This window comes from Lepisma saccharinum, chromosome 23 (genome assembly GCF_977018435.1).
Source record: "Lepisma saccharinum chromosome 23, izLepSacc3.1, whole genome shotgun sequence".
Classification (NCBI taxonomy): domain Eukaryota; kingdom Metazoa; phylum Arthropoda; class Insecta; order Zygentoma; family Lepismatidae; genus Lepisma; species Lepisma saccharinum.
The window spans coordinates 39,725,645-39,972,146 of record NC_139251.1 but is presented as its reverse complement, the minus strand read 5'-3'; the positions used below and the strand labels follow the sequence as shown (position 1 = coordinate 39,972,146).

Sequence of the window (246,502 nt, the reverse complement as noted above, 5' to 3'; positions counted from 1 at the left end):
AATGAAAGAACAATCACTTCAGGGGAGAATTCGAGATTTGCATCCATCGGGGTTTCGCCCATAGAATAGGATTCGATGCCTGAATCCTCAAATAGCGATTTTAATATATTTGATTCCAGCGCCATCATCGGGAAATGGCTGAACTACAGATTATTTACGTGCCATAGAATAAGATTGGAAGATAGAAAGATAAATACGTAATTTTAATATAGTTAATTTCAGCGCCGTCATCGGGAAGTAGCAGAACTACAAATCACTTACTTCCTTTGGGGGTATGTATCCTTTCCCAAAGGGAGGTAAATGTGTAGTTCAGGCATTTACCGATGATGGCGCTGGAATCAACTATATTAAAATTACCCTTAGAACTTGCAATTTTTCAATCTTATTCTATGGGACGTAAATAATCTGTAGTTCAGGCATTTACCGATGATGGTATTGGAATCAACTATATCAAAATTACCATTTAAACATGTAGTATATAAAACGTTATTCTATGGGACGTCAATAATCTGTAGTACAGCCATTTCCCGATGATGGCGCTGGAATCAACTATATTAAAATTATGCTTTTAACAAGGGATAGGCCAATCTTATTCTATGGGATGTAAATAATCTGTAGTTCAGTCATTTCCCGATGATGGAGCTGGAATCAACTATATTAAAATTACGCTTTTAACATGGTTGTATTTAATCTATTCAATGGGACACAAATAATCTACAGTTCAGCCATTTCTTGATGGTGGCGCTGGAATCAACTATATTAAAATTCCGCTTTGAACTTTTATGTTTTAATTTTATTCTATGGGACGTAAATAATCTGTAGTTCAGCCATTTCTCGATGATGGCGGTGGAATCAACTATATTAAAATTACCCTTTAAGCATATAGGATACGAATCTTATTCTATCAGACGTAAATAATCTGTAATTCAGCCAGGATTGGCATGTTTAAAACAAAAGTGTTTAAAACACACGGCTTTGTTTTTTTACAAATGTTTTAAACGTTTAAAACAATGTGTTTTAAACATGTTTTTTTACAAGTGTTTAAAACACATTTTGGTGGTAGATATTTTATAGTCTGTGATATTCTTTTTTTTGGCCAATCTGTTTTTTCATTGAATCTGTGTCAATTAATCCGTGCTTTACAGGTCACACTTATCGCACAATACGAAACAAGGAACCTTATGTTCTGACGTCACGGGAGAAAGCTTTTTAATTTTGGGCTAAATGCCTATGTTGTAAGGTTAGGCAGGCTAGCTATGTATGCACAAGGTAGCAAAATTGTTGTGCTACAAGAAAGACCCGTGCTTTACTGTAGAAATCGAAACTTCTCAGTTCCTTGTTTCGTATCGTCCTGTAAGTTTGAGACTGGTGGAAGCTGGAAATGGAAACTAATATCTGAATGGCCGAGTGCTGCTACGCACGTGTCAGCAGTAAGAATAAGCGTCAAATTTGCTGCTGCCACGTAATTCGTCTGCTAAGATGATGTTACAAATCTTAAGAACAGATTAAGACGAGAGAAATGCAAGTTTATGATTAGTGGGAATGAATGTACAGGTAATTTAGAACCTTTATCTTTAGAAAACATTTAGCGATATTATTTTAATGCTAACAGAACCTAACCTAACTACGAGAGCATTTAGGTTTATTATTAGAAGAATGCTGAGGGACCTAATCTTAAAATATTTTTTTGAAAGTAATCGCTACAACTTCACAGTATGTGTTACAGACGTAATTGCATACATAGCATGATGAAATCACTATAAAACAAAGACCGAGTCTACTGCCACGCGCATCTTTTTTGAGGTTCCAGCAGAAAAAGAACATGGCAGCAGACACTGCCTATCTGAATACACAATGCGTGATTTTGATCATGACTGCAGTAGCTAGATTGTGAAACATCTATGATGTTATTATATCTTTGAATATAGATGTTCATTTGTTTTGTTATTTTGGATTGTCAAGCATGGAGTTAGCCATGTTGTATGTATATTCTGTGGTATATTCTTAGTTATGGATTAAATTATTATTTTGTATAAAATCGAACCCACCTGATTAATTATATCATATTACCGTGGTTGGTAATACAACAATTTGGCGACTATGTATGGGATTCAAGGACAGATTCTGGAACCTTTCGATGTGGATAAAGGTAATATTGATTCGTATTTGGAGCGGTTTGAACAGATTTGTGATGCTAATGGTATTCCAAAGTAAAAGCAAATTAGTCATTTTATTGCATTCTGTGGAGGAAATTTATATGATGTTTTAAGGGATTTAGTTACTCCAGATTCTGTTGCTAGTAAAACATACGAAGTAATAAAAGATGTATTGTTGAATCATTTTCAACCGAGGCATAATGTTGTTGCAGAAAGATACCGTTTTCATCTTCTGAAGCAAGAGTTAGGTCAACCTGTGTCTGAATATATAGTTTCTCTTAAACATGCAGCTACTAAGTGTAACTTCGGAGCTTTCTTAAATGATATGCTAAGAGATCAGCTGGTGTTTGGAGTTAGCAGTGAAGTTACAAGAAAGAAATTGTTATCAGAAGGCGACGTTTCCTTTCTTAAAGCTTGCGACATTGCCGTGAATATGGAAATGGTTGAGAAAGATATACGGCTATTCCATCAAAAAGAAGGTTTTGCTACTGATTATAATGTACATAAGCTTCATGAAAGCAAGTCTAAACCTTTCCAAGCTTTCTCCAATAGGAAAACTAACTTTAATAATCAGACTGAAAAGAGCAGAGTTAATGAGAAACCTAGAACTCCAAGACAATGGATTTGTTATGAGTGTGGAAAGACGCATAAAAAAGGTAAATGTTATTTAAAGCAAATTAGATGTAATTATTGTGGATTCTTTGGACATATTCAGAAATTTTGTAGATTTCGTAATAAACCGACAGATAAAAACTTATCAAGTTTACAAAGTAAATATGCTGAATCTAACAGTTGCTTAAGTAATGTGTCTCTTGATGTAATTTCAAAAGAATGTAAAGATTCTATTAAGTCGAATGCAGAAAAGGAACATCAAGAATTGTTAACTTCACGCGAGCCCTTGCACACTTTCCAGTTACCGTTGTACAAGTATGGTTCTACTAAAGAACGGCAATTTGAATTTAACTCTGTAGTTGGAACTTTGCACAATACTGACAAATGTACACTTGATCTGAATTGTGATTGTAAATTAGTTAATTTTGAGATCGATACTGGAGCTTCTGTAAGTGTGTTTGATAAAAGATTTCTCGATCAATCTTTTCCGTATTTAAAGATTCAACCTGCAAATATAAATTTGAAAAATGCTGACGGAAGACCATTAACATTAGAAGGTCAGGTTATGTTGGATGTATTGTGGAGAGATAACAAATATAATATGAATGTTTTTGTTTGTAAGCAAAATCTGCCACAACCGATTGTAGGAAGAACTTGGCTGGACATTTTATGGCCTAACTGGAGGCAAAATTTTATGTTACAGCAGATAGGAGTTCAGAGTTGTTATAATAAGGAAGTACTGACGAATAATTTGTTGTCTGAGTACAAGGCAGTATTTTCAGATGATCTTAGGGAGCCTATTAAATGTTTTAAAGCTGTGATTCCGATGAAACTAAACAGTACACCTATTTTTAGGAAAGCTTATGAAGTACCTTATAATTTAAGTGAACAGGTTAAAAAGGATATAAGTAAATTGGTTTCCGATGGCATACTGTCAGAAGTTACTTATTCAAACTGGGAATCACCACTGGTAGTAGTTGTCAAGAAGTCAAATGATCTTAGGTTATGTGCTGATTTTAAGACAGGACTGAATACTTTACTGGAGAAAGTAACTTATCCATTACCGAAAATAGATGATATTTTGAACACATTAGGTGATTCTGATACATATGTGGTTCTTGATATGAAGAATGCATTTCTACAGTTGGAAGTAGATGAAGATTCGAAGAAATATTTGGTAATAAATACTAATTTTGGTTTATTTGGTTACAACAGATTACCTTTTGGTTTGCAGTGTAGTCCTTTGATATTTCAACATGCAATGGATCAGATCTTAACAGGAATTCCATTCGCTAAATGTTACTTAGATGACATAATTATCTGCGGTAAAGGACTGGAACAGTGTTATAATAACGTGAGGAATGTACTAGATCGTCTTCAGAAATATAATGTGAAGGTAAATGCTAAGAAGTGTCAATTTTTTGCTACGGAAGTTGAGTATTTAGGATTTTGCATTTCTGGTGAAGGTATTAGACCATCTGTGAAGAACTTAGAAGCAATATTAAAATGTGCTGTACCTAGTAATGTCAGTCAACTAAAGTCATTTTTGGGAGGTATTTAATTTTACCATAGGCATATACCCAACTTGTCAATGCATATAGGGTAAAACGAGGAGAGACGCCGCACCTTTTCATAACTGAATAGAAAAACAACATCTCTACTTTTGTGGAAATTTATTGACATGAAAACGTAACTACAGTCTTTGCACTTTAACAAAAAAAATAATTGGCATCCATCAGGAAGAATTTAAATGGATATTTTTTCAAATTACAAAAGCATTGAATTTTGAGTGTCATGAAAAACACGAGGAGAGATGCCGCACTGACTCACTTCTTCCACTTTAAGTTGTTCTCACGAACATTCTTTCTTCCACAGTCCACACACATATTTCCATACACAGTGCAGGTTTCGTGTAACCATTTCGAACACGCAACACACTGGATCCAGTCAGATTTGGAAGCCGTGAGGAAGTAATTCTCCAAGCATTCCACACAATTGTTGATGTCTTGCTCAGATCCACTCGCTGTAGCATCTGACGCAGGTTGCTTTGTGCCGGTTGTTTTTTCTTTCTGTCCTGTCTTTATCATGGAAGTTGATTGCGAGTTTTTTGGTTTCATATTTGCAAGTCTGGAAGCGGAATTGAGCACTTCGGCTGACTGTTTGAACCTTTTACCTTGGCGAGGAACTTCTGGAATGGGACTCAGCTGGCAGAGGTACTTACCGGGGCTTTCCGTGGGTGTGGAACTACAGGTAGATGTCGAAGGGTTTGAATTTATTCCTAGTAATTGATTCTGGGGCACAAAAGGAGGTTGTTGAGTTACTTTTGGTGTCAGTTGTGTTGCTTGCGAGGTTGTTGGTTTAACTGTGACAGGTGAGAGACTTCCTGAGGTACTCGATGGAGGTGACTCTAGATCCTGCGAATCAATATGGTCATATATTTTGGTGTGGGTGGATGAAAGTGGACTAGGACCTGACTGACAAGCATCAGAAATGGAAAAGAAGTAGTCGGGAATAGCATTTGAATTCAAAGGGTAAATGCCACGGGCTCGGAAACCTGAAATGGCATTTCCAACAGAAGCAACTTTATTCCACGCCGCACCAATGAGAGAGCCTGCTTGGTATCTTGTGATATTCCTGTCTTTATGGGTTCTCATCCATGATGTTGCTTCCTTGTTGTAATATGATTGTACTGGACCAAATACAGATCGGTCCAAGGGTTGAAGGGCTTGTGTAGTGTGACTTGGCAAACACAAGACGATAACACCAACTTCAGCCGCATACTCCAGAAGCTCTAATGCATGGACATGTGATGAATGGCCATCTAGGAGTAGAAGCGTTTTACCTGGATGTTTCCTGGGAACGAAGTGTTCTTTGAACCATTTCATGAACAGATCAGCACCGATGTACGACGATTTAGGGTTCATGTAGACATCGGATCCTGCAGGAAGTTCATCAACGAATTCAGGTTTTTTATTCACACCTTTCATAATAAGAACAGGAGGAAGAAATGTTCCTTCTGCACTGCAACACCCTATCAGCGTTACATTTTCTCCCCTTTCTTTTGGAGTCAATGTGTGCACAGTCTTTGAACCTTTGGAGGTCACAACCTTTCCAGGTCTGTTAATGAGTGGGAATCCTGTTTCATCAACGTTAAAAATGTTACCTGGTTTATTCATTAGATCATGTTCTTCCATAACCTTTTTTAGTAACGTAAAATAGTTTTTCACATCTTCAAGATCCATTCCTTGAGCTCTGTTGATAGAGAGGCCTTGAGCTTGTTGCAAAGAAAGTTCAGGATTTCTCCTGAGGAAGGAATTTAACCGTACGTTTCCTGCCATCTGCGATTCATGCGAGAACGTGTGTTTGATATTTAATTTTTCAGCAAATTTGTACGCCAACAGCCTAACTGCTTGTCTGTCTGGAGCGAAACCTGCTGCACCTAGACGTTGAATATGGGAAACTAATTTATTTTCATTATGTGCACCGAAAACCCCTTCAGGTCCAAGACTGTTCTTGGAGAAATCGCCTTTTCAATCCTTCGACATATGGTTCTTGCTGGAATGCCGTAATATCGTTCAGCTTCTCTTTTCCCTATGTCCCCGGCTTGCACTCTGGTACATGCCTCTTTCAGGGTCTCATCAGACCACGAAGCTGCAGATCTTCTTCTGTATGTGTTGGGCATCTTGAATTCTGAAAAGAATAAGAAACGAGTGCTTAGAAACTTTTAGACAATTTAATATTTAAGTACACTCTATTTTACATAACTTATATACAAGCACAAATAACATGTGTATAATGTTGTGTTTGTATTGCATTCTTTGTTAAAATACATAGCCTACAGTACATGTAACACTGCGTTCAAAATATTCAATGTGTCAAAAGGTGAAATAAATGACACTGTACACCTGATAATATGAGGGTGAGAAAAGTGTGGCATCTCTCCTAGCAGAAAAATGTGCGGCATCTCTCCTTTGTGTAACTGAGGCAACAATCCTTTTTCTCGAGGAGAGATGCCGCACCAGTTGCTTTTTACTGGTTTTGTAGTTTCGGTGCAAAATCGTGCGAAAGGTAATTGCAATACTCTAACAAGTATTCTATAAAATATTTGTCACGTAGAAACTAGCGTGCGCTCTATTACGATCTATCACACTTACCTTTCATAAAATTTCGACGGTCAATTCACCAGGAAATTTTCATATCAAGGCTCACTCCTTTCCACTTCACTTGACTAGTCTCTGCTGCACTGGCGTGGTGGAATGAACGACAGTTACACATCCTTGCAGAATATTGCTACCATCTGATGTGTACTAGGCAAGCTACAGCATGTGCGGCATCTCTCCGCCTGCGGCGTCTCTCCTCGTTTTACCCTACCTCATTTGCATGAATTGCTGAAGAAAGGACATAAATGGGAATGGACTGATATTCATCAACGCGAATATGAATTAGTAAAGGAAATGGTGAAGAAAGCAGATGTCATTTTTCCTTTCGATCAGAATTTGGAAGTTGTACTAATGGACATTTCCACTCAATCTTTTTTACAACAATTTTAAAAACTACACCCTGGAAAAATGACCCCTGCAAGTTCTCGCGTTTCTCTGCGTCCAGTTTAAGGCAGATACGAGACTTCCAAAGTTGCGAGGCTAGCGTTGCGCTGAAAACACGCCACCGCCATGTTAATACGTCACGCCTTAGAGAGAGCTCGTTTGTCGTCTGCTTCGAGCATCCAGTTCCGGATAGGTAGCCCACGGTGAGCGAACACGTGCAGCAGTTTTACAAATCTGTACCGATTTAAATAATGGAAGAAGGAGCGATAGGAGATACGAAAGCTATGCTTTGTAATGATCATTCTTCTATGAAATATCAGTGCTGCTCACGTGCAAGATAAATGAAATGGTTCAGCTACGTGTGTGTTCTCAGGCTATGCGAAAAATATTGCTTATAAAATTGCTTGCTGACCAGACACTCAAAAATATTTTTTAAACTTATATTCATCGAAATTTACCGTAACCTATGTAGTCCAAAATAAGAATTTTCACATTCTTCACTTTATTTATAAAGCCTATTTTACTTTCTTTTCCATAAAGCAATTTCAGTTTGTGTTCCATTTCTGTTGCGCAAATTATGATCAAATATTTTTGTGCAGATAAGAGAAAATACACTGAGAAGATTTCATTAGATGCACAGTACTTATCTATACTTAGTTTATGTATAATTATTACAAGGAAATAATATGTATAACCAAGGGCGTATTTAAGGGAGATTCAACGGGTCCAACCCCCCCTCTTTTTTTGGTTCAATAAAATTGCCAGAGTTACCTGTTCTATCCGCTTGTTCATAAAAATTTTCTCGGACTTATTTCATTCTCTTAAATTAGAGACGAATAGGACGGGACACGGATGGGAAGGAAATTTCGTAATTCCACACACCAGATGGGACTGCAGACCAATGTCTGCAATTTCCTGATAGTTTCGTAATTTCTGCGATAAGAAACTGCATTGAGACTGTCAAATCAGTATTTTTTTCCCTCTCGAGTCATCTTAAAGATATTTGGTTTTTAGAAACGCAGTGACACAAGATGAACAGAAAAGTATCAATACTAGCGTGACTTCGTGACTACATACACACAACTTTGTCGGGTCCAGCACCCCCTGCTCCCCAACAAGCTTCCAGCCAGCTGTGTCCTGGATTTTCACTTACGAAATAAAGCAACCCTAATCATACCAAAAGTTGATCCATCCCCCCTACCCCGTGAACTATATATAGGCCCATGTGTATAACAATATCCCATACTGAAATGGTACGATATATTTTGAATTTTGTACTGCGAAAAAAGCCACCTCATCTCCTTACCCCGAAACGCATTAATTGGTTGGTTCACAACTTCACCACTAAGGATCCTATCGAAACGAGACATGGCAGCCTTGGTCTCGTTCTCGTTTAGAGTCGTAAATGTCAGTTTCGTGTTTATTTGTAAATGTCTCATTGACAGTCTCGTCTCAATTTATAAACATCCGTCTCGGTTTGGAAGGGCAATTCTCGTTCTCGTCTCAAGTCTAGAAAAATATAGAATTAACAACGTATGCAAAGACTTATCATTATAAATACAAAAAAAACTTTCTTAATATATATATTTTTTTTTACTCCTCGTTTCGACGGTACGAGCCCCTCGAAAACTGAATATTATCCTGCTTTTATATGCAAACCATGTTCCAGGTTTGACTCTCGACCTGGGCATGACTGTTTCCTTGTGAGTGACTTCATTGAACTGGAAATTGTTACATGGGAGGATGTTTGCTCGAGATTTTGTGGAGAGCTAATGGGATGCTTCTATTGTTAATGTTTCACGAGACGAGACACTTTCCGTCTTGTCTCAAAAAATAAGATGGGACAAGTGAATGTTTTCGAAATGAGATGGGACAGAAGAAAAAGTTCGTCTCGTATCGTGGCAGGTTGGGTGAAACTTAGATTGTGCAGTTGGTGGTAGTGTGTGTGTGTGTGGTGGGGGTGTACTCCTGCACCCCGACTTCGAATACTCTTCTAATCATTCATCTTCATTGGAGCGATTAGCCAAAAGTGGGAACAAATGTGATGTTAGAGAAGATACATACTAAATTAACCATGCGTTCTCATCGTTGCGGTTAAACAAAGTGAACGGAAAAGCGACGTAAAAGTAGGCTAAATACAAAAATTTGCAATAGATATTAACTGAAGAAAACTGTTATTTACTGCAGGAAATTAAAAAACACCGTACCTTTTTATACCGTATCACCTCTTATATTGCATAAATTGGCGTGTAAACCAGTGTTCTAAAAGTATTATCTTAAAATTTGCGAAGAAAATATTATGACGAAAATAATTGTAATTCCAGCAAAAGGCATTCCTATAACATTAAGTTCTTGCCAGTCAGAACCAACCTATGTATTCGCAATGAACAAGCCTGTTCACGTGTTCAGCCATTGACTGTTACAAGGTTTGCTTTGTCACCCTAATGGGAAAACCCTCTACAGAATGGCTGAATTATAGTAAATACTGCTATACTGCTAGGGCATAATTCATCTCCAAGAAATGGAGCACAGATTTTTGCACTGGAAGTTGCAAGATACTTGTTTTACACAATAACAAGTGAGTTTGCCGTCGCTTCCGAGGCTCATGCTACGTTGACGGGACGAGCAGAAGCTCTGCCTGCACGCATTTCTATGTGATGACGTCAGAGGACCTCGTGTCTGTGGAGAGGACGTTTTCAAATCCGTGACGTAGGAGGTGAATTTCAGCGGTGTTTGAAGGCGTGTTTCTCGAGAACCAAAACAAATATCGCCAAGATATTTTGCACATCTCATGTTTGTGTCATTATCTGTAAAATGAATGGACTTAAAACGTTTTTCATGTCAAAGTGGAAATGTCCATTACAGATGCAAGTCCTGTAGGAATAGGTTGTGAATTATATAATGTGTACAAAAGTAATTTACGCACAGTAGCTTGTTCATCAGCAACGTTAACTGACGCTCAGAAGAACTATTGTCAGTTTGAACGGAAAGCTTTAGCTCTTATACATGGCGTGAAGAAATTTCACAAATATTTGTATGGAAGAACTTTCACTGTACATAGCGATTCTCTTCCTGTGAAATATATTTTTGGAAAAAAGCTAAAATTCCTTCTACGGGCAACAGTAGACTTCAAAGATGGGCTTTACTTTTATCAACGTATGATTTTAAAATTGAGTACACTAAGCATGTGGAAGTAGCAGATCTGTTATCAAGATTACCCTTAATGGAAGTACCTGAAGATGATGTTTCTAGCGATTGTTACCCTGCCCCCGTGTCAGGGCAACAGTGTTTTTTTTCCTTATTTAAATATTTTATTAATATGTTAATTAGGTAATTACGTGTATATTATGTGATAAGGGTATCTCAATTCATTATGCATATTTAGGTTAGTATATATTCCATGTATAAAACCATGTAGCTCTCTGTTCTTTCTTCGTGTTTCGAACGTTCAGAAGAAAGGCGGGCAGTTTAGCTGTTAAAGATTAAAAATTTTGAAAGAAGGGCGGTTGGCAACAGACGCCAACAAAACGTATATAAACTCCCAGATGAGAGTAGGGGAGGTCGGCTGTTGGAACTGAGACTTGGAAGGGAGAGGCTGTTTTTGCTTCGGTTAGCTAGGACCGGAGGACAGGTCTCCCGAAACGGATGCTGTAAGAGATTGGATTGCCGGGCAAGCTAGTGCCTTGGTATCCAGTTTACAGGTAAAAGGGTAGTTTGTACTGGATGTTATTTTGAAGTAATTACGGTGCGCCGGGCAGCCTAGTGCCTTGTCACCGTGGAGGTTGAGAAATGTACACGTCGGGCGACCTAGCGCCTGTTAAGACGTTTCTTGGAGTAACGCGAGTCTACCTTGTGACAAGCGTACTTCAGATGTAATTCATGAAATGTAAAGCATCCAGGCACAAACAATAGAGATTCCAACATCAAAATTAGAGTTTTGGCCCGATAATTAGAGAAATGAACGTTCGGATACGACTTGTATATACTTCAAATTTTACGTTAATTAAACTATAGAAATTATCCAAAATTTCCGTTTTTTAATTTCACGAAAGCTGGACAAGGTAATTTATCCCCCTGATCATAAAGGTTTCGCAAAGGTTATCCGTTGTCTCTTGTAGTTAATTACATAATTATGTTGACTTGTAGCAACCCACGTGCATTGTCGTACAAAGAAAGATACCCCTAGACAAATCTGAGCCGAGTACGAAGTGCACCGAACCTCGAGTGCGGAGGTAAAGTGTGGGAACCAAGCGAGTAACATATTTATTTGGGGGCTCTGTCCGCGATTGAACTTATATATTTGGTGGCCAGTCGTAGGATATTTGAACGAGATTTTGATTTGAAAGTTAAGGAGAGAAACGGAAGAGGATCGAACCGATGATCTTGCGAAACAGAAGAGGGGAAGTTACAAGAATGTCGCTTGGTAACTCGAGCAGGTCCAGCCCGACCGCGTCAGAGCTTTCTGTTGTTGAGGAACAGAGGTGCGTTCCAAGAGTGACAATGGAGGAAATTCGTTTGCCGCCTCCGACATTTGAGGGAAATGTAGGGAAGGAAGATGCTTTTTCGTATCTGGATAGGATTCAAGATTACGCGAGAACGCTGAAAATTTCTGAAGATGATCTTCTGAAGCAGTTTATTCCTCTTTCGTTGAGAAATGAAGCGAGGGAGTGGTTTTTGTTCACGGAACCGTTCGGTGATTTTTCACAATTCAGGCATAAATTCTTGCAGGCTTTTCACGGATTGGATTATCAGAGAGAAGCAGAGTTATTTTTGTCGCAGAGGTTTCAACTTGCTAACGAGGGATTGGCGGAATACGTTCGCAAAGTTGACAGGCATTTTAGTAGGATAAAGAATTCGGCTTCTGCGCAGGAGAGAATTGACTTTGTGAAATCGCACTGCAATCCGGTATTTAGGGATTATTTGTACAACAAGACATTCACTTCTATGAGAGAAATGAGCAAGTACGCCTTGGAATTACAAGCGGAGTTTTTGGAAAGGCAGAGATTCAAGTCTTTCGTTTCTGAAGACGAAATTCGCAACTTGGCTCTGAGAAAGTCCGTTAACCAGGAATTCGAAGAGGAGAGGGGGAGAAAGAAATCTGATATTTTCTTGGACCCTGTGAGCATTGGTTTTGACCGCCCGAAAGTCGAGCGCCTGAGGGCTGAACATGTGGTTTCGCGCCCTCCACCCTCGCGGCTTGCGGTGAGGGATGAAAACAAACAGAACCGCTTTTCGAAGGAAGATTGCCAGAGAAATAAATTATGCTACACTTGTGGACAGAAAGGTTGCAGAGCTTCAAATCACAAATCAAATCAAAAGAAGATAAATGAACGTGGGAAAGAAGAAACAAAAAACGCTTAGAGTCGCCACGAATTTGTCAAGTTCGTGGCATGGAAACTGCAAATTTTACGCGGAAGGAAAATTTTTCACGTCACAATGTAAATGTAAAAGACGTAAGGGAACCTATCGTTTTATGCAACGTGGCTAATGTGGAAGTACACGCATGTATTGATACGGCGTCGTCCAATAACTTTGTGTCTAGGGAGGTCTTCGAGAAGATGAAGACAAATAGAGTAAAATTGAAGGATTGCAGAACTAAAGTAATACTTGCGGAAGGAAATGTGGAATCTTTGGGGAGCGCTTACGTGAATATTAAGTTTCACGGACACAAGGCTCGGGATCAGATATTTGTGTTATCTAATGCTAATCATGAAATGTTAATGGGAAGGGCATTGATGGCTAAGCTGGGACTTATACCCATGATTCATCGTAACGGGTGGGCAATTGAGCCTGATCTTTCGAAAATCGTGCCTTTTGATTCGCCGTCGACACGTGACAGCGTTGATGCTGTTGGTTCTAGGGGACTGGGTTCGACCACGGATGGAGTCGAAGGAGTCCGAGAGAACGTTTCTGCTTGCGGAGCGGAGACACGTAGCAGCGACATCAAAGAGGAGGGGATTGACGAAGAGAGAAGGATTGCCATGTTGATGGAGGGTACCGATATCTCAGAGAAAAACAAGCCGAAATTGATTGCCATACTGAGAAGGCATATTGATGTTTTTCAAGATAAACCGGGATTAGCAAAGGATTACGAGGTTCGTTTGGATGTGAATAACGAGAAGCCGTTCCGAGCGAAACCTAGGCCACTTTCTAAGCAAAAGAAGAAATTCGACCAGAAGCAGAAAAGTAAAACAGAAGCGATGTTTACAGATGCAGCTGGCAACACTGTAAATGGAAGACAGACGGACGGACAGAAAGAAACTTCGCCGCCCGTAGATCTTAACGATAAAGAAATGTGGAAAAGAGAACAACAGAGTGATCCTTACTTGTCGAAATTAATTGGATGTTTAAATGGGAAAGAAGTTGAAATAAAGGATTCTCGAGAGAAGAGAAAATTTGACTTTTATCTGCAACATTCCTGTCTCGACGATGATGGACTGCTTTACCGTTTCGTTGACGAAAACACTGGACTTTATCCACCGTTTAGCTCCAGATTGAAGCTGTGGGTACCAGAGAAGTTGAAGAATGAAGTACTTAAATCTTCGCATGATGATTTATTATCTGCGCACTTAGGACATGGAAAGACATTGTTTAAGGTTCTAGAGAATTATACTTGGGACGGAGTAGTCAAAGATGTCAGTAACTATTGCAAAAGTTGTATCACTTGTCTTCAGTATAATCCTGACAACAGCAGAAAGATGGGATTTATGAACTCGAGGAAATCCACTGCGCCTGGATACAAAGTGTTTCTGGACATTTTTGGACCACTGCCTACAAGTACGAAGGGGAGATACAAGTACTGTTTCGTCATTCAAGATGAGTTCTCAAGGCACATTAGTTTGACACCACTTAGAACTACAACGGCGAGTACGATCTCGCAAGCATTCTTGAAGTACTGTTTTCAATCAGGGTTCCCGAAATACGTTGTCAGTGACAACCAGAGTGTATTTCGAAGCAAACTGTATTCACAAACGTTGCGTTCTGTGAATTGCAAGCCGGTCTATATTACGCCATATAGACCGAAGGGAAACAAATCAGAAGCAGCTATTAAGATAATCAAACAAGCACTTGGAAAGTTCTGCAGAGAGCACTCGTCTTGGGCTGAAAACTTGGACGCGATAAGTTTTGCCATCAATAATGCAACGAATTCGATGACTGGATTGAAGCCGTCATTCTTGTTCTTTGGACGTGATTTGTACACACCGCATGACACTCGGAAGATGGAACCGGGGAGGACGTCACGGCGGAGAGACAGATGGATTACGTCATGCAGTTAAAGGAAAAAATGGGCGCGGCTTTCGAATTTGCAAGAGAAAAAGAGGAAAAGACGAGGCAAAAGGCGTCAAAGGCCTACAATAAGGGCAGAAGAAGGGTTAATCTTCGTGTCGGAGATCGAGTACTCCTTCAAGAGCATAAGATTTCGTCTGCTTTTAACAAGCAAACTGCTTGCTTTTTCCAAAATTCAAAGGGATCTACAGAATTCTGAATTTCACTACTCCAAATAATGTTGTTTTGGAAAAGGAAGGTGAGGGGAAGAGAGTTCTGGCTAACGTTGACCAGCTGAAGGTCATTCCGAGAAGAAATTTGAGAAGTGTGAGGGAAAGCACTCGTCCCTAAATTCTACTCTGAAAATCCATCTCAAGGGGAGGGGGTAGAAGGGCAGTGAAAAATGACTAATGAAAAAGAAGCCGAAAAGTTGACTTCTAATTTGTACAGTAGTAATTAAGTTCCTGATTTATTGTCGCTACACATTAGTGTCCTGGTAAAGTCATTTCTTGTGAATGTAAGATTTAAAATTACGGACTGTTGTATTTTATGTTATGTCAACCTTTTGCCGATAAAGGGTGGTGACAATCGTGAACATGAAGACATGAGATTTTCATCGCTAAGAGAATGCTGAAGGATGGCAGTTCGATGCCCGAAGAAGGAAGGGAAAGTTTCCTTATAGATGAAAAATGGGAAAGCCATTTTTAAGTCGGGTAGTGTGATCGAACGATAGAACCTTGGAAAGCATTTGAAGCTGAAATTCGGCAGGAGTCGAACCGAGTACCGCAGAAGTCCCAGACGCAAGGACTAGGTGACTGAGGAGCCGGGGGTTCTTCGGATGGACCGAGGAGGAGGCTGAGTCGACCCTAGAGCGGGAGCCGGACGTGTTCATTGGAAGGTGGAGGAGCTGAATCCGTCTGCACCTAGGAGCAGTTCTGATGACCAGATGACCGAGATGTCCAGGAGGTTTCCAGGATTCCAGGAGGAAGAATCCGTGTGGAAATAGGATATTTAGTGCAGTGAAATCGAGACCCTTCTATTTCAGAGAGACGGTTGTGGTGTGTAGTGAAAATAACTTTTTCAGTGAATTTTTCCTTCTTTTCAGATACAGTGCTTCACTTTTCTCAGTGACTTTAAGACAATTCACACAGACTGAAATTTAAATTTCAGATTGAATTGTAACGCTGGGGAGGGGGAATCTGTTACCCTGCCCCCGTGTCAGGGCAACAGTGTTTTTTTTCCTTATTTAAATATTTTATTAATATGTTAATTAGGTAATTACGTGTATATTATGTGATAAGGGTATCTCAATTCATTATGCATATTTAGGTTAGTATATATTCCATGTATAAAACCATGTAGCTCTCTGTTCTTTCTTCGTGTTTCGAACGTTCAGAAGAAAGGCGGGCAGTTTAGCTGTTAAAGATTAAAAATTTTGAAAGAAGGGCGGTTGGCAACAGACGCCAACAAAACGTATATAAACTCCCAGATGAGAGTAGGGGAGGTCGGCTGTTGGAACTGAGACTTGGAAGGGAGAGGCTGTTTTTGCTTCGGTTAGCTAGGACCGGAGGACAGGTCTCCCGAAACGGATGCTGTAAGAGATTGGATTGCCGGGCAAGCTAGTGCCTTGGTATCCAGTTTACAGGTAAAAGGGTAGTTTGTACTGGATGTTATTTTGAAGTAATTACGGTGCGCCGGGCAGCCTAGTGCCTTGTCACCGTGGAGGTTGAGAAATGTACACGTCGGGCGACCTAGCGCCTGTTAAGACGTTTCTTGGAGTAACGCGAGTCTACCTTGTGACAAGCGTACTTCAGATGTAATTCATGAAATGTAAAGCATCCAGGTACAAACAATAGAGATTCCAACATCAAAATTAGAGTTTTGGCCCGATAATTAGAGAAATGAACGTTCGGATACGACTTGTATATACTTCAAATTTTACGTTAATTAAACTATAGAAATTATCCAAAATTTCCGTTTTTTAATTTCACGAAAGCTGGACAAGGTAATTTATCCCCCTGATCATAAAGGTTTCGCAAAGGTTATCCGTTGTCTCTTGTAGTTAATTACATAATTATGTTGACTTGTAGCAACCCACGTGCATTGTCGTACAAAGAAAGATACCCCTAGACAAATCTGAGCCGAGTACGAAATGCACCGAACCTCGAGTGCGGAGGTAAAGTGTGGGAACCAAGCGAGTAACACGATGAGTATGTATTTCACTTAGAATGTGAACCAGTCTTGTTACAATCTATTAAGGAAGAAACAGCCAAAGACTTGTTATTGCAGCAGATAAAATTGTATGTTACTGAAGGATGGCCAGCAAAGCTAAATAAAGATCAACAAGCTTCACCATTTGCACATTTTTTCCGGAGAAGACACGAAATAGTGATTGTAAAAGAATGTTTGATATGGGGCAACAGGTTAATTATTCCACGATCGTTGCATGATACAATCTTGAAAAGACTGCACGCAAATCATCTGGGTTTGTGGAAATTACAACAATTAGCAAGATCTATGTATTGGTGGCCGCAAATTGATATTGACTTAGAAAGAGAAGTTATTAACTGTCCACAGTGTCAAGCACTTCAGAACAATGCTCCGCAAAATAAATATGTACCTTGGGAGCAAACAGATAAGCCATTTCAAAGAGTTCACTTGGATTTCTTCCATTTCGCTGGTCGCACATGTTTATTGTTAGTTGATTCATGCACACGATGGATAGAGGTTTGGAAAGTTAAGTCCACATCTAGCGAAGAAACGATAAATTGTCTCAAAGAATGTTTTGAAAGATATGGATATCCTAGTGTAGTAGCATGTGATAATGGACCTCCATCTTCGGGAAGGAAGCTTAAAGAATTTTGCACCAAGTTAGGAATACGAATTATTCGTTCACCACCATATCATCCACCCAGTAATGGTTTAGCCGAAAAGTGGGTCCAAAACAAAAAAAGTACTCTGAAGAAGAGATGGTTAGAAGATTGCCATCTAGGAAAAAGTTTCGATTTCAGAGAAACGGTGGAAGGTGCGTTAAGAGTAGCCAGGTTTACATCTTGCCATGCTACGGGTAAGACTCCTGCAGAGTTGTTGTTGTCATATCAACCTCGTAATATCTATAATTGGTCCTGGTCGCAAATAATGGAGAAGGAAGTGGTGAGAAGTGAGACCAATAAGAACGAAGAATTACCATCAATCGGAAGTACAGTGTGGACAAGAAATTATACATCCAGATTTCCGAAATACGTACGAGCCACAGTTACGGGTCATTTAGGAAGACGATTGTTATTGGTCAATGCCGGTGGAACAACGAGAAGGGTACACCTGCATCAAGTGAAGTTTAAATCTAACAGGTCGGATACCGACAGTGGAGAAGATAACTATTGGATCTTTCATGGTTCCGTGTCAGCGCAGGACAGGGTGTATGAGGAGAGACCACAGACTGGGCGAGAGGAAGCTGTTACTGCCTCCGCAGTGAACAGTCCACGACGATCTTTTAGAAGGAGGAAACCACCTGACAGGCTGCAGCTGTTATTTGGAAGAAGGGGAAAGTTGCAGTAGCTAGATTGTGAAACATCTATGATGTTATTATATCTTTGAATATAGATGCTCATTTGTTTTGTTATTTTGGATTGTCAAGCATGGAGTTAGCCATGTTGTATGTATATTCTTAGTTATGGATTAAATTATTATTTTTTATAAAATCAAACCCACCTGATTAATTATATCATATTACCGTGGTTGGTAATACAACACATGACGTGATTTTTTTCTTTTCCGATTCGATTCATTGGTTTATATAACTGAATGAAGCGCTGATGCTTACTTTTGGTAACATAATTTTGTACTTTGAAAGATAAATTGATCTGGAGAATCTATTATGACACTGCAGGTTGTTTTCTGCTATATAAACTGTTCAGGCAGCAGGAAATATTTCACCCTGATTTTTACAGGACGAGGATAGTAATTCTATAATATTTAGTTTCTTGAAATTTAGATGAATATAAATCCTAACCTACTTCATTAGTGGCGGAAAAAGGGGGAATTATTACCCATAACTTTCGTCCCTGCAGTAGAGGTGTGCGGGATCCCGAAAAGTCGGGACCGGGATCGGGAAAGAAAATTTCCTTCCCGATCCCGACTTCCGGAAATGACTTCCCGACTTTTCGGGATCCCAAGCAGTCTGGAAATTCCGAATGGTCATTTTAAAACGTCGTCAATTCTAGACGTTCTCTCCATTGTAAATGTCTGGAACGTATCGGAAATTGTTAGGTTTTGTACCAGAAGTGCAAAAACAATCACTTAAGTTGGAAATTACGTGTAGAATTCGAGATTTCAAGAGCTTTGGGAAATTTCGAACACATCCCGTCCCGAAAATTTTCCGACTATTTCGGGAAATTGAGAATTTTCCCCGTCCCGAAGGTCGGGATTTATAGAATTTCCTGTTCCGACCTAAAAAATTCTGTCCCGCACACCCCTACCCTGCAGTATGGTAAACCTTATCTCCAAAGGGAAATAAACTGTCCTTGTCGCCACTGTACTCATAAAAATGAGTATTTTTTTTCTTTAACGACTTTAACTATAACTTACTGGGAAAAGGTTGGTTGACTTTGATTTGTTTAGAACATGTTTAAAACATGTTTTTTAAACTCATGTCTAAAACTATGTTTTAAACAAAAAAAAAACAGTTTGTTTTGTTCTTTTTTAAAAAAAAACACAAATTTTGCCTACCCTAAGTTCAGTCATTTCCCGAAGATGGCGCTGGAATCAGGGTTGGCAATTTTTTTTATTTAAAAGAAGAGCACTTTTTCTTGTGTTTTAGACAAGAACTCAAAAGAACATGTTTTAAAGAAATAAAACGTTTAAAAGATAAAGCCAAGAATACTTATTTTCTAAGAATAATGATTAATAAGGAAACTGTTAATAATCCAAGCAAGGACTATGTTCCTAATTATAAAGTAATCGCTTTTTTTGTTAATCTTAAAAGTTAAATCCCACATGCAGGCTGTGAAAGAAGCTTCAAATAATCGGAATACATTTTTTCGTGAATGCAACAAAATATTGATAACAACTGTGTGCAGTGTATTAAGTAAGGAACAAAACTGTTTCATCCATATAGTATTCAATTTTTTTAAAAAAAATACTCAGACGTTTTAAAGAGGCCCACGGGTAGGCCTACTCATCACGATATGTTTCTTTGTTTACTGATTTTTTATTTTCAGCTACTCAACAAATTATTGTGCATAATAAACAAAATGACATGGAATGAATGAAAGTACAAAGTTACAAAACACGGAGATAACCACAAACTATGAAACATCAAGTATCAAAATGTAGCACATTGTTTTAAATGTTTTAAACATTTGTAAAAAACAAAGTCGTATTTTGGACATTTAAAACAAGTTGTTTTAAACACTTTTGTTTCAAACATGCCAACCCTGGGGCCCGTTCCGAAAGTCGCACGAGTTGAACGCGTTAAACGAGTTATTGTAACTGGCTGTGTCATAAGTGCTTCCGTGCGTTTCATTATGCTGTCCCAAAAGTCGCATTCCGTGTTTCGTGCAAGAACGAGATTCACCAAACACAAAGGCCAGGAGGCTGGTTTGTTCGTTGAGAATCGTCTGCTGTCTGCAGACAACGCGCGTGCTGATGGATTCAAACTGCACTAGTTCGGTGCAGCAGTGTGGGGGAATTGATACTTGGATCGGGAACAAAATTGCATTACATAATAATATCAGGTGTAGGACAGTTTGCCACCGGGCGTTTTGCACCGGACGTTTCACCAGCAGATTCGAAAAAGCGGACATTTTGCCACCGGCCAATCACACTTCATCACGTTACACCTTTCACCTCTGACCTTTCCTCTTTCACTTCTGACAGTATAAGTAGCTGGCCCGTTCTTCTGTAGATACAGTTCAGCTAAAACAATGGAAGTCATTAAAACAACTCGAGGCCGAGATATGCTATGTTGCGACGGGTTTCAATACACCATAAAGATTTTAAAAAACTCTTGTATAAGATGGGTATGCCAGAAACTAGTGGTGTGCGGAACAGATTATTTTTGGTCGGGACGGGAAATTTTTTTAATCCCGACATTAGGGACGGGGAATGTTAGAAATTTCCCGAAGCTCTGAAAATCTCGAATTCTACAAGTCATTTTCAACTTAAGTGATTGTTTTTTGAACTTCTGCAATAAAAAGAAAACACTTTCCGATAAGATCAAGACACTTGCAATGCAGAAAACGTCGAGAATTAACAACTTTTTAAAATGACCATTCGGTATTTCCAGATTGCTCGGGATCCCGAGAAGTCGGGAACTCATTTCCCGAAGTCGAGAACTCATTTCCCAGAATCGGGACGGGAATTTTTTTTTCCCGGTCCCGAGTTTTCGGGATCCCGCACACTCCTACCAGAAATCCAACCTGGGAAGACATTGGCCGAGGCGTTGCGGAGTGTGTCTGATGATCTTCGAGGAGAGATGGGGAGAATAACCCTAACCATAAAACGGAGTATACGGTGACAGAGACCAAATGACTTTCCGTAGGAACCAAAGCCAGCGGAGGAGTTGATTATACCTGAAAAATGGAGAGTGACCAACGGAGAACATCCTTCGCAGTTTCTGATCTACGACAATGGTGAAGGAAGAAGTGATAAGTTTATTTCCTTTCATCGGAAGCACAAGTCAGAATTTTAGCTCAATCAACTGTGTGGTATATGGGTGGAAATTTCTCCATGTTTCAAGAGACATTTAAGCCCCTATCACACGGAACTTGATTTCTAGTAGGAGTGCCCTAGTTGGCGCTGAACTAACTTTCTAGGTAGCAATCATGGCCGCCTGGCTGACTACTTGACTGGTTTAGAGGAATAGGACATGTTCTAATTGCTACTTGCTTTCCTCGATTGGATTCTGTGGAACAGCCAATCAGAGCAAAGTTTCGCCATGTGAAGATAATCTGTGAGTGTGCAAAGGAGCGTTTTTATCTGTGGTTTCCGAGTGTTACTTCAGCAATGTATAACGTATACAGCATTATATATTATAGAGTAAAGTAAAGTAAAGTGAAGCTTAAGTGGATCTTTGCCAACAAATCTGCAGAAGTAATGACACATAACAAATGATAAAGTAAATATATGTGCTTTCAACGTCGCCTTTCCGCCTGAGGGATTTAGGGAAAACCTATGATATGGCATGCCACTTTCACTTGCACGAATATACTTCAAACAACAAGGGAGTTTTCAGATTGAAGCGACAAGCGATATCGTGATTTCGCACAGAAGCATTGGATCTAAAGCAAACCATTCACCAGCACGCTTGCGCTAATAACAGGCCGGGGCAACACAATGCACGGTATTGATAAAACGGCCCAGTCCGAGCGACAAGCGACACCTCCAATTTGTCGTGTCGCTTTAATTCGGAAGGTGTTTTTTATTTTTGAATATTGGTTTCCAAGAAACAAGTATCGCTGCAATCTGAAAGCTTCCTTTCGAACCAATTCATCACGAGAAAATGCACGTGTCGCTTGGACTGGACTGTTGTTTTCTCAGCACCATGCATCGTGTCGCCTCGGTCTAAATAGGCCTGTGTCGCTTGCCACTTCGGTACGAACCACTGCTGTCGCGTGCAGCTTCGGTTTGAAACCTCACTAAGAGGTGTGCTTTTCACCACAACACAATAATCAGATAAACGATCAACATGCTTAACAAAATGCAAGTCGTACAAATACTTTCCGGATACCAATCCTTTCTTCGTTCTGCTTGTATCAACAGGTTTCGTCTCTCTACGTCCTTCGGAAACCTACGAAGTGATACTTGACTCAATAAATTTGCTTCCGATCGAACTGTGAAACCATATCCTACACAGTTGACACCCTATTTCCTTGTAAAAGAATCTCCACTTTGCTCTTTCATATTTACGTCCATAGCACCTTAAGCGTAACCGGATGTTCTAGGGGGACCAGACGAATGCGCATGCTCAGCAGTAGCTCCGCCTTTAACACCGTCTATACTGAGTGCACGGTGTTTACATTTGAAACAACTAAAATATTCTTACATACGTGTACAGTAAGCGTTGTAAAGTATGTATTTAAGCAGCGCCATTGTTTTGTACCTACTAACGTTTTATACGAAACGTTATTCCTCTCGGTTGAATAGCTATCGGCTTTTAAAAATGTGAAGTGATACATTGTTTACATCTCACGCGGACGCCATTACAACTTTCCTCGTATGGGAACAAAAGTCTATCGACAAGTACGCTGATAAGTATCGTGTGAGGCGAAAACTAGCCTTTTGGTAGCCAGTTGAGCGCCAACTAGGGCATTCCTACTTGAAAGCCAGTTCCGTGTGATAGGGGCTTTAGACAATTGTATCATATTGTCAGTGGCGTAGCGTTATAGTACGCCCGAACGCCCGGCGTTCCCAGATTTAAAATTTCAAAAATGCTTAAATGCTGTGATTATAAAGTAAAACGTGACTAATTTCATAAATGTTTGACCTTCATGGCATTATAATAGCTATTTTTCGCGAACCGCTTGCAACGCTCCACTCTCAACACTCGTTCTAACATCTCTTTTCAATGCCTTTCCAGGCCGGACGCCGAGCAGGTTCGGCGTACAGGATTCTATATTCCTTGCTGCCTTTCTGGAGGGAAAGCTTCGATTTCTACAGCACGCGCGTAAATGCTCTCTCGTACGCCAGCGTACGGTACGGAGCAGAGAGGTCTACCGTGATTGGTTCATGTGACCCTTCCTGCCTTCTGAAGCAGACGACAGCGGTAGAATTCCTACCCGGTTCTTTGCTCTTCGCGCTCATGCAGCTCGTGCTGTGTGATGCTATAATACGCAACATTGACTGACGTAACTTTACCAATCTCAAATATACTGTTTCTTAATGGCCACTGCATTGTATAATTTATCGCACGAACAGCGATGTGCATTAGAAACTAAAAGATCAACACAGTTTCTGTCAAGTAAGTTGGTGAAGTCCTCGTGGTAGAAATTCAGCCTGTGGCTGCTCTTCCACTTAACCCGCAAGACTATTATTTTTTTTTATTGTATTTTTTCGTTATTATCTAACTACTTAATATTGTGTCAATGGAAATGTTTAGTATTCATTTGAAAACTCTTAACATCGAATGGTCTCTGGACAAAATTATTTTTAAATGTTTATCAGCATTCTCAAGATGTAATAAACAGTGGTCTGAATTACTAATCGGCACTGTTACGTCAGTAGAGTGTACGATATTTGGATCATCCACTCTGCTTTGCACAGTGCGCCAAGACGACAGAGGTCTCTTGTTCGAATCCCGGCGTGAGCACGGGTGTTCTTTGTCAGTGTCCCTTCATCAATATCATCACTCATATTCATATTCGCAATTAACCAAAAGTGTTAGAAAAGCGAAATAAAATAAACCAAATCAATCAGTAGTTGGATCATCCACAACAATGACGTCTACTGTTGTGCAGAGGCACTTATGATTCAGGTAAGCTTTTAATGACTTGCGTCATGCAGAAAGGTATTAAAAAAAGTATAAAACGCCAGAGTTCAAAACAGTTGTGGCATAGTGAGGCATCTAATTTTCTAGCTAAAACCATAGAAAAGTTAGGTTTTCTATGCTAAAACATGCATTAAAAAAATTCGTCGCGCAACAGCCCATGAAGGGCCTAGGCATACCTACCGACTCCCACGCTTTCCTTCGTCACCTCTAAGCGTAGAGATCTTCAACAAGTATTGGAATAGTCGGGGGGTCAGCCCGACGTATCCCCAGCCGTTATAGTAGGTCTGAAAACCCAGCTGACTTCAGGCAAATAAACAATACCTGTCGCGACTAATACCATAAGTAAATTATTAAGCAAAAAAGGGCCGACCCTTCCTTCGGACTTGACGTTCCCACCCGAAATGTCCATGCTACGCCACTCCATATTGTATGTCATACGTGCACCTTTGGGGAATACAGCTCTCACGTGCGTATACAGTTTTCTTGCTGACATATCGCAGAAGACATACGAGGAAATGTTAACTACTGTGATGGATACGTGTGAGCAAATTCAGCGTTATCCATTACGCTTTCATTTTTTAGAAATGTAAATGTAGTTTGTACTTCGGCTTGTCTGGCAAACGTCCATTTTCACGATTTTGGTGGCAAAACGTCCGGTGGCAAACTATCCGGTCCCCAAATATTTCACTTGGTAAATCTTTCGGAGACCCGGACTACAGGCGCTGTACCCGGACCCCCTGGAACCCTCCTAAATACAGTAGAGCGTCGATTATCCGAACGTCGGTCAACCGAACGACCGCTTAACCGAACTGTGTACTCGCTCACTTTCAGATATCTGTAATGAAAAAAGTACGTGACTTAGCTGCTCGTAAGCGTGTAGGCTTGCTTAGACAGACCAAAATAAAGGATTTTTTTAAACGTTAATTTTGTGTACTGTGTGTATTGTTCATGCAAAATGCGTATGTAATATGTACATATTTTTGTTTAATAAACTGTACCACATACTATATATTCCTACTAAAGTTGCCTTTGTACGTTACTTTGTAATACATACTTAAAGAGATGCCTGTTTTTATGAATAAATTTACTGTACAGTACTTCTTTTTGGCAAATAAACATGTACAGTTCGATTATCCGAACAAACCAGTTTCCCGAACACCCATGTCCCCCAATTACTTCGGATAACACTGATGAACAAATTCAAACTTTTTTTTGCTCCTTTGAACGAAAATAGGTGATTATTTATAATTCGACCCCGCTGAATCCAAATCTGAAAGTAGAAATGCTGTATCACCTATCGTTTTCCCTGGATTTTCATTTTTTGTTTTTAATAAAAATTTAATTCCCTTTGTAATAATACATCGAAATTTGAAATTATTTTTGTTTGTTTGCTCATGAAATAAGATTTAAATATTGAAGTGAATAACTATGAAATATAAAAAAATTAAAAAATATATATAGGACCGATTTTGACTGTTCAATGAAGAAATTTCATGCAATAAAAGGAAAAAAACCACATTTTTACTCGCATTTTCAAAATTTCTTTCTTGAACTCTGCCGTTTGTAACTGCCACCAGAAACCTCTTCCTTGAGGTTCCAACTATAGTCTGCTAATATGGTCTGTACCGATTTTCCTGCATATCGTTTCTCCATGACAGAAATATCCTGCTGAAATCTCTCGCCGCATTCGTCACTAACCGTGCCCAAGTTAAAAGGGAAAAAGTCCAAATGCGAATGTAAAAAGTTGAATTTTCAAGGACATATTGCACCCCATGCGCTGATAACACTTCAACAAGTTCCTTGTAGTTGTCAGCTTTCACATTTCCAAGAAAATTACAGCATACTTGTCTGAAAGCTAACCATGTGCATTTCTGTTTTCCTGTTAGCAATTCCACAAAGTTGTCATCATGAATGATCTCACGGATTTGCGGCCCAATAAATATGCCTTCTTTTAACTTAGTATCACTGAGTTTAGGAAATGTTTTTCTCAAGTACCCAAAACCCTCACAGTGTTTATCCAAAGCCTTAACAAAAATTTTCATCAGCCCTAACTTTATATGCAACGGTGGTAACTAAATCTGGTCTTTCTCAAGTAGAGGGTGATTCCTAACACTCTTCTCTCTAGGACTTAAGTTTTTTCGTATGGGCCAATCCACAATGTTGTAATGTTTATCTTCTGCCCGGCTGTCCCATTCGCAAAGAAAGCAACAAAATTTTGTAAACCCAGATTGCATGCCTAACAGTATACAAATCATTTTGAGGTCTCCGCATATCTGCCAACCATATTTTTCATAATTTATCACATTTAATATTGTATCCATACTTTCATATGTTTCCTTCATGGTGGAAGAATAGGCAAGGGGTACTGATGGGTATATATTCCCATTATGCAACAATATTACTTTTAAACTATTCTTAGATGAATCTAAATATAGTCTCCACTCGTTTGGATTGTGACTCCTTCAAAGTTCTTGCGGAAGGCCTTCTACATCATTGCAATAAGTTAACTCATTACTAACAGAAAAAAATGTGTCAGTGATTTTTTGGCGTTTCCGATATGACACCTTAATACCATCCTGTAATAAATTCCACCCTCTGAGACGAGAACCTAATAATTCCGCTTGAATTTTAGGAAGGTTGAGGTCTCTGACTAGATCATTTAGTTAGGCCTTCTACATCATTGCAATAAGTTAACTCATTACTAACAGAAAAAAATGTGTCCGTGATTTTTGGCGTTTCCGATATGACACCTTAATACCATCTTGTAATAAATTCCACCCTCTGAGACGAGAACCTAATAATTCCGCTTGAATTTTAGGAAGGTTGAGGTCTCTGACTAGATCATTTAGTTAGGATTGGGAAATAAAGTGAGGTATATTTGGATCAGGAAAATTTGGATCGGTGTTTGAATATGAGGGTCCGGGTTCATCATCTGGAGAAGCACTGCTTGGTTCTGTTTCATCCACTGTCCATTCTTTAGGAGGCTTAGGAATTGGTATAAAATCATGACTCGTAGGTTTCTTGGCTGAACGAACATCAGGATAAAATATAGAATGTTTTGATTTAGAACTATATCCACTATGTTTGTTAAACAGAAGTAACAATCCGTAGTATAATCCTTCTGTTCTGTCCATATTACAGGGTTTCCGAAGGGCATTGATTTGTGAGTGCCATTAAGCCAACCACGTAATGTTCTCGAACAATTACAACAAATTTTACCTGGTGCCCAGTTTTTTCCCTCGTCTACTTTACTTCCAAAATACAACTCATACGCTTTTTTCACTATAGAAGTGATAGTATTTCTCTGTGACTTCGGAGTAAATTCCCCGCAAACATAACAAAACAAGTTCGGGTTATTCACACATTTGCGTGACATGGCAAACTCATTAATTGACTTATAATATATTTCTTTAAAAAAACAATTGTGAATGCTCTTATCGTTTTGTTAAAATACAACTTACACTTCACTTCACTATACAATATTACATTCACAATTTCACGAACATACACAAACATGAAATACAGCTACTTGCGAAGGCTACTCGCGAAGTTATCGGAAAGGAAGTTAAGACTCGACTAACCCACAAAAGAACAAATTTTAACAGAGAAACAGGAAATTTCTCTACTGCCAGATGTTTCCTCCACTATATATTAAGTGCCAGTCATAAACACAATGTCGCTGAAAAGTTCTTATCCATTTGCTAGGAACCAAACGTTAAGCCGGAAGCGGAGCAGGGTGCGGAGACCTGAAACCATAAAACTATAAAATTTGGGTGTTCTGCAAAAAACTTAGGTGATACAGGAAATCGGATGTGATATTCGTTATCAGCACATCTGAATACATAAAGATCACTTAGTTTTATTTAAAGGAGTATTTCAGTGTTCCGCAACCTTTTTTTACTCACGGCACACCCCAGACGGGCCTAGACTCAACACGGCACACCAAAATGTCTTTCCCCTCAAAATCATATGAATCTTAATATAATTACGAAATATTACGTCGTTATGTAATCAATTATTATTATCATCATCATTGTTTTTGTTCTTATTATTATTATAAAACATGAATAGACATGCATTTATTAAAAATTTATTAACTTTAATTCAGTGTAGAAAATACACATTTCTAATACGAATTTTAAAGTAAATAACTCGACTCATACCTTCAATGTGATACTTGAGCCTGCTTAGCTGCACACAGACCGCTGATTCGTGGCGGAATCATTGACAAAGCAAGCCTCATTTCTTCATCGATGGACTTGAGTCTCTCTTTGATGTTTTAATTGCAGTCAACGTCGAGAAGCTCAGTTCACAAAAATAAGTAATTGAAAATGGTAATAACACATTAACTACCATCTCGGAGATAGCGGGGTATTCACTGCTTATTGACAACCAAAATGTATCCAAAGGCACTTCGAAAAATTTGAATTTCAATGTTCTGTCTGCTTTCAAATCTGCCAGTTCCTCTTGCAAGCGTAAATTTTCCGGAAGATATTTCAAATCCATACTGAATGGATCACGAACCCAGTCAAAATCTTCAACGCTCTCTCCAAAATATTTTTTGAAAGTCTGCTGCAAGAGTACTAAATGTTCTTTAATTAAGTCCATCAACACCTTGTTATCGTCAGCAAGGGGCCATACAGTTTGGAACATCTCACACGATCCATTTTCAATTGTCTGTATCCACAAGTTCAACTTATTAATAAATCCTTGAATCTTATCCATACTAGTCAGAATATTTTCGTTTCTACCTTGCATTTTTCTGTTTAGTTTAAGAAGCGCCGACAAACAGGCACAAAACAGCCTGCCGTACACAAAAGATGCAGTGTTACAAACAAAGAACTCGCTTGAATAGCTCTATTGTATGATTGATGCGGCCCGCTAAAAGGCTTGCTAAAAGTCTTACCTGGCTTTCTTTGCGGTGAATACAAAGCTTGCCGCCTGCAACCCATCAAACCGGCCCAATATTACAGGCGAGAATACATATAAGATGAGCAAACTATAACAATATTGAGTAAATAAATTACATTTAATTTCTATGAAAATATAACCATAGAGGAGTTAGGGAGTAGAGGATTACCCCACATTTAAACCTCGCTGCGCTTTGCAATTGCATTTCCATCGGTGGCCAGTAGATGGCGCGGCCGTCTTCTTTTGCTGTTTCCAGCACAAATTGGGGGGGAGAGCTCTTTCGGTGACAGTCACGTGGGTTTCAAACGTCCTTATTGGTCAGATCTCTTGTATCCCAGCAAGGCTGTTACCAATGGCAAGGGCTTTCTTTTTTCGCTGGTTCCCTTCCTAGCACCGCTGTTAGGGGTGGGGTGAAGAGATGGGATGGGTGATGCGTTTCCGCCACCGCAAAGTTCTTCGGAATCTTTTACTCGAAAGTAAGGTTGCCTTTCCTATGCAATTAACAGATTCTTTCTTTGAGTGTTTATTTGAATGTAAAATGTAGGCATTTTCAACTGGCGCCTGAATTAAAAAATATTTCAACTTCGCTTGTGGAAATTTCCATTACCACTTTTGAAATAACGAGTACAGTGTGTGGACCTCCCCGATGGCGCCGTCGCCTTGTAATCAAGTGGTTCCGGGTTCGATACCCGGTGGAGCTACAAGTGGTTCGGATCCCACTTTAAACTGTAGGTCTAGTCCCGATTGGCCTGAGCAAAAAGAAAAGAAAAAAATAATAACTCATAACTGAAGTACAAACTGGGGGCTGCGAATTCCATGCACCGGCGCAACAATCATTTCTTGACTGCAACAATCTTTACTCGACCTCGCCGCACAAGAAATGAAAATGAACTGAATAACGTGAAATTCAAATAATTTTTGTTTCACTTTGCTCGAAATAAAATCGTTTCTTTAAGATAGGGTGACCATTCGTCTCGTTTTGACCGGGACAGTCCCGTTTCATAGGCGTGTCCCAGTTGTCCCGTCGATATTATACAAGAAACACTATTTGTCCCGTTTTTTAAAGTCTAGGAATTAGCTTGAAAATCAAGTCTAAATTTGAGAGATTCTTAAAAAGAATGACTTTCTGTGTCTTGGCGGAAATTGAAATGTCAAATCCCGCGTTTTGTGTTAGATATTAATATGTGATGCAACTTTTTCGGGGAGCTTTATTAACGGTTAGTAAAGAATGAAGTTGTTCTCAAGAAGATTGGTCCTTCTGCAAAATACTTCTGGCATAGTAGTCATACCGAGATTATAAAAATTAATAGCTCTTGACAACGAGAGATCATATTTTACATAGATATTGTTCATGATGTATCATTTATGTGATCCATACTATAATAAATAATAAAAAAGGTAAAGTGCTCCCCTGTGCTTTGCACCACGCCATGAAGGCGTATCTCGGCCGAAGCTTGGAGTGATGTGATCAGCACCACGCCGCTGGCCGCATTTACCTCCCAGAGTTTCCTCCAGGTATCCACTATATACAACACTGGGCGAGCGCCGGAGCCGCATAAACAGGTGGAAAAAGTCCCGGTTCTCTCAGCCGGGGATCGAACCCGGGCCTCTCGCATGGTAGTCAGACGCCATACCGACTTTTTGATATATAAAATAAAGAAATACCCCTATTCGGTGGTATCCCCCGTCATTCACACACATTTTCTCAACATTCGTACATATCAGTTTTTCTCTATATTCTCGGTTTTCTAAATTTACGGACAACACAAACATCCAAGTCCTAGCCGGGATTCGAACCCGGGACCACTATGCTAACCACTCCTCCACGGAGGCCGACCACCGACTGAGCTACAGCGGTTACTATAAATAATAATAATAATAATACGTTAATGACAATAATTTTATAGCTAATTAGGCCTAACCAATTTTTCAGGAGGGAGTAAAGTGACCTTTGGGTCAAAATATTATGGTCACCCTACTTTAAGAGCAACATCAAATCGTACTTGACCATGTTTTTATGTTTAAATTTTTGCAGCTTTTAAAAATTAAGATATACTATTGATGAAATCCTACGAGAAATATTTGTATTTTCCTCAACCACTACAAATTTTTAATTCACCATGCTCCAAAAAACTTGTAAAATTATTGCTTTTTTATTTTATGTTATATTATTTTTTTTTTTTTTTTGAAGAGTGACAATTGTCAATTCAACCTGTATGTGGAGTGAGTTGACGATATGTTCGGGGTCAGTTGACCTTTGAAATGGTTTGGAATATTTTATTTCAAACAATATACTGCCTTAAAATTACAGATTACAAAAATGTGATTTAATGAACAACATAATATGTAACATAAATGTTCCAAACCAGGGTGCGGAATCCCGGGGAGACGGGGGGAATTCCTCCCACCAACGATCTTGTCTTGAAATTCCTCCCCACAAAATTCTTCCAAGGGGGGAAGAGTTTTTGTTTTAACAACAAATATAAACAATTAGTTTGAGATTCGAATATACATGACTGGAATAATATCGAGAACATACAAAAAGAACGGACAACAAAGAGCCTCACCTCTAAGGACACTAAACCCATCAATCCCCAGAACACAGAAATTAGACCGACTTGTTACTTCTTCTCCATTTCTCATCGTCTTTCGTCAGCAACCACGAAGTACATAGATATATTAATAAAACACGTAATAGAATTTATATGTGAATTTTATACATGAAACTATTATCATCTTAATATATCTTATTTTTTATCCCTCCTCCCTTATGCACATCATTGTTCATCTATTTGCATTTTGAATGAAAGACAGTCGATATAATATATTGTATATTTTATAAAATAATTTGAGACATTTAATGACATTATATATATATATATATATATATATATATATATATATATATATATATATATATATATATATATATATATATATGGGTCGGGTCATTCATTCCATGTCAAATCAGGCAGGAGTTGACCCTCATAGTCACGATGTTGATGATATTTCGGACACAGCTTTGCTTTGCTCCAAGACCTGTGAAAGGATTTTGCTGAAATATGATTATTACGAATTATATGATGGTTGTTCAAAATGTTATTTTTGAGCAAGATGCTCTTTTCAATTAAGTATATCTCGGGAACGAACAAAGATACAGAAGCGTTCTTGAGCTCGTTGTAAAGGGGAAAAACGGCTGCATATTATGAGATGATAAAATGTTGAAACTTTGTAAAATTTGAACACGCTGTTCAAATGTTCAAATTTCAAGTTTGAACAGCTCAAAACATCCCCCCATCAATTTTTCTCATTTTTGAATATTTTTAACTACCATCCTTCCTCTTCATACTAATAAAGTTTTATCGAGTTTTTTTTTATATATAAGAGAGAAAAATGAATTTGAAATTTGTCCTGCATCAGCAATGAACTGAGCTATAATGAGACTTTTTATTTGTGTCGCGCTAGAGGATATACATACGTACTGTTCAGGGACAGATGATATTCCTCTTGATAATTGCCTTTATTTTGCGCTGTAATTGCTAATTTATACGTTACTGTTTCCATATTTTTAGCCGCGTTCATGGGGACGAGATGTGGGAGTGTTGTGAAAACTTCTGTGTTAGCCAAAAAAAAAAAAAATTAAGTTGAAAACGACGAATGTTGGGAATGATTCCGTAAAAGATGGATTTTGGTCAGTTGTTAGACCTCTACTAGAAGAAAAAAATCTCAAAAGTTCACGTCCTTCTCCCCTGTGCTTCCCCTCAAGCATCGGATTCACAGACTCTCAGTTACTGGCTTATATCTAAGCAGTTATTTTTCTATTAAACTTTTGATCCTCATTAGATAGACTGAAGAAAAGGTAATGTTTCGTTGTTCAATAATGCGTAACGATCTGTAGGATTTTATGTTTTGGTAATGAACGATACCCCTATAAGATTGGATCACATATAAAGACGAATTCAAAGGAATTATTTTCCGGAGAGGGGCATCGTAACGATCTGTAGAATCTTTTAAATGTAACGTACAACAAACTCTAAAATCCCAGACATTTAGCCATCATCTTTCCAATCAGGAAATTGCTAGAACCATCTAAGGAATGAATGTTTTGTCAGACATTGCCGAGCTTCCTTGATCGCCATCGTTGCAAACAGGTGTAAACGATCGCAATCAAGTAAGAGTCTACAGATAACTGAGTCGGCATTACTGAGTAAATTCGATTGGAATAAATGTCTGGAAGGAGAGAGGTCAGTGGTCAGTTCTAAGTCCGTCAATCGAGGAGCGAGTACGAGGATTACGAAGAGAGATAAGAGGACGCCTTGAGGAGACCGTGTCGAGACGAGTCGCAAGTCAGACTCTTTGTATAGTCTCGAGCGTAACCTCTCATCGCATATCTTCAGCTGTAGTGCAGAGACAAGTATACCCTTTTCAATAAGCCATGTTCATCCAGTCTTTGGGGGTTTAAAACTCAAGTGGTGTATCTTGCCAGATGTAGGGTTACCAGACGTCCGGTTTTTCCCGGACATGTCTTACATTTTAGCCTTATGTCTGGCGTCCGGGAGGAATTTGAAAAATATCATAAAAGTCCTACATTTTGAGCGTCACAAAATATTAATTAGGAAAATAGGTAACAGAAAGAAATCATGCAAGTTACAAGTCTATGGACTACGCTTCCAAACTCAATAGTGAAATTTATTTTGCTTCAGTTATTGATGTCAGTTTGCACGAACGAAGATCAAATTTTAAACTCGGATCGGGAAAGGATCACTGGAAAATTCCATTGCACGAAGACGGTTCAACACTTGTTTATCTTCTGATCGGCCATTCGCGACCGTTTTGGTGTGTGATCCTGGTTCACGATACTGACGCTTCGACTGCAGGCAGTTGTTGTTTTAATATAAAAAGAGCGGAAAGTGATATCGAGGGCGTGCAAACGCTAGAGATGTTGGATGTACAATGCTGATAATTCGAGAACTATGTAAACTAAAAACTGCCAAAATAATAATAATAATTTGTGGTTCTGTGGTGCAAAGTTGTAATGTTTATAAATACTGTACTTTCTATCCCAGAACACAAAACATATATAAATGTCATATATTACGTGCAAGGTAAATTAGAACACAGCAATGTTTACGATATTGCTACATGGTGTTGGAAATATGATTGTATAAATTTACGAAAATACATGTTACTGGCTATTTACACGACACGACAATATAAATATATAAGAATTAAGAAATGAAAAATTCAAATAGTTACCACAGTACAGTAATAATAGAAATAATAATAATAATATATCTTTATTGCGGGCGAGGTTCAGCGTACACTGTTCTCTCAAAATCGAATGTATTTCGTAAGGCATTAAAGTCCCGTAGAAGAAGGTTCCATGCTTTCTCCTCCTTTTGTGTTGTGCCGTCAGTTCTTTTTTAATATCATTATTTCTTTACACTCCACTACATCCTTGTACATATTGACAAGGTTGATTAGTACATCTCTCAAATTCAGAGAAGTTTGCAGCCCGAATTATCTTCTTCTCCTACATGTTGATACTTTACCACATCACATTACTCTATGGAGTTCTTGGTTGTGATTTGTGTTAGCCAACCAATCAGGTATAGCCTTACAAATTAATCTCGGATCAGTTGAACGGAACCTCCTGAACATCGTTTTTCGTTGGTGCAATGCAAATCCTTAAACCAAGTTCATTTATTGTGGATTAAAATTGATCTCGTTCATCTGAACTTCGAAATAATCGGAGTTGGTGAACGCGGCCATGAGTCATTGCCCCCCCCCCTAAAAAAAAGTTTGTCCTGCTATTTAACAAACAGGAAAACGGAAGCACTTAATGAACAAAGTTTTGGGACCACTTTCTGATAACGTCACTGTTCAATGCCTGAGCAGAATTTCTTGCCTTAGGGTTTATACTGATGGAACAAGGTCTTGCCCATTCTGATTCAATATTCAATACAATTTGATTGTAAAGCAGGGGTATAGATAACAAAATTATCCATGGTGTCTGCCAGTCAAGAAAGTCATGGTAGTCAAGAAAAAGTAAATATATTAACAAGTAGGTCAAGAAGTCAATAAAAAGGCAATAAATTATTCTTGTGGTCAAGAATTTTTGCTATCATAATGACTGATTGGTTGATTTAGTTTATTTTACTTCACTTTTTTCTGTCCCTTTGGCTAATCGCGAAGATGAGGATGAATGGTGGTAAGATAAGATGGATGAAGGGACAGTCACAAACATATAGGGACAACCGACACAAGCCCCATATGAGTTTATACTGGCTGTGAGTAGACGCCAAAGCCTCGCTTTTCTGCCAAACACAGTTCAGGCCCTTTAGTAGGGTTTTTCATTAAATAAATATTTATTTTCTTAATTACTAATTTTAAACTTTTCCTAAGTAGGGGTCGCATAAATAGACATTAAGAAAAACGGAAAAAGGTATAGAAAAGTCCAGATAAAGTCAAGAATTCTGGATGTGTTATTTTGGTAGACACCCTGGACACTACTCAAGATGAAACTTCTCGAACCATTTTCAATTACGGTAACTGCTGAATATTTGTTTGCCATTACAGGTCATAATTCAAATGTTGAGAGAGTACTTTCATTACCATCAGCACAACAGACTCACGAGAGAAATTATTTTTCATGAAGTCTGTAAAATGTTTGTTTGGTACTGGTCCCTATAATTTCAAAGAGTTTGACTGTCCACTCTAACATAAATATAGTTTGGCTAAACCTGAAATTTGATAAAGATTGTCTCCTCTGAGAAGTACCGCTTAAATCATGTAGTGAGAGGTGCATTGATTAGTATGATTGCAAGTTTTGAAATTTTGCATTTAAAAATTCATTAAGAATTCATTTTTTAAAAACTGAAAAGTGTCACTTTTCAACTACTTTCTAAAGTGTTCTATAGAAATATCTATTATTTATTGAGAATGTTTTGTGTCCTACCTACATTTTGGGACAGCATGTCCTACATTTCCCTTACAGCGATCTGCTAACCCTAGCCACACGTATGTGTTTAGTCAGTACCACTTGCACCTTACCATCAGGTTTGCCATGAACAGCGAGTATGCCAATAGTTGGGGTGATGAATCATGAATGAGCTACATTACCCGTAGTGATAGATGCGGGATATTCATTTATTTCAATTCGAAATAAATGAAAATTGGAAGGATAGGCAATGATACGAATGTAAGTGGTTTTCACGTCATGTAAGAAATCATCTTTTAAAATAAAGGCAAGTCTTGTCTTCCCCTGTAAAATAGAGACAAGTCTTTCTGTACTTTTAGAATTTTCTCGATTGTAACTATCAAATAAATTATGCGACAGAATATTATTTGGAATAAAAATTATAGCCTAATTTATAAGCGTTAAACTGATATAAGTTTTAATGTATTTAATCAAAGAATCGCCATAAGATGTGTCTCCAAATAGAGGACTCGTACCCACCATCTTGATCACTGTCCAGCGGCTAAGTCTCTAATGATTGACGAATTGTTACACTTTTTGATAAAAGCAAGAGACTTGGTAGTATAATTGATATGCCATTTAAGGAATTTTCAGTCGAGGAGCCAATAGCTATGTGCGTGCCGATGCCTCCCATGTTCAAAATAGTCCACCGTATTAGATTTATTTTGGTTTGATATTTCTCGGGAACGGTGACGCCTATTAATGTCTGGTTTTCTCAGAAGTTCTCCAAATAGTATAAACTTTCACACTAAATCAATAAATCTATTTTTAAAAAATAAACGATTATTTTGTGAAATACTCATTTTTAAAGTATTTTGTGAGAATAACTGCATATTGAAAATTTTGTTGATGGTTATGTTCTTACATTTTCAGTCATATAAATTAGAGCTCATTCCAACATCTCGAATTGAGGTCTCAAGCAATAAAATTTTGTATAACTTTCATTTGTCCAGTAACTTTATAAATATAAAAATAGTATTTTAAGAGGAAATCATGCCCCTCGCCCGAGCGCGACCGTCTCCCCCTCCCTTTCCTAGAAAGACGAGTTTTCACCGTTTATTTGTAGAAGAAGTAATCAATTCCACTCCTCCGTAACTATTGGACTTACGACCTTCATATTTTTATGGGACACTTTTTAAAGGTTTATTTCATAATCTATTCACTCAAATTCTCTGTAGCAATAATGATTTCATACTTGATTTTAATTATATTGAGTTTGGTAACAGCGTACAATTGCCTCACAAAATGGTCGTCTTCTCACTTTCCGATTCCGTTTACTTCCTCATTTTCAGCGAGGGTAAACAAAACAGGTTTCGAGAATCGACGGGACCGAGCGGGTAGGTTTCTAGTGTTTCGCGCGATGGGAGGGATTGAGAGAGAGGGGAGGGGGGAGTGAACTGCCTCATCCAGAATAAATAGCCTCGGCCTTTTACCATAGCCATGGGCAGGGGCAGCGTGACAAAATTCGCAGCAGCTTCTATTCTCCACTTGCTTGTGTCCATAGGAACACAGAGCGGATGGTAGGTTGGTTACTCTATCCCAGTGGTTCTCAACCTTTTCGAGACCTCGGCCTAGTATTTTTTTATTTTATAGGACGATGCCCAATCCCAACAAATTTATTCGTAAATACTTTTCAATTTTTTTTATAGTTTATACTAACAATTGGAAAGTGTGGTATAATCATAAAGACTGACAAATATAAATTTAAATTAGTTACCAATCACTGGAGCAATGCAATATTATAGCATATAAGTTCCTCAAGCCATCATCATTAAATTAATTTCTGTTCATTATTATTGACAAACCCCTTTCTGATAATAAAGATATAATATTATTCCGTATAAAATTGATTATTGTATTATTAAATTGATTGATTTTAATTGTGTAATTAAAACTGCCGGCCCCCGTGGCGGAGTGCTTAGCACATCGCGCTACGACGACAGGGGTCCTGGGCTCGAATTCCGGCCTGGGCATGGATGTTTGTGAGTGTCCATTTATCAATTTCATCATATCATTCCTCATCACCATCCTCGCAAATTAGACAAAAATGGCACAATAAGCGAAGTAAAAGAAAGCAAATCAAATCAATAATTTTAATTAAAACTGTACTCATTATAGAAGTCAATTAGGTAGGAAGCCAGCAGAAGAATGACAGCTTATCGGCGAAACCCTGTCCTATCATATACACACAACAAATATGTACATGCGTAAAATATATAATTTAGTCAATAAACACTAGTTCAACACTAATACCAGGCTCTCCCAGAAGTCCTGCACCATCAGCACACTGAGCCCCAAGAGATGAAGTTTGCGAGGGTAGGTGGCGCCACCGGTGAAAGGCTGTTGGCAGGCATAGAGGACAGGTTCGTGGGATCAAGTGAAGGCACGCGCAGCGTGTCTAGCGAGTGTTCCTTTGAAATGAAAGTGGCCACGATGAGTGAGGACCAAATTGCACTTCGTGCAGTGCTAGCTTTTTTATGGAAAAAATGTCTAACAGCAAAAGCGGCAGCGGAGGAAATTTGTCGTGTGGAGAACGAAGAAGTGGTGAATCGATGGACAGCTTCCCGTTGGTTTAAAAAATTCGCTTCGGGTGATCTACGCCTCGCGGACAAGGCCCGCACGGGGTGACCTCCGATGGACATTAACGAGTCTCTGCAGGATGCTGTGCATGCTACACCACAATCCAGCACACGTGTTAGCCAGAGTGGTTGGGGCATAAAAATCGACAGTAAAACTTCGCTTGCATGACATGGATTACACCAATAAACAGTCTCGACAAAGTCCACACGAGCTGACAGAGGTGCAGGCCCAGCGCAGAGTTGCAATTTGCCAGACATTGCTACAAAACCCGCATGATCTTCGTTTTTGGAGGAGAATTGTGACAGGAGACGAGAAGTGGGTGTTTCTGAAAACCCCGATACACGTAAACAGTGGGTGAAAAGAAGACAGGAGGCCATCGCCCATGTGAAACAGGACAGATTTGGGAAAAAGCTCATGCTGAGTGTGTGGTGGAATATTGACGGGATTGTCCATTATGAGTTTGTTCCAGAAGATCATGCTGTAACAGGTGAAATGTATTTTAAACAATTACGCCGAGTGTATGCCATTCTGGACGGGAAATACCCGGCATTAACGAGGAGGAAGAGCTCTGCTGCAAAATGACAATGCTCCCAGTCACCGGTCTCGAAGAGTGACCAACACACTAGCTGAGCTTGACGGATTTGAGTTGTTACCTCATCCCGTCTATAGTCTGGAAGTTGCACTATCGGATTACGGTTTGTTTCGCTCTCTCTCATTTCCTGTGTGGTCGGCACTTCAGTTCATATGATGAGGTAAATTCTGCCTGTCGTGAGGTTTTCAATTCTAAACCTGCCACCTGGTATCGCCATCAGATTGAACTGTTGTCGCAGAGGTGGGTGAAGGTAATTGAACATGGAGGCCTGTACTTTGCTGAATAAAGTCTGTCTTTGTGTCTGATAATCTGTGTTTCGTTTTCGTTCTAGTATGGTGCAGGTCTTCTGGGACAGCCTGGTATTTTATTTTGAATCTGCAAACTCGCTGAAAAAATTAGTTGGCTTATTTTATTACAACTGAGCTTCTTTTTTTGTAAGTTATTCTAGTGAAACTTTTGCTGCCGTTTTCTGTCCGTAAGTTTGTTAATTCAGGAATGAATTAAAGTGATATCCAAACGAGGACAGTCACAAAATTGCAGGGTTTTACCTTCGAACACTAATACACTTCTATCTTCATTTAACTTCTTGGATTCCATTTTCTAATATTCCTGTGAAGAGCATGTTCCAATGTCACTTCGGGTTCGCGCCTATTATAATAATTAATGCACTGTTACAGAAATTGAATTACATGTTTAAGAGATGATAATTAACCTATCGTTAATGTCCAGGTTGAAGAGGTCCTTCATTTCTTCCCTTGGGATCTCGTCAAAGAAGGCGTCATTAGAAATATTATGCTTATTTCTGTGCTTATATCAGAAATTAGTTTTTAAATTATATTTAGTCCCGTCTTCACAGAATTGCTTCCACATAAAAAAAACATCCACTGTGAAATGAGATTTGAAAAGCCTCAATTGCGTACAATTTATACGAATCCATGTTTGAAAGACAAATTGAACGACATCCAGACAGCGCAAATTTGTAATTTATATTTTCAACAGATAGTTTCTAATTTATATGATCAGCGATCAATATATGTCGTGGGATATACACTAATGAAATCTGTCCGAAAATCTTACTAATTCAAACATTAATAGAATTTTCAAGAAAACGTGTACATTATCCAGGGTGAAGTTCGAACCTGGAATCTTCGGCGGTGACATTTTGAGTCGATAACTCAAATGATTTGGCCACTGAGGCTGTCCATTAAATGTAGAAAATATAGGTACGTGTATCAGTTTGTACTTAATCACTCCGGATAAATTCAAAGATGGTACCATAATGGAGGCTCTTCCTCCCAGTTTCATATTTTTATTCCTCCATCTCGTCTTTCTTAATCTAATGATATAAAGAACAATATATTTAAGTTTATTACACTTATATTCACCTCACCGTTAGATCAACTTTGATGGGAAAAAGTTAAAAGATAAAGTAAATTGAAAGAAAGCATACGAGGTCTTTATGGAAAACACAGACCTATAATTCACATTTATTATTTATTTTCGTTGCTTTTATAACTCTTAGTTTAATCGCGACGATGAGGATGATGAAGCGTATACAATACAATTTCTCTCTCCGTGTAAACAATAATTATAATTATAACTAGTGTTGCCCACGGGACGAGACGGGACAGGCTTTTAAAAATTCGAGACGAGACGAGATTGATCATGTGTCCCGAGTCAAACGAATATTTTCGAGACGAGACAGCATTCACAGCATTTCCACGAGACGAGACAGGCCAAAGTCTAGTCTCGTGGGCAACACTAATTATAACCCATGGCGCAAAGGTCCAAGCAGGTCAAGATACTGCCGGCATCACTCCCACATGCCTCAGCAGAGGGAAATCATGCAACAGTGGCGCAACTACAGGGGGCATTGCCCCCCACCCCAACCTTGGACGGAAATGAGTTCTGGGGGGGGGGAACATTGACGGCCAAGTGCATCTGCAAGGGGCAATTACCGCCCACAACTTCAAATTTTATGTAAATAAAAATGCTTTTCGTAAAATTTTCTTCCTCGCTTCGCTTGCAGTACCTGCTTTTCTTAGTATTATCAAGTCCCGAAACATAGCTGGGGATGGCGAAAGTCGGCCTTGGGAGCCGAACGATCTAAATGAAAAGAGATGAATTGTGGTTTTAAGTCCACTTTATGCACAGAAAGGCTAATAGGGACTGGACATCCAGTTTAAAGTGGGATCCGAAGCACTGTCATGTGCCTCCGCCGGGTATCGAGCCCGGGACTCCATCAAAAGGTGACGACGTTATCACTACGCCATCGGGGAGGCTAAAAAGTTGTAAAAGAGAGAATGCGTTGGCGTCCCGTGAAATTATTTGCGCCCTATTAAATTTTTAAAAAAATGGATCTAAAAATATTCTTGCTCGCAGGTTGTTTTCTGTAATGCATTGTAAATTACCAGAGAGAGAGAGAGTAACACTTTTATTAATTGATTTTGTTTTAAATGTATGAGCAATTGTTGAGGAAAAGGAGCGTGCACAATTTATGTAATTTTTGCTGTTGGTTTATTGTGAGATGGATGAATTTATTGTGTAATGTATTTAAATAATATATTATATTGTATATAATATGAATTAAAGAAACTTTGAATACGTACACAATTTAGTGTCCACGTCGCTCCATGTTGCATATGTGCGAAACATATATCGTGCATGAGTTATACATGTTAATGTAAAAGGGAATTATATTTGGAATGCATTTATCAAGCATTACTATCTTTCAAAAAATGGTTTGAGTACTTGTTTTCCATTATTAATGTGAAATTGAACGTGTTGAAAAATAATTTAGATCGTTTGTTCGAAAACAAATACTTTAGCACCAACTTCTACCCCTTTTTGCATAATTTACGAGGGTAATAACATCTTTGATACTACTACTACTACTACCGCTACTACTACTACTACCAATAATAATAATAATAATAATGTTGGTCCCGGGTTCGAATCCCGGCTTGAGTGTCAATTCATCAATTTCATCATATCATTCATCCCCATCTTCGCAAATAAGTCAAAAGTGGCACAAGAAGCAAAGTAAAATGAAGGAAATCAATAATAATAACATTATTATTATTGGTACGTTTATTATGGTACTTGCGCCCCCCCCCGCAGACAAAAATTTAAAAAATTCGTGGTTCCGCCTCTGTCATGCTACCAGTTACGGGATGACGTGTGATTAGCACGACGAACCCTCAGTTGTTGTTATAGGTTTCCACGACCTGATTACGCTAATCGTTCGTAGCTCCCCAATTTGCTCACGATGGTGAGTGGCCTCCGGCCTCATACCCTGGCCAAAATTTTCGGGAGAAAAGTTGTTACTAAGTAGAAATATTTTCCAAGTATAATAAGTAAGAATTTGATATGGTTCTACTAGAAAGTTTGTATTACTAGGAAGCTAGCAAAAAGTCTATCACTGTTTTGCAATTGCAAGCCGAACGATACTGATTTTATATGACCAGGGGTCAACCTAGAATTTTACAGAAGTGTAAGGGTAAATTTAGAGCCGAAATAATCATAAATTTGACTTCAGTGAAAAATTTTAGGTGAGAGTTGAGAAATTTTGTAGTCGTTAGGGGTGCGTGGATAAATTTTTGTATAGGACGTCATTACTTTCACAGGTAAGGTAAAGCAAAGTTCCCCGTGCATATAGCACCGTGCCATAACACACATTTAGGGGATGTGAGGTAGGGCCCCACACATTCTCGGTCTCGGTCATGTGATCAGCACCACGATCCGGCCGCCTTTATCCCAAGGGTTGCCCCCAGATACACATTGATTACAGGCTAGGTGAGCCTCAGAGCCGCTTTATGAGGGGACAAGGCCCACCTCCAGAATCGAAACTGTGTCTCCCACGTGGCAGTCAGACGCCCTACCGAGTAGACTACCGAAGCCGTATTCTTTATTTTTATTTCATTTTGTCTTTATTTTTTTATTTTTGGTGATCTGGTGTCCCTTGCTATCACTTCGCTTAAGAATGATTTAATACACAAGGATTCTCTGTTTATTTTTAATACACCAAATCGCCGACCTACATGACGCTGTGGTTAGCACTGTGCGCAACAATACCAGGGATGCAAGGTTCGAAGCCAGGGCTTTGCATGGTTGTTCTTTGTGAGTGTCGGTTCATCAGAGCATCAATCATCCTCATCTTCACGATTAGCTAAAAGTGGTCGAAAAGCAAATAAAATAAACCAATTCAATCAAACCACAAAATCGAAATTAAATATTTGTTTTTACCCGGACATGCAAACAATTTTCATTGTGAACTCAGCCGGCTCCCGTGGCGGAGTGGTTAGCACATTGCGCTCCAACGCCAGGGGTCTCGGGTTCCCGACCTGGGCATGGATGTTTGTGAGTGTCCATTCATCAATTTCATCATATAATCACTCATCCCCGTCTTCGCAAATTAGCCAAAAAGTGAACAAAAGTTGAAGTAAAAATAAAGCTAATAAAAAATATTGTGAAATTTTATGTAAATAAAAATACTTTTCGTAAAATTTTCTTCCTCGCTTCGCTAGCAGTACCTGATTTTCTTAGTATTATCAAGTTCCGAACCGTAGCTGGGGGTGGCGAGAGTCGGCCTTGGGCGCCGAACGATCTAAATGAAAAGAGATGAATGGTGGTTTTTCCATTAATTCCGAAGAAGATCACCCTGCCGAGATTTCTTCTTTGGAACCTTTGAATGTGGTATTCTGCGCCTTTTCTTTTTTCGATCTTCCATTTCTTGAAGGTTTACTCTTCCAACGAAGGGTTGGCACTTGTTACAAATAACACAAACTCCCGTTGGTTCGTAAAACACACTGAAAGGAGGTTCAATCATTCCGTGGTCAAAAGCAGGCGGGCCATTAGCAGCACCCCCTCCCTTCCTTCGCGGTTCTGCCGAAATGAGGGGGAAAAAAACTCCAACCGCCGGGAAAGACCCCGTCCCGTGTAAAGGGTCGATTTTGACTTCGCCTGTTTATGGCATTTGGAATGAACATTGCCATATTTAATGTAAATAAAACCAAATATCAAACCATTTGTGAGAATGAAAATTTGAATGAATAGATTATGAAATAAACCTTTGAAAAGTGTCCCATAAAAATTTGAAGGTCGTAAGTCTAATAGTTACGGAGAAGTGGAATTGATTACTTCTTTCAGAAGTAAACGGGGAAAACTCGGGAGACGAACGCGCTCGAGCGAGAGGCATCATTTCTTCTTAAGTATTCAGTTAATCTAAAATTTAAATTAAAACTTCTAACAAACATTGCCCAATATTACAATATATATAATACTATCGTTTGATTCTGGAATATTTTTAAGACTGCTAACTAGTAGTGGTGATCGGCACAAGAAGAGAAATAAAATAAAGTAAATCAATAATAACGATAATAATAATAATGTCACAATAACATTATTAGCAACATTATTATTAACATTATTTTATTAACATTATTATTATTATTATTATTGGTACGATTATCCTGGTACTTGCCTCCCCCCCCAGACAAAAATTCGTGTTTGCGCCTCTGGTCCCAACCAAGACAAAGCCTACATCACGCAGGAAGTCACAGCACGGAGTTTGCGGGTTGTTTTTAAAGAAATCGTTGACGCACGACATCAAACTATGGTCAATGGATCCGTCTCTCCCCCAACCTTCCCTCGCTCAAGGACGACTGGTCCTCTATGCCTCGCAAGAAGGCATCCCTTCTGTCCCGCAGTCGGGTTACGTTGTGTATAGTTGTGTTCTCTGCCCACTCCCACTGCCTGAAGGTCCCCTTTTGCAGGGATATAAAACCTTTTTCGTGCAAGGCCTCATCCCCTTTTGCAAAGAGAATGAATCGGATTTCGTCAACCCTCGCGGTCTGAAAATTCTGTGACGTCTTCGTCACATCGGCTCGAAGAACTTGCCTTCCTGTGATGTGTTCACGTGCAAGCGTATAGAAATAGGAACATCAGTGCAGGCCCGTAGCCAGGAATTCTTTGTATGGGGGGCGAAGTCAATCCTAGAGGGGGCAATTTTTTAATATATTGTGTCGCATTGGCAGGGTACATAGAAGCACTTGCCCCCTCCCCCAAAAGAGATAGTAACAGAAAAGGGATGATATCTTGAAACTGCAACGAACAAAAAAAAACTTCGAGCAACATCAAATAGCAATATTTCGATAATGACCTTTCCAGATTGCCAAAGAATATAAAGTTTAACATAAATAGGCTAATAGGGACTGTATCTACTTGATATTTACAGGTCGATAATGTTAATAGACGATTAATGGGCCTCTCTGCAGAACTGATTAAGGGAGATAAAAAAAATAAAAAAAGGTAAAGTGCTCCCCTGTGCATAGCACCACGCCATGAAGGCGTATAGGGGGTGTGGGGGTAACGCCCCACACTTTCTTGATCCGGTCATGAGTGGGGGTGATGTGATCAGCATCACACCCCTGACCGACTGATTAAGGGAGCCCTTTATAAATCATGCTTCATAATGATATCCTCTAGTTTCCAGTATGCAAGATCTTTACGCACAAAGGAATCTAACGAGAATCCAACAACACCATTGTGTTGTGTTATGCAAGAAGAATCGAATTAATTAAATAATAATCGTTACATATTATCTACACTTTGATGAATTCTGTAAAAATTTGTAATACATTTTTGTACTTGCTAAAACATTAAAACATGGGTCCCTCAGTTCACCACGGACTCTATTTCCTTCAAAGGGGAGACTCTTGCATCACTACAGACAATGTTTGCCTACTGGTTACGTTAACCATTTTGCAAAATATTGTGTGAATTGTTCAGTATTATATTGCTATTTGAAATACACGTTTTGACACCTGACAAACAAATAGGAATCCCTCGATTGATCAATGACTTCTTGGATTACAGTGTCATCATTAATATTTCATATTAAGTTTCATAGAAAGAAATTGTTTTAATAGGGCGGGGCGCCATGGTATTCTCTTTAAGATTTCTTTTTTTTCATATGTATCGTTTGGCTGCCAGGGCCGACTCCCGTCGCCCCACAGCTATTTATGGCTCTGAACTTGTTCTATAAAAAAAAGGAGATATTGCGAGCGAAGCGAGCAAGAAAATTTTACGAAATGTATTTTTATTTGTATAAAATTTGAAAGAAAAATGCAAGGAACACGTAAAAACTAATTCCATCATGAGTATCCAATTGTCCTGCTATTCTTAGATTCTCCTAGTCTTGTTTTTTTACTTCAATGTTTGCTTCCCCTTGAATGGACTTCCGTCCAATGTCGGGGGGAGGGGACAATGCCCCCTGCCCCCTGTAGTTGCGGCACTGTATATGAGTGTCTCTTCTTGAATTTCACGTCATCACTCATTGTTGCGATAAGCTAGATGAGGCAGAAAAGCAACGCTAAGTAACAAAAATCAAATATCCACTCCCTCTCTCTACCACATGAATCACTATTACCAAAAGGTAGACTTTGGAAATAAAAATGTAAGCAGTTCCAAGTTCAGGGCAACACATTCAAGAAAAACATCCGAACACATTAGGTTACCTTTAATACAAGACTACTCAAAATATCACAACTGTTCTACATACTGAAAATTGATAAATCATTTCCTGAAGTTTGAATCTGGAAGAGATTTTATTCCCCAAATCCTGAGCCGACATTATACGGAATCCGACACACCTTCATAAATCACAAAATCAATAAATGTCTTTGTTGTGTTGCTAGAGTAATACAGGATCAAATTGTAAAGATTTGTGAGAATTCCAGGTAGGAATGTGTTCTGTATTTTTCACAGGGGGGGCAAAGCAGGCTCTCAGGGGGGCAGTTGCCCCCCTGCCCCCCCTCTAGCTACGGGCCTGCGTCAGTGGAGTGTACTGAGTGTACCGAGTTTAAACCCATTCTTGAGCTTTGATTATATAATGGAAAATTTGGAGAGCGGTATTGGAGGTTTATCACGAATCTTTACAGTGTCGTTTGAGAACTTTCGATATGTCTAAACCATGTAAGCTACCGCCACCGCAAAATTCAATTTTGCATTCCCGCTCCCCGCCCCCCAAAAAAAGTCACGCGGTGACTCTTGCCAGAATTGTGAAAATTCCTTGCCTCGTCGCATTGGGTCGTCGTTATTGCGAACGTTCTTCCCGGTATTGATTTCGTATCCCCTTGTGAACTCTTCAAGTCGTACTGAATCTACATCTACATCAGTAAATAATGTTGATGAAGTGCTTTCTGAATAGCTTAGAAGTGATTAATGCGTTGCAATTTTTTAAAATTTACTTTTGAACGCAAAAATAGACTCAGTGGAATTTAGCAACATGTATTCTGGTGAGTTCCATAGGTAAAGGTAATGTAAATTTTCCCGTGCATATAACACCGTACCCAGGGGCGCCGACTTGTCAAAATTATTGGGGTGGCTCTGATCACTGAAATAAGTGAATGAATGACTCACTCCCTCCCTTTTTTAAAAATAAAAATTACGTCTTCGTATAGCAGATTTAAGCAGCTATTATATTCCTCATGCAAATGAAATGTAACATGAAAAACGTGTGTCTGCTCATTTGTTTTTTAGATAACAATTAACATTTTTATTTAAAAGTAGGCTATGTATTTACATTAACAGGCCAACATAACAGTTTTATGCCGGCCTCGGTAGCCGAGCATGTTGGGTGGTCGTCTCAACTCGCTTTGATCCGGAGGTGTCGAATTCGAGTCCCGGCGAGGGCATGGGTGTGTTTTAATGTCCGCAACAGACTTGTAAAGAAAGGACATGTGACGGATGCAAAGAACCTTAGTGTTGACGTACCCATAAAAATAGCGAATATTTACAATATTTAACAGTTTTATTTAATTATTTACATAAATGCTAACACAAATCGCAGGCAAATAGTTTTACTTTTTTGTTCTTGCTACAATATTTTACTTTTTAAATTTAATTTTGCAATAATAAATAAACACATAGCACGCCGTGCTTTAGCAATAATGCCTTTGATCATAGCCCTTCCCGCTTTCGCAATACAGACTTTTCATAAGCTTTCCTTGCGTACTTTACTGCAAGCCAGTGTTAAATAAACTCAAAGACTTTAGAATTATTTTCCCCTTATTCTTTGGACTAGAGGAAGAGATTTCGAGGATAACTAAATATCGTACATATCAATATTGCCTGAAAGTTGTGTTTACTACCTCAAATTGTTTGGAATTTACTAAACAAGAAACATACTGGTATAATTGTCATATTACCTCGTTATTTTGAAACTCTTTTTAGTAAAAATATTATCAATACTCATAATTATATACTTAGAATATAGTAATAAGTCATGTGTTTTGCTGTCTCCGTTCATAGCCCCCCCCCCCCCAAAGTTGATGGTTTACCGGTCTCAGCCCCCAAATTTGATGGTCTAGAACATTTCAAATGTGTATTTTAAGTTAAGTTCATGTTGCACAATTCAGAGTAAACTTTACAAGAGAAGCAAAATAATACATTAGATTCTCTTAAGTAAAATTATTTGAGGGTCTCTTTCCCCAAGTCCCATGGAGTCGGCTCCTATGACCGTGCCATGATGGCATATGCAAGGGTGGGGCCCACACATTCTCGATCTCGACTACGCTCCGGAAGCCTTTACCACGTTGATTTACTCTCGGGTACCCATTGATATAAGGGTGGGTGAACCTTGGAGGCACAAGGCCGGAAAAATACCAACCTTAGATAACCCATCCCGAGAATCAAAGCCAGAAAAACACCAGCTTTGGGCCTCTCTGCAGAGCTGATTAACGGAGTCCTTTATAAATCGTGCTTCTTAATATTTCCCACAAGTTTCCAGTATGCAAGATTTTTACTCACAAAGGAATCTAACGAGAAACCAACAACACCATTGTGTTGTATTATGCAAGAAAAATCGAATTAATTAAATAATAATGGTTACATATTATCTACACTTTGATGATAAATTATGTAAAACTTTGTAATATTTTTTTTTCTACTTGCTAAAACATGGGTCCCTTAGTCCACCACGGTTTCTATTGCATTCAAAGGGCAGAGACTCTTGCATCACAACAGACAATGTGACAATGTTTGCCTCCTGGTTACGTTAATCATTTTGCAAAATGTTGTGTGAATTTTGTTATTTTATTCTTGAAATACATGTGTTTGACACCCAACAAACAAATTGGAATCCATTGATTGATCAGTTACTTCTTGGATTACAGTGGCATCATTAATATTTCATATGAAGTTTCATAGAGAGAAATTTAATTAAAAGGGTGCAAATAATTTTACGGGGCTCCATGGCATTCTCTTTAACATTTTTTCCCCCACATAGATCATTTGGTTCCCAAGGCCGACTCCCGCCGCCCCATGGTATGGCTCTGAATTTGGACTATAAGTGCGAAGATATTGCGAGCCAAGCGATCAAGAAAATTTTACGAAATGTATTCTTATTTGTATAATATTTGAAATCCAGGGGGCAATTTCCACTCTGTGCCCTCCTGCAAGTGTCCTCGGCCGTCTGAAAGATAAATGCATGGAACACGTGAAAACTAATTCCATCTTGAGTATCCATTTGTCCTTGTTTTTCTTTCTTCCTCAATGTTTGCTTCCCCTAGAATGAACTCAATCCAAGGTCGGGGAGGGGGGATGGACAATGCCCCCTTCACCCCTGTAGTTGTGGCACTGTTTGTGAGTGTCTCTTTATCAATTTCACGTCATCACTCATTTTTGCGATTAGCTAGAAGTTACACAAAAGCAAAGCTAAGTAACAAAAATTAAATATCCACTCCCTCTCTCTACCATATGATTCATATGATATGAATCAATATTACCAAAAGGTAGACTTGGGAATCAAAAATTTAAGCAGTTCGAAGTTCATACCAACACATCAAAGAAAAACATCCGAACACATTAGGGAACTTTAATACAACACTACTCAAAATGCCACAACTGTTCTAGATATTGAAAATTGCAAAATCATTTCCCGAAGTCTGAATCTCGAAGAGAATCCCCCCTTGCATCAATGATTGTAAAATAGAACTAAAAATACACAATATTGCAGACTGCAAACTTCTGATGTCTGCCTCTCTACACAACAAACACATTCATTTTTGCAAGAAGAAAATTGGAATTTTACAAATTTGAAAAATCGTCGATGTTATTTTCGTAGCTTATTGTAAGTTCACATTTAAATATTTCATAGTTCGAGGAGGGGCATGCCCCCCGTGGTCCCTCCCCTGGGTACGGGCCTGCCCATATTATATAATATTGCCTAAAATACCAATTTTTCTATTATTTTTTATTCATCTTTATTTCTTCAACTCAGGTTTAAGTACATTGTAAATGCATTTATGACCTAATACATGCAAGAAAATGCCCTATAAACTTAGAAAAATGACCTAAAAATTCTGAAAGATTTTTAAAACAAATTTATAAACTACCAAGAGAAATTCAAATTACAAATCAACGTTACAGTATCTATCACATGCTCATTGCGTATGGTGGTAGTACAAGTAAGAAAGTTCACTTTTTGTCATCTTTTACACTTTAAGTACTGAGTTACAGTGCACAACGAATGATTGTCGGTTTTTGGACAAGAGAGCCTTGTACACGGAAATTTTTTTCTCGACTTCCACCTACACAAGAGTAGCTTACTTGAAATGAACAATATCATTTCCTGTTAAGTCACTTTCAATTCCATAGAGTGCAAATTGCTCCCTGACAAAATATCCGATACAGAGCACAAAACTTTGTACCCTTTGTTTTTTACAATAATCCGTCTGGCGACAATATATTTACTGATATAGGGGAAATCACATTGTTTGAGCTGAATTGTTATACAACACCTTGTGTCAACAATCCTGCACAGAATTTCTTCGTTTCTTCAAACACAGTCATTCAGAACTGAGCTGAAGACAATGAGACGAGAGTCGGGAACCTCTCTCCTTCAAAGGGTTACATTTGCATGTAAAATGTCCCTTCTTTCACCAAAATGTAGAAAATTCATAAAATGACTTAAAAAATGGCCGAAAAATGACAAACGGTTTTAAAAGTCTAAAAAATTACATTTACTTCAAAAAGGTTCAAAGAATTGCAAAAAAGTGCCCAAACAATGGCGTTACCATTTATTCACTTACGTGTAAAATACGTTCCTATCTACTTATGCAATGTTTCTGCCTTACTTAAAAAAATATGCATTTGCATCAAAATCCTAGCCCTAGTTATCACATTACAAAGGATGTAATATTATTGAAATTCCAATTTCTCACCACCAGAGTAAAGAACCTGGATAGCTACTTGGTGACTCGGACAGAACGACACCAATCAGATGTCAGCCCACCCCTTCCTTTTTTTCAGCTCCACATTTATAGTAGTCAATCATTATTAAATTGTTTCGTTCTACGTGTATTTCGATGCCCGGCCTGGGCATGGATGTTCATTGTGAATGTTCTCATATGAATTTCATCATATCATCACTCATCATCATCGCCGTGATTAGCCAAAGTGGCAGAAAACGACGTAAATAACCTAATTCAATCAATTGAGCATTCAACACTTTCGAATCTGCACCCCCCCCCCACACACACACAAATGCTTTGTGTGAGCCTTCTTCAAATCAACATGTTCTCGTTGCTGAAATGGCGACCCTCGGAAGAAGTTTCACCTACGTAGGTGATGTCACAGCAGGCCTGTAGCTATAGGGAGCAGAGGGGCAACTGCCCCCCCCCCCTGTAAAAAATACAGAATACATATCTACCTGGAATTCTCACTAATCTTTACAATTTGATCCTGTATTACTCTAGCAACACAACAAAGACATTTATTGATTTTGTGATTTATGAAGGTGTGTCGGATTCCGTATAATGTCGGATCAGGATTTGGGGAATAAAATCTCTTCCAGATTCAAACTTCAGGAAATGATTTATCAATTTTCAGTATGTAGAACAGTTGTGATATTTTGAGTAGTCTTGTATTAAAAGTGCCTAATGTATTTGGATGTTTTTCTTGGATGTGTTGCTAAGAAGTTTGAACAGCATAATTTTTTGTTTCCCAAGTCTACCTTTTGGTAATAGCGATTCATGTGATAGAGAGAGGGAGTGACGTGAAATTGATGAAGAGACACTCACAAACACTGCTGCAACCACAGTAGGTAGGGGCATTGTCCCCCCCCCATTCTTGAACGGAAGTCCAATCTGGGAGGGGGCAAACATTGAAGTAAAGAAACATGACTAGCAGAATCTAAGAATAGTAGAACGAAATGGATATTCAAGTTTGAATTAGTTTTCAAGTGTTTCTTGCTATTTTCCTCCAGACGGCTAAGGGCACTTGCAGGGGACAAAGAGGGGCAATTGCTCCCTCGATTTCAACTTTCTTTTACAAATAAAAGTACATTTCGTAAAATTTTCGCTCGCTTCGCTCGCAAGGTCAATATTTCCTATTCTTATAATCCCATTTTCAGAGCTATAGCTAGGGGGCGGCGGGAGTCAGCCCTGGGAGCCAAAACGATCTAAATAAAAAAAAATGTTAAAGAGAATGCCATGTTCCCCGTGAAATTTGTTGTGCCCTATTAAATAAATATTGTTTTCAGTTTGCAAATATTTGATACTAAAGATTTTCCTGCTCGCTTCGATCCCAATATGATTATTTTCTGTAATGCATTCTAAATTACCCGAGAGAGAGGTAAGGCCAGATATATACTTCAGACTGTTGCTGCTTAAGTGCATGAACAATTCTTTTGAGGAAATGGAGCGTTCACATTTCAGAGACAATTTGGCGGATGAATTGACCATGTCATGTATTTAAATTATATATATATATATATATATATTAAAGAAACTTTGAATACGTACACAATTTAGCGTTAACATGTTGCATATGTGTTTTCTTATTTTATGTCGCTCTATGTTACATATGTTTGAAATATATGTTGTATACATGAAAGTTATACTTGTCATATGTACAAAATAATAATGTTCGTCATTATTCTGTCCTTGAAAAATACGGTTTGTGTGCTTGTTTTCCATTATTAGCTAATATGAAATTGAACGTGTTGAAAAAATATTTCAAATAATTTGTTCAAACACAAATGCTTTAGCACCGACTTCTATCCCCTTTTGCATGATTTACGACGATAATAACGTCTTGTAATGCTACTATTATTACTACCATTACCACCACTATATTACTATTATTATTATTGGCACGTTTGTCCTGGTACTTAACCCCCCTCTCCAGATAAAAAATTGTGGTTTCGCCTCTGCTCACAAAGAAGACTCATGCCCAGGCTCGAACCTGGAACCCCTGGCTTCGCAGTGTGTTATGTAACCATCCTACCATGTAGGTCGGCTAGTGAAAGATGTAGGACAGCTTACTGGCTCAAATTATTATCAAACACGATGAAAATGTGATAGTGTTTCACAATTATTATTTCGGTTAGAAAGCGATAAAATTTGTAGTTCGATAGGGTTACACTAAGCATCTTATGGAGTGTAAATATCAATTTCAAATCTTATGAATCATTTCTCTATGCAAACGCATCAAATATGGTAAGCAACATAGGTGTGTGTTATGATATCCATTTTATAAAGGAAAACTTAAGTTTTAACCCTGACTGTTTGCATGATATCGTTTCAATAGCATGTTATATATTGCTCTCAGAATTTTAAACGGCAGTAAAAATAAATGACATTTGCTACTACGAAGCTTACAATGGGATTGCATCCATTAAGGACAGAAGATGCCTATTTTGATTGCTTGTAACATCGAAAGATGAATTAGAGGCGCAAATAGTGACTGAGAAAAGTTGCTTGCCTTGATGTCCTGCACACACTGTGAAAGTTGTCAATGTTATCAGGCGGCACCTTATGAATGTAGGTTCAAGAAAATGGCAAGTAGAAAAAAGCTGCAGTGAAATAAATACGATTGAAAATCTCTCAAATTACATTCTATTTATTTTCTTATATTTATAATAATAAATTGTGTCTGTAGCAGAAGTTGTCTGTTAAACCTACCTCAAGGAGAACCTAATTTTTTGACAAATAATTATGTCAACTCTTCTGCTATGTAGTGGGTTCTTCTAATTTTATTCATATATCTTAAGCCATTGTGTGACTGGTAAAAATTAGTATCAGAATAAAAATCCCTGATATTTGGGGTTTGTACTCTTCTGCTCAAAAAGTGGTGACGATAAGCTGCTCAGAGACTTCGTGTCGCGGAAATGGGGTAAAGCGAAGGAGGCCCCTTATATCTTTCGGTTTCGTACCATAGTCATTAAGGAAGGTATTTTTCAAAATGTAAAGAGGATACAGCATTTCCCTCGATAAAACTTGATAAAACATGAAATATTAATGATGACAGTGTAATCCAAGAAGTCGCTGATCAATCAAGGGATTCCTATTTGTTTGTCAGGTGTCAACACAATATTTTTTCAAAATGGTTAACGTAGGCAAAGATTGTCTGAAGTGATGCAAGAGTCTTTCATTTGAAGCAAATAGAATCCATGGTGGAGTAAGGGACCCATTTTAATGTTTTAGCAAGTAGGTCTAAAAAATGTAAATGTTTACACAATTCATCACAAAGTGTAGATAATATGTAACCATTATTATTTAATTAATTCTATTTTTCTTGCCTAACACAACACAATGGAGTTCTTGGATTCTCGTTAGATTCCTTTGTGCGTAAAAATCTTGCATACTGGAAACTAGAGGAAAACATTATGAAGCACGATTTATAAACGTCTTCCTTAATCAGTTCTGCAGAGAAGCCCAAAGCTGTTGGTACATATTAATCGTCTATGAACATTATTGACCTGTAAATATAACGTAGATACAGTCCCGATTAGCCTATTTATGTTAAACTTTATCTTTGTATTCTTTGGTAGTCCGAAAAGGTCATTATCGAAATATTGTTATTTGATGTTGCTCGAACTTTTTTGTTCGTTGGAGTTTCATTCAAGATATCATCCCTTTCCTGTTACTTATCACTTTTGGAGGACGGGGAGGGGGCATCTTCCAATGCAACACAATATATTAAAAATTTGCCCCCTCTAGGATTGACTTCGCCCCCCCCCCCCTACTAAAAATTCCTGGTTACGGGCCTGCGTCACAGAGAAACTGGTTCTGGCGGGATTGTAAACACGAGAGTTGGGGGAAGAAAATGCCTGTAGGACCTTCAAAAGCGGGCCAAACCTGAATCAGATCCGCGAGCAGTTTGGGCATCGGGGTAATGGTTGCGGTCGTAAACTTGGTAACATTACGACAGTGAGTGAGTCCTAACTCAAGGTTACCCCCCGCCCTCCTCCTCGAAGCCAATGCGTCGCTATTTTTCCACAGAAGATTTGAATCTGAAACCTGCGAAGATTGACATAACCGCTACTGAAGGGAGCCACGAAAGCTCAATTGATCATGATAATTAGAGACAGTGGCGTAGTGGCCGCCCGGCAATGCAGGGTGTGGCGAGGTGTAGAACCATCCCCGCAATATTCTTCCTCTCTCTCTCTGCTTCTGAAATTTTATATAGCTTAGAAATTCAACAGGAAGTGTCGCTTATGAAATAATTTAATTTACAAGACAGAAATCCGGTTTCCAGTAACATATGATACGACATCTTCGATAATAAGCAGGGGCGTTCTGGTTCGGCCAGAGGGGCCCGGCTAACTTAACATATGTGTCCCCTCCGAAATGCAGAATTAACTTCCTTGCTCGCAGGTGGACATCTATAGGAAAAATCCCATATCTCATAACTAGACCTCGGATTATTAGATTCTAAAAATCCTGAAATAGGTCCTAAAAATCTTAAGTTAGGCTCGAAAAATCCTAAAATAGGTTCGAAAAACCCTAAAATAGGTTCTAAAAATCCTGAAATAGGTCCTAAAAATCTTAAGTTAGACTCGAAAAATCCTGAAGTAGGTTAAAAAAAACTTAAAATAGTTCAAAATTTCTGAATACTGCTGATTAGGTATAGTCACCGGCAATGAAAATGGGACACATATATCCTGAAATATGCACTATCTTGCATAACGTTATGTGTGTTGCCTAACCCTACGGCGATGGCAGAACTCAACATTGGAAATTTGCTATTAAAATCCACTCATCGCCGTATAGTTAGACACCAATCTGTTTTCATGTTAACCACAGTAAAACTGCGCAATTTTGTCTGTGAGGATCATATTATATTCTGAAAATCTTACAACAAAAATATAGTGAGTGGTGCAAACTTCAATGCTGAAATGTTAGTTTGCAAGGCGTGAATGCCACAAAGCATGGAAGTGACGCCAAAGTGAGCAAGACCACACAGATCAGACCTCTTTGTATTGCACAGGTAACAGTGGAACCTAAAATAGGTTCTAACAAGCAAAATAGGTTTTTAGGCACTAAAAAACTTTTGTTGCGTTTTTTAACGAAACGCTGACATAACTTATTATTTCTTGCATGAATCCAGTATAGAAAGATCCAGTTACTCAACCAGTCGCAATTTGCTTGTTGCTGCACAATATAAAGAATTAAATTTGATAAATCATGAACTTTTATCACTAATTTTAATTTTACGTGTGGTATTTGAATGTAACTTCACATCAAATATTTTCAAGATGGCTCTAAGCCTTTTTATATTCAAATAAGAGCTGAAAAAAACTCTAAAATAGTTTACACCTGTTCCATGTTACTTCAAAGTGGTCCCAAAACTCAGTTTGATGTGGAGTCGAATTATCCCTTTGCCCTAAGGGTTCACAGCGTATGGGTTAAATGTTACCATTATTTGGGGGCATTTTGTGAAGTTCATTTTTCTTCCATATTGAAATTCTGTGGACATTTCCTTCTTTCCAGTGTGTTTTTATTTTATGATCTACAGTGCTCGAAGTGGATACTCCTATAGCTGGTATGCTTGGTCGAGGAGGATTGGATTGATTTGGTGTTTTAAGCCCACTTTATGCACAGTAAGGCTAATCGGGACTGGACCTACAGTTTAAAGTGGGATCCGAACCACTTGTGCCTTCACCGGGTATCGAACCCGGGACCCCTTGATTACAAGGCGACGACGCTACCATTGCGCCATCGAGGAGGCCTCTTGGTCGAGGAGGGTCTTTGTGTAGATCAGCATGGAGACAATGAAGAAGTGGGGGATGCTTATGCAAATTATCCTAACAGGAGGGGATGGTTAATGGAAATGTACATAACTGGGGGAAAAGCACCCCTCTGCACTCCTTCTCCACACCCACAACTCCAGCACTGATGATCTATTATTAATATAAAAAGGTCTTGTTTCATGAAATATATCGAAAAGAAATGCTATTGTTGAAATTATTATTAATAATGTCCACTATTATTAAAATTGAAATCCTTTTCGGAATTCAGTCTTTCCGATCGACTTTCATTGAGTGACGAATTTTCAGTGAATGAAGTCCCATCACTGCCCTATTACCCGTCTTTCAAGGCTGGAGTTCCGCCATATTTCCTTCTACTAGATTTCAATTGAACTTGTGATGCTGGGTTAACACTGGAAATCTAGAGGTCCAGTTCAACCCCCAAAACAGAAATGAGCACATTGTTGAATACATTAGTTACTATTAGTATTAGAAGGCTAATGTGAGGGGATTACTTTATATCATACATTTTAGTCCGATGAGAAGGTCCGGAAAAATGCAGATAGATACCTCAAAAATTTTTAGATCCAATTTGTGCAATTGAAAACAATATTGATTTATTAGTGCGCAATTAATTTCCCTGGACGCCATGGCATTCTCTTTTTACAACTTTTTTTAGATCATTCGTGCCCAATGGCTGGCTCCCGCCGCCCCTCTGAACTTGATGAAAACAAGAATAGCAGATAATGCGAGCGAAACAAGCAAGAAAATTTTACAAAATGAATTTTTATTTGCATAAAATTTGAAATCGAAGGGGTAATTGCTCGCATTAGCCCCTGTCCCCCCTGTAGTTGAGTCACTGTATAATGCAGACATATTTAAGCAATATATGTTTACTTTGGATACTTTAGGCTCACTGCCATTGTTAGTCAACCTTATTCTGCACAGTTGCTCGACTAACCTTGTGTTAATGCGAATACCACGCACCCTTCCCCCTTCCATCCAAACCGATTCTAAAGGCATAAGAGATAATGTTTTACTTCACCCCTATCGCCGCGATCACCCACAGGTAGGTAGAAAACCTATACATAATAACCAAAACTAAAAATCAATAACAAGTCAATCAAGCGATAGTTTAAAGTGGGATCCGAACCACTATGTGCCTCCACCAGGTATCGAACACGGGACTCCTTGATTGCAAGGCGAAAACGTATTCACGGCGCAATCGAGAAGGCAGTTATAAATATCTGATACATAAAAAATATCAAATAAATTCCCTTATATGTATTAAATACTAATGTATTTTTACATGTTTAGTAATTTACTTTTATATTTAATAACATTATAAATATTAATCATATATGCTCTTTCTTCTCAGTTGCTTGGTAGAAAATTTGAAAAGTTTCATGCACATACATAATATATATGTATAGTTTGTGTATGTCTGTGTAGACCACAATCTTCTTGCCCCCCCCCCAAAAAAAATCAATCTTCAATTATTTCGCGCCCTGGTAGGGTATGTAGCTGCCTGGCAAAGTCCTCATTCCGTAAATTCACGAACTGCATGAAATCAGAAAAAGACATATATTCCCCCCTCGTTTTCAGAAAACCTGTTTCACAACCCACCCCTGTCCTTTCTGTGGTGAAGGACACTCCAGTGGGACAATGAATCTTCCCCCCCTATTTACTGCGAGCAGCAAAAGAAGACGGCCGCGCCATCTACTGGCCACCGATGGAAATGCAATTTCAAAGCGCAGCGAGGTTTAAATGTGGGGTAATCCTCTACTCCCTAACTCCTCTATGATATAACAGTTATCAGCAAGAATAAACAAGCACCTCCTTACTTAAAATCGACAATTAATTTATTGCAATATTGTAATACTAGGTAAAAGTTCGCGTCACACCTTTCACCTTGTGACGGCACACCGGTTGCGGAACACTGGAGTATTTCATTGTTTATCAGTGTAATCGACGCTCTACTGTACTACCAAAGAGAATAAGATTACTTTTTGCTAAATACGTTCTTGGTTGTGGTTGTGGATCTGTGGGTTGTGGCGTGAAGCAAAACACCAGGCAAGGCAAGAACGCTGTAAGTAAAAGTAGAAACATTTTGTAAAGTGCACACATCACGATTCTCACAACGTAATATATCTGTGTTCACAACAGATGAAGAAAACGGGACAATATTTTGTTTTACACGATTTTCGGGAGTTTGCAATGGCACAGTGTTTTATTCACGGTTAATTTTAAATCAAAAAGGGCAACACAATACAGGTGCTAGTGATGTAAAGAGGCGAAGTTATAATGGACTCCCAGCTATGGCTGGGCAAGACATTAAAGGAAAAAATCCTGGGACTGGAAACCAGCGTGAAAATGTTGTTGAAGGATTTAGCATGGGTGTAAATTTAGGAGGGCACAGCACTAAACTGTTACGCATAATAACAGGGATCATTATGCGCTGTTGGGCTTTATCTGGTGCTGCAGTACTTGCGTGCTTGTTATTGTATTGGACTTATGGTGGACTTTTGGCATTCATGCTTTTGTGCTTTGCAGCCACAGGTTAGTGAATCCCTAGTACAAATGTCGGTATGAATTTACATTACCGGAAATATCTCCAATTGCTTTCAAATTCGGCATACTCACTAATTTTGGGCTCGTAATCAAGAATCTGCATTTAAAAATAAAGGGTCACATCTAAAAATTGCAAAATAACCTTGTCAATTACCGCTATGATTCTCCATACGGTAAAAATTTCTCCATACACTAACATGGAAACGATATGAAGACATCTTCCTTTCCGCACAACGGTCTTGCTACCAACGTTGCTCAAGTGTTGTGCAATAAGTGAGAGCGTTGATTTGCATGTAAGATTGATTGATTGATTGAGTTTGTGTTTTAAGTCCACTTTATGCACAGTATGGCTAATCGGGACTGGACCTACAGTTTAATGTGGGATCCGAACCACTAGGCGCCTCCACTGGGAATCAAACCCGGGACCCCTTGATTACAAGGCGACCACAGTACCACTGCGCCATCGGGGAGGCCCTGATTTGCATGTAAGAAAATGGCATCTTGCATAAAGGTGGAAAACATGTTTGCTCCGAAAACCATTCAAGGTTAGGTTAGGGAAGCATAGTTAAAATTAAGGGTCATCATAAACATAGTTTTGAAACGCTAATCATTGCAAAAAATAGTTGTTTTCTTCATAAATCAAGGGTGTTTACTCCATTCACAGACCCACTTTTTTCGACTTATTTTGCAATTTCTAGACGTGACCGCCAAATTTTAACTGCAGATTCGTGATTACGAGGCCATAATTAGTGAGTATGCCAAATTTGAAAGCAATTGAAGATACTTCCGGTACTGTAAATTCACTCCGAAATGTCAAGATCAAACGGCTGTAGTTTTCATTTATAGATAACATAATATGAAATTTGTTCAGGGGATAGTCGAGGGTTTGATTTGCTCATAGAGCAAGGGTACCTTTTACTCTCTGTACTCCATTGAGAAAGTAAAATATTTTGCATGGTTTATGAAGATTATGTTGTTTTTAGCTCACGGGGATATGTTATTGTGAAGTAAAGTACGTCTGTTACCTTAGTGTGAAGCAGAACAACCCTACGGATTCACATAATTGAATATAGCACCCAACACGACATTCCACAATAGCAGCACACGGAACGTTGCCTACAGTTTCATAAATGTATTTTGAAATAAAGTAAATCGAACACGAAAGAATTAAAACCAAAACAGAAGTGAAATTATCGTTAGGTTTGGGGCCTATAGAAATTTTCGAGCTGTTTCACAATAGCATCGCTTATGCACAATTTTTTGTATGGTCATTATAAAAGACTAGTCAGGGCTGAATATATCTATTTGTTTTGAGATTTTGTTGAACTGATTTGGTAGCCTATGTAATAAAGAATGTTGTATGAGTGAGACTCTTGGAATTCCAGTGTGGAAAGTTATCCTTGTTCCGTGTTTTATGCCTAGACACTATGACACAAACTGAAGGAAAGTTTGTGGAGTGGGATGCTACCTCTCATTTCCATTTATGATTGTGCGCTCTATATCTAATGATGGAGAGGAAATTACTATCAGCATCAAAACTATGCTAACGTAATAATAACTTTAAAAAAATTACTATCAGCTTCAAATCCAAAACAATTATCAACAGCATTAAATGTAACACTCCTAACAAAATTAAACTGATCACATGTAAAAGAAAAACATATATATCTTAAAAATATCCATGTTCTGCCATGTGATTGCAGGGTGAAGGGTGTTGAGTGGCACAATTCTACTTTCACTGTTTTTATTTGTAAGATCCACTTGTATGCAGACTCAAAAGCACCAGAAATTGTGCAGATTTTTTAATTGGTAGATTAATGTATTATGCAGCATAAAATTTGTTATTTGGAAACCACAAATAACAAGATTTTCAATCCCAATAGTGCCACATAAAACCACACACTATAACGCATTTATGCAGAAAAAAAGTGGGAGATGTTCATAAACCATGCAAAATTTTTCAATTACTTAACTTTTGTGCAGAACAATTCTTCCCATCCTGCTCATGTATGCTTATGCGAGTAGGTTTGGTTTACTGCACTTAGCACTATAATTAAGCTTGTATAGTGATGGACACTTCTGAGTTGTAGCAAACTCCTTGACTCTGAGTGGGATCATTACAACCCAGAAATGTCCGTGATTGTACATGCTTCTGGTGTTGCCATTTATACGGTTTAAGTAGGTTAGGATTCTTAGGCTTATTTTTGGATTTCAATTTATCACTTATTGCAGACCCGTGATTTGTATAAAATCACAGGTTTGTCGTAGGCTCAACCCAAAGGACTGATGGAATGAAATTGTTCACTTGAAAACAAGAGAAAATGCGTTCTCTGAACATAATGTTAGAATAGGTGTCTAGTTAACATTACATGCTAATAAAGAACCATCATCACCAACATTGAGAGAATTACAACCAGGACTATTTATTATGATTATTTGTTCTTGTTAAGTTATTCATAAAGGAAATGTGGAAAACAACTTGAATATAATAATGTTTTATTATTATTATTTCAGGGATAATTTACCACACAGAAGACCAGTTACTTTTCCATCCAGAGCAGCCATCGCATTCGAGACATTTTGTGCCTGTTCCTTCGATGTTTGGCTTGCCTTACGAGAACATTTTTGTCCGTAGCATAGATGGAACAGTTCTTCATCTATTTTTCATACGTCAGCCAGAAGCATTATCACAGAAGGTTCCCACAATTGTCTTCTTTCATGGGAATGCCGGCAATATGGGCCACAGGTAATGCACTACAAAAAAAAATGTAATTTGAAAAAGAAAATAAAGTCGAAAAACTGGAATGGAAAAAGACTTGAATCATTACATGATTCAGGCTTGCAGTTTTACAGTGAAATTCAGAAGAAAATAAATGCTAAAGTGTCCAATTTGATTTTTTTTATCTGATGTTACGCATAACAGGGAACTGATATCACAAAAATTTTAGCAATTAATGTTAATTTGACGTATGTGCAATTGATTTGATTTTTTATTATTTAATATTGCTCTTTTGCCACTTTTTACTAATCGTGATGATGAGGATGAGTGATAATATGATGAAATTGATGAAGGGACACTCGTAAAGAACACCCATGCCCAAGCTGGGCATTCAAACTCAGGACCTCTGGGTGTGATATATGCGGAATGATGAAAAACATTAACAGAGATACAAGTTGTGGGATTACGATGATGCCAGAGTTAAGGCTGGTTTACATTGGTCGAGTAAGCGGGAGAGCTACTGGCTTGTGTGCTCGACTCGACCATTATGTGGCAAGTAGCTGTTTACACACTTTCTATCAAAGTGGGATAGTGTCTGCAGCTGTTTGGTGCTCTTTTGATAATATGAACACGTCAACGTCGTTGGCGACTAAAAAATGCTCTAAAACAGTTCTCACACCTTTTTTTTTTAATGAGAAATCAATACAATAATGCACGAGAACAAGTCTAGAAAGAAAAATAACTTACTTCTATTTTCAATTGTTCTTGGTTGTACGTAGAACGTAAGTTCTTTATTTTCAATTTTACTTCTATGTCTCTACAAACTTTATGTTGTCGGACTTGGATCACCACTTATTCATGGTTGAATAGTATGGAGTCTGTGAGGTGGTAGTGTTGTGATTTTGCACATTAAATGTAAATACAATTACATTTGATGTGCAAAATCACAACACACTACCACCTCACAGGCTCCATACTCTCCTCAGAAAGGGTTTACATTGATTGAGTGGTCTGTTGAGTTTACGCGTGAGTAAAAAAAAACAATGGGGAAGGAAGCAACTCGTTCGAGTCACTGTCCTCCGTGGACAGCCACTCGACTGTCCTGACTACTGGAGCGAGTACTGGCTCCAGTACTCTCCCCAGTTGTTTACATGGGGGGAGAGTAGCTTACATTACTCTACTCGCTCCAGCTACTCTCCCGTATACTCGACCAGTGTAAACCAGCCTTTAGATGTTTCATTGCATTGGTGCGAATGGCAGGGTCCCATGTTGAAACCTTAGCCAAGACACAATTTTTACTCATTGCTCAATTAGCTATTACAGATCATTAAAATTCATTAAAATTTACTGTTCCTGAAAAAAATCACCAAGCACTAAAAGTAGGTTTTTTGGTTTTGAAAAAAAAAAGTGGTTAAAATGTTATTTTTGTTGTGGACAACTACACTTCAGTTTGGTGAACTAAGTAATACTGTAGAAATTGCATGTTAAATACTGTAGGCAAAGGACATCATGTTTTGAAGTAGAAATCTACTCAGTATTGGCTACCATTTGTTGCAATTTTGGGGTTGTGTTTGGTTGATATTACTAAGTTTTACTATAATTATCAGGGCTCGAAAAGTCCAGGTCGCCATGGCGAGACAAAATTTCAGCCTGTCGACTGTGATCTTTTGCTGTAATATTCCCGTTTTCTAAGTTTGCACGAAATTTTGAAGATTCTAAGTTCAAATTGCAGTACAACGTAAGTTAGCAAATGATTTTTTTATCAACGTTGTGAACATTCCATAGAATCAGTAACAATTCCTTACTCTTTGTCCCCCAACCCACCATTTCCTACTTTCTCACATGATTCAGCGATGTTTTGAATACGGTGATGCTCAACTTCTTATAGTATGCACAATTGCTAGTAGGTGGTTTCCTGGGGACTGATTTTCAGAGCTGGCGCCTAGCTCTGAAGAAGATTTTTCGAGCACTGATAATTATGTATTATTTATGCAATAATTATTCTGATTTTTTTTTGTATAAAAAGAATTCTTCGTTCTATCATTAGTCAATAGGTGGCAAGTAACATGTAAAAGCTCACTTTTGATGCCCCTATCCAACACCCAATTTCAGTTTTCCTCTTGTTATCACTGTTAACTTGTGAGGTGAATGTTTAAAAACTTGGTTAAGTAGAATTCCAAGTCTGGTGTTCAGCTAAAATGTAGTGACCTTCTTACATACAGGAATTTCCCTAATGACTAGTCTAAAAAAATGTTGTTGGTTCTTGCTCGTGAAAATTTGGAAATGTTAAGAGAATTTTATTTTTACAAATGGTAGACATCCTGTAGTCGAATGTTATTCACATTTTAATGACATATCAGATATAAATTAGAGGAAGTAGTGATGTTTAATTATGGATTTCAACTTGGCAGTGATAGTTTTTACCTGAAAACTAGTAAAAATACCACCATTATTTTGATTCATATTCTAGAAACACATCTTTAACTTCTCATAAAAACTGAATGTGATGAACTGTTAAAGAAACCAACAAGCAGTGCATAGAATATTACTTAACAACCATGTAAATCTAAAAGTTTGTTTTAAATCCATTCTGAGTACAAAACAATAGCTAAGAAAGGAGGGGCGGGGGGTTGTAACATTTTTTACTTATTGTAATTACAGAAATAATCATGTACTTATTTTTAAGTATTCAGTCTATACAAATTAATTTTTACATGTACTCAGTATTCAATTTTTTATTTATTTCAGATTGCAGAATGCTGTAGGATTGTATCAGAACTTGAAGTGCAATCTTCTGATGCTCGAGTACAGGGGCTATGGCCTCTCACAAGGATCTCCATCGGAAGAAGGGATTTGCATGGATGCGTGCACAGCTCTTGATTTTCTTTCATCTCGTAAAGACATAAATCACAGTGAAATTGTGGTATTTGGTAGGTCTCTAGGTAAGAGTACTTGATAAGATTTCAAAACTTTTAACAGAGTATATTTTTTATCATTTTTTAAAATATTTTCCAGACTGGGGCCTCCCGATGGCATAGTGGTAACGTCATCACCATGTAATCAATGGGGCCCAGGTTCAATACCTGATGCAGGCACATTGCACAGTGGCTCTGATCCCACTTTAAACTGTAGGTCCAGTCCCAATTACCCTATATATGCATTAAGTGGACTTAAAACAATGATACAAACAAACTTTGCAGACTCCTCAAAAACTATGTTTCTCTGAAAGAGGTTGTTCTTAACTACAAGATGTTCTCTCTTTTTCAGTTTTATAATATGTTACGTGTACATTTTCTCACATATTAATTTTTTCTGTAACAAAAATTAACATTGTAATGAAAGTTACTGAAAACATATTTTCAATAATAATATAGAAATATTTAATGAAAAATAACTTAAAAACTTCTTCTTGGGATCAAAATTGTCAAATCTGTGAAATCTGGAGTGGATACCTTGTAAATAATTTCCACAATGTAGTTTGTCATGAGTATTCGGAATTTTAAACATGTAACAGTTGGGCTGAAAAGTTCGTAGGCTGACTCATAGATGGCGTTACTAGAATTAAATCCATGTGATTTTTACTTAGTACTAACCTTCAAAAGATACGTCTATAAATTTCACAGCTGCCGGATAATTAGTTCGTGAGATATAGCATTGTGAGTGAAGCAGCTTTTGTTATTGTGAAAAAATGGATAAAAAAGAATTTCGTGTGTTAATAAAGCATTGCTTTTTGGCGAAAAAAAATACTGTTGAAGCCAAGGCTTGGCTTGATAAACATTATTCGGACTCTGCACCAGGAAAATCAACCGTTGAGAAGTGGTTTGCTAAATTTAAACGAGGCGAAATGAGCATCGAAGACGATGCACGCAGTGGACGCCCCAAAGAGGCTGTTACCGACAAAAACATCAAAAAAGTCCACAAAATAATTTTAAATGATCGTAAAGTGAAGTTGATCGAGATAGCTGAGACTTGAAAAATATCAAAGGAACGTGTTGGACATATTGTGCATGAATATTTGAACATGCGAAAGCTGTGTGCAAAATGGGTGCCGCGCGTGCTCAATCGATCAAAAGCAACAACGTTTTGATGATTCGGAACAATGTTTAGCGATATTCAACCGTAATAAAATTGCTTCCCCATCCACCATATTCTCCAGATCTGGCCCCCAGTGACTTTTTCCTGTTTGCAGACCTTAAAAGAATGCTCGCTGGAAAGAAATTTAGCACTGATGAAGAGGTAATCGCCGAAACTGAGGCCTATTTTGAGGCTAAAGAGAAATCGTACTATAAAAATGGCATCGAAAAATTGTATGACCGCTATAATCGTTGTATCGCCCTCAAAGGCAACTATATTGAATAATAAAATCGAATTTTGTCAAAAAAATATTTTTTACTATGTTAGCCTACGAACTTTTCAGCCCAACTGTTACATAGAGAACAACAGGGTATGTTTTTTCTATCAGCAGCAGCAGCTTCAGGGAAGGATTGTTGTGGTCTAAAGTGAAGAATTTATAATAATAATGCAGATATGTTAAAGCCTTAAAATGCAAAGTGAAACTTTTTTCATATTTTTGAAATGAGAGTATCAGTATTAAATAAATACAGAGAGCATTAGTACTCACTTTTTATAACAAGTTCAAATGAAGATGGTGGCAGTCGCCACCGAAATTAATAGAACTACGAAAAACAGGTTTGCAAAAGAAAAAAGTAATTACTAAGGTTCTCTATATTTATTTGAAACTTCTTGTTGTGGAAGTTTGGGGATATCAGCCATGATGCTTTTTACCCCTTTTGTTTACAGGTGGAGCTGTTGCGATTGATGTAGCCAGCCGTCCAGAGTACTCATTGAAAATCTGGTGTGTGATAGTGGAGAATACATTTACTAGCATTCCAGACATGGCTGCTATCTTACTGGGGTGGAGAGTGTTGCAGTATATTCCACTCTTTTTCTACAAAAGCAAGGTAAGTTGTTGAAGTACTATTAAAAGTAGGGATGGGAAGGATTTAACATTATCAGCTAGTAATGGCTATTTCAGTAAATTGGCTAGTCTAGAAAGAATAAAAGCATAGTTTATGCTGTAATATTGTCATTCCATATTTGTCTTTTAACTTTTCTATCCTCTCCAGTGTGCAGGGTATGTATAAGAGGTGGCTCTTGCACATACAGTATGTAACATTGTTATTCGTACACACAGAATTTCCGAGGAAAAAATGGCATATCTACTAGTAAATATAATCATTTTCATATGTACCTGGAAATTCATATTAATGAAGGTTTTACCAACAAATGCCAATAAAAATGTATGTTCAAAGTGTATAAACAGAGCATATAATTTGTGTGAAAAGAGAAAAACACGCTGCTTGATGCAACATTGTTATTCGTACAGGCAAGAGTTTCAATGTTCCTCGCACACAGCGCCACTGCTATTCGAGCGATTTCGTGCAACTTCGTAACAAGTTTGAACATGCAGACGCGCTCTCGCTCAAGCTGAATGCTGGCGTAGGTATTGTTGTAGGCCTATCGTCTATCTATCAGCGTGTTCGAAATGGACAAGGTGAAGGGACTTAGTTCCGATCTGAAGGATGTTATTATAAATTTGGCCCTTAGACGTTATTAGTTAACAAAAATTGGACAAACAGTCAATAAATCACACTCCACAGTTCAATACATAGTAAACAAATTTAGAGAGGAAGGTTTAACACAGAATGTGCCAAGAAAACCAGAAGAGAGACGGTTGAATAAACATGATGAACGCTTTTTTTTAAAAAAGAGCTCAAAGTTCAGACTTAAATCCAATTGAGCATTTATGGGCAATTTTGAAGAGGCAAGTTCATAAAGCAGGCGTCAAGTCCAAACAAGAGTTGATAACTGTTGTGCAAGCCGAGTGGAATAAAATAAGCTCTGAAACATGTCAGACACTGGTTAATTCTATGAAGAACAGGTGTGAAGCAGTAATTAAAGCCCAAGGATACGCATCAAAGTATTAGAACGAATAGAAAAGTTGTACAAGAAATGGCATGTTTCTCTTTCAGTTTAATTTAATTTATTATTGGCATTGGTTATACAGAACCAAAGGTAAGATTTTATGTTCCTAATGATATTAGTTATTGAATTGTAAAGAAACAATTTCAAAAGAGTGTATTTCCTTTCAGATATTAAAGCTTTTTCTTTGAAAATCCATGTGTACGAATAAGAATGTTACATACTGTAGTACACCCAAATGTCAACCTCACTTGCACGTAGTACATTATCGACTGCATTTTGCAAACTAATGAGGTTCTGGCATCTGTACCTACAGCCTGTGTTTCATTCTTACAAGTGCTGAGTGCTCCTTTACAGCCCACGTTTTTATTTTAGTTATGGTAAGGGGCTGGACCACTATAATGTGACAGGTGCAAAATAGCCTAAGTGCTGATGCACCCACAATTTCAATCAACCAACCAACCTCTCCAGTATGCAAAATCTTGGCCCTAAAAATCCTCTCACCAAAAATTTTTTTGTGGGGGGGGGAGCTTTTGTTGTTACAACAAACATGAGCAATTAGTTTTGATTTCAGATATAATTTATATGATTGTTCAGCTTTAACAGAAAGTACTGCATGATAATAAGTGCATATGTTGTGTAACTTGTTTGGAGCTATTGTGGTCAATAAGGCATCTGATTGCTGTATGGAAGGCTCTGGTTTAATTCCCAGGATGTGTGGGGTGTAAGGGATACCCATCGACCTACCTTCAATGTACCCTGGACTGCTTTTTACAGATTAACGGGGCTTCTGGACTTAACCAAAAGTGGGAGAAAAGCAAAGTAAAATAAATCGATCAGTACCAAAGTTGTAATCTCAAGGGATTTTTCTGACAAGTGACTGCATAAAGCAACTGGGATCAGGAGTGGAGGTGACCAGGGCATGACATTGGTCACATCACCTACAGTACGACAGATACGAAGGATATGTGGGGGACCCACTCCATGCTCCCACTATATGCCTTCATGGCTTGGTGCAATTCACAGAGGAAAGCTTTAGATATACATTATGCATTTTTATATAATTACACTACTTTTGATTTTCTTTTCAGTTTTTGTCCTTTCCGAAAGCGTCACATCTGATGATGCCGATTCTCTTTGTATCCGGCCTGGCAGATACACTAGTGCCTCCAAGGATGATGGCCGACTTGCACCAGAACTGTTCTAGTCACCACAAGCAACTGCTGCAGTTTGAGACTGGGACTCACAATGAAACTTGGAACTGCCCTGGGTACTATCATGCTCTGGCAAATTTCCTCAACGATGCCAGAATCCGAAGAGTCGATGCAAGGACTAGCCCTCCAGTTCAAAGTGCACAATTGCATCCCATAAAACCTATTTGATAGAATAGGATGATTTAGGTATTAAAAGAAAATAGGGCCGTATGCTGAGTTAGGAATCCTTTTGACTTCGGCTGATGTCTTGCTAACCATGGAGGACACCTAAATAAATCAAGCATTGCAGAGCAGTTGTTTTACATATCTCATAACACTACTTCAGATATTCACTTTAGATCTTGCTAGTTAACAGCATGGCAAGAAGATAGATTTAATATTACAATGAAGCACAATTTCTGCTTTTAAAAAAAACTGCACTACATTTTTTTTTTCAAATAATAATAGTTGAATTTATTGAATAACTATGGTTAGTGCAATGACAATATTCCATGGTGCCTGGCAATTTGAAGTGAAAAAATATAGGAATGAGACCTTGCCTTTTCTGTCCATTATGCTGTGCTACAGAAGATTGTTAATGATTTGTGGAAAGTCATATTGCATAATTTTGTCATACTTTTTTGACAATTAATGATATTTATTTATATTTGAAGATTGAAATAAAGGAAGTTTTGTTATTAAAATTTGCTTCTTTTGTGTAATAATGTCATTCGCAATGTTTGATTGTGTGGATTCATGTTCCTTGCTCCTGGTTGCACTTAGTTTATTTCTTTTTGTTTCTCCACCCTGAATATGCAGCATATATTTATTATTTCCGCAGAAAGTAGATAGAAATTTGAACCTCATATAAAATTATTTAAGACGACATAATGTGGTAATGCAAATTTGTGAAGACCCGAAAAAACAGCCTAAAGTATTATTTCCAAAAAAAAAATAAGGCTTTCTGTGGATTTGTTTGTATCAGGGTGTTTACCAGTGTGGAATTCCTGGAATAAGTGTCATGGAAAAATAACATTTTTGTAGTAGTGTACTAAAATTAGGGTTTTGAACAAAGATAAAGGAACATGCAACAAATTTTGAATTTGTTATTGACAAACTACAAGGTGACGCATATTGTATCTGCCAATTTGAGTTGGCAACCCTGCCAGAATGCATGTGCATATGTGTGTCATACCTGCATGCAGGGTTTGCCAAGGTGGGCCCAACCCATAAAACCCCAGTGGGTTTGTATACCTGTATAACAAAAAAACACAGTCTGTTTTTTCAGGTTGGGCCCACTTGAAAAAAAAACATTTTAAAACCCAGTGGGTTTTTCATTAACTTTGGTATTTCAATGATTTCTGAAATGAAGGAACGTCATAGAGGTCTATAGTAATGAAGATTGCATTTTAGATTCTTAGAATGTGATCACAACTGTCATTATAACTAGAGATTAATTTTGCTATCTAAAATTGAAATGAAGTAGAATGAAATATCAGAGCTCAGTACACCAATACAAACGTTTAATCTATTAAGAAATTACATAGGCTTATATTAAGCTGTAAATTCTGCATGTACTTTAGAGACAAAAGATTCCAATATGTATGTTGAACAGCAACGTATTTATGTTTGCTGAAAATTGAATATATTCGTTACTGCAGTTTGTATACCAAATAGCTAGGGGCATGCATATTTCGTTTTTGACGAAAAAACGAAATTTGAAAAAACACATTGTAGTGTTAATTTTTCATGTTTTTGAAAGGTGTGAGATGCATTTTGTGACCATGTTTTGTCACGAAATAATGCGAAATGAACTGCAAAAAGCGAAATTAACTCTTAAACACAAAATTTAGGGTTTATTCACCGACGCGACACCTTCTGAGGTCTGAATTATCCTGAGTGTTATGCAATTCCCAGAAAATTGATTAATTCTGCTGTTAATATTGGAAAAGCAAAAATGGACTCCTTTACACAGAAATAAACTTAATCCTCTGATAACTACATAAATGTGCTATTAGAAGTGAAATGTTAATTCTGTAGAATAAGTGTAGTTTTTAAATCAAATTTAGGATTATATTCACAATTTTAAAACCAAAATGTCTTTTTATATACCACTTTTCATCCAATTTTTCACCGCTATAACACCGCTATTTTATTTTATTTACCGCTTTTGAACCCGAAATTGACTCAGTTTTTGTACCGAAATTTTGCTTTTTTATTTACCAAAAATATGTGCCTCTACAAATAGCATAGAATTACATGATTACTACATTATTACAATAACAACTATTACGTTCTACGTAACACATATTTCTTGGGGAAAAAACCATCGATTTATAGATTACAAAATTTAGTATTAAAAAAACAATCAGTTCTGTTTCTGGCGGTCGCATATACCTCTACCTTACCAATCAATATTTTGAGATTCTCTATCATTTGAACGTATAAACCTGTATACCTTCACCAACTTTACGGACCTTATCTACCTCAAGTCTATTGCGTATTTTATTCCAAATTATACCAAAAGGTGAAAAGATTCTTTCTATTGAATATATTCTAATAAAAGTCACTGAACTCATATCTGAAGTCACGTTTCTTTCGATCTACTATCGGGGAATACTATGTATACTATCGCTATTCTATTATGCTTGTGACTGAAGATAATAGTAGACACCTGCAATTGATCTCTTGATGCTTCTGACAAAAGTCGTAATGTATCTTATACCATTATTGATACATCTGCTAATATGAATTCAAACATACAAACTTGCTACACAGAAGCACAGAGGTAACCAGGAAATCATATGAGAATAAAGGATAAAAAATAAACATTACTATGGTTTAGCAGTTTGTTGTGGTCTGCTAGTTGGTGTGCCGAGCAGCGAAGTGCAGTGGGTAGGTTGAGCGGCAATTACAAATGTGAATTATTATATGTATTCACCAGTGGCGAAGGTCCTATGAGGTTTTTGAGGCTTAGCCTACCCAAAACAATCAAAGTTCAATAAACTAATTAAACTATGTAATCCGAACGTTTGGTTCCGCAGATTCTTCCAGATGTCTCGGCAGTCAGGCCAGAAAGAGGAGCGTGCGTTCGGTCCGAACTGTGAGGCTTTTGATGAAAAGCCTCTCGGTAAAAGGCAGTTACAGCGTGAGCTCTGTGTAGGTGGGAGGTGAGGGTAAGGGGAGGGGACTGCCGATTCGCTGGGTGAAAGCGGCTAGCCTCAGAACCAACCTGTTGTGCTTCTAGTCTTCTTGTGCAAAGTGCGTCGTTCACGCGCTGCATTGTTGAATGTTAATTTACTTCAAGTGCATGCACGCGTGTGTTTGTGTGTGTGTCACATAGTATATTTATGTTATAAAAATTGCTGATACTGAGAGAACATTGACGTCATTGTTTGAGGAATTAAAAGAGAAACCATTTTCAAGTTGGACTTATGAGACCAAATGTGCTTACAAAGATAGGCGATGGACACCACATTTAGATATTAAAGTAGCAGTTGGAGGAAGACAAAATAGAAAGTTTCAGTTTTCATGGTATAAGAAATATCCTTGGCTAACAGGGTGCTCTAATACAAGTAAGTTATATTGTTATACCTGTATTCTGTATGGGGGTGAAAAGAATGGTCATCATCTTTTCGTGTAACAAAAAATTTTGATAGGCTGAGAAACATCAAAGTTCGAGAAAGCATCTTCAGAATGAAGAGTTTTCTATTGTTAGGTCGTGGAAGCATTGAACATGCATTTTCTGAACGAGCCAAACTTCAAGCCATCAAACACAATGAAATCGTGAAACAAAATATATTTGTAATCGAGAGACTTATCGATGTTGTTTGCTTATTGGGTAAGCAAGAGCTTGCTTTTAGAGGGCACTTTGAAGGTGAAAGTTCGGACAACAAAGGGAATTATCTTGAATTATTAGAACTTCTTTCCAAACAAGAACAGTTTTTACGTGATCATTTGCACTACTCTTCAGGCTTTAAAGGCACGCCAAGTACAATTACTGAAAAGAGGATTATTCTAAGGTTCTGTACACAAGATGGTCCTAAATAAAGATTTATTGGCTTTTATGACGTTCCTAGTGATAAAACAGCTTTTGGGCTATCAGAAGTTATTATTAAACAACTTAATGCTTGGAAAGTTTCTGATAAAATAGTGAGTAATGGCAGGTGATTGAGGAGGCGTGTAACACTTTTTGAAGCAAGTATGTCCACGAGCTATATTTTTACATTGCTATGCTCACAAATTAAATCTAGTGCTGCTACATGTTCAAAAACAATCAAACAAGTCAGGCTTTTCATTTATAATCTTGCAGCTTTCCATACATTTATCAGTAAATCCTCAAAGAAAACAGTACTCTTAGAAAGTAAAGGATTCAGATTGCCACAAACTTGTAGTACCCACTGGAATTGAGCTGAAAGGCATTTTCCAGACAATTACAGATAATATTGAAGATTGGGATGCAGATTCGATCAATTGTGCCTCGGACCTGCTTAATATACTTAATAAAATGCAATTTATTTTCCTGCTTTGCCTTTACAAAGACATTTTTACATATATAGACCACCTTTTTGCACTCCTTCAATACAAAGTTGCATCAGACATAAATATGTGTAACACAGAAATCAAGAAGACCATTGAGGTAATAAAGAATATGAGACGAGAAAATACTGTGAAATTATGTGTTGAAAACTAAGAGGATTTGCAGTGAAATAAGTGTAAGTGAACAAGACTTCGTGGCTCTCAGATGTTTAACCTACGAAATCTTGGACACACTGACTGTACAAATGGAAATAAGTTTTGGAGATCTTGAAAAGATAAAATTTGTTGAATTGCTTGACCAAAATAGCTTTGGGGGATATAAACTACATTTTCCTGTGATGAAATTAAATAACCTTCTGTCTACATATCCATTTTTCAACAAAGAACGATTAGAAAATGAATTAAAGAATATCTATGCTGATGAAAAGCATTTACCTCCTGCAGACCTTCTAAAATTCATAGTTAGCAATGATCTTCAAACAATCTACAAAGAAGTAACACAACTTATCCTTGACATTCCCCGTTACAACAGCTTCCTCCGAAAGAAGTATGAGCACTCTCAAGAGAGTAAAAAATTATCTCCGTAATTCAATGAAAGATTAAGTTTCAGTACAACAGCCATTGAAAAAAACTAGATAAAGAACTTTCTATTGATCAAGGCTTCAAGGAAAGAGTAATGGATACTTTTGCGACCAACAAGAATCGAAGCATGGACCTGCTGTATAAAAAAATATAAGGTAAGCAGATTTTTCAGCCTACCCAGTATTTACGCCTTAGCTTCGCCACTGGTATTCACATTTTATTTATAAAAGCTCGACAAAACCCAATTAAACCTGATTAAACCCACCTGGGCCCAGGTGTGTGTGTTTTTTTTTTTTTTTTTCAAACCCTGATACAATGGAGCATTGGCTGGTGCAGATGCAGCTGTGGAAGCCTTCGTCCAAACAGGCACCAGGCACTGTGGAGGAACAGTGAAGGTCGCCGTGCACCTGTTCCAGAGAGACAGCATTCTGAGGTGAGTTAGATAATGGAGAGCCATGGATGTCAGTCACCAATAATACCGATAATAGTGTTGTCCCCTCAAAAAAACACCTCTTGAATTTGAAATTATCGCATTCCTGCATCCCCATTATAATAATTAATGTAAATTATTATGACTGAAATCAAATTATACGTGTGAAAATATACTTTTAGGTTGACATTAGTTTTCTAAGGGGGAAATGTGGCCATCCTTGCCCCCTTCCAGACGTCCATGTTCCTATAGAATGATACTTTCACCTAGAAATTTAGTATAGAAGAATCTTATCGCCGTTATTAAACGATATTATACTCTTAAAGAAAATGAAGTATTTTCAAGCCGATGAAAGTTCAAAGCAACTACGGGCGAGGGAGTGCAGTGCCGCAACCTCAGGGGGCAGGGGACATTGCCCCCAACCTTGGACGAAATCAATTTTAGGGGGGCAAACATGGAAGTAAAGGAAAGCAAGAGTAGCAGAACAAAATTATACTCAAGATGGAATTAGTTTTCACGTCTTTCTTGCATTATTTCTTCCAGACGGCCGAGAGCACCTGCAAGGGGGGCACAGAAAAATAAAACTACATTTCGTAAAATATTCTTGCTCGCTTCACTTGCAATTTCTGTTTTTCTTGGAGTCTTGTCAAGTTCAGAGCTGTAGCTAGGAGTTAGCGGGAGTTGGCCCTGGACGCCGTAAATGTAAATGAAAAAAATTGTAGAACAGAATGCCATGGCGCTCCATGAAAATTTTTGCACCATATTAAATATATATGCAAAAATTTGGATATGAAAATTCTCTCGCTCACTTTGTTGTCTGTAATGCATTGTAAATTACCAGTGAGATAACTGCTGCTAAACGGGTTTCTCTTAAATGCATGAAATATTGTTTGGGAGGAAAAGGAGCGTGCACATTTGACACACAATTTATACGATTTTTGCTGTTTGTTTGTTATGGAGCAGATGAATTGATTATCTATGTATTATATATATATATATATGGGGGTGTATATATACACATCCCCATTGATGCAATCCAACAAACAGTGAGATAAATCTGCACATGCCTATGCACATAATACACATTTTTTTAAATAATGTGAATAATGAATGACAAGCCTCGAATTCAAACTCTCTCATCCAAAATTTAATATTTCTATAACAAAAATCCAATATGCTGACCAAGGCATAATTTATTTTATTTTAAAAACATAAACTAAACGTTCCAGAGCCAAGCATCTCGTGCAAGAACAAACATCATGGATTGTGAAAAGAGTGACTAGAAAGCCATAACGAAGTACTTCTTCATGTGAGGGCTTAACGAAGGGTCACCTGCTATTACTAATTTAAAGTGTCATTCATATTTTGGGAAATGAGAGAAAGAGTAGTAAATAAATACCGCAAAACTTATGTACTCACTTTTCTGTGAAGCTTTCTTTTCTTTGCGGTTGTTCTATTAATTTGGCCACTGACATCATCCTGGTTAAGCAATGGTGCAACAAGTTCTAAGGAGGATAATGCCAGTGGCCACTGAAATTGATAGAACAGCAGCAAAAAGCATCGAGGAAAAGTGAATACATAAGTTTTCTGTATTTATAATGTGTTATATGCATATGCCTTTGAAATGTACACAAAGGTAGATATGAAAGACTTTTCCTTCCAATGTGGAATCACGTGTATATCACGAAGATGCCATTTGTGTGTAGTACTCAACATTCACAACAAAAAGAAAATCAGAAAATGCTATATTTGTATCAAGTATAATTTACTCAAATTGTGCTTTACATCATCTACATTTTTTACAGATATAATAAGCAATATTGCAGATCTACTTATTACATTCATCCTATAGCATTCAGAAATGAATACCCAGTTGTCATCTTCATGTAATGCATAAAATTTCACTCACAATGTTTTTTTTTTCCCTTTACTGAACCTTTATTGTGTTTTGCACTACCAAGAACAAAATAGTTGTTTTCGTCATACACTGTCACCTGCAAGTTTTGTCTTTAATAGTAGCAAGATGTCCACATTATATATGTCACATATTAAGTAGGTTTCATATAATAAAAGAGATTATAAATGAGCATAATCAAAAGTTCAACTCAGTAATGGAGACCACTTATTGACATGTACTACAATTTCTGTTCACTCATCTTTGCATTAACATCTGCACAATGACCACAGTTTCTCCAAAAAAATGTTTCACATACTTTATGAAACCAATCACTCCAAATAAGAAATACACCCCAAATCGCAAAATATATGTACAGAAAAAAAAATACAATTATAAATAAAATCTTGCACACCGCTTCACTTAAATTCTATCAGGAATCTTTACGGCAAACAATGCAACAAAAATTATGCCACAAGTAACACTTTAGTAAACAAAAAAAAAGTAATTACATATAACATTTTATGTGGTAACTTGATCAACATGAATAAAAATAAACAGCCTTTTTATTTTTAAACTTCAAATGAAGCTCACAAGAACACTTAAAAATGAATTTTCAAGAGCTTTGCAAGTTAAAAATTCGTTGTTAAATAGTTTGTATTAAAAAAAAAAATATGGAAAGCATGAGCATCAAATTGATAAATCAAGTGTGCGATGTATTGGTAATGTAGCACTATGGATACAGTGTACAATGAATTCTGGGTCTTTGGAAATCTATGATGATGTTGCTGAGAGAATTCATGTCAGGAATTGGAGATGAGTGAGTTCATTCAACAAATCAATATACAAAGTAGGAAGACACACACACTACAGTTGAAGGATCATTTTTTTACAGTTCAAATTGTTTATGCTCTTCAAATATGCACATCACATTCATAAATTAAGTCTGTTTTACGATAGCAGTACACAAGTTTCATCTTTAAGGTAGAAAGACAGTAGTCATTGAAGAAAGAAAAAAGCTTGCTATATACATTTCTGAAGGTACTGAAAGTGTATGCCAATTAGGGATGGGCTGATATGTCATTTTGGATGATACCGATAAAGTACCGATATAAAATTCAAATGATTTTTGAACTTGAATGGTTCATTCACCTCCTTAATGTGTTTCCAGACTTACTTTTTTTAAAAGTATGGCTAGGGGATTATCCATAAAAATTATAACAAAATGGTAGAATTTTGCACAAACTATAAGATATTTATAGATATATCGGATCGGTAAAATAATTTGAAATAAATCAATACACCGAAATGCTTATATTGGCCGATACTGATGGAGTACAGATTAATCTGCCCCATCCCTAATGCCAATTAAATAAAAACTGTACATATATTTTCATATAAAACATGTGCGAAGCAGGATCCCCTCATCTTTTGATCTCTACTGCTCACTTGATTAGTTAACTAACAATCAAACTCATCAACATAAATAAAATTGAATGCCAAGCACAAATTTATTTTATTTTAAACCATTTTTCAGAGACATGAATGTGAAACAAAATTAATGTAAAATGCACAAAAATGTAAACTCAGGGTCTAACCATAGATTCACTCTGAATATAAGTAGGGTGACCATACGTCCAGTTTTGACCGGGACAGTCCCATTTCAAAGGCATGTCCCAGTCGTCCCGTTGGTATTATTAAAAAAACACTGTCCCATTTTATAAAAGTCTGGGAGTTATCTGGAAAACCAAGTCAAAATTTGAGACAAATTTCCAAGCTAAAATAAGTGTTGAAATAGCATCATGGGAACACTAGCAAAACAGCTATGTACGCCATAGCAACACTATGTAAGTCATACTGAGATTATAATAATTATAATTAATACCTATTGACAACAAGAGATCATGTTTCATTTATTGTTCTTGATGTTTCATTTATTGTTCTTGATGTATCATTCATATAATCCATACTTCAATAAATAATAAGAATACGTTAATAACAATAGTTTTATAGTTAGACCTATTTTTCAGGAAGCGGGAGGAAGGGGAGGGGGGGGTTAAACTGACTTTGACATGTCCCGTTTTGGGGGCAAAATATTATGGTCACCCTAAATATAAGAGCAAGGCAGCCCTCTAATTTTCACATGTTTTGTAAGCGCTATCTATTTTCAGATAAGCATCTAGATATGTTTGTCTGATGATGCTGTTCACTTGCATTTCATAGGGCACCCCCCCCCCCCCCCTCAGATGACACTACAGATACAGGGTGGCTACTCACCGGGAATTCCTTGAATTTCAGAAATTATGTGTGAATTCTACGTGAATTTTTCTCCATAGACATTAAAAATTGCAACATTTATTAATCCAAATCCTATTGAATTTATACATTTAAGCAAGTTTTGCACAGTTAAGCTTATCGAGGAAGGAAAATAAATCTGCATTGAAAGTAAAACAAAATTCTCTCTATTCGTTTGCTTTCTTAGTGTCCTTTGCAGAACAATCAATCAGACAGATGGATTATTGCAAGATATCTTGAAGATGATTAGGTAAATTAGAGTTTGAAATTCTTATACAATTAACAATTTTTCGTAGATTAATATATCCCGTAACATTTGTGACTTGTGTTTGTTGTAGATGTATTTCGAGTCCGTGTTGTGAAATGGCAAATGTAAACTCTGCACCTTAAATTATATATTTAAATATATACACCGTTTAATTGAATTAGAATTTTTGGATAAATTGGAATCGCACAGACCCTTTACATTTTTAATATATTTGTGTGTGGGTGATAAGAGGCTGTAATAAGTAAGGCTGAAATAGAGAGAAAACATCTGCTTGTACCCTTAAATTTTTGGAATGTTCTCCTTGAAAACCGGGAATTATATGTGAATTTTATCAAGGTCCTAGAGTGGCCTCCCTGAGATATGAATGTCACCTTAAAAAATTACACAGCAGGGGAAAAAAAGGAAGAAAACGATGCCGAATACATACAGGCAGCAACCATCTTCAAGTCAAAATAAAATATGATGCATACACTTTTTGCAACACATGAATTTGGTATAGTATTATGCAGTCATTTACAGGTATTAATGTCAAAAACTATTTTAAAATGTATTGTCTTCTATTTTTAAGATACAATTGATTCTGTGCAAATGCACTATGCAATGAAATGGATTAAACCAGGCTTTTGGTGTACACCACACAGGCAATTCTCAGCTTCAGTCGAAAAAGAGCAAAGTAATGAGTATTTCATAAATTGTAGCGAAGAGAATCAATAGTGCATGTAACTTGTATGGCAGATGCATCTTGTATTTTCTCCGTCAATAAATACCCATGTTAGTCCATGTACAGTCTCTAAAGTGACTAACACACACACGCACACACATACAAAACTCATACATGCACAGTGAACGAAATCTTGTACATTACTAAAATGGTTCTTTTAAAAATGTCTCCATCTGTTGATTTGATTAAAACCTCCAGATATTTCAGACACCGTATCACATTTATAACAGCAACATACTCACTGGGACAAAACAAAACAAAAAAAACAAAAACAAAATAAGGCATGCCTTTTAAAACTAAAAGATTTCTCTTAACACCCACTTGTCGTGGAAAAATTGCACCACGTTTGGCAACAGAGTAGAAAACCAGTTTACAATGCTTCTGGGAAAATATACTACAAAGTGCAACAAAAATTTACAAACATCCACCATTTTCTTTTTTTCAAAAAAGGATAAAACATCACAGACTCTTTTTTCTTTTTTAAAAAAAAAATTAGGGAGGACATTCAGTTTGCAGTTTATTTGCTGCTGCATGCAAAATAGTAGCAAATGGCAGGCTGGAAATATTTTGTTCCATCTTTGGATTTGTATGAAGGGGAGAATAAACAGTTCCATGACAGAATCTGCATTTCACTTGCAGATAATGCAAATACACTACAAAGACTAGCTTAAACAATTTTTCACCTATACAAATAAGGTAGCCATCACTTGTATGCAAAATTATGAATCCTCAATTTTCAGAATACTGATGAATTGCATTCACATATATCTCTTTATTAGCATACATATCTACACATGCAATGACACTGTGATGAAATAGTGCCACATAGTGGCCAATTACATATGTCTTGGTTCTGTCGGAATTAGTGGTCCCTTCAAACCAAGACTCACGACAAAGAACTTGGTAGACGTATTTTTTTACTCAAAAATGCAGATTTAACATCATGTCACACTTGATTCAAAATAGAAACTATCACAGGCCAAGGGCTTGGAAAAAGTAAAAAACAACACAAATATAATTATGTGTCAGCAAGGATGATGTATCAAACTACGAATACACACAAATATTTTCTTAAAGGAAGCACACAAGTCCTTTTTCTTTAAATACAACTTACCCTCTCCCTTAAAGTAGGCTTCCAAGTCAATTGCACATTTAAAATCCAAATATAGCCATTATGGATTTTAGAGAAAAATATTAAAGTAACTACAGTGTACTTTACATCAACCATTTTGTTTGTATGCCTACTACAACCACCCTGAAAAATGAAGATTCACTAATTTCGAGTATTAGACATGAACTCCATACACTGCAAAAGAACACGAGACATATTGTAACAGATGTGCTACCATGAGTTTGATTTGTCACACACATTGTTCACATGCACTTAAAAATCACACTTCACATTTACCTTTGTACAGCATTCACCACATCCTTGATCGTGTTCTGCACTTCCGTAAAAAGTTTCATGTTTTCCATAGAGTTGCGAACACCGGCCGAACGTAACTGTTGCGCCTGCTGTTCTAGCTTGGTTAAAAGTTCCCGAAAATGGAATCTGCTGTGAGGAGGAATGCTGTCCGCAAAATTGAGACAGGAGGAGTGGAAAAGACCAACTTTATCCGAGAGCTGAATGTAGTTGGAAGTGCTAACGTTCGGAGAAGTCTTCAGAGTGGATATGCTCGTCTCTAATGCCAGTGAGATCTCAATTATGCTTTCCTTTTCACCCTTTTCACTTTTGTCTTTTAGCTTAGAAGTTGGAGTCCCTGTATTTTTGCTCTCTTGGTCCTCGGTAGTCTGAACTTTGTTTTCTCCCGTTGAGGCACTCGACGTCACTGGAACACTAGGTCTAGCAATAACTGGGGGCTTTGGTCCTCCTGGCAAACTAGGAGTGGCATAGATACCCGAAAGCTTCGAACTAGGTGGAAGAACCGGTTTTACAGCTTTCACGACAGGTTTTGTTGGCACTAATGGTTTCTCATCCTGCGATGGGGGCCACACACGTTTCTCAACTTTCACACTTTTGTTCTCTTCGATTTCTGTCTTCTTGTTGTCCGGGTCCTTGCTTTTTGCTGTATCAGTCTCCGAAGGTTTCTCTCCTATGACACTTTCACTCTTCGTCGCAGGGGGTTTGTCTTCTGATTGGTCCTCGCCTTCCCGCCCTGTTCGAATTGGCACTTCGGGTTTCTTGGGGATGGGTTTTGGGCTTACTTGACCACTGGTAGTTTCCGATTTTCCACCACTTCCAGTATCTCCAACAGTTTCTTTGCTCTCCCACAACTTCTTTAGGCTACTGATGCTACCAGCGCTCCTTCTCTTATCCTCATTTTCTTCATTCTTCAAAGAGCCTCCGTCCAAGCTCTGGACACTCACACCACTATCTCTTTTTCTTTCTTCTCCGTCATCCGAGGTGAAGCTTCTTCTCTGTTCTTGGCCTCCACTATTTTCTTCCTTTCCTTCCTCATTTTTAGAAGCATCGCACACTTTCGCCTTTTCTTTACCATCACCACCACTATCAATTTTCCGCAAACGAGACTTAAAATCTATTGGTCCCGTTACGGTTTCACTTTCATCCTTAGAACTTCCCCGTTTGCCAGTTTCGAATTTCTTGAGCTGTGCTTTGAAGTCTAGAGATTGCTGCTGTTTGCCAGATTCGGATCTACTAATTTTACGGAGATTTGCCTTGAAGTCTACGGGTGACATTGCACCTTTGGAGCTTCCCGATTGTTCCGGAGGACTTCTACTTGACTCACTTCCTTCTTGACTGCTAGTCTTTTTCTCTGAATCTATATGAAGATTTTCCGACAATTCAGACACCAGCTGTAAAGCAGGATCTTGAGGAGAACAAGGTACCATTCCCACAGAGGGAGCCTTTTCCATTTGTGGGGACTCGCGGAGTGCACGTCCAAATTTCTGATCTGCCCTTTCCTTGATTTCAGCAACTAATTTTAACTCTAGCATTTCCTTCATTCCTGGATGAACATTTTTAAATACTTTGGCATTTGGCTTTCTTTCTACAGGAGATTCTTTACTATCACCACCCACCATGTGAGAGCTTTCTTCTTGTGGATTCTTGGTTTCTGGGGGCACGTCTCTGTAAGCTTCTCTCTCTCTGGTTTCCTGTGGCGATACTTCTTGAGCAGGAGACTGCATCTCAGCTTCAGCTATTACAGGAGAAGGTAGTACTGGAACATCACTACTTGGCGATGTAATACTTCTTGCATCTTGGCTTGGAGATGTTAAGCTGCGGGTAGACCGAGGTGGACTAGGAGGTCTGTCTTTGGGTCTTGGCTTTGGAATTCGGCGCTCGCCACTTGCAGCACTGGGCTGTTGTTGATTGTCTTCACCTTCTTTGCCCTCACCAGTTGATTTTACACTGCTGCAGGAATCGGTGGAAGCTTCTCTGTGTCTTAGACTTACACCAAAACGTGAACTAGCTTCTTCTACGGATGGTTCGGTGTTTTCGACATCTCCGCTTGGTGTGCCTTGCGCCTCGGTATCTTCCTCCTCATTAGGAGTTGTCTCGGCATGGTCCTTTTCCTGAGAGGACTGCCCCGAAGTCCATTTGGATTCTGCCCATTCTTTGCTTCTCGATTTTTGAGTGCGCTGCGCCTCTAGATTGGTGTAACTCAACTTTCGCATACTGCGAGGCGATGGCACCGGTTTACCGCTTACGCATCTCCGTCTTTCGGGACTAGGGGAAGCTTCTTGCGAAGCAACCTTATCAGAGGGTGGAGGAGGAGGTTCTGGCGTTACAGGGTGCTCGCTGTCAAACTCTTCTGGAGGCGGAGGAAGATCGGAAGGTGGTGGGGGGAATTCTAAATCCGCCAGCGATGGCTGATGCACTCTTGAAGGACTGCCTGTTCGGAAAGTATTCGGACTGACAGTTCGAAACGTACGAAGTCCTGAATCAGTATTGTTCCTAGTTACGGTTCGGGGTCGAATTCCATGCTTCATGGTTGTTGGCGACAAGGGATGGAAACCACCCCCAGACGAATTGCTACGTATCATTTGATGAGGCTGAGTACGGATATTGGTGCGAGGTCTTTCTTCCAGTCGAGGGGAGAAATCAGGAACTGACTGGGGGGTTTCAGTGTCTTCCGATTGCTCACTAAAGTTCTGATCACCAGAGGACAGAGCATCGGTGGAGTCTTCCCTACCTGAATCTGGGGTTAGTCCACTCTGCCTCAAGGATTCCAGGTAGGCTCCTATCCGAGCACCTTTCGGTAGCGTCCCGTACCTGTTAATGGCCCTTTTCACGTTCTGTACTTCCAGCGCAGCCACCTGAACCTTCTGGGCTACCTTTGGAGTCGTCTCTTTTGGAGGGTACGTCTTGGACTTCTTTCCTCGCTGTTCGAGACCTCTGTTTCCCATTATGGGGGCTCGCTTGAAGGATGACGTAGAACTCTGGAAGAACGTTCCTGTCACCTCTGGGTAGGAATGTGCTCCTGAATCATCAGTGTCTGGAGTTTGGTCCTGTAGATCACTTTCACTATCTCCTTTGTTGCTTGCAGTCAAACTCTGGAGATCACGTGTGATACCTACCAAGTAAAATATTCAATTAGGCTTCAGAATGTATTAGATTAAATACAGTGGATCCTCGATTTTATGTTTTTCAGGGGACCAAGCTGTAAAAACTTAAAATATGGAAAATTGTACAATCAAGGAAAATGTTTTAACATTTTACGACATTGGGACCATCAAGATTGAATGTACAAATGTGGGAAAATGTAAAATCCGGGTTCCACTATATATTTATGTTTCATTTTTAACATAACACATCAGTAGCATACTTAGGGGGTTGGTAAGGGTCGAACTTTCCTTTAAGAAAAGGGTTAATTCAGGGGGAAAAGTGGCCAAATATGGTAAAAACTGCTACACACAGTACAAAATTCATGGAAAAGTTATTGTCATATCTACATTTACCAAAGAAAAAATAAACTAATGCAATAATAAACATTTGAAAAAACTGCTGATGAATTGAAATTTTTCTCAGGACGTTAAAACATCACAATGAGAAAACAAAGAAGGTAAATATTAGCTACTTTTAAAGTGCTAAAGTGTCCATTCCACATGGAACCAGTAAATAACATCCCTCAGAGGCTCATTTGTGGACCGTGGCTTGTTTCATAAGCACATGATAGGTTCTATAGTAGGATAAGTTACTTCACGTCAGTTAGTGGCTCCACCACGAGCCACATTTCCGAGTCATGCTACTTGCACACTGGCTCACAAACACTCCACTAGCAGTCTTCAAACGAGCCACTAAGTGGTCCCATTTAATCGTGCCTTTTTAATCTTGCTCTGAGAAAGCAGTATGGTTTGTAATGTGAAAGTAAGAAATCACGCACATTCTTAATAGCAAAAGTCATACTGCAGTGTAATTCAATAAATATTAAGTTCTTGGTTTTATCTGCTTGTTTATCTTGAGAGCTACAAAGTACAAAATTATTATCTTATTAATATTCCATGTTAATACGTATTAACATTGGCACATGATGAATAACTCACTGTATATATTTTTCCTTGTAATCTCTCCATATCTCATATTCTACCTAATGTATTCTAAGGTTCAAAACTATATAGAGTAATTTCAACTTGGATATCACTTCTCCCGCTCTACTTCCGCACATATTTGTTCAAGCAGTGAATAACGAACAGAGAATTCTGGCTGCATGTTTTTATAATGAACAGTGTAAATGAATGTTCACTCAATCATAATGAATTTAAAATAATCTTTGTGCAGTCATTATATTTTCAGGATGGATAATTAGTCTCAATTCATATTTAGATGTACACATGATTACACATAAGAAAATTAATTACATTAAAGATTTTCAAACTTGTAAAGAACAACTTTAACATTAACATTTAGAACAACTATGTAATGAATTTAGTTACTCATGTTTTCCGTGAAGCTGTTTTAAGTCATTTTCTTTCTATTAATTTCGGTAGCCACTGAACGAGGATGGTGGCAGTGGCTACCAAAATTAATAGAAAGAAAATGATTTAAATCAGCTATGCGGAAAACTTGAGTACCTGAATTATCTATTACCACATCTCCCATTCCCATAGTATGAATATGTAATGAAGCAAAGTTTCATGGTAACAATAGTTCCTATCTTTCCTATGAAAGGAAATGCACAGTACAATTAGACACAGTAATAATATACTGACTATATACATTAATGTTGTTGGTATGAAGTAGACACACTGGTCACAATTGTTAATTTATGTAATTTGAGACAAACACACACACATCACACAAATGCTTGAACGGTTTGTTATACACAAGTGACACTAAGTGATGGTCTAGATTGCAAAATTGTATATAAAAGAATTTTCATATACCATGCAAAATTATGTAGAACAAATTAAACATTACTAAGATCAAACGCATACGTTTATTGCACCACTTTGGAAGGGAAAAGAATTTGTGCCGATACTGAAGAAAATGTGAATTTAATGTATGGGTAAACTGTGTGAAATTATCTGTTTTCTTGTCACTTTTATAGCAAAAGTTTTTAAAAAATAAAACTTTCTGAAAAGTGTAGGCCTCTGACAACAGCATATCCACATCATTAGTATCCACAGAATATTCTGCACATATACAAACATACTCAAAATATATCCTGCCCAACAAATTTCTTTATGCAAGTGCAATATATATATACTACAAATATATGTACTATTCTCATATCAAATTTTATATTTTACAAGTGCTTAATAACAAGAGGTAAAAAAAGCATCGCCATGTAAGCAGAGAAAGCAAAATGAAAAAAAGCAACATCACATTTCTGTATGAAAGTGCCTCTTTATGCAAAACAGTTTTTTTTGTCTCAGATAGGGAAGAGTGCCACACAAAATCACAATTAATGCAACAATGAAATGTAACATGGAAGGAGATTCCCTTCCCCATCATGACAAAGTAATGTGAAAAGGGAGTGTTGCAAATAAAAAAAAATATTTTAAAGAAAAACTTAACACGAGGATACTTAATTGCAGTTTCTATTTGTCATTAAAACATTTAAAATGCAATATTGCAACACCAGAAAAATTTAAAGAGCGACGAGTAAAATTAATACTAATAAAAAAAACAATATAAAAGAGAGAACTTGCATGCTCAAAATACAAAGCCATGCAATTTTGACAATGTAAATGTAGATGCTTCTTGCACTGTTTAAAATGTACAGGCATCAAGCTGTGATGTGTCTGCAGCATGTATAACTTATCCCTCTAAAGTGCAAATTGCGGGGAGGAAATTTTCTTAAAAATACATGTCCTGTATATATCAGAAGGGCTGAACCGATATCAATACCACTGCTGATATGCATACCAATTTGCACCAATACTCAGAATTTGTTATAATTCAAAGCAGCACAGCACAGCAATCTACCATCCATTTGTTTTAAATTATTCATAATTTCACACAAAATGATAATTTAATCATAAAATCAATTTCTTGTCAATAATTATGTTGCTAAAATAAAGGCAAACGCCGAGTGTTGCTTGGCATTCTTGCAGACTTCGCAAGATGCCTAGACACAAGAAAAATATCGGCTGGTATTAGTGATTAAATTCCAACCAACATTTTCCAATCACAGCCCTAATTTCGGAACATGTAAAGACGTGATAAATTTGAACACACAGATTCCACAATTACATACTTTGTTTCCGTTTTTGCATACACCTATAAGCAGTAACACACACAGAGAGACAAAATACTCAAAACAAATATAAATACATAAGCATATAATATTTTGTTGGCTACTTGCACTCAAAAGAGTTGGAACCTCAATTTTAGGTATCTGCATTTGATATTTTACTGCATAATACACTCAATACCCACCCCCGGTACCAAAATACATTACAATATTCTCCTGAAGTTTATATTTCTCCACATTTTAAGTTTTTTTTTTTATTATTATTCTTAGGCCTCCGATAAACATAGTACATTGATTGATTTGGTTTGCTTTACTTTGCTTTTCTGCCACTTGTGCTAATCATGAAGATGGGAATGAGTGACGATGTTGATGAAGGGACACTTACAAAGAACACCCATGCCCAGGCCAGGATTGGAACATGGGACCCTTGGCATCATAGCGCACTGTCCTAACCACACCACCATGGATTTGGCAATCACAAATATAGTTTCATTGTATTGGGGAGAAGCTAGAGTAATGAGTTTGAGTTTGTTTTTAAGTGTAGTTCATGCACAGAAAGGCTAATTGGGACTGAACCTACAGTTTAAAGTGGGATTCGAACCACTATGTGCCTCCACTGGTGTTGAACCTGGATCCCCTTGATTACAAGGTAATGACGTTAGCACTATGCCATCATGGAGGCCTGAAAAGCTAACGAGACAGAACACCTAATTTCTCCTGTTCAGTTAAACTAGATGACACAGTAATAGAAAAAAAAATGACTATATTATGAGTCTCTTGTCATGTGTTTGTGCTGCTCTGAAGGATCAATTTCACCACTTTTTTATGAAGTGCAAAATGACCTTGCTTTACATGTAGTCTCCACAAGTGGTGAAAAATAGACCTGCACTGGGAATCTTGCACTGCATGAGAATCTCAATGTTCAAAATAGTTAACACACTTTCAATTAACATTGTACAATTTTAAAACTGTTACAAAATAAGCACTGCATTGCAACCATGTATTGCTTCTTAGATATAATGATAGAATTTACGTGTAAGATAAGCACATTAATAAAGTAATTGACATATAACAAAATAATACATTTCCGTAATGCAGTTTTAATACAAATTTCATGAAAATAAAATGATTTTACGTTCCCGGATTTTACATTTCCCCACATTGTGTGTTCAATCCTCATGGTCCCAGTAAAACAAAATAAAACTGAATTTTACATTTTTCCTGCATTAATTTTTTTTCACCTTGGCTCTCTAAAAAGAATAAAATTGAGGTTCCACTCTGTAAAAATGCTGATAGCTATTCCATATACTCTATGTGTTACTGCAGAAAAGCTTCAGCCATTATCATTTCAGCTCTACTGTTATGAAATTAAAGATAGATAGATCGAACGATCGATCGATCTCCCTCTCCTCACTCCCATACACACACAATTTAGTTTGATCAGGTAGTGTACATATGATTTTCTGAAATTGTGCCTGAAATGAGTTAGAACTATTTTACTTTCAGAATCAGCCTAACTGGTAGTTCTGGACGTTACACCTTCAATGTGGAAATTTGTGTTGGGATAATTTAGACAGTCAGTTAATATCTAATATACTGTAATATAAATCAACAATTTATCATGTCATTACATGTAAGCATACATAAGGCTCATTTTACAATGATTCGTTTTGCAAGAGTTCATTTTAACTAGCAACTCTTTATACAACTGAAAGAAGAAGAACTGGCATTTTTATTTTCATTAATAATGAAAATAAATAATTATTGTTGCACACATTTTGTGCAGATGTAAATAAGAGATCTAGGGTTTCCATCAAGACAGGAAAGAAAACGTGAAATATTTAGGCAACTTTTAAATTTTCTGATCTTGAAATTTGCAAAATATCTGGATTCTTCAATCTTTTGGAAATTTTCAAGTTTGAAAATACTGTATGATTTTTGCCTTCCATAACTGTTTACAGGATTTCTAGCATACAAACCTCTATTTCTTGGAATATCCTGTCATGTGTAAGTTTTTGCAGAGTTCCGGAAAATATGGATTTCCAGACCGTTCATGAATTCCAAACAGAAAATTTAATGAAGTCAGGGCTAGTATGAGAATCTTTTATCTCCAGATTGCAGTATTAAATATCCGATTTACCTCTAGTGATTGATCAACTATTACAATGATGAAGATTCTAATTGAGTGGAAAAAATCATGTGATTCTTGAAACAAATTCTTCAGTTCACATAATATTTATATTTCAGCATGCATTACAATGCAAATGGAAAGCCTCCCGATGGCATAGTGGTAAAGTCGTAGCATTGTAATGTGCACAGTAGAGGCACATAGTGGTTCAGATCCCCCTCTAAACTGTAGGTTCAGTTCCGATTAGCCTTTCTGTGCACAAAGTGGACATTGAAATAAACTCCCCAAATATCTGGAATATGGTATGCCAACTGTATATGCATGGAATATCTCCTATCAAGAAACTAGTTGAAGAAAAAAGATAGAAATATTTTTTCTTTCTCAAATCCTGACAAGTACAATAAGAGGATAGTGAATCAACTTATTTGCTTCCTCCTCCAACAATGTTTTCACTCGCGCGTGGACTCGACAGACCACTCAATCATGTATACACTTTTTGAGGACAGTATCGAGTAAATGGTGTGGTAGAGTAGAGCAAACCTTGTTGCGAGTTCTTATTAACTGCATTTTTTTTAATCAATCATGAATAGCAGGTGGTCCGAGTCAGACACCATAAAGTTTGTGGAACTATAACTTGAATATGAGGCCCTAGTGCAAGAGATGGAACTATTGAAGAACTATTGAAAATAGAAAAATTGAGGTCGTCAGGTGCAGGAGTGTATGATGTTTATATTCCTGCAGGTAAGTGGATTGTTCATTACTGTACCCATTATTCATAGTGACAAAAAAAGTGTAAATCATTTCAGGGTTTTTTCTTTACTTGCGATCAACAGCAACCATGGATTATGGATGGATTCATTCTGTCAGAGCACCAAACAACTGCAGCCACTATCCAACTTTGCTAGACTTTGTTGAAAGTTTGGAAACAGCTACTCGCCATAGAAAGCTTGAGTCCAGCAGACAGGCCATTAACTTATCCCATTCACTCTCCCTACAACTCGACCAGTGGCAGCAATTCTTGCCCTCACCCCAGTCTTGGTACCTTGTCCCCCACCTGTTTTGGAAACCAATCGCTGCCATTGGAATCAACCAATGGCCTTTAGGATGAGTGATGATTAGATGAAAGTGATAAAGAACATCCAACAAACTCAATCCCAGACTGAATCCTGGGAACGTCCGTTTTTAGAGAATCTGAATGTCAACAATTTAACAAGCTCGGCTGCTGAACCAGTGCCTAAATCATTGTAAAAAGAAACCACTCTGACTTATAATAATACAGATGTTATTTTAAAAATAAAACTTATAGCTACCATTTCTGACTCTGACGTTGCACTTTTACTACAGAATGAAAAATGCATACATACCTACTAGAAGCAAGCAGCATGCTAATCTATGTACCATCTAAACTGTGGCCAGAGAAAGATGTTATCATTCAGAAGTTCTGCAGTGTTTTTTGAAAGCACACCACAAGCAGTAGAAAAACAAGGTGAGAGAAAGAAAGAAAGGAAAGCAGATGAATACCTTCAAAAATTTTTTCAATACCATTTAAGTCAGATGAATCATCTGGCGTCTCTGTCTGTAGCAAGTCTTGCTCTGCATACGTGCTGTCCCGGAAGGAGCTGCAAGAGAGAAGACTACACCAGTTCACTTGGCCCACACTTATAGTGCACCAAAGCAATGGTAAATTATTTTCAATGACAAAATACTACTACTACCAACAACAAAAATTGAATGTGCTCATTGCCCCCCCCCCCCCCAAAGAAAAACTATAACTAGAGCTGAGCCGAATTAATGTATCTGTATCAGCCGATATACGGTAACCGTATCGTCAGAGCCACATAATTGTGGTGAATAAAAGCTCAAGATTTCAGTGCAAAAACTGGGCATTTTTCGGGATCAAAAGAAAACTATACTTATTACACAAAATTAACATTTCAGTTCTAATAGCACATTTATATGAGTAGTTATCGGAGCATTAAGTTTATTCCTGTGTAAAAAAAACTCCATTTTGGCTTCTCAAATATTTACTGCAGAATTAACTCACACGATAATTGAGACCTCAGGAGGTGTCACGTCGCTATGTAAACACTAAATTTCATGTTTAGAGATTATTTCACATTTTGCAGTTCATTTCACATCATTTCGTGACAAAACATGGTAGCAAAATGCACCTCTCCCCTTTCAAAAACATGAAAAATTAACATTGTAATCACATTCCGTGTTCTCATCAAAATCGAAATATGTATGCCAATACATCACAGAAAATATCAGTTGGAATTAATCAATCAGCACTCTGGAGAGACTTGTTCACTTCCTGTTATTTTGTGCAAGGAAGATTTAAATGATCCACTCATAGGTCCATACTTTCCTGGAATCTGAGGGTCTTGATGAGTTTGAACAATGCCATGTGATATTTTCCCCAGAATCTAAATATCATACGGGACTCCCACATAGTCACATGGTTAGCACACTCACCTTTGGTGTGAATGGTCCCAGTTTCGATTTCTCGAAAATTTCAGCATTGGCTCAGCATTGCGAGGACAATTGACAAGCTACTTGAAAAAGAAGTAGTAGCGAGCTCTGGTCACGAAAGGCAGAAAACCATGGAGATGGGACTTGATGCGCTGACCATGCATCACCTAATGAAAAGCAACTCTGGCACGTCTTGGCTCTTAGAGGGCTGCTAGGCCATGAAGTTTAGTTGGGTTTAATCTAAATATCCTCGAAATCATGCTTTTTCATGATTTAGCCAAAATTTGGGAAGACATGTAATTTGTGTTTAAATATTTACCTAATATGTAATTATGTATATTATAAAGAAAAACTGTTATTGTTTTCAAGTAAGAATAATGGCAGTGGTACCAGCTCAGCAATAGTTAAAAACTCTTGAGCAGTGAAAGGGTATAAACCACATTAATGTATATTGTCACCCTTACGACAACGACATGTATGCATGTGCAAAAATAATGTTTTAAGAAAAGTATTCTTAAAGCTATAATTTTTAGTGACTTTCAATGAAAAAAAAGTAAGTTTAGAATTTGAAAAATAATTCCTGCTTTAGATGTGGTAAAATATAGACTAAAAATTTATGAAGTATAGTTAGGCAATAACAGCCAAGAATACGCACACACATCTTTGACATAAGGGCAACAATATAATAAACTAGGAATGAACCAGTGTGAAATTTGTGAAGATACAGATAAAACACTGATATAATATTTACACTGCAAACATTCTTTGAAGAATCCTGAAGTGGTTCATTAACCTCTTTAGTTACTCAATGAAACCAAGTGATTGAAATGTGATTTGCTTTTTAAAAAAGTGCATATCTTTACATTTACTTTATAAAATCAGGGCATGCGAATTATAACATCCATAAAATTATCTGTAAATTTACCAATAAAAGAATATGTCTATGTCTGCGTATACTGATAAGAGTATCAATTAATCTGTTCCATCCCTAAGGTAAATAATAAATTGAGGCACAAAAATTCCACAATTATGCCCATTTTTAATTACTCATACCAATAGAGAACTATAAAATTAACTGATGTGTGTATCAATTTAATTCAATATAGGAAGTTGATGAAGTTGATGATGCAAATAATTAATTTGTGATCATGTCTCTCACGAGTTTTTCTAGCAAATAAATTTAAGAAAAAATAGTGAGCCTCATTTTACAAAACACAGTCGTATCATGAAAAATGAAAAAGTATGTTATCACATGTTCAGTTCACTAGATAATGAATGATAAGAGTTGAAACACTGTGTGCAAGAGCATTAATGTGTGTCAGAAGTGTCAAGTGAAGGCTGTTTTCTTATATACGCACAGACAGCGACACACAATATTCTAATGTTTCTTGTATGTATGTATTGCTTGCATTGTAGAATTATTATTATCATTATTATTATCAAGAGAGACTGTGTTCTCCTGAAACGTAACAGCAAAAAATGTGTTTATATGCTTGTGAGAACCGTAAACTGCAAGAAAAATAATATTCTAATGCTCTACGATAAAATTGCAAACATTTCTGATAGAACATGAATGACTGATTAACCTCCTTAATTAGTGTATGCGATCAACACAAAAATATAACCAAATGACAGAATGAAGAGGTTTTCTCAGGCAATCGCCTATCCGGAAATCACCTGGCTGTTTGCCAGAGAAAACCTCTTCGTTATTGGCTGCCAGGAAAGCTACAAGGATTATTTCAGCTACAAGAATTATTTCAAATGACAGAAGTTTACACTAAATCAAACGCTATTTACAGATATGTTGGATCTGTAAACTTATCAGTAATTTTACTGACAAATATTAATAAACTGTCCCATCTCTAATAAAGCAATAAAAATCTCTACAGGGTGCCTATTAATAAACCAATTTCTTAATATCAATGTTTAATTTCCAAGTTAGCTGATTCTGCAATGGAACTTGTGAACACACTAACAACATTGAGTAAATATCAATACCCAGTATCTGGCTAGTCAAATTGGATTAATTTACCTGTGGACATTGCAGATAATAGTGTTACAGATCATGTTTCTACTTTTGAAACAATCACTACCAATCCAAACATCTTCACACAGAAGATATTATTTTGTACTTCAAACTGCATACCTGGTACGCTTCGGTGGAGCAGGAGCTTGTTTTCCTTTCCTGTTGGTGGGCCTACGCAACTGCACCACGCTGCTCTTGTTGGACTGAACATGGCCACCTGTAAAAGTTGTCAGCTTCCCCACTGAAGATGCATCTGCAAAACAGAAGTAGTATTCATTATCCATATTGGAAAATTCTAATGCAAAACTGCTACAAAATGGATAACTCTAATGCAAACCTTCTGCAAATTAAGAATGGATTGCACAACATACCAATGTCCACAAATGTTATTCATCTGACTGGCAAGAAATTACAGATATTCACCCGACCTGATATAAAATTGCAAGATTTTACTTTGGACTACAAATGGTCCATTAATCTCTGTAGTAAGTGTATTTAACTTGGTGACTGTAATGGGTATTGATATGACAGATCAGTAAAATTATTGGTAATTTTACGTATAGAGTATCAATTAACCTGTCCTGTACAAATTCCATGTGAAGAACATGAAAAGAAAATAATATTAGTAAAGTCTGAATATTTAAAAAGGATAATGCAAACTTGAGGAGGTAAACAGAAGAGGACAAATGGGTATCAAAGTGTTTGAAGATTAATATGGAACAGGGATGTACTGTACCTATGAAATGCAAGAAGGTAATATAGAACACATACTATGTGCCAATAATTATGTATGGAGCAGAGACTTGGACAATGTCAGAGAGAGACAAAATAAAGATACAGGCAGTGGAGATGAAATTTTTAAGGAGTATATTGGGGAAGACTAGAAGGGATAAAATAAGGAATGAGGAGATCCGACAGACAATGGGTGTGGTGAAACTTCAGGACAGGATAGATCAGGCACAGATGAGGTGATTTGGACACATAAAGAGGATGGATGCAGAAAGGCTACCAGTAAGAGCTTACAATGCATAAGGAGTGGGAATAAGGCCAACGGAGAGCCAAAATGTCGGTGGAAAGAGCAGATAGCAAAGAGTGTTAGGAGAAGAGGAAAAGATTGGAACACCGTGGAAAGAGAGGAGTGGTGGAAGACCAGGAAAAAGTGGAGAGGTTTGACTTCTATGCCGACCCAGCGAGAGGCAGGAAACGGCGAAGGATGATGATGAATGCAAACTTATAATTACAATGAAACTCAGTTCGGTAAACAATAAAATAGAAAATAATCTGAACATGTAATAATAGATAACAAGCCTGCAGGTATAACAAGAGGCTTTTTCAGAATGTCCTGAAGTATCAGCCTTGCTTCTGTATTGTACACCATGGACTGTACATTGGACTTACAGGCAGTATATGTGGGACTTCTGTGCTGGACATGCGTGTTTATGATTGCACTTTCATAAATTCATCTTATCACCATTCATCCTCATCTTCAGGATTATCCAACAGTGGCAGAAAAGCAAAGTAAAATGAAACAAATGCACCAAAATCAAATCAAACAAGTCTGAAGATAATGTACCGGGGATTACCAATGGCTCTGATGAGCACTTTCAAAAGAATTACAACAATGATACTGAGGCCGTGTTCGAAAGGCGCAAGAGCATACTTGAAGCGAACATCCTCCGAGTGTGGTCTTGCAGTGCGATCTTGAAGTCGCCGACTGGAAGTGAAAGTCTTTCGAACTGCACTTCGACTGCAGTGCCAATACGATCAGTTTATAAAACTGAGGACACGTTGTTTTCCCCCACGTTTTAAACACGTGTTTTTCACCATAAAAATCACATAGCATTTTTAAGTGTTCTTATACATTCACTTCTATACATTAGAATAACTTCAAGCAACAACTTGCTGGTTTATAACATATATTTAATCTGTGTTGCTGGCTTTCTACCTCCGTGATTTCAAACAAATGAACGACAAGTGTGGAAATCATGTGAACAAGTCAGCAACGGTCTGTGCTGAGAGCTGTGTACTTGTGTACTTGGCGCTTTCGAAATGTACTAGGTGACGTCACTTCCGTCAAGACCATACTTCAAGTCTGTACTTTGTACCTTTTGGACACAGCCTGAGGTTATTGGATGTACACTGGACGACAACTGTGAAGTCTGCTACAAACTGGAACAAACTGGCAAACAAGCACCAACTACACGCACGAAACAGATTGTTTTTACCTGAACTCATCCCGCTGGGTGATTGCTCGGTCATTACAACAAGCCCATGTATATTCCCCGTACTTCCACCATGAGGCTTCTTATACAACAGTTGAGAAGTTCCTTGGAGCTGCTTTTCCACTTCTGCAATTATAAAAAACAACACAATATAAGTGTTGTGAACAGATTTACACAGTTATAGAACACTGTGTATTTAACATAATGCATAAAACTATATTACAGTTAGTTTGCTACATAAAAGAGGCTTATAATAATGTACATAAAGTGAGAAATCAAAATAAGAATAAAAAAGTAAAGAGATATAGTTCTTAAATTAGCCTATTTTTATTGTCAAATTTCATTTCTATACGTTGGGACATTTATCCTCACTAGCGTTACCAATTTATCCATCTAAGGGTTAGATTTCAAGGATGTCCTTGCAATTACATTATGTTGCCTTGTGGTGTTATACGGAGGCACTTCTGCATTGTTATCATTTCAGAGAGATTATATCAATTTAAAAGTTTCTCTGAATAGTTAGAGAAAATATAACATAAGCCACAACCAGAGTTTTTACATTAAAATATTTTTATAATAGTTTACACACTATTACTCAATCAAATTTTACTAAGAAATTAAGTCATGTTCAACATTAACATCCACTGTAAGACATTCACTCTCTTGAAAAGTTTTATGGACTAAATTCAAAGTGAGTACTTCAAACACTGTTACATCAACACTGAAATTCCTACCTTCGGTAATACTCGATTCCTGGAACATGTTCTCCAAGGCATGATGGATTTCTTGGAATGTTGGTCTATCACTGGGATTCCACTGCCAACACTGCCGCATTAATTCATAAATTTTTGGAGGGCAGCCTGGTGGACATTCCATTCTAGAAGGAGAAAACTTATTTTAATCTATGTACTTAACTCTTACATGCTTACTCCACAGTACTAGTCTCTATACCAGAGCGGTTTTCGGTAAAAAAAAAAAAAAGGTAAAGTGCTCCCCTGTGCATAGCACCACACCATGAAGGCGTATAGGGGGTGTGGGGGTAACGCCTTACACTTTCTTGATCCGGTCGTGAGTGGGGGTGATGTGATCAGCATCACGCCCCTGACCGCCTTTACCCCCCAGGGTTTCCCCCAGGTACCCATATTATTCGACGCTGGGTGGGCGCCGGGGCCGCTTCCAACGTTAGAAATTCGGCATCAAATTTAAATTATGTATTACTCTAAGAAAAACTTAACATCTCAGACACTATGAATGATAGAATTAAGAATCATGGCTATAAGGCTATGCTTATAAAGGGCCCATATGTTTCAGTAATAAGAAACAAAAAGAAAAACAAACATCCTGTATGCAATGTCTTCACTTGAATGGAAATGGTACCTTAATATTGGTTGCTATTTGCTGCAAACCTTTCCTAAGCCTTTCCACTTGCGAAGCTTCTGCTCCAGATAGAAGCAGCTAGTTGAAAGATATGTAAAATTTGTTTTTGTTTTAAGTACACTTTATGCCAGTGGCGTATTCTGAAAATTTGACCTGGTTTGCCGCAAGAATCCTTATTTATTGTATATATTTATTATATATAATAGAAATAAATCACCAATGCATGGAATTAAAACAAAAACAAAAGTCCAACAACTTCAAATTTTCCAGCAATTTTTACATATGTGAAAAAAAAGTTGGTTTACCGCCACTGCTTTATGCACAAAAAGGCTAATTGGGACTGGGCCCATAGTTTAAAGTGAGATCTGAACCACTATATGTCTTCACTGGGTACTGAACCTGGACCCCTTGATTAGGTGACGTTACCTCTACGCCATTGGGGAGGCAAAAGCTATGTAAAGAACTGTGCATTTAAAAGCTTGGTTACTTCCTGTGAGACATCATATGACAAGGTCAGTAACAAAATAAGTCATTGCATGCTTTAAAACTCATGAAGCAAGAACATTACTTATTACTTAAACACATCAATGAAAAAATCATCATTTCACTCACCTGTAGCCCTTTTCAAGCACATGGTACACATCGGTGAGATCTACACCTGGGTATGGTGACATGCCATACGTGGCAATTTCCCACAAAAGTATGCCAAAAGCCCACACGTCAGACTGGAAAAGTAAAAAAGTTAAATATTTTTACCATATCTCTACTTGAATTGATTTGAAGCTATGCAAAAGCTTGTGGAGAAACATGATGCCATCTATATTTCCACATCCATTCCATTTCCCCCACACTTATTAGTGAAGACACTGAATAGATTCCAAAATCCTTCCAGAAAGGAGGAATCTATACAAATCCCTTGTTGACAACTCCAGGAGGACACGACAATCAAATTTTAAACATTTACATTCATTTAATTTATTTGTCCATCACAGGACTGAAGTCTCATTTATGTTGAACATAATACACACAAAGATAATGTTAATAATACACACAAATGTTAACAATAATGTTAATGTTAAAATTTATGATAGTATAACAACATTATAAATACAGTTAAAACTCATTTCCAGTCAAATCCAATAAAATATAAAGTTTTACAGAATTTTGCACCTAACAACATTATACGAATTGAAAAATATGTCCAAATCATGCACTAGGAATAACTCATTAAACGATTCCTGAACTCTTACTATTGGAAAGTTTTTGTCTACGTTTAACCTTGACAATGGCATGTAAAGAGGTATTAAGTTAACTTAACACACTACCAAGAACATAAATGTCATATGACACACACCATGTACGGTGATGGATTGCAAAGACCCCACTGACTTCCAAAGGGGTTGTTACAACCCATGTATCCATGGTTGTACAACTTTACCTGGATGCACAAAAAATTACATTTTCAAAACTTGATGCAATACTGAGGTTTCAAATCTGACACTCCTAATATTATTACAGTGTTCAATAACAATATATATTCTGAAATGAAATTATACCATACTGTGGTTGTGTTCATAAAAACTAAATTCATTAGCCTCATTGATGTGAAATTTAAAATAACTTTGATTCACATGACTTAAAGGTTAAAGAAGTTTAAAAAAGGAATATGGATAAAAAAAACATGTACCATCATTGTTATCTAGGAGATACATGCTGAGAAGGCAGAGGTCACGTCCACTGAATAAGCATGCCAGAAATGCTCCAGGTAACTTATATTTTATCAACTGTGCGCAAACATCACCCTAATAAGGTATGTTGTAAATTTATTTTATTATAAATTAGTGATGAATGTGGTACAATGGGCAACTGAGAAATATTTTATTTCAAAAGTAATTATGTATGACTTGTGTTTCAATAAAACATCATATACCACATAACACTACTTAAGGTTTGAATACATATGGATTACTCCATTTTACAAGTTAATTGTAACTAAAAACAAACTATTATCAATGTTAAATTTTATGTACAAACTTATGTCTCAGTAAAATTTGTTAATATAACTATCTCTCATATGTTTGGATAATTGTTCTCTTCATTCTTTAAATTTTTGCGACAAAGCAGCTAGAAATCACATAATCGGAGGACAGAGTCAGTTTAAAGGCAATTGAGCTTTATACTGACCTTTGTTGAGAACTTGTTGTATGCCAGGCCTTCAGGGGCAGTCCACTTGATGGGGAACTTGGCTCCTGCATGTGCAGTGTACGTGTCATCCCTCATGAGGCGAGCTAAACCAAAATCTGCTACTTTCACTAAATGGTTTTCTCCAACTAGACAGTTTCTAGCAGCCAAGTCCCTGAAATGTAAATATACAATTTAATAAATTGTACAAACAATAAGCCAGATTAATATTCACTTTCTTGGTACTGGATGATAGGCACAACGGTGCACAGCAAAAGAGCTGATAATTTTACCATTTTGATATTTCTGTAAATATACCGTAAGTTGGTGCAAAATTGTGCCAATTTGTTGCTATTTATATGGATATAAAGGTTCGAATTAGGGCTAAGCCAAGATTTACATACCTGTACCAGAAAGTCAATCGGAACTTTTCTTTACCAATAACCACTGCTGCTATTCAAGCATTTTGGTCCTTCGCAGGGGTTAATGTAGCAATGACTAGGGTGGGGGGGCGGGGGGTGCCCTAACCCTTTCTTACAATATTGATCACCAGGGAACAGATTTATATGTACTAATAAAGTGTTAGATATGTAAATATATATTTAGTTATTTTAATAAAAATATGGACTTACAATTATTAAAAAAGAGTAATTTACATGACTCAAGTAGCTCGCCTAGCATAAAAAGGCATTATAATTGTAATTGTAATGCAAAATTAAAGTACACAATGTGTTCTATCTTCTAGTACCAAAATAAAAGATTACCAAATATTCTTCAAAGTGCTAATACATGAATCTCCTCCTGTTGTCCAAAGGTTCATTATCGCATGATTAATGGGAGTACATATTTCCTTTAAAAATCAATGGATTTCACCTCAAATGCTTGAGCTTACAGTCTCCATTGTTGACAAGAACATTAGAATAACAGTTGCATTGTCTATTGTCAAAATTTAAAATAAACAAAGAGTACAAACGAACAGAATACAGATAAAAGGAAAACTTTTGGTATTTAACACAAGAAGGGAAAATGTACTAAGAGCATGAATAGGGTGGCCAGGCCTTTTTGTTATTGGAAGAAGGTTGAAAGTAGGGGGGCCAGGGGAGAAAGGTGGGGAGAAGGGTGGCAGGGTGTAAAGTAGGGGCGGTGCCAAAAATCATCCTTGCCCGGGTGAAAATTTTGAGCCACCCCTGGGCATGAATATGGAATATATGCCGGAAAATGTTTGAAATATGGAAATTACATGTAAAGAATGTGCTAAAATCTATTTGTAAAAATATGGAAAAAAGAAAAACTAAATATGCTGACCAAAGCAGTAATTTATTTTATTAAAAACATACACTAAACTTAGTTTAGTTTAGTTAAGTTTTTAAAAAAATAAATTACTGCCTTGGTCAGCATATTTAGTTTTTCATAATCATGGAAACAAGGCTTAATGGTGTTATAATTGAAAAAAAGAATAGCATTTTTTGAGCTTACATGCCACGATACGCAAAGATAAGAGAAAATAGCATCAATTGAAGATATGTATTTATATATAAATCCGTTCACTGTTGATCACACTTGAAATTTCAATATTGAAGTTTCAACCGAGCACTCTTATATATACCCTTCCTTACCTATGAATAAAATTCCGACTTTCCAAATAGCTCATGCCTCCTGCGATCTGGGTTGCTATGTACATCAGGACGACAGCATTGATTTGTTCCTTGTTTCCATTTCGCAGGTAGTCCAGAAGGTTGCCTTTGCTCATGAACTCTGTGATAATGTAGAAAGGAGGTTCCCGTGTGCAAACACCTGAATAAAAGAATTCAGCATAATAATACATGTCCACTACAGTGAGCAGTGTGTTTATTTCTTAAGTAATACTATACCAGAGTAAATGATGCAATTTTCATTCATCGATCAATTTGCCACCATTAACAAAAGGCAAGAAACTGATCAGTGAATAAAATTTTATTATTTTGCAAGAAACCACTTTAGCTAAACTAGGAAAGAATTCACACCAAAGCGACAAGAGATATGCAACAAGTATCTGGCAGCCAACACGCAACATGGGAGTTCCACACCAACCTGAAAAGTGCCAACAGTTAAACACTAGATTGGCTCTAATGCTGAATTTGTAATGATGCTACTGTCTCCTAATGGTGACACTTTCAAACACAAACAATCACATCCCAAATGACCAAAAGAACATTATATTTAAATGTTAAAACATTGAAAGTACTAATATGTACAAGTGACGTATTCTACCTTTATTACCACATTTACTGCCAGTAAACAACTTTTTCATGTAAATAGAAATTGCTGGAATATTTGATGTTGTCAGACTTCTGTTTTTGTATTACTTCCATCCCTGCCTTGGTGTTTTATTTCTACTATAGCTAATTAATCTAGATAAGGTGATTAATAAATGCATACAACAAGTAACAACTGTTGAGGTCAAATGCACAGAATACGTCACTCATATGTACAAACTAGAAGTAAAAATATTTCAAAGATGGCAATGCATTGGGATAAAGCATTCTATTGAGAAAACGGCCCAGTCTGTGTGACACGCAAGCAACATGTGTGGTATATCACGTATTTCTGATATGAAAGGTTGCATTTACATCTGAAGGTTTTGTTTCCAAGATACGCATGTCACTTCAATCTGAAATATCCCATATGCCAAATCATGCAGAAAATAGAACAAAGGTGGAGCTTGTGAATGGTGTAGATTGACTTGCACCACTTTTGCTTTCAACGGCCCATTTGCTTGAACCATTGAGTTGTTTTTTTTGAATGGTGAGAAATTCAAGACTAATGATGCGGTGATCAGGCCTAGGTGTATGGTTGGATACATGAGAAAAAACCAACCTTCTTCAACAATGACACTCTCAAGCTTTCAGAATGTTAGGGCGAAAAAATGTGATCATCTTCCACATCTACATTCAGTCTTTAAATTTTTTTAACTGAACACAACAGTAATGTTTTTTGTGAAGATTAAAATGTGTTTTCAAGTATTGTACAATAACATTTAAAGCAAAAAATTGTCCATTTCAAAAATAACAATGATGAGAACAAAATATAGTTACGTAAGGTAAAACTTGTCTTTTTTTTGTGGAAAAAATAAATTATTAACCAATTGATTGACTTGGTGTTTTAAGTCTACTTTATGCACAGTAAGGCTAATTGACTGGACCTATAGTATAAAGTGGGATCCAAAACATCAAACCTGGGACACCTTGATTAAAGGCGACGACATTAACACTGTGCCATTGGGGAGGCCCTAAATTATTAAACAACTCATATCTCAAATAGTTCTTTGTTGTGCTTCCGTGAATTTGCCCTATTCTCTTACATATGTAATGTGCTTATCATTGTGCACATTTTTGAAGAAAACAACGCTACTTTCCCAACAGCCTTCATCATATGTTTGGTTTTTCATAGAGAAGTCATCATGTATCACCCAAAATTCAATAAGGAAAAAATCGCACATTGCAGGCACGAAAACACAAAAATACTGACTGACAAACTACAGAGATCTAAAAAACTGACTTTACAGACCATTTTCCATTCCTGTTTACTAAGTAAAACAGTCCGTGTGTGAGTGTATAAAAGGGTAAATTAATAAAAAGGAATTTCATCCTAAGACTATAATTAAGAAAGATAATAAAAACAACATTTACCAAGTAACTGAACCAAATTTGGATGCTTCATTTCTTTCATAATTGAAGCTTCTTCCAGGAAGTCCTTTAATGCCATTGTATCCTCCTGTAAACACAAAGATATGTTACTCCCTGAACAAGAAGAAATTATAACAGAACAATACAGGACCAAAATATTATCTCAATGTCCCCTAACATGGCAACTAAAGTTGCCAGGCTATATTTTATTTACTTGTAGTGTGTGAAAACTGTTGGCAGCACCAGGGGCACCGACTTGTCAAAATTATTGGGGAGGCTCTGATCATTGAAATAAATGAATGAATGACTCACTCCTTCCCTTTTTTAAAAATAAAAATTATGTCTTCCTATAGCAGTTTTTAAGCAGCTATTATATTCCTCGTGCAAATGAAATGCTTCAAAGTCTCTTCATGTCTTTTGTGTCTGCTCATTTGTTTTTTTAGATAATTAACATTTTTATTGAAAAGTATGTATTTACATTAAGACGCTAACCTAACAGTTTTATGCCGGCCTCGGTAGCCGAGCGTGTTGGGTGATCGACTCAACTCGCTTTGATCCAGAGGTCTCGAGGTTAGAGTCCCGGCAAGGGCATGTGTGTGTTTTAATGTCCGCAACAGACATGTGATGGGTTGCAAATAACCTTAGTGTTGACGTACCCATAAAATAACGAATATTTACAATATTTAACAGTTTTAATTAATTATTTACATAAATGCTAACACAAATCGCAGGAAAATAGTTTTACTTTTTTTTGTTCTTGCTACAATATTTTACTTTTTAAATTTAATTCCAGCTCGCATTCTACAGTCTGAGGTGTTACTGACTTATAAGACTGACAATGACAGTCCATATTCAGAAGAGGAGCCACACCCGAGTACGTCAGCTAGTGTCAGTATTCCATATAAACAGGGTAGACTACAATCACAACCTTTGTCATTGAAAATGAACAAACACGTAATTCTTTTAGTGCTGGCGAACCCATTCCAGTACATAAACCTACTTCTGAAGATATGTTACAAGAGACAGTTACACGTCCTTTAGATGCACTTCAGCTGTATCTAACTAGTGACTTTATTGACCATATAGTAAAAGAAACCAACAGGTATGCTACTCAGCATTTAGTGCACGATTTAGGATGTATGACAGATGAAATGCTCACTGTTATTGGTGTGATGCTCCTCACAGGTTATCACACACTTCCGTCAAAAAGACTTTACTGGAGAAATGAAACCGATGTTCACATATCTGTAGTTACCGAAGCCATACGGCGTAAGCGCTTTGAAGAAATTTTAAGAAACCTCCATCTGGCGAATAACCATGAAAATACTGAATAAGATCGCATGTTCAAAGTTCACCCCATGTTCAATTTCTTGAACAATTCATTCAAGATTATAAGCCATGGTAAAAATATCAGCATTGATGAGAGTATCATACCATACTATGGAAAGCATGAGTGTAAACAATTTATTTGTGGCAAGCCAATACAATTTGGCTACAAACTCTGGGTGGCTGCTGATCCTTCTGGTTACATACTACATGCGGAACCTTATTGTGGTGTTTCTACTCAACTTCCAAATATAAACTTGGGTTTATTAGAGTATGTGGACCCTTTCCCTGGTACAAAAGTATACTTTGACAATTTGTTCACTTCCGTCTCCCTGCTACAAGAGCTAACAAAGAGGAGGTTAGGTGGAACTGGGACTCTCCGAGAAAATATAGATGTCATCCTAGCATGTACTAGCCTGATAAAAAATCACTGAAGACATCACCTCGATTTGAAACTTCCATGTCATCCACTAAGGAGCTTTTGGTAGTAAGGTGGAAAGATAACAATATTGTAACAGTACTTACTAATTGTCACTACATGGAACTGAGGCAAAAGTCTTACCGCTATTCCCAAACAGAGAAGAAAAGAATAGGGGTGGGGTATTCCACACCCCACAACACAGTATAACAAGCACATGGGTGGTGTGGATATCAGTGACCTATTCGTAGCTACTTATCATTGTAATATAAGGAACAAAAAATGGTGGTGGCTGTTCTTTGCTTGGGCCGTTGATGTTTCATGTGTACAAGGATGGCTCTTGTACCGCAAATTTGGACATGACATATCATTGCTAGACTTTCGTCGTCAATGTGACACATGTCTTCTGAAGTCTTTGGGATGCCACAGGAACCTCCAGGCATGCAACCTACATTTGAGTTCTCGCCAGTGTTGGATGATATAAGGCAAGACAGAACTGATCACATTATTGACAAGGGAATATCCAAGTACAGGCGTTGCACAGTATGTGGAAATAGCACAATTTATCTGTAACAAGTGGGATGCGCCTCTGCATCCAAACGAATGTTTCAAGGTATTTCACACACAGTGACATTTGATTGACAATTACCTAATTTGCCTAACTGTAGAATATTATATGTATTATATGATGTGAGTGAAATAAACTAAGCCCCTCAGCACCCATTCTTTGCTAATTTATAACCAGTACATAACCCTCCAAAACAACAGCAATACTATCACTAAGATTTTCCTAGATGTTATAAAAACATTGCGTATATTACTGATTTTGACTCTGTATGTGCTTCTTGGCAACTAAAGTTGCCAGTCAAAAATTACTACTTTAAACAATTTTTTTTTTAAATTTTCAGTTTCAACTTCAGTTTCACAATAATAAAAAAAACATGAAAAAGTTTTCTAAAAAAGGTTTTCCTAATTAGGAGCACAAATGGGATTTAAAGGAAAACACAATTCAATTCACTAAGTTAATATTGGGTTGGCAACTAAGTTCCCGCCATTTTTTTTAATTGGAAAAATCTCTATGACATTAAATACGTTTGGCACGAAGGTGTACATCATGCGAAAGAGAATATATTGTTCTACCTAAATTTATGTTTCTTTGTTACTAAGACACATTTTCTTGTTATTTACAGATCATTAAAATAGAATGTCAAGTTGAGAAGAATGAGCATTTTCGACACCTCCTCCTTTTTGCCTTTAATCAAGGTTCTAAGGCCGCAGAAGCTGCTCGCAACATTTGTGCTGTGTATGGAGTGGGTGCTATAGCTGAAAGAACCGCCCGTGATTGGTATGTGAAGTTCAAAAAAGGAAATTTTGACCTCAAAGATGCATCTCGTTCTGGCCGTCCAGTTGAGTTCGATGAAGAGCGATTGAACCACCTGTTGCATGAAAATCCGCGTCAAACAACAAGGGAACTGGCAGAGACAATGGGTTGCTCCCACACTACTGTAGAGAAGCATCTTCACTCGATGGGAAAGGTTCAGAAGCGTGGAGCATGGGTGCCTCACACTTTAAGTGTCACCAACAAAAATCAACGAGCCACAATCTCCGCTGGTTTGCTTGCTCGGCACCGTGCAACCCATGGACACAAGGAACGATTTCTTCACCGAATCGTTAATGGCAATGAAAAATGGTGCCTTTGCATGAATATGAAGCGGCGTAAGGAATGGCTGAGCCCCGGAAAATAAGCTACCCCACGCCCGAAACAGGAACTTCATCCGCGTAAAACGATGTTGTGCGTATGGTGGGACTGGGAAGGGATTCTCCATTTCGAATTGCTTGAAAGGAACCAAACGATCAACGCGGAACTCTATGTGCAACAAATGGAACGACTCAACACGGCTATTCAAGAGAAAAGACCGAATCGGCAGCATGGTGGTCTTTTGCTGCACGACAACGCCCGCCCTCATATCGCCAATATGACCAAGGACGCCATTCAAGCTCATGGTTGGGAAGTGCTGCCACACCCACCATACTCTCCAGATTTGGCACCAACGGATTTTCACCTCTTTCGATCTCTTTCAAATGCTATGTGGGGAGTTTCGTTCAATACTGATGCAGAATTGAGAGCTTGGTTGGATGACTTTTTCGAGTCTAAACCACGTGATTCTACCAACGAGGTATTGAAAACCTTGTTGAACGTTGGCAAAACATTGTAAACAACACAGGAGAATACATTATTGATTAACTACTTGTATCTGTTTATTGAAAACTAACCTTTCAACACCTTCCTTAAAAAACGGCGGGAACTTAGTTGCCAACTCAATATAACAAAAAAATAACAACATAACACTAACATTCATTCTCCAACAATCTTATCAGTCACTGACATAACACTTATAGAAAATTTCTTGAAAAATAAGGCACTAGAAATATACCATGATACAATATTTCCCTGACCTCATGCACCCCATATATACAGTAAAAAAAAGGGGGATTCAAAAGTAGATATTCAGTTGTTACTTCTACATCATTGTTATTGCTTCAATTCATATGAGAAGTGTGCCAGGAAAGTGTACAAATAAAGAACTTTGTAGCGAAGTGTACTTGGATGTAAAATGTAGGAGTGCGTTGATGCTGAAGGCAAACAATTTGAATATGTAAAAGATAGTTATTGATTTTCATTTATATGTAATCCTCATTTTTACTTAATAAAACTAAATTGCATTTTATTACAAGTTACTTTTTACTTGCATGATTTGTATCCATGTACCTAATGTATTTTATATCCTCAGAAAGCAATGTTATTAGGGCAGAGAATTACCTACATTAAAACAAATTCATAAAGAAAACTTAAAATTTGCTATGCACTGAATCACATAATAAAACCTCAAAAGTTTTTCCTAAATTTACGAAAATGATTTTATTGGATTCCTTTATATTAGTTCAACTGTTTACAAATCTCATTATCTTACTTGAAATTTCTAACATTAACATACATGCCAAAAACTAACTTTGATTGACTTGCTTTCAAACAAACTTTATACACGAGAGAATAAATTAATGAGCTTAACCAAAATCAAACTTGTAATATTATTACATGAACATCGAAAAAAAATACCTTTAATGTTTTCACAGCAACCGTCATGTTATACCTCTTCCACACTGCTTCATAAACATCACCATACTGGCCACCACCTAATTTATGCTTCATTACAATATCTGTCCTGTTGATCTCCCACTCATCTGGTTCTGGAAAAATATGATTACATAAAATTTGTACTTTCTCAAAAATAGTTAATTATATGCAGTACTCAAAGTGAAAATTGTTAGGTGGGAGGATGTTTACTTCAATTTACTGGGGGAATGCTTTGCAAAAGTTTCCTAGCTCGGTTGTGGGGGAAAACATTCCCCTCCACTTTGAGCACCGTTTACAGGATATAATTTTATCTCTGCAATAGCACAATTTGCGAACAAACAATAAGTAGATGGCAGAAGTTTGAAAACCAAAATTTCAGGTATCTCAGCTCTTGAGAAAAAACAGCATATTACTTTACATTTTGCTCTTTTATGGATTTTGGTTTGATTTGGTGTTTTAAGTCCACTTTGTGCACAGTAAGGCTAATCGGGACTGATCCTACAGTTTAAAGTAATATCCAAACCACTATATGCCTCCACCGGGTATTGAACCTGGAACCCCTTGATTACAAGGCAAAGACGCTACCACTGCACCATTGGGGAAGCACATTTTGCTCTTTGTTGAGATGTTGAAACATCAGCAAATCCTCTGGAAAAGTATGAATCAATATCTTAATACTCAGCATGTGAATGACTATTGCCTCTATATATTTTTGCTTGCTTGAAACCTGCAATTTTCATATTTTGAACAAGTAACATGAAAACACACTGCATTAATAATTACAAAGGACTAAACATTAAATGGATCTAAATTAAAGATGATACAGGATTGTCATAAAGAATGCAAGAATTTGCAAGTCAGGTAATGGTAGTAAGAAAATGCCTTTTGTCCCTCCTTAGAACAAATGGCATCCTCAGCCTTGTTGACACTCGTACTTATATGAAGCTGACTCGAAATTGGCATGTTAGCCTAATAGAGAACTGTGTTATCCACAAAACTTTGCCTATATTGATCAAATAGAGATGAATATGATTGGGGAGAAGGGGTGAGTTTTCAAGATAGCACCTGAACAGACCGAACGTTTTTATTTATATCATTTATTTATCATTCATCCTTACAGCTGTGATTAACCCAAGAGGTAGGAAAACAATGTAAAATAACAGAAATAGAAAAAAAAAACTGTTATCAGAATGCTTATAGTGTTTTGGTACTTTAATACCTTTAGAGGTAAAAACATAAACAGGGAATACAAAGTGTTAGTTATAGAAATGTTGGCTTTCTGACCTGGTTTTAATAAATTACATCCATACAAAAGTACCACTTGTTTTGTAAGTAAAATATTTTTTAATGTAGTACGTACTTGTTCTCTGAAAAATGTGCGATTTTTTGGGTTTGTACAATAGCTTTCTCTACAGACACTTACCTGGGCTAAGAGCAAAAACTGTTGGCTTGTTGTGTTTTGGAGCTGGATAGAGTAGCTGAGTAATAAGACCATCGGAGTGCATGGAATGATGATGAACAAGCTCTGCCAGAGTGTTAAACTTACTTTCAGTTGTTACATACACCTGTAAATGATACAGAACTAGACATTAATCAATTCTTCCAGTGAGCTGTAACATCACAATTAACACACAAATATATTTATTTCTTAATGAGATAAATTTTAACAGGAACAAACAGTTTTTTTTGTGTATACTGAGAAACATTTTGTGTACAGAAATAGGAACAAAAAAAACACAGAAATGGTAAAACAACATAACAACTGAAGTTTCTTAGAACTAAGAAATTAAAGTGAAAAATAAAAATTCATACACTCAGGATTATTTCGAAGGTTCCTTATTTCATTGACTGCATTTACTTTAATGTACTCTATTCTGTTTAAACTTATTATTTTTACAGTAATCTCCTTTATATTTTTACATCAGCTTATGACACACAGACATTTGTAGATAAGTTAAAGGGTTGATTGCACCTGAATCATAGTTTCTAAACAGACCGATCAATATTTCTAGAATAATTACTTTAAGAATAATCCTTCAATACATTCCTCATTTTCAAGACTCATGCACAATTAATCTTTGACTTTGAAGAACACTTTGATACCAATAAAAATAATGAATTTTTGGGTATTTATCAGCAAAGCTGAAGAAAACGAAACAAAATGCACTGGTAGTGTAAATCGATCATTAACTACCAAATTTTGGTGAACTGATGATAGACATACCAAATAGTAATGCAAGGCAACTTTTAAGTTGATTATGCTGACCTCTGAGACAATGATCAATCTAAAGTAATTTGTCGATATCTCAGAAAATTACTAAATGTAAGGATCTAAAATTTCCTAAAGTTAAAGATCTTCTAAATAGTAGTTTAAGGCAACATATTTTTTTATTTCTCCATCTGTGTGTCCATTAAAAATAACAATTTCATTACAGCATAGAGGTATTTATGAACCAAGAAACTATCATAAAAAAATCAGTCAATCTTTGGGAGCTCAGCATGTATTGTCAAATGTGGGAAATAGTTCCACAATGCAGCAAATCTGGCAATCTCTGCTCTAATACATACTGAGACATGCTAAGAAAATTCAACGGTCCAAAAATAAACACTAATTTCTTTCCTTTGTCATGCTTAAATTTGTACAAACCTGGGAATTCTTTGGGGGAAGCAACACTTGCCACAAATATATTCTTCAGATCGTAAATTGCACCATGCAAACTCACTAAATACTGTATCTTACCTTTCCATCAGTATCCTCATTTATGCGATAATGGTATACTCTTCCTTCATAGCGTAGCGATATGCTTCGCTGACCCGGGCTGCTCTCAGATTCTCTCACCAAGAAGCTGCCGTTAATCCCTGAGCTCAATAGATACTCAGCAGCATTACGAGAAATTGGACCATGATACCACGAGTGCTTTTCCAGTGAATTCACCGGGGTCACGTAATTGGAAGGCACCCACCCGACCTGACCCGAAGCTGAATGAGCCTCACACCATTCGCCGCTCTTGTTGTAACTCAAGATCCGAACTTGTTCACCTGAAAGAGAGGAGAAAAGGTATAAGAAAAGAGAAGAGAGTTGCCATAGAGATGCACAATTTCATAATTTATCAAGTACAGCTAGGCAATTGAATGGTCCAATTTTTGATGTTTTCTTGCTTGAATCTATCTTCAGTGTGATTTTTCATTGTCTAGGCTTTGTTGCAAGAAAGAGGATGAGCAAAGTTTTACAGAGATTTGAAAATCAGCGATCTATGTTAGAAAAGATAGGAGCACCAAAGAAACTTGTTTTTCTGAGGAAAGCTGAAATTTGACAACCTATGCCTTTTCCATAATTGCTATTTGATAAGGAAATGACAACATGAGCTGCCAGAAAAATGCCACACAAATTGCAACTCTTCTCCAAATTTCTAATCTGTGCTCTCACGAAAAAATACTGGTATCACTTTTTTTAAATGCACATATGAAAGCAATCTTTGCCCACATATTCCCATGTCTATTGCTACAATTGACTTTGCCCTGTGACATTCAACCAATGAAATTTGATTACCTTTACCAAGAAGGGCATTATTTCAATTCAGCTTGCATATTTATCTCCTGTGGGGGTAGATGTTTCCTGAAACTTTGTGAGAATATCCCCTGCAGACTATAAACCAATTTGCTGCGGGTGGTCCCGTGCTCCATTCCTTGTGTAGCCCTCAAAATTTCTGTGCTTAGCATCGCGAGGACAATTGGGGAACTACTTGAAAAGTTGAAGTATCAGGTTACGGTGTTGACTATACATCAGTGAATGCAAAAGCCATTTGGAAGATCATAGCTCTCAGAGGCCTGTTGTGCAATGGAGATTAGTTCAAGTGCCTACTTTTGGCATATAGAAACTCCAGAAACGGCAAAATTATTATTAAAATTTACCACTGTGAAATAGGGTAAAATCTAATAGTCGTTGCCATATCTGAAGACAAACTGTTAAGTGAGATGGGAGAAAAAAAATCTTTGCAATCTCTGTCTTTTGCCTTCATGGTAAAGGTACAAAATACATGGAGTGTGCATTAGTTCTGATGAGTGCATCAAACCGTAGGGGAGCAACACTAGACTGCAGGAAGTATTTTCTTGCTTTATATAACTGTAGTATTCAACATAAAAATAAAAATCCTGCATAACTGACTTTTCCAGAATTTAATTTGCACCACTGATGGTAAAAACCTGTGGCAACATGACAGCCGTGTTACTTATGCGGAAATTCTACTTTGGTACTGGAAATTGCTTTCAGGCCACAGAGGGACTTTGATGTTTGAACTGAATTAAATATATGGAGAGGGGGAGTGGGGATTAGGGATGGACGATAACGGAAATTTAATATCGCAATATATCGTCAAGAAAATATCCTCACAGACGATACTATACCATATTTTTTCATATCGTCTACACGATATATGTTGGCAAATATCGTGATGATATATCGCCTGGACCATATTTTTTCAATATTGTGATACATCATCTGGAAGATATATCGCCCAACACTAGTGGGGATTAAGACATTTCTTTTTCCATATTTAGATATTTTTCAAGTCAATTTACACTGTCTCATAACATTAATAGAAGCAAAGTGGTGTAATATTTAAGGTATATTTATTAAAAGCAAGGCTATTCCCATTAAAAATAGAACTTTGTATAATTTTTATTCTTTTCTCACAAAAATTTGGCACATTCTAATAGTGAACATTATTGATGAATAAGAACATTAAATATCCACAGAATATTTTTATAGGGAGGGAAAGCAAGGCATTTTTCTTCCATAGGAGGCAGCAAGGCATTTTCCCCCCACGACAGTGCTGCCCCCTCCAAAGAAACTGCTTCGATTTGAAGTTACATTTCTGCAATGGCCCAATACCAGTCTCACTTGTAATTATCAGTCACTTATAATAATTAATGCAAAATTATTGACCAGAATTAAATTGTATGTGAGAAGTATATTGTTTTATTCTGAAATTAATTTTCCGGGATGCCTATGCATATATTTTCAGCTGGGAATGAATTCAGAATTGCATAGCCACAGAAAGAAAATTAAGGGGGGGGGGGAGTATCCTTGCTTTCTCCTCTTCAATTTGAGCACTGTTAATTGTGATATTAATTTACACTAACAATAAATTTATTCACTCATACGAGAGGTGTATAAAAATCAGTAATGATCAATAATTATTATTATGAAAATTACTACAATTCATCAGAGAGCTCACCTTTCTTGAGGCTAAGTTGGTTCTCCCCTCCTGCCTGGAAATCGTACAAAGCCACAAATAGCTGTGGATCATCTTCCTCCTGGGCAAGCAGGTTCTCCTTCGACGTCCACCGAGTGGCTCCATCCAGCAGGAGTGGTGTCCCGGGTGCCTGCCCTGGCCCTGAGCCTGCACCAGCTCCTGGTTCCCCATCTGGTATGTCCGGGATGTGTGGCAGTGGTCGGCTCTGCAGCAGTGCCTCTGTAAGAAAGAGAGGAAGATTGGGTTACACTAACGTACATTACACATCATGTAGATAAGATAATGACCCAAAGACAACATAAATTTGAGTCTGAGTTGGTTTTAAGTCCACATTGTGCACAGTAAGACTAATCGGGACTGGACCTACAGTTTAAAGTGGAATCCGAACCACTACGTGCCTCCACCAGGTATCCAACCCCTTGACTGACAACATACTGTTGCTCCAATATAATAAGACATCAGTATATTCATCATTACATAAAGTCTGTTGTGTATCGACTGTATGACAAGTGTCTGAAATCTTCAAAATATTACAGAACAATTGCACCTGCCTCCTCTCCATACAATGTGTTCCAGGGGACTAAAAAACAAACAGTCACCCATCTCTAGAATCCTGACTATGGCACTGGTGCACGTATAAAGAAAAACATTTCATAGCTTGTTAAATTTAGTTGTGATTCCTCTCTGCCCTGCTCCCTTCACTGGGAACTTTAAATGTTCACTATAAAATTGTATGAAATAGAGGGGGGCAGGAATTGCAAAGGTGAATATTACATAGCTGCAACCTGGGGGGGGGGGGGGTGTATAATAGAATATGTTGTAATTACCATTTCAACCTTCATTTTCAGAGTTGTTCAAAGACAAAAATGGTAATGGATACATTAAGGGGAAGGGGGTTGCATTTACCACTTTAGATATTTCCCGAGTTGTTTACTGCTTTCATTTGAAATGGTTGATTCTCTTTTTTTAAAAAACAGGGAAATGGGGGGCTGTAGCCCCATCAGTTCTCTCATTTCTTTATGTAATAATTAACACAAAATACCAAGAATGTAAATGTAAATATTGCTGTGAACATGTAGAACAAGTGACTAACCAGGCCATTTATATATCTGGCCAATGAATGAATACTTCTCTGTTGGTGTAACGTGTGTATTTCATAATTTTCTTCTCTTCCTGCATTACATTTTATGCAGGAAATCTAAAACATGTAGGTGGAAATTATCTGTTGAAAAGTCATTTGTACAATATTTCACCTCGTAGTCTTAATTAGCCAGCATACAATTCAATTAAATCTGGACACAGCTGCAAATGGTGTGTGTGACGTTCCTGTAATTACTGGCTACATCCCCCACCCATTGGAACTAATCACCTTACTACACTTGCATTTTGCATCCTCCACAAAAAAGAAAATAAAATTAAATACTGGTCTATAAAATATTTTGTATGTGGGAGGAGGGGGGAATAGAGAGGGAGGGGGAAGTCTCTATATTGAATCTGAAATATAATAGTGCTGAAATGAGTGATTCTGGGAAACTGGGATGGGGGGGGAGTTCAATGGGCTCGATATCTCAGGTCACGCCATTGCCATTCGATTTTGTTAAAATGGTTAAATAATAAATATCGTCATTATATAGATAGGTTTTTAAAAAAAAAGTGTAAAAATTGAACAAAAACAGCACACAGCCATGGTATGTTTATCTTTGATAATGTTAATGTATCTCTCATACCATATCTTTGATTTGATTGATTGATTTGGTGTTTTATTAAGTCCACTTTATGCACAGTAAGGCTAATCGAGACTGGACCTGCAGTTTAAAGTGGGATCCGAACCACTATGAGAACCTACCATATCTTATTCCGGTAGATGAAGACACACCTATCGTGTTCTTTGCGTGCAGGCGAAATAACTGATCGTAAAAATGAACTGAACTTTTGAGGTGACTTAAATACTTCGCTCACAATAAATGAAAGTGAAGCTGCGGTGGGCAGATATTAATTAATTGATTTTTATCTGATCACCACAATTAATGTCATAACACACACAAAAATCAAATAACGAAAAGAGGTTTTGCCTTCATTTAAATTTGGCAGAAATCAATAAACTTCATATTATATGAAAAATAATATTTTGTTTAAGGTACACTTCTTTTTGGAGATAAGACAGGAATTTGTATTTTGGTTATTTTATGTCGAGCCACGGTGGTCCAGTCAGTAGGATGTCTAACTGCACCATCGGAGATCCGGGTTTGATTCCCAGGGAATTTTTCTTACAATGTCCCCTCATAGAACCCTGAGGCTAAGCCAGTCTCTAATCAGTGGGTACCTTGGGGGAGGGAGAAGTAAAGGCGACATGAGGGTGGTGTTGATCACATTATCCTTATCATGGCACGGTGCAATACACAAGGAAGAAGCTATTTTACGTCGCTTTTTAATCTCTAGATTGAACTTAACGATGGGTGAAAGAACACAATGAAACATACATGCCTCGTGGGGGGTATTACACGGGGGTACTACACTTAACGATTTCTCCATGTGCTTTCTGACAGATAGCCAATCGGTTTAATACGGGTAAGCAGTGCGCCTAATAGCTCTGTCGCCGGGTTACGCATGCGCGAACTAGGAACACAGGGCCCGCTACTCTCCCCACCCAGACGACAATGATGAATATTATGGGAAAGTTGATGTGTAATAGCAGCAGAGTTCCATCAGCTTCATGTTGCCGCATTGTAAACTAGAGGTCCCAGATTCAATACCCAGTGGAGGTACATAGTGGTTCGGATCCCGATTTAAAACTGTAGCTGCAGTCCCGATTAGCCTTTCTGTGGATAAAGTGGACTTCAAACAAAATTCAAACTCAAGCTTCCCCATCGCCTTTCCCGTGAATCTCTGCAGTTAGAATTCAGTATGGGAAAACTGAGTCCTGCTGCTATTACAAGCATCAACACCCTTTCTATAGATGGATGACAGCGTGTTCTCCAACGGGAACCTCTATTATAACAGCTTGACTACAAGAGAATCCAGCAAAAAATTGCATAGGCAGTAGCGGACATATGGCCGCGTGCACCAACGCCGATTATTTCGAAGTTCAGATGAACGAGATCAATTTTAATCCACTCTAAATGAACTTGGTTTAAAGATTTGCATTGCACCAACGAAAAACGACGTTCACGAGATTCCGTCCGAAGATCAAATTTTAAACTCGGAAAAGGATCACTGGAAAATTCCATTACACGAAGGCGGTTCAACACTTGATCGCGATCTAGGAACAACAAAACGAGTTTATCTTCTGATCGGCCATTCGCCACCGTTTTGGTGTCTGATCCTGGTTCACTATACTGACGCTTCGACTTCAGGCAGTTGTTTTTGAATATAAAAAGAGCAGTTTACTTTGTCTTGGTAGACAAGACTTAGCGGGGACAAAAGTGGGGGGTAACTGTCCCTTAATCGCCACCACTGCCTACAGGTGATTTTGTATAAGGTAATTTGAAGCTAAAATAATTTGCTTCCTGTCAGCAAAGTGTTCCGATATTTTGCGATAAGAACCTAGTAACCTAAGGCTCTGCGAAAAACAAGTGGGTAGCAATTACCTCGAGGCGAGGCAAGGTAATGAGTACGTCAATAAAACAGACTTCTTCTTCTCCCCCTTGCTCGTGGACAGAACAACCGCCCGAAGGAGTTAAGAACTCGTTGAATAAAGCTAGCCAAGAAAAGCCGACCCGCAAAGAAACCAACTTCAAACGTCTATACACATCGATCGCTGGCGCTGTTGTCCAATCGAGCATTTCTCAACGACATTCGTATAATTATATCAACTGAAACCCCCCATCCAGGATCTAATGAAACATCGATGTGGCAACGCCGCACTGCTTGAAAACAGCGGAGACGAATATGCGGAAGAGACTTGGGAGGGGGGGGGAGGCGAACTTCACTCGTGCAATGGTCCCTGTCTGGCTCGTGCTGTAGCGGCCAGCTGTTTGCGATGCCGCGGGCAGATTTCGCGATTCGAAGTTCACTGTCACCGCTTCTCGTGAGAATGCACAGCGCAATGTCAAGCACTGTCCCCAATTGTAAAAACCTTCAAAGCAGGAGCGGATCTACTGTTAGTTTTTCAGATATTTTCGAAAGACTCAAATGTTCTGTCTGATCACAAAGATTAACATTTTTTTATTCACTTTACTTCCCATGTCGTACAGCAATGGGAGGAATTATAATAAAATAACAACATACAATAATGACCATATATTACAGCCCTGGACCCCATTTTTTCAAAACAGTGCGCTAATCCAGGGGTTTCCAAACTTTTTCGTTTCACGGCGCCCTTAGTGTTTCAAGATTTTTTTCCGCGGCGCCCAAGTCAGAATGCAACGCTCAGTTAGTGTGGTTAGGTTGCTCGCCTTAAGTTAAAAAAAACAACAACACACATTTCAAATTCAGAAACATTTTATTATTTATACAAAAAAAGTGCAAGTGCAGCTTAGAATTAATTATCGGTGAGGTGAAGTGCCCCGAGTTAAATTCTCCCTTCCCAACTGTAACTGTTTCAAAGATTACTCCGCACACCCTTTAGAAACACACGTCGCCAAAATCTTAACGTATTTTTGCATTAGAAAATGAAGCATGTATAGGTTTAATTGCAATCAAATCCCCCAAAGACCATGTATTATACGCCATTACGCATACCGTTATTGGATTCTAGGCAATCAGTGGACGCTGTTGATTCATTCACGTTACTGTTGTATTTATTCATTATTTATTTTTATAATTATTTTATTACAATTACATGTACGGTTTTCAGTAAACATTCTTCCGAAAGGTGTCTTTTCGTGGTTAAGGTATGGCCGGACCTGTAGTCAGAGGTGGCCACCCCCCCCCCCCCCAAGGCCAATGGCGTACCCCCAAAAATCATGTCATATGTACCCCCCAAATCATACATTCGCGCCCTCAAACCATATCGTAATCCCCACAAAGTATTTAATTACGACAGCGTGTCTACCGAAAGTAACTTTTTCTTAGCTTTACTGCACACTATACTTGATCTGCCCCTCCTCCCATAAAAGGGGTGCCCATCACTCAAGACCGCCCTTAAAATCGTTCATCATAATCGAGAATTTCGAGAATATCACTTGTCTTCTATAATATTATAGTATAAAACTTCACATTCACCTCATCAAAGCGCCAAACACGAATCCTAGCAACATAAAATTGCGAGCGAAGCGAGCAAGAAAATGTTTACATCCATTTCTTGGCAGGTTTTCAAGAATATTAATTTATTAGGATGTCAATACTTTCTTAAGATCCCGAGATATTTAATATTTTCCAGTTTCTCCTTTGGCACGTTCGGGGTCGAAAACGTGTGGATGCCATATCGCTAAATACGGTCTCCAAAATTTAATATTCGAACTCTCTCTCCACTTCAGAAATCCCTTCAAAATCTAAGATTTAATACTTTATCAAGAGCTTCTTATCTCCCCTTTTAAATTTAATACTCAATCCTACCACCAAAATTTCCATGCCAATTTTAGACTTACTGTTGATATTCAAGAGTGGATATTGTCTCCTCCAAAAAAATAATTCTCAAATCTCCACACAACAATTTTAGCAACAGTCTAAGACAATAGTAATACACAAGAATTGGACAGCTCCCTCAATTTAATGCTCAATCCCCCTCTAACTAAAATACCCGCCATAATCTAAGACCTAGAGTTGGATACTGTCTCACCTCCCCAAGTTTCATTCAGAATCCCACCCAGAACCCACGTGTCAATTAAGGCCTAAAATGTAAGAGTTGGATATTTCTCCCCCCCCCCTTTCGATAATACTCTTAAACAGTTAATTTTCTTCATCTAATGGAATAAATATGGTGCATTTAAGGTGTAAAATATTTACATATATTTTGGAAAAATATTGTTGAATTTTATATTATTTAAAGGGGGAAAAATCCCCCCAAAAATCTCGATGGAGCAGCCTGCGCCATAATCCTTTCCTGTAAGCACTGCCTGTAGGCAGAATTTCATTTCTGGGGGGCTCATCCCTTATCAGAGCCGCCATCCAAAGGCGAAAAATCGGGGAGGGGGGTAGAAGCCCTGAAGATGAATTTCTTGGTGTGTTACAACTAATTATATAAGTCTTGCTAAGGAAGTAAAATTAATTGTCACTATACACTATTTAAATTAGAGGTTTGCAGGATTTGGGGGAGGGATTCAGCACCCTCCCCCTGGCTACGTGGCTTGGTATAGCGTCTTCAGATTTCATGTTATAAGCAACCAAAGATAGGATTGCACGACTTTAATATCACCCTGTATTATCTATGTACATTTACACTACCGTTTGAAATTTCTATTTGTCCATTTTCCTCTTGGTGCATTCTAATAATTTGGATTATAAATCCGTCGACTAAGTTGACCCAACATCTCGTTTCAGATACATGCATACGTGGGCTGTCAATTTACAAGTGGCAACAGTGTAAGGAAGAGCTGATAATACTGTGCATGTGCTCTCAGGCATTGAGCATTGTCAGTTGGGGCCCATGTCGATGTGTGGAGTGCCAAAAGTGGTCGGTGAAGCTAGTACTGTTTAGGTTGGAATGAACACCATTTTGTGTACTGCCCTAAAAGATGTTTACAAAGGTAAAACAGCGATTGTGGATCAAAATCCAGGTGACCCGCGACAAAAATGCACGAGAATGTTTGCACAATGGGTAAGGGCATTTCTTGAGGAGGTTGGAATGTGCCAGCGAGAGCAACCTCAACATGAGAAAAATGGCATAATTTTGGGTTCTTTTTATTGTCACCATTATGCAACCATCAGATACGGCTAGGTATTGTTGCTACAGGCTTCATGCAAGTCTTGATGACCTTCTCGTGGATTTTTGCCACGGGCCAGCTGGATTTTGATCCACAATCGCTGTTCTACCTTTGTAAACATGTTTTAGAGCAGTACACAAAATTGTGTTCATTCCACAACCTAAACAGTACTAGCTTCACCGACCACTTTTGGCACTCCACGCATCGACATGAGCCCCAACTGACAATGCTCAATGCCTGAGAGCACATGCACAGTATTATCACCCCTTCCTGACACTGTTGCCACTTTTAAATTGACAGCCCACGTATAAAAGCCGACACTAAGTGAAGACGATTTCAACCAAAATGTAGACCACGATAGGATAGTTGCCTCGAAAATTATGCTGTGCTCACAGAAGAGCAGTTCGCTAAGTGGGCTGTACCGCCCCCCTGACGGACGTTGATTCTACCCTAGAGGGGCCACCGACACAATGGGACAGCAGGGGGCGTTGTGAAATAAGAGTTTAGCAGGGGGGAAGCCAGAAGAAGAAAAAAGGACTGAGGAAGGGGCTTTCTGAGCGTGTCCACCGCTTGTTTACTATTCAGGTTAGTGGCTCGGGTGACGACCATTCATTGCTTCACGTTCGAAGCAGATTTCCGAAGTGGAGCAACAAGAATCTGTGCCATAAGCACGAAAAAAAAATGCTTCGTAGCAGGAGTTTCTTGCTTTTATAATTTCGGACTTGAGTCTGGCATACAGCAGAAACGCATCACGTGGTCAAGGACGTATTTAGGGGGAGGGGGAAAAGGGGGTTAGGACCCGCCCGAAATAATAAGTACAACAATTAAATTATGAAAATATGGTTGTTGTTTCATCAAGGGTTATTTATTTCCGCAAACTTATTGAAAGGCAAGGATTATATTGGGATCACAGGACTTTAAATCACGGTATCAAAGAAGATTTATACAAGATTACTACTTATAATAACATGCATAAAATATTACCAGGAATTTTACTTTTCGTCAACTGGATCTTATTTTAATTTAACATTATTATTATTGTTATATTGAGACATTAGGTTAGAATCTCCCCGAAATATATTTCCAGATACGTGTCTGCACGTGGTGTGCTGGTCTGGGTAACTGTGAAACGTTGAGTGAATGACCAATGAAAATGGTCATGAAATGAAACTAACGCTGAGTCGAAAGTGAGAGCCAGTTAGTGCTAGGAGCGAAAGTAACATGAGTGCAAGAATCACAACTTGTCATGGGAAACTGTTTATATGCGCATGCACCACCGAGGAAGTTGGCTTCCGCTGCTTTCGCTCTGGCAAAATAATTACCTGGCTAGAAATTTGCATGAAGCACCTCCGCAACAACAATGACATATGTCCTTTACACCGTTGCTTCCTCTCAAGGTTCGTGCCTGACGAGTGAAACGCGGGGCGAACACGACTTCGGGAGTCATAAAGTGAAAGTTTTTGCAATCGAACTTTTTCCTTAAAGAAAAAAAGACAGAAAAACACTTTCTTCATAGGTTATTTCTACATGTGAAGTAGTTTTCTAAATACGGGGAAAATACAAACTTCTGCTGAAGAAAACTCTGTGCTTCGTGTTATGAGAAAGTCTGAAGCTGCGACTGCAGAATATAAATTAATCTTTTTATGACTCGAGTCAAACCATACGAGAGCCCTGTGTACATAAGTAAACTGTGTTACCTTCATCAAGGCAGTAATTAGTTCTTTGGTCACAATACGAGTGCTCAACGTACACTTGGCGTGCTGTTCTTGAGTTTCACTTCAAGAACACTTTATGCACGGATAGGCTAATCGGAACTGGGCCGGCAGTTTAAAATGGGATCCGAAACACTATGTGCCTCCACCGAGTATCCGACCCGAGAACTCCTTTATTTGATTGCTTGTAATTTAGCGTCGCTTCTCGTCACTTTTGGATACTCGCAACGAGGCATTTTAGGTCCTATATAATTTCAGAGGGATGCTGTGTACATGAAACCCAAATATCTCTAAATAGCAAGAGGTAGCAAAAGAGGTATGGTACTAGAAACCATTTCCCTGGTGGTGACGTTACCAATACGCCACCGGTATACCTCGCGATAATTTTTATTATTTCAGTTGTTGTTTTGAGTCCACTTTATGCACAATAAGGCTAATCGGGACTGGACCTACAGTTTAAAGTGGGATCCGAACCACTTGTGTCTCCACCGGGTATCGAACCCGGGACCCCTTGATTACAAGGCAATGACGCTACCACTACACCATGGGGGAGGCCCATACCTCGCGATAAGGACGCACCGAAATGACGAAGGAGGCTCTATAGTAAGCTTGCTAGAAAAGCCTGAAGATATACTAAATTCACATTCGACGGGGTCGGACGATAATTTCGACTCGGGTTCGATTCTTGTCTTTATTTTCGAAAGGGAAAGTTGTCAATAATTCACTTAATCCTCACATATTAGTACACATTGTCGCGTATCTTTTAAATTCCCATTTCTGCGATGACTTTATTTTGATATTCTTGTTCGAAGAAATATTGAAACTCTAAAGACATCTTTAACACTTAAAATTGCTTTAATTATCTTTTCACGAATTGCATAATTTTTGCGACTTTCAGTTCTTACAAGCATGCATATATTTTGTTCATTTGAAGATAATAATATTTCAATTATTAGAGGTCCCTCCCTATAAATGGGACCAATTAATTTGAAGATTTCTTTTTTCCTGAAAGAGGAAGGAAGATATGGTCTGAATTCAAAATTCCCCGCTCTGAAAAGACTGCGACTGGCCGACTGCAGTCCATGCAATGAATAAAGGAGTGGATACAGTGTTGCCATACCCTCAGTCAGTGATGTTCCCAGCAGGGAATTTCTACCAGGAGCCGAAAAATGCATGATAGGGAAAAGGAGAGAAACATCAAAAAATGTGCAAGATACAGGGAAATTAGATGTCATGCACTACACAATTGCTTACTTTTGATTCACGGTTATTTCTACTTTTCTTCATTGGATTATAAGCGCCTGTAATGTCGTCTTACTTTCCAGTCTGGACTCTACTGATTAATTAAAGTGAAAAGTTTTAGAGCTTTCAAGTTATAACTTTAATTAATAGTGAAGAGTGAAGGCATAGCACATTTTGTAAGGAAGGAAATTAAGGATATTGTACAAGATTTATCCATCCACAATTAACATTCCAATCAATTTATTTGTGACGCGCCCACCATAAATTTGCCTTATATCCCCCATACCGACTAAAATACGAGTAGTTTGTACACCCTCTTGGATCGAAATCTCGGGATAAACCCTCAATAAGTGGTTCTTTCTTTTATTATTGTTTGTCAAATAGGGAATTTTAATGTCGAAAAGGGAAATGTTTGGAATACAACAGGCAAATTTCTCTCTGTGCCAGGAACATACATCACTGTCCTCAGTTATACACCACACTCCTGCCAGTCTGCTGGTGGTTTGCAGTTGAACCGAGAAGGTCGGGAAGACCAGGAACATACCACAAAGTTACCCACCCGCTGTTGCTAAACTGCTGCGGCTGTTGGGTTTGGCAGTACAAAACAAAAACAAATAGTTTCCATGGTAACGAGCTTGCCTTCATCGGCTCAAGGGCCAACACAGCCTCTTTCTATATCCCTACAAAAGTGGCATGATCACTGACAGCTGAGAACTCTGGTTACTCGGGGAATAGGTAGCTCTTCCCGTAGTGGCCGAGGCATGTATATAGCTTAAGTCTTCATTGAAACATCAGTTCGGTATTTTTGACACAGCTCCAGAGGAAGCCGAATGGACGCGTATCTCGTTTCGAGCCAGTCCCTGCTTTTCTGAAAAGCACAGTTGCCACATTTACCTGCAGTGTTTAGACATACATTCATTCATAGGGAGTTACACTCTGTATAAAAAAAATTGCAAAACACAATAACATAACATAACAAAGATAATGCAACCTCAACCTCACGTTCAGGAATCTCTAAAGAAACTGAATTGGCAACATCTTATTTACTCCACGTGGACTTGGCAAGAGCTGTCAGTTCCTAAAACGGATGCTATTGGTGGGATAGGTTTGAGGGGAGAGGATTTACTGAGCTCCACGTGGACTTGACATATGGTTGTTACAGGGAAAACGTATCTTTCGGAACTTTCTTCTAAGTAAAGTGGTGTTCCAATGCGGACTGGGACTATACCGGGATTGATGACCATGACCTTCACATGAACTATTTTTTCAGTGTTATTGATTAGTACCGTAAAACCAATATATCAGCACACTTAACCTGACCGAAACAAGAACCAGTGAAGCAAAAACTTACCTTTTCTATCAGAATTCCCATAGCGACGGGATCGCTTCCTGAGAAGCAAAGCAGCACAGACAGTTTCTAGGTGAGTAAGCATCGATGACACGCTAACGTTAACTCACACAAAGCGAACCAATGCCGCTCAGTTTCTTTGCAGAACAGTCTTGATAAAGTTCCGGGCGCTTCAACGCAAAAATCATGCAACACTATCATTCACACATGAGCCATTTTAAGTTTATTTTGACACTAATCACTGAAAGTATATGATATCAAACTATATGTTCACTTTGAAAGCATGTTTACACAATGTTCACTTTGAAAGCATGTTTACACAATCTCGTATAAAGTACATGGCGCTGACCTCGGAGGATATAAATTCGCTACAAACTATTTTAAATATGCAGTTGAAAATGCTGTTTTTAATCTACAATAATAAGCAGTCGCAACAATGCCATGTAATGTAAGCAGCGTTATTTACATAGATTGTTGTTATTGATTAATTGATTGAATTAAAAGTTTTGGGTGTGTTGCACCCTTCAATGTTTACGGGGAAATACCCCCTTACCTAAAATTCTTAATTAAAAAAGTTAAAACAAGGGGTGTAAAAAGTCCCTTGGGAAAAATTAAAAGTGCAAGGCTGTGAAGGGACCTGAACACAACACATTAAAAAAGTCAGAAAATACTAAAAGCTTCCTCACAGGCAGTGGAAGAGACCAGCTCTTCGCAAAAAGCTAACAACATTTGATAAAACACTGTTGTCATCGCCCAACAGGGATGACAGACAGATGGGAATATAAGTCCGTCCGAGAAAAGCAAAATCGGAACATTCAACAAGAATGTGAACAACGTAAGATGCAACTTAAACTGCAAGCACTTTCTTCAAACAATTAAATTTTCAAGTACCATGAGAAGAATCAACACGCTAAGCACATATAGATTATTCGGGCATTTCTATGTACACTGTACAGTGGTTGCGTTATGAAGAGAGGCAAATTGTATATTTCCTTTAAACAGCTTTCATATAAAGGCACTGGTTGCAAAATATATGATATTTTGAACTGGCAACACACTATTGTTTAGGAATGGTATCGAGACAAGATCAATCTCGATGCCATGTAAATTCACGTCACGTTCTCGGTACAGAAATTACAGTACAAACAACATTCACACTGTGTTACCGCACAGACTTCATCTTGTTTTGACGTCACGTACCTTCGAAAAATGCAATGATATATATATATATACAACCAGACAGCACAGGTTCACAAATGCCACTAATGGTATTGATTTTGTAATTACTACTTACAATATATATGTGACTTATCTGTTTAAACAAAATATGTGACTTATCTGTTTAAACAAAATATGTGACTTATCTGTTTAAACAAAATGTGTGACTTATCTGTTTAAACAAAATGTGTGACTTATCTGTTTAAACAAAACATGTGAAACACCTGTTTAACCAAAATATGTGACCTATCTGTTTAAACAAAATGTGTGACTTACTTATCTGTAAGCAATAAGGTAGATATCCGATCGGCATGTCTGACAAAGTCGCAAAGTACATTTGTTTTAGGTAAATTCTTTAAATATTACACCAAAGTATATTTAATATAGGCACAGTGCAAAAATTCTAACAATCTGATGCAGTCTGCATTACTTTGTACGGACTAACTGTGTCCACATTCCTTTTTCGAAATTGTCCTGAGTTACTCAACGGTAAGAGGTTCAGAACTTGAAAACATTGAAATTACGAACATAACCGGCATGTATGTTAATCAAGTTATAGCCTTAACAACGTTCCGAGGTAAAAATCAAGAACTTGAAAACTGATAATAAAAAAAGAAAGAACACGATATAACAACAGAGAAATGAAAAATTGAAAAGGGACGTAGATGAAATGGTTTCTCCTAGAGGGAAAATCTGAATGTCAGTATTGTGTTTAGTATTTTATTGACGTTATGTTATGTAGCTACTCTACCTCTTATGTTAACTATGACAACGAGAACGGACGAGGGAACATTTATGATTTACCCAGGATTTAAACCCTGTTGTCTTAAGATAGGGCCGGGTTATGACAGCTACCAGAGCCAAAGGACAGGTAATTTCAAGATTTTAAAAATTGCCTATAAAGCAGAGCAGGTTTGAGATTCTACCGACTGCTTTAATCAGTTATATCCATTATAACTCTCCTTATAATACAATATTGCTTGCGTCCTTTATTGTGCACATCCGACTACAGGTGTACAGGAACATTACTTTGTTTTCAAGTGTCGAATAGAGGAATGTAAAGGGTGACTTTCCCGTAAGCACTCAAATCATGCGCGCCGACTACGTGGGTGCTCCGGGGCTCGAGCACCCACATAAATAATCTTGTGGATGCGCCGCACCCACAGGATTTTTAGTTTGATAAAAACAAAATAAAATAAATATTTCTCACTTGCCATTATCAAAAAATAATAAGCAATTAAAACATTGAGATGGAAGTTAAAATTTCTAATGTCTAAAACATAATTGTTTCAAATGTGTTTGTGCAAAAGTAATCATGCAACACATTCCCCCCTTCCTTGCCTGTCTCTGGCCAAGTCAAAGGCAGTCTCCACAATAACAATGGAAGTATATTGACATTACCAAAATTGCAAACAAATTCATAAGTGCAAATGACGTACGAAGGAATGTGTTTTGTATTGAAAGTTAACATGTCATGATTAATATTATTATTATTATTATTTGGTACATAAAGTCAGTCATTTTGTAGTTTCTGTTTACAACAAAATCCTTGAATAGTTCTTTCTGCAATACAATTAAAATTATTTGCATTTATGAAGATTTTTTAATTTTAATTTGTATGAATGTGATATTTTCTTTTAGTAACGTGTTGATAATATCATTGCCTCTTGCAATCATTGTGCATGTAAGTTGTTTAAAGTATACAATACTTGATAATTACAGATCTAACCGCCATTGATATGCACCCACAGAAATTTTGGAAAGTCGGCGCCCTTGACTCAAATGTCTACCTCACTACCACGTAGTACAGGCTGGACTGCATTTTGTAGACCGAAGAGGCTCTGGCGTCCTACTCTACAGTCGATATAATCCTTTGTGGAACTTGCGTTGTGTCCTGTCTAGGGATGGACTATATCGGAAATTTGATATCGCGATATATCGTCTCCACGATATATATCGCCAAATATCGTGACGATATACTATAGCTGACACGATACATATCGCTAAACTATCGTGACGATATATCGCCAACACGATATTTTTATTATCGCGATATATCGCCCAACACTAGTCCTGTCCGTATGTGTTTCTTGTTGTTATTTCACCAATTCCATTCTCATCTTCGCCATTAGCAAAATAAAACAAATTATTCAATCAGGTGACGAGTAGCACAGTTTTCACCCTGTGTAACACACACGCGCGTCGTAAGTGCATAAGTTCCATAGTAATGCATTTAACACACTCGCACATCCGTGTACTTTCGAATATGCTTCGTATAACTATAAAACCCACGAGACAAGGCTGGTTACGTTTAATAAGAAGTCAATCAGAAAGGAATAGGCCTATCACAATCATTTTAATGCTATGCGTGAAATAACCTTGGGCGGCAAGGTTTATTTTCATATCTCTTTGTTATGAGTTGCACGCTCCTCACGCATATTTGGAATTCCACGGATGCTTCTCCTGTTCATTTGAGAGAGCCATATGAGCAACAAATTGTTCTTCGGTAGCTGCAACTCAGGTGCATATGAGTGGTACAGAGACCGCGTTTCAAAAATCGACACAAGGTGAAGACCAGACCTCTTTAATATGAAAACGGGAAGCTAGTAATATATCAGAATTTAAAAGCACATGAAATTTTCGGCTGAATCAAAATTGCTTTACTGTGAGACAGGACACCCATTTTAATAACTTCCTTCCATTAAAATTTGGTATCTGGGGCATTCCAGCGTTACGTGTGTGACATTTAACACACAACATTTAAGGTTCTAAGCCTGAGATTGGATTAAATATTCATAGATGAACTGATTTAATAGAATTATGAAATACTTTGTGGTGTCTGCTAACAAATGAAAAAAAAACTTGAGTATCATGGCATAGGCTGAATGCATGAAAAGCATTAACAAAAGTGAGTTACGTGTGTGACGCTTTAAAAATGTAGCAAATTTTGGCTTCATTTGTCTGTGAAGCATTTAGGCTGCAGATGCTAGTAAAGTAACTGTTATTGGTGAAATGTGCAAATTATATGCATTCAGAAACATCTAAACCTTAAGGCAATTAAAAACAATAATAATTTCCATATGATTTCATTGTGACTTTTAGTGGAATATCCAATTTATTTTATTTTTTTAAAAAACAAACAAACAAGGGAAGCATTTGTAGACAGACAATGAGGTAGGTAGGTGGTGTGACTTGTCTGCTCTAACAACGAAGTCAATTCAAACAAATACACATGGTTTGCGAGAAATCCTATTGGTTATTCCAATGGCAGCTGTGCAGCAGCAATCTTCCGCGTAGAAATATAGTCCCCCTTATATACATAATTTACACAGATTTTCAAATACCACACTACATGTGATAAAGCCATACCACTAAACTTAGCTACTATATTGATTCTTCCTTGTAGCTAATCAGTGGTGATTTATTCATTCTTGGTTTTGGACTTTTAACCACTGTGCTATTTTTTAAAAAAAATACCAACGTTTCGGAGGCTGAATCTGCCTCCGTCTTCAGGGTAGCGTGTAGTCTGTTAAATCATATGGTGTCTATAATTGGTTGCCTTGGAGGATTTTTCTCCGTGGCCTAGGCTCCACCTCGTCTGTCGGTCACAAGGACCTCTATATACATTACGTTGCCAGGGAGGATTATCAGTGGCCCAGGCTCCATTTCGTCAGGTGGCCACGTCAAGACCCATTTCTTGTATGTAGGTTGCCAGGGAAGATTATTTTGCGGTGGCCCAGGCTCCACCTTGTCAAAGGATTGATGCAGTAGAACCTTGTAGTGTCAGTTGTTCAGCTACGGAAATGTATTCGTGGGCAAAAATAACAGCAGAAGTAACACATAGCAAAGGAACTATTTCTCAGAAGTCTTGTTAACATTAACTTCGTCCTCATAGTGGATGGGGAATAGGGATGGTACGGAGACGAGGCTTGTCTGTCTCGTTCTTGGAGATAGTTAAAAAACAGTTATAAAGTTCTCATTAAAACAAACTAAAGGCATAGTCTATCTGTAAATAATGAGACAGACACTATCTAGTAGTATCTGCCGCATAGTAAATCAATTTCAATTAAGACTAAACGCACGGCCATGAAAATAGGCGACTGGGCAGAATTGCGCTGGTGCCACCTGTGGGGAAAAGCAAAGCGAGATGGGGACAAAAGTTGCTGGTTCCCGCGCACTGTGTGGCAACGTCAACCGGGCTGCGTTGCCTAGTTCGAGCGTCGGATCGACCTCTCTCCGGGGCAGTTTTGTGTCATCCCTGACCTTTCGAGCAAATAGCGCCAGTTTGTATCACATGGATTACAAAGACCTACTCTACAACGAGATCTTTCATCCTCTTAAACCTCCGAACACACGGGATTAAGCTCCGAGGTGGCAACAGCGCGAACTTCTGCCACCCGCCTGATTTCATGGCCGTGCGTTTAGACGTTTCCATGTATAGAGCTATATATTGTGAAATTGCTTGTGTTGTCTCGATTTTCTACACTCCTGCCTCGTCTCGGTATCAGCCGCACTTGCAGCAGTTAATATCCTGCTTTGTACGTTTTTCCCCACGTATTTTCCCGTCACGTGTCCGCCATGTAAAATACGAATTTCGCATGAACATCGTATAACCTTTGAGCATCAAGTATCACTCCATGGTACGCAAATGCCCACAAAGCCCTTATCAAATCATTCGCCTTCATGGATAACGCAACATTAATTTCAACGTCCGGCCAAATCTGATAACATCTCTTTAATAACCCTGACATGTATTTTCTGTTATGAAGCCTGAAGAACACCGCAGACACTTGCTTCTCCTTTTTTAAGCACGGACAATAATAACGACGACCGAATTCGTTTTCCGCTACTTCCCGGACCACAAAATCCTTGTTCGTCTAGTAGCACACATGCGACTCGAGGGGCTGCACTGGAGAAAATATCCATCGAGCGAGCCGAGCTCTTCCTGCCTCCAGTGTTTCCCCCCAAACAGCTTCCTGCTCATCCCCGCCGCACGTTAACTCGAGAGAAGGGCCACATTTAGAGCAGTGATGGTAGGTCGAGGGAAATTTCGAAGGGAGACATTTCACGTAAAGGGAAAATTCTGCACAGGAGAGGAAGGAAACTATCTTGTATTGGCAGAAAATGAAAGAACCATAAATGCCATGCTAGCAGAAATGAATACCCACTGTGATGAAAATAAATGTGAATAAGAAGAAAGCAATGGTGATCGGAAGAAAGCAGAGGAAGGCAAATGTGAGTAACAGCGGTAATAGAATCGATCAAGTAGAAAGTTTTAAATATCTGGGATGCATCAAAGCAATGATATGAAATGCAGTCAAGAAATAAAAGTAAGAATAGCAATGGCGAAGGAAGCATTTAATATAAAGAAAAATATTATTTGTGGATGTATGAGGACTGAGGAAAAAACTAATGAAAATGTTTGTATGGGGTGTAGCCCTATATGGTGCGGAAACATGGACACTGAGAACAAGTGAGAAAAAGCGACTGGAAGCTCTAGAAATGTGGCTATGGAGACGAATGGTGAAATGGACAGAAAAAGTGAGAATGAAACTGTGCTAGAAAGAGTTGGAAAAAAGATATCAATGCTGGAGATAATAATGAAGAGAAAATGAAATTGGTTGGGCCACTGGATGAGAAGAAACTGTATCCTAAGGGATGTCATTGAAGGAATGGTCGATTCGGGGAAGAAGAAGATTGCAAATGATTGACGACATCAAAATATATGGGTCCTACGCTGCTACAAAGCAAAGAGCTGAAGATCGAACAGCATGGAGGTTGCAAGGAAAGACCTGCCCCTGGGGCAGAAAACAATGCATGAATAAATGAGATACATAGGCTTTTTTAAATATTGCCTGCACTATTCTTCCAAGGCAAAACGAAATTCCCAGTGTTGTCCAGTTGCAGATGTTTTAAAGAAAAAGGTACATGAAAGTAACCACCCATCCCCACAAGTAGAGGTGGAGCCCCCATTGGGAATTTGCGGGCGAAACTTCTGTTTATGGATTAAAAATGCCTGTTTTAACCTTCAATCTGTTTCAAAGGTGTTTAAAATATATATATATATATATATATATATATATATATATATATATATATATATATATATATATATATATATATATATTATATTCTTCAAAATGGCCTCCTCTTTACCCCTCATAGCCATTCCGTTCCGTTCACAATTTTAATTTGATTTTTTACATTTTAAAAAACTTTCTTTTCTTCAATTATAATTGATTGTACATAAAATTATATACGTCGACGTAACGTAGGTATACGGAGTTCTTTTACAAGTCATTATGTATGTCAATTGTTGCCATGATGTATACGTCATCTGTACACACTAGGGATGGACACAAAATCCGGACAACGGATATAAAATTATCTGATATCCGTTTCGGATGCAACGGGTAATTCGGATATTCAGATAGTACAGATTTCATAAAGGATTTGTAGAAAATCCGTACATTGAAATACGAACATGAATAAAAGGATATGTGGATAGCCCGTAAAACGGACAAACTATAAAGCTGTCCGGATAATGCACACACCGGATATCCGGACATCTCGGATAATCCGAATAAGTATATCAGATATTCGGATAGAAAATTATCAAACATTCGGATACAATTTTATCCGGATATGATAATCCCTAGTACATACGGACACGTTATCCCCAATTTTTTACCGTCTTCTAGTGCCTCTTTTTTTCTTCTTTTTCTTTAAAAAAAAATATATGCGGAGGGAAATTTTTAATGGGAATTTTCTAACACGTGAGGGAATGTCTGCAGCAGAAACGATAGGCTTCGGAAAGGCAGGAAGAAAAAAAAACCTTTTTGTGACGCACTCTCTCGCACACATTCAGACGCAGATATAAACACGCCGCGCGGAAGGAGGGGGAGACTGGAGAGAAGAGCGTGTTATCTACAAAACAAAATCCAGAAGCTTCTTGGAAATGTAGCGACAGGGCAAACGAAGGGCGGAGAGATGCCTGCACTCACGGGAGTTTCAGATCTCCAGTTACCACATCACAGCACGGTTTAATCTCCCTAAACACTGGTAAAATTCGAAGAGAGAAAACACAAAACAAGCATAAAACTCTCAAAACGTGGAGTTTGTGTCCTCAAAAGACTTTTCAAGCCTCACGGCAGCGCAATATATATTATCCATGGACACTAGAAGGTGTACACTATTTCACAGTACTATTGCACGATACTTAATTTAAATCGAGATAAAACATTCTGCTATAAATAAAATTGTTGTTGTTTTACTGCTATAAATAAAATTGTTGTTGTTTTAAGTCCACTTTATGCACAGTAAGGGTAATCGGGGCTGGACCTAAAGTTTAAAGTGGGATCCGAACCACTTGTGCCTCCACCGGGTATCGAACCCGGGACCACTAGAAATAAAGTAGATGACCGAATCCGGAGATCAAGCACATGAAAATAAGCTATCTGCGCAAGTATAACTAGAGGGGGCTCGACCATTTAACGCGCGAGGGGAAATGCGGCTGCAACCACCACCCGTTGCAGCAGCGCGCACTGCTTTAATCCGCCCACTCGCTTTCTCTCCTCCTCTAACGTTAGTCGCGGCCTTGCTCCACACATTCCCGAGACAGAGTGTATTTAAATTCACGTACACCCAACGGCAAAAGAAATGGTATGAGAATTGTCCATCACCATTTTCTTCCAGTCTATTTCCACAAAATGATAATCGTGAATTGAAATAAAAAAAAAGGCCAGTAAGTAGAGCATAACATCTGTTTCGCATGTACAGAATTCCATTTCATTCTTTAAAACAGCACAGGATGTGGAAAATAATGAAAATAGCTATGAACAATTTGCCTATCATTATCTTTGCGGTTGGCTGTACCAAATCACTGTGCATTTATTGTTTGTGCCAGTCTATAATTGCAGAGTTCTTCGCCCAATACTATTGGTGCCGACTGAAAAAGAGAGAGAGAAAAAGACAATAAAGCCTTGATTCATTACAAATAACATTTCCAAGGTCCACAACATGGGCTTTCCAGAAGACCAAGATTATGTAACTGAGTAACCCCTTGCACAATTCATTGTAGCATGCCCACCTACTCTGCCATTTCACCATCAAACTCAAGAATGTATGATCAAGTTTTCCTCCGAAATCCATTCTCCCTCATTGCACGATACTACGACCACAACACATTCCACGTTCACGTCCCCGAAGGAGAAAAAATCGATGCAAGTGTGTTCCAGACAGGACTGTGTCACGCACTGGGAATCACGTCACAAGCAGGATGCGTCACCGATCAGACGCTGCGTGGCAGATGACTTGAGTGGAAGCTATGCGGCGAAGCAAGGGCACCTTCGTCCTCGGTATCGGCTGAAAATATCTTACTCATCAAAAACTAAACGCCAGTTTGTTATTTCTCGTCCGCTACTGGTTACTCACCCATTAAAAACCCTTATACGTAATTCTTTCCGCATTTGAAGATAACACTCAACGATGTTACCTGGAACAAACAACTTGTAAGGCACGGATCATACCAGGAAACGCACAGCCAATGGCAAAAAAGGCAAATTGTCTACCAATGTTCGCAAGGATTGAAACAAAAAGCACGAATAAGTAGAGATGAAACTGTTCCGCATATAGCCTAGCTGGCTTAGAATCCTACTCTCCTAAAATATTTGTAGAATAGAATGGTCTTTATATATAAGCAGGCGTGTTTCGGACTCATGGGCCGTTCTTGCAACCAACCCTTGTCAGAAATACAATAAATGAATAAAAACAAGAAAGAGAAGAAAAGCATAATGATTATGATAATGCAATAAAGATAATATGAAGATTATACAACAATAAAATAATACATTGAATTGATTAGTATATTGTATACTGTGGAGTGAAGATAAGGATTAAGTCATCGGTAGTGTGTGTTGGGGGGGGGGGTTAGGTATGCATTATATGCTGTGGAAGTGCAGGGGCAATTGTTAAGATATGTAGGTTAATGTAATTATTGGTACAATAGTAAGTTCTTTAGTTTTTCTTTAGTGTGTACAGTTTATACATTATTATCTGGTTTGCGGTACATTACGCCCCTTTAAGCAACAATATTTTCTGTTCTGTACTGCGGCTTCGATCAACAAAACTAAAGCGGGGGGGGGGGGGGGGGGGGGGCTGAAAGAAAGCGTCAGTTGCTTGAATTTATCGGTTCCCCCGTTTTGTATAGAATAATACATTATAATAGTAGGTTGGCTTCGATCAGCAAAAAAAGTAAATGATAGGGAGAATACTTGTGGTCACATTGAGAGTACTAACAGTGTGCATACAATGATTCCTGTTCTAAATCTACACTCAGCTGCACACGCTAGCTCATAGGGACGTGTGAGGCTGCAGTTGTTTCCTCTACCGTAAAGTGAATGGCGAGATGTGTGTTTGAATTGTTGCATCGATCGCTTCGTGTGTGAGCCAGTCAATTTTTCAACAAAAAAACCCATTAACATTCTGCAAAGTTGCATTTCCAGTTTTCAAATCATGCCGTGCAACGAAAAGCGAGAAATCGAAAAAATCTTGAATGATTTGTTAACATGAAAGCAAATACTATTCAAATACAGATTAAAGTTTAGTTTGTTAACCTTGTCTGCACATACAGAAATGCAGACCGGAGTTTTCCTATCTTCATTTACGCGGCATTCTCGTGTACCGTTTTAATTAGCAGCACTGGAGATTTCAAAAGCTTGAGTTTGATTATAATGGCACCAGAGAGTTACAATAATTTCCATAAATGCATACTCTTTGAACTGAAAAATATGGTCATAAAAAGGTCGAGTGACTTCCGTAACGTGAGAAAGTGTTTCTCAACTTCCTTAAACAATGTTTAGTGCATCTAAAAATGCACGCATGTTTCTGAAACATGTTCGTTATGCATTAACAACACAAAGAACAATATATAAACACTGTCACATGTGCTTAATTTGCAAACAATGATTGGCTTACCTGCCATCTAATTGAGGCATAATTAAAGTTGTGGGATTTCAAGGCACAGAAAAACAAAATGGTTCAATGAAACATGAAAGAACCCTGTTACGCTCTTCGAAACGGGTTGAAATCTTATAAAGGGTGTCTCATTCACGGAAATGAATAGTGTAGAGAATGCCACTGCATACATACATACATACATACATACATACATACCGCTGAAGAGATGGGTAGGTGTACGATTTGCAGATGACAATTTCTAGGCAAACATTCCTGCAATCGTCGAGGGACATTCTGCATTCCTTGTGCACAGGAATCTGAGAGATTTCCTCACAGATCCTTTCGACTCGGACCTTCTACAACTGAACAATCGCTCAAATTAATGCGGACATGTTACATCGAGCCATGCAGGATGTCTCTCGACGATTTCAGGAATGGTTGCTTAGAATTGGTCGTCTACTTAACATCATCTGCAAATCATAAACCTAACCATGTCTTCAGTGGTTTGTGTGTATGTAGTGGATCTATCCTCTGCTCTATTCATTTCCATGATTAAATCTGTTGCAACTATTTATTCTCTTCTCTAGACCTCCGTTTCAAAATGTTCAGTCTTTTTGAGACACCCTTTATGTGGTACTTTACGTCAGTTTGTTCATCGTTCTACTCTTATGCAAAGATAGTTTAATCTGGATTGGACCTACAAAGTTTAAAGTATGCTTTGTGCCTCCACTGAGAAGTCTTGTTTGCTTCAGTACTATTTATGGCCCGATGGTGTAGAGGTACCGCCGCCGCTTTGTAATCAAGGCATCACGGGTTCGTTGCACGGTGTAGGACCATGTGGTCGACCTTCGATGTCATCACCGAAATTCCCTGGGTTCGAATCCCGGCCTGAGCATAAATGCTCTTTGTGACTATTCCTTCATCAATTTCATTTAATAATCGCTCGTCCTCATCGTCGCGATTGGCCAAAAGTGGCGGGAAATAGATGCTGAACAACAAAAACAAGAATACAAATAAACTGTAGGACTGGTCCCGATTAGTCTATCTGTGCATCAAGTGGACTTAAACTTTGACAGTACTATTAATAATGAGCTTTCTTGTAATGTAAGCTGATTTTAGTTTAGGTCGTAACTGTTTGAATAATTCATTAGTACAAAAACAATAATTACACCAACAGAAATATTGAGGAAGGTCCGGTTTTGCAGTGTAAAGACCACTAGCAGTGTCACTGAAAAAAGAAGTAATTTTTTGTCACTGCTAATGACAACTTCGTTCACTATAATTTTCTGCAAACAGCTATTGATTAGTTGAACAACACGCCCTGGGCATCATGTTAATACCACACCTCTATAATTTGCAGTACTGTTAACTTGGGCGTGGAAATGATTGCAGAGATCAGTTACTCACAACGGCGGCGCTATGGTATCTCTACAGGGAGGAATGAACTGGCTGTTGCAGAAATGTTTTGCTACAAGAAAGTAGCGATAAAATAACCCAGCTCTTCCACGTTTTCCAGGAACGAAAATGGAATATATTACATGGAAAACTTCCGAACTTCAGCGAAATACTAAAAAATAATAATCGGCCAGAAACGAATTTCAATTTCCCAAAAATACATTAAACTAACAAAAAAAAAAAAAAAACAACTGGTGTATCCCCCAAGTTGGTTGACTGATTTATTTATTTTACTTCGATTTTGGCTAATCGCGAAGATAAGAATGAATGGTGATAAGAAAGATGATATGGATGACGGGAAAATCACACACATGTATGAACAGCACAACACAAGCCCGACAGACGATTATACTGGCTGTAGGCCCAGTCGCCAAAGCCTCTTTGGCATGCAGTATTGCAGCTACCGGAGTGTAATACGTGAAAGCAAGGTTGACATTTGGATGGCTTGCAGAAGTCAACCCTTACACACCTATCTCCAAGTACCGTAATTCGTCCCATGCGAAACTGTAGTTCACAAGCAACGTGGATCCGAAATGCGGATGTAGTATTAGACATTCAAATACCGGAATCAAGATTCGAGAGTGAGGATTAGTGATTATGACGTTATTTTATAATCTAAGCTGGAAACATTAGAGATCTACAACAAAACGAAAAATCGTAGATCACATGTCGTCATCAAGCCGTATTTGTGGAAGAGCGCTCTGGTATATGCACGTGTGAACTGCGAAGAGGAATTTGAGTTTTTGTTTTAAGCCCACTTCATACACATCTATGGGACTGGACCTGCAGTTAATAGTGGGCTCGGAACCAATGTTCCTCCACCAGATATCGATTAAAAGGCGAGGACGTTAACACTACGCCATCGGGTAGCCCTTGCAGAGTGAGCAGCGACGGGAGGCTTCGTCGGTTGCCCTCTCGTCATCTGACTCGTAACAGAAAAGTGTCACTTTACGTATGACAGAAAAAAACAGGGGGTGGTTCCGTGAAAGGAAGGGCGCCTGCCCATAAACTATTCTTTGAACTCTCAACTCAAGCATTTCCTCTAATCCTGGTGCTTACCGACCGTGGCGTGGGGTGCAACTGAATCTGCAATGTTTTGCCTGAAACTTGCACTTGAAAATTTTTGGTTAATAACAGCATAGGTTAAACAGTTATGGCAGGACTGTCGTTCATGGTCGTTCATGTTCTAAGGTAGCATTTAAAGAGCAAATTGTTGCAGCAAACCTGACTGTAAACTGTGCTTCAATTAAAAACAGCAACCCACGAACATGAGGAAGTGGCAATGAGACACTTACGTGGGTTCGAAACGATGGGCGTTAATAAATTCCCCAATAAATGCTCTGTCCTCCCAAACTCTCTCTTGGCCACACCTATTGCATGTACGGCAAACGAGTTGAAACTACTTTTCTCTCACAAAGATAAAGAGTGTCAACAAATATACGATCTTGTATGGTGATTTTGTCCTCGGCTAATCAGAACAATGAGGAGTAATGCTGGTTAGATGGAACTGATAAAGGCACACGCACAAGGGAATGCCCAGGCGGGGAGTCGGACCCAGAGCCTGCGATCACGTAGCGAGATCGTGAGTTGACCAAAAGGACCAACTGACTAACCGAGGTTACGATACGACATCTTGATGAATTAGTGCAATATCAATTTCCCTTTTCACAAATGTCAAACATACCACAATAACATATATGAGATACTTTACAGAAACTGATGGACAAAACATTATGCACTGACTATAGGTGGTCTGGTCATCTCGCTGTATTTGTGAAAGAGCGCTCTCGTAAGCACGGGTGACTACAGAACGAGCAGCAGTGCTGTAACGTAGTAGAGGGTGTCTCATAATGATGGGAGGGGGAGGCGCAAGCTTTCAGGGTGTCCTTGCCATGCCCTTTACATACTCAAATATGTGTATGTACAACAATAAACGTAGTAATTTGTCCAGCCCCGTACCACCTAAATATTGTACGATGAAAGGATTTGGTGTTCATTTTAAGTTGGCTAAAATGCAGTTGCTTTCTAACCGCAAGTGTTTCTTCCGTAGATCTGCGGTGTGAAACCAGGACTAGAGATTCTACTGTACGTACATACGAGTTCGAGGTGAGAGGGATCTTACTACATAGAAGTAAAACACGGCGGAGCAAGGGACGAAAATCCCGTGGATAGAACGAAATTACTACTTCCTTTGGCGGCCCTCAAGAGCTGATTTTCTTATCTCAAGTTTACTCCACACTCAACCGAACGAATGACGAACTGATAGCAATTATGAAACAGGTAATGGTGCGTCATTACCAACTAAATTGTTCTCTCGTTAAACCTCTCTCTAAAGTGATTTATCAAAAGCTTCATGTGCACATGGTTTTACAAAACTTCTGTAAGAAAAGCACAATACGATTTTACCTAGCTCGCCTCAGATGTATGCCGACTTTCCATGGCGGAGTGGTTAACACAATGTACTACGACGGGGGTACTGAATCCGGGACTGGGCATGGGTGTTTTATGTTATTGCTCCCTCTTCAATTTCATCCTATCATCATCATGCTCAGCGTCGCGATTAGCTAAACGTGGAAGAAAAGCGACGCTAACACAAATCGAATCAAAATTTTCCAAAGGTATACAAATATATGTATGTATATTATGTTTGTTTGTGTGCACATTGAAGAAACTGAATAACAGAAAAAGCTTTGACATGTCCTTTCACAAGTAAGTGTATTTTATATAGAAGGGGAGGACCCAAATTTGTAGATCCGGCACTGATTCATCAAGATGTTAATCTGTTTTTTCACGTTCAGATCTGATCCAAGTCGTTGACAAGAGTATAAGCATCAGCGTCGTCTTTCTGTTAATCAATTCACAATATCTTTGCCTCTCGCCTAATGTGAAGAAACAAATGAGATGAGAAAAAGGCTGTAAACGAGATTCGATGTACGCAAACATAACAAAGACCGACTAGTTGCCCTTGGTCATGCTTTTATTAGACCCCCTGTCTCCACGATGCCCACTCATCTTGTAGAATTCTTAAAAGAATGTTGAGGTCGCTCTTGGAAACTGGTTTCGTCTGGACAATACATCACTTATTGCTGTTTGACCTCCGGATATCATGCAATGAATATATATTGCATTCCAGCTATCACTATAACAAATTAGTCGAATTAGAAGCCGGTCTATGAAGTCCAACTGAATTCATTGCTTCATTTCTCCGCCGTAAGAAGCAATCCGGAACCAGGAAGAAAACACTTGAATCAAGGTCCTTATCTTCCAAGTTCCAAGGAAGATCTTGTCCTCCAGATTACAAAATAAGCTCAGTAACCACATGTGGTGGCAGCCATAGGTGGGTGCGGGACCTGGTGCATACAACGTACGCGGGGCCTAAAACAAACCAAAAAAATCAGAGGACTGAATAAATAGTTTCCTTTCATTTCTGATATGTCACTCGTGTGACGTTCACTATAACTACAAAACTGGGTGTGTTTAATATCAAACTATTATTTTACCTACCAAAGTGGTAATTTTTAATCATATTCAACAACATTCTCTATTATAATTATATTTTGTTTACTTTTCATGGACTGTTGACGCTGTAGTAAATTTACATTGCTTCATACAAAATGATATAATTTGACTTCCATGATTTCATTCCATTTAAACGAACAACAGGTAACTATTTTTGACTGAAATGTTTCAACTAGTCCAGAACCTGAGACCGCCTTAACTTTCGACTTACTCCAACTTTGTAAATTTTCCCGCTGTATCGTTCCACCACTTCAAATACCACATCGTAAAGATGCTTAGATCAAAGTGTAAATATTTAATTTCGACGTACACGTAAAGATTAAAAGTAAACTGCCCTGTTTGGCATGGATATATAGGCCTACATATAAAAAAGGCTATGTAGAACACATCTGATTAGTGCAGGCTGGTTGATAAAGTAAACTTGGACGAACACAGAGGCCGGAGATAATCAAAAAGGGTGTTAAACAACATGGGGATGACTGAGATTTCCGCTTCTATCAAAACATCCCTTGGGAGGAAATTTTGCGTGCTTCATTCTTGACAGCAGTTCAAACCATCTTAGGTTAGTTGTTTGCAAACACATTTGTTGTTTCTGAAAATATATACAAGATACATTATTATTCAAGGACTTCAATTACTACAACACTATATCTATAAAAAAAGGTTGGCTAGTGAAAGCAGACGACGGACACTCAGGAACAGCCTGTATTAGTTTCGAAAACAAATAATCCAAATTATTCGATATCCGAATTTGTATATTCCTAGTGTAATGTACATACACATACCGTTGGATTTCTTTTTTTTAGAATCAGGTTAACCACTACTTAACAAGAGAACATCAGTGATCAAGGGTGGATTCGTGATAGACGAATGACCCATCAGAATCGGGACTTCTAAAAAGATAGTTCTGAGAGTCTAAATCGGTTTGAACGTTCGAGTTTTTTTTTTTAAAAAAAAACACTATAGGAAGAAACTTAAGGTTCAAAACACCTATCTACCTGATAAAATTATACCAACGAATTGCAGCATCTTATTAAGCTCTTCTGACCCAGTGGAAAAGGATATATTTTACTTTCATTCCGTTCAGGGTCTGCGACAGAGTGAAAGGGCAAAATTATTAACGTGAAAGCTGGCGAAAAAGAATGTTCCTTTGTTCCTCCTCATATTTATGTCTTCCCAAACCATAAAAATCGCTCGATTGAAAGTAAATACTGTTAAGGGAAGACATATCTCCCCTATTCTGCAGGCGTAACAAAAATAGTTAAGGAATATCCAATATATTTTACTCCCAGTTAGGAATCCGAAATATGCGATAGTGTATACACGAGGGGTATTCAAAAAGTTAAGAAAACACACATAATATTGTCTGTTAAAAATTTATTATGGTTCAGAATCCTTACATCCCCGACTTCTGACTTTTTGTACACCTTTTACGTAGAAATGTGCCGTCTTGATTCTTTGTCGCCAGTTCGAGTTTCCATTTGCTCCATGTCACTGGAGCAACCGCAATTACGCAGTACTGATATTGCAGCCTATTGGGTAAAATGAGCAAAATTTCGGGAACTGTCTTCAAAAGTCACTCCAAACGAGTTTTTCCGTCCACCTAAGGATCAGAGGGAAAAAAATCACAATCATCATAATACAATCGCTACGCTAACGGCGTCTGACTTGCACATGCGTCACTGCGTTAACTGCGAATGATCAATGAAACTGTGGCATGTGTGGCGCGATTGGAAACTTGTTCGTGATGAAGAATCGGGCGGCAGAATCCTACGACAAGGGTTTACAAAGGCCTATATCCCGCTGCCTTAAAAATGGTGGCAACTACGTATATCGACATGCAGTATGTGGTGTAAGGATTCTGACCATAATAAGTTTGCGACAATTAGGTGTGTCCTCTATTGTATTAAGAGGTTACCGGAACTTACTTTCTGAATACTCCTCGTACAAGTCATCAAATTAAGATACAAATAATGTGATATATATATATATATATATATATATATATATATATATATATATATATATATATATATATATATATATATAGTGAGTACCACTATACTATGAAGTCATAAGGAATGTTGCGGTTTGCTGGTGCAGTTGAACACAAGTTTATACACATGCAGTGTGCTGAGAATTTTAAACTAGAAACAATTATATATATCGTGCATCGTAAAGACGGGCTTCGTTTCATATCTAGAACTGATTTCAGCTGCCTCCAATTATAGTTACGATCTGTTGTACGGCCAGATCTTAAAAAAGGTTTTCGGTATGCTTTTGTTGCTTATAATTTATGGGATGAATCAACTACAAAAGTTATTAATTATTCAGATTGTTAATTCAAAAATTAAGGTTGAAAGCATGCACTGTATTGGGCTAATTCAGATATTTTAAGCCAGTGGATAATTCAAAAGTCTTCCAGCCATAAATTATTTACTAATTATGGATTGAAATTTGTTATTATTACCACTATTATTAATGCCCTAACAACGGAGTCACTTGAATCAACAGAAACGTTAATTCAACATTCCCTTGTTCTGTTATACGAAAGTTTTGTCGGCGAAAACATTCTTCGTTCGTAAAATATTTCAATAGTTCATATGTTCAATTTGTTGCTTTTTTCTACCCTCACATTCTTATTTTCGTTTGCCCCGTGCTATATCACTCGAGTGCAAATAATGCAATATTTTTATAATAAATATAGTGAATATTGTTACTACTTGTACCTTGTCTCTTGTATGGTGTGATCTGGGCTGCACTATCTGAAATGACAAAATGACGATTACATTAGCCATTCGAACGTCAACGTTCCAATATATCGAGAAGCAGCAATCTTTCGCATGCTTTCATTTAACGATCGCTTTTACTTCTCACATTTATGTTTATTATTTAATAAAGCTGTTTAACCCAATAACCATCTACATGGTGTTAGTGCGATCAAAGTGAAGAATTTTATATTTTTTATTAAATTTTATTTAGTAATAATTAGCATGCAGCGCGCAGATAAAGTAAGCGAGAAGAACCTCCGTGATATTTTAAATTAATAATATATTGTTTAAAACTAAAAATATTGTAAGTACCAAATGTCCAAACGTGAATTATAGTTGCGAATACTTTTAAGTAACAGTATATTACGTGCTATAAGATGTAGATACTTCATGTTTATTATTATTTCACATCTTAAAATTAAACTGAGGCTGCCGATGAAACTTGCAACAGTTCTCGGCGATAAACGAGATTCAGGATATTTACAGTTGCACTGTTGTAACACTCGTGGTAGCCATTTGCTTCGAACAAACGAATGAATTATACTACTGCTACCATATTTTCACCATTTGATTGGTTGTTCCCACTTTATGCACTAAAAGGCTAATCGACCTTAACCACTATGTGCCTCCACCGGGTATCGAACCCTATTACAAGGCGACGACGTTATCACCATTTTGAAGAAAGGTGGAAAACTATACAGCCTTTAGCTTCCTTGAAACTGAATTCGATCAAATTTCCATCTTGCTTGTCACACACAATTCAAGACGATGTAACATTATGTGTTAATTAATTAACATTAACATTAACAGAATATGATTAAATAGAATAGATAGGATTAAAAATTATGGATACTCGAGTTTGGACTCCAATGAAAAATTAACCAGTAGACCTACATGAAAACGAGTTACATCAAAATTTAGCTTATTCAGTTATGTGCTAAGCAATGGTAATAATTTTTTTTCGAGTATGCCTTCAATTCTTTATCGTCGTGAGATTAAAAAAGAGTGCCGATTTTTGGTGTTTTCCAAACGACCGCTCTCTCTGAAATTCTATAAATGAAAAACGCGTGGTCCGATTGTGATGAAATTTAATACAGTACACGTACGAAGGTTTTAAATGCAATTTTTAATTCTCAGTCTATTTTAGTCGGCCTAAAAGAGGTTCTTATCAATGTTGTGAAACAACTTTTTGTTTTAGTATTGGGTAGTCTTGCATGTACGATCTTGGTCTTGTTTTGAAGCTTCTTGCAGCTGTTTTTAAAACTCATTATCATTGTCAATTCACAATGCGCAATCGATTTTATACAGATTTTTATTCAACGGTGTTAAGATGTACGTTGAATGTGGCAACACCGAACGGCCCGACTCGCAGTGACAGCCCACAGTTTCCACGGTTAAACGAACATCCTTACTCCGTTGAATAAAAATCATAAAATTGTATCATAATAAATCTCTCTTCCGCAAACCAAACGTGGAAACTGCATTTTCCAAAGAATTTAGTTATGGCATCAATAATATTTATACTTATTATTGTTTTACCTTATTACATTGGTAACACCACAAACTATCCAAATGGATCTGCTTCCATCTTTAGCTTACAAACTATTTATCGAAATCTATATTAGATGTTCTACTGTTCAACTTAGGTCGGCACTTCGAGATTGATGCATTTAACAGTCTCGTGTTCAGATTCCATTATGAGGTGAAAATGCAAGTGTATTTTCATTTGAAAGAGACAAGATTCAGAGAAAGCATTTCGTAAAAAACACCAGAGTCGTGGTTGCAGTGTACCACACGCCCTTCTACTTTCGCCATACCTATGCTCGTCTAACAGACTGCACTTATCAAGATTAGCTTAGAGATCAGATTCAAGCAAAACATATGCATACAACTGGAGAAAGAATAATTTCTAGCCACGGCAAACCGAACACAAATGTAAACCACCAATAAAAAAATAATCATCTAACGGTAAATATAATAACAGAATATAATAAGGAAGTGAAAGTTCATAACTGTGACTGCATGTTAATTAAGAGAGGCTGCTCTAGCCACACACACTTCCACATGGCTTTTAAAAAATACAATTTATAATTGCATCTGCTTCATACATAAAAATATCATTGCAGCATCATAACCATTACTCTCTAAGTATTGGTAATATCTTATGATACATCTAGAAATGTATATTTACTTTCAATCGAATAGCTTGATATGAATTGTATGTGAATGAAGATTGTGTTTCGGGAATAAAAATGGTTCAAATCAGAGGCTACGAGATTTTCCGTATGTTTTTAAGTCCACTTTATGCACAGGTAAGCTAATCGGGACTGCATCTACAGAGGGATCCGAGCCACTGTCTCTCCACCTAGCATCGAACCCTTGTTTACAAAGCGACGACGAAGAGGTCATGAATGCATCTTCCAATGCACTCATTAACAATTACTAGCTGGCAATGGGGTAGAAACAACCTGAAAGTTTGGTGCAAACACTATCCAATTATAATGATTTTGGTAATTTTATCGTGCACATTGCATGCTCGGATTTTGTTGACGATGTATGAAAACTGCTGCAAGGAGTTGATAGTATATCATTTGCTACAGTACGGAAGCACTTAAGTTGGAATAAGATCATATGTACCATTCCAAATGGAGCATTGTTAGAAAACTATTAAAAAAATAAATATTTGTTTTCACTCCTATGCCGAAACAGAAGCCCCCTTCCCCCGGCCACCCCGTCACTTATAATGGAATCTTATTATTAATCGCACTGAATAAATCATCATGCTGCATTACATCACACAATTCGGGCATTTTCACATTCAAACTACAATAATCCCAAAATAATTCGATAGTATTTGAAAAGTCTATACAATTTCAGGTGTTTTATTCAGACACACACGGACATAATTTGCATTTCTGTACACATTTCAAATAACTTTACCGTTTCCCAACTGCTAACGGTTAATGCAGATCATGTACTTCATGTACTGCAGGGAAAGTATGGGAAATGCAGGTTTAATCGTATATATTATGGCAAGTAGAACTACTTTGCAGAAAAGAATACGAGGAAGTGCTCATACAAATCCCACGAAGATGGGCACTAAAACGCCCTAAACCTGAATTATTGTAATCAAGTTGATTTCACTTTTCACACATTTATTTTAAAGATAAACACAGTCATCATCATCATCAATACAACGAGCTGTGTATAATGTCTGGGAATGGGAACGAATAGCGATGCGATATATTCACTCCCCTTGTGGCAGTAAGTAAAAATTGAAAAAGAAATGATGTTCTTTAATTCGTCCAATGTCCGAGGGCGTGTAGTGCACACGCTTTCCTAGGAAACTACTACAGCTAGAAAGGTAAAATTTGGTGGATTGGCAAACGTACCGAAGAGTAGCTGCAAGCTAGTCTATCTGTCTGATCATGACAGGCAACAATGAACCAAGTTCACATGCCGATATATCAAACTACTCAATACATCTGGGAGATGGATACATTCTCAACAGGGTGAGCGGTTGTGTAAAATTTGGTAGCTGTCGTTGCCTTATTGCCTCAGTCGCTGTGAAAATGCGGTACACGTTACGAATTTCTATGGTGTCTCTTGATCAATTTGACGATGAAGGGTATTTTCAACAGGATGGCACCCCGTGCCACACATCAAATGAGTTATTGCCGCTGATCCAAAGTTTATTTGAGGACCTGATAATTTAATTAAACTTATGGTCATCTGTTGGGGTATCTTAAGGAAAGCGGCGCGTACACTACACGACCTCGGACATTAGACGAATTAAAGAAGAACATTACAAACGAAATCAACGGTCATACTCCAAAGAACGGTCAGAATCATGGAACAACGTGTCAAACTGGAAGGGAGAGGATATTTTCGGCATGTAATGTACGGTTGTTATTAAACGCCCATATGATAATTTCAGATGCAATAACTTGTTGCCAGCTTTATTGTTTTTCACATACAATGATAATGAAATGTTGTCAGTTTTATATGAATCAGCCTGTAGTTTAACACTATATTTTACCTCCATTGATCGATCCATCTGCCTATGAGTCAACCAAATAAACGAAAGTCGACAATCAAAATATTTTTCACTTTGGGATGAAACAATATGAATATGAAATTTGGTGAATTGGAAGACTTGGAATGTTTGTTTGAATTGTTATTTGAAGCCCACTTTATGCACAAAGAGGTTAATCGAGACTGAACCTATAGTTTAAACCATTGTGGAATGTGCCTCCACCCAGTACCAAACCATGAACCCTAAGGTGACGACGCCATTGGTAGAAGCCCGTAATGTAACAACTTGACGAGATCTTTGTGTTGTCGATTACATCATCTATACATATTAATTAGTCAGGGACTACTACTACTGAAACATCTTCCTGGTATAAATTGGGGTTACGCCAATGTTCAGATTGGTACCCTTGACGCAAATCGCGGGTACGAAGTAAACGCGGCTCAAGTTTCATTTTTAGCTGTGTGGAGATTTCGCATTCTGTTTATGGAATTTCGTCAAACTCGTCGCCTGCGTGCTTGTGTGTGTTTCATTCCGTATAATGCACCGGTAGCGAAAACAAGTACGTGCATATCTGGTCAGTTCTTATCATGTGTGCGATTAACGCGTACACGCAGCTATACGCAGGTATACTGACTGGGCGTTTCACGGAAGCTAAACTTCGGACTGAAAACAAGCCATCACTTTGGTACGTGATTAAAACAGCTATCAGAGGTGTCTTACAACATACATGTGATCAGCGCATACCTTACTATTGGCAATTGTCATGAGGTTAAAAATGAATATCCATTATACGTTAATGGCTCGGAAGAGGGAAAATAAATTTCTGATAAGTATATGCTGCAAGAAACACCAATATTGTGATCATGCACCAATATAACAGTTGGGCTGAAAAGTTCGTAGGCTGACTCATAGATGGCGTTACTAGAATTAAATCCATGTGATTTTTACTTAGTACTAACCTTCAAAAGATACGTGTATAAATTTCACAGCTGCCGGATAATTAGTTCGTGAGATATAGCATTGTGAGTGAAGCAGCTTTTGTTATTGTGAAAAAATGGATAAAAAAGAATTTCGTGTGTTAATAAAGCATTGCTTTTTGGCGAAAAAAAATACTGTTGAAGCCAAGGCTTGGCTTGATAAACATTATTCGGACTCTGCACCAGGAAAATCAACCGTTGAGAAGTGGTTTGCTAAATTTAAACAAGGCGAAATGAGCATCGAAGACGATGCACGCAGTGGACGCCCCAAAGAGGCTGTTACCGACGAAAACATCAAAAAAGTCCACAAAATAATTTTAAATGATCGTAAAGTGAAGTTGATCGAGATAGCTGAGATTATTACATAGCGTTGTTGGAGCGTTTAAAGGATGAAATCACGAAAAAACGGCCCCATTTGAAGAAGAAAAAAGTGCTGTTTCATCACGACAATGCACCGTGTCACAAATCAATGAAAACGATGGCAAAATTATATGAATTAGACTCCGAATTGCTTCCCCATCCACCATATTCTCCAGATCTGGCCCCCAGTGACTTTTTCCTGTTTGCAGACCTTAAAAGAATGCTCGCTGGAAAGAAATTTAGCACTGATGAAGAGGTAATCGCCGAAACTGAGGCCTATTTTGAGGCTAAAGAGAAATCGTACTATAAAAAAGGCATCGAAAATTGTATGACCGCTATAATCGTTGTATCGCCCTCGAAGGCACCTATATTGAATAATAAAATCGAATTTTGTCAAAAAAATATTTTTTACTATGTTAGCCTACGAACTTTTCAGCCCAACTGTTACGACAGGATTTGATAAAATGATTCATACTGAGAAAATTAAATTTACATAAATTACAAGGGAAATTAAGGTACGATTACAATGCCTACACCTAAGTCATATATAGTATTGCTCACGAGACGAGACAACGTCTGAAAAAAATTACAAATTTGTGGGTGTTGTGATGCTTGTTAACACATGTGAAGGATGTGATTCAGCTGCTAATATCTGATTAGATACAAGAGTAGTGCTTTTGTAGCGGTGGTCTAACAAGTGATGATAATTCCGATGAATAAGTTACATTCCAGCACTCAAATATTTCCATGGCAGGCTAGTAATATGAACCCTTGGGCAACAAAACTGCAATTCATCTAATAGGTTATAAACATTGTAAGTCTGGGAAAGCATGAAATTAAGAAAAACATTAACGAAAAAACTTAAGTTGTTTACCCAAAGAGAATATAAACACCTGCTTTCTCTTTTTAAAAAAACGACGAAAATTCAATTTTGACAATTTTCTTTCTATACACGGGGAAATTAAATGCTATTGAGCTACCTTTGTCGCAACCAGAAAACGCTACTTATAAAAACTGACTAGTTGTGCCTATTTGAATAGATGCACACGCAGTAGCAACGCAATTATGCATCCTCAATATTAATTTATTTGTGTTTACCGATCAGGAGGTCGTCGGCCGAGCTTTCACTCTAAAAGGACGGGATGCTTTCATGCATTACTAGAGCAGCCTCGTTTGCTATTTCCGCCACTCGGGGAATGAAGCAGCAGAATGAGGTTGTGCAAACACCCATTTCAAAGTGAACACACGATTATGATTTTCAATACGTACTTATCCATGCACTGGCATGGACTTCTTATTGTGTTTTCAGCAAACGAACCGATTTCCGATCACAGTAGCCTTGTTATCCTGGCGACTAAGTTAATGCAAATTAGATGAATTCGCTTGTACACAATGCAACGACCTTGCGCATGCCACACACACACACACGAGAATCCTAAACAAGCTCCAAACAACACGTTGAAAAGAAGGAAAATGCTAGAAGACGGCAAAAAACGTCTGTCCCCATGACCTGAAAGAGCTGTGACATAGTACGGTCATTTAATTGATGCATTTCGTTATTAGGTGTCGTTTTGATACTTTTGGGGGGAGTTAACTGCGACCATGAGGATGAATTATGATTAGATAAAAGTAGATGGAATACCCATGTCCAGTTCGGGAATCGAACCAATAACCTTAGACAACGAGAACTCCCAACAATGGGTGGACAAACTGGATATCACCGTGTTATCGGCACTGGTAGAACTGATTGATTGATTAGCTTTATTTTATTTTGCTTCTTGTGCTACTTTTGGCTAATTTGCGAAGATGAGGATGAATGATGACATGATGAAATTGATGAATCGACACTCACAAACATCCATGCCCAGGCCAGGATTCGAACCCGGGACCCCTAGCGTCGTAGCGCGATGTGCTAAGCACTCTGCCACTTGGGCCGGCTGGTAGAAAACTGCTTTAGGAAAACAAACTATTGGTTCCGTACTTTTGCCTCTCGTGAGCTATTTTACTCTTCAAACGCAAATGGCGTGGTGGTAGTGTCGTCGCCTTGTAATCAAGGGGTCCCGGGTTCGATACCCGGTTCAAGCACATGACACAGTGGTTCGGGTCCCACTTTAAACTGTAGGTCCAGTCCCGATTAGCCTTTCTGTGCCTAAAGTGGACTTAAAAGAACAATTCTATTTAAGCGCAAGTAGTGCTGCCTTTCTTTAAGATCGACCATAGTTTGTGACAGTTTCCAATCAGTTTTGAAACAAAAAACAGACGTCTCGGATAATAAAAAAACTAACTAATCTATGTTACCTACTGTACATAGTAGTGCTGAATATATGTTATTTTGATAAAGTACGTAAATTTTCTAGGCTGCCTAAGTTACAAAATTATATGAAATATTACAACTTTTGAAAGAAAATAGAAAAATAAAGCAAAATTACCCACAATGGAAATTGAGCCAGCAACCGAATTATTATCAACCACCCAGCGTCATTTGATTTTTAGTATATCAATGTTTGTGAACGTGCATACAGCGTTTACTGGTTTAGACGTAACTTTCCATTAAAAATAAACAAATAACAAACATTATCTGTTCGGCGAAAAAGCAACAAGTTTCTCCTCGTACAATCAACAGTAGATTTTTTCAGTAATCTCTAATGTATTTTTTAAAACAATACGATATTAAAAATAACACTGAATAATTCGACCAGGAGAATTTTGGGGAAAATTACCTTAAAAATAATATGTAGTACGGGAAGTTACCTATTTTGCAATTTTATGCACGATAGTTTTGGGAAAAAATAACCTCTTCTAAAATGTATGTGGTTTTGGAAAATTACATACAATGGATGAAACAGACGATTGTTTTCTCATTCGTATATGGTAGGAATAAAAATTTTCTCCTCGGAAATCGCAAGGTCGTACATTACTCTCATAAAGCTTACTGTATTTGGAAACATTAAAAAAAACACTTAAGACAAGGAATTTGAGTACGGTAAATGCCTAACAAAGAAAATTGTGCCCCAATAGAATAGAACCTGAGCACCCTAAATTACACGATTAACTAACTACTAGGCTGCCTGTAATGATGGCTGTAAACGAAAAAATATTATCTTTGACGTCATCTGACGTCCGTTTGTCTCCTTGAATGGCCAAATTTATTCTCGAAAGCAGCAATAAAGAAAGATCGCTTAGTTGATATATCTACCTAGTTTAATGGAGTAAACGCGTAAATATAGTTTTCAAAGTATTTTAGTGTCGATAGTTAAAAAGTTATTTTTAGGCTATACACACCACATCTCAATGCCCTTTTTCTATGTTGATCTTGTAATAAGTAACTTTTATGTACGAAATCATCACACAGTTTCAGATTCTCTGCGGCGAGTTGTGTTCTATTTCATGTCCATGTGTGATTGTCCCTTTATCCATGTTATCATTCTGCCTCCTCACCGTCGCGATTAGTCGAAAGTGAGAAAAACATGACGGCAAATAAAATTAATCATCAACGTCGCGATTAGTACAGGGAATTAGAAATGCGACATAAAAATATCTCAAATTCAACCATATCCAAAACTTTTGGTCGGTCAAAACAATGTTTATGTTCTTCAATTCTTCAAAATATAAACTATGGACGTCAATGGACTACGAAATTTATTATGATAGTGAGACCACTCATCGTGCTTATCTCGTAATTATTCTGGTCTGAGAACATATCTTATCAGTTTGTTTCGCCTTCGCACATGCGCCTCGACATGATTTCATATATTTTACATCGCTTTCCTTCCAATTTTGGATAAATGCAAACACAAGCATCGAGCCAATGTTACTCACGCTTAGGACTTACCACAATGTAATTTTCTCAAACCACTTGAGCGAGAACCAACTTTCACAGCCTCATCTTTTGTCTATCGCAGATATTTCCGTTAGGTATTAGTATTTGCAGAAACTAATTTCATATATAGTTAGTGCGGGTGCTCGTTTCTGATTTTGATTTGCTTTTATTTCACTTCGATTTTGTACCACTATTGGCTAATCGCGAAGATGAAGATGAGTGACGATATAAAATCCATGAAGGGACACTCACAAGGAACACCCATGCCGGGATTCGAACCCTGGACCCTTCGCGTTGTAGCGCGCTATGAGGACATTTTGAAGAGAGAAAACGTTGCAGCGACTAATCAAGGTATAGTAGAACACTAACGAACAACAGGGATCTAAAGAAAATGATGTAACACACAGCAATGCAACAAGAATTAACACCAGTCACCAGTAGGGATGGATGATATCGGAAATCTGATATCGCGATATATCGTCAAGAAAATATCGTCACAGACGATACGATATTTTTTCCGTGTCGTGATATCAGCGATATATCGTCCCACTATATATATATCTCCAAAATATCGTGACGATGTATCGCCGACACGATATATATCGCCAAAATATCGTGACGATATATCTCCAAAATATCGTGACGATATATCGCCGACACGTTATATATCGTCAGAATATCGTGACGATATATCGTCTAGATGATATCGCCTGGACGATATATCACCCAACGCTAGTCACCAGAGATCGGTTCGTTTTGTAACGGTTTTACTCACTCGCAGCTATCGAGCGAGCAAAGTGCTCACGGTTAACATTCTAGGTTGCTATGAATCACTCAAACCTTTCACGTAACGAGCAGAACCATCGTCCACATAGATCCACTTGATGGCACGGGAGAGGAACATCACAAAGGCAACAACACACACATGTCACTGGAAAACAAAACACTGCACACGCGAGCGAGGAGCAACGGATTCGAAAGAGCGATGCACGGTTATCTTTGCAGGACGACGACGATCCCTTTTTCCCGGAGGAGGAAAGAGATTTCTCTCGACCTGGGCCAAGGTCGGAGCGAGCGTTCGTTCTAGCGGGATCCGTGGCTGCTTCGCCAATCACAGTGTGAGGGGTTTTGGCTCATCACGCCCACGAACTCCTTTGAGCTTTCGCCAACGGACGAAGGAAAGAGACACGAGAGTTTTTTTCTTATGGCTCAATCAGGCACTTCTAGCATGAATGTGCACATTTGTATCAGTAATGTTTGTCCTTTCACATACTCTGTGCAAGTAACGCAAAGATGGACTCAAACAATTATACATGGTGGTGGTAGGGCACTTGCCCCCCCCCCCCCCGGAGATTTCTGGAAAGAGTTAATGTAATTCGAATGGTGATTGTAGTGATATTTTATAACAAAAAATATCTGTTTTCTTTGATTTACAGGCTGTAAGTTACAGCAAGTATTATTATTATTATTATTATTATTTGAAGAAGGGTTATATTTAAGCTTAGAGTGTATTTTACACTAACTATAAAAAATAACAGTGGCGACGATTAGGGGGGGGCAGTTGCCACCCACTTTTCGACACTTTTGCCCACGCACTATGCTAAATCTTATCTAGAAAGGGAAATATGCTGTCTTTGCCGCCTCAGTTCTGGCACCTTTCCCCCCCGGTTTTGGAACCCAATCGCCGCCACTGTAAAACAGCTTTTGTCCTACAGGAATTAATATGTTAAGTATACAGTTATGCAATTGTATATAGATATACAGAATATGGATATTACAAATGCATTTTAAAAAAAAACAAGTAGTAGTAGTATTAGTAGTAATGTAATAGTAATAAAATAAAAGCAATAATAATAATAATAAAAGTTTCTATGACTGTCTCCCTGAGAAAAAATCCTGTGGACGCCCTTGGTCGTAACGTCGTTGGCGTATGTGTGTGTACTCGTACAAAAATATACAAGGCGACGACGGTATCACTACGCCATCGGGGAGTCCTGAGAAATAGCGGAAGAAGGAATAGTTCTTCCCTCTTTTGCCCCACCCTCTTTCGCTCCTCTCGTCTCTGCTTCCCACCCTGTCCTCCCTTCCTCTCAAAGAGGATAAACGAGATAAACAGGGGGTGAAAGAAGATATCTTTCTCTCCCCACCCCCAATTTTCTTTCCCTTTCTTTTTCTAGGGGATAGAGAGAGTGAAGGGTAGAGGGCCATCTTCTGAAAGAGAGAGACAGATAAACATAGATGGACGTCTCCTCTCTTTCCTGTCTCTCGCTATCTGTCGGAGAGAGTTGGTTTGCTTGAATTGGTGATTAAGTCCACTTTATGCATAGTAAAGCTAATCGGGACTGAACCGGGGGATCCTTGATTACAAGGCGGCGATGCTACCACTGCGCTATCGGGGAAGCCCTACCTGTTGCAGAGAGGAGAGGGGAGGGTTAAGAGAGAGAGAAGTGAAAGAAAGAATCCAGAAGGAAGATATTTTGGCGGTGTTTCTACAGGAAAAAAGAGTATGGCTCTCTTTCTTTCGAACCCGGGACCCCTTGATTACAAAGCGAGGACGGATGTAAGAATAAATTAAATGTAAACAAATAGACGTAAGTTGTGTGAGAAATCCCATTGGTCATTTGGCTGGCAGCTGTGCAGGAAACTTGCGCGTAGTAATATAGTGTATATGACACACTTGCTACTCAACGCAGCTGCTATATTGAAGTTGTGGGACCTATCATTACGAACTTGACGGAATCGCCCAACAAAATAACACCAGAACGGACACACAGGAAAGGAACATGTTCTCAGAAATCACGTGGTTCTGTTTACATTAGTAACAAACAACAACGACTGCCGGCCTCTCCTCTCCCACCTGCTGAGATGGGAGATCATCCGATCAGTTACGGGATGACGTGTGGTCAGTACGACGAACCACCAGTCGTCGTCGTAGGTTTCCACGACCGGGTTACGCTACTCATTCGTAGGTCCCCAATTTCCTCGCGATGTTGGGTGGCCACCGGTCCCACACACAGACCGAAATCTCAGGAGAACAGTTGTTAAGCTTCCCGCAGGAGACTCGAGCCTACGTGTTTCCCCTGACCACGGTGCGGGGCTGTTTACATTAAGTGTTTTAAGTCCACTTTATGCACAGTAACGCTAACCGGGACTGGACCTACAGTTTAAAGTGGGATCTGAACCACTATGTGCCTGCACCGAGTATCGAACTCGGGACCCCTCGATTACAAGGTGACAACGCTACCACTGCGCCATCGAGGAAGCCCTGTTTACATTAGTGGATAGAGAATATGTTCGCAGTAGGCTGCAACAGCCATTTCCCCCAGTAGACCGCGTGTAGGTACACATGTTGGTTCAACAGACAAACCTTGAGGGTAGACGTGAAAAGTGACACACATACTTATGCCATACAAGCAGTTCAATAAATTTCACAGTTCTGGCAAACTGACAAAACTCCATTCGGGTGGGGGGAGGGGGGATGTAGTCTGTCTGGCAGCCACGGCCATAAACTAAATTTCAACACCTTCTACAATGATTTTTTTACCATCTCATCTAATCAGCATGTTGTTGACAGTTTCTGGGTTAAATTCTTCTACTTTCTGAACGTTTGTTTACGATTATAATTACAGGAGGTTCGTTAATAACGGCTGCCACTGGAAAGTAACATTTTTCAAGTGTGCTTCTTCCTTTTTTTTCTCTCTCCTGACAAATGTGAAAGTCGAATGGATTTCGTTCTTCTGCAAGGAAAGAAACGAAAAGTTTCAGAGTGACTGAACTTGGGTAAAAGTGACCTGACCGCCTCCACCCATTAAAGTCACGAAGAGGAAGTCCCTTCCCTCAAGGTATACATATTTCATTCTGGTGCCCAATCGGCGAATCAAGTGCTAAGAAAACTTGTATCCACACGACCACTTTTGCTTCGATTCGTTTTCGAAGAATCTGCATTGTGGTCCGCTTCTTGCGTAGAAATCAATGAGGGTTGGATCTACGGTTTTGCGAGAGGCGCGAAGATCTCGGTCCCCACGGGGAATCGAATCCTGGATCCACTGATTACAGCGCGATTGCCTACTAAATCATTAAGCTATGAACCCGGTGGTTGCTTGGTACAAGCGGATCTTGTGGGATAAAGGCAACTTGGAACTGATGTTGATAACGCCACCATAATCTACGGCTGTCACAAGATGAGTGAAGGGTGTGTTCAGTCACCTGACACCATGGAACGAGAGAGTATTATTTACGAAATCTGTGAAAGAGCAAAAATGACATATAATATTAAAATGTAAACTTGCCTCTTTCATAAATGACAAAAGATTCACGGTAGCTTGACAGAGTGATTGATTTAGATTAATATACTTCGATTTCCTGCCATTCTTGGCTATTGCGGAAATTGACTAAAAGACAAACACGCATGGACAGAACACGATATAGGCCCACAGAAGATTATACTGGTTGTGAATTCAAACGATAGAGCCTCGTTAGTTTGCAAACTGCAGACAAGTGGGTGCCTGACGAAAGGTCACCCCCAATACACCCCGGATTCAAGGTACCTCCATGCCCGAAAAGGACCGTCAATGAGTAATATGCAGTTATAGAGTTTGAAAAAGAAAAGAAAAACAGTTGTGCTGGATAATCATCGAGTGATTGATTCATTCACTTGGTTTGCTTTACTTCGCATTTCTGCCACTTTTGGCTAATCGCGAATATTAGGATGAGTCATGATATGATGAATTTGAGGCAGGAACACTCACAAAGAACCCTCATGCCCAGGCCTGGATTCAAATCTGGAACTTCCAGCGTCGTAGCGCAACATTCATTCATCTGGTGGACCAAGTAGAAGAGGCTTCTCAAAGAAAAATAATAATAAAGTTTCTTATTAACTTTTATTATTCCTACTGTTAAATTTCATGTCAACGGTCTGATAACTTTTTCTTCGAGCAGGCCGCATCTCCAGGAAAGTATCAACTAGGAGCAATCCCCGGCACCTACCGGCCTGTTGGATGAGAACGAGTGAAGGCAAGAGCTTAAAAAACCTTTTCCTGTTCCCCTAAAAAGAAGCAATAGTTAGGCTGGAGAGTTCAATGAACTAACCAATCTCTAACCGTTGGAAAAACCGAATACAAAGTATCTATGAAATTTCACGGCCATATCTGTATTTACAAGGTATTCGAACCCAGGATTCGCAGATTACAGCACTCCGTGCTAACAGGTTTTCGTTGAGTACCTCTCGGAAACGGGAAAAAAAAACCTGTAATAAATACACCATTACAAACACCTAGTTCAATATTATGCGGATCGCGGAAAGAAAGTGACAGTATTACCTTCATTTACGAGTCTTTATAATTCATCGTTGACCAGCCGATCAGCAGCGCACGCACAGGACGCTCATGCGACATAGCAGGTGCACGCTGAATTGATTTTCACCTCGTTATTAGGCAGCCTTGTCTAAGGATGAACCTCAAACCAAGAACAGGTTCCTAAAGTAGAGAACTAGTTTAAGACCCCTCAACTAAAAGCTTCCTCCGGCGCTTGCAAGGCAACACAAAGAGAGGGGAGGGGACTTCAAAGGAAGGAAAGTGCTCCTTTATATCACTAGTGCCGTCACGGTGTGCTCTTCTCTAATGCATTATTCCAAACAGTTCGCTCCGTTGTTTCTTCGTTTTTGTATCCTAGAATGTTTAGTGTTTTCTACTGGAAACGGAACTGCCCCGATTTTAACACACGGGAAGAGAAAACATTCCGAAATTAGTGAACCATAGCTATCGTCCTACCACTACTATTTTATGAGCACAAGAGCGGAAGTCTGAAGAAAACATGTCATTGGTTACAGTGAGTGGTGAGAGGAGTCTTCCAGCGTCCTTCGACTTCACGCTGAGTTCAACGCCTACTCAGAAGGGGTTTTGAGTTTGAATTGGTGTTTTAAGTCCACTTTATGCACAGTAAGGCTAATCGGGACTGGACCTACAGTTTAAAGTGGGATCCGAACCAGTAAGTGCCTCCACCGGGTATCGAACCCGGAACCCCTTGATTACAAGGCGACGACGCTACCACTGCGCCATCGGGGAGGCGAGGGTTTTTTGATTGATTGATTTGGTTTGGCTTACTTCGTTTTTCTACTACTCTAATCGCGAAGATAAGGATGATCTAGATCAGTGGTTTCCAACTTCAAAAGGTCCGAGGGCCAAAATTATATCCAGCAGTTGATTGGCGGGCCGCATCTTTTTTGGGAGGGGGGATTAAAAATTACAAAAATTGTAAGTACTGAACAGAAAATGTAGTACCGCATAAACTAAATTTCTACAATGAGGCAATAAAAACAATGGAATCACAAATCAAAATTGTATAATTACAAGGTAGTCTTTTCCCAACGTTCTTGATAGGTTCAATTTTACGTTTTTTGGAGATTTTGCTCATTTCGATATTTGCACAAACTTTAACAATCAGTCACAGTACAATCAGAGTTGGAACACTGGAAATCTCTTCGTACTTCGTGCGTAGTAAAACAGATCTCTATAGCGCCGCTCTGCAGTTTGTTTTAAACACAAAGAGTGAAGCCTTCGCGGAAGCGGGCGAGTTCATTCTGCATAGCGAAGAGTGTGAATGCAGGGAGTCGTAACGTACCCAATTTGCGTTACACGGTACGTTCCATTTTGTAGGAGGAAGAGTATGGTTCAGCTGCTGGTACCCATGGAACGTAACGAAATGCAATATGTTACAGACTGACGTTACAGAGAACGTAACAAAATGTATTATGGTAGATATTAACGTTATAAAGGAACGGAACGAAATGAGCACATTGGAACATAACGTAATATGCAATATGGTATATACTACCGTTACAAGGATACAAGGAACGTAGTAACGAAATGCATTGTGGTATATACTAGCGTTACAAAAAAACGTAACGAAATGCAACATGGTAGTAAATAACGGTACATAGGAACGTAATGAATGCAATCCTCCGTAACGGAACGAAGTGAAAGGCAATATAGTTAATTAACGTTACATAGGAATGTAACAAAATGTAAACCACTGTAGCGGAACGGAACAAAATGCAGTTGGGTACATACCATCTGCATAAGGAACGTAAATAAATTCAGTATGGTAGATGTTAACGTTACAAGGAAAGAACAATTCACAAATGTTTGCTAGTAACGTTATAGGTGCGTGACAAATATAATCTATTAAACATCAAGGAAGAAAAAGGAATAGCCCAAATCTCTTGCCATTCATTGGAACATTGCGAAAAATAACTCAGTATATTGTGTGGGATTAATGTTTCGTTAAAAATATGGTTGTTTATAAATTAATGAATTTCCACCAGGGTTGTTAAAGGATCAGGAATTTTAAATCAATTCAATTCAGGTTCAGCAGGGAATATTAGCAAGCATAAATGGATCTGGACCGTAAAGAGCCTTTTTATGTTTAAGGTATTTAAATAAGTTCCAGGAACCTTTTTTCTGGATCAATTGAAATACGGCACAGGGTCCTTCGTTCCGGATCAATTTAAAGACGGTCTAAGTTCCATATTTGAAATGAAACAATACGCAACTTGGACCGAATTTACACTGTGATAGAACAGGTTCCGGTATTGTTGCGGAACCCAATAGAACCCATTAGTTGATGGGTTCGTGGACGTTTAAAAACCCTGATTTGAAAATTACATTTTTGGCTCGAAATTGAATAAACCTTCCATGTAGTGTAGAAATGAGTAGCCATAGGCGTGCGCACGAAGTCCAAAGGGGGGGTTAATGCCCCGCCCTAATCATGGACGTCTGCAGATATTTTCGACGGAGGGAGAAGCGAGGTATTTTTCCATGGGGCATATTACCCCGATAATAGTGTTGCCCCCTCAAGAAACACCACTTGAATTCGAAATTATCGCATTCCTGCATACCCATTATAATAATTAATGTAAATTACTATGACTGGAATCAAATTATACGTGTGAAATATATACTTTTAGCTGACATTCGTTTTCTAAAGGAGAGAGGTGGCCATCCGCACCCCCCTTTCAGATTTCCATGCCCCTATATTATTATACTTTAATCCAGAAATTTAGGGGAGAGGAATTTTATCGCCGGTTATTAAACTATATTATGCTCTTGAAGAAAATGAAGTATTTTTAAGCCAATGAAAGTTCACAAAACAACTACGGCTAAAGAAGGTGCAGTGGCGCAACCACAGGGGGGGGGGGAGATTGGGCCTCAACCTTGGACGGAAATCAATTCTAAGGGGTAAGGTTGCAAACATTGAACTATGGAAAGAAAGGTTGCAGAATCTAAGAGTTGCAGGACAAAACGATACTAAAGACGGATTTAGTTTTCACGTCTTTCGTGCATTATTTCTTCCAGACGGTCAAAAGCATCTGCAAGGAGGCACAGAAGGGCAATTGCCCCCTTTCGATTTATATCTTTATACAAATGTAAATAAAGTTATATAAAATTGTCTAGCTCGTTTCGCTCGCAATATCTGCTTTTCTTACAGTCTTGTCAATTTCAAACCCTTAGCTATAGTGGAACCATGAGCAAAACAACCTGCGCAGACCCACGACTCCTGTACACCATACTCCCGCTTGTAGGGGAGGGGGAGAGTGGACCATGCTTCCTTATGGCCCGAGGTGGAGGGAAGAAGGGAAAGCTGCGCGGGGACTTTTCGTCCCAAGGTTTTTTTCCTTGTGGTCGATGTATAGGGGACGGCGGCAGTCAGCCCTGGACGCCGAACGATGTAAATAGAAAAAAAATGTAAAAGAGAATGTCATGGGCCTCCATGATTTTTTTGCGCCATATTAAATCAATATTGTTTTCAGTTTGCAAAAATTTGGATCTAAAAGTTTTCTTGATCGCTTCGCTAGCAATTTATTTTCTGTAATGCATTGTAAATTACCAGAGGGAGAAGTAACAAGAAGTAAGTACGTCAGACTATTACAAACAGTTGAGTCTTAAATGTATGAACAATTGTTTGGGGGAGAAGAAGCGCACACATTTCAGAGGCATATTTTTTGTTGTTTGTTGTGGGGGCGAATGAATTCATTATGTAATGTATTAATATAGGCTATATAAATTGTGTACGTATAATAATAGTGCCATTATTACTACTATTATTAATAGTTTATCCAAGTACTCCCCCCGCAGACAAGAATTTGTGGTTACTCCTCTGAGGGGGTGCATCATTTTCTATGTAATTGAAAACTATCGCGCTTCGTTCTCTGGCAAATTTCTTAAAAATAAAAGTAAGGACATTTTGAACAGGACACTTAATAACATAATGGCGATGTCTTCCATTCCTAACTCCCAGGTGTGGGCAGACGTTGTAACATGCACTTTTAGTGACCATTGATTTCTACCATAAATTGCTACTACTAGATAGTGAACATAGAAGTGCATGTTTGGACACACGCCAGAGATTGTGCTTATGGCAATGGTCATCGTTAGTGCTCGAAAGTTGATGTGTGTGTGTGTTCAGTAGACTTTCAGCTATGCAATTGCGGGCGCGCACTTATGTGTGTGTAACAAATTTACTTTGTTTTTATATAGTCTTGTGCAACGTACGCATACTGTACTTTAGCGAGGACAAGAATTTACATGACCCCAACTCAGCCATGCAAAAATTAAACTTTGATAGTTATTGGAGCCCATTTTAATATTACAATTGTGGGTTCAGTATTTTTGAGGTATCGATAAGACATGTGGAACGACTGATTCTAACAAAATGAGTCAAGTTCAAAAGATATGTGGATGCTATTTGTCATCTCCATTTACATTCCATGCTGTTACACGGGATGATTTGGTAGTAGAGTGATTGACTATTCGGTTTCCATTCTTCAAAAACTCATTGTCCAGAACATTAGAAAGTAACATGCTGATTTGGATACACACACAGGCAGACACGTGCGTCCATCAAGGTAATTAATGTACATTAATTTGCATTTGCGTGCGTCTTTTGATAATTTATCAGATGCCATGCAATAATTACTTAGACAAGATAATGACAATGATGTTGCCATTTTTTGATATTTTATTAAGATAATTTTATAACAAGAGAACTAAACTTAACCTTAGGAAGTAGCGTGTTTGAAAAACAAGAATTGATTTTAGGTTACATATTAGGAGGCTAACAGTAACGTCTGTTATTGAGTGGTGTTCCTGAGTAATTTGCTCTAAATGTTACATTTTGAGGTACATTCTAAAATGGCTGTCAAATTTATCATAAAAAATCTAAAAATTTACACTAATCTCTCACAAAGAAATAGATATCATGGGAATTAATACAATAAAAAAAATTAGGATTTGTTCACCAACCAAGGAATAACAATATTTGCCATATATTCAACTCCCTACAACATCGAAGCTCAATTTTTTTTAAAAAAATGTAAATATACATATATTTAAAGTATGCATTCGTACTGTATAAGCATAAGAATAGAACGGAGGTTCTGAAAAGTATATATTGAAACAGTTTTTAAAATTTTGTTGAATATCTTTATTATTCTCTTAATCATTCCAAGGTAAATTCTAAAACAAGGAAAAAAAGACCTTATTACTTAAAAAACTAGAGAAATTTTGTATCTTTCAAAACAAAGCAAATACACTGTCATTTCCTTCAGGTGTCAATTTAAAACTAAACAGAATTCCACAAATTTGACATGAATAAAAATATATTTCATACTCTTGTATAACATCAGTATATCTGTGCAATTTTGTGAACAGGTAAGACAGCTACTCAAAACTAAATGTATTAATTACTAGGAAACATTAAACAAGTACGAGCAAAATTGTTCTTTTAATTAAATTACTTCTTATGGAACCTCTGAAAAGATTTTCTTTGGTTACAGCTACTTATGTATAATGAACTATAAGATCACAAAAAAAATCAAGTAATTATATACATTATTAATCTAGACAGTAATATTCCCCACATTTTCAACATGTTGTACAAGATCTTTCTGTGGTGTATCATTGGATTCCACAAAGTTTGCTACAATGTTTGTAGTCAATTCTGTGCTGCTATTTCTGAGATTGCTTTTTAATGAAGATTTAGTTAGATTTTTTTTCATGAAAATATAATTATTTCTAATAACAAGTATGTCATCAATAATTTCGGTTGCCATATTACACCTGAGTGGGTTTAGTATGAATTTCAGAGATGAAAAGAGTCTCTCGACACTAACTTGTGTTGCAGGAGTAGAGAGAACAATACAAGCCAAAATGTACAATTCGGGACAACTTGATTTTCTAATTTCCCAGAAATTTAGAACATTTTCAGTCCTTTTCAGTCTTCGAGTTGAAACAAAGTAAGTGTCCAATAATGACGCAATATTAAACTTTGGTGCAGATATGGTATTCCGCCGCAATAAATCTTGTTTCTTTAAGTAGTTTGTGACATGGTCACTGTCATCATCTTCAGTGCTGGAATCTTCTTGTTTCTTTACCTCTCCACACACTGATAAGGATTTCATGTGTTCAAGTCTTAACCACAACTTCTGGAGATACACCTTCGCCACATGGATGTTTTCTTCACTTAAAACAGAAAAGTACCTGGGATCCATGTAAATAGAAGCAAGAAATCCTGGATACTCAAATAATGATGGAAGTCTCTCTTCGTTATTGACATATAATGCTTGTTTTTCTCGTTTGTCCATGCCCTCTACTATGTGGCGTGCAAGGTCTGTGTTGATTGTTGATGTTTTAAGGCGACACTCCAGCCATATCCCGTAGAAGTCGCCAAGTAGAAGCTGTTCTTCTTGCAGCCTCTTTGTGGCTACTTTGGCTGGTTCCAGTGACGTCAAAATAGCCTCAATGTATATCCAGTCTTCTTGCTTTATTTTAACTTGCTCTTGATAGTAATCCCCTATGAACTTTTTAAGTGTAAAAAGTGACTGGAGCATATCATTTGTGCTGTTCCATCTTGTCGGGACATCAAGGGATGGTACCGGCAGTGATTCTGCATTCAATTGACGCCGTGCTGTAGGCGATCGTAAGACACGGCATGCTGCTTGACATGTCACAATAATATCCTTAACTTCAGGAATGGAATTGAGAGCATCATTCACGACTAAATGAAGAGTATGCGACGCGCAACGAACGGATTGGAGACGATAATCTTTACTCGTCAATTCCATTTCAATATCTTCATCTTCGTAAGTGTCTTGAGAAATATTAGACATCTTTGTTTCTTGATCTTCCCCAATAAGTTTCCCGGCTTTAATCATGTTTGCTCCAGTGTCTGTAGTTAAACTATATATATTCTCCACGGGCACATTATACTTATCCAGAATGTTCAACAATTCGTAACGCAAATTGCTACCTGTTTGAGACACAAATAACTCTTGAACTGACAAAGTACGCAATTGGAGAGCCCCATTTACAACAAACTGGACGTTGACACCAAAGAATGATCGTCCATTTTTCGAAGTAGAATCAACTTTTAGATGTATCAATTTTCCCTCCATTTCGCCGCGTATTGTTTCTCTGATCTGCTGGGCCTGACTGAATAGCATGTTCCGTACACCTTCCTTGTTCACGATAAACCTGCAGAGAATAAAATTTGCTTTAATCCTTAATTGATAAGTTGTTTCTTGATTTTTGAAATTTTCAAGACATTTGTTTCAAACCCAAAATAGAATTAAAATTCTTAAAAATATTTTTCAAATAGTATGAATTAATTATATTATCAAGCTTTCATCAACTAGGCAAATGCTACAAATATGAGAAAGCAGAACACTTTTTTGGTGAAAGTGAAAAAGATTGTTATTTAAAACCATAATAGGTTAACCTCTATCAGTGTGTCTAGAAACTAACGCAGCTTGCATGCAATAAACAGTGTTATTTGATGCAATCAACGCTCTTTAGTAAAGTTTGAACTAATGAGGAAGTTATAACACCACCCTCCCTGGTCACAGCACTGGGCTTTGGCAATAGGTCTTTTTGCTTCATTCAGATATACCTAAGGCTGTGAAAAGGATATATGTGACACCTATATTTTTTTTATTTTCTAAAATATATTAACAATAGTATATAGGGGATATCTAAATAAGTTGTACTGCATGCTCAGTTCCATCCAGCACTGGAAAGCTACAGAATGTTAGCATAACCTGTCTCTAGGCATATGGAGTACAGTGAGTTTGTTTTGTCTCTGCGCAGAGTTAGCACGTGATATGGGACAGATGCCGGCATTTTCGTCCCGTAACGTCTAGCATGCAGACAATTATACAGTATTTATATTACATATTCCGACCTAACCTGTGTTATAAGAGTTTAAAACGAACGCACTGTATATGTAACAACTTTGTAAAATTGAGGAAAATTTGACATAATATTTGAAAACTTTATATTAATTAGTTTTGTTTGAGTGTACAAAAGTGTGTTAAATATCATTTGATGAAAAAATGTGTCTCATACATATCAGTCTTCAGAAAATTACTTTTCCAGACAGTTATACTTAGTTTACTTATTCAAAGAGTAACTGTTGCAGTTGAAATTACTCATGATTATGTCAGTGAGTAACTAGTTTTACAGTTATTTGAAAAACTAACTTAACGTAATTGCATTCCTTCTAAACATTGTAAGGATATACAGAACTCTCTACCTTCATTACATGAGGCTGGATCAATAAAATCAATGTATTTGAAGTAACCTGAAATGAATTTCTAAGGAATTCTAACTAAAGAAGGTAGCTGTAACCGTAGCAGAGTTTCATTTTTGCAATAGATGTAACTTTATGACGTTACTTTTACTATTCTTTAAGACAAATTTTTAACTTTAAAATTTGTAGCGTTGGGGGAAAAAGTTAAATTTGGCAACACTGTTTCAACTATGGGCTCCCGCGTAGCCAAATTATTAGTGATTTAACATTTGGCGCTAGCGGTCCAGGGTTAAATTCCTGGTGGGAGCCCTCCAAAATTTCAGTCCTGCCCAGCTACGCGAGGACAGTAGTTGAGCTAGTTAAGGAGTGGGTTCTGTCTTGAAAGCCAGAAATAGCTGCGATGGACTATGCGCGGACCAAGCGTCATCCTTTGAAAAATCAGCTTAGAGTTGTTGGCATTTGAATAATTAGTCTTGTTTGTATACGTCAAATTGATTTAAGGGCCTTTCTCTTAGAGGGGTAGTTTAGCTTCCAACTATTTCTTTTCTGGACGCTTTTGTTTCCTTTTTTTTTTTCGGAATCTCCTACTAAGGCAAGAAAGCTGGGCTTCGTTCCATTTTGAATTTAGGACATCCACGCTTTGTTGCAATTCGTCATTTCTAGTTGCTCATTAAAACTTCAGTGTTTGGTTTAATCTTGATTGTTGTCATAATATTACAATGCGATGACATACCACAGACATAAAATCCAAAATAAAATTTCTTAAATATTTATTTTCTTGTAATTAATGATCATTGGGTGTGTTCAATTTTTCGCAATAAAATATCCAACAGAAAGTAACTGCAAAAGTAAGTTATTCTTTAAATTGAGTAGCTGCACCGAACCTACTTTTTGAACCAAGCAACTGACTCGAGTAACTTTCCGAACACTGATTAAGACTGTCCGTTACTAACAATGAAAATAATTTCATTCGTATACAATGTGAACATACTAAGGAATACATGTAAAGGACAATCTGACGACATTGATGAAAATACGCACCTGTCAGAAGCTGGCATCGCTTCCAAAAGAGGATTCACTATATCTTGAAATGCTTGGTCATTCATCAGTGAAAAAGGACGTCCGTGCTCCGAGATGAGTCGGATGCAAGACTGCCTGAGGATGTCTGCGGTCATCTTTACATTTAGGAGAATATTGGCTTTCGGATTACTAGAGATAGCATTTCTCATTTTCTTCTTCTGCAGAAATGACAGCTTATCTTGATGCCTCCGCTTGATATGTTTCTCTAGGTTACCACTATGATCTCCCTATAAAGAAAATAGTTTTATTCATACTGAAAGAATTAATATCAAAGTAAAATCTATGTGCGAGTTTGTGTATTCGTACAATATACCCATATACGTAAATATATGGAGACCACTAACTGTCATTATATAACAATATGCTTAATGTATGGAGATTAGTCACAAATTGGAATCCCAGCACTTTTTACGCCTGATTAAAATACTATAGAATACCCTACACATAGTGGACCTTCCCCAATATAAAATACGTCGAAATTCTTGAACATGGGGAAAGCTAGACTACAATGCGTGTGGAGAATTTACAGGACAACGAGCTGGAGGCAACTATAGAGGGGGGCGTGGTGATAAGTGACAGAACAAGACTAATTTGCGGTATAAGCTCGCCTAACTTCTAGATAAACTCTACAGGTTATAGGGAGAAAGTTGTGCTTATGGATTTTGAGATTTTGGGAAAAATTGAAAGTCAATGATTGGGATATGCATTTGAGTTGATTTAGTATATTTTACTTCGCTTTTCTGCCAATTTTGTCTAATTGCGAAGTTGGGGATGAGTGATATGATGAATGGGCACACTTTTGCTCTTTTTACTATAATAATAGAACAAGTAATTTGATTTTGAATTTTAAAAAAAGGATGCAAAGATTGCTCCAATGCAAGAACAATGTGCGTAAAAACTTTGTTCAGTAAAGCCAATTTGTTCAGGCAAATTTGCTTTGAATTTTTAATGCTTAAGTAATGATAAGTAACTTTTGTCAATTCTAGGTAATTTTGAACATTTATAGTAGTTTTCTGAAGATTTTTTGTAGAGTTTGACATTTTATTAATTGAATATCTTTTACCCTTATTTTTCAAATTTTGTCATGTGATAATGTCCTCTTGCTGACTGAAGTAAACCTAGGACACACTGCTTTCAGTATCTTTCAGTTCTTTCAATGAGAGTATAGAGGAGCTTTTCCATGCTGATTTCGATGCATAAGTATTAATTACTAAGCAAATTATCCACCATCGCGTTTGTTCTGTTTTACCCAATGAGAGTTGCGAATTTGAACAAAGCGCCAGACAAGCAACTGAATCTCTACACAAGCATTTATTTCTCAAACACACGCACGATGCAAGAAAAAAAATTAACAAAAGTAATCTTTGTCAATTTCCCACACGATACTTGTGTATCGTACTGTACACGTCTTTACTAGCAGACAATCATTTTTATTTTAGAATCTCCGTCAAGTGTTTATTGATCATATTACTTCAGCTTTATTCTGAAAAGCCATTGCAACTTTTGTCTTCTGTAACAATACAACATAAAATTATTTTTTAAAAAAAATGATTTTAAATCTCACGTATTTGCCAATTCTGCATTAATCTCACTGCTGCTAACAGTGTGTATTACTCCATTTTCCGAACAAGTTGTAGTAAATTTAAACATTTTACACTTATCCATTAAATTTATCAAAAATTAACTCATCAACTGTTAAGGAATTAATAACAAATGATATATTTTTAAAATTTTATTTTTAGGTCATTAATTGCTTCGCCCTGTTATAAACGCTATTTCCTTGATATTAACCAATTACTGCAATTCAATCCTGGACATATTGGACACCCATTCAGAGGTGTGTGTTTTATAAACTACAACCCACGGAAATCTTTCCTGAACCTGATATTTTGTCTTTCCAGTAAAGTCACAATTTGATCTGAAATATTTTCATACGTTCAGTTTTGGCCCGCAACGCCATCAATAAAGCATTTGGTTTCTGACGAAATATAATGTATGTACCAAACGTAAAATTTAACTTACCACTCCATCAAATTGATCAATTTAGTCCAATTTTGCATATACGAATTAAAATAATAAATTTTACTAAACAATTCAAGTGATGGAATAAAGGTCCTACTTGGAATGTTAGAATGTAACCATCCTCCGCAATTTTATATGGATATACTAGCTAATGGATAGTAGGAATTTCCCACGATTGCTCTCTCCACGAAAACAGTCCAGTCAAAGTCTGAGCTTCCCCTTGTCTCCTCCACACCCCTGGTCCTACAGGGTTGCCACACATCTTAGCTGCTCAGTCGACACTTCGCGCGTTGTACAGTGGGATCCATGAGTATTACCGTGCAAATTGTCCATCACCATGTTAGTGCATTTTATTTGACCCAATAAGAGCTTCAAGAATTAAAAGAAAACTCAAAACAAGCTGTTGACAACTTCTGCACCAGTATACATAAAAATCCATCGCTTAAAACACATAGGATGTACGAGAAAAATAACGAAAATAGTCGGACAATTTGCCGAGCAATATTAGTGCATCGCACTGTACGTATGCGGTTGATTGCGTCAGCTGAAATTGTTGCTTATTGGTAGAAGAGGCATATATTTTTGGTAAATAATACAAAATTTCGGTACAATTTTCGGGTTCAAATGCGCTAAATAAAATAAAAATTCGTTGTTATAGCGGTGAAAAATCTGATCAAAAGTGGTGTATAAAATGACAAATTGAATATAATCCTAAATTTGATTAAAAAACTGCACTTATTACACAAAATAAGTATATCCCTTATAGTACATTCGTAGCATATCAGTTCTGTTGGAACGCTACGCATTTATGTAGTTACGAGAGTATTAAGTCTATTCTGTATAAAGGGGTCAATTTATGCTTCTCAAATATTTACAGCAGAATTAATCATTTCTCCGTGAATTACCTAACTCAGGATATTTCAAACTTCAGAAAGTATCGCATCGGTAAATAAACTAATTTTGTGTTTAGGAGTATTTCTTATTTTGCAGATCATTTCGTTACGAAACAGGGTAGGAAAATGCACCTCACCTTTCAGAAACATGAAAAATTAACATTACAGCATGTCATTTCACATTTCGTGTTTTCGTCAAAAACGAAATATGGATGTGTCTACTTACTGGCAAGACTAGGTGAGCGGCGTGACCTTGACTGAACTCTTTTCGTGACTTTAGATTTATAAATTAGCAGTTTGCACCTTTTCATTAAGTAGCCTCCTTCCTTTTTTGTCTTATTTCTACAGAGACTAGTTGAATATCTAGTAAAATGACGCGCTGTATTACAATTACTAATAGTATTACAAATTGTACACAAACATCAAAGAATGAAATACATTAGACACGAGTTTTCTGAAAATTTCTTCTTTTTCAAACTTTATACAGACGAAAATCGTGAATGGTATACGACGCACGCTTTTAGAAGCGATATAGGGAGGGGCCACGTAGAGGGTGTGCGTGGCAATGAGCCAATGGCAGGAGTGCAACGTTGTACAGTTAGGAGACTGCGGCGCGGAAGTTAAAAGCCGTGTTCTGTATTTTTCTTGCGCGCAAGATGTTTTCATAAAACTCGCCACTTTAAGGTTCATCATAAGATGGGGAAAGACATTTTGAACCTGACTGTCCAAGTCCCATGAATTTCCGTCGCCTACAGACGGAGTTATCGTTCCTTGAAGAAACAAGGGAAACGTCACCTTTCATTTCCTTCAGCCTTTTTTTTTTCATTGCCACCGTGTTGACGCAGCTGAGTTGTTGTGTCTAAGGAAAACTGTGGGTGTTAAATTCGTCTCGATATAAACAATGACCCTTCATTGTTCTCGAACATTGAAAGTCTGGGTCAGTTTGAGTTCAGCGTTTTCGTAGCAAGGCTGATGTAAAATTATTCGCTTATCGTTCACTCGTGCGCCACAAAGAACAGTTTGTGGAAAGATTAAATACAGCCCTTTCGTACAATAATGTGTGTTCCGTGTGTTCTTTTTATTTTAAGTAATGTCACTCTCGAAACCTAGCACCAGTAGTACAGGCACCAAGGGTGCAAAATCTAATCATTAACCTCCAGGAGAGTGACTCGGAAATGAGTGAAATGAGTGACACGGAGACCGAGGAAGACGAGAGCTTCTTTCAGGTATGGGTTTCTCGTATATGCTACAGTGATATGATATTATAATCCTGTGTAGAAATATTCACTACAGTAAACCCTCGTTAACACAAACTCGCTTAAGACGAACACTCGGTTAACATGAACAAAATGTTGGTCCCGGCAGGGATGTATTATATCTTATAGAAAGTTTTATCGGTTAACGCGAATTACGAACTGTTTTTCAGTCCGTTGTGTCATTAGATCTCATTTAACACGAACTTTCAAATTTTTTCATATTTTTTTTGTTGTTCCTCTGTCGTTCCTCTGCTAGGTATGTAAGAAATCGCTCAACAACCTCTATCATCTTGCCAACAATCAACTTATACAGTATTGTAACCAACAGATTAAGATCACAATGTGTTCAAAGGTGTTTTTCTATTCTTTAAAACATAGCCAGTACGAGTAACATAAATATTAAAACTTGGGTGCAATTGCTCGACAATCGCCATTACCGCGTCAACAATGAGCTTATACGTATTTAACCAACAAATTCAGTTGTGTGTTCCGATGTGTTTTTCTATTCTTTAAAACGTAGAAGACTGAAACCCCAAGTAGGAGTGTGCTTGATACAATAAAAACTATCACCGCATCCTGGGAATCTGTGTCATCACAACACATACAGAACTGTTTTTCACCAGAAAATGATCTGTGAGTACTTTTTTAAAAAAATAATTAATGTAGTAGTGTTTTCTATGGTGACATACAAAATAAGTATTGTAAATGGTTAATGTGTAGAAAGAACTGTATTGCAACAATAAAATTTGAGTCCCCGGTTAGCACGATTTTTTTTTAACACGAACTCTTGATTTTTCGGTCCCTTGGGATTCGTGTTAACGAGGGTAGCTATACTGTATATTATTTTACTGTACTCATATATACTGTACATGCATTATCAAAATAATGGATACATCGCGAATCTTCTGTCCTTTCCTTGCGCTAGCAGTTAGTTTGGCAACGGCGCAGTAGCACTGGCCGGGTATTGGCCGAACTCATGTTCCTTCTAAAACCGTACGCCGTATAGTGAGCTCGCCCTGTTGAATAGGATGGGATTTCTGAGTGGAATGTTCAATGCAGCATATTGATCAAGATACAACAACTGAATTACGGCGAAGTAGGTTAGAAACCCTGCGTGCTCAAGAGCAGCTTCGATAAGGCACCTGAATTGTCTAGAGCTGAACAAGGAAATGGGCGATCTTTATTTCCCAAGGCCATTCCGCAAAACTAATGCCACAAGAAGTTTCCTGTGTGGATTTGTGAGCATGAAATTTTAGGTTGATGATAGTACTACAAGACGTCAAGTGGATTTTTTCCGTTTCGTTATTTTATATCGCTTTGCTACCTATAGAGTTTGAATAACTAATTAATCATTTGATGAGCAGACAAACACAAAGTAGCCGATCCCGTGGCAAATTAATTAGCGTAATACAATGCGAAGTCTAAAGTCTGATTAGAACCTGGACTAGAAGATATTGTCTTTATACCACTTCCATCATCTATCGCATCCTTTATCATCGCGATTAACAGTGGTAGACGCGAAATAAAAATAGAACCTTTGCAAGGACGTCCGAAAGAGGGGCAAGGGGTGGACGACCCCCCTGGAAAATGAAAGTCAACCAAAAATTATATATATATATATATATCACACATATAATGTCATTTCAGCTACAATAATATATGTTAATTATTGCATGAACATAACTTCAAATTAAAGTAATGTTTTTTTTTAAAAGACAACACTTATGGTGTAGGACATGCACCTTGTTTCCCCCCCTGGAAAAAACTACCTTGCTTGCCCTTCCCTGAAAAAAAATGCGGGCGTCCATGAACCATTGGTATCTACTTCGGAGTATAAAGCGTTGTTTCTTCAATGTATAGCGCGGAAGTAGACCGCAACAGCCTCTTATTTGACAGGAAATAGCAACACGAGAATAGGGATTCCTCGTATTTTAGATTTTCTCAAACTAATTTCAAGTATGTGGTGGAAATTCCTTCTATATAGTATGCAAATCGAGGTTTGCAGTTTGAATGGGCGTATTCCTTTTCTCGGTTTTTCCTGGAGACTATATTTTCAATTACTTTGAAGCATTTTGTACCATTTTTTATTTTTATAAGCAATTTCATTAATTATACATATGATAGAATGATCTAAACATGAAACTCATTGTCTCTTCCAATGATTAACAGTTTTCCTTGCCTTTCATTACGCTAGGCCTCTCAGTCGCTATCTTTGTTGTGAACCTAGATTAAGTGTGGGGCTTATCCTCTATGCTTTCATCATACAGCATGGCTGTGGGCTACATGCTTGACATCTTAACACAACTCCTTTCAAATATTTCTCGGGAAACGTATTTCACCTATCGTCCTACGGGAATCAGACGAACGTAACTACAAAAATGCGGTTTTCAGTTTTGTTAAAAAAAAATCCTCTGAAGGGTATTTGAAGTAAATCGACATTTTTCCACTTCTAATTCTTATCTGTAAGACTGAGTCACGTTTAAGAGTCAGACTTTATGCACAGTAAGGCTAATCGGAACTGAACCTACAGTTTATAAAATTGGATCCGAACCACTGTGTGCCTCCACCGGGTATCGAACCCGGGACCCCTGGAATACAAGGCGACGACGCTACCACTGCGACATCGGGGAAGCCGACCTTCACTTCAAGTATCGCTATCACTTTTTAGTAGTCAAGGAGTATTGCATTCATTTCAATTTGGAGTAAGAGTTCAGCATTCACGTAAATCAGCAAACTTTGAGTTTTAGATACCATGTTCAATAACAACTTATATCGTCACGGCCAACAAAATAATGGCCATGAAAAAATTAGTATCAAGACACCATACTAAAATTGCTGCTTGAAGAACACCGTAAAGACTAAAGTCGTTGCCTGCTCCGTGACTGATCAGCTAAGCTGCTATTTGAAACCCTGGCTAAGGTATGGACGTACCATTGAGTTTGTCCCAATATCTATTCAACCTCAACATAGTAAATAACTGAAGAGGTAGGAAAGCTACGTAAAATTGCCGAAATAGGAAATAAAATACTCCTCTACCCCCCACACATGCATATGCAGCCGAGTTTTGAAATGCCGAAGCAACTATTGCCCACGGTCAGACTATATCAGTTGCTTTCAAACGTTAACATGATGAAATGAACGTTTCTATATGCACCTCCATGCAAATAATTTCATAGAATCCCAAATAAAGTTAAATTAATTAATGTATTGAAACTAGGCATTTGAATTTTCCCAAGGCAAACCTGCAGACATGAAAAGATCTGCCCATAGTCTTCAAGCACCTTTAAATACGCTGGCTCATAGCAGAATGTGATGTGTGAGCAAGAGTGCACTCGTGCACAATCCTACGTGTAATTTACAAACGTTAATTATTTTCCATTTCCTTTCGCCTGCATCCTAACATTTTTTTAATCCACGACAATCAGAGCAAAAAGTTTAGTTAGTTTTTTATGATAAGATTGAATTCCTGCAGAAATGAACAGAAACTACTGTGGGACCACAAGGATATAAACCTGAGCAGACTCGCGGCTCGCGTGCACCGTACTCTCGCGTGGAGGAGAGGGGCACAGTAAAGCATGCTTTCTTATGGCCAGAGCTGAATGGAAGAAGGAAAATCTGTGCGTACACTTTTCGGAGTTTTTTTTCCCCTTGTGGTCGCTCTATACGACGTATAACCCCATTGCACTCTAAACTAAGGCTCTCCGACATTTAGACGAGCTGTTTTCAGTTTCCTTTTTCGAGACCACGTTCTCTACGTTGACCCTCACTGGCAGAACAATTGAGAGGAAGAATGTAACTTATAAGATAGAAAACACTTATGATGTTTAAATAGTAATAACACGATCAAGGTGGCTTCGGTCTAGGACGGCTATGAGATTCGACAAGTTAAGATAAGTCCCATCCTGAAATCCTAAATAACGGAATTTACGGCGAGAACTGAAACATTTCAACCTGCCCGAAGATTGCACTTACCGCAACTTTCTTTCCGCAGCCCGGAATAAGACAGTGAGATTCTCGTCGTATGTCATCAAAGGAGAAAAACATGCGAACGGGATTTTTTCTCTTTCTTCCCTTGGATAGCGAAGAACCTTCTCCTTCCATTGTAACCAATCGTAAAAGACCGAGATTCCCATTCACGCTAGTTTTAAGGATCCCAATTTCTTCATCTACCTCCGCTGTAAAATGTAGTTCTAACCTCCTATCCCTCCCTTAAATCGAACACTGCGAATCTGATTGGCTCCATGTAGAAGCAGCTTGTGGCGTATTTGTACACTGCTGAAAAATGCAGAAGCAGAAATAGTTATTTCCGTGGGTTAAAGCAAGATATATATATATATATATATATATATATATATATATATATATATATATATATATATATATCTCTTGCTTTAGTATATATATATATATATATATATATATATATCTTGCTTTAGTATATATATATACTAAAATGACAAAAAGGTAAGTAAAATAACCTAATTCAATTAATCATATACATATACACACCTGAACGATTATCGCCTGCACCATATTACTGAACAAATCCAAAATAAAACTTTATAATCACTCATTCCACTAAATGCCCTTGAGAACTGGAGATAGGTTGTCGTCGTCTTCTTTGTTTGGCACACACCGCCTATTAGCGATTTCTTGCCAGAGGTCCTATTTGGTAGTATTACACTTCTCTTAAGAAAAACACTTGAGGTGTTTTATCAAACTTTCTAGGGTGCACGCAGTGATTCTAATCCATTTCACCAAAAATATACTTTTGTCCCTATGGATTCATGTCTCACCATATGTACGCTTAGATTTATTTATTGATTTATTTATTTCAGATGTTACCCCTAATGAAGTTAAGGAGTTTTCATTTAATGCCCTTGCATTTTCTTTCTTGTATCCCTCTGCTTTGATACCGAAATGCTCTTTTGTTGTAAAACACACCTACAAATACTTAAAAAAATAATAATTCTAAAACGTATTAGCTAAAAAATACATTTTTCTTGGACTTCTTTATTAGGCACAAATGTGTACACTAAATACATATTCAACAAATACAAAGTGAGATCACTTACCTTTAAGAAGCCGGGTTCGCATCCAGGATAAAACGTTCAATAAATGTTAGTATTAATATCTCCATTTCCTCTCTTCTTTTTCACTTAGAATTCCATCAAATAAACAGGCGTAATTCTGCAATTCCCCATCATTTGACATTTACAATCAGTGAATATGATAACAAAAGTGCTCACATGTCTACAAATGTCTTTATACTTCACTACCTTCGAGACGTTACGTTGTTCACGTCGCAAACAACAGAAAAACGCTTCGCTAAATAGGTACTCTCTCGAATATTTGGCCAGATAAGACGTTTTCATTTTAAGGCATGTCAGACACATTTTAAATGAAGGAACGTTAGAATTTTTTTTAAAAAAATATCTTCGGTATCGTAGATGTGTGATACAAAGTGGAACAATTTTGAAAAAATACAATTTAGTCAGATATTAAATTATGAACGTTGGACTTTACATAGCAGCAACATTAATATTCGGATACACTTAATAAAATAAGGAACAAAGGAAGTAGCTAAAAATGAGTACATAAAAAATATTACGTGGTAGAGTGGCACAGCACGCTACGACGCCAGGGGTTCCGGTTTCGAATCCCGACCTGTGCAGGAGTGTTCTTTGTGATTGTCCCTTCATCAGTTTCACCATTTCGTCGCTCATACTCATCGTTGCTTTCTTAACCGCCAGATTACCATTTCGGATGTACAGACGGGATCAAATGAAATGTACTTCCGTTTTCCTACCAACTCAGAAGCGAGTTGGAAACTCTTCATTGCTCCTGTATAGATAAGAAAGTGGGGGAGGGCAATAGCAGACAAGGCCAGCACGCAAACTTGTTTCCGGCAAAGCGTCTTGTTGGAGTCTTGGCAGTTTGTGGAAGGATTTTGTGTTCCTCCCCCACCCCAACCCCGCCTTTCTCTCTCTCCTTGAGTTTGTGTTTGTGTGTGTGTGTGTGTGTGTGTGTGTGTGTGTGTGTGTGTGTGTGTGTGTGTGTGTGTGTGCGCGCGCGCGCGCCGACACCTGTTTCATTTTAAGTTTGACGTATTTTTATTGCATCGACTAATTGCTGTCATGACTGGAAATGAAACAGGTTAGCAATGGAGACATAATGAGGGATCAAAAATACAAAAATTCCGGGCATGAGTACTTAGTAGTAGTAAAGGTAAGGTAAAGTTCGTCGTGCGTATAGAACCGTGCCATGAAGGCACATTTAAGGGTTTGTGGCAGTAGGGTGTCGCATATTCTCGAGTTCGGACATTTTGGAGGTCATATGACCAGCACCACGCTCCAGCCGTCTTTACTCCCCAAGGATGTAGAAGAAACGAGAAAATAAAAATGTTTTACATTCTGCGTATGTGACAAGTAATTTTTTGGATATTGTCTTTGAAGTATCTGTTAACATCCTAACCCGCAATTTTGTTTAAGGATAAAACTGGTTGAAGGCCGCGAGTGTTCCTGAGAAGTAATGAACATATCACAGAACGCGCAATAGTTTAGCTCGCGTTTTTCTGAAAAAAAGAAAGAATGATATACAAATCAATTCTACGAATGCTTACGTCATTGTGACCATGGAGTGCATTTTGCACACTAACGAGGATCTGGCGTCATGACATAAGGTCAGTATAATGGTCTGTGGGGTTTGGACTGTGTCCTATCCATTTACGTTTGTAGTTGTCCTTTCACAAATTTCATCTTAACACACCTTTCATACTTATCTTTGTGATTACCCAAAAGTGGAAGAAAAGCGAAATAAAATAAATAAACACATCGATTATTGTGTCCCTGCGTTTTTCAATCTTTCTTTATGACCGAAAATTTATGTTTCACTGATGTAATGCATCACTTTAATCATGTGAATTATTTTCCGTCATCGTTGTGTGCTTAATCATTCCTTAAAGCATAGACTCTAATGCTGTTGTCCTTAGTGTAATTGATCTTATTGTGTGGAAGTTTTGATGTGGACAAAATAATGGTGAAGAATAAATCTCAATTGATTGTTCGAAATTTAAAATATAGTAACTCCGAGGTGACGCATATTAACTGTTCTTAGTTCGATGTCAAAGAACGATTTCTCCTATACATTAAGAAGGATTCCGGCCTCCGTGGTAGAGTGGTTAGCACAGCTTGCTTAAACACCGGCTTTGGCATTGTGTTCATTCGGTGTTCATTGTGAGTGTCCCTTCATTAATTTCATCATTTCATCGACCATCCTCATCGTCGCGTTTAGCCAAAAGTGGCACAAGAAGCGAATTAAAATAAAGCAAATCAATCAATCAATCGATCATAGGGTCTCCGGTTTCATAGAGCAGTATGCAAAGCACTTCGTCATGGATGCCCTCAAAATTCAAATAATAATTTGCAACAGAAAACCTGATATTAGAGTATTTTAATAGTTTAGGCATATTAACAATTCACGTCAACCAACAATAAACAATTTATTGATTGATTTTCTTTTATTATACTTCGCTTTTTGTGCCACTTTTGGCTAATTTGCAAAGATCAAACATTCATGGCCAGGCCAGGATTCGAACCCGGAACCCCTGGTTCTGAGATTTCGGCCTGTGTATGGGGTTGGTGGCCATCCACCGTCGTGAGGAAATTGAGGAGCTACAAATTAGTAGCGTGACGCGGCCATGGAAACCTGCAAAGACTGAAGACCACAGATTAGCTGAAGACTTGTCTTGTTAACCACGCGTCACCCCATAATTCCAACCTCGGCAGGTGGAAGTGAAGCCGGCAGTCGGTAGGTAGGACGTGGCCCTCACGGACCGTTGCGTCACGGGTTATTATTATTATTATTATTATTATCATCATCTTCAATCAAATAAAGCTTTATCGTTATATATTACCGTATTTCATCGCATAATCGTCGCACCCTGTTTTTCAATCCAAAGAGAGAGAGGAGGGGGGGAAGGCAGAACACAAAATCCTTCCACAAACTGCCAAGACTCCAACATAAAGCTTGCTGGAAACAAGTTTCCGTGGTGGCCTTGTCTGCTACTGCCCTCCCCCACTTTCTTATCTATACAGGAGCAATGAAGAGTTTCCAACTCGCTTCTGAGTTGGTAGGAAAACGGAAGTACATTTCATTTTATCCCGTCTGTAAAGCAGTCCCAATGTCTGCTCCAAGTTGCACAGCTGCTTTCAGAGCCCTTGGTTTGAGAAGGGGGTGGGGGTGAGGAAAGGGTCTTGATTTTTCATACCGAAGCTCCTTCATTTCTTTCTCCCATTTATCTTGGTTGAATTTTCTGAGATACGGAATTTACCTCATTTTGCTTTTCATTACGTTTTATTGCGTTACCCACGGTACGCTTACATGTACTTAACATTTTCAATTTCCTTGCACGTACCGACACCCTTTGGTTAGATACGGCAAATATAAATAGCTGTCGTTCGTCAAATGTTGTTTTTTTGTTTTGTTACCCATTTTTCTCGTACTTCAGTCAGGGATCAATGCAGTTACTCATAACAGATGTAGTCAGGAAGTAGCATGAATTGTTCTTTCCCCGCATTGTAGTTGACCGGTAAAAAACTATGTAACAGTAACAGAAGGCTTTCAAGATTTGTCTGAATATTAAAGTGATCTTTTTTTTCACACCCAAATATAAATAACTAATTTCAGATTTGAAAACGTAACAGGGGTGTAAGGGGTGACCTTCCACGCAGTACATACACCCGATCGTCAAAATCAGTTCCACGTAGTACACCCTGGGCTGCCTTTTGCTGACTAACAAGTCTCTGGCGACTGGCCAGTATAATTCTGTATGTTCTCCTGCTTTTTGTCATGTGTGCTGAGTGCCCCTTTACAGCCTCAGCTTTTAACCTAAGTCAGAATATTTTCATATTTCAGTTATGCGACCTTACAGTTATGTTATTTCTTGTGGTAAGGGGCTGGACCCAGTATAACGTGGCGGGTGCAAAATAGCCTAAGTGCTGAAACACCCAAAATTAAAAAAAAAAGAAAAACGTAACAGGGAATATAGCTTTAATAAATGCGTATAAATATTTCACAATGGATTATATTTATGTACATGTTGTTAATTGTGAAATATTGTGAAGAAATGAAACAAAATGCTACGTTTCGGTTACTAATGTGAGCCACTGTATATGTAATGTTTTTATTTCATTAACAATGTACAATGGTCAAATACAACTTTGCAGACCTCCGTGGCGGAGCGGTTAGCACATCGCAATACGACGCCACAGGTCCCGAGTTCGTATCCCAGCCTATGCATCATTTTCATTTTTCTTTGTGATGTCCTTTCGTCAATTTTGTAATTTCATCACCCATCCTCGTCTTCGCGATTAGCCAAAAGTGGCAGAAAACCAAAGTTAAATATAACAAATCAAAATCAAACATTACTTGGCATGACAAGAATGGATAGGTTATTTTGAAGCTGCTGTTATTAAAAGCAAATTTTATGTAGCTTTCCTAGACAGAAGTTTCAAACACAGAAACTGATTGATTGGATAACGCCTGTGGATTCCTACTCGAGCAGAAAATGTATATGTTTCCATTTATTACTTACAACAATAGCAGACTGATTTCCCGCTAAATCAAAGAAAACTTGCATTCACAGTTACAAATTGACGTGTTGAATGATTTCTCTCACTCCAATTCTGCTTAATCGAACAGCACACCACAACGTGGGTCATTAAATATTTGCAACTTACTCTCGAGTTCCTCAACTAAAAATAAATTAACTGCGAAACAAGACCTCGTCTGCGATAACTATATACCACGTTATATGAAGAGTATACGCAAGTTGAAATTCCATCATAATAATTTGAATTCTTCTAGTAGCTACAAACATATTTTTTCATACATATTTTCTTAGCAAAATATGAAGTTCCTCACTTCAACAAGGACAACATATACACAGTATTCCACAAGAGTTTTTAGTTCGAGCTAGTCGTAATATGAATATACACGTCACTTCATTACTTAGTTTAAAAAAAGTGCCAGGCAATGTGAATTCGACGGCATGCCTGAAATTATTTGCAGTATCTCATGTATCAAGGGGGCTTTTTAAGTAAAATGAAGGACACATACCACATGCTTGGGTCAATTGAGAGTAGTAGAAACGTAATTATACTGCATGTTGCAACTGAAACAGTATCCTCGAAGCCGAAGTCGTTGAGTGATCCACTCATAAACTCTCTACCAAACATTTCAAGTTCGAGTAGACACCTGGGCATGAGCGTTTTCTTTGGTAACCATCCCTTCATAGATTTAATATGATCATCATTAATGTTCATAGTCGCGATTATCTACAAGTGGCAGAAAAGCGATACAAGAACAATACAAAAGTAGAAGAAACAAAAGAGGATAAAAGGATGAACTTAGTTAATGATAGGAAGTTTTATAAAATTACTGTTTCTTGAAGAATCTTGTCCTTTGTTCCGATTGTATTTCTCAGTCACACGTTGCTCAATGTCCATATCGACTGTCGTTCTTACATTCTTGAAAATTACTTTAATGTCTGCCTATGCTCTTCTTTCAAACGTGGTAGGCGCTCTGTCTGTTTCTACACCAAAAAGTTTAATTCATCTCCTGTCCAAAAAGGCACGAATTACTGAAAGTAATTTTCAAAATTGTAAGCAGATGAGGGCCCTTGTAAAATACGTGTACTGTCCTTTTATTCGCTTAGTTTTGAGAATCACTCTCCATACAATTGTTGCCTACTTCAGAGTCCAAAGGCCCTGTCTAGCTACAGACCAGTTGCGCAAACGCGGTTTCATTTGTTTCGTACACAAATTCCATCCTTTATACGTATTTTCTACTTGCTAAAAGCAGCGGCGGCTCAAGGGGGAGAGCCGCCGTGCCATGGCACTACCCTCAGAAGAAATGCATACGTAGCCCCTAGCCCAAGTATTGTTAAATTAATACATTGATAGTTTACAGACAATGAGATTCGAATCTTTCAATCGGTCAAGCTGACGTGACGACCGCCCCAACCACAGACTAGATATGAACCGCCCCAACCTCCTCACTGCATCGCCAGCTGTTTCGTATCCTCGGCGAGGCAGCGGTCGGCGCCACCCAAGAGCTGGCCTAACCAAGTTGAAACGCGTGCAGAGGGTTGGTGAAGCCTCAGCGAGTAACCTTTGCACCATAAGCCGGGAAGAAGGTGGCAGGGGGTGGTGTTAGCCAATGGGGTTAGCCCATAAGACACCAGCCGTGCCCGTTTAGCACAGCGAGGGAACTTTCTCAGTGTTGACACCGTTGCCATCTTCAGAGATAAGTCGCTAAATACGACGGATTTGTACGACCCGTTGGGGAAGTAATTCGTGAAAAAGGTACTATCTACTTTTCTGCCAACATTTGGAGAAACGAACCTAGTATTTTTCCGAAGTTAAATGAACATTTTGATAATAGATAGATGCGCCTAGAGGGCCATCCAGACTTTTTAAAAATATAAAAGTAAAAATTCCTTTGGCATTTCGACAATTTCTTTTTACATCAAATGTAGAATATTTTCAACGTCCAGTTGGAATACGTGTGCATGGGGGAGGAGAAGGTGAGAAGATTTGCTTTCCCTTCCTCTTGTAATTGTGTTTTTAGTGAAGTGTCCTGTAGTGTTTAAAGATAGGTTAGTGAGTGAAGATGAATCGTATTAGTGTGTTATTACTTAAACACACTGTTTTCCACGTTACCAAACAAGGATATACATCTTGGCCAGTGGGGCAACCTCAAGGAGGGGGGCCAAGGCATTGCGGAGGTTTTTTTTCTTCGATTTCTTGATCACGTTGACAGTACCCGCCGGCCGCCACTGGCTAAAAGTGCCTTTCATATCGCCTCAGGGCGTTGTCTACTCGGATGCTTCGTGATCGAAGGTCACGTGTACAAAGTTTCAGATTTTCCGATTTGCGTGGTGCTGCTGCTATCAGTTCGGTTCGCCTTCTCAAGGTCGCGCAGCAAGCAATTATTTTTCGTCTTCCGATAGGAAAAACCTTGCCTCTCGCTTATGTGGACGAACGCGTGGCACGGATGACTTTTTGGCTCGACCATGGTTGGTCCTTTATGTTTCGTCCTTCAGCATTTTAATCTAAGAACGAATCATTCTCATCGAAAAACATAATGTATTTTTTTTTAATTGATGTAACACATGTAAACCGAGAGCGAGAGATAGATAGATAGATAGAAACGTTTTCCTTCAACAAACGTTTGTTTTCCTATTGTATAAAGTGAACGCACATGTTAAAATTCATCTTGCATAGATATTCAAATTAGAACAAATTCACGTAAAGTGATTAAGTATGCAGAAAAGAAATATATTTGTGATAAATACATAGTTAGTCAGTAAATTCCGATAACCAGAATTCTGTCACGCCGAATGAAACGTTTTGTTTTACAATTTAATGTTTTCACTGACATCCAAAACGAAAATACGTATTATAACTTAATGACTTTCAAGGTGTCAAAATATTGTAATGTTACTATGCTGCCGATCACAATTATGAGAACGCTACGGGTCCCGGGTCCGAATCCCGGCCTGGGCGTGGATGTTTGTGAGTGTGCATTCATCAATTTCATATTGTTATCACCAATCTCCATCTTCGAGAATTAGCCAAAAGTGGCAAAAAAAAAGCGAAGTCAAATAAAGCATATCAAAATCAAACAATTATGAGACTTCTTCGAAAACGCCTTCGATAACGGTATTTGCTATTCGTAACGGATATGTGTATCACTTTTTCGAAACAGACTTTTGTGGAGGAAAAGAACTGTAACGTTACAAAAGTAACGAGCACAATTATACGAGAGACCTATGTTATTCTCTCCGGAACACGGCATCGGACACGGTATTGCACATCGGAACGTCTGTATGATACCAGCTATAAATAACGTTGTTGCTTTGAAAAAAGGAGTGTAACGTTTTTTCAGTAGTGACCTCAATTAAGTTACTGGTTAATTGTAACGTTACTATCACTTTCCACACACACTAAAGTTACTAGTCAATACGTGACGAACCTCTTTCTTACCCTGTAACGTTACTGGTTGCCGGCAATGGATGTAACGTTAAAGTGTCACGTGAAGACCTACTTCTTTAAAGATCAGTTATGGTTCGGTACCGTTATGCACACCTGTAACGTAATGTTCATATACCTGAGGTAACGTTTCTGTTCACGAAAAAAGTTATTCTGTTTCTGGTTGTAACGTAACGGAAACCGTAATTGAAAATACCGTTCCATTTCGTTACGTTACGACTCCCTGTGTGAATGCATGGTATGAAGAGAAAGTTACGTCACTTTAGATTCTTCTGATGATCATTATTGACTGTAAAATCAATTCTACGTGTGATATTGTCTTTCTTCACAGAGCTTGCGTTCCTTCAGTAAAAATAGAACGTATTTTAACAAAAATACATAAAATTAAAGTATTTTGCAAACTAGCTTCGCGGGCCGCAAGAAAAGGCACTGCGGGCCGCCAGTTGGAAACCAATGATCTAGATGAAGGGACACTCACAAAGAACATCCACGCCCAGGCCGTGATTCGAAGCCGGGCCACCTGATATTGTAGCGCGCTGTGCTAACCACTCCGCCACGCATCTCGAAAGGGGTTCTGCCAATTATGTAAATCGAAAGTTGCAAACGCCTGTCTCATTCTCGTTTTGGTCTCGCAGAGCAAGTACCGAGTAAAAATTAAAATACTAATGATAAAATTAAAACACAAGTTTGTGTAGTATATTAACACACAACATGCCCACAAATATGCAAAGCCATCCCTTTACTATTCGATAGCGGAAGATGCAACTAGCTAGAATTGACGAATCCCTTTTACTACGTTGTCTGATATTTCCTCTAGCTTCAGTGCTCGAAGGGGGTGGGGAGGGGGAAGTGGCGTGGGCACCTATCCTCCTAGTTAAGAAAATTTCGTCAAGCATCCCCCCACCTACTGCACTGTCTCCACGTTTATCCATATAAGAAACCCCCACTACACCCAATATCGACCAAGCATCTCTCCGTTAAGATTTCATTTTATTTTGTTATTTAGCGTCAATTTTCTTCCACTTTTGGCTAATCGCGACGAAGAGGATGAACGATGATATGATGAAGGGACACTCACAAAGGACACCCATGCCCAGGCTGGGATTCGAAAAGGGACCCCCAGCGTTGTAGGGCGTTGTGCTAACCACTCCGCCACGGAGGTCGGCAGGAAAATGTTTTGAAAAACTGTCTCTCAATGATTTTCATATGCTGTGGAAAGTCGATGTCATGACTGTATATGTTGCACACTATATACTTCGAGACGGTAACGAGACAGACCTTGACACGAGACTAGACCATTCCTGTAGAAGAGAAAGGAGAGTCCCTTTGGGTGACTTAAGCTCAAGCCTAGGAGGTATATCGGAACGAAGAACTAAGGCTTCACACTGGTTATTGAATCAGACATTTATTGTAGGTTTTCCAGGAGAAAGACTGCCAGCTAAGGGGAGGGAGAGGCAATAACAAGAAACTGATGGAGAGGGGAATGCGAGGAAGATACATCCCACAGCCTTCTTCCGCAGCTTTATAAACACAGACTATTTCGGAGAAGCGCTGGAGAAATGTTCGAACTTGCGTTCTGGGAAGACTGAGGGGTCTCCTTTTCCCTTCCGACTGAAACGAGAAAAATGTTCTCATTTGTAACGAAAATGCACGGAATGGGCAATGTCAGCGAAGCCATTATCTCTATTACGTTACTCTTAGCGAGAGGGATGATTTTATGGTTCGTGGAAAAACAGGGAAAGCTATGTTAATTATTAGGGATAGTGCAGAGACCGAGAGACTTGGAACTCTCGTCTCGTGTTTAAGGTTCGTCTCGTTCTCGGTCACGTTTTAGCGAGTGAGTATAGCAAGGGGTAAAGTATACATCTCATTTTTTGGTGCTGCATTCAGCTATAAGCTTTACTCAGCACTCTTAATATTCGTCAGATAAATATATAAAAATACAAGACCTATACCAACAAAAAAAGGATAACCTTTACGATCATGTATGCAGAACGAAAGCTAATATGGACACAATCGGATGGAGAGAAAAAGAAAGAGACGAAGACACAGAGAGATTACGTTTGACAAGAGTGACATGCCTCCCCGATGGCGTAGTGGTCTTGTAATCACGAAATTCCGGGTTCGATACCAGGTGGAAGCACGTAGTGGTTCGGGTCCTACTTTAAACTGATACATTTCCGATTAGCCTTTCTGTGCATAAAGTGGACTTAAACTCAAAACAGGTCGGACTGATACAGTCTGATGATTTGATGTATAAGGAGTAGAAGAATAATAGCAATTTTTACATCAAAAAATTGAGTCTCTGGTAATGGCGAAAAAGGGCAGGGCTAACAATGCCATAATTCTTCGTCATGATACTGACAATGACTGTCCACATGCAACCAGGGATACTGTAGGTTTGGTTAAACAGTTTCGCTGAGGAAAGTGTTTGGACACTCGTTCAACTGTCCAGATTTGGGACTTTGTGACTCCAATACTTGTTCCCCTGAAAAAAAATCTTAAGGAACACAGAACTTCCAGGTGCAATCAACCTTTCCACATAGGTTCCGTACCAAGAGCAGACTTCTTTTAGGAAGAAATTCGTCCCAACCTTTCTCAGTGGGGCAAATACCTTAATACGTTTGGTGATAGCATCGAAAATGCACTTGTTTCAGTACAAGGATTTCCCCCCTATTTTATTCCTCCTTGTATAAAGATCCCCCATGATGAAATTGTAATTTAAAATAATTAAATTCAGTCTCATCCGGTTTATACGCAATATTCTTTCAATTGCTGGCTAAGCAGGTACAAGGCTGAAGCCAAAGTAGATTTATGTATCTCCCTTGCACTTGTGGAGGGCAGAGACAGCTTCGTGCGGTGCAAACTTCTCGCCTACACACAGCACCCCAGGGCCGGTAAGCAGAAGAAGGAGCGGCGTACTTGCGTTGCGGGGAAGGGGTCCTCCTCTTAGCGAAACTACCCCCTGTTTCTTCTGTCATGATAATAATATAATAACCTGTACTTCTACTCACGAATCAGATGACCAGATGTATCCTTCGCACTGCACGAACGCGACCGACGAAGCCTCCTGCCTCCCTTACTCACTTATTTCAGCCTCTCTCAGAACGCTACAGTAGAGCTGCTCGCTCTGCAGTCCACACGTCTTGAGCTCAAGCTATCTGAGGAGGCTGAAGGTTGGGCTTCAAGTATTCTCGATCTCGGCTTAATGGAGGTGGTGCTCAGCATCAAGCTCTGGGCTCGTCATCCCCCCCCCCCTCCTCCCGCGTTTGTTCCGAGAAGCCCGTTGACGAGTTTCAAAAACAGCTTTATTCAGGAACACGTCTGTAATATTCTCGCTGAGAATCAACCCCAGGTTTTCCGTGGGACAGTCAAACACCTTACCAACTGGACCAAAGTTATACCTTTTTGAGTGATAATAGAGGATACAGAAGAGTTACAAATGTGGGGGGAAACACAAGAAATTGAGACCTACTGCTAAACAGGTATAACCGAAGCAAATGTAACAGTAAGTAATTGTCTATTGCTATTTTGATTCTCTCTTCTTTTGCATCTTGTTTCTTAAGGATGCTGGGATAAACGTTGTTCTGTACTTCGATGGCGCTTATCTGTCCCTTCCCAAAGCTCCCAGTTCGCGTTGCATAAAGCAAACCGAATAAAGATGATGATGGACAGCCGATTCTGCCGCCGGCTATGCAACGGTAATTCTTTGATGCATCGAATGAAAAAAGTTGCTGGACTCGTAAAAGTTGCTTGTATTTTCGCGAGCGGCATTGCAATTCTGCTTTCAACAAGATGACCCAATTTGTCAAGCAAGACAAGTGTCGTCTCCAGCAATTACTAGGATAACTAGAAAGCTAATTTCCGTTGCTTGCAATGGAAGGTGACTGAGCATCAAAGCAAATGAAGTTGACGGATGAAGGACATGGTGAACAAATATACGAGGAAAAATTAAATGTGTGCAGAAGGTGCTTTTCCCCACGCCGCAGCCATTTTTTCTTGTTTGTAGATTAAAAACCTATACAACAGATGTCGCAAGTGCGGTGTCGTCAAAAAATTGTAAATACAGGGTGATTCAAAATGAATGGTACAAAAAGAAACCATGCCTGCGACTACTGTAATGAAGGTAATTCACAATTATCGATATAATATGAAAGGTCAACTCATCAAGTAACTTGGTACACAAACTGCACCTTTCTACGGACAAACTTCGTCCGGAAATGTCTCAGAACAACGGTTAGCGATGAATTTTTTGCGTATATTAGCACACAAGAAGCCTTTCCTTTCGCCGATGCCGTCCGTCATTTTGGATGACGAGCTTGTTTTGTTTCAGCGTTGCCAGATGAAACCTGGAAAGGTAAACTATCATGTTATATTCATAATTGTGAATTAAATTCATTACAAGAGTCGCAGGTTTGGTTTCTTTTTGTACCATTCATTTTGAATTATCTTGTATATTCACAAGTAGGTTGCTGCAGTTCATTCAATCTTGAGAATAACTTCTCGTAAGTGTTGTAGCGACACACGTGAGCTTATGACACAGATAAATGTATGTAGTGACTAGAAAGTACTATAAAGATGAGACTAAATAAAGTAATTTTATTATTTCAAACATATGGTGTCACACATCCTATATATTGTATTTCTGAGTAACACTCTAGAATAATGAAAAAAGAGTAATAGGTACGACTGATGACATCATGTCTTGCCCGCCAATCAAAATTACTGATGGCACTGCTCGAACATTTCTCCCATCGTTAATACAGTGTCGTATGGTTTGCACTGATACCAGCCCCATCTATTTCTCAATATCCCTGCACCCACCGCCATAAAACTAGGAAATGTGTCATTTATATTTATACATGATCCACAAGTCAATCTTAAAAAATTAAATTGGATTTGGGTAACTGTTTTACGTAATTAGAGAATCCAGTAGTCTCCTTTTAATTCGAACTCCATGGGGACGTGAAAAAATTTCAAATTAACAAAACGTCACATCATTAAAGTTGATTTCAAGGGGAATAAACTTCTGTTCGAATTATCCAATTTCGAATTAAAAAATAGTCCACTGTATTTGTATTTAGTGTACACAAGGAATGTGAACATTTTGCACTAGAAAGAACACACTACAATGTAATATGAAATATGATAATTTTCAAAATTTTCTTTTTATTCCTCTATTTCGGTTGTCGCCTTCCTACCACTGGGTTAATCGCGACGATGCGGATGAATGATGAACTGAAAAAATGGATGATGCAATTACACAGTATCTTTGTTGTAATAAAATATCTCTAAATATTATTCAGAACCCACAAGGATCATTTTCTTCATTGATTGATTGATTTGGTTTATTTTAGATCGCTTTTCTGCTACATTTGAATAATCGCAAATATGTGGATGAGTGATAATATGAAGAAGGGACGCTCACAAAGAACACCGATGCCCAGCCCATGGATCGAACCCGGGATCCCTGGCGTCAATGCGCGCTGTGCTAACCACTCCGTCATGGAAGTCGGTTGCAATGTAAGGAGTTTGTTAGTACGAACGAGTGTAGATAAACAGGAATAAACGGACTGCAACACAGAAAATCTTGCAAACTGTAATGAATTAGTAACTAAAGAGGTTTCATTAATACTATTTCTTAATGATTATACTTTTTCACGTACACGAATTTTACAGAGTACGACGCTTTTTGGCATTCGCATTGTTTCAATGCACGGAATGGGAAGTTGTATAAAAAAGGCAACTTAACTATAGCTGTATATTTACTGTTACGCGTTATTATATGCTAAGTGCACACAGAATCCATACAAAAGGGAAAGTTATTTATGTCCTTGTGTGTAATGCTTCCAGGAAACAACAATGCCAGTCTGACTAATTCAATCGTGACGTTACTGCCATGCCTCAGCAACAGCTTAATGCACTTAATTAATGGCATTTACTCGAAACTGAAGATGCCTCTGTTAAATAAAACTGACAATTGTGTACACAACAGACAAACTAATGATCAGTTACGAACATTCGTAGCTTGAACATTTCATCACGATTTCAGCGAATTGTATCCGTGTCGCTGTTGTCCTACACGCAGAAATTTACCGCAGGAATTCTTCCACGATAATTGCACATGGCTGTTAAGCCTCAGTTGGTTCTAAACCGATAATTACCGGATCGTTAATCGGGACGTTGAACATTGGCGTGTAGGCACAGACAGTGCGGAGTGGATGAGAGATCCAAAAGCAGTACGAATATGGAACGGAGAGGATTCATTCTCCACTCCTCCTTCCATTCCAAGCACCCCCTTCACATTTTTGGTGAAAGATGACAGGAAACCTCTTGTGTAAACAATTCCCCCATCTTGGTGAGCAACCTAGTTGTCAGACAGACAATTACAGCCTTCTTAGAAACTTATCTTGCCCCTTTTCACTCTATTGTAATAGGCAACTCCAGGAGGAAAGGTAAAGTTGAAGTCCTGATTGGAACGCCAGTTCGGTATTTTTGACATAGCTCGAAAGGAAGTCGTCTGGTTCTTAGAAACGCTGTTGTCACTTTTGCCTGCAGTTTTTACACATCTAACACGAACTGCGACGACGTTACACTATGAAATTTTTACGAAACTGAATTGGCAACACTTCATTTCCTCCACGTGGACTTGACAAGTACTGTCGGTTACTACAACGGACGCTCTTGGTGGGAAAGGTTTGAGGGGAGGATATACTCTGAACTTTCTTTGAACTAAAGTGGCGTTCGAATAAGGACTTCAACTATACCGTGACTTCGATCCATTTCCCCTAAAGTTGCTTCGTACTGGCGGAACTCAGCATAAAGCTCTATGGAAGGGTGCAAGGAGTACGATGTTAACACCACCATATTCGAACGATGGTCAATTCGTTTAGCCCTGTCTCTACGTTGCCTGTTTTCGTGACATGGTACCGAAAACCCAGTCGGAACAGGCCTGGGCAACCCGTCGTGTTTGTGAAAGAGCGCTCTTGCATGCACGTGTGATTTGCAGAGCGAGCAGCAGTACAGAGTTGTAACAAGGACGGAAATAAGAAATTCAGCTAGGGAGAAGGCTGCGTCGGTTGCGTTCGTACGATAGGAAACCTCGCAATTTGATTCGTGAGTTACAGTACAGTGTGGCACTGTAATCATGGCAGAATGAACATTGGGTGGTTGCGTGTAAGGAGGACGCTTTTCGCACAACATTTTTACATCTCTACGCATGCGACTCCTCCCACTACTGCTCTACTGACTTCGAGGAGCACTGTGCGGGTGAAAAGCTCGCACCGCACGAAAGTGCACGCAAGTTCCTCAAGCGTGAGTTAGAACCAATATACACGTTAAATTTTATTGCACAAAAAAATCCTGGACCTCGCAAAACTTTTTATGTGGAAGGTTTCTCTAACCTTCCGTATATTTTGCGCACTCAAGTTTTCGTAATTATTGTTGTTTCTCTGGTACCTCTTGACTAATCGCGACGACGAGGCGAACAAAGGATTGGTATATTAAATCAATGCAGCCTAGGCTGGTGTGAACACGGAACCTTTGGTGGCGATAATGTGAGTCAGCCATCAAGGCGACGTATACTATTCTGGAAGAAATCCGGAATGGCTTACAGATCAAATATACTTTAAATTTTACGCCCACGCCAACATTAGAGTGGTGAAGTCCATATTGTGAAACATTTTCTTTACCCATGTAATTAATTTAATTTTAATAATTCATTTTTAAAACATATACGAGTATTTATGGTACAACTGCAATATATAATCATTGTCTTTATGCAGGATACCATACTAAAACTTGCATGTAAAAGTTTTACTTTATGTGTGTGTGTCTCAGTGCTGTACTAGAGATCTGTTGTATAACATGTAGGGGTGTGTGTATAATATTAAAAAAAGGTTACGGGTCGCATATTTACTTCCTATTCTTGCCGCAGCACAAAAAGGTAGAGACATGAATGCACATGCGCTCAGCCCCCATAAACCTGCGTCCCGTTTTTTATTATTATTATTTTTTAATTAACAGGCAAACTGTTACCTTTTAAAGGTAGAATCATTGTGTTCTATATAATATACGTATATTTACTTATTTTATTCTCTGCACTCAATAAGTATTCAAAATTGAAGGAAAGCAATTACTTTAAGTTGGAGACAAATGTTTCCAAAATTAAATAGAATTAAAGACAATGTTGAAATAAAAAGAGTTCTCATTAAAAGACAGATGAAAGGTTTGGCCACGTAACCAGGATGGAAGAGGAAAGGAAACCCAAGCAGTTCTTGGAGGTAAGACCAGAAGGAAGAAGGCCCAGGGGCATACCAAGGAAGACATATGAGGATATGATGGACGAATTTGGAAGGAAAAAAGGGAAGACACTTCAAGAAATAAAGAAGATGGCCAAGAAGAGAGAAGAAAGGAAACAGTGGGTTGAGGCATCCCCGACGCTGTAATGGCATAAGGGGTATAGAGGAAGAAGACAGGACGTTGTAAACGTTGCGCTAACTTCAACAGTCTAGTACGAGCGTATGAAGGGATTATACGTTATCACTAGGGAAAGGATTTTAAGGTGCAAAATTATGGTCAGGAAAGGGGGAAAGAAAAAGGTTCTGAAAATGTTTTCAAAAAGGTGATGAAAAATTCTCTATTCAGGCCTAAACCAGTTATATTAACATTCTTTATTCAACACTGTGGCTAATAAGATAATTAATGGTAAACATGGTATAATTTATATTATACCATTTTATAGCGCTCGTTCTGCTCTACGAAATGAGACTATAGTATTTTATGTAGCTGCTCAAGAATAGTGAAAATCATGTATTTTTCTGTCCAATGTTTTTTAACAAAACATGAAATAAAAGGAAGGAAAAAGGTGCTGAAGCATCAAAGAGGGGTAAAAATAGGATAAATGTGCTAATCTCACGCAAAGGTGCAAAAAGGTGCAACAAAGTGTGTTCATTTTACTTGATTTCATGTCATAAAATACATATCTCAACGAAAACAGCTATATTTTTGGAAAGGTGCTGCACCTTAAAATCCGTTCCCTAGTTATCACGTGTAACAAATCGTTTAAAAACAAATTTGCGGTAAGTGTGCCGCACGAACATGCAAACAAATGCTGCTTGAAAGTTCGAAAGAAAAGCTTTGCGCCTCGTATCAAAAGAGACTGGTATCTAAAGGTTGAAATCATTGCGATCAGCTCAGAAATGATAAGTGCGTTTCAATTATGTTCATTAAATCGCACGACAAAAGGCAAGATCATTAAGCAGGGACATTAAAAGCATTCCTCGGCTGCGAACCACGATTCGCGACATTTAGCACGATGAAGGAGCACGCACACTTATGTACAAGGCGCGCGAAGAGCTTATTCCCGTCGCACACTTGGCAAAGATTCAAGCCGCGCCGCACTTCAACATCAGCTTGATGAACTGTATTGGCTGAACCCACCACTTCACAAGGCCCTGGTTGTGTTTCCTACGCCAGAGCTGGAAGATGTTTCTGTGGCTGTTACAAGGAGCATGCAATGGAGAACGATTGTACGGTGCAGTATGCTGAATCTGACGATATACGAGGGTCATCCAGAAAAAAAGGAACGTTTTGATATGAAACGCAAACAAGAAATTATGTGCGCAAAAAAATTATAGTACAGAAACTACATACGATACTCTAGTCTTCCACATATTCGCCATACCCATTCAAGCACTTATTATAGAATTATAAGAGCTTGTTGATACCGTCATTGTACTCGCCAATGTATTCAACCATGTAGTGAGAGTATCTTTAATTTTTTCAACCATGGCGAAGTGCTTTCCGAAAATTTCTCAACTGCGACTGGCGATGAGACATGGGTACGCCTATTCAACACCCGAACCAAGTTCCAGTCAATGGAGTGGCACCATACCGGATCACCTTCCAAGCCAAACAAGGCCAAACAAACACTCAGCATGAGAAAGATTCTGGCAACTGTCTTTTGGGATAAGAAAGGCGTCTTATTCATTGATTTTCTGCCACGGGAAGCAACAATAAATGTTGATCCCTACTGTCAAACGCTTCAAAGGATCTGTCGTGCCATACAAAACAAACGGGGTGGTTGAATACATTGGCGGCAATAGTGGAAAATATGTGGAAAACTAGAGTAAGGTATGTAGTTTCTGTACCAATTTTTTTTTTGCACACATCATTTGTCGTTTGTGTTTTACGCCAAAACATTCCTTTTTTTCTGGATGACCTTCGTATATATTATTCAGATTAATGTCTGTAATGTCTGCTAATACAGGGTATCTACCAAAATAACAAATTCAAAATTCTAGACTTTTCCTTGGCCTTTTTTGAGTTTTTCTTAAGCTTTATTTATTCGAACCTGACTTAGGTAAAGTTGGAAATTAGCAATTAAGAAAATACATATTTATTTAATGAAAAACCCCTCTCAAAAGGCTAATTAAGATAAAAACTGAAGCTGTATTTAACAAGAGTAGACTTGCTTTATCTATTAATGCATCTTGGACTGCATTTGGCAGACTAGTGACGCTCTGGTGTCTGGAGTCACAGCCAGTATAATATTATGTGGGGCTAGTGTTTGTGATTGTCCCATCACCCATCTTATCTTACAATCATCATCATCATCTTCGCGATTAGCCAGAAGCGGCGGAAAAGTGAAGTAAAATAAACTAAATCAACCACAGGCAGTCATTGTGATGGAAAAAATGCTTGACCTAAAGTATAATTTCTTGACTTTTTATTGACTTCTTGACCTACTTGTTATTTCTTTACTTTTCTTGACTTTAGTGATTTTCTTGACCGGTAGAAACCCTGTAATATATTGTCTGCAGTGAGACTGAGACGAAGAGAAAAAATAAATAAAAACTTCCCTAGTCTCAATAAGCCAGTACACCCTACATGCGACATTTACAAGTAACGTAAATAGGTATTTTAAGAAGTTATTTTAGAAGTTTACTCTGTAACTAGAGATAATCCTTCCTTGGGTGATTAACAGATTCCTCATAAACCATTCTTCTTAGAAAATACGTATTATTGACATTATGTTTTAAACATAATTTTTCGTTTCTGATTCCAACACTGTTTAAAACATAAAATAAAGGTTTCCTTCTTTTAAAACACAAATTTTCCCAACCCTGCTCTTAATATGCAACGTCTCCCAAAAGTTCTAATTTTTCCTCTCATGGATATTGGGGGAGGGGGTGCAGCCCCATTAGCCCCCTCCTATATAAGCACATCAAACGAGTACACCAAAATAAAAGGGAGAACACATGAAAAAAGTAAGATTGGAGTTGAATTTCGGCATAGCTGCAAAAATTACGTAGAATTTCAAACTTGCCCACTGCAATGTAGAACAATAGTCAGAATAGTTAGGAATTTACACGGTTGTGTGTGTGTATACAAGGTGTCATTTTAATGGCGCCCACGGACCACAAATTCGTATAGAGGACATCAAAACAAACAACTTTTCCCAATAACATTTTTCTCCTTGGTGCGTCGATTCGACGCTACAGCCGTTCAAAAAAGGCCGTTTTGCCGCCTGGATGCTGGCAACCCAACACAACATTTGATCGTACCTGTGACGTCATATCCTGCGGCGAAACGGCGCACGGTAGGGTTGCAAGGAACACACAAATATTGTGAAAAATGACAAACTACCAACCACATTATTGGCTGTAAAACGAAGCGAGAAACGCGTCCAGCAGACCTAACATCATAGCCTACCAGCCAGAAGATCAGCAGTCATCTCAGGAGAAGGGGGAAGTGAACCAACGATATGAAAAATGGTAAAAAACGTATTTAAAATGAAATGTCAATTTCGGATTTTGTCTCAGCCTACATCTAAAATATCAACAACAATAAATTTTATTGGACTTACAGCTTACACGTGGCTGTTTACGCCCGACTACATGTCAAATATTTGCAAATCTCGTTGTAAGGTTGATATCTACAGGTGTGTCCACATGCCATGCAGTACTTTTGTGCTGATAACGGAAGTATCCGAGGTTCACGTTGTTACATTACGGCTAAAAGAAGTACAACAACAGTAACAATCTAATGATGAATCAGTACCGAATATACTGCCCTGTTCACATTTGCAAACTATTATGTGTATAAGGTGCATAGATAAACACACAGTCGTCTTAGAGCTTGTGTTACTACTACTTATCCCTATATTTTCAATCATTTTTGCCACTTGCCTCATAATGCTCTGAATATACATTATATTATCTGTTGCTTGCCTTTGGAATTTTGAGTTCTTTCATTTCTATTTTTTCATCAGTGTGTCACAGACAACTAGTATCAGAAGGACGAAGTGGATAGACTAAATTGTAGATGCCAACTTGGTAACTAGATTTGCAAATATTTGACTTGCAAATATTTGACATGTAAGGTGAGACAAAATTCGGTATGACCACTTCCACTTGAATTATATTTTCTTTCTACTATTTTTCGTATCGTTTGTTTACTTCCTGTTAGGTTACAGAACGTGTTTTCTCGTTTTGTGTTACGGTACATAATGTGGCTGATTGTAGCTATGTCATTTTTCACAGAGTATGTGTGTTTCTGGCAACCCTGGAACGCATCGCTTCACGACGGGATATGACGTCACAAATGCAATCAAATGTTGTGTGTGGTTGCCAGCATTCAGGCGGCAAAACGGGCTTTTTTGAACGACTGTAGCGCCGAAACGACACACCAACGAGAAAAATGTTACTGAGAAAAGTTGTTTGTTTTGATGTGCTTTATACGTTTCCGTGGTCCGTGGGCGCCATTAAAATGACACCCTGTATATATGCTTCTTTCTTTAACTCATGAACCTAACGAAAACATGTATACTTTCGTAACAAGTGCCGGGGACAAATCCCGATATATGTACACGTAGTAAAATGTCTACTTGTTATGAATAACCTGCGGCGTGAGCTTATTTGCGTGGACAGGTGCGCAAGCATAATATTGATGTTCTATGAACCCTCATGTATCACTGAAATCCTGCTCCTTTGCCCATCTCGTATTAACACTGTATGTGATGTTCCACACCAGATGTGTTACTAGTGCGGTCCCGACAATACAGCACTATTACGTATCCACACAAGAAAACAGTTGTATATCAAGTATTTATATGACAAATATCTCGCTGGAAAATATTTTAGCAAAGTCGGAATTTCGACGTAAAAATAAAAGGTTGAGCTGAGCGTGATAACGCTGCCATATTCTAATCAAGAGATCCTGGGTTTGATCACCGGTGGAAGCATATTCCCACAAGACTGCTCCAAATGCAACTATAAACTGCAGACCATCTGACAATACAGTGGACTTAAACGAAAAAGAACTACCCACGCGTGAGATTCATATAATGTAAGGTGGTAATATTAGCTGGGAGAGTCCCCTTCGTTGAGTCTCTATTCCGATTATTTTTAACGTAAAACGAGAACCAAAATGTTCCCTTTTTTGTGACAATGACTTGCAATAGAACTACTGCTACACCTTCACTACTATTACTACGAACTACGGCATTGTTGGATAGAAATTATTTCACATTTCAATGGCAACACTGTATCATATTCCTATTTTCTTAAAATACTGGAGTTTCTTCTCTACTTGGAACAAATTCCTTCACTGGACGAGTGTTTTCGTACATGAATGGTTTGTGGACAAGTGACAAGAACGCTTTTCCAGTACAAACTTTGAAAGGTATGTTGATTAAGGTGAACTACTCACACGTGTGTAAACTTCTACAAAATGCGTATATTTTGCCGTCACGTTTTTTCTTTAGGAAAATATGAAAAATGTCATGTTTTGTTGTTTTAAATACCTGGTCACCTTGATGTAATGACGACTATATGGAAGGCAAGTCAACTTTTCTTCCACACAGCACACCCCGCATACTGCAAGCCAGCGAGGCTCTGACGTCTAGTTCAACAGTCATTATTGTGGTCTGTGTTTGGAACGAACGAATGAGCGACTTATTTCATTTCGCGCCTTTGCCACTTCTGGCTAATCGCGAAGATGAGAATGAATTGTGATAAACTTAAATCAATGCTAGGACGATCACACACATGAACAGGACACAAGCTTCACAGGGAATTACACTGGTCGTGAATGCAGACGCCAGAGCCTCGATAGTCTGCAAAATACAGTCCAGGAAGTGAGGTTGACACTTGAAAGCCTTTCGAAAGAGTCGCTTCTTACACGCCTGTATGAGTTTGAGTCGACGTGTCCATGTGCTTGTCCAGTCATCCACTTCACCTCATCGCCTTTCAACCTCGTCGTTGCGATACACCAAAAGTCGAAAAACTGACATAATAATAAAATACTACACATATAAAGTCTGCTCCTGCACATAATTTTGTAGAATACGTCTTTCTAAAACAAGTAGATACGTAAGCTACTACATAAACTTGTTACTACTAATTGCAAACTTAGTGGCCAAATGCGTTGAGTGGCCGATTCACTGGCTCGCTACCGACGGTTCCGGGTTCGAATCCCAGCTTAGGTAGAGTAAGATTTTAATGAAATACCTTCAGCTTCCTGCGCGAGTCGAACTAGCTAGCCTACAGTGCAAGGTGTGAGAAAGAGGCTAGCGATAGGTCCTGTGTCGAGATGAAGTCACCACCTCTATTGCTGATTGGGAGCTTCAGAAGATGTAACTCGCTCCCAAGCTGTAAATGCAGAACAGCCAGATATGTGACGACTACTTACTAATCGTCGCGATTGACCAAAACAAGAAGAAAAGTGACGCAAAATAAGACAATGCGAACATCTTTACGAATTAACTACTTCTTGATAAGACACAATCGATATGAAGTTGATAATAACCAAGAACATTTAACATTGATTAAAAACAAAAAACACAAACACATTTTTCCCGAGTGCGTCTCTCTTATGGGACTTGTTATCGCTAGTTCACACCTTTAAAAAAAAACTGTATTGATTGAGAAGTACTCACCACGGCTTATCATGAGCACTAGCGAATTGTAACCACTTTTCACAACAAATAACTCTTGTGTATTGTTCACGCATTGGCATGACGTCGGAATTGTGTCCTTGCCGCAGGGAAACATTGTTCGCGTTAGCACTTTGATCCCTCAGCTTGTGACAGGCTGGGATTGAATTTTATTGTTTAACTACCAATGAATATCCTGCAAGGAAGCCGCATTCCACATGTCGGTTCAATGAAGAATAATTCATCAACGCCAACCTGGCTATTAGCATAGATTTCTATTATGGAAAAAAATTGCGCTTAAATAACCACCTGTTGGAAATCGTGAAATTGCATGCTGAGGATTTAAACAGGGGCAACATTACTTTCCGTTTGGTCAATGTATATGCGCTATTTTAGCAATTGCAGGGTCTATGTTACGCGTGTGTGTGTGTGAAAAAGTGGAGAAGGTACACATGGTTCTTGACTTACCAATTGTAGTTTCTGAAATAGTCGATATTAGTGCTTATTATTCTTCAGAAACACATATTTTGTTTCAACAACTACTTACTAAGAACAGAGGGACTGAGGAGACCATAGATTAATTCTTATGTCTTCATAACTTTGTGCATAACTCACCCCGCCCTCTCTCACACACACATATAACTTAATGGCGTATGTGAGGAGGACATATTGGGCGTCCGCACCCCTGAAAATTGCTCGACTCCAAACGTTATGCTAATAAAAGATGGATTCATTCATTATTCGCCAAAAAAAACGTAAAATTTATTTTCAAAATGCTTATTTAATGTTTCCTCTCAAGACACTGGCGCTAAATGTTTCGGTAGTTCATTTAGTGAAGACCACAAACGCTTTCTTCCACTGCCTTGGACTTCTTTGTCCCTCGTACTTCTCGTTACGGTTAATTTAACCGTAGAAATAAGCGACTATATATATATAACTAAATAAACTAACAAACATGCAAAAATGACAAATTCAGCATTCATGCACACACAACACTGGTATCCTTAATCATAATTAGCCAAACTGCTACAAATTCTTAATGCATTTCTACTCATTTAACGTTGTGTATATTTGGGTTACTTCGCGTCGCTTTGGTGTCTACCTAGGTTAATGGTGATGATACGATGAAAGATAAAGAGGTAAAGGTACACGATTCGATCCTGCACCCACGAAATAGGACGGTTAAGCAGACGTGCCCTGGTGCGACATATGGGAATGGCAAAGCAAGGTAGGGTGAAGAACTATTTCTATGAGATATCGTTCACCATGCAGTGTTGCCTATTCTCTAGGCTATGGAAGTTCAGATCTGCCACTGAACATTTGTCACTTTCACTTGTAGGCTGGTAGAAATAGCCTATGTAGATTCTTCAACCAATCAACTATTGTTCGTGACCATGAATATGATTTATTTGTATATGGATTGCCAAACATAACAGCTGCAACGCCGGAAGTGGGTAAGTTATTGGAATACCTGTCTTCTTCCCGACCTTATTGATTGGTTCGGATAAGGGGGAAGAACGGGTGTAGCTTGGACAAAGGGGGGTTTATGATTTTGGTTACTTCACTTTTCTTCCACTTTTGGCTAATCGCAAAGATGATAATGGGTGATATGATGAAAGAACACTCAAAAAGACTACCCATACCCAGGTCGAGACTCGAACCCGGCACTCCTTGCGTGGTAGCGCGCTGTGCTAACCAATCTGTCAGGAAGGGGGCGAAGGGTGTTTTGTGACTGAGGGTAAAGCAACGGTACACCCACATTTCATTCAACCCTCTCTCGTTCGGAGGTCTACACTCCGTCTCGGGAATCTGTGGAGCAAGTCCGCGCATAACGGTCGAGAAAGGGAGAAATCGTGTGGGCGGAAAAATCAATGCGCGCTGCTGCAAACGGGTGGTAGCTGTAGCCGCGTTTTGCACTCACTTCCTTTCCCACGCGTTCTTTGGTCGGGTCTACTCGAAATCACTACTTGCGCAGAAACATGCTTTCGTTCGCTTGCTCCAGAGATTCCCGAGACAGTGTGGCTCTATTCTTCCCAACATGTGTAGTCCAAGTACCCTCTCTCCAAAGGAAATGCGAGCGAAGTTCAAAAAGTCCCGCAAACGACGTGACAATGTTCACCATGCAGTTCGCCAAGTCCAAACGCCGACCATCCCTCCAAAGGAAAATGGATCGTTGTATCTGATCGTTTGGTATCACTCTGTGTACAGTAAAACCTCGTTATTCCGGACCACGATAAGCCGGACTCCGGCCAGGCAAAAGAAAAAGAAAAAAAAAGCAGAATGCAAGGTTTTAAATGTGCTAGAAGTCAACAAGAGAACTTCCCAAAGAAAAGGCAGTCAACCACTGATGAAATTCTGTTTCCCGCAGACTTTGTACTGTACTGTATAGTGTATTTAGGCCTATGTCCTTTAAATACACCATAATAAACGTGTTTTCTTGCTATAAACTGAGTTTTAATGCACTTTCTACTGTTCTCTTACGTTATTTCAGTTAATCCGGACTTTCGTTAAATCGGTCAACTTATCCCCCATTAGTCCGAATTAACGAGGTTTTACTGCATATTGAAAATGCTGACTGTAAAAACGAAAACATGCACTGTGTCGTAAACCTCCAAACGATTTCAGATGCGAGTAGGTGAGTTGGCCACCCAAAAATTCCCTGGCCCCTCTACTCAGCCAAGGACATATGCAGATACAGCACGTGGCTCTTTTGATACAGGAAACAACAGGTACTAGCGAACAATTTGCAAAGTTTTCCTTTCTCATTGTTTTGTTCACATTCAAAAGGGAAAATTACACAACATATAAGAAACTGAATAAGAATACATCAAAATGAAAGCATGCAACTCAGGCAGATTAGTTCTTACGTCCTCCCAATGATGGTTTCCAACACCAGTTTTATGCATACCTGTTCAAGTTACGTATTACACACGACGTGAAGTACTCACCTGAAAGACAGAAAAGAAAATGTCATAAATGGAAATGGAAGATATTAGCAAATAAAATAGAAATGTAACAATGCTGGCGACAGTTGTATGAAAATAACACAATGTAGTGATGATATAACAGCATTTAGTGGATTGAGTCAGTGTGATGGATCGTACTGACTATGCCACATTAGGTTAAGACAAAATTGTGTAATGAATATATGAACTGAAGAGTGTGACTCCAAATTCGAAAGCTAATGGTTGAATGTAGGGGGGGGAGTAGGCAAACAGGTTACCCGACTCACGATTTAGTAGCAGACGCAGCGCCAGCTCCAACCAAACAGTATACAAATAGCTTTATCATTGTATTGATAAAAAACTTCCGAAAACAATGAAGAAATAATTCAAAGCGAGTTCCATACGTAAGAGGGGGGCATTCTCTAAAAGTACCATTTGGTGTAAGCATAACGACAAAATTCGAATGCAGAGGCTGAGGTAACAATCTTCAAATTATAATAAACCCGATATAAAAATGAATTCTTACAAAATATTGCTTCATGTTTTCATTTACCATTCAAAAGCTTGAAAAAAGGTTGGCCGCGGTGGCTCAGTCGGTAACGCGTCTGACTACCATGCTAAAGGTCCCGGGTTCGATCCCCGGCCGGTTCAAATCCGGGAACTTTTCTAACGATGGAACCGGCCCCGGCGCCCACCCAGCGTCGAATAACATGGGTACCTGGGGGAAACCCTGGGGGGTAAAGGCGGTCAGGGGCGTGATGCTGATCACATCACCCCCACACACGACCGGATCAAGAAAGTGTGGGGCGTTACCCCCACACCCCCTATACGCCTTCATGGCGTGGTGCTAAGCACAGGGGAGCACTTTACCTTTTTTTTTATTCAAAAGCTTGACAAAGTATTTTCTGCTATTACATCATGGAATTTCCAAGGGGAAAAGTGAGATCACGTATACTGTATTCAAATCAGCTAACTTATTTCAATAAAGTTGCTACCGAAATGAAAATATTAGTGCCCAAAAATGTATATTAATTTTTAGGTCATGTTAAACTAAAGGTAGGATACCGATGTATCGGTATCGGCCGATACCAGTGATACCGGAAAGTATCGGTTTGAATTTATTTACCGATACCGACCGACACTTTCCCGACATTTTGGTCTTTCACAGGCTCCGCAAAAATGCTTCTCGACACTTTCGCGGAGTAATTATCCTGGAAACTATGCAAAGTTCGAAGTTCCTCTTTATTTTGCACCAGTTTTGTGTGAAAAACTTAATTTGTGATGACATAACATATAATTTAATATTCTAATGTTGACGTCTGGATGCCTTCGAAGACCACTCCGGGAAGTTAAAACTAGGGCTGGACCGATAACACTTTGAATCGGTACCGACGCTTGAAAGTTGTAACAATTAAAAGTTATTCAAAATATTGATTAATATTAGTGGGTTAGTATTCCACTCCAATTATAAGCAGCGATTTACTGCTAGAGTTTTGCTCTAAAAAAAATAATAAAAAAAACTCAAAATAGAGTTTTTCACATAATATTGGTACAAAATTAATGGAAACTTCGCATTCTGCAAAACTTCCAGGATAAATAAACTCCCACGAAAGTATCCTGCGGAATTTTTACTAACTCCGCTAACGATCAAAACACCAGAAACGCTGAGGATGAATCCCGTTCGTGTTACTAAGCACCCTCGCCTTCGCAAGATGGTCCCTACTTGGATGGAAGGGGGGGGGGGGCTTCATTGTTGTTCGTAAAGCTGCCGGGGACAAAAGAACAAGACACGGAATGAAAATTAAATAACGCAAGGAAAGTAACGGCAACAACTTTAATGACAGGCACAATTGACTCGGGGTATACCACGTAAGTTGCGTGTTCCAAACTGGAAAAGAACGAAACGCTTAAAAATCAGATTGCAACTGTCATGTTGCATTGGCTTTATCATAACAGTAATTATACACACGCAAAAAAGGACATAACGTGTACGCATATTTCGCATCTACAGGAACATATTGTTCTATCACTACCATCCTTCGACATGCGATTTGGCCGTTCCCTGCTCTTTTAGCTCCGAGATACATTTACAAATATTGTTAAGTGCCAATCCATCTTCTAAGGAGTAAACTTTGAACAGGACACCATCATTTACAATCGGTTGATCGATTGATTTGGTTCCTTTCACTTCGCATTTCTGACATTTTTGGCTAATCGCGAAGATGAGTAATGATATGATGGATACCACTCGATGCCCAGGCTGGCATTGGAACCCGAGCCCCCTGGCGTGGTAGCGCTGTGTACCATTTGCAATCAAATGAATTAGTAAAATAAGGAAAGAAATCTGTACTCTCTCCTATTACGTACATGTTATTCCCTTTAAAATATTTTTCAACAATTTTACTTCTTTCTGTAGTGATGATATCTTGAAATAATTTATCATTGACGTATCCATGTATATGTTATTAATGCTTGAAATATTAATTTCATGAACGATTATTACTGAAGCCTGGATTTCTAGGCACTAACTGCCCAAATAGACAGGCAAAAAGGCACTACAAATGTGGAAGACAGGCACGATAACAGGCAATAAAATATTTTAAAGAGCATATAATTAAGCATTCACGTTCAATACTGTGAATAATGAAGATGGTGTCAAGGGGTCCATCACTCTTTATTCTCATGTCTATTGAATAGGCTTGTTAAGTTCTATCTCAAACTTTTGGCTAATCGCGACGATAAGGATGAGTGGTGATATTATGATGAAATTGAGTGAAAGGACACTCACAAAGAACACCATGCCCAGGCCGAGATTCGAACCTGGGTCAACTGGCGTCGTGGCGCGCTCTGATAAGCTTCCGCCACAGAGGTCAGCGCAAGTTTGAAGAAAAAGTTAAATGTGCGCGTCTGATCTCTGATCCTAATGAGTCCATAAATAATCCCTTATCTAATATTTCTAGGTTTTTGACAGTTTTCAGGGAAGTTCTAAAGACACTTATAGGTTGATTTCAATGACTTTACTAGGCTCTGCAGGTGATTTGAATACTCATTTTACTGATGAGAATTATCAGCGTTTATTATATTATAACATTACATAAAGTATAGGCATTTCGGGGATTCCATTTAAATAAACCACCAAACAACAGAGTAGGAACGAAAAAAAAACATCTGTTTTTCAATTTTCTCTCCACAGTATACAAACTGAGATCAGCCGCGTGTGCGTCTCTAACTGCCTGAAGTGAATACATACGTTCCAGAGCATGCACACCGTACTTTCTCAATATGTTTCTCTTCGCAAGATGGGAAGTGTGAGAACGTTTCCTCCCCCTTCCTTTGCTCCGATGAAAAGATGAGGCCTTGGGCAAGGTTTCTCTCGCACTGCCATTGCAAAAATTCCGGGCCGAGAGCATTAATCTACCTCTAGCGAAGAATTCCTTTCAGCAGGTGCAACGACCTTCCAAGTAGTCATTTCAATACCAAACTATTGCAGCAAGCACGTGCCGTTTGCTGCAAATAAATACATACTTTCCTACGTACAACAATTACATACTACAAAAGCAGTCACAGGATATTCCATGTAAAAGTGCCCCTGAACCAAGATTTTTATTATTAAATGCAATGCTGTAACTTTATCCTATCTTGTGAGCGAACAATCTAAAATTGTCATTTGCACAGAAATTCAAATATTATTCAGAATTAAGTTAGAAAGTAGAAGGTATTTTCCAGATTGTTCGTTTACTTTAACTTTTTTGATTTACTTATATTTTCTACTGTGTCCCACCCGTGGCACCAAAAAACAATTTTTTTCCTTCAAGTCCACTAGAATAATTATACGTCAATTATTTTCTCTCTTTGTCTTAAATCATTTATTTGCCATAATTTGACAATTCACAGAAATTAAAATAAATTTCTCATTAAGTAAAGAGGCAGTGCTTCATCTGTCCCACCAGCGACACAAAAATTGTTTACTTATATAGTTACAAATCTGGGAAAATACTTTAAGGGTACTTATGTTTAACCAACAGTGTAAAGTTTCACAGAAACTGTAAGAAAAATGTTGTTTAACTATCAGTAGCTTAGTTACTTTAATATAAAAAATGTAGCCCACGTGTCCCACACATGACAATGGAATGACCCTTATGTATTTGTATGTCTTAACTCCTTCCCAGTGCACCCAAAAGTGTGATGAATTTTGAGAATCATTTTGCTCAAATACCTACATCTGAATTAGCGTACTCCACGTAAATAACCAACTGAATTAATCTGAAAATTATTTTAGTTTCCAATTGCATCAAGGTATAAATGTTTGTGAATGCATATAATTTGCACATTTCAGCTATAAAAATTATTATTAGCATCTATAGTACATATTCTTTACAGACAAATTAAGTCAACTTAAAGTACATTTATAAAGCGTCACGTACGTAACACACTTTCATTAATGCTTTCCATGCATTCAGCCTACGTCATCATACTCAAAGTTTTTCTTTTCATTTGTTAGCACACACCACAGTGTACTTCGTAATTCTATTAAATCAGCTCATATGAATATTATAATCCAATCTCGTGTCTAGAACATTACATTTTGTGCGTGAAATGAAATTCATCTATGAATGGCACGTAAAACTCGGAGAAGACTTCTACCATCTTGTATTTTGGAGCTTCTCCTGGCAAAAGCAAGTGAGTCTCGTAGAGAATACCAAAACCGTGGTTGCTACTTAAAAACATCGTCCGTATTCAACATTTTTCCATCTGTCGATACATGTTCATTCATGGTCTTATTCTTGTGTATCATTTAAATGGACGATATATATTTTAGCAACAAAAGTACATAGTAATATTTCTATCCAAGTGCTTTTCATCTGCAAATCTATCTGATTATGGTGCTACGAGATCAGCGATAAGTAATCGAATCTAAATAATTAGATTCCCTTGGCAACCTATGAAATTTTCAGGTTGTTGAAAATGTTAGATTTTCCTGTCCACAATCAATAATGGTATCTATCTCTTTATATTTGCTTTAAACTATTTGCAGATAAAAAAAAATATTGATGGCACTTACACATTCAAGTACATGATAAGTAAGAAACACAATCCCTTCTCTTGTAGTTTCCTCTTTCCTGCTTATTTCTCTTATTAAAGTCATATTTGCCTTATTTGTTAATCTTTTTGCCATTCTCTCATGGATATTTCGCAACGAAGCGACACGTGTCGTTTGAGGATCTCAATAGAACGCTTGTGCAGCCTGTCATGCCGCTACGGTGAGAAACGGTGCTGCTGATTGCCTCGTTCCCAAGCGACATGTGTCGCGTATCGTTTTGGTCTGAAATGTCCCTAACTGGAGGTTTGAGCCCCCGTGCGGTGCGAGTTTCTCGCCTGCACACTGCATTCCAAGGCCAGTAAGCTGCAATGGAGTGGGGGAGCAGCTTACGTAGAAATATAACACGACCTGTAACTTCTGCCACAGCGAACTGTTACTTACGAGTCAGATGACGAGAGGTTTCCAACTGCACGAACGCAACCGACTAAGCCTTTCCTTTCCGCCCCTCCTACAACGCTCGCTCTGCAGTCCACACGTGCATCCGAGAGCACTCTCTCACGAATACAGTGGTGCTGACCAATCCTTCCTTACTGCAGACTTCCCTGTTTCGGAACCCATATTTGTTCTTTCGGTATTGCTGCCTCTCTTCTATCGGATGCTATATTTGTTCTTTTGATAGCTCTCGCTCTTCTTTCGGAACCAGCGGCGTCAATTTGAGTGACAAAAGGGGGGGGGGGGGGAGTTCAAAGTGCATACTTGAAGTACAGTCTTGACGGAAGTGACGTCACCTAGTGCAGTTTGAAAGCGCCAAATACACGAGCAATCGAGACCACAGCTCGGAGCACGGATCGTTGCAGACTTGATCACGTGATTTCTGCACTCTTTATTCATTTGTTTGAAATGCCGGAGGTATAAAGCCAGCAACACAGATTAAATATATGTACGTCATAGGCCAGCATGGGTTGAAACTCTTCTACTGTGTGGAAATGTATGTATAAAAACATTTGAAAATGCCATGCGATTTCTATGGTGAAAAACAAATGTTTAAATACCTGGGGAAAACAACGTGTCGTCAGTTTTATCTAATGATCGTATTTGGCGCTGCACGAGGTGTAGCTCGAAAGACTCACTTCGAGTCGACGACTCATCGAACTGCAAGACCATACTCGGAGGATGTTCGCTTCAAGTAAGCTCTTGCACCTTTCGGACACGGCCTTAGTTCTGGCACACATCCGACGCAACTCCTCGGAGCCTATGACAAATGGGAGGATGGGAAAGAAACACCGACGTAAAGGTACCATCTCATCATTCGCCTGCAATGATGAAGAAAAGGGCAACGACGGAACCGCCGTTGTTCAAGCAGCTCTGAACAAAGACCTTTCTTAAACGTCTCACTTGTTGCACATTTGGAATATCAGCTTCCAATCAGAAGGCCACATAAATCTCTCCCATTTATACATCAACTAAATCTTACCCAAGAACATGCGGGCATTCTGCTTCCGCCTCCAATCTCATTAGTGACTCACCGCCTAAGAATTCGAATCGTAGAAGAAAAAAATCTCTGGATGATAAGCTAAACGCGAGAAGGAGTTTTATCGCTGAGACATGCAGATTTTTCCTTCTCGGTTGTTAATAGGTTCAGATATTCTTTTATGCGCTGCAGCGACTGGTGTTGGCCCACACACGCTGCTCCTTGTGAATTTCTCCATTCATGGTACAGTGACTCAACATCAAAGTAGGGAATGTCGCTTCAACGGTTCAATTTCGATTGATTTGTTTTATTTTACTAGGTTTTCCTCAGTGGCGTGACCAAGATTTTCGAAAAGGGGACGGGGTTTACGTATACTTATACTTCTTTTTAGTAGTCATCTCTCTCTCATTTTGCCTTCTTCTCCTGCCTCTGGTAATTTTTTTTTAAATACTGCGCCGAAATGAAGGGGTTATGACCCCCACCAACCACACCTTGAGCACGCCACTGTTTTTTCTTCCACTATCCATCTATAAATGGTGATATGATTAAATTGATTAAAGCACAATCTCATACACGTATGGACAGCCCAGAATCCAGACGCCAGAGCCTCGTTAGTCTGCAAAATCCAGCCCAGTGAGGACGTTTTGGTGTTGCCGGGGCCACCCTTGACACCCCGGTTACATTTCGGCAAGTATAAAGGACGAAAACATCATTTTGTGTGGACTTGATACGTACGGTCCGTGACGATAACTGTTTTCCTCCATCCCTTCCTTCATTTCACTACATATTAAACTATTACGTGCACGTCAGCATTGAGGCTATTTTTCCACTTCGGTGGAAGTTTTCAACACGCCTGAATGCACTGCCCCTGCCTGACGCTCAAAGAAATTGTTCTAACTTCGAAATTCTAAACTGGCATAATGCGAATTAAAATTATTTTTCCCAGGATTGATCAAATGGGAAAATTCCACATGAACAATAATACAGAGCATTCCCTGACATTCGCTACGAGACTCGGCGGCAAGCGGCCCGGCATCAGCGCTTGTCTTTCCCGGTGAACGGGTCCGCAACAGTCGCTTATATTAAACCTCGTAAAAAAAAGTTTAAGAGTAACAGGGTCAGTTCTGAATAAAAGTGGAAAGAAAAATGGGGAAATAAAATATACAAAGATAATACGCACACCATCCATGAGTTAAAAGAGTATTGTACGAAAAATCGGGAGAATTACAGTAGACGAACTTGCACGTGTAAATGCCAATTTCCTTCGGAGATGCCAGGAATGTGTTGCAGCAGCGGGACATCATTTTCAACACCTTCTGTAGTCAAGGTTAGTACACAATATGAAAACGTATATCTAATGTGCCTAATAATGGAGCACTAAAATCTTAATATATAGAAGAGTTTGTCCCCACTCACTTGTTCATCAAATAATAAATAAAACTTTTGCTAAAATGTCTCTCTGTTACCCTGGAATTACTCTAATATTATAATTAAAAGTCCACAGCAGATTGTGCTGTCTTTTAGACATCTCGATGTGGCTGTATTTTGCGTGCGCGCGTGTGTGTGTTAATAGCGACCTATCCGCGTTGTAATATACTGTACTTTGTTAGGCGTGTTCATTACTTCTTTTATATATCACTAAAACTAAACTAGCTGAGGAAGACCCTGATACAGGGTAGAAACATTACGTGTAAAATGCTTTAAATTTTTAATAAACTGCCTTGATCAGCAACTTTATTGTACTATGGAAACGAGGCATAACAAACAGACAGCAAACTGTCAATCATCAGGTCCAATTGCTTGGCTTTATTTTATGCAAGTGAAGCTCCAGTGAGGTGGGAATAAGCAGCATTAGTCCAACTACTTTCATGAAAAAATACAAACGATGTAAAATAAAACATGACTAATACATAGAGACGTGAAGTTTTCTAACGATGGAAGCGGCTCCGGCGCCCACCCAGCGTCGAATAACATGGGTACCTGGGGGAAACCCTGGGGGGTAAAGGCGGTCAGGGGCGTGATGCTAATCACATCACCCCCATTCACGACCGGATCAAGAAAGTGTGGGGCGTTACCCCAACACCCCTATACGCCTTCATGGCGTGGTGCTATGTACAGTCTTAGAAAAAAATACCTGGGCCACGGGACGTAGAATTTCGTAACGTCTTAAAGCCTGTTGTTTATGCAACCCAAATAACAAAATATTCGCTTAAGTTTGCCTGGTGATTCTGAGTTCTCGGGAAGGATTGAGCTTTGATAGCATGAGTCACATGACTCGTGCCCCAGCCACAACAAACAGCTGGGTGCTACGATGCCTCCAGAAGAAAATTTCAGGAACTGGTTTCTTGACAAGACCTACTCGTAAAGAAATACTATTCTTTCAAGTGATATTAGAGTCATTGTCAAGAGGTTCGCTGAAATGATGGTTCTCATCACAGACCACATGCCACACGTTAATTGTTTAAGTCCAGTTCATGCACTGGACCTACAGATTAAAATGGGATCCGAACCAAATGCCTCTCTATTTGGTATTGAATTCGGAAGCCTTTCATTACATGGCGAAGACGTTACCACTACGACATCAGAGAGGCAATGGAACCCCTTGAGAAAGAGATAAGCGAAAATTGCTACGTGACAAACCATATTTGCCCGTAAATTTTAAAAATAAGACAATATTTTGTACTGACAGTTTCGAACCGTGGGAGAGGCATATATTTTTTTGTACCATCGTCCATTTCACGAGTTTATAATTCTTCCTCACCGACACGAGTAACGCGAGTGGTAGAAGAAAAGCGAAGTAAAATAACTGAAACAGAAATAAAAGGAAAAAGTGAAATAAATTTTATTCATAATATTCTGTAGTCACTTGAGTTGTATTCGCGGGATGCTATCTTTAAAGAAAGCCGTGGTCTCTTCCTTGTCTTTTTTGCTTTCTTTGTGCTCTTGCTTCCCCCGTCACGATTGGTCTAAAACTAATTAATGCGACGTTAATTAAACAATCCAAACAACGAAACAATGCACAATCAACTGCACAAAACAACATTCCAAATGTTTTCGAATCGGAAAACAATTGAGATGCTGTAAAATGACTTAAGATGCAGTAATAAAGTGGGAATTCGGTACCGTATAGAATTAAATCGGTAGAGATGTTCGATTTGATTGGATGTTTGTTATTTTGATTTGCTATTCTTTCACTTTTGGCAAATAGCGACGATGAAGATGAGTGATGCTATGATGAAATTGATGAAGGGACACTTACCAAGGACACCCACGCCCAAGTCGAGATTCTAACCAGGGACCCATGGCATCGTAGCGCGCTGTGCTAACCACTCCTCCATGGAGTGGACATTATAGCATATTTTGTGTGCTCAATTGGGATGAATCAATGGAATGAATAGGCATATTATATGATTAATAAATTCATATCATAATACCACGTCATATTATTCGGCACGAAGTAACATCAGAGACATTCAATCTTGCATTTTTGCCTTTCAACTAATTCTTTGAATTCAGGTTAATCACAACAATAAGATAAATTATGAAGCAAATGATAGTGAATGTGGGATATTATTACGAATTACCTGACAGAAACAACATTAAGCAGGCTGGGTGGTCAAGCTCATTAAGTGATTGACATTCGATATCGTCGCCAAAGTTCCCGGGTTTGAGTACCGTCCTTGTCGGGGGTGTTTGACTATTTCGTCATCAATTTCATGTAATGGTCACTCGTCCTTATCGTCGCGATCATCGAACAGGGAATAAAAATTATAAAAATAAATACGATGGAAGAGTACTTATTTCATCTCTCACGAAATCTCCTACAAAACCGGAATATATAAAATACATGTATATTCATTCACATACATTTTCGATTTCTATATTTAACTAATCGAGACCGAGAACGGGAGAGCAATTTTCAATTCGACAAACCGAGAGACGGAGAAACTGTCAAGTCTCGTTTCTTCTTGGCACCTCCGTAATCGAGTTGTTCTGTTTGTCATTGGCTTTGTATTGGCAATTATTGCCAGTATTCTTCCCCTGCAGGTAAACCATAACGATGAATTATGATGAAATGAAGCAGATAAAAGGGCAAGAACAAGAAAGTCATGTCTGTTCGGGACTCCAACCCAGAACCTTATGTAACGAGATTTGAAATTCTGGAGAAGGCGTCCGTGTTTCGCTTGGTTTTCTCTTTCCTCTACTTCTCTTATATTATCATACATGTATAATAAAAATGGATCTGATACGATATGTTGCGATTCATAATTGTGCTGGTTAGATGCTACAGATGTGAACTCCAAACTGCAATATATTATTCCCTTGTGTTTCGTATGTGGTTGAACATGAAATTTTCTTACACTGTGACAATTTCTTTCTTAGTTTTGGTTTGGTGCACAGATATGCTAATCTGGACTCGACCTTCAGTTTAAAGTGGGATACTAACCACTATGTGCATCCACCGTGTATCAAACCCGGGATCCACTGATTACAAGGCGACGACGTTATCACTACGCCATCGAGGAGGCCCCATGACAAAATGTTATTCACTCGATCTCTACCATAATTTATTTCAGCATTTACATTTTCGATTTCTTCTTCTTTTTTCCTTTTGTTAACTACTCTTATACAACTCTTTTTGCGTCTTCGAATTTCTTCTTGTTTCAGGAAAAAATAATACATGCAGGCTGTATAAAAATCCCCCGTTCAAATGGATAAAACGTTCACTCTCGAGAACTAATTTACATGTTTATCACTAAAGTAACCATTAGGAAGGAAACTATTGAAATGGTAACTGATATAACTGCAGATGAAACAATACTTACAGCCACTAACGAAATATCTATTCTTGTGTAGCCTCACAGACAAGTATATGGTGAGTCATTCACTCTTGCTGACTACGGGCGAAGGTCACTGAACTAAAGGGTGGTGGCAAGCAAGCAGGCTTCTGCTCTACCAAAGACGAGGTCACGTGTTCCAGTTATCAATGGCGTACGAAATAAGGAGGAACACAGCTATCTGTCGTATGTTTTGGTCCCGTCATTGCACTTTATCGTCGTGGCCTTGAAGTTCCCTCAGGGCACTCCTACGTAAAGGCTTCTCAGCTAGAAGGATATCTTCCCCATTGAGTGGAGGAAAAGTGGGTGCGTATAGAGGTCCTTCAACTTTCGTATTCTTTTTCATTTCAGAACCCGTGCTGTATCGTCGACTTAATCTAATCTATCCGATGTAGGTTTTAGGTTCTGTTTCTGTTCGGTTATTTCACGTTGTCTTCCTGCTTATGTTATTCGCGACGAAGGTTCTGGATTCGATAATCTGGACAATAACGGGATTGTGTTAGTTGCTTGATTTGGTGTCTTAAGTCCACTTTATGTCCTGTTAGGCTAATCGTGAATGGACCTATAATTTAAAGGGGGATCCGAACCACTATGTTCCTCCACCGAGTATCGAACCCGGGATCCCTTAATTACAAGGCGCCCACGATCCCACTGCGCCATCAGGGATTGTGTTCGAAACGAATGAATCAAATTTGAGTGATATGATATGCAACCATTGGAAGACTATTGAAAGAAAGCCAGTTTTTCTACTGCAGACAGGAAACCATAAACATGGAAGAGAAGCTTATATTCTATGAAACCTGACGCTATGTGCTCGAATACTGGCTAAATATAATCCATAGAGGCATAGCAACGTTAAACAACCTCTTATATGATACATATAGGTTTAAAAAGGTCAAAATACAAAGATTGTGTGCGCCTCACTGATGGCGTAGTGGTAAGGCCTTGTAATCAAGGGGTCTGGGGTACGATACCAGGTGATCGCACATAGTGGTTCGGATCCCACTTTAAACTGTATGCACTTCAGATTAGTCTATCTGTGCCGGTGACTCAGTCGGTAACGCGTCTGACTACCATGCTATAGGTCCCGGGTTCGATTCCCGGCCGGTTCAAGCCCGGGAACTTTTCTAACGTTGGAAGCGGCCCCAGCGCCCACCCAGCGTCGAATGACATGGGTACCTGGGGGAAACCCTGGTGGTAAAGGGGGTCAGGGGCGTGATGCTGATCACATCACCCCCACTCACGAACGAATCAAGAAAGTGTGGGGCGTTACCCCCACACCCCCTATACGCCTTCATGGCGTAGCGCCAAGCAAAGGTGAGAACTTTACCTTTTTTTTTTTTTTTTTTGCATACAGTGGACTTACAACAAAATTTCAACTTGCGATAAAGATTATGATAAGGTATTAAAGAATTGGGTCTAACACATTTTTTTATTGTTTACCAATGACATTATTAACTAATATTCTTAATTTCAGTTTCAAGATGAAATCGGCTACGAAATAAAAGGAGTGGGTTCATATTTCTGTTACGAAATTCCACTTTTGTAGTAGACCTGTGCCACACTAAGTTGTGACAATAAACAAATCTGAGACACTTTCAAAGTATTAAATTTCTATCTACGTATTTGGGAAAAATCTTTCAATATAATACTTTTTTGGACGCGTAAAATCATAGTATTTAATTCCTGTTTTAGCAGCTTTAAGAAACCTGATTTTTTGGGGGGGGGTTACAAATGCCCTTTCTGCTCCCGTCAAGTTACGCCTATGACAAACAGGAATTCAAAGTAAAAGACTGTCCCGACTAAATCGGGAGACACGTCTGATAGATTTACAATTGGGAAAATCATAATTAAGCGTGTAGTTGAAAACAACCTATTTTCATATATTGCATGCAGCTCTACTTTTTCTGCAATGTGGATCAAGAACTGGGGACGTGGAGAAGCACAACACTCCACGTAACCAATAGTCACGTGACCCTCTTTGCTTTCCTGTCATGTTGACCTTCGCGTGGAACACATTTCTCGGTGTTAAGACAGGCAAAATCACCCGATCATCGAAGGGTGCAATATGTGTTGCCTACCCTCCTGCATTACTTGCTCCTATTAAAGCCTTATGGGGAAGAACTTTTTTCCATGACTGTACAGGGGAGCACTTTACCTTTTTTATGATTATGTTCAAAGATTTAGGTGTTATCCTTCAATAAACATTTCATATTTAGTGGCTGATGAGATGAAATAGTTCTCCAAATGGAAGAATTTTGGTCCTTTCTCACAAAGGTACGCCATATTTTTTTGTCGTTAACATTGAAATTTGTATCCATTTCCCAGAACTAAAAGAATGTGAAAATCTTAAGCATAGAAGGAACAGTAAAAATGCATGTAAAAATAACACCGAATTGCAGTAAAAAATAAAATCGAGATTTTGGGAAAAATAAAACGAAAACTTCACGTCCCTACTAATACAGCGATGGAGAATCTGTCTGCTATATCTTAGTTGTCGACTATCGACGTTTAATTTCTACTCTCTATAATATTCTTTACATAGTAAAGGCAAGACCAGTGTCAAAAATTCTGAGACACCACTTACATTGATAACCAGAACATTCGCCCACTTTATGATAAGCATAAGCGCTGCTCGCAATCCTTAACCCAAATCAGAGACAACCTTCAAACCAACTGGACCTGATCTGAAAGGGAAACGCCCTTTCAGAATAATTCTTCAAATTGGAATAACGAATTTTTACATTCAGGAGAACTGTCGAGGCGAAACACGCAAGCGTACCAGGTTTGTGGCTCGAAAAAGTTAACTTGACTTGAAGGCATATATGGTAACGAAGTTAATGACAACAGCAGGGCACAGGATCTCGTTTGGACTCTCATAACGGGGTATGCTCGCCCACGTTATGCTACTTGAACTGTATACACAATCGCTCACAAAGTATGTGTGCAAATTGTTCATCGATGTTTCTTCTAAACTCTTACTTGTGGGATTATAGTAGCTTCAGCAGAAAGAGTCTAGTGTTCTGGATAATTGATTGGTGTTTAAGTCCACTTCATGCACAGTAAGGCTAATCGGGACTGGACCTACAATTTAAAGTGGGATCCGAACCACTATGTGCCTCCACCGGGTATCGAACCCGAGAACCCTTGATTACAAGCCGACGACCGTACCACTACGCCATCGGGGAGGCCCACTGTTCTGGATAAGTTCGGATATCGAGACCACAGTTTAGAAGTCGATTTGAGAACGAGACCTGGCTCTTCGAGAGTATAGCACATATACTCACTGCCCAAGTAGTATGTGGAGCAAGCGAAAGAAAACAAGGCCTCTGCGCAGGTAGTGACTCGAGAAAACTCGACCAACGAACGCGTGAGAAGCAAGGGAGTTATGGAGGTGGCAACGCGACTGCAGCTACCAGCCGTTTGCAGCAACGGTCACTGCCTTGCTCCTTCCCTTTCGTTATGCGCAGCGTTACTCCATAGACTCTTGGGACAGATTGTAGGCCTAGATATGAAGATCTGGCATGTATTGCGTTATCATGAGTTTATGACAGTTATTCGGACATGGGATGACACTCCTACTATTCTACCACCTGTTTATAGATTATGCGTGTTGTTTAGTGAGCAAAACGAATGTTGTTTTTTTTAGTTTGTTATTTTTATGTAGTTTCAATACTCCAGAAATATGAGTAAGTGACTGTTCCAAATCGGTGGCGTCAAAAAATTCTTACTTTATTGTCCATAATACTTAGTCATCTGCAATAAAACATATAGCGTGATAGGACGCCAGGGTATCCGGGCTCGAATCCCGGTCAAGACTTGGGTATTCTTTGAGTATCCCTTTATAAATTTTATCATACCATCACTCATCGTCCCGATTAGTCAGAACTGACAACAAAATCCAAATCAAATTTATAAAGATTCAAATGTGCCGTCACCATCAATAAGAATGTGACACCTAGATCTTGAAACACTGGCTTTCTTCCATGGCGTTGTGCGTGTTGCCTAACCCTACAGCGATGACCGAACATCAACAGTAAATTTTCAATGGCAGGTATAAGTATACGTTTAACCTAAAAAAAATTATACTACTATAGTCGAAATCAAATCTGAGATGCTATGTATAAAGGTAACTTGATAATGATTGGGTGCGTCAGCACTTGGGCTATTGGCACCCGTCACACTAAACTATACGATGAACCAGACCTTTGCTTTAACTAAAATCGATACATGCCTCTGAGGACTAACCCCCCCCCCCCCCTTTTCACGTAATACCGTTCCCTCTCGCGTCACTACTTGCGCAGAGACTTGTTTTCGTTTGCCTGTTCCAGAGATACCTGAGACAAAGTATAGAGGAGTCCCTTCCGTAAAAAAACCTCCCCATTTCAGTCTGAAAATATGATAAGACTTAACTTAGTCCAATGATTTATTTCCACATTGAAACGGTAATTTACTTGCAGTTATGTTAAATACGGTAAATAAATAACCGGATCGCACGAATACTCGAACACTTACTTGAAGGGCTAGAGACGCACGCAAAAATTTCTCTCCCATTCCTAAACAATTTCCCAGCCAGAGGAATTTCTTTACGTAGATCGTTCAGGCATACACGTTGTCCTCTTCAATTTGAGTCCTGCATATTTTCCCAACATTTAAATACCGGAGACAGCTCGGTTACTGCAGAACAATAAAAAACAACAACAACTCCTCCCTATTCTTTCATTACCGCTGCATTCTAGAGTTGAGCGAGCATTGTGTCCGAGGCATTCCCGTTCCTTTCCCTCCCACGAGCCTGCCATTGTTACAAGTTACCTTGAGCTTCGGAAGACACTGGCATGTGAGAGGTTAAAGACTCGTGCGTGGTGTTCATTCATTCATTCCTTTCAAATTCATGCTTCTCAAACATTCGTCTGATATAAATCTTTTGTGTAACCATAACTGGATCCTTGCTTTTTCCCCTTTCTTTTCAATTCAGGATTCTATGTTTGTGTGGTGCCCCTGCCCATTATAAAATTTCGGCCCCAACGCTATCCTTTGTTTTTGGCCCAGCCGACATTACGATTAATATTAGACTATTATTAACAGTTTTGTTATTATGGTACTTCATTTCCACTAATTCCATGCATGCTCTGTATTAATAACACTTGTAAACTTTAAAACATGAACACATCTGATTAAAAATTATTCAACTTACACTCCAGTTAAAATACAGTACTGAAAATAGGGTTACGATGTAAGAAGTTATTTAAAGGCTAGAAACTTCTACCTTATGGAATTCAAATAGTTGATAGACTTGTCACTTTTACCGCTTCAGCATCTCATTTTTATGCAGATGCTAGTTGCAAATCCCTTTGACCCTGCCATGAGCCAAACTGCTGCGACGATTCAATCGGTATGCCCTTAATTTGGACCTGCAGAACGAAGAAATCTGGTTCGCCTTGATGTTCTCTACACGCTGTTATATTGCGAGACACCCTGTATATAATTAGCGCACGCGAAAATGGTAAATTGTGAATAATCATGGGAAGATAAATCTTTGAGCGTTGTACCGGATGCGGTGAGTGTGTGATTGTGAAGAGAAGACAGAAAATGCTTAGGCATGTGCTTGAGAGAATGCAACCAAACTAGTTTATAATCGTACACCGGATGACTGGTGGCCATTGGGGAGACGGAAGGGCTCATTAAGAAAAGAACTGGGAAATCAAGAACTGAGTGAAAACAGGACATGGGAAGAAATAATATTAACGAGCCTTTCCTTTATATATACAGGGTTAGCCTAAAAGAAATAGTTTAAACGCTTTATAAATTGAAATTTGTTTGTTACATCAGAAAGCATTTAGTACTGTTGTATAGTCTTAAAGTTTAAGACCTCGCTTTTCGTTTGTCTTCGTGACGTCAGCATCACGTGAGCACCCTTGACGTAAATCGAGCAGCATGGCCTCTAGCCAGGTGAAGGCTTTCTGCGTGATTGAATTTTTTCGTTACTGTCGTGTAGCGTCGTTTTAGAAAACAACCACCCACAAGGCAGTCCATCTATGATTGGAGCAAGAAATTTAAGGAAACAGGTTGTCTATGCAAGGGGAAAAGTCCTGGGAGAGGAGAACAGGTCTATCCCATTGATATATGTCGTGTTACAAAATGGTCACACACAGAACATTTGTAACTCAGCCATACGCTTTTAACCATGTAAGTATTTCGGCCCTATTATTAAAACGTTTCTTTTGTAAAACTATGAAAGTGTCTATTTCTTTTAGGCTAACCCTGTATATTGGGAATCGAAGTAAACGAAAAAGTATAAGGTTACATAATGTTATGATTATTAATGACAAACCTTTCAACTCAGGGCGAACCCTTGATTTCAAGCCGACAGCATTAATCACTATACTACGAGCATGACTTGATTGCGATTCAGAATGCGAAAAGGGGCATTAAGTTTAAATAGTTTAATACAGTGTTGCTTGTAGATTGGCTGATTTGTTCGCTCCAACTTTTGGCCAACCGCGAAGATGAATTTGAATAGTGATAACACGAAACGAATGAAGGGACAATCACAAACACACATGGACGAACAACACAATAATTATATTGACTATGAGTCCAGACAGGTTATACTACATGGAAGAGAGGTTGACATTTGGGTGCTTACGGGAAACCCCTTACACCCCAGTGTTGATTATTACTTTAACGAATGATGTAGCCCAAAGGGGATGGGCAAGGACGTATTTAGGTGGGTCCGGACCCCCCGAAAGACTTACTAATTACAAAAATTAAATACTGAAATAAAACAACTAAAATTTGAAAATATAGTGTTCTTTAATCGAGGGTTATTTATTTTCGGTGAACTTATTGGAAGGCAAGGATTATATTGTAATCATACTACTTTGAATGACAGTGGCAAAGTAGATTTATGCAAGATTTATTACTACTTACAACGTAACATTCATTAAATATCACCCGGAACTTTACTTTTCATCAACTGGATCTAACAACCTTTTTTTATATTTAATAAATATTTAATTCTTTATCTATTTGACATTAATTTCCTTGCCAGGGCAGTCCCTTTTTGTACAAATTTTGCCGACCTTAACTATATGTAAGTTACATAATGAATACGTGGTTATATCACTATTCTTATACCGTCCTTTTACCTATTCATGTAATAAAAATACAATATTAGTTAACATTAATATTTCAATTAATACCATTTTAATTAATTTAATATAATAATCATTTTTGTTTAAATATTATTATTATTAATTTGACGCACTTGGTCCCCCGAAACATATTTCTATTTATTTATTAAACACTACAGGCAAATGCCCAGTTACAGCGCTCTGAGGTTAAATTCTGAGTTAAGTGCACATACATGTTGACAAAAAAAGTAATTAAGAATTAGAAATAGAAAACAAAAACAATGAGAAAAGATACTGTAAGAAGGAACAGAATAATCGTTACATAACAATAATATATAATACAAGGGTGGTATATCATAAAGTATACAACATATTTGGTTACAATGCTATTATACAGGGTTCACATAATTTATTTGCTTTTAGGTCTAAATAGATCAATGTCAGGGGCATTATTAGAGACTATATTGTACAACACGCACATCCTCCTCATGGTTCTACCGCGTGAAATTTCGAAGAGGTCATTTCTGAGTCTTAATTTTGAGTATGGACATAAAAGTTTATTTTTGCGAGAAGTGCGGAGGAGTCTGTTTTTCCATTGACAAGTTTGGAAAGGAAGGTTAACTGGTGCATCTGTCTTCTTTTTTCAAGGGACGGGACACACAGCATGTTGCGTAAGATGTCACCCGAAGTGAATTTTGGATAAATGCCGTCTAATTTATATACTAAATACCGTAATAACGGGTCCCATACGACTGAGGCATATTCAAGTTTTGATGACAAACGTATAGTAAAGTAGCAAAAAAATATTTTTTCTTAAACTGGGTACCCATTCTCATCAGAAATCTTAGGTTCCTGTGTTCTTCACCGAGGATGCGCGCAGTGTGTGTCTGGAAATGTAAAGCTTTGTCAGATACGTGCCTGGGGAGGGGGTCTCAATTATATCAGCTTCCCGAAAATAAAAGGGGGGGATAAATTTATGTGAAAACAAAAATATCGCACTGATCACTAAAAAACAAACGAAGCTCATTAAAAACTCTAGATAACTTTTCTCATTACGTGAAAGAAGCGAAAAAAATTTCAAATTATCCACTTGCCTGGAGAGATGGGATGTTACAACACCTACAAACCTTCGCATAGGGTATGACCTATCGAAAAATGCATCTTTATCCTAAGTGTGTATGTCCACGCAGAACAGATTCAGGTGTCACTACTACACACACACACTCTCTTTCTCTCTCGTGTTCTAAACTCAGAAAACCCAGATGTAGTGCTTATACGCAATCTAAATAACAAAAACGGAAGAATATGTAAAATACGTATCGTACTGAAGTTTCCTAATGATATACGAGGGTGATCTGAAAAGTTCTCAACGTCGACCATAGGAGTACAAACAGTGGACAGAAGCCGGTTGTTCGGCCCCCAAAAAAGACAGTCTGTTCCATCAGCAGGAAAGGTTATGGCATCGGTATTTTGTGAATGCTATGGGTTTTATTTATTATCTTCAACATTGTAAAACAAAATCCGGAGAATACTATTCCAATCTTGTAAACCGACAAGATGACGTGAGCCAACACTCGGTCTGCAGAAGAAAAATCAATTTCCATCAAGACAATGAACCTGCCCACAACAGTGTTTTAACAACGGGAAAATTAAGGGATATGAACCATGAATTGTTGGAACACCGACCCAATTCACCAGATTTGACTCCCTCTGACTTCTATTCTCTCCCAAAACTCGAACTCTACCTCGCTGGTCAAAGGTTTTAATCGAACTAAGAGGCGATTGCAGCTGCAGAGGGGAATTGTTGAAATAAATATATTGATCTTAAGGGAGATTACGTTGATACAAAAAAAAATGAAATTATAAATTCGTTATTTTATTGTTAGACCGAGAAAGTTTAGAACCACCCCCGTACGATGGATTTCTCTTTTGGACATCGGCAAGGTTAGCTCGGAAAGAAAGGTGTCCAAACTTGCGAGATGTAACTTCAGTCCATCAATGTGAGTAATGGGCTCTTGAAAGTAAGGAAACTCTTCCAGAACTCTTATAACAATCAACCCGTAAACTATTCATTATGATAGTACGTCTGACCATCTTCAGAATATATACATATTTTATGTAGTTATTTGCTTAAAATATAAGCGAGTTCTACTCATTATCATTACAACAGGTTCTAGAATAAGTTTCCGCACGAATAGAATATGGATCATTTTTTTAGCATGTGAATGTCATATTCTCCCACGCTTTCATTCATAGAACTTTTCAGTTTATAAAAAAATGGGACGAAATAAATCCTCAACACTCGCCCTCCAAGTACAAATGCAAGATATTTGCAAGAAGCGGTAGATTGAGGTGACTTTCGTAACATCTCTGGCTGTTATGCATTTGCAGCCTGGGCGCGAGTCACCACTCCCGAAGTCTCCAATTACTAAGTGAGCGGATGACGTCATCTCAACCGAGCACCAATCGGCAGCTCTTTTTCTCGCGCTGTAGGCTCGCTAGCTATACTCTGTCGCGGGAATGTGTTTAGCAAGTCCGCGCATAGTAGTAGAGAATGGGAGAAAACGAGTGGACGGAGCAAAGCAGTGCGCGCTACTGGAAACAGCTGGTAGCTGCAACCGTGTATTCCCTCTCACGTGTTCATTGGTCGAGCCCCCTAACTACTTGTGCAGAGACTTGTTTTCGTTTGCTTGATCCACTGATTGAATTGACTTTATTGATGGGCGAGGTTCAGCTGTTGCTGGTCAACCAATGTTAGGAAAAATAACCCGATTATACGATTACGCACTCTTTGTTAACTGTCGAGACCAACAACAAAACGCTTGTGTCTCCTATATGAGGACGCGAAATTTCCGGTCGCCAGGTCGCCATTGGCGACCAAAAGTTTTGGGCTGGCGACTAAAATTTCGTTGTTTCAAATGTGTGTCAAACACGCCTCAAGACTTCACCTCTTGAGAGAAACGGCAGAAGTTATAGAAGAAATTCTAAAACTGAGTGATATCCACACTATTAACTGCTTAGCCAGCAAAGAACGTGCAAAAAGAGCTCTCTTGCAATCATCGAAAGCTGTTGTGACCCATCTTGAACAGGTGGCCCATAGAAAAGACAATGATGGTGCTAAAGCTAAGGATTTGCTGAAAAGTTTGAAGCAATTTAAATTTGTTAAGCTTCTGTACTTCCTTTTGGATTTCTACGGGAAATTGAACCCTTTAAGCGTGGCACTACAAAATAAGATTCTTTTGATTTCATCTCTGAAAATAAGAATTGAACACTGTATTTCCGTTTTGGCTGACCTGGAATCTAATGTTGGACCAAGCGAACAAGATTTCTTGGACCATGTATCCATTTCAGGGAAGATCAGGGATGTGCAAGAGTTTCAGACTGTTAGAGGAAACTTAATTAACAATGCGAAGGTGTACATCACAGAAACATTGCCGTCTATGTCAACAGATGCGATTGCATCTCTGCATGTTTTCGACACCTTGGGTTGGCCTCCCAAAGAAAATATTCTTCAGTTTGGGATAGAAGAAATAAAGAAGATCTACATTACTTTAACCCGATCCTTTATAATGAGAAAATGGATGTTCTGTCAGCAGAGTGGACAGAATACAAACTTTTGTTTCCTTCTCCAGCTTTGAATCAGACGATGGAGAAGATCCACAGTGCAGAGTGTTCAGCAAGATTCCCCAACTTGCTCCAGATTTTTACATTCTGTGCTGTTCTACCAGTGAGCACAGCCTCATGTGAGGGAGGTTTCAGCTGTCACAACAGACTCAACACTACTTAAGCCCCTATCACACGGAACTGGATTTCTAGTTGGAATGCCCTAGTTGGCGATGAACTGACTTTCTAGATAGAAATTATGGCCGCCTGGCTGACTGCTTGACTGGTTTTGAGGAATAGGACATGTTCTAATTGCTACTAACTTCTTCGACTAGATTCTGTGGAACAGCCAATCAGAGCAAAGTTTGGCCATGTGAAGATAATCTGTGAGTTTGCAAAGTAGACTTTTTTGTCTGTGGTTTCCGAGTGCATACAGCACGAAAGGCATGTTTACAATTGAAAAAGCTAATATATTCTTCCATACGTGTATAGTAAACGTTGTAAAGTATGTATTTTATCAGCGCCATTCTTCTCTACCTAAGCCATTTAATACGAAGCGATATTCCTTTCCGTTCAATAGTTATCGTATTTTAAAAGTGTGAAGTGATACGTTGTTTACATCTCGCGCGGCCGCCATTATGGGAACGGAAGACTATCGACAAGTACGTTGTAACAAGTACCGTGTGAGGCGAAAACTAGCAAATGGGTAGCCAGTCCAGCGTCAACTAGAGCGTTCCTACTAGAAATCCAGTTCCGTGTGATAGGGGTTTTACAGGAACTCTCTGAAGACTGAGACACTGGATGATTTGCTCAGTTTCCGTAAATGAACCCCCCGTCAGTGTTTGACCCAGTAGTTGCGATTGATAAGTGGTACTTCAGTGCAGAACGACAGAGCTACACAAACATTAATTCCTAACTTTTTAATAATTGCTCATATTTTTATTATTTATCAATATAAAATAGTGGCGACCAAAGATTTTAGTCCGGCGACTAATTTCAAACTTGAAATTTCATGCCCTGTCCTATATGCGGGACCGGCTCTCGATTTTTCTAATCAGTTTAAGTATCACCCGTTACTTCCTCTACAGGATATGTTACACGAAAAGAAAACCGACAGAGATACAAACATTCTTGTAACTTATCAGTTCAACCAGGAAAGATGAGAATCCATGCTCACCGCCAGAATCTTTCCCCCTCAAAAGCAGAAGAAGACTCTACAGAATAAAGCATCTACTGTTGTCCTCCGAGCTAATAAGACTAATGAGATCGAAATCAAGAGCTTGAAAATGAAGACCTACAGCATAGACATAGTTCACCAGTCTCGGCGATAGTACTACGAGTTTGTCATTCCAAAAAAGACTACCATGGTGGCCAAATCTGGGATCAGTTTTGCCAAACCGGAACTGCACAAAGGAGCTAAGAAGCTAGAATTCCGATGGCGCTAAATACTGCCTCCTGTGGTAATTATAGGTATCAGGGGTTGGGAGCTGTGGTACCAATAACTTTAAAGTGATTACATTTTTGTTCTTAGTTTTCAACGTCTAGATCTGGCAGTACTATCCTCTCAATAACCCACCGAGGGTCTATGAAATCGAAAACAAAGGATTCTCTGGGATCAATTTTACGTTCTTTCAAACCAGCGCAATGAATTATTACTTCCTTCTTAGTCTGTGGGGAAATGAGCAAGTGATGGTGCCATAGTGGGGAAGGAGGGCGGGTGACCCCCGTTCACAGCTTCAGTTTTGAATACTTGCATTTGTATAGACACGTTTCAAAAACAACATGCATTCGGCGTTTTGTCGCAGTCACCGAAGAGGTAGACAAGGGACGTAAAATACCCTAAGTGTCATTATCTACACAAAAGCCTGTTAGAAGAGATCGGCCTCCCCGATTGCGCAGTGGGAGCATCGTCTTGTAATCAAGAGGTCCCGGGTTCGATACCCGGTGGAGGCACATAGTGGTTCGGATCCCACTTAAACAGGGTGGCGAATCTAAGATCATGACAAAATTCAAGTATAATTCCCGCTTTTCAAGGATAACTTTCCAAATATTCAAAGGTACAAGTAGATGTTTTTTCTACTTCAACCTCACGTATTACCGCCTTTCATCACCACACACAAATATATTAACAGTATAAAGCGTCTGTGTGATTCCAATGCATCCAAAAATTCTAATTTAATTTAATTAAACGGTGTATCACGTACTATTTTCATATATTCAATTTAAGGTGTGGAGTTTACATACTCACACTCGAAAAACATCTCCAAATACAAGTTTGAAACTCAAATTTACCTAATCAACTTCAATATATCTTATCTTGCAATAATCTTCTGTCTGTCAGATAGATTGTTCAGCAAGGGACACTAACCAAGTATACGGATTGAGAGAATTCTCTTTATTTTCCATGCAGCTTCCTTATTCCTTCCTCAATAAAAATAAAAGCTAAACGGTGAAAAACTTGCCTCGGGGCACTTCTAAATGTGTGAATTCATTTGGATTAATAAAAGTTGCACAATTTCACATCTACGGAGAAAAATCACGTAGAATTCCAGGAATTCCTGGTGTGTAGCCATCCTGTTTAAACTGTAGGTCCAGTCCCGATTAGCCTTACTGTGCATAAAGTGGACTTAAAACACCAAATCAATCAATGTTAAAGGAGCTGGGTGGGTTGATCGCCCACCAAACAGCAATGTATTATATATCCTGAAGAACATGATGTGGATAAGAATTTATCGAGTATGATACTAAAAGAGATAAATTTACCCTCGTTGAGCTAAAAAGCTCCTTGGAGCATTTCGACATGTTAAGAGCCAAATGAGTGTGCAAAAGAGCAAGATCTGGCTCCAAATGAGATAAATTGGCAACAGTATCTGAGATATAACAAGGCAAGAGCGCCCGCAATGTGGAACCCCTCCCCAGAGATATCTGGAAAAAGTTGATAGTAGCGTGAACATAGGGTTGAGGGGTGCCATGAAAAACAACAGATTACTCTGTCTCTGTTTGATATCTGTTCATCGTGAAAGGCACTAAAAGACAAAGAACCGTTAAACAACAATGCTAAAGGAAGAAAGTCGAATCCAGTCTCTACTTAAAAAGTGGACTCAAGTCTGAACTCGACAACAACGCCAAGGTATTATCAATTCAATATCAATCTTATAATTTGTAAAAAACATAACGAAAGGTAAAATAGGAGGGGTTTCTTATGACTGCTCCCCCGGTTCCAGATGGAAATTCCTAGCTGGGGGGGGGGGGGTTGCCCAGTTTGGGGAAAGGTGGGAGGATGACTGTGCAAATTAATCTGCTGAGGAATGCTTTGAGAATATTCATAACTGCCGAGAGAGCATTCCCCACATCCCCTCCCTAAGCACGGTCCCCAATCGAGAAAAAATGTTGTAGACACACTTGTAACGACAATTCTATTTATTTCAATCCAAGTGTCCAGAAAACTATTTCAGGCTTTCCTGCTAGGTTTTGGATTGAGCTAATCACCCCCTTATTGTGGGTGAGCATTACACTAAACACTGGTACTCATTGTATATCTCGATAGAAAGTTCATGAATTTCTCAAAAGGAAGGGTCGTCTTCAGTGCTTATTTATCTATCCACATGACCATTCTTCTTTATCTGACCTGAAGGAGAATATTAACCCCCATACACCTCACAATTTTCATTTGTGCATTGGATAATCTCAAACTGAAATGTATGATTTTTTCTTTATGTAAACATAAAGCTCCCTCCTGTGTATTGCACCATGCCATGAAGATACACAGTGACTGTAGACGTAGGGTTCCACATATTCACAGTCACAGTGGAGGTGTGTGTTCACCACTTTTAATACTTAATTTGTGCTTCTTAGGCTACAATGCACATACAATAATGTCTATGCATGCAATTTATTACATTGTCTGCACCTCAAATAAATGAAACTAGCATTTTTTAGTGAATAAAATATCAAATTTCGATTTGTGGAATGAAATCATGGTGTTCAAGATGTCTAGCTTTTGTTCCACTAGGAATGAAGAAATACAAGTGTGACACGTTACGAAGAAGGAACTCAAATTGATTTTTCGATAAACATGAACTTGACCAATGAACTCACATTGACCATGCATTTACACAGAAGAGACAGCTAACTCTCCTTCATGCCTTACTCATTTTCACTGTGCATCAATATACAATTTCACCCAGGAAGAAGAGACAACACTATGTGCAACTACTGTACCAAAGATAGGGCTATGAAATGTCCAATTTCTTCCGGATATGTCCTACATGTTAGTCTTGTGCCTGGCATCCAGTAGGAATTAAAAAGAAATCGTAAATGTACATTTTGGGTATCTCACAACTTGGATGAGTCCTCCTCCCTGGCCATGCATTCTAAGGTGCTGTGGTTTGGACTCCAACTGCGGGATGGCATGGGTTCAAGTCCACCTTGGTTCAGTCTCTGGGTTTTCGGTCTGTGCATAGGGCCGGTGGCAACCCACGATCATGAGGAAATTGGGGAGCTACCAGTGAGTAGCGTAACCCAGTCTCAGAAATCTCTATACCGGCTGAGGGTTCAACGTGCTGACCCCACATCACCCCATTACTGGTTGAAGATCTCCATACCTCTAGGTAGGATCGTGGGAGATTAGCAATCGGGAGATAGGCTAAGGCACTTCGAGGGCTGACGCACCATGGGTTATTATATTATTATTATTACAAAACTTGCATGAAGATTGGAGAAACAGATAATCTGAGGGAAATTTGAGGAAATTCATTGGGGAAGTACATTTGGCTATACTGCACAATCGACCCTTGTGTTTTACAGTTTCACCGTCAAAAAAAATATGTTCACACTAAATTCGTGTTTCGATTTGACACTGTGCATTTTTCAATTAGACGTTCCTGCTCTGTGAAATAATATAAACTTTCTTACATTACTTACCATAGGAGCTTTCCTTTATCGTATTTCCACGTTGTAAACACATAGTATTGCCAGGGCGAACTTTGGTTTTTAACGTAGATATGTATGCAAATTTCCACTAGGATTCAACTTTCTCTATTTAGTTTTTTCATAGAATGTGACATTGTTGCTGAATGATTTATGATTATCATTTTATTTTTGGGTATTGAAGTTTCTATTTTTAATAGCTGTAAATTATTTTCGTTAATTTAAATTGTTTTTCTTCAATTTGTTTGGGAAATATATGGTTTCTGGTGATTTTATTGTTCAAGGTTGTCCTAGCTTTGTGCTATAAGAGAGACCCTTACTTCACTTGTCACCATTCACAAAGTAAGGACAACCTTGTGTTGTGACAGTCACTCGAGGAATGCGTATGTTGTTAGGTTAGGTCTATTTTGCAGAATCTGGAGAACAATTTTCATTCCAGGAATTGTGAAACTTTAAAGAGTAAACAGAGTGTATATACAACAAGATTTGAGAGGTGAACAAAGAAATCCAATTCCTTATGCTCTGTAATATCAATATTATTATTTCAAAAGTATTTCAATGGGGGTGGGAAGAACCTCCAAACATTTCCCCTTTTGGCATGGGGGGAGGGAGGGAGGGAGGGAGGGAGTGAGTGAGTGAGTGAGTGAGGGATGGAGGCAAATAGTGTGAGAGAGAGAGAGAGAGAGAGAGAGAAAGTGAGGGTTCTTCCCCTTTCCTTTACTTCTCTCTCTCTCTCTCTCTCTCTCCATGCCCTTACAAATAGTTTGTTCCTACATCAAAGTGGCAACAATCTTTGCACACTTCTAACTTTATAATTCATTGCAAATTTCAATTTCCATTATTATATCCATGTCAGATCAGACTGTGTTGGAATTCGCATTTAATTTGTTTCTTCAAATGGCATGTTACATGATTGTTGGTTGTACTTCTTGCTGTTTCAATTTTGGGGCATGGTCCTTGTTGTTACCACAGAATGTGACATTGTTGCTGAATTTTAGTTATTTTACGTTCCTTTATTAAATAAATATTAATTGCAACGATAAGGACAAATCATGCTAAAATGCCATGTAGCCAGTAACCTTTCGGGCTGTGTGTTTCTAAATATGAACATGGCATATATTCTAAGCATATCCAGCTGTGTGTTAGTCAGAAAAGTACAAAACAACTAAATAACTACAGATGCTAAAAAAGTTAGGAGTGCATTAACACATGCTCACTCTGGTTCAATACTATTACCATTCTATCATTCCACAACCTTTTAGCATATTTATAAATTTGTCACTTCACCATTTTAAAAAAATATTAAAACCTTAACTAGCTTACTTATTTTTATATGTGTTTGGATCTGGCAGCTATTTTGAATTAGCCATGTCCAGTGATTTTAGCATTTCCAGACATTTATGAAAATTGCTGTAAATCTGCTCGGTAATTTCAGAAGTAATAATTAAAAACCTATTTTCATCATACATAAAATATCTCTATATACTAGTAGCGAATGTTGGACTCTTTCTTCAACATGATAAAACTAGAATAAATTGTTCATGAATTAATTCTTTGTGGTGTTCAAATGGAGTAACCTTACGAGACAAAATTAGAAGTGCCTGCCTCCGTGACTGAGTAGTTAACACATTGTGCTACGACACCAGGGGTCCTAGCCTGGGCATGGATGTTTGTGAGTGTCCATTCATCAATTTCTTTATATCATTACTCATTCCCACCTTCGCAAATTTGCCAAAAGTGGCACAAAAGTAAAGTAAAATAAAGCAAATCAATCAAAATTAGAAGTGAAGATATCCTAAATAAATGGAAGGTCGAAGGAATGGTGGGACAAATTCAAAAATATCAGTTAAAGTGAAACCAACATGCTCCGAGGATGCCAGATAGCAGTTTGCCTTGAAAACTATTAAACTATAGGCCAAAAGGAAAAATAAATTTAGGAAGACTGGGCTTTTTTGGTTACCCATACCTGCACGAGGAGGAAGAAGAAAAAATATGTATTTCTCTTTGTTTATCAACACTCTTGCTCTTATATTGGTAGTTTCCATGCTGTACTACAATGAATCCGATAGATATTTATTTCATAATATCTCATCTTTGAGGCATAAAGTAGCCATGGAAAATTTGAAATACCTACCTTTTGTCTTGCAATTTCATCATTCCCCGATTCCACATGCCTCATATTTAGTATTGTAAAGATACAAAGTTTGGCTACATTTAATCTTACATATCTTTCTCATCAAGTAAAACACCTTCATCAAATCTTTGTATGTTTTTCAGCCTCAAGAGGTTTCACTGTGGTGGAAATTTCATTTTTTTACTGTTCCCCATTTGGGTTGCAGAACTTCAAAACTTTGTTTTATCACAAGTTTTAATTTTGGGGAGTTTATAGGAAAACGGGGAGGCCAAGGCACTTCATATGATTAATAATTTTTGCCCTTTTCATAGTTATTTTGTGCCCCAAAAGATGAGAAATTATGAACAAATCTATTGAATCCACTGTAGTATAGCATGGAAACTACTAATCTGTAAGCAGAAGTATTGATAAACAAAGATTGAGCATTTAATTCTCAAGAAAACTGTTTTTGTACCATTACATTTGGAATTACAGAACAGAAATTACAGCAATTTCTCATAAATGTCTGAAAATTATAAAATCATGGGACGCAGCTCATTGAAAATGGCTGTTGCCTTGAACATTTATTGGCTATAGAAATAAGTGATTACATTATCAATATTTTTCTTAAAAATGGTGAAGCTACAAAGGTTGGTTGAAATGGTACGGAATAACTTATCTATAAACTGGAAGTGATGGTCAAGTCAGTACATGATCTGACTACCATTTGGGAGACATTTGTGCAATTCGTAGGGTGAGTGCCCTCAGGTAAGAATTTTTCTAGCCATGTTCCAGCCATTAATAATGGGTAGAGGCACATATTTTTGGTAAATGAAAGAGGGTCATCATTCCACAGAATTTCTTCACAAGGTGGTTGCTCGACCATTTTTGATTTTCTTCATATTTGGTATGTTGAACGTGAACCCCTTAGAAAAGAGATGTGAAAAACAGGTTTCAATTTTTTTTTATCTGTTATGGTTTTTAAGTTACAGGGTGTCGAAAATTGCAAAATTGCGCAATTTCACGAAAAATCAGCTTTTGCAAAATATTTAATATCTTCATAATGAATGAAGATATTTAAAAAATACCAAGTTTATTGGAATCTGCATATCTTGCAGTACTAAAAAAGTTACATGGTTAAGTTTTGTAATAAAAAGCAAGCTATCATCAGTGTATCTGAAATATCAGAACACATTGTGTAAAATCGCTGTTTTTTTTATTATTATTATGAAAGGGGGACAGATAACATGTTAATTTTATTTTTATGTTGTAGTAGTATGTTAGTTAATTTACCCTAAAAATAAGCAATTTGTTAACTGCTCCCTTTTCTGAGATAGAAGAGCTTAAATATCGGAAAATTAGCAACAAACAGCTTTTTGACCCCCCTGTAACTGAAAAAGGGGACCAGGTAGGATTACCAAATTTTGAAGATGCTCCATATGTGTGAGCATGTTCAAAATCTCAAAATTTGGTGTTGTTATTCAAACTACTTATGAAGATACAGGCATTTTCCTTTATGACATTTCAACATCAATTTGTTACATCGCTAGAGAAATAAAACTCAAAAAAAAATTGTTAAAGTGCAAATATTTTGATTTGTTATTCTCTTCTCACACAAAGAAAACATATAATACAAATTACATTAATATTTTAGGTGTTTTTTTAATCAGCCAGTTCAATAAGAACTCATACTCTACAACTTGAACTTATCTCAATTTAATAATATAACCATTTTGTTAAACAAAGAAGAAAAATATATAATAGTGTTTTTTTATTGATGAGTAGGTAGGCTTAGTTGTGCAAATGTACAAAATTGTGATAAGCCATAAATAATGGTAAAAACTATGTATATTTCCTCATTAACAAATTAGGGGGGGTAATTATTTCATGGTCTTTATTTTAAGCCACTTTCACTTCCGTTGTTTTCGTCCTCGGCTCATTTCTCTGTGGGATCGTTTTGGGCAAAACACCGAAATCCATAAGTTTCTTAATTAGCCCACGGCCATCCTCCTCCACACTGCACCTAACGATCTGTCCAACATTCACAACTCTTTCATTGCTCCCTTCTGCCATTCTAACATATTCCGTGCGTGCTCTCCAAGTATGAAATCAACACTGTGGCAACGCTGTAGACATGGTAACTGATTGCGAACGTCAATTGTCCATATCAACAAATATGATTGCCATACTTCTATACGGAGAATGATTGCAAGAATTAAAGAGGTTTTCTTGCAATTTTTACACGTGAGCACCAAATTTTAACTGCACATTCATGATTAGGGGGCCAAAATTAGTAAGTATACCGAATTTCAAACAAATCGGAGATACTTTCTAAAATTGTTGGTGTCATAGCAGTGAAAAATCGGATTGTAAATATAATCATAAATTTGATTTAAAAACCACTTATTACAAAAAATAAACATATTCCTTCTAATAGCACATTTATGTAGTTACCAGAGTATTAGGTTTATTCCTGTATAAGGGGCCCAATTTTGCTTCTCAAATTTTCCGTGAATTGCATAAATTACAAGATAATTCAAACTTCATAAAGTGTTGTGTCGGTAAATAAACTCCAAATTACCCATTTAAGAGTCAATTTTGCATTTTGTAGTTCATTTCGCATAATTTCGTTACCAAACAGCACACATCTTTCCAAAACATAAAAAATTAACATTACAATGTGTTAATTCACATTAAGTTTTTTTTTTCGTTAAAATCGAAATATGCATGCTTGTAATAATGGGTAACTGAAAAAGGGGGGGGGGGGGTAAAGAGTTGGAGCATAGTGTTGATCATATGACCTTCATTATGGACAAGAAAAGATTGAAAATGGGTGAGGTCCTTCCTCAACACCACCCTGTACAGGCCTTTTATGGCATGGTGCAGTACACAGGGTATAGCTTTACCTTACATACACACACACACCTTTTAATGAAATTAAAATGATTGAAGACTGTGAGATAGAGACTGTGTCCCTCTTTAGTGTGTCACTTCAGTGTGAAACCTGCCTTGTCGCATGTAGGGCTGTGTGATATATCGATAATGTCAATAATATTGGTACCAGCTTGGTGGCCGACGGTGATAAGTGGTCGATTTTCGATCTCGCCACCAAAGTTCCCAGGTTCGATTGATTAAACTTTCTGGGTGCTTCAGCACTTAGGCAATTTGCACCCATCATTTAACATCATTACGTGTAGTAAGTCTTGAAGCTTTCTTGGCAACGAATGATGAAAAGATTCACTCGGGCTATTGACCAGGTGAGTTCCAAGCTTGGAATCTTTTCCACAACTCACCTGGTCGATAGCCCGAGAGAATCTTTTCATCAATACGTGTCTCTGAACACTAACAAATCCTTACCTACATTAAAAGCTGAGATTGTAAAGGAGCACTCAGCACATATAAGAACAAAACACAACCCTACAGAGGATTATACTGGCTGTAGGTCCAAAAGCCAGATCCTCGTTGGGTTGCAACATTGTAGTTACCAGGGTGTACTACATGGAAGTGAGCTTAACATTTGGGTGTCTTCAGAAAGAGTCACCATTACACTTCCCCCCTGGTTCAAGTCCCTGCTTGGGCATGGTGCTCTTCGTGAGTGTCCCTTCATCAATTTTATCTTCACATACAAATAGTATCATTGATATGAATATTGATACTCCATACATCGATACTGATATTTTCAATAATCAATATATCGACATCGCACAGCTAGCCATGTGGTACTTCTCTCTTCAGTCTGAAAACTGCCTTAAGAACGAAAGGCACAGTTTTCTTCATAGTGTGAATAGCTGGGAACAACAGAAATGTACATGGCCTGACGTTGGACAGAAGTTAGAATTGTACATAGAATTAGATGGAAGTAATAGTCTTTTTTATTTACTCCACAAAGATGAAGCTTAACAAAACTGCAACAAAGTACATGTATGGAAAGGAGAAAGGTTGAAGACAACATCTGATGAGAAATGCCAAACCATAGTAATGTTTACGTAATCAGAAATAAGGCTTTGGTGCTACTCAAGGGGAACGCCCTGGCTTAGCACCCAGGTTGCTAACCTTCTGGCTAAGCAAGTGCTCCATTATACAGTTCCATTGTTAATATTGCAAATCTACCAAGAAAAACATTTTCGTATGTCAGATGATGTTTACGAAACATACAATCATGGAGCACTACACTAAACAGGTCAATGAGCTCCCTCAAATTCTCCTTGCAAGATTGGGAGAAATATTGTCACAGGAATTTAGTACACCCTGACAAAGATACACCAAATATGTTGCTAACCAGCCTATTAGACTCTCATACTTTAAGCAGTCACTTCTCCTCTCTCTTTGTTTACAAAATGAACATTTGACATTAGCTTTATGTGGATCCTTCTTGTACGTATTGACATTAGGAATTCAACTTGATGTGGAATTAAGTCAAATTATAAATCACATTTTTAGTGCCTGATGCATATTCCAGCATATTGAGCTACATGCTTAATTAACTAGACTGGAAATTTATCAGAGTATAACGGTTCCGATTGTTTTATGATTTCTCCTAGCACAAAAACTAATTATTGTAGAATTTTGGAAATCATTGTCACATGAAATTTGAACCTTCTTTAAAGTAATGAGCACTGTTTGGAATCGAAAAAAAGTTATTTGTGTTGAAAAAAACAACTTGAAAATTACCTTACGCACTTCTGATGGACAAGATATTCTCAGTCAACAAAAGACAGTACATATCGTAGAAGCATGGGAATGAATGTAGAAGTAAGTCGGAACCTTAGTATAATGCATTTAGGGACTTTATGTTAATGCTAAGGGAACCAAACCTAACCTGCCTAACCTAACCACGAAAGCATATATTGAACAAAATCTTAAGTAATCGCTAAAACTCCGCAGTATATGTTAACAGACATACATTGAAATCGAACCATGTAAAAATTGCATTCATAGCATGATGAAATCGCAATAAAACAAAAGGAACTTGGGCCTTTATCAGTTCTCGAACCAAGTTTACTTGACATTGATTTTGATTGATTGATTTATTTTACTTCGCTTATTGTGACACTTTTAGCTAATTTGCGAAGATGGAGAATGCACACTCACAAACACCCATGCCTAGGCCAGGATTCGAACCCAGGACCCCTGGCGTCGTAGTGTGATGTGCAAACCACTCAGTCACGTAGTGGTAAAGTTTACTTTACAATCCTTGCATGTGTAAATAATAGACCACAGGCAAGTGATAATATATTATATCTAACGAAGACAGGGGACTAGTAGCCTTAGAATAAAATAACTCTGTTAATGAAATACTGAAAATCAAGAAGTACTAAAGTACTAGTACGAGCCATTCTGGCTAGTTTCACAGCCTTATAATATTTGCACATTACTCAATTGATGGGTTTTATTTTTAAATGAATCAAGCAGAAGGTATAAGTGTATCAAGGATAAGGGTCTAAGAAATATTAGCTACTATGACTCACCTTCAGTGTGGCATTTAAAAATTTCCAATGGGTTTCCAATAAATTCTTTCCAAACATTGGGGTATAAAATGTCTCTGCCCTCCACAAATGGCAAAAATTTGCAACCAGAGTGGGGATGCAGTATCTCGAGGATCATGTCTCCCCTTATCTCCCTCCAATAAATACAAGCTTGATCAAACTAATGTGTTCGCTTTAAGCACCAAATGATAGAAGTTCAAACAGAAGTATACCTACATGTGACGAAAACTTTTAAACTTGCCAGAAACATCTTCAAATTTATTGAAAGATGTAACGAGTATAGTGACTGCAGCATACACAGTGGCCAAGATTTTTATTCTGTCAACCTTAAAATTAACAAAAGTGAACCTGTTATCTTTTTGGAAACAATACTTCACTAGAATATCAAGCACAATATATTTGGGGAATGCATTCCTTACAAGCTAAGCATTGTACTGTGTTAAAAAGAATATAGATTACAATTCGTAAGATTATTAATTTCGAAATTATGCCTTAACAGACACGAAAAGGGAAGAATGTCAATAAATGTTGTTCTTGTTGAATCTACATTCGGGGTGCAATGAACTCTACATCGTTACAAAAAAAAAGCTCTATACATACAGTTATTAATAACAGTTCACCCAGAATAAAGCATCTAACAACATTTGTTTCTACTAATGTATTATTCTGTACTACCTTTGGCGATTTTAACATGCAAACATAATCATTATGTTGAAATTTGTGCAAATTGGTACGGCATGAAAGTTGGCGTAAACCTTCGGCTCCTACTTACCATTATGTTCCGTAAAGATGTTTGAAATTTGTTGACGTCCATCTTTTGTCCTTGGTTTGTTTCTTGTCGTTCTAACTGAAAGGGCTCCAGTAGATGCTACACGTTCCTTGGCTTGCTGGGCGCCCATGTTTTGGGACCATTCCCCAGTCGGCCAGAGGCACAGCACGCCGAGCCACACTGACGACCGTTCTCGACACTTTGAGCTTTACATATTCACATCATTTTGTACAAATTCGTCTGACAGCTGCCATTTTGTATGCCACCAAAACTAAGGGCACTACTTACGAGGAACTACAAAAAAAATATCCGATTTCATTCACGTATCCACCATTCACTCACACTACTCCGCCATTTTTGACATCTTTGACGTCGATTATTTCGTTCCAGAAACTGACACTCGGTGGCACCACTGCACAGTAAAATAGAGTCTGTCGGCGCTTTGTTGGAGATATAAAGAAAAAAATGCAAAATAAGCCGGTCTGGGTATCTCAAAGTCTTTCCGGTTAAACAAAATGGATCTTTGTGTTGTGAACATCTATTCACTACTAATCTTCTTGATCCGAACATAAAAAGCTCGCAAAATTTGCAACCACGTCAGTTTTGTTTGTCTTTAGCCGATTCATATTTGAGTTATTTTACGTCGCTTTTCTACCTGTTTAGGTCGTCGCGATTAACCTGAGAGGATGAAAAGAGATGTGAAATAACCGAAATACAAAGCAAGATGAATAGAAAGTCTATGCACTACTTCCATCCTACCTCTCTGGTGACGTTACCAACCGACCCGTAGGGGATCTGTGCGAGAAAAAAAAATAGGCAAAGGCAAATGGGATATTTTGTGGGGATGGCACAGTCACACGGCAAAAATGCAAATGTAGGCTGAAAGACCAATTATTTATCTAGTTTTCTTCTTTGCTGGGATGCGGAATGAGGTGGATTAGTCCACTGTCGGCCACATGCTCCCGCCGCCTTCCACTCGCGCCGTCAGTAAACCGCAGACAACCATCAGTAGATCTGAATATCTCCTCGCACCGCACAAGATGCACAGCTTGTGAATAACATTTCTTACTGACATTTCTCAAGTGCTCCGTTTTTTGAGGGAGCTATGGAGGCTACTTTGAAGTTCGTCCCGAACTTCCTCTATATTGGCTTCTACAGTGTATATAAAAGGTAAATCCATAAACATTTTATTAAAAATTGGGAAATCTTTACATACCACAAAAGTTTATGCCTTTATCTCAAGCCCAGTGTGGCCGTTTTCAGATTTCAAGCCGTTGAATAGCAGACTTGGTATTATAATATCCATTTTCCAAGATTTTTTTTTTAATTGGAACATTATAGTTCAGATTTAACCGTCGCTTATTTGTAGCGTTAGTTAGGCCGGTCCAGAAAAATGTGAACAAAAACGATGGAGAAGCGTCTGCAGCCTTCATTGAACACAATTACAGTATATGGAAATAATAATAATAAAAACAACCAGGGAGCCCGTAAGGGACATTAATTTGTTTCAATCGAATTGTAAGTATAAGTTTCATTATAAGGTTCATTCAATACATTTCCGAAACATATCGCCGGCCCCCGTGGCAGAGTGGTTAGCTCATCGCGCTACGACGCCAGGGGTCCCGGGGTCGAATCCTGAGCTGGGCATGGATGTTTGTGAGTGTCCATTCATCAATTTCATCATATCATCACTCATCCTCATCTTCGCAAATTAGCCAAAAGTGTCACAAGAAGCAAAGTAAAATAAAGCAATTCAATCAATCAATGAACCGAATAATATCGTCTCATTTTGATAATAACTTCTAGACTTCCAAGAAATTCCGTCTGTTACGGCTTGCCTCTGACTCATCATCGAAAAGCAAGCCAGGCATCCACAACAACTGACATGTAGTGTCCCATACTACAGATGATGTTTTGTAGGCCTCTGAATGTTCATGATGTTTTAAGACCATCCACATTTAACGCTTTTCTCTAGTACTTAAAACTAGTTAAAACCTAGTTTAATCGCGACGATTACAGAACATAAATGAATCAAGATTCGCCTATGCCCAGGACGGCGCTGGAATCTTGAACGAAAGTCACACACACGCATATATACTATAAAACAAAATTATTTTTTGTCAGTCAAGTTGGTATTGTAAGCAGGAAAAGTGACGTGCAGAATACACCACTTAGAAAATGTGAAAATCGCCATACTCTTCGAAATGAACGCTCCGATTATTCGATATTTTATTAACGCCAGTTGGGGGGGGGGGGAGCCCAACCCCCTGCCAACCTGTGGCGTTGTCACTGGGGCAACTTGTCTTCAACAAGCTGATCTATGTCGGGGCTGCTGTCCGGGACGTGTCCAAACTGCTATGTTCTAGCACAAGCAAATGAATTATATTTGTCTATGGTTCTAGCTACATTATAATGTCAAGCCTTTCTATATCAGTCGCACTCGCATCTATTATTTACTTATTTATTTATTTATTCAGCAAAGAATTCCAAATACAGCGTTAGCCATTTTAAGGAATGTATAGCCTAGCAGTAGAAGAACAACAAAAAATAACAAACAAAAATTACATGCGATAAAGAGCCTTACACATTTTTGGACAACAGCCTTTTAAAACGTGCCTGATTTTCAAAAATGTCTATTTGGCATGTTAAATTATTATATTACGGTAGCCTGTAGAACAGGGAACACTGGACGAGGCATAAACTTGGCTTCTGCATGCGAAACGTTTAGTGCTTCTTGCTTGACGTGGATACGGGCAGTTTCACATACAATATCCAAACGCCGGACGTGTATGAAGATATAAAAACTCCCTTGCTGCTTGATCATTTCGACACATCGGCCTACTCGCAACCAAACAAATACAATATCTCAGCTTGGAACCAAAAAGTGCCAGGTAAATTGAAGGTTGAGAAGAACAGCGACATGATTGTCGAATGCGAGCCAAAATGCTCGAGCTAGGCTATATTGTGCCCCTGCCTTCCCTTCTTTATTCCGGCCCTGGAATATGTAGGCATGAGTAGACACCATGTGGCCTCCCAAACATTACTTGGCTTTTTAAGGAATAATTCAGTCTAGTGGGATGGGGAGTATCGTACCCTGTCGACACTTCCTAAATGTAAATGTAAAGTTCATGATCGCTTACGTAAGCAAAACATAAAACAAATAATAATTTTATGAAAATAACACTTTATTTTTCCTTCTGGAATGAATGTAATATTACTCCCTGATCTAGTATTCTATTGCACAAATTAATCCAGCCATTCCACCCGGCTTCGTGCACTGAAGCGTTAGGCCTACTAAATCTACAATTATGTATATAGTTGAGTGATTTCTAAATGCTTTTAGGGTTCGTCCAAACACGTCCCGCCTAACGTAAGAAGAGAAGGTCGGGTTCACACTCCAGGACCAACCACACCTAACGAAAGGAGAGTTGGCCGGGAGAACCTATCACAGCCAGCCTAAGCTCATTTATGAACCGTGGAGGCTGTCGCACCGAATCGGCATCCAACATGCTTCTTCCGTGTCAAAGCACTCCACATACAATGTACGTAACCTACATTGGTGGTACATAATGAAACCTACGTATCAGCCAATTCCTAAAAGCCTACAAATTTATAGTAGGTTACGTACTATCACCCAACTACGTATTACGTATCAAGCCAACCATTCCCACCCTTAGAGCATTATTTTTATTACTAAAGCGTAAAAGCTACCTGAAATACAACCATAGAAAATGTCAGCTATTGCTGAAAGTTAATGATCAATTGCGTTAAGGCAGTAACTAAAATAAATGCTAAACTTTCTCTATTCTTCCACTATGCTTTTTATGCCTGTAATGTAATGTTATTGTATTGTTAAAATCACTTTTGCACCTCTATTGGTTATCACGACAATGATGAAATACACATTCCTGGCCGGTCATGGAACCCCAATTAGGAAGCTTCGGATGCATGGGCGTCCGAAATTTGATATTGTGCCGTTTCTGCTATGACACTATTTGTAATTTTTTGCGGCTTGTAGATCCGGTACAAGAAACGCCACCCACAACAGAATTTTGGATTGATTGATTTCCTTCATTTTACTTTACTTCTTGTGCCACTTTTGGCTAATTTGCGAATATGGGGATGAGTTAATATGGGATATGGGATGGGGATATGACGAAATTGATTAATAGACACTCATAAACATCCCATGCGCAAGCCGGGATTCGAACCCGGAACCCCTGGCGTCGTATCGCGATGTGCTAACCACTCCGCCATGGGGACCGGCAACAGAATTTTGGAGAAAAACAAGAACTTTTCTAGGAAAATTAAAAGAAACAAATCTCCAGTTAAGCTTCAATGCGAAGGAGCACGTGGAGCATGGCCGTACGACGATGAAACGTCAGAAAATGTAGAAACCGCTCAAAATTAGACCAATCACCTCTAATCGAAGAAATGGCCAAGATAACTACAAAACTTCCACGACAACGTGCTCCAGGAATCGAACATGGGACAGGACCAGGGTTGACATGTTTAAAACAAAAGTGTTTAAAGCAACTTGTTTTAAACGTTTAAAACACACGACTTTGTTTTTTACAAATGTTTAAAACCTTTGAAACAGTGTATTTTAAACACTTTTGTTCAGACTTGTTTAGAACACATTTTGATACTTGATGTTTGATAGTTTGTGGTTATGTGCGTGTTTTGTAACTTTGTATTTTCATTCATTCCGTGTGATTTTGTTTATTATGCACAAAAATCTGTTGAGTGGTTGTAAATGTATAATCAGTTAACAAAGAAACATATCGTGGAGTAACCGTGGCCCTCTTTAAGACGTCTGGGTACGTTTTTTTTTTTTAATTTGAATTTTCTTTTCTTCCGTTGACCCTTGATTAAAAGGACATGGAAAACGTCAAGATACATAATGAAATAATATATATATATTTTTTAATAGAATTAAACACGATATGGATGAAACAGTTTTGTACATCATTTAATACACTGCACACATTTGTTAATGTCAATATTTTGTTGCATTCACGAAAAATGTATTCCGAAAAACAGAGTAGCTACCACGTGGATAGAGTGGGGCCTGGCAACTGTGCATTACTTGAAGATTCTTGAACAGCCTACATGCGAGATTAGGCTCTGTCCGAAAGGTACGAAGTACGTACTTATACCGCGTTTGTTACAACCTGTTCCGGTTCCCGCGCTTGCTGATCGCTGGCTTTTCTCGGTGCTGGCGAAAGTCAAAGCCAGGCAGCCAATTAAAATGCGCAACGTAACAACAGCGTCTACGTAAGCGCATCTCTTCTGGCTTTCATTCGCTCCTCGCTGTCCAGCAGACGATTTTTTCCACGTTTCTCATTGGCATCGAAACTGTCGAGCGATCCCTAGCGCGGGAAACGGGACAGGTTCTAACAAACACGGATGGTTTTGGCGGAAGTGACGTCACCTAGTACAGTTCCAAGTACAGGGCCGCGTCCGAATCGGCAGCAGATGTCACCTAGAGCACCGTTCCATTCGGGGACTCAGCCAACCTCCGTTGTCCGAATTCGCGGCAGACGTGGAGTCGGAGGGGAGAGCAGAGAGGCGCGACAGATGCACGCTTGAACTCGCTGTGACCCTGCGCTTGGCAGCCATATTCTAACTTTCACATTGTACAGACAACATTTACTGATTAGAGGATGTAAAACTCAGTTATACTTTAACATTTTATCGATAATACTGAATGTAGAAAAATTGTAAATGATGAAATAGGATGTTACATTTTTAATATGAGTAGTAAATAGGTGGAAATCATTGTCACGTTTGGCGTGTGCCTTCTGCTTCCGTGCAATGCGCCTGCGCCCCAGAGCGCGGTAGGTGAAGTTCGGGCTGACACCTGGCGGGAAAAGTGACAACCGTACTACAAGGGGACATGTAGATTCGGACGACTTGGACGTGACTTCGATGGCACGCGAGAGCAACGGGAGAGAACGGGACGGAGCTATTGCCAATCCGGACACGGCGCAGGAGTGCGCAAGTGCATATCTCGCAGTGCAGATGGAAGCTGACTCGGTCACGTGATTTCCACACTCGTTGTTCGTTTGTATTATAATCGCGGAGGTAGAAAGCCAGCAACACAGGTTAAATATACGTTATGGGTCAGCAAGTTGTTGGTTAAAGTGCTTCTAATGTGTGGAAATGTATGTGTACGAACATTTAAAATTGCAACGTGATTTCTATGGTGAAAAACAAGTGTTTATAACGTGGGGAAAACAACGAGTCGAAGTGCAATTCGAAAGACTTTCACTTCCAGTCCACGACTTCAAGACCGCACTCCAAGACCATACTCGGAGGATGCTCGCTTCAAGTACGGTCTTGCACCTTTGGGACACGGCCTTGACTTTTAAGATTAATAAAAAGAAGTTAGTCAAGCGATTACTTTATAACTAGGATCGTAATCCTTTCTTGGATTATTATTAACATATTCATAATTAATCACTATTCTTAGAAAATAAGTATTTTTGGCATTATGTTTTAGACGTTTTATTTGTTTAAAACATTTTTTTCAGTTCTTGTTTAAAACATTAAAAGCGACATAGTCGGGAAATGGCTGAACTAAAGTTTAAATACGTGCCATAGAATAAGATTGGTAATCTACATGTTAATAGCGTAATTTTAATACATTTGATTCCTGCGCCATCATCGGGAAATTGTTGTACTACACATTTATATCCCTTTTGGGAAAGATACATACCTCCAAAGGGAGGTAAATGATTTGTAGTTCTGCTACTTCCAGATGACGGCTGAAAACAACTATATTAAAATTATCCTTCTAACATGGAGAATTCATCTCTTTTATTCTATGGGACTTAAATAATCTGTATTTCAGCCATTTCCCGACGATGACGCTGGAAGCAGACACTGCCCTCTCCACTGCACCGGATGGTACGCCCCACCGTAATTTTCGTACGCATACCCGGAATTTTTATACGCTCAAAAGTTTAGGAGGCCTTAATTTTTCTGCGTATACGTGTGCGTTAAGGCAGCGGGAGATGAAAGGGCAGGTCATCTAATCATGACGCATTCTGATCATACAAATATGCTGTATAAAGAAAGGGGATGCCTGGTTAACTCGTTGATACGAGTGAATAAAACGAAGAGGAAGAAGAAACGCGGGAATAATTCGCAGGAATTACCAGGCCAAAGTTGTGTTTGGATAGATCAGATCGAGTCGTGTTTACGTTTTCTCGCAGGAAGAAAACGGTTGCTATATTTTTCTTCTACCTAGGGTAAGTAAAGTACCATAGAGTGTTTTCCAAAAGTCGAGTGCGTTTTATGAATTTGTATTTATATTATTACTATTATCAGTGTTGGGCTGTGCTGCTGATTGCTTCAATTACCTGTCATTATTTTATGTCCGCATCCTTTTATTAAGAGATATAGCAAATATTCAAGACAGAGATCGTGTATGGGTAACAGTTCCATAGATCGGAGACACATTTCTTCAATTTTACACAAGAAACTACGGTAAATATGCGATATCGCCCGGACGGATTTATTCCAATTTACAGGAGAAAGTACTGACTGAAATGAGTTTCTTTAGCATTCTGGACGTTCTTGGAGGTATTTTCTTTCACGGGAAACTAAAAACTTCGTATTTGAATGCTGCTGAACAAGAATTAATCACTTTTTACGTAAGAAACTTGCATTGCCTACCATATTATGCCGTTCTTTCCATTGTGTGCGTGCTGATGGCAAGAGCGTCGAAAGTCACACGGTCTCGTCAGTGTTTCCAAACGTGCATATTTTTTACGAGAATTTTTTTTTTTTTAACTATGCTTACCTAACCTAACCTAACCTTGCCAGAAATGGTTTTTGGGGCTATCGTGAATGGTTTTTGGGGCTAACCGTGAATGGTTTCTGGGACTATCCGGCAATGGTTTGT

General features: G+C 38.3%; 4 protein-coding genes across 10 annotated transcripts in view; 2 read left to right on the top strand and 2 right to left on the bottom strand.

Moving 5' to 3' along the window:
- The first annotated feature begins 59,266 nt into the window (after positions 1-59,266).
- Positions 59,267-70,330, top strand: Bem46 (abhydrolase domain containing 13-like protein Bem46). 2 transcript variants are annotated; one of them, XM_083110057.1, is made up of 5 exons: positions 59,267-59,720; positions 62,247-62,478; positions 65,200-65,381; positions 67,252-67,412; positions 69,525-70,330. In XM_083110057.1, exons 1-5 carry the CDS (start codon positions 59,480-59,482, stop codon positions 69,813-69,815), a joined length of 1,107 nt encoding a protein of 368 aa, XP_082966183.1. In that variant the 5' UTR covers positions 59,267-59,479; the 3' UTR covers positions 69,816-70,330. The 2 variants fall into 2 exon arrangements, with proteins under 2 accessions (XP_082966183.1, XP_082966182.1); XM_083110056.1 differs by having other exon boundaries at positions 65,200-65,393.
- A 6,605-nt stretch (positions 70,331-76,935) lies between these two features.
- Positions 76,936-239,062, bottom strand: Abl (tyrosine-protein kinase Abl). Of its 6 annotated transcripts, none has more exons than XM_083144455.1 (15): positions 238,594-239,061; positions 144,203-144,238; positions 114,202-114,438; positions 111,705-112,003; positions 110,388-110,529; positions 108,947-109,077; positions 104,088-104,172; positions 102,036-102,213; positions 100,423-100,594; positions 98,851-98,963; positions 97,596-97,738; positions 96,865-96,987; positions 94,760-94,892; positions 91,663-91,775; positions 76,936-84,890 (listed from the first exon to the last, which is right to left on the bottom strand). In XM_083144455.1, exons 1-15 carry the CDS (start codon positions 238,718-238,720, stop codon positions 81,760-81,762), a joined length of 5,163 nt encoding a protein of 1,720 aa, XP_083000581.1. In that variant the 5' UTR covers positions 238,721-239,061; the 3' UTR covers positions 76,936-81,759. The 6 variants fall into 6 exon arrangements, with proteins under 6 accessions (XP_083000581.1, XP_083000583.1, XP_083000582.1 ...); XM_083144457.1 differs by having other exon boundaries at positions 91,684-91,775; XM_083144456.1 differs by having other exon boundaries at positions 91,663-91,760.
- On the bottom strand, positions 157,672-168,193 carry LOC145977820 (uncharacterized). Its single transcript, XM_083110135.1, has 3 exons — positions 168,060-168,193; positions 164,818-165,964; positions 157,672-157,680 (listed from the first exon to the last, which is right to left on the bottom strand). Exons 1-3 carry the CDS (start codon positions 168,191-168,193, stop codon positions 157,672-157,674), a joined length of 1,290 nt encoding a protein of 429 aa, XP_082966261.1.
- A 6,631-nt stretch (positions 239,063-245,693) lies between the features above and the next one.
- The window catches only part of Chrac-14 (DNA polymerase epsilon subunit 3 Chrac-14), an 11,590-nt gene continuing 10,781 nt past the window's right edge, over positions 245,694-246,502 (top strand). The window contains exon 1 of the mRNA XM_083144261.1: positions 245,694-245,846. The gene's annotated coding sequence lies outside the window, so the exon portion shown is untranslated. The remainder of the gene's footprint in view (positions 245,847-246,502) is intronic.

What these genes read in the sequence shown, in the direction of transcription:
- Bem46 (XM_083110056.1), top strand. Translation starts at nt 59,480, where the DNA reads ATGGCTGGGCAAGACATTAAAGGAAAAAATCCTGGGACTGGAAACCAG. An exon ending in GCCGGCAATATGGGCCACAG is followed by an intron (nt 62,479 to 65,199) that starts GTAATGCACTAC and finishes TATTTATTTCAG; the next exon opens with ATTGCAGAATGCTGTAGGAT. An exon ending in TCTTTTTCTACAAAAGCAAG is followed by an intron (nt 67,413 to 69,524) that starts GTAAGTTGTTGA and finishes TTTTCTTTTCAG; the next exon opens with TTTTTGTCCTTTCCGAAAGC.
- Abl (XM_083144455.1), bottom strand. Translation starts at nt 238,720, where the DNA reads ATGGGCGCCCAGCAAGCCAAGGAACGTGTAGCATCTACTGGAGCCCTT. An exon ending in GTGCTTGAAAAGGGCTACAG is followed by an intron (nt 97,739 to 98,850) that starts GTGAGTGAAATG and finishes TTCTCCTTCTAG; the next exon opens with AATGGAATGTCCACCAGGCT. An exon ending in ACCCAGCGGGATGAGTTCAG is followed by an intron (nt 94,893 to 96,864) that starts GTAAAAACAATC and finishes TCTGTTTTGCAG; the next exon opens with ATGCATCTTCAGTGGGGAAG.
- LOC145977820 (XM_083110135.1), bottom strand. Translation starts at nt 168,193, where the DNA reads ATGACCGCAGACATCCTCAGGCAGTCTTGCATCCGACTCATCTCGGAG. An exon ending in GCGATGCCAGCTTCTGACAG is followed by an intron (nt 165,965 to 168,059) that starts GTGCGTATTTTC and finishes TATTCTCTGCAG; the next exon opens with GTTTATCGTGAACAAGGAAG.